Source organism: Balaenoptera ricei, chromosome 6 (genome assembly GCF_028023285.1).
Source record: "Balaenoptera ricei isolate mBalRic1 chromosome 6, mBalRic1.hap2, whole genome shotgun sequence".
NCBI lineage: Eukaryota > Metazoa > Chordata > Mammalia > Artiodactyla > Balaenopteridae > Balaenoptera > Balaenoptera ricei.
The window spans coordinates 19361345-19649702 of NC_082644.1; the positions used below are offsets into that span (position 1 = coordinate 19361345).

Sequence of the window (288358 nt, forward strand, 5' to 3'; positions counted from 1 at the left end):
TCTACTCTCTTCATGCTTGCCTGGTTTTTGCAAAGAAGTCCACTGTAATTCTTAGCCTTTCTCCTCTATAAGTGAGGTTTCCTTTTTTTTTTCACTCTGACTCATTTCAAGATTTTTTCTTTCTTATTATTTGCTGTAGTTGGAATATGCTATGCCTAAGTGTAGTGTCTGGCATTTATCCTTCTTGGTGTTCTCTGAGCTTCCTGGATCTGTGCTTTGGTTTCTGAAATTAATTTTGAAAAATTCTCAGTCATTATTGATTCAGATATTTCTTCTGTTCCTTTCTCTCTTTCTTTTCCTTCCAGTAATTGTCCCACAGTGCTTGATATTTTTCTCCACTTTTTTCAGTCTCTCCTCTTTGCTTTTCAGTTTGGGAAGTTTTTATTGACATATTCTCAAGTTCAGAGACTCTTTCCTCAGTCATGTCCAGTCTACTAATGTCCCCATCAAAAGCATTCTCCATTTCTTTTACAGTGTTTTTGATTTCTAGCTTTCCAGTTTTATTTTGTCTTAGAATTTCCATCTCTCTGTTTACATTATCCATTTTGCACGTTGTCTACTTTTTCCATTACAGTCCTCAGTGTATTAATTATACTTCTTTTAAATTCCTAACCTGATAGTTCCAACCTTCCTGCCATATCTGAGTCTGATTCTAATGCTTGCTCTGTCTCTTTAAACTCTGTTTTTTCCCTTTATTATGCTTTGTAATTTTTTGTTGGAAGCAGGACATGATGTACTGGGTAAAATTATCTGTGGTAATTAGGTCTTTAGTAATGTGATGATGAGGTGTTGGGGGAGATGGGAAGTGTTCAATAGTCCTGTGATTAGTTTTAGTCTTTGAGTGAGCCTGTGCCCCTGGGCTGGGACCTCCAGAAGTGCCTCTCAATTTCTTGCTCCCTTCCCCTTTAGGTGAGTCAAGACAGCTAGAAGAGACTTGGGTTGGTATTTCCCTTCTCTCACATGAAAGGCTAGAGGGGACTGAAGTTGGGTATTTCCCTAGGTTATTAGGCTCTGGAAAAACCCAAGTTGGTTAGCCTCTGCTGAAATATTTTCCTTTGAGGGCAGACTTTGTTAAGAAAAGAATGCTCTGGGGATATTTCAAAATGGTTACTTTTTACCAACACCCCCTCTCTTGCCCTCCCAACTGGAAGCATGAGGAGACTTTTCTCTGATCTTTACCCTGAGAACCTGATAAGACTCTTAGAGGTAAAATTCAGGAAATCATAAGCCCCTTCTCACAAGGTTCGGCCTCCAGCAATTTTTAACTCTCAAGCTAGTCCATGCACAGGCTCTTGCAATTAGGCAATTACACTTTAAAAATTCCTACCTGATGCTGGCTCCAGTGATGGTTTCTGAGTGATATCTGCACCAGGTAAGCTATGGCTCTCTGTAGCTTCCTGTGTCTCCAGTTTTCAGGGTGGTGGTTTGTGCTGTGACCTCAATTCTCTGATGGATCTAAAAAGACTAGATGATTTTCACTTTCAGCTTTTTTCTTAGTGTGAGGATGGGAGTGGTGACTTCCAAGCTCCTTATATGTCAGACCATCTTTTCTAGTATTTTTAACAATTAAACAATATTGAAATCTTTGATCTACCTACAATTAAAGTAAACTGTGAGATATAGGTAGAGTTTTATATTTTTCAGATGCCTCCCTATTTGTCCAAAAGCATTTATTGAATAATCCATCTTTTTTTTTCCACCTGTGAAATGCCAGTTCTATAATATAGTGAATTTTCATAAGTCCATAGAGCTTTCTCTGGACATTCTAATCTGTGGCATTGTCTATAAATCCAAGTCCCAATGCCACACCATTTTAATTACTGAAGCTTTGTAATATGTTTGAACTTCTAATAGTGTTAGTACCTGCTCATTACTTTTGTTTTTCACATAGTTTTTTTCCCTTGATTTACTTTTTCCACAAAGAACTTTGCCTAGTTAAAAAAAAAAAATTAGTGATATTTTTACTGGTAGCATTTAAATTTTTGTAATGTTGAGTCTTCTGGTCAAGTACTTAGGCTGTATTTCCACTTGTACAGGTGGGTTTTTTAAATGATCTTCACAAGAATCTTAGTTTTTCTCATAGATTCTCCACATTTTTCATACATTTATTATTTTTCCTTATATTTTAGATGGGATCTTTTCTTCCATTTGGTTCTTGCTTTTATACATAAAGGTTGTAGAATTCTATATATTAATTTTGTATCAAGCCATGTTATTGAATTCTCCTATTGTTTGTAATACTTTTTTTTCAGAGGATACTCTGATTTTCCATGTATATAATGAATTAATAGATAAAATATAATTTATATGTTATGTAAAACTAATCATGATTTTATTTCTACTTCCAATTTTTATACTTCTAATAATATACCTTTTATACCTTACTAGTACTTCTGATTGTATTGACTGGTACTTCCAAAACAAAATAACAATGATAGAAGTGGGCATTCTTGTCTTATTATTTAATTCAATAGAAGTACTTTCTAATAAAAAAGATACTGTTGCTTTGAGGCTGAAATAGGTATATTTTATCTTACTTATATAGCATACATATATACCTAATTTATTAAGCAGTCTTTATCATGAATGGATATTGAATTTTACTGAATGCCTTTCAGCATCCACAGAAATAAGCATATGCTTTTTCAATCAAACAGTAACCGTTTCCTACCATTGAGTATCTCTTATATTCCTGGAATAAAACTTGCTTGGCTATGATGAATTGCTATTTTTATTTGCTGCAGTAATATTTTACTTATGAATTTTAAATCAATATTCATACATTACACTCATCTCTAATTTTATTTTGTGCCATCTTTGTTTAATTTGATTACCACTCTCATTTCATAAAAATGACTTAGAAACTTCCTTTCTTTTTCTAAGTTCTAGAACAGAACCATTTAATAACACTGGTGTTTTTACTATAGAAAAGTTTGGTAGAATTTTTTGTGAAACAACTGAATATAATGATTTCTCAAGATTTAAGGGGCAACTTTTTCTATTTCCTCTCTGGGAAACAGTGTCTTTATATTTTTCAAGTCATTTTAAGTAAATTATACATTCCTAGGAAATCATCAAGTTTATCCAGGGTTTCAAGTAAAAGTATTGAAAAGATATAAGCTTCTAGCCAAGATAAAATAACAGACACCAGATTTACCCCTACACACATATAAGTAACAAATTATGTAAAACAATTGTTTTCCACAAACATGTAGGTAACAAATTAGATGAAGCAATTGTTTTCCAGACACTGGATATTGGGCAACAAAGGACAGTAATCCCTGAAAAACAGGAGACAAATGAAATGAGTCCAACAATTGCCCTAGCCTACTACTTTAATAGTGTTTTCAGGTTGGGGCATGGATAGGAGCATTCCAGGGGGATCCTGACAAACTCCTGAGCTGAGGAGATGGAGCTGAATGTCTGGGAGACCAAGGTGGCTAGAGGTCACAGAACAGACCCCTGGAAAGGAGAAATGCACGGGGAGAGAACCCTGGGTTTCCCTTGGATGTTCAGCCAAGTACTGATCAGCATATATGTGTGAAGAAACTACCCAAGGCTGGGGAAGAACCCGTAGAGAGGATTGGAAGGAACAGTGCCTGAAGAACACACACATCCAGGAATAGTGCCTGTTCTTATCAACCAGACTAGAAAAATCTTACTTTTTATGAAGAATGAAACACAGAGAGAAAAAATAATTTCTAAAAATGAACATATCATCAGTGAGCTGTAAGACAACTTCAAGGAGCCTAATATATAGGTAATTGGGGTCCCTGAAAGAGAGGCTAGAGATGGGAAAAATATTTGTTGACATAATGACAAAAAATTTACCAAACTTGAGGAAAACTATAAATCCACAGATCCAAGAAGCTCATTGAACCCCAATCACAAAAAACATGAAGCCACATTATTATGAAACATCAAGACATATTATTATGAAATAGCTCAAAACCAGGGATAAAGGGAAAATATTAAAATCAGGGGAAAAGAGACATTATATACAGAGGAACTAAGATAAGAATGACAGCAGAATTCTTGTCAGAAACAATGCAAGTGAGAAATTAGTGCAGTAACAGCTATAAGTACTGAAAGAAAAGATTCTGTCAACTCAGAATTTTATGTTCCATGAAAATGTGTTTCAAAAATTAAGGCAAAATAATGACATTTTAAGACATATAAAAGCTTAAAGAATTCACCCACAACAGACCTGCACTACAAGAAATGGTAAAGGATGTCCTACAGGCGTATGGAACATGATACCACAGGGAAATATGGGTCTATACAAAGGAATAAAAAGTATCATAATTGGTAACTATATGGATAAAGGTATAATGTTTTGTTCTTATTATTTAAAATCTTTAAAAGATAATCAACCATTTAAACAAAGAATAGCAATGTCCTATGGGGTTTATTTGTTATGTAATTAATTATATAAAAATGTATGACAATAATAGAACAAAATTATGGATGAGAAAAATAGAAGGTTAGGGTCTTATACAAAATGGGAAGTGATGTAATAGCACTAAAAACTAGTCTGTGATAATTAAAAACTGTACATAAAAAAATTAAAGCAACTTCTAGAATAACAAAACAAAAAGTTATATTTAATAAAACTGGCAAAGAAGATAAAATTAAAACATTAATCCTAATAATTAATTCTGAGCTTTGAATTATAACAGTCCAAATTAATAAATCAAAGAGAATGAAACTTTTTTAAAAAACAGAAAAATGGAATAAGAACAGAGGAGACAAATAGAAAACAAACACCAAATGATCATATCCATATCAATCACATGAAAGGTAAATGGTCTAAATATCCCAATTAAAAGACAGAGATTGTCAGATTGGATGCAGGAGCAAGACAGAACTATATGTTACCCATAGGAAACATATATTAAATATAAAGACACAATTAGTTATATGTAAAGTGATGAAGAAAGATATACAATGCTAACATTAATCAAAGAAAGCTTGAGCTGCTACCAGACAAAGTAGATTTTATACAAAGAAAATAACCAGGGAAAAAGAGAGAGGTTTCATAATGACAAAGGGGTCAGTCCATCAAGAAGATATAAATATCATCCAATAACTAAAAATAAAAATAATTGAAGCAAAAACTGATATAACTACACAGAGAAATATATAAACTCATAGCTATGGTCAGAGAATTCAGGAACCCTCTCTCAATAATTGATAGAACAAATAAACAAAGAGTCAGTAAGAATATAGAATATTTAAACAACACTGTCACCTAACTTGACCTAACTGATGTTTATGGAACTATCCCCCCCACCCCAACAATAGCATAATACACATTGTTTTCAAGTGTACACATAATATTTACAAAGATAGCTCAAATTCGGGGCTATAAAACAAGTCTGAAGAAATGTACAATGTTCCAAGCCATACAAATGTTGTGCTCTACTCACAGTGGAATTAAAGTTAAAATGAACAACAGAAAGATCTCTGGAAAATCCTCCAAACACATGGAAACTAAACATCACATTTCTAAATAAGCCCTGAGCCAAAGAGGAAATCAAATTACACAATATTTTGAACTGAATGAAAATAAAAACACAACAAATCAAAATTTATGACATGTCACTAGAGCATTTAGGGAGAAATATAACATTAAACATTAATATTAGAAAACAAAAGTCTCAAATTTAAAATCTCAGCTCCTACATTAAGAGTAGACAAAGAAGAGCAAGTTAAACCCAAAGTAAGTAGAAGAAAGGATAAATAAATATCAGAGTGGAAATTAATAAAACAAAGTAGAAAGAAAAATCAAAATAAAAGATGGTTTCTTTAAGAAGATCAATAAAATTGATAGATATGAGGCAAGATTGATCAGAAAAAAAAGAGAGAAGTCACAAATTACCAAAATCAGGAGAAAAAAGTGACATCACATCAGAATCAAAATAATAATAGGACAATAAGGAGATATCATGAACAATGTTATGTCAATTAATTCGACAATTTAGATGAAATGGACAGAGTTTTTGAAAAACACAAACTACCAATGTTCACTCAAGAAGAAATAGATAGCCCAAATGACCCTAAATTTTTTGTTTTTACTTTTTTTTTAATTGGAGTAGAGTTGCTTTACAATGTTGTGTTAGTTTCTGCCATATACCAAAGTGAATCAGCTATACGTATACATATATCCCCTCTTTTTTGTATTTTCTTTCCATTTAGGTCATCACAGAGCACTGAGTAGAGTTCCCTGTGCCGTACAGTCAGTTCTCATTAGTTATCTATTTTATACATAGTAGTGTATATATGTCAATCCCAATCTCCCAATCCATCCCACCCCCTTCCCCCCTTGGTATCCATATATTTGTTCTCTATGTCTGTGTCTCTTCGAATAACCCTAAATTAAAGAAATTTAATTTGTAATTAAAACTCTTCTCACAAACACATACAAAAACTCTACTCCCATGTAGCTTCACTGGTGAATTTTAAAAAACATCGAATGAAGAAAGAATTACAATTCTACAAAAATTCTTCTAAGGAATTAAAAAGGAAGGAATTCTTCTCAACTCATTTTGAGGTCAGCATTACCCTGATCCAAAAACCAGAAAAAGATATTAAAGAAATGACAGTACATATCACTATTTTGCACAGATACAGGTGCAAAAATTCTCAACAATATTTTAGCAGTCTATCTGACAATATATTAAAAGCAAAAGACATCATGACCAAGTGGGTTTATCTCAAGGATGCAAGGTTGGTTTAACATTCAGAAATTAATCAATTAATTAATCAATTAATTCATCATAGTAACAAACTGAAAAAGAAAAATCGAATCATCACCTCAATAGACACAGAAAATTCACTTGATAAAATCCAATGTCTACTCAAGATAAAAGTCATCATCAAACAAAGACTAGAAAGGCATCTACCAAAAATCCACAGATGATATCATACTTAATGGTAAAAGATATAATGCTTTCCTCCTGAGATCAGAAACAGCACATTTCTATTCAACATTGTACTGGAGGTTCCAGCCAGAACAATCAGGCAAGAAAAAGAAATTGAAGGCATTCATATTACAAAAGGAAAAAGGCTTTCCTTTATTATTTGCATATGACATGATCATCTATATAGAAATCTGATGGAATCTACAAAAAAGCTAATAGAACAAGCAAATGAGTTTAGCAATTTTCCAGAATATGAGATCAATATATAGAAATCAATTGTATTTCTATTACTCACAACAAACAATTGGAAATTGAAAATTACATAATACTATTTACATTAGCATAAAAACATGAGATACTTAGGAATTAATCTGACAAAAGTGAAGGAACTGTACACTGAAAACTACAAAATATTATAGAGAAAAATTAAAGAAGACCTAAACAAATGAAGACATATAGGTTGTTCATGGGTAGAAAGACTCAGTATTATTAAGATGTGAATTCCACAAATTGATCTATACAATCAATGCAATCTCAGTTGAAATGCCAGCAGGCTTTTTTAAAATTTGGTAATCGAATCTAAAATTCAGACAGAAATTCAAAATTCTTACAATAGCTAAAACAACATTTAAAGATAAAAACAAATTTGGAGAGCTAACACTACCTGATTTCTAGATTATAATGAGCTTACAGTAATCAAGACAGTGTAAATTTGTTGAAAACATAGATTTAAAAAAATCAATTTAATGGAATAGCGAGTGCAGAAACACAGCCATACTGTATGAACAACGGATTCTGACCAAGTTTCAAAGGTAACTTGATGGACAATAACAGCCTTTTCACTAAAAAGCACTGTGACAGTTGAATATCCATACTTAAGAAGATGACTTGGGCTTGTTTTTCTTAGCCTACTGTGTTACAAGTGGAGAGACATTTCCACTACATTTCAAAGTAAAAGCATTGTTTTACTTTACAAAGTAATGAGGTGATGGGAATGTGAAGTTATGAGGAGTCCTTAGGTCACCAAACCAACATGGGGCCTTGAATCCTTGAGAGATATTTGCAAGAGCTATTAGGTTGACATAAATAAAGGAGAAACAGAACACTGATGACAAAGACACTGTAAAAAAAAAAGTCTACAGTTTCAAAAGAACCATTTTTCAGAAGGTCCTATCAGATGTCGTAAGTATGCAGGGGAAATGGGAGGTGTGTGGCTTACCAAGATTCAAAAAACTTCCAGAAGTGGAAGTGCTCCTGTTGGGGTTGTTGATAAAACTGAGGGTACATTGTGAGCATGTCAGCCTGACCCAGAAGCTACAGCTCACTTCCCCTGGAGTGGTGCACAGAGCCCAGCTGTAGAGTGTGACCCTGCTCTCTGCTGGAGTAACAGTCTAGACTGTGGGAGGCTCCCACACATTCTCAGCGTCCAGTTCCTGGCAGAGAAACCATATTGCAGGGATGACCTCAGACTCCACCCACCCCTAACTTTTGCCAAGTTCACCAACAAAGTTCAAAAGCAAGTTGCTCTTATCCCCATTTTACTAGGGAAACTGGACTGCTCAGAAAGCACATCTCACACTCCCTGGCTCTGTCTGCCTCTCAGTTTGGAAGTAAACTCTACAGCAAACCGTAACACTCAAAAGATTCCCCCCTTTGCTAAAAGCTCCCTTAGCTACTCCTCTGCAAGGAAAAGAGAGCACGGCTTTGCCAGAGCCCATAGGCATTGAACCAAGGGAGGTGAGCATGAACGCAGAGCCCAGGACTTAACAACTGAGCGAGTCGCTGGCGGTGTCTCTAAGACCCCACACCAGACCCCAGATCCATGGCCACACTTTCCAAGGTTGCAGTGATTCATCTCCTATAATATAACCTGAAATACTAGAAATTACCCCATAGCCAGCCAAGTATGAGAAACAACCCCATAAGTTAAAAGTTGGTAAATGGCAATGATGAGATAAAAAACCTAGTTCAGTTTCCTTGGGAAGCCTTCCAATTGTATAGAAAAACCCAATATTGGAAAGTTGTGCAAGTACAGAATTGAGAGTGCCTGGTGCTAAAATCTTCAGGAAAGGGAAAAGTCAGGTAGCAAGTCCCAGTCCTCCTTTATTTCCACCTGGAAAACTACAAAGTTGTTTTAAAAGAGGGAAATCTCTGAGACAAATACAAACTTTATACCCCATAATTAAACAAAACCAGATATTTATTTTCTGTAGAGCAGGTGGGAGGAGAAAGGTGTGGGTAGGAGTTGGAGAGGGAAATAATGGAGATTATCTGTTATTTGATGAAGTAGACAAATAGGAGATGGATGTCCTGAATCATTTTATTAGGAATAATAACCTGGGTTTATAGGATGGCTTTCTTCTGAAGATCTGAAGACATTTTCCTACCTATTATTTTGTTTCTATTCACAGCAACCTGAGAAACAAGACACTGTTGTGAAATAAACATCAAATTCCTAAATGCTGCATAAAGAAAAAAGAAAAAGCCCTGAGAACCCTCACAGACCCGCGTGTCCAGAGAAAGGAGCGACCCCTCAGGGGTTGTACAGGTAAATGTCACTGACTAGCCCCCCCTCTGAAGCGCTGCTCACCACCCCTAACTGCTCCCTTGTCAGAGGAAATTGGGGCAGGTGAACAAGGACTTCCCATTCCCAGGCATCTTTTTCAATCCTTTAAAAAATAATAGACTTTATTTTAGATCACTTTCAGGTTCACAGCAAAACTGAAGGGAAGGTACAGAGATTTCTCACATATCCCCTGCTCCCACATGCACAGACTCCCTACTATCAACATCCCCCACCAGAGAGAAACATTTGTTACCACCTATGAACCTACACTGATGCATCACAATCATGCAGAGCCCATAGTTTACATTATGGTTCACTCTTAGTGTTGTACATTGTATGGGATTTGCCAAATGCGTAATATGTGTTCATCATGATAGTGTCATACAGAGTAGCTTTCACTGCCACAAAAATCCTCTGTGCTCCACCTATTCATTGCTCCCCACCTCTGACCCCTGGCATTCCCTCACCTTTTATCATCTCCATGGTTTTGCCTTTTCCAGAATGTCATAGAGTTGGAATCATACAGTATGTAGCCTTTTCAGATTGGCTTCTTTCACTTAATAACATACATTTAAGGTTCTTCCATGTCTCTTTGTGGCTTGATAGCTCATTTCTTTTTAGCACTGACTAATATCCCATTGTCAGAATATATCACAGTTTATTTATCCATTCACCTACTGAAGGCCATCTTGGTTGCTTCCAAGTTTTAGAATTTATGAACAAAGCTGCTATAAATATCCATGTGTAAATTGTTGTGTGGGCATACATTTTCAACTACTTTGGGTAAATATTAAGGAGCACGATTGCTGGATAGCATGGTAAGAGTAGTTTAGTTTTGAAAGAAACGGCCAGCCCATTTTCCATTTTCCTCTTGGGCCTCATGAGCTGGTCAGGGGTCACCTCACTGCCTCTTGGCCCAACGTGGCAGAAAAGGTAGATAAAACAGGATGCCTCCTGAGTCTATGAGCCTCCCACCAACGTCTCCAGCAGGGTCCAGTCTGCCTGCCAGGGTGGCAGACAAGGGCCTGCACGCAGTCAGGGAGGGGACAGATGTTCAGGAGAGCCCAAGCTCTCTGCCTGGAGGTAGGGCCAGCAGAAAGCATAATGAAAGGGCCAAATTTCTGTTCTTTACACTCAAGATCCACCCAAGCCCCAGGACTCAGGCTTGCAATCAAGTGTCTTACCAGGTTGCCCACTGACCTACCCAGAAAACAATGGGACAAGAAGTGCCACATCACCCACTGACTGAGTGGGATTTGAATTCTGGTCTCCTGAACAAAAAACAAATGAGAAACTTATCACCTGTTCTGCTCAGTGGCAAAATTCCTTGATCCTGGAGGCAAAGACAGGACTCTTGGTCAGCCTGCTGGAAAAGCAAGCACAAGTTTACAACTTGCTTCCATCCAAATGGGTTATGTTGGCAATTTCATAGTGATGCCAGGTTTTAAACACAATCTCTAGGTATTAGAAGAAAGGAAAGCTCAGCATAATGCAAACTCCATTCCATCATGCGAACGCCATTGGCTCTGGAGGGTCAATAAAACCCCAAGAGTCTGAAGGACAGTTGGCCCAGGGCTGACACTCATCATGACACTCTTGCAGGGAGACCAGGGTCTCTGTTTCCACCCCACCCTCCTTCTCCTGGCAGCCTTCCCTAGAGAATGCGTCGGAGAGATCTGGGTGCTTTGCCTGTGTTTTCTGTTTCTTTCCCCTCTGGGTGGACGTGGAGAGTGAGGTGCAAATGCTGCCCAGGGAATGAGTGGCAAAGGCAGACTTCAAGCCCAAGCCTGCCTGCGCCCCGGGCCCCAACAGAGGCTGTGAGCAGGGGGAGGGGCATGGAGAGGGAGGGAGGGAGGCAGGGACGGGTTGGGGGGACGACCGTGGGAAGACTGAGCTGCCACCTCCCACGCAGGGAACCACAGAACCTCTTCCTCCTATGAAGTGTTATAAGGGGCACCCAGCTTCCAGACCAGCGCTAGGTTTTTTTTAATCATGCCATGTAGCAGAAATGATATCACAATCACAGGGGTTATCAGCAAAACAACTGTTTCTTTGGGCCAGCCTAGGAAACTAGCCACAGGTACAGCTATGTCTTGAATAAGGTGGGGCCTGAGTTCCAAACAACAAACTGGGAGACAAGGCTTTGAAACCTCATGAATTTGGAGGCAAAGGCTAGGACGGAAACACAAAAGCAGGTTGGATTGGTTATGGGTACACGTTTTCCCTCCCTCACCAAACAGTGCCGACCCCCTGCCCTGTGTCCGCTCTGTGGGGTGCGAAGATGGAGGGAGATGTGAGTAAGGGTGGCCCGGTGGACGGGTAGCCCCAGTGACTAGCCCTCCCAGGATCCATGTCCTTGGCTAACCTTGTCCCCTGAATCTGTGCTGGGTCCAGGACCTGCTTTAACCAGTGGAAAGTGGCAGAAGTGACAAAATGCTGCTTCCCAGACTGAACCCCAAGAAGACCTCGCAGCCTGAGCCCTGTCATGTGTTCCTGGGCCCCTGGGCCAGCCCATAAGAAGTATGGTTCCCTGCTGGAGAGCCCCATGGTGAGGCCTGGGACGGCATGACAAGGGATTTCCCCAGCCCCCATCTTGTCACCGGCTGAGTTGGGGCCCTGGCCTGTTCTGTCCCAACCTCCAGCCCGTGGAATTGCAGCACAGCAGACCCTGAAGCCCCGTGCCCCCCTGGCTTCCTCACCCATCTGGATTTCTGCATTTACTTCCTCAGTCCTGACCCACCTCATGAGTCAGCTGTGCATTTGCTGTTCTGGTCCTTGGCAGGAGCAAACTGCCCCCCCCCCCCCCGCTTTCCTAGGACAAAACAGATTTCAGATATTCTATATTCAGGCAAGACATTCCCAAAAGAGATGACTTACACTGGAGCACAAAGAACCTCTGCCCACTCAAGGAAAAAGGGTAATCACTGAAATAAATCATGAACAGGTCTGCCCAACAGCCATCACTTAAATACCTTTAATAGGAGGGTAGATGTTCATGTTTTTGGTGGCTGAGTTTTCTTTTAAAGGTGGAGGTAAAGCCATAACAGTGATTCCCAATCCTGGCTGATTGCTCTAATCACCTTGAAAGATATTTCAAGAGCACTTAAGAGCTTTTAAAGACACAGGTCCCCACAGATCTGAGGTTCTGATGAGTGTTTGGGAACACTTGACCTTGATGGCTTATTAAGATGCCATCCAACAATTGGTTTTGTAGTTCTATGCTGTTACTACTGTTTTTCTTACCAATGCAGAATGAGCCCCTAATTATAGCAATCGTAGAAGATGTCATTTTCATCTGTAAGAAGTATGAAAAAACCTTATTGTCATTATCATTTACTCTATTTTTGTAACTAGTTAATTTCAAAAAAAGAGTTTTGTTCTGCAGAGATACAAGTATTTGTTTTTTAAATAATTCAATATTAACTGTTGTTAAAACTGTTTCTTAATATTGGGAGAAAAAAAGAGTGTTGAGAGCTAAAGGTTTGAACAGCCAGAAAGAAAGTAATATCCATTGGTATTTAAAATCAGGTATGGTTTAAAATTTGCTCTAATGATAAAGCTCATTTGTACTGAGTTGTGGTTATTACTCCTTGCCAGCCTCTGTGCTAGGTAGGAAGCATTTAATCCTCCTGATAAACTCAGAGGTTGATCTTGCTTTGCACCCAGCTCACAGGGGAGACGGCAGCTGCATGGGGTCACACAGCTCATTCATCGCAGTGACGGGAGCCAGTGTGGGGCCGGGGGACATCCCTGTTATTAAACGCTTTTAACTTCTGCTGTGTTTTGAAATAGAAGCAAGAAAAGAACCATGAGACTGTAAAGACGAAAACCTCTCACGTGCTACGTTGGGAGCCTCAGGGGACCACTTACCCAGGAGGAGGCAGGCTGTTCCCAGAAGCACATGGTAGGTGCGCACAGACACGCCTCCAGCTCCGAAAATGCTCATAAGACGAACGCCCTTGGGTCACCAGCACCCTGATCATGACATGAAGCAAGACCACTTCCACATGGCCCCTAGCGACCCCTTCACTATCACTATCCTCTCAAATACCACTATGCTGATTTCCAGTCCCATACATGTTTGTCTGGTTTCTAGATTTTGGAATTGTAACCATGCCACGTGGACTTGTTTGAGTCTTCATGTGGGCTTCTTCTGCTCCACGTTATATCGGTGAGATTCACCTGTGTTGCTGCGTGTAGATGTGGCTTTTCATTCTCCAGCTGAGTGGTGTTCTTTTCCAGCAGAAGACCACCACTGGTGCGACCATCCCACCGGAGGCTGGCATTGGACAGGTTCCAATCTGGGGCTTTTGTGAATAGTTTCCACACAAGCTCTCAGGCATGTCTCCTGGGGAAACATCTGGACACACTTCTGTTGGGCATATTCCTAGGGGTGGAACTGCTAGGTCATCCGGTAGGCATATGTTCAGCTTGAGCAGATGTTGCCAAGCAATTTTCCAAAGTCTTGTGTCAATGTATCTTCCCACCAGCCGTGTACGAGGGTTCCATATGTTTATTATTCATTATTGTTCCTCCTTATTGATTTGTGGAAATTCCTTACATATGATATGAGCCCTTTACTGAGTATTTGTATAAATAGCAAATATCTTCTGCCACTTTCTAGCTTGCCTTCTTATGCTCTTACTATTGTCTTTTGATGGACAAATTCTGTACGGTCCTTTTTTAAACATATTACTGGTTATTTCTCCTCTTCTCTCTTCTTCCTCCTCACTCTCCTCTTTCTTCCCCTTCTTATTCGCTTACAGTCTTTCTGGAGGTCTATCAATTTTATTAGTCTTTTCAAAGAACCAGCTGTTGCCTTTGCTGAGTTTCTGTGTTGCATGTTTATTTCCATTTCATTGGTTCTGCTCTTATCATTATTCCCTTCCATCAAGTTAAACTTGCATTTTTTTTCTAACTTTCTGGGAGGCTCACATGAGTAATGAACTTCAGTCTTTATTCTTTCTTGATAAACACTTTTAAGTCTATAATTTTCCTTCTAAGCACTGCTGTATTTGTATCCTACAAGTTTTGATATGACATTTTTATTAACATTCCATCTAAAATAGTTTCTGATAGTCATTGAATTTTTTTGATCAGTGGGTTTTTTTAAAATGTATTGCCCATTTCTGAACATTTATGGATTTTCTGGTTACCCTTCTATTATTAATTTGTAACTTACTTCCACTGTGGCCAGGGAACATACAATGTAATATGTATGCTTTTAATATGCTTAAGTTCTGTGACTCTGACCGAGGTCCCACCACCCCAGAGTCACAACTTATCCAATCACAGTTATGTGTCCTTGTAGGAGTAGAAAATGTTCAAGAACTGTGCCAGAAATGCAAGTCTAAATAGTAGCTGCAGCGAAGAAGTCCAAAGAATACTGGAATACTTCCTCCAGGAGGTAAAGCTTAATTCCATTCTCTCTCCCGCTTTGAGAATGGGCTAGACTTAGTGACTTGCAAAGAATAAAATAGGATAAGGGAAAATAGTAACTTGACAGTGGGGAAACCAGGCAGACACCATCTTAACCAGTGATGAAGGTTAACTCGTACCTGTGATGTTGAGCAAATGTCCTGTACTCCTGATAAGATGTCTTGAGTAGGTGCTTCACCTCAGTAGTACTATTTCTAAAAACCCATAATCTGAGTCTAACTAAGAAAAAGAAATCAGACAAGCCCAGATTGGGGAACATTTTACAGGATACCTGGCCAGTCCTCCTCAAGATGGTCAAAGTCATAAAAAATGAGGAAAAACTGAGAAACTTATCACTGACCAAAGGAGGCTGGAGAGGCATGACTAGAAAAAACAATGTGATGCCCTGGATTGGATCCTGGGACACAAAGAGAACGTTACTGGAAAAGCTGTGAAATGGAATAAACTGTGGGCTTTAGTTGTGACAAATGTACCAAGGTAAGGTAAGATCTTAACAATGGGGGAAACTGGTGGAGAGGGTTACAGCAACTCTTTGTACTATCTTTGCAGTTTTCCTGTAAATCTAACACTGTTATAAAATAAATAGTTTATTAAAAGAAGAAAGAGGAAGAGAAGTAGAAGAAGCTGCAGCAAACCACATGGCTACCAGGTCCTGCTCAGGGAGCTCCTGAGGCTGTTCAGGCATAGTGTTGTTTCTCCACCAGAAATCGAAAACTGGAGCTTATAGTGGGTAAACTCTCCCAAAGAATCTCAAGTGCATTTGTCACTTGAACTGACATGGAAAGAGGAGTCTGGCTCTTTCAGATCATATTCTATCAACATTGAGAGTATCATGCAATGCCTACAACTTTGGGTGGTAAAATTTAGTTAGAGCCTTTTGTTTTGCTAGTGAGAGGCAACTACTAGTTTGTTCTTCCTCTCTCTCAAATCCAAACCAACCCAAATCTTAAAGTTTAATTCTGTTGGTTTTGGAAATTTTTTAATTTATGCCTGTTGTATTTTTCCTTTTGAGGTCTTCCTGCAGTCCCAGGCGGGAGCAGAATCACAAATGGCCAAGTCCTGTGAAAAGGCTCTTCTCAGCAGTGTTGCTGTGAGATGGGGATGGATGAAGTCCCAGAACCCCCAGAAAAGCCCATTCTCATGTGCTTTCTGGCTGAGTTATGCAGCTGCAGGGGGTTTATATTGTGGGGTTTATATTATTTTGGACACACATGTGTGTGTGTTTGGAGGCACATCCAATGAAGTGTCCAATGAACCTGAACTTTAAACTTCCATCCTGCTTCTCACCACATCACCACAAAGAAGGAAATTTTGGAGATCATTGCCCAACTGTGCTAACACTCATATCTTAGAATAAATACCTCATTTCCCCTCTTTCAAAAGCAAAGATATGATGTTGACTTGCAGGGGCCAAACATTGAACCTAAAAGCAGGTAAATGTAAAGGATTCTCATTCCTATCTGGTCATGGCCACCGAAAAAAGCAGCAGACGTGAGCAGGTGAGCCGATGAAGGCCATTCGAGGACCCCTTAGGAGAAAGAATGCAGGGCTACCAGGAACCATGTGGACTCCATGCTTTCATCTGAGCCTTGGGAATGACCCTACAGCTTAAGCAATTCACAAACCAGGTATGAGCTCCTCCTCTTCCTGGAAAACAGCCAGGTGGTCAGGAGAGAAGGGAGGAAGAACCAATGCTGTTCCTTCGGGCTGCTGCCAGCCTCCTGCGCCTCAGATCCTGCCTTCTGGGAAGTTCAACTGATGAGTAGCATTAATTCCTTTCTCATGATTTCAGTGCAATGACTCCTGTGATCACCAAACCAATCACATCACTTCACAAGAGAAAACTGAAGCCTCCCATGAAATAAAACGGCTCATCCAGAAAAAAGCCAGAGTTGAGGTTGGGCCTGAGACCCCTGACTCACTTGGAGGATCATCAACTAGTCACCTGGTACCAGCCACTGAGAGCCCTGGTGGCTGGCAGCATCTTGAGAGCCCTCAGTCTCCCCTCATTCTGATAGAAGTTCAGAATGAAATGTGTTATTAATAAAACATGGTTAGTATATACCCCCCAAAACTGAATTCAAGGTCTTGAAGAGATATTCGTATACCCACATTCATAGCAGCATTATTCACAATAGCCAAAAGGTGTCCATTGACCAGATGAGATGCGTAAAATGGAATATCATCCAGCCTTAGAAAAGGAAGGAAATTCTGACAAATGCTACACCATGGATGAAGCTTGAGGGCATTACACTAAGTGAAATAAGCCAGTCACAAAAGGACAAATCCTGCATGGTTCCACTTATATGAGGTCTCTAGAATAGTCAAACTCATAGAGACAGAGAGTAGAACAGTGGATGCCAAGCGTTGGGGAGAAGGGGTAATTGGGAGTTGTTGTTTAATGGGGATGAAGTTTTAGTTTGGGAAGATGAAAAAGTTCTTGGATGGTGGTGATGGTTGCACAAACTATGTGAATGTACTTAACCCTATTGAACTGTGTATTCTAAAATGGTTAAGATCACACATTTTACATTATTTGTATTTTACTGCAATTAACATTTTTTAAAGATGCTAAAAGAGCTGACTGTGGGTTCTCCTGTCTTCAACCTTGTATGGATGTCATTTGCCATATGAGTGAAGGGTTGGATCCACACTGGGTGCACAGACATTGACTGAGGAGCTGCTTTGCATGACCAGGACCCCAAGCTGCCTTTGGGGTGTCCTTGCCCAAGCCTCTCCTCAGACATTGATATGATGGTGGTGGTGGGGTGGTGGTGATGATGGTGTCACCTATTGGTAAAATCCAAATGGTACTCATATCTCCACTATATGACTGAGAAGATTGACACTCAAGAGTTTCACAGAAGACACCCAGAGCCAAGATCGGCAAGTAAAACAAATGTGTGTATGCAGAGAAGGCCATCTCCGGAGGCCATTAGCCTTTCAGAAATGGTTGCTTAAATTATATTTTATTCCAAACCTTATTTCTCACATATCTCCCCCTACCAACCTCAGTCTCTTTGTTCTCAAGCTACTAAGAAGCCTGTATAGTTCTGGCTATCCAAAGCTAGCAGATTCCCTGGAGTCTGCTTGGATTCCTGGGAAATTCTAAGGCCCTTCTAGAATAAAGGTTTGATGTGTTTGGTAAAATACAGACATCTTCATCTGAATTGTTCCACAGACTGTAAACCCCATCATAGGTGTGGTCATTGGTGTGTCATTGACCAGGAAGCCAGGGTCTGGGAAGGGCTAAGGATCTGCCAAAGTCTTGAGTGAAGAAAGGAAGAATAAGGGCCCAGTGAATATCCTGGGTGTAAACTGGATACCCAGGATAAACCCAGGCTACCTTGTAAACAAGAGCTCAGGGTGTAAACCGATGAACAGACTGCTCTGACTAGAAGGCACTGCTGAGAGGAGGGCCACTCCTCCCTGAACTGGAGGAGAATAATCACATTTTGGAATAGCCCCTCCAGGACCCCAGGTTAAGGAGTGGGTGGGGCTGAACTTGACACCCTCAGCTCCTGCTGGAGGTTTCTCTTCTAGCTGACCCTGCCCTGCTCTTGGGAATCTCAGTCATCTTCACCTGGGTGGGGTCTGTAACGAGCTCCATGCTGATTTCAAGTCTACCTTCTAATGATGATGGATTGTATTGAAGAAATTTCCAGAGATTTCCAAATCTCTTTGCCTCCAAAAAGAACAAAGACTCAAGACAGGAAACTGGCTGATGGTGTCTGGTGGAGGGAGAGACTCAGTGGATTAATTCTGCAAGTGTCACAGGTAGCCAGGCCTTGGGATGGCAAAGGTGGGGTATCTGACTACTTCGGCAGTAACAGAAATATCTTTTCTAAGTTTCAAATTGACCATGTTTTTGAACAGTGTTTTTACTTTAATCTTAAACACACACACACACACACACGCACACACATGGAAGATTTAGAACTTCTACCATTAACAAAAGGGGAATCCCAATGGGAATGCATAAATTCCCAGCAAACTCTTACCAGATACACCCCTCATGCCAACTGTAAGATTTACTCTACTGCAGTGTTTCTTTGTATGGATCCGAAGATGATGGCAATGATGATGATGATCTATAAGAAGCGAAATCTAGAGATTCCCTGAAATCCAGTTGCTTCATTAGAATAAAAAGTTCTTTTTACATTGGCTTAATAGTTGATGGTTACTTTTAGAAACTTAGTCCCTGTGTGGTCTAAGAACAATGCAGTGAACCACCCCCCCCCCCCCCCCCCCCCCGCCCAGCAGAGCCTCATTCAGGTGGTCAGCGTGGGCCCTGAGGTTCTGCACATCAGCAAAGCTCTCAGGCAGTGTCTGTGCAGGCAGTCTGTAGACCATACTTTGAGTAGCAAAGTTAAAGGCATTTAATTCCCCAAAGTGACCATGAAAGGTGGCCTCAGATCCTCCAGGCCCACCCAGAGGTACTGAATAAAACTGGCATTGCAACAACATCCCCGTGAGATTTGGGGGACCACCCAAGAGATCCCAAATTAGTGGGCATGGGGAGGGCCTGGGAGTCTATACATTTACAAATCTCCAAAAGTGATTCACACACAAGCAGAAGGAAGAGGGATGTGGGATGCAGGAAAACAGGGCACTGGGCTCTAAAATTACACGGCCTTTACATGACCACAGATCCTCTCTGCCCCCAAATGTGTAGGCCCAGTGTACGCGTTTGCTAGGGCTGCTGTAACAAAGCACCACACAAGCGGCTTAGACAACAGAAAATCATCATCTCACAGTTCTGAAGGCTGGAAAGCCCGAGATGAAGGTGTCAGTAGGGCTGGTTCTTTCTGAGGCTGTGGGAGAAAATCTGTTCCAGGCCTCTCTTCTTGGCTTGAAGGTGGCTGTCTTTACTTCACATGGGTCCCCTGTGTACATGTCTCTGTGTCCAAATTTCCCTTTTCTATAAGGACACCAGTCATACTGGATTAGGGCTCACCCTAATGACCTCGTTTTAACTTGATTACTCCTGCAAAGACCCTATCTCCAAATAATGTCACATTCTGAAGTACTGGAGATTAGAACTTCAGCTTATGAATTTTTGAGGTGGGGGGAGATACAATTCAGCCCATAACACCCAGAAAGGTGGGGTCAGGGGCAGCCCAGCGATGTTGTATAATGCAAGCACTAGAAACCTCTGGAACAGATCGGCCCCTTGTGCACGACCAGACCCCTCCTTTCTCCAGTGTTGCAGGGGAACAAATGAACCTCAGCTGTGAGGCTGTAATGACATTTTTGTGGCAGAAACAAGGACTTGAGCCTTGATCTTTGAGGTTTGCTTGCAGTTTCATGGGTTAGAAAGTTCACAGGCACAAGCTCTGCAGGTTTATCACACATGAAAAAGCAAAAAGCGTGTTTTCATCTTCAGAGACTTTGGGGCTCATCAACTGGACCACCTTTGTTTCTCCTTTTTATCAGTCTCACATATGTTTTACTACCTTTCACCTGGGAAAACTGAAAAATGAATGAAAACCTCAGTCTTCAGATCAGTTGTTTCACTTGAATCCAATCTACTAAGCATAATAATATAGGTTTTTTTCATTCTTATACCTAAGATCATAAAGTCGAACACTCTGAGAATCTCCAGCTTTATTTGTCCCAATAGAAGAACTGAAAACTAACATTTGATTTCAAGTGAGCATGGTTAGATATGGCTCATTTGATTTTTTTGTATGTACACGTGATACTTCAAGGTCATAAATTCTTCAAATCTCAAAGTCCAGATAATCTCCCAAATAAAGGTGTATAAAAAGAGCTATTTTTTTTCAATTTTTAGTCATGCTAAAAGGATCTCTGGTCTCTCAGTACCTTTCCATTTTCTTTTGCTATTCCCATCTTTCATTCTTTCTTCTGTGTGCTTTTGTTTCATGTCGCTAATTTTCTCTAATTTTCCAACCCTTTTTCATCCTTGTAGTTTCCCACCTTTTTCTTTTCCTTGATTCTTAAGTTCAACTTTTGCTTGTCCTGACAAAACACTAGTTATTAAAATTCAGTGCAGAAAGAGTTTCTTCCTTTTTCTTTTTTGTCATTTTGTGTGTTCTTCCTCATTGGATTATAAACATAGATATATTGCGGTGTGGTGACAAGATTTCAGAATGCTAGGAAGTGTGGGATCCCTGGTCTGGAGGTGCCATCCACACAGCGTCACTCACTGGTGACCAGAGCTGTCAAACGTGGGGACTGGGGCAGTTTTGAATTTCACTCCTTTGGCCTATCTGCACAGTTACCTTCACCCTCAGTGAAGTCACCCCAGCTTCAGAGCACAAAGGATGAGAAAGGCCACTTCACCAACAGGATTCTGGTCCATTCAGCTAGCTTTCCTTTGCCTGTTTCCAGGTGTTTTTAAACTGCACTACTGGTTCTCCCCTACTAACACAGAGCTTCAGGGCAGGCATGTGCTTTTTCACTCTCCCTCATCCATTTCACTCCTTCCCAATGTTCTCTCCTCAGTTGTTTGCAGAGAACAGATTTCTTCATCCTCAGGAATGTCAGCATAATCCCGGATCTCTGAAGCTGGACATTTCCACTAATCATGAACAAAGGCCAGGCTGTGCCTCTCCACATGTGTTCTTCTTGCTGCTCTGTTTACTGAGCCTGAGGAGTTAATCATGTGGGTCCTGATTTGTCAGCTGGTGGGATGCTGGCTCCAGCGCTGTGGCCTCCCTGCGCTCACAGTGCTGGGAGAAGCTGGTGGGTGGTCTAGAAAGCCACCCTCGGAGCGCACGGTGTCACGGGTCCATGTGACAATCAGACCGATCATCAGACCGGGAGGTACTGCTGCTCCAGTGCCTTTGAAGAGTAGGTGCCCCTTGCAGGATCCAGACTCAGTCAGTCTCTGAAAGGCCAACGTCCACTTCCAAAATGCTCCTGAGACTAAAGTGCCCACGGAGAGCTCTCCCGATTACCGTCCACATGGGCGACTCACACTGCTCTGCAAATAGGCTGCGTGGAAAGCAAGTCATAACCAGAAGCCACTTGCCCAATTCACCATGAAAAAAAAGACTATCAAAAAGCCCGGGAATCAGCACAGCACATGCTTTCTCTGGAGAGGGTCACAGCAGTTAAGTCAATTACCCAGGACAGGCTGTAGGAGCTGCAGAGCCAACAGGTGACCCAGAGCCTGTGCTTTGGGCTGGCTTTCACTGCCACCAACACTGGTTTTGCACAGATCCCTCAGAGGTGTGTCACGAACACTGATAGCCTGGTAAAGCCATTTAAAAGGCTGATAGTGGTTACTTGGTGGGTGTGCTGGCTTCCGTTTGGTTCAGGAAGCGAGAAGTAGAAGGCTGACCATGAAGTACTGTGGCAGGATGAGCAGCTACAGCCAGCCTCCAGCCAGCTCTGCCACCAACCAGCTGTCACTAACCAGCTTGAGAAGTTAGGCAGCCTCTCTGGTCATTCACCCTGTCCAAGGTCAGGCCCACTTGGGGTGCATCCTGGGGCATCACAGCTGCATCATGACCTGCGGAGCAGCAGGCTGGCATTTCGGAAAACCCTCTCCAGGTGACGCATTTTCCTGCCCCTTTAACACACCACAGCCAGGTGCCCTTGCAGATTCCTTCCGGAGCTACTGGGTTGTTTTGGGGGTGCTCTGCAGGTTTTTGAGTGTGAGGACCCACACGTATTTGAGTTTACACAGAACATTCATACAGATTGTCTCATTCATTGGAGAACTCAAACCCTAGCGGGTGCGGTTCTTTCCCAAGGACACGGAGCCAATAAATGCCACATGAGCTCCGGGCCAGGCCCCCGGACCCCAAGTCCAGTGGTCTCTTGACCCTCCTCCACTGGTTCCTGGGTAAATGGCACCAGTAGCATCTTCCCCACCCTTTCCTGACCTAAAGCACCAACAGCCTCCTTCAAACAGTGGAGAAAACCATGTTCAGAGCTCTGTCAACTCAGTTTTATTTTTATTTCAGGTTTAAGCCAATCTTTGTCAAGGTCAATAGTATCTTGGTTAATAGAATCCTTTAAAACACTTAAATAACCTCAAGTTGCCTTTGGCAAAACACGTTTCAGAAACATTTTCGATGGGATTTGATTGGGACAGTTGAGCCTTGTGTTCTGTGAGAAGGGCAGTCTGTCCCTGAAGCATCCTTTGAGGCAGGCATAGAAAGGTAACTTCGGTGACTCAGGTAAGGGATTCATTCTTAGCAGCTATAAATATCCTCCAGCCCTTTCTCTGTCTGTATCCCAAACCTAATATCCTCATTCTTTTGTTGGGAACTAACTAGCTCAATCCCCATCTCATGTCATTTCTATGAAAAACAGATTGTTTATTTAGCGAATTCCATCTTTCATAACCCCTTATCTGTCCAACACGGATGTCCGGGCACATGGACTACCCCATACTGGCTGCCTCCCCATTTCTCCTGCACCTGGCAGAGCAGCTTTTTTTCTTGAAAAGGCAGGTGAATAGTGCTGGCGACCAGAAGGAGTTACTTCTTCAGCAGAAACTCACAAGCAGTATGAACCCCATCTGCTGCCCAGATGTCTCTCGCACCCTACAGGGCCATTCTGCCAAAGGGCTATGGCCTCCAAGCAAGAGTATTATTCCTGGAGACATCTGAAATCAACCCCAAGTCTTTTCCCAGAGACTTCTCTCACCGAGGAGGAAAGACCCTGCTGGGGACAGTGCAAACGTAGGCCAGACAATCTCCAGGAACAAGAGGAACTGCCCGTGCCAGCATCCCCCAGAGGGGAGCAGCCTTCACTGGCCCTGGGTTTACTTCCTGTCAAGCAGGAGGTGCTGGGACAAGAGTTTCAGAGGGGAATTTTCTTTTGTTCTTATTGCCAACAAATGCTGATCTAACATGCAGAGCTTGAGCCCATAGCAGATGCGGACCCCTAAAACTGTGAATTGCATAAACTCATTCTCTGAATCAGGTGTATCTCCTGGGAGGAAAACTGATTGTAGACGGTGGATTTGGGATATGCAGAGGGTGTATGTAGAGAGTAAATGTAGAGGGTATATATGGAAGGTGTGTGTGGAGGGTGTTATGAACTGAAGGTTAAGGTGAAGGAGAATGTACTAAAGCAAGTTTCCGGTTTGTGTTTAGTGTGAGAAAGGGCACAGAATAAATGTTTTCTGTGATTCTCCTGAAACTAACACAATCATTTAAGGTCTTTGTAAACATGAAACAACTCACATCAAAACTTTTCCAAATTAATTACAAGGAGCCTTTAAAAGGCAATGGGGAGGGCTTCCCTGGTGGTGCAGTGGTTGAGAGTCCGCCTGCCAATGCAGGGGACACGGGTTCGAGCCCTGGTCTGGGAAGATCCCACGTGCCGCGGAGCAACTAGGCCCGTGAGCCACAACTACTGAGCTGCGCGTCTGGAGCCTGTGCTCCGCAACAAGAGAGGCCACGATAGTGAGAGGCCCGCGCACCGCGATGAAGAGTGGCCCCTGCTTGCCGCAACTGGAGAAAGCCCTTGCACAGAAACGAAGATCCAACACAGCCAAAAATAAATAAATTAAATAAGTTAATTTTTAAAAGGCAATGGGGAGATTTTTACTGGAGCACAATGAGAAATGCTTTGAGGGCATCTTATTTTCCTCAGCCTATTAAAATTTTAAATGCACTGGCCTCTCAGCAGTTTACCTTCCTCCCAAATACTTAAGATTCTATAAATCCTCAATTAGCTCTTAGGGAAGGGTTGTGCTGTGGCTCTTAAAACAAGTCTCCCTTAATTTGAAGGGGTTAAAGTGTAGAAAGAAAATGTAAAGAGGAAAGGGAGAGGAGTTTCTGGCAGAAAATCCAGTTTAAAAATAAATCGCTCAGTTCAGGGAAAGAAATATCTCTTGAGAACGGAATCTGTGAGGGGAGAAAAGGGAGATGGCTGAGATAGGGGGAATTCTGAGAGAGCGCCATGAAACTCCCCACCCCCCGTGTGTCCAGTGTGAGCCCCTCCCCTTGCTTGTGGGTGGGACCTAGAGCCTGCTTCCAATCAGGAGAACACAGCAGAGGGGATGGAGATGTAGCTGCTGTGAGTAGGTTACAATACTTTGTGTCTTTGTTGTGCTTCGTAGGTAAGAAACAGACTCCTGCTGTCCTTGAAGAAGCAAACTGCCATCTTGTGAACTGCCTAAGGATAGATCGGAAACTCAGAAAGTCTTTAGAAACTGAGCCAGGAGCAACTAAATTATGCGAACAACCACGGGAGCTCTGGGGGACACCACAAACTTCAGAGGAAAATGCAGCCTGACTACACCCTGATCGCAGCCCTATGAGACCCTGAGCAGAAAACTCAGCCAAGCCATGCCCTGACTCCTGACTCATGGGTACAGTGAGATAATAAACAGGTGGTTTTTTGGTTTTCAGAACAGCTTTATTATAATCATTTCACATACATACAATTCATCCATAAAGGTGTATAATTCACTGTATTTTAATATATTTAGAGCATTATGCACTCATCAACACTAATTCTAGAACATTTTGATCTCCTGAAAGAACTCCCATTCCCATTAGCTATCACTCCATATTTTTTCCCCAACTCCTGCCCAGCCCTAAGTAACCACTAATCTAGTTTCTAGCTCTATGAATTTGTCTGTTCTGGACATTTCATATAAATGGAATCATATAATATGAGGTCTTTAGTGATTGGGTACATTCAGTTACCATATTATATACAAGGTTCATCTATGTATTAACATGTATTATTACTGCATTCAATTTTTTAGGGCTGAATAGTATTATATTGTATGGATATACCATATTTTATTTACTCATTCATAAGTTGGTGGACATTTGGGTTGTCTCCACTTTTTGACTATTATGAATAACACTGCTATAAATATTTGTGTACATGTTTTTGTATGGATATATGTTTTGCTCCTCTTAGGTATATACCTAAGGGTGGAATTTATGGATTTTATGGTCATTCTAGGTTTACCATTTGAGGAACTGCCAGACTGTTTTCCAAGGCGACTGCACAGTTTTACATTCCCAACAGTAGGTATGAATGTTCCAATTTCTCCACATTCTAGTCAGCATTTGTCATATCTATTATAGCCATTCTAGTGGATGTGAGGTATGTTTTGATTTGCATTTCCCTAATGACTAATGACATCTTTTCATGTACGTGTTGGCCATTTGTTTGCTTCCGTTAGAGAAATATGTGCTCAAATCTTTTGTGTATTTTTAATTGAATTGTCTTTTTAATATTGAGTTGTAAGTGTTCTTTATATGTTCTAGAAACAAGCCCCTTGTCACATATATGATTTTCAAATACTTTCTCCCATTCTGTGGGTTGTCTTTTTCACTTTTTTGATGTATCTTTTGCAGCACAAAACTTTTAATTTTGATGAAGTCTAATTTATACCTATTTTTTCTTTTGCTATTTGTGCATTTGGTGTCATTATGTAAGAACACTTTGGCTAGGCCAACATCATGAAGATTTACTCCTATATTTTCTTTCTTTTTTTTTTTTAACATCTTTATTGGAGTATAATTGCTTTACAATGGTGTGTTAGTTTCTGCTTTATAACAAAGTGAATCAGCTATACATATACATATGTTCCCATATCTCTTCCCTCTTACTCCTATATTTTCTTTTAAGAGTTTTATAGCTTTAGCTCTTACATTTAGGTTGATAATTCATTTTGAGTTCATTTTTGTGTATGGTGTGTGGTATGGGACCAACTTCATTTTTAGCATGTTATCCAGTTGTCCCAACACCACTTTTTAAAAAGACTATTCTTTCCCTCATGGAATTTTCTTGGCACCCTTTTCAAAAATCAATTGACCATAAATGTCAAGATTTCTTTTTTAACTCTCACTTCTGTTGCATTGACCTATATGACTATTCTTATACCTTGATTACTGCAGCTTTGTATTAAGTTTTAAAATTGAGATGTTGAGTTCTAAACCTTACTCTTTGTTTTAAAGATTGTTTTGGCTATTCTGGGACTCCTGCATTTCTATATGAATTATAGGATCAGCATGTCAATTTCTGCCAAAAACACCAACTGGAATTTTAATTCACATTGAATATGTAGATTATTTGGGGGAGTATAGCAATCTTAATAATATTAACTCCTATAAACCATGAAAATGGAATGTCTTTACATTTACTTAGCTCTACTTTAATTAATTTTAACAATGTTTTATAGTTTTTAGTGTAAAAGTTTTGCACTTCTTTTGTTAAATTTATTCCCAAGTATCTTCTTCTTTTTGATACTCTTGAAAATTGAATTATTTCCTTTAAAATTATTTTTTCAAAATGTTCATGGCCAGTGTATAGAAATACAATTACCTTTTGGATATTGATATTATCTTCAGAGACCTTAATGAACTGATTTATTAGGTTCAAAAGGTGGATTTTTAAGGTAGATTCCTTAGTATTTTGTATATACAATGTCATGCCATCTGTGATTATAGTTTTACCTCTTCTCTAATCTGGATGCCTTTTATTTTATTTTCTTGTGTAATGGTCAGTGCAAGTTTGAATAGAAATGTTAAGAGCAGACATCCCAGTCATGTTCCTGATCTTAGAGGGAAATCATTCAGTTTTTCACCATTAACATGATGTTAGCTGTGAGTTTTTCATAAATGTCCTTTATCTGGTTTAAGTTCCCTTCTACTTTTGTTTGCTGAGTGGTTTTATTATGAAAGGATTTTGGAATTTTTTCATGTGATTTTTCTGCATCTATTGATATGATTATATTTTTTGTTTTTATTCCATTAAATATTGAATTACACCAATTGATTTTTAATGAATTTATTGGTTTTAATGCAACCTTGAATTACTCAGACAAATCCTATTTGCTAATGGTGTATAATACTATTTATGTGTTACTGGATTCAGTTTGTTTGTATTTTGTTGAGGATTTCTACATCTATATTCATATGGGGTAGTGGTCTGTAGTTTTCTTTGGTGTCTTTGTCTGGTTTTGGTATCAGGATAATATTAGCCTTATTATGAAGTTTGGAAGTGTTTCTTCTTCTTCCATTATTGGGATAAATTTGTGAAGGATTAATATTAATTCTTTATTAAATATTTGGTAGAATTCACCAGTGAAATCATCTGGGCATGGGCTTTTGTTTATAGTTTGCGTAGTTTTTAAAATTGCTAATTGAATCTCTTGTTTAAGGTACATTTAGATACTCTCTTTTGAGTCAGTTTCAATAATTTGTATCTTGGGCTTCCCTGGTGGCGCAGTGGTTGAGAGTCTGCCTGCCAATGCAGGGGACACGGGCTCGAGCCCTGGTCTTGGAAGATCCCACATGCCGCAGAGCAACTGGGCCCGTGAGCCACAATTACTGAGCCTGCGTTTCTGGAGCCTGTGCTCTGCAACAAGAGAGGCCGCGATAGTGAGAGGGCCGCGCACCGCAACGAAGAGTGGCCCCCGCTCGCCGCAACTAGAGAAAGCCCTCGCACAGAAACGAAGACCCAACACAGCTAAAAATAAAAAATAAATTAATTAATTAATTTAAAAAAAAACAAACTGAAGGCACTTTAAAAAAATAATAATAATAATAATTTGTATCTTGCTATGAATTTATTCATTTCATCTACGTTAACTAATTTACTGGCATAAAATTCCTAACTGGCCCTTATAATCCTCTTTATTTCTATAATGTCATGTCTTCTCTTTATTTTTTTTTCTTCATCTATGTAGGTAAAGATTTGTCAATTTTGTTGATCTTTTTAAAAACCAACTTTGGTTGCATTGATTTTCCCTATTGTTTTACTTTTCTCTATTTCATTAATTTCTGCTCTAATCTTTATATCTTTCCTTTTGTTCACTTCAGGTTTATTTTATTCTTTTTCCAGTGTCTTAAGGGAGAATCTTAGGTTATTCATTAGAGATTATTATTCTTTTTTAAATATAGTCATTTATAGCCATAAATTTTCCTCTAAGCCTTACTTTAGTTGCATCTCATAAGTTTTACTATGTTATGTCTTCATTTTCATTCATTTCAAAGACTCTCCTAATGTCCCTTGTGATTTTCTTCTTTAAGTCATTGGTTATTTAGGAATGTGTTGTTTACTTTCCACATATTTATGAATTACCCCAATTTCCATTTGTTAATGATTTTTAATTTCCATTCCATTGAAGGTATTGGAATGGAATACTTTGTATGACTTCAATCCTTTTAAATTTATAAGGCTTGTTTTATAGTCTAGCATATGGTATATCCTGGATAATATTCCATGTGTGCTTGAGAATGCGTATTTTCTTGCAGAAGGGTGGAGTGTTCTTAATATGTCTATTAAGTCTCTTTGATTATAGTGCTGTTCAAGTCTTTTACTTTCTTGTTGATCATCTACCTAGTTTTTCTATTCATTATTGAAAGTGGGGAATTAAAGTCTCCATCTTTTATTGTCAAACTATTTCTCCCTTCAGTTATGTCAGCCTTTGCGTCATGTATTTTGGATGTGTTTTGTTGTTAGATGTATGTATGTTTTTAATTGTTATAACTTCCTGATGGATTGACCCTTTTATTGTTATATAATGACCCCACTTTATCTTAGTGACTTTTTTTGTTTTAAAGTTTATTTGGGGGATGTCATCATGGCCATTCCACTTTCATCTGGTTACTGTTTTTAAGGTATGTATGTTTTCATTCTTTTACTTTCAGCCTATTTGAACTTCTGAATCTAAAGTGTGTCTCCTACAAACAGCATATAATTTGATCTTTTTAAATTTTACCCACCTGGACAGTCTCTGCCTTTGATTAATTGTTTAATTCATCTGCAATTTTACTTTTCGTTTTCTGTCTCATGCTTCTTTGTTCCTTTCTTCCTCCTTTACTTGCTTTGTATTTATTTAGTGAATATTTTCTAGTGTAACGTTTTAATTCTATTAATGATTTAATGATTTTTTTTTACCATTTTTAAAGTTATTTCCTTAGTGATTGCTCTAAGGTTTACAATATACATCTTAATGTATCAGAATCTACTTCAGATTGACACTAACAATTTCAGTGACATATATATATATTCCCTATAACCTTTTTTGTGTTATTATTACTATATATATTATGTCTATATGTGTTACAAACTCGACAATACATTGCTATAATTATTACTTTATGTACTTTTGTATCTTTTTTGAAAGCTTAGAGGAAAAAATGAGCTAGTATATATTTTTAGTGTTGGTTCAACCACAGCTTTTTGCTTTTATTTTCAAATATATTACATTTTATATGCTATAGGTCCAGCAATACAAATTATATATATAAATATATAATACAAATTATATATATAATATATATAGCAATTTATACAATTATTTTTCAAATCAGTTAAGAGAAAAGAGAAGACAAATAGAAAATTTTATCTCTTTTATAACTACCTGCATATTTACCTCTACTGGCACACTTTGTTTTTTCATGTGGATTTGAATTATTGTCTAGTATCTTTTACTTTTAGCCTAAAGAACTTCCTTTAATATTTCTTATAAGGTAGATCTTGAAACAACAAATTTTCTGTTACTGCTTATCTAGTAATGTCTTAATTTCTTCCTCATTTTTGGAGAATAGTTTCTGCTGTATATGATATTCTGGTTTGATAGTTTGGGGGGTTTTCTTTTGGCATTTTGAAAATGTTATCCCACTGCTCTCTAGCCACCATTGCTTCTGTTGAGAAGTCAGGTATTCATTGTACTGCTGTTCCCTTGTACATTATGCATCATTTTTCCCTTGCTGCTTTCAACATTTTCGTCTTTCAACATTTTTGACTTTGATTTGTGTGTCTAAGTATTCATGTCTTTGTGTTTATCCTACCTGGATTTTATTGAGCTCCTTGGAAATATAGAAAAAAATGTTTCAATCAAATTTGGGAAGTCCTCAGCCATAATTCTTCAATATTTTTCCTGTTCCTTTTTCTCTCTCTCTCCTCTCTTCTGGTATTCTCTTGCATATTGATATGTCTAATGGTGTCCCACATTTCTCTGCTCTTCTGCTCATTTTGCTATATCTTGGAATTAGCCTTCTCTTAACTGCTTTTCACCAAGATATGACTCATTTCCCCCAACACCTTCAGGCATAGATTCTCCACTTTCTGTACCAAATAGACAGTCCTTTCCACTAGAGACACAGAACTATCTTATGGCCTTCCTATCCACTGGACAAGAGCCATGCACCAGAGCTGGGAGGCCAGACCTTGCTTCTCTGGGAGTGACACCTCTACTTTACAGATGGATTCTGGATGGGGGGGCGGGTAGCAGCCCCTGGTCTTCTCTGCTTGCTTCTTCCAGCCTGGCAGGGGGTGATTGGGGCCCCTATATACCCAGACTGACACACAGGGGATATAATGTTCACCCTATGAGCCGGGCTGTGTGGGGAAAGAGAGACCTGGTCTTCTTGTCTGTGCCTGCCAGCCTTCTTGTCTCTGTAGAGCTTCTGCAACACAGAGGTGGGGGATGAGAAACACCACAATCTGCTTATCCCAAGATGGACCTATAGTAACTGCAGACTGGGGGAGAGAGAACCCCTGAATTCTTGGCTGCATATACCCAGGGCAGAGCTTCAATCACATGGAGCTGTTGGGGGAGGAGGGTTAATAGAGCAAGTTGTGGTTCAAATTCCATGACTCTCACTGTTCTTTATGAGATTTAGTAGATTTTCTTAAATGAATGTTTCACCATTTGTTGTATGGCCTTAGGACAATTTCCAGAGACTTTAAATCATTGGGTTTGGGGTTTTATTTAATAATTTCACCAGTTAAATTTTTGTTTTGTTGGAGAGAGGGTCCATGGAGCTCCTTACTCAGTCATTCCAGAAGTTCTCTAAGTTTTTTTTTTTTTAACTGTCAAATGTATGGTAATTTGTTGCATGGCAATAGAAAACTAATAAAAGTGTGGTTTGTATTCAGATAGCTATTCTATTGAGAATGGCAAAGCAACTATAGCAAAGTGTAGGAAAAATGCCTCTTCAGAAGATTTATCCTTTCTGGCCACCACCCAAGAGCACAAAGACTGAGGGCATGTATTCCTGGAGGCCCCTGCCTCTTCCTGGCAAACTCATGGGGACTGGGATGGAGCCCAGGTGCAGTACAAGTCCCAAGGAGCTTCAGGGCTCTCTTTCTTTTTTTATTGAAGTATAGGCAACATACAAATATTATATTATATTTATTATATTATATTATATTATGTTAGTTTCAGGTGTACAACTTAGTGATTAGACATTTATATACATTACAAATTGATCACCACAATAAGTCTAATAACCATATGTCAGCACAGCAAGTTATTACAGTATTATTGACTATATTCTCTATGCTGTGTATTACATCCCTTTGACTGCTTTATTTTATAACTAGAGGTTTATATCTCTTAATTCCCTTTACCTATTTCATCTAACACCCTACTTCCCTCTTTTCTGGTGACCATCAGTTTGTTCTCTGTATCTATGTCTGTTTCTGCTTTGTTTTGTTTGTTAATTTGTTTTGTTTCTTAAATTTCACATATAAATTAGATCAGATGGTATGGTTCTCTGTCTGACTTATTTCACTTAGGATAATACCCTCTAGATCCATCCATATTGTCACAAATGGCACAATTTCATTCTTTTTTATGGCTGAGTAATGTTTCGTTGTATATGTGTACCACATCTTCTTTATCCATTCATCTGTTGATGGACACTTAGGTTACTTCCATATTATGGCTATTGTAAATAATGCTGCAATGAACATCGGGGTGCAAATATCTTTTTGAATTAGTGTTTTCATGTTCTTCAGATAAATACCAAGAAGTGGAAATGTTGGCTCATATGATAATTCTATTTTATTTTTTTAGGAACCTCCATACTGTTCTCCATAGTGGCTGCACCAATTTACATTCCCACCAACGGCAAAAGAGGGTTCCCTTTTCTGCACATTATCACCAACACTTGCTAATTGTTGTCTTTTTGATAACAGCCATTCTGACAGGTGTGAGGTGATATCTCTTTGTGGTTTGGGTTTGCATTTCCCTCATGATTAGTAGTGTTGAGTATCTTTTCATCTTTTTGTTGGCTGTCTTTATGTCTTCCTTAGAAAAAAGTCTGTTCAGTTTCTCTGCCCTTTTTTAAATGGGATTGTGTGGTTTTTTGATATTGAGTTGTATGAGTTCTTTATATATTTTGGATATTAACCTCTTATTGGATATGTCATTTGCAAATATCTTCTCCCGTTCAAGTAGGTTGCCTGCAGGGATCTCTCTTTGCCTCTGCCCAGCAACCCAGGGGTGTTGATAACACCACAGCCCAACATCTGAGCCTGAAGCACCTCTACTCAGAGCAAATTAGCCCCAACTTATGACCAAGAAAAACTATTCAGTATGAAGTATGTGCTTAATTTGAGAGATTAAATGCAGACGTGCCTTTAACAGTTAAATTTAATAAAAAGTTCTTAGCAAATAACTAGGATTTGTTTTTCTTTTAATCATCCTGTTTGAGGTTATTGGTAAGTTATAACTAGCCCTGATTAGATTTACTAAATTCCTGTGTCTTATTTTAGAAAAAGGGTTCCATTTATATAAATCAAATTGACTTCTTTCAGTAATCCAACCATTGGGAAAGATTCATGCGACCTCATTTTCAGGAACCATCATATGCCAATTGGCAGGTCCCTGTGTTGTAGCCAGCCATCCTAGGGGAAAATCGTTAACCTGCTCTGGAGAAGTGGTGTGAGACCTTCAGGTGAAGCAGACATTACATAGGAAGGAAACAAACTGAATTGGAGGCCTGATGAGGCACAGAATCACATTAGTTGCTGCTGCCCTTCTTGGGAGGGCCAAGGGCAGAAATGCACTGCCAAGTGAGGCTGGTGAGGCTTTGCATAGGAGGTTCATTACAGGAGTATCAATACCTGTGAAGATTCAGAACATGTTAGCCATCAGACTGTAGGTGAGTGTAACTTAAACAATCATGCATCCATGTCATGGAAAAGAGCTATTGAAAATCATGTTTTTGATATTTTATGGTATAAAGAAAAAAATACCAGTTGTTTTAACAAGTAGGATAGAGACTTTATGTCACACAACACTAATTTATAGTATACAATACATGGTAGCTCCCTATAGATTTCATACATATGTGTTCTAGGTACATACAAATAGACAGTACATGGTATCTTCCTATACGTTGCACACACACATACACACACCATATGGCAGCTTTCTCTCTCTCTCTCTCTCTCTCTCTCTCTCTATATATATATATATATATATATATAGTGGTCCTACTGTGTGCCCTGCTGTGCATAGTCCTAAGTGCTTTAGAACCATTATCTCATTTATTCCTTGTGACAGCTCTGTGAGGGATGTATGTACTCAGTTGAATAATGTCCTCCAAAATTCACGTCCACCTGGAAACTGACTGTAATCTTATTTGGATATAGGGTCTTTGCAGATGTGATCCAGTTAGGATGAGGTCATACTGGATTAGGGAGGTCCCCCAATCTAATGACTGGTGTCTTTATAAGAAGAAGAAAACTTGGACACAGACATATAGGGGAAAAACCTATATGAAGACAGAGATCGGAGTGATGTGTCTATAAACCAAGGAACATCAAGGATTTCTAGCAACCACCAGAAGCTGGGAGAGCAAGGAAGCATCCTCCCTAGAACCTTCAGAGGGAGCATGGCCCTGACATCACCTGGATTTGTGGCTTCTGGCATCCAGAACTGTGAGATGATAAATTTCTCTTGTTTTAAGCCACTCTTTTTATGGTACTTTGTGGTACTTTGTTATGGTGGCCCTAGGACATTTTTACAAAGTATCAATATATTTATTCCCTTTGGCTACATAAAGACAATTAGAATCAGTAGGTTTAAGGCCACACAGTTAATAGCTGCAGAGACAGAATTCAAATGCTAGTAAAGTGGTGCCTGAGAGACCCAGAACCCAAGCCACACTGACTCCCAGTTTTCGATAAATTTCACAGGAAAGAAAATTTTAAACATTTCAGCATTTATTTGGGGTAGCTGAACAATAGATGATTTTAATTTTTTTATTATGCTTTTTTGTAGATTCCAGTTTTTTATGGTGAATGTAGATAATGTTTATAAATCCAAGGAAAAGAACGTTATTAAAGAATTATGGCTCCACACCAGATGAGACTGTGGTCACCTGTGAAGGGCCCTCCTCACCTTTCCATTCTAGGCCCTTCCTCAGGGAGCCAGGTTGAGGCTAAATGCAGAAAACAGCAGTAAGAAACAGCAGTGATTTCTTTCCTAGGAGAAAGTCCTACAGCCAGTGGGGCAGCCAAACCACTAGCAGCTTCAACTCCCAGGGCAATTCTAAATTAGTATTGGGTGGGATTTCCAGGTGAAAGCAGAGCCCACCCTTCAAGGCCTTGGTTCCCCAGGGGCACTCCCTGATGAGGCGGGAAAGTTGGGGGGGAGGGGGGGTTGCTCAAGGGAATTCTGCCTCACTCTACGCTGCCCTATGACCCAGCAGCACCCATGTTAACCTATTCAAGAAGGCAGGCCACAGGCACATTTATTTCCACCAAGAATGCTGATTGTTTCTATTTCCCAGTGGAGGCTTTTGGAAATGCCACCGCATGAGGGCTTGAATCTGGTATGTTTTCCTCTTCCTCCCAACTCCTACTCTGGAGTAAATCCTGGGGCAACAGCAGGGCTGCCCCCTGGTGCCCAGGAGCTGCAGACGATCCAGACAGCCCTGCCGGGGGCCTGGTGTGAACTGCAGCCGTGTGCTTGTCCAAACGAGTACTCACGAAAAAGGCTGACACTGCTCAGGGTAGCGTTCCAGGGACCTGATGCTCTGCAGACCTTCCGGAGGCCTGAGAGCAGACATCCTGTTGGGCCGATGGCTCTTGGTCCCCAAGAGCTGGAGAAAACAGTCTCCTGCCCCTCCCACCAGAGACACAAAACCCACTGCTTCTTCACCCTTCCAGCCAAGGTTGATATGACCTGTGTGTCGGTCCGTGTGGCCTCCCTGAAGGAACTCCTGTGGGAAGTCCTCCAACCAAAAGATGCCGACACGAGAAGCACAGCGGGATGAGTAAATGGGCCAACAGGGCATGCAAGTATAGAGTGTGATGATCTCTGAGTCACAGGGACAGTGAAGGTGGTGATGTGACTGAGTGTGGGTAGGCAGGCGTTGTGGATGATTTAAAACAAAGAAACATATGATGTTTTAAAATCGAATGATGGCCTAGAACTAAAAGTTCTAAATTCTTCTTTTTGGGGGGTGTTGGGGTGAAGTGAGGAGGGAGATGAAGTAAGGAAATGACTAAAACATTCTGGAGAAACTTATTTACTGCTTTTATAGTTATTAATAAAGATTTAATTATAAATGTTGAAAACAGGAAGTTTGTTGTAAATATAATTCCAATGTGAGTCAAATAAAACTGAACCTGCTGTTATTACCTACTTTCACACGTGTGTTGTTTTAGATAAGTGCATTCTGAGATCATAAGTGATCTGAGACTACTTACCATGTAGAGTTTTCATTAGAAAACAATGACATCAGGAAGGCAGGCAACCTGCTGACCACCATCCTGAAAGTTCTCCAAATGACAGGAAATTTGGGAAAGAATGTCAGCCCTAAATGCATGGCCAGCTAAAGGAGAACGCTTTCCTAAATCACAGAGTTACATTGCCAGAAGCCCACCATAACCCTGTCTCCTTCAATGTTACAAGTGCCTGACACCTCTTCTTAATTGGTCCTGCAAGCGATGGGTCGTGGAAACTTCTCCTGCTTTTAATGCCTGGGTGCACCCTTTGGAGGAGTGTGCAGGCAGTAGCAGGCCCTTTTCACATTTTTCTTGTTTATGTAAAAGCAGAATCCAAATGGAAGTAGAGGAGCAGGTGGGAGTCAGGGCATCTCGGCAGAGGTGTGGACGCAGGGCCAGGGAGGGCTTGTCATGCATCTGTCTAATTATTTATGAGGTGAGATGTCCAGGAGTAAGAAGGAGCCAGGAGAGAGGACGAGATGAGGATGATTGATTGGAAACATCGCATGGAAACAGGGTTTGATCCTGGAGGAAGAAAGGGGGGAGGGGAAATCAAAGGTGGATGCAGCGTCCTTGAAGGGAGTCAGAGAAAGGAGGCAAGGGATGTGCCAGTGCAGGTCGTGCAGAGGCGGTGCAGTGTCTCCCCCTCCTGAGAGGGGCAAGGGTGGGACATCTGCCGTGAGGTGAGGTGATGCTGGGAACAGTGTGGGTGGGACCAGGACGGGGGACGGAATGTACAGCCGTCAGCTCTGAGAGCCCGGCTGAGGTGAGAGGCTTTAAAGCTGTTTTACCCATCTGTAGGATGAAGCCTTAGGGGGCAAGAAGGCAGGTGGCTGGAAGGATTCAAAATGCGACACTAACAGGGCAGCTGTGGCAGATGGACAAGAGGACCAGGAATTTGAGGGTATAGAAAAGAGGTAAAATAGTGCATGAGGAGAGCTGGGCTGTGAGGGAAGACAGTAAAACCTTGGGCAGGGGGTCAAAGGACTAGACAACTCCATGAAGTCAGAGCACTCCTCACAGATGGAGGAAGGAGAGGGCTGGGGTTATGCTCAGAATGTTGGAAGTGGAAGTCTTCAGACAATCACAAGATGACCACATGGCATGGGTACGAAGTGAGGTGTGTAAAGGTTGTTGGAACACTGGCTGCTCACAGACGCTGTAGTGGTCCAAGATGCTGGCAGGAGTGTCCCTGGCTGGTGGGAGAATTGTGTTTAACATGGAATTTGTTCAAAGTCTAAATGTTACCGAACCACACTTGGGTCTGCTTGCCTGCACACAGTAAAGCCAATCTACTGACACCAGGGCGTGGTGAAGGAAAGTGTAGCATTTATTGCAGGGTGCCAAGCAAGTAGTCCAACTAGCTAGTATTTAAAAGGCCTGAACTCCCTGATGGCTTTCAGGGAAAGGTTTTTAAAGATCGGGTGAGGGAGGAGGGTCAGGGGGATGTGTGATCAGCTCGTGGACATTCTTCTGATTGGTTGGTGGTGAGGTGATCGGGAGTCAACATCATCAACCTTCTGGTTCCAGTCGGTCTGGGGTCTACTGCTTGTGGGCAGCATACAGTTAACTTCTTCCACCTGGTGGGGGTTTCAGTATCTGCAAAACAGCTCAAAGGATATGGCCCAGAATATTATCTATAGCCCTTGAGGAGGAACTAAAAGTCCTTGACTTTGTTTAATGGCTGAACTATTACTATTTTGTCTTGCTTGACTGTTTTCCTTTCTTTGTTCATTTTCTCACTTCTCTGATTAAATTTATTCTTTGGAACTCGGGGAAGGCCTAGGAGGCTAATATTTTTCTACAGGCAAGAGGTAGACAGAGGATATGGGGGGTGGGGGAGGATCTGTTCTGGGAAGGCCCCATAGGGTCCTGCTCGGTTACATAAAGTGCTACACAAACTCAAGGTGAAGACCACCAATCTGTTTTTCTAATAATTTATTCCTATAGCTTCAGAAAATATTATCAAGAATAAGATTCAAAAGGAACCCCACATCCTGTATTCAGATCTTTTGGTGCCATCACAGATCTTCTGGATCAATCCCTACCTGAACCCCACCCATATTGTTTCAGGCATGTGATTTGGGTCCTCTGTTATTTGCAGCTGAAAGCATCCAAACAGATACAGGAACTATTTGTGTAAGAGTTATTTCTTTGTTTACAATTCTTCTTCCCCTCCCCATACTAACTCAGCTAGATTAATTCTTCTAGCAGAAATTAACTGAATTTCTCCTCAAAAAACTTTTGCATGCAAATCAGCTGCATTTTAAACTAATGAAGCAACAAAAGTTTACTTACGAAAATGATATGCTAGAGTATTGTGAAACACCAAAATAAGAACATAAACTTAAAAACATTTCCACAAAATTCAGATGTGTAGGAGTCCAGAACAAGAATATTAAAACAAAAATCCCGAAAATGAAACTTTCTCTATTATCAAGACCAAATCTACAGGTCGTTGAAACATCTGGAAGATCGGCCTTGCAGGGGACAAAATGCAAACACCTGGATGGTCACTCTCAGTCTTTGGTAACATAAGAGAAACTGCCGAAGAGTGAACCCAGACAAACCTGGGTACACTAGCAAAATCTGTGACAGAGAGCTTATGGAAGTACAGAGGATCAACATCATTTGTCACTTTCTTCCCTACCTGTGTTTCTCGCTGTCCTAATCTGTGAAAGTAGCCAGGCTGTTTCCTGGGGGCAGTTCGTGTATGGCCCAAAGCAGAGGTTGCCTGCAAGACTCTTCCTTTGCTGGCCTTTGTTTTCCTAAGGCCTGAGTTTATGAAAAAGACTATCCTAAGAGCCTCTGTGGACAACCAGGTAGACAGAATGGGTGTGAGGGTTGGGAGGAGAAATAAGGGAACCAGAGGAGGAGGAAGGCCAGAGAGGGACAGCCTCCAGGCACTCTCAGCTTGGCTACAGTTCCCGTTTCCTGCCTGGCATGTGGGGACAGAGAGCTCCCCAGTTCTCCAGGCCACACCCAGTCTAGACAGTGAGGACACAGGCAACCACCAAGATGGATTTCAGCTTAGAGGCCCCTCCCATCACGTGAACCTCCCAGGATGCCATCTGGGGGGAAAGGAGATTCCAAGACTGCCTGAGGTCCAGTTCTCCACCAGCCTAGAGGCACAAAGATTCAGAGTCAGATTTCAAGGGAAATGAAGACATGACTGTGTTTTGCTGACCTGAGTTAGTAGTCTGAACTCAGAACCACTGCTTATGAACACAGGCACGAGGTTTTTTGGTGGATTAGCCTTTTCTTAACTTTAGAAAAGCAAGTCTGAAACAAAAGGGTTTGTGAGAAACATCATTCATATGAACCAAAGAAGCTAAAAATAGAACTACCATACGATCCAGCAACTCTACTCCTAGGTATATATCAAAAAAAATAACAAAAACACTAATTCAAAAAGATACAGGCATCCCAATGTTTGTAGCAGCACTATTTACAATTGCCAAGATATGGAAGCAGCCTAGGTGCCCATCAGCAGATGAATGGATAAAGAAGGTGTGGTACACACAATGGAATATTACTCAGCCATAAGAATGAAATTTTGCCATTTGCAGCAACATGGATAGACTTAGAGAGAGGGCATTATGCTAAATGAAATAAGTCAAACAGAGAAAGACAAATACTGTATGATATCACAATATATGGAATCTAAAAAATACAACAAACGAGTGAATAAAACAAAAAAGAAGCAGACTCACAGTTATAGAGAACAAACTAGTGGTTACCAGTGGGGAGGGGGGAGGGGCAATATAAGGGTAGTGGATTAAGAGGTACAAACTATTAGGTATAAAATAAGCTACAAGGATATATTGTACAGCACAGGGAATATAGCCGATATTGTATAATAACTATAAATGGAGTGTAAGCTTTTGAAATTGTGAATCACTGTACTGTACACTCATAACTTATATAATATTGTACAGCAGCTATGCTTCAATTTAAAAAATAAAAGCAAAATAAAAAAGAAATGCTATTTTTAACATTTCTTGTTCTAAATCTTACTAAAATATCAATAGACTGATGATGGAATAAAGCTAGACATTGGTTAGAATTCATGTTTGTTTTCATATAGAAAAGGGCAGATAGATAACGAAATAAATGTTGATCAGTGTGCATTAAACGTTAGCCTGCACTAAACTCTAAGCATTAAAGGTTAGGGTCACTAACTAGCTCTGTCCACCATGAGGGTCTCGAAGCAATGATATTCCAGGAGCAACAAGCAGATCCAGGTCCTAGATCTTAGTGTCTAAACACCAATTTCCAACAAATGGAACCACAGCTCCCTGGAGAAACGGCTGATTCTAGGACAGGGGCAAAGAAAATACCAGATGAGCTCAGAACGTCGTGTTGTGCCAGAAATTAAGAAAGTGCTCAAAAAAAGAACAAAAAGATAACAGCTGGGGCATTTTGAAAGAGCATAGGAACCAACCTGGAAAAACTCCCAGGGGCCGAAGCTGGAACAAGTTGAGCAACAAAATAAATAAGGAGACTATTAGATTGTAACCCAGAGAAGAAAATAAATATCTATGAGTACACACTGACATAAACAAATGATTGAAAAATAAATAAATGGGGAAATGGGAAAAACTTCCTTCACGAATTCCAAACAATAAACGTAAGACTGAGAGAAAGAGAAAATCCCCATGAGAACACCTCAATAATCATTGCTGCAGGCAAGGTCCACAGATGATGTTAAAATCAGTGGATATTGGCATAGCCTCAAAGTACCTACTGCAAAATGTTTATTAATTACTGTGGTGGTTTATCCTAGTCCACAAATTCTTTGATCAACCTCCAGGAGGAGGATCTTACTTCCTCTGCCCTTGAGTGTGAACTGGACTTAGTGCCTCGTTACCAACTTACTGAAAGAGGACTTAGTGCCTCGTTACCAACTTACAGAGACCCCACCGTAACCAGGAGATCCAGGTTACCAGCACCAGGGAGTTGCAGCCGTGACGTACCTCCTGATATGAGCGTATGAGGAGACACTTACCCCTATAATATTCTCTCCAGAATAATCATGAGAAAGCATCAGACACACTCACACTAAGGGACATTCTACAAAATACCTGACCCATGCTCTTCAAAACCATCGAAGTCACAAAAACAAAGAAACACCATAAACTGTCCCAGTCCCCAGGGGAAGTCGTACAACTAACTGCAATGTGGAATCCTGGATTGGATTCTGGGGTAGAAACAGGACATTGGTGGGAAAACACATGACATCTGAATGGTCTGGATTTCAGTAGTGTAGTACCAATGCTAAATTCTTAGTTTTGACAAATGTACCATGGTTACATAAGATTTCAACATCAGTGAAATGGTTAAGATGAGCATTCTCTGTACTATTTTTGACGCTTTGTAAATAAAAATTATCTCAAAATAATAAATTAAATTGTTTTAAAACAAGAAGGTAGGCCATCGAATGCTGGAGGATGAGAGGCTATTGAGGAAATAGCCATACAAAAGGCCTGATACATCTGATATATTCACAAAATGTTGGTCCCCTTCTCTTCCCATCCTAAGTACTTCCTCTTGCTGAAGAAACAGAATAGGCCCCCTAAGTAAGCCCAAAGTGGTAGCCATTAGCTGCATTTTTTTTCCTTAAGAAGGATTGTAACTATCACTGGAGAGCCATTTGAATAAGATAAATTTTTAGAGGCAGAATTTCAGGCAACAGAGACCAGTGAGGGGGCCACTTTCACAAAAGTAAAAGGCTAGTACCTCATGTAGCTACTAAGAATGTGTCCTCTGCCATTGACTCAGCAATTCCATTTCTGCTTAGGAATTTGTCCTAAGGAAAAATCAGGTATGTGTGCAAATATTTAGCTATGAAAATATACACTGTTGTGTTGCTTATAATAATAAAAAAGTGGAAATAAATCAAGCATCTAAGAAAAAAGAATTAGTTAAATAAACCATGGTACATCTGCAAAAGAAATATTATGAAGTCATTTAAGAAGATGTTGAAATACAATGGAATATTATTCAGTCTTTAAAAGGAAGGAATTCTGGCACATGCTACAACATGGATAAACTTGAGAACATTATGCTAAGTGAAATAAACTAGTCACGAAGGACAAATACTGTATGATTCCACCTGTATGACACCCGTAGAGGAGTCAAATTCATAGACACAGGAAGCAGAATGGTGGTTGCCAGGGGCTGGGTTGGGGAGGAAAAGCCGGGAGTCAGTGTTTAATAAGGACAGAGTTTCAGTTTGGGAAAATGAAAAAGTTCTGGCCCTGTGCCGAGGGCCTGGCTCAAGGCGAAGGTCAGCCAAGAGGGATGGTGGGGGTGTTACCATAAGGGGTGTGTGTGTGTGTGTGTGTGTGTGTGTCTACAGTGGGGGACGGCTAAGGTGTCATCTGCTGCATTTCTTCCAATCGAAATTCTTCTTTCTATTTGGCCAAATGGATTTTCCTATGTACCCCTGCCAACATTTTCAAGTTACCCTTTTTCCTTTGTGACTGGAGAGGTGTGTTGGTTGATTTTTGACTTCCTCTAATGCATGCAAGTCTCAGTTCATTCCAGGTGATCATCAGGAAGGTTTTAATGCTCTCAAGGCAATTGCTTCAGAGCCAGCCTGCCCTCCATCTATGGTACTGTCCCTTAGGCGGGGGGGCCTGGCCGGGAGTGGTTATGTCTTCCAGGAGAGTTCTGAGGCACGGGCACCCAAAAGTATTCAAAGGGAAAAGAGAATTAAACAAAAAAAATATTAGCATCCCTATAAATGAAGTTTGTCAGAGAAGCATCCTTGAGGTTACAGAAAGGAAAGTAAGTTTAAAAGAAGAAAAGTTGCAGTGGATGCCATCACGTCGATGTTCTGTGCACGTGCACATTCTGTAGGGAAACGTCCTGGAGCAAGTCAGAGAACGCTGAGTTTCTGCACAGCCAGGAGACTTCGTTTCTGGACACGTGCCCCATTCAGCAATCAAGACAGAGCATCACTTCCCTGAGCGGTTTCTCTGTTTGTTTTTTGATTTGTTTTTCTTTTTTTCCCCTCATTGTCGGGCATCTGGAATCTGACCCTGGAGACTCAACACAGTTTATTTTAAGACCAGCCACTCAACAATGCCCACACACTCCTTACTGATAGGCAAAGTTCAAAGGTGGCGTAGACGGTTCCCAGAATAGAAGCGTCTCTGCTGCTTCCGGCAGCGCTCCCCACGTGACTGACTCGGGCGGTCCCAGCCCGGCTCACTGCGGGGGCCCTCGCTGACTCACCTGCATGCGGCCACGTGCTCGGTAGACCGGCGTTTTCATCCTTTGCCTGGAGACCAGGGTCCCCAAAACGTGCGCGGACAGCAGATGAACAGGAGTCCTAGGACAGCCTATTTGTAGCACAAAGTCATAAAAATGCACTGTGATTTTTTGAAATGTATATAGAAATTCCCCAAGAACAATGGAATTCAAACTTTCATATTCCAAAGGTGCCCTGGCCAACCTTCCAGCACCGTGAACTTACAAGTGTGCGCATGCTCCAATGCTTACTGTTGAAAGGTTTATTTTGCCCGCTCTCTGACAAAGTCACTACACCTATAACACTCTTCAAAATTTAAACCACCCGCCTAAAGAGCTGACCTTTCTTTTAGGACTTATCTAATCCGTTTTGACAATATTTCGAAGAGAAGGTCCAGGCTTGATTTCACAGACATGCAGACTTGAATAGAAAATGACTTGTCCAAATTAGTACCTGCCCATTAGGCTAATACACTCTGGAAAACCGTCTCTTTAGCTGGCTTGCTCATTCTGAAGGCGCCCCTTGCAGCCACCAGCTGGAAGCTGAGAACCTGCACCGTGTCATCCATCATCCACTGAGTGTCATCGGCACCCTGTGGGACAGTTTCCTTGCTCTGCCCACCACCCTGGAGGCCCTGCAATCACACTTTCTATACCACTGACCAACACCACTCTCCCTACAGCATGAAGTTTACCCTACCCGCACCCCAGTTCAGGTATCCCTTTGAAACTTTGATGAAAGCCAAGGAGAACAAAGGCACTTGTTCACACAGGCATTCTGCATGCCTGTCCTTCAATTGCCAGTGACATCTTCCCAGCCAATCTCAGCAGCTGCTGCTTCTCCTCCCTTACCTGTCAGTTACCTCTGGCTTTGCTCAAGAGATGACCAAGTCCTCCTAGAGGCTCCTGCATACTCCTGACGTCCCCGGGGGCTGGGCTGGCTCGCTCTCACACTCACTGCTTTCTGCATGATTGTAATCACCTGGCACTCGTTTGGAGCTTGTTTATCCTATTGCATTATTTGTGTCTTTCACAATAACACATTTATGAAACATTGTTATACAAACACATCACAGACAGAGGCAAACAAGACAAAAACTTCTAAAATTTTTCACTGAACTGTACTCACTGTCATTATTAGTTTAAAAGGATCAAAAGTTTCATGAATGTAAAGCTTGGGAAAATTCACACTCCTCTATTATTTACTCCTCTATTATTATTATCAGAAGAATGCATGCATCAGTGAGACAGGTCCAGTTTGAAACTTAGAGAATTCAATGATGTAGCTCTTTGATCACTTTTATTTCTATCCCCATTGTTTTAAAAATAAAGAGAGAAATGGATGGTGGTAAAAAGAAAGGGCCAAAGCAAAAATGAAGTCATAGTTGACTAAAGGTCAAAACCCTGAATCTGAACTCTTCACAGAGCCATCGATCACATAGAATATTTTTTGTGAAGTAAACACCATGGGGAAAAAGGAATGAGTCATACTGGTTAGGGGTGGCAAACATGGCACAAATTAGCTGTAGCTATTGAAAAATTAATTCCTCATAAACTAAGGGTAATTTTCTTAGCCCTCAGCTGATTAGGAAGGTCAAAGCAGAAACCAGCAAAATTCTGTGTGTTCTGAATTGTTTTGACCTGCCTGGGTTCTCAGTGGTGTTCTCTGGGCTTTTGGTAAACACAGAGTGGCTTTTGGCCCGCTTTTGTGTTACAAATAGAAATGTATATTTAGGAGGTGGTGCAAATGAAAACCCCAGTGTGAAAATTTCACCTCAGAGGCACTCTTGAGTGGTCATTGCCACATTCTGTAACCCATGTATGTGTGTGTGTGCATGAGAGCGTGTCCCTAAGCAGATGCACATGCATCTTACCCAGCTTAACAATGGTTGCCCCCTGGCTCTTGTCCATGTAGTTCCGCAAAGTATATTGCTTCCACGATGTCACTAGTGTGACGTTTAATTATTTTTCTTTGGCCTCACCGCACAGCTTGTGGGATCTCAGTTCCCTGACCAGGGATTGAACCTGGGCCACGGCAGTGAAAGCACTGAGTCCTAACCACTGGACCGCCAGGGAATTCCCCGTGTGATGTTTAATTTTAACTGTCAACTTGGCTAGGACATGGCACCCAAATGTTTGGCCCAATGTCTGCTGTGAAGGTAGTTTTAGCTGTGATTAACATCTAAATCAGTAGACTTTGAGAAAAGCAGACAGCCCTCCATAAAGTGGGTGGGCCTCATCAATCATTTGAAGACCTTAGGAGAAAAAAGACTTGAGATCCCCAAGAAAGAGGGGATTCTGACTCCAGATGACCTTTGGACTCAAGCTGCAACATCAACATTTCCCTGGGTCTCCAGCCTGCCGACTTGCCCTGTAGATTTGCACTTGCCAGCCTCCAAAATCGTGTTAGCCAATTCCTTAAAATAAGTCTCTTATCTGGTTCTGTTTCTCTGGAGAACCCTGACTAAAACTCCAGATGATGAGTTCATGGCATCATGAACTCATGATGCCATCAGTGATGTTCTGTGATCATCATGGTACACCTTCTCAGCTCCAGGCCCATGCAGTGAGACGACACAGTCTTCACTCTCCAGGGGCCCCAGTCAGGGAAGGATGTATCGAACAGAGACACTGGGGACCTGAGAGGAGGCAGACATAACCCAGTCTTCAGTGAGGATATCAGAGAATGTTTCTGGCGGGAGAAAAGCCAGCTTGGAAAGAGATAGCTAGAGAGATGGAATGCCTTCTGGTTCTGGAAAAATGGGTGCCAAGATAATGGTGTAAAGGGCCACTAGTCTTGATGTTTGGGAGCATGGGCTTAATTTTGCCTCAACTGATTTGCATTGTTATGAGACTTATTATTTTTTCATTGCAGTGGTTCCTGGCATCAGGAGCCCCTGCAGAACTCTTTGAAATGCAGAGTGCGCGGCCCTACCCCAGAATTTCTGACTTAGTAGGTCTGAGTGGGGCCCAATAATTTACATTTCTCAGGTGATGCAGAGGCTGCCGGCCTTGGGGCCACACTTTGAGAATCCACCTTACTGGGATAGATTTTTAAGGATCTGCAGTACTTCTAGATTGAGGGTTGGGTGAACTGTCGCATATGCTAATCTATAGGACCATTTAATCATCAACTTCACCCAGAACCCAAAAGAAAGCCACCCAAGAAAAGGTGAGGTTTTCAGTGCCAGCTTCTCATTGAAGGAGAAGGAGGTCACAGGTGAACCCCTCCCCATCACTCAACTGTCTTCACAGCCACACCCATCCAGCTTCCTGGGTCACCCAGGCAAGAAGCTGGGTTAGAAGGTGGACTCATACACAATTTATGTCGTTCTCTCAGGATGATTTTTAAATCTTTTCAATCCAACAGCCCCTGGAAAACTCTGTTGCCGTAGGTGTATCCGCAGGATACAGCTGAGGAGTGCTGGTTGGGTCTCATCTCACGACCACCTTTCTGTTATGTCCTAACTGGATCTGGCTTTTTCTGGGGGCCGCCACAGTGGGGAGACGGCACGTCCAGAGGCCTGCTGTGTTCTGTCTCAGTGTCAACGTCAGGGTGCCTCTGCCTCTGGCTGCCTTCATCCGCCCTCTGCTAAGACCTCACGCTCTCGCAGACCAGAGTGATTGCGGGCTATCCCTCAACCAGCGTGCCTTCCCTCCAACTTGTGGACGAAATCCCACAATTAAAGGCCCATATCTCTGTCCCCCCAGAAGAGTGCAAGATGCTCATGCTTCTCAGAGCAGAGCATTGTCCAGTGAATACCTGGGGACATTTATTTAAAATTAAAACGAAAAGCCGCTCCCTGAGGTGATCAAATCCAAAGTTGTGGAGCCAGAGCCGCATCACCTGCATCTCAGAACACCCCTGATCCCATCAGGCAAGCTGAGGTTCGGGAGTCAACGAGAGCAAGCCTTGTCTTTAGGGACCATACAGGCTGCAGAGCAGGGCGGCGTCCTCTGTGCCTCACCCACTGCTCCGGACCAGGCTGCCTCCACCCACTCAGCCAACACATTCACTGTCGCTCCAAGAGGGGGTTTCCTAGACCATCACAGAGAAGGGGTGGGAGAGGGGAGGCAGAAAATCTCCCAGGCAAAGGTCAGCCAGAGACCAACAGGAAGGGCCACTAAGAAGAGCCAGACTTCCAGGTGGCCGGGACAGAGGGGTGCTTACCCACATGACGCTGCAGCCTCAGCCTTGCGGACTCTGAAGTGATCACTAGGCACCAGAGAGCGAGTCGTCTTGCAAGGAACTGATAATTTTCTCCGCTGTGATAGGCCTGCCTTGTCCTCCACACTGAATTTGAGAACTCTGGGACGGAACGGTGTTCTCTGCCGACTTCTCACCTGTGTGTATGCACGAACGCTCCGTGAACACCGACAGACCACTTGAGAGAGGCCTGCTAAACAGAGAATGTCACCTTCTATGCAGAAACGGCCAGCTGCCCCCGGGGTTTCCAAGGGGGGGCTGGGTCCCTGGGGTCTGCGCCGGCTTGGGGGCGAGAGCCGGAGGCTCTGCCAGCATGTTTTGATTCAGAGCTTCTCTGGGCCTGTCCAGGAGCTCTCTTGGGAAGCAGCCTAGACCCATCGGGTGCCACACAGGACCTCCCTCCCCAGGGGCCAGGCCCAACCCTCAGTGGAAAGCTCACTAGTGTGGCCTCAAGGCTGCCCAAAGGCCTGCAGCCAAGGAAGGGCCAAGCCCAGGGCTCCCAGAGTCAGTCACAGAGGTGGGAGCGGGGAGAACAGGGCTGCTTTAGGGTGGCGTCAGGCAGCTCAGCTCAGCTCTCCCCAACTCGACTCTTCCAAGGGACCCCTGCAAATTCACGGTTCTGTGCCCACGGGGTCAGCGTACAGCCGGGGGCAGGCGGCATTCCTGCAGAGCCCAGAGCTGCCCCGTCAGTGGGGTGGGCCTCTGGACCAGCACAATGACAGCCCTGACAATACCATCACAGGAGCACCTGTATACTTTTAGGGATGTTCTGGAATTAGGATGCCACTTTGAAACTCCTTCAGAAGCTCTGTAACAGTGGTTCTCAGCTGAATGTGATCTTGTTCCCCCCAGGGAATATTTGGCAGTGCTTGGAAGATATTTTTAGTTGTCACAACTGGGAGGAAGGGATGCTAGTGGCATCTAATGGATAGGGGCTCAACATCCTACAGCACAGAGGACAGGACGCATAAGAAAGAGTTTTCTGGCCCCAAATGCCAGTGGTACCAAGGATAAGAAACCCTGCTTTACATGCTTTTTTAAAAAAAGTTAATTTGTGTATTTTAATGATTCAGTTAAAAAGATCTCCCAAGCGTGCTGTGCTTTCTCACGTCTCCAAGTGTTGCATCTGTTCCCACCCCCACCCCCATGCCAGCTCCCCATCCCGCCCCACCCTGCCTGCTGGATGGAGCCCTAGACCCTTGACCCCACCTGGCTCCAGGCTGTTTGCGTTTGTGTCTTAGTTTGAGTCTTTCTCAGGGCAGTTGCTGAGACAAAGTTTGGTTGCAGTAGTTCATTTGGAGATGGTTGCAGTAGTTCATTTGGAGATAGTTGCAGGAAACACTTACTTGGGGAGAGGGGAGGAGGGCTGATGAAGTGTGTGCTGCGGAGGCGCTAGGAGCACCTGGGGCTCAGTCCTGCTGGGAACCCTCCAGGCTGAGGGGACCCCCCTACCGTGGAGCAAGGAAGACAGTGATCCGCAGTCCCAGCCCCTCCTTGGTGAGGGGTGACCCCGGGCATTGGCTCCCCAGCCCTTCCTGACATTGGAGTCTGGGCCTGCTCGGGGGTGGTCTGCTGGAGAAGCAGGTGGCCTCTGGGGTGAGCGAGGGGCAAGGGCAGGGCTTTCGCCTCAGCTGCTCTCACTGACCTCTCCCAGCAAATGTGGGCATCACACTGCAACCGTCGCCATTTCCCCATAAACTCCTGTACAACAGTGATCATGTCTTTCAGCTTTGTGTTCCCAGAGACAGAGGCCTGGTACCCTCAAGAGATAATTGATACAGGAAGGAAGGAACTGAATACTTGCAACATCCAAGTGGCTGCTGAAGGGATCAGTTACTTTTTTTCCACTGACCCTGCCTGGTTTGCCAACATAATAAGAAATACACTCTGAGAGCCAATTAGCCAATCCACCCTGGTAAAATTGTATTTGAAAATGCATTGAACTGATGAGGATGAGTATAATTTTTGTGACTTTCTGTCTGAATTTAAGAAAAAAAAAAAATCCCACAAGGACTCAGAGGCAAAGAATATACAAATCAATTTTCACTGCAAAGTAAAGGAGCTGTTACAGTGGAGGATTACTGGACTGAATGTCAATATTATGACATAGTATGAGTGTGTTTCATGTTTGGTAATTGCAATCATTGTTGCTTTTGTTGTGGTCATCCATGTACAATGCTTGGTGTCAGTCTATTTATCTCAGTCAGGAAGAGAAAAAGGTATGTAATGATCCCTGTCAAAGAGGATGGGTATCTAATGGAGAAGACTCAAACCTCATAACCACTGGACTGAAAAGGGGCAGCTCTGGTGGACGTGACAAGTGTTCTCTAGGTGCACCTGCCTGTTCTTGGCTGGAGGTAAGCTGCACATAACTAACTAGGGGAGAAAATCAAAGTTGTAGGGATTTATAAGATTTTGAGCCATCATCCTACCATCTCCACCTTTTTCCTCCAACATTTTGTATTGAAATGTTTCAAATAAACCAAAAAGCCAAAAGAATTTTGCAGTGAACTCCCACATGTGTACCACCTAGATCCTACCATTCCCATTTTACCCTACCTGCTTTATCACACATCCATCCGTCTCTCCAACTGTCCACCCTCCAGCCACCCATCCATCCCCAGCTTCTACCTTTCAGCTCAATGACCAAGTTAACAAGCTCCAGCTTCATGTTGTATTTATTCAGGGAAGACAGAGAATAGACATCACAGGCAACACAAACAGGCAAAGAGTTCAGACTGAAAAAAGCAAACCCTTTATGAGAAGCTTTCCCTGTAGGCCACATGGTAAAGAGGTTTTAAGGTAGAGGTTGCTGACAACTGTGGCCAAGCCACAAATCTCATTTCCACCTTCAGACTCTTAGGAGTTGGTAACACCAGTGAGTGCATCGTAGGTAAATTAGTTATAGCAGAACGCTGTTTTAGGACTTAAGAGAAAAGGCTGGGTCTGCGCAGGTTGATGGGGAAACAGGGTCCCTTCATTGCAGTGGATCCCTCAGCGGAGCCTGCCGTCTGCAATTCTGACAGACACATCTGGAGGTGGTGGTACCCAGGAAAACCACACTAAAAATTACCAGCGTGGACTTTAGCTGCTGGAAATTTATTGCTTAATATTTTGGAAATTCCACTTTTCATTTCTATAGGTATTATTAAGCATGCATCATGGAACTCAGTGAGATGCATAAGATTAGGTCACGGTTACAGACATTTCTAAGCACTTAGTTCCTTCACGAAGGTTACAGATTGTTAGCAGTTGTTTACCTAATCAGAGGTTTGAGAGTGAAAGGAAACGTCTGAGACACAACAGAAGAAATATTAAAAAGAAAAAGAAATAAGGAAGGACAAATAGACCACAAGACTAACATGCCATTTGAAAATGATAAATGTAGACAGAGAAATAAATAAATCAATAAATACTGAGACTGATTAAAAACCAGAAAAACGAAAGAGTACAGAAGTAACAAACTATCAAAAATATGAAAGAGCGGAACACAGAAAAATGCATATTAAACTCCAAGCACTGCATGCATTGCAAGATACCAGGCACAAAATTAAAGATGTTCTGTTATTCGTTATTACAGTCGGCTAGGAGTTTAACAAAGAGTAATTTGTGTTTGTTTCGACTGCAATGGCGTAAAAGAAAGGCTGAAGGACAGCTAAGGATGAGGCTTGTGGCAGGGAGAGGTGAGAATCCAGAATCGCAGGCTGAAAAGTTCCCTCTCCTACCGCACCGCATTCTTGAGCGTGTGCGCATCTCCCCGGCTCCCACCACTACCGGTGTCTGCAGGAAGCCAAGTCTACGCTTGCCCCACTGCTCTGCACATGGTCAGCATGAATATGTTCTAATCAGCCTCCCACGAGATGAGTACATTACAACGCTCAAGAACTACATTCTAGTTAATAGTTTCCAGGTGCACTGGAAACTATTAACTGAGATCACACGTCTCTGTCTCCTGCTCCTGGCCTCCTTGGAAATAGCCTTCTCTAGGGACTCTTCCTCTCGTTCTTCTGGATGGTTGTCAAATGTTGTAACAACTTCAACAGAACAAGACGGAGTAAAATGTAACCCGGGTGTAAGCTGTTAGAGCAAATTTCCAGGCTTTGGTGAAGAGTCTCCTTAAACCAAAGATTTTCTATTTTACCAGTGAGTTTCAATAACTCGTGCTAATTTACAAAACAACTTACTATGATAATAGTCATTACCTGGCACTTTGTATACTAGCTTATATAAACAGGTAAATAGGACAAGCATCATTCATTGTACAAGAATATTGATCACAATAAGTATATTAACGTGAATGATTAAATAATTTGGGGATTGTACTGAAGATGACTTTTAAATTGAATAGAAAAGCAAATGCGATAGAGTTGCCAGACATAAAAATGGGACCCTCAAAACAATATATTTCCCTCTTGCAATATGAAGGGGGTCAGACCCACAGTACATTCTAAGGTATTTGGGGTTCTCTTCTGTTTTAGAAAGCCCTAACCAGTGGACAGTTCACCATTTCAGTCTCTTCTAGAACACATAGGTTGGAGAACCCTGGAATGCAGTGAGGGCTGAATCAGGGAAGAGGCCTCGACCAGAAGAAGCTGGGTGGCAGAGAGGATTCCCGTCTGGCTCCCTTCCCCTCTGCACTGGACACACGCAGTGGGCACCTGGGCTTTGGGTGGCCCCCAGCGAGGGCCTGGCACCCAGCAGGCTGCTTCTCTGAGGGTGGGGCTGTGACAGGTGCTGCGAACGCTCTGTGGGGCTCCTAATCAGAACACTTCCCTACCTGAATTCCTCCAGAGGCCCCTGCCACACACAGGTTAAAAACGCAAATTTCTTACCTGGCTTATAATGGCTGGCCCCCCACAGGCCTCCTAACCGTGTCTTAATCCCTGGAAACCATGGGTATGTCACCTGCCATGGCAAAGGTTGCAGGTGGAATTAAGGGCACTTATCAGGTGACTCTGACAAAGGAGACCATCCTGGATTACCCAGGTGGGCCCAATGTAATCACAAGGGTCCTTGAAAGGGGAGGAGAGAACCAGAGAGATGGCGGCATGAGAAAAAGACTCTGCCTAATGTTGCTGGCTTTGAAGGTGGAGAAAGGGGCCACAAGCCAAGGAATGCAGGCCGCTTCTAGAAGCAGAAAACACAAGGTAACAGATTCGACACTACAGCCTCCAGAAAGGAATGCGCCCTTCAGACACCTTGATCTTGGTCCAGTGAGATCCATGCCAGCCTTCTCATCTGCAGAACTGTGAGGTAATACATTTGTGTGGTTTTAAGTCACTGAGTTGGTGGTCATTTGTAACAGCAGCTACAGAAAACCAATACAAAGGTTTGTTCCTTTGACCTTAGATGATACCCTTCTCATCCTGGCTTAATATCCTCTGCAGAAACCAACTTTCTCACTCTTCCCCAATATGCCAAGCTGGTTCCTACCTCAGGACCTTTGCACTGGCTGTTCGTCCTGCTTGTACCACTTGGCTGCCCCCCATTTTTGCAAGGCTTGATCTTGCAGCCAACCGGTGACATCACAGGTAAGCACATCCTCAGAGGTCTTCCTTGTGGACCTCAGCACTCCTTTTCTGACTTGAAGTGATTTGGGCCAAAGGTGCCACACCCCTGCTACACCCATCTCCATATGTCACACAGATGATGTGTGAGTGTACAGCCTTAGACATCGTCACTCCTGGTCACTTTTATTTCTATCTTATTCCCACAAACACTATTTTTTTCTTCTTTCCACTTTTTCCCTTTTCTATTTTTCCAACCCACGAGAGGAAAAAGCAAAGTTTCACAGCTTCCCTAAAACCTGAACCTGGTAAAAATGGCTCTTGGCTCTGTTATAACATCCAGAGTGTCCAGTCTGGCTACAAAATGGGCTGGGAATGTAATGTCCTGGGCTGATGATTCCTGGAAGTCCCTGGTGGTCCCCATGGCTTCTCATTTTCCCAGCTGCACAAGTGGGATCATTAAACTCTCACACAATCACACAATTGTTTTATCCCCCAGAGATGGTGACTCTTATAACAGCCATGTTTGAAATTATTGCTTTGCAATTAACCTTAAAAAAAATGCTTTGAAGTCACCAAGGATCCTGGATGTGAGAGCCGTCTGCCCTACATACCTGATCAGGCAAGCAGCAGGCTCTCCCCTCACCCTGCACATCCAGGCCAGGGGGCAGTGCCCAGCTTCAACCTGACAAACAAGAGGATGACCTTCCCCACTAGGCCTTCTAAAGCATTTGGTACCAATGTCTTCAGTCAAAGACAGAACTAGTCTAAGGAAAAACTAAAATAAAATCCAAAATAAGAAGTCCAAGACACTAGTAACCATGACAGAAGTTTTACAAAATCAAATCTGGTTATAAATGGAAGTTGATTTCTTAAATACAAGAGATAAATTGGAAGGGACTTTTATAAATAACAAGAGGTGAATTGTAGCTCTGGCAGGGATCTCTCAGCTAGCCAGATTAAATTAGCCCAAAATGCTTTCTCTTTCAGATAAGAACTGTGGGGCAAGATGCAGAAAGTCCTGGGACTTCTTGGGAAGGGTCTGGAGTGGGTTAAATTCAATGGGGTTAACTTCTTGGAGTCAGCATACAAAGTGTTCCTGAACTGACTGCAGAGGACAGCCTTTCTTGGGCCAGCTGACTCCACACCTCTCAGTGAATATACACATATTCTGCAAGGTGACTTGTGACATTATTTTCTTCTGTCTGAATCCCACAGATGGGCTGCCTGTGAGTGCAGACTCAGGCCCTCCAAGGAGTCTGGGCCCACTCTCAGTTGGAGTGCTGAGTGGAACACGCTGTCTGCATCTGGGTGACCTCCCTGTACTCAGAGGTCAAACATCTCCCGAAGACCTCCTGAAATATCACAGTCTTTCCTTTCATCATGTTTCCAGGTCTCTGTTCTTGCTCTCTGAGCTTGGATCTATATTGCTAGTCACTAGGAAGTGTTGAGCGACTTCAGGAAGTTTCCTTTAACTGTTAAGGTTCTTACCTTGATGAGTGCCCTTTGTAGTCCAGCTTCTGCGAAGGGATTATGAATAGAAGACTACTCAGAAATTCTTCTGATGCAAGACATATTTGTGTTTCTCAGAGACAGAGAAAGCTACCTCGAGGAAGAAGAACCACATAAACAAACACACAGTTTGAGCTGAACATCAGCTTTTTATTTAACAAACCCAAGCATTGCAAATGTCCTTGCTTTGAGGATCAACCTTGAGAAGTATCCAGAATGGGAACTATCCTGACCTCCTGATGTAACTTATGCTCATGCTGTTCATCTTTCCTGATGGCATTGTCCTTAACCATCATTCCAAAGCACCTGAAAACTTGAAAAAAAAAGAAAAGTAGCTGTATTCACAGTGTCAGAAAACAATCTTGGGCAGTCCTTTGCTATAATTTTTAAATCATCAAGGCATTTGTCCCAACCACTGTCTATAAACATTCCTCCTGCACTGACAGTCACAGCCAGAGAGGGTTCAAGATGGCAGCATAGGAAGACCCTGAACTCACCTCCTACCATGGACACAACAAATCTACAACTACATATGAGATAATTCGCTCAGAAAAGGACCTAAAATCCAGATGAACAGAGCTGCCACAACAAAGGGTAAAAGGACAGCATCTAAATGGGTAAAAGAAGCAGAGATACAAGTTTGCCAGGGAAAAACCCAGATCCCAGCTGCAGTGACCCACAATCAGGAGAGATCACAAAGGCATGGGTCTTCTTCCTGAATAATGAGGGATTCGAGCTTCACATCTGACACCCCAAGCCCTAGGTCCTGCACAGGAGAGAGTCCCCCAAACACCTGGCTTTGAAAACTAACAGGGAATGTGCCCAGGAAAACTATAAAACTGTAGGGAACCCACTCTTAAAGGGATCATGGGCAAACTCACTCAAGCCCAAAACCAACTCAAAAACACCTTCTTCATAGGTTAAGGAGACCCACTTACTCATCTTGAAGCATCTGCTGGAGAGGCAGGAACAAGTTGGGATACTTCGTAGGGACTGAGTCACTGGCGGGAGCCATTTATGCAATCTCAGGCTATCTCACTAATGCTTGCATTTGTGCGTGCCATTTTAGAATTCTCCATCTAACGTGTTAGTGCCGGTGGGCATGACCTTCTGAGAGCCCTGCCCATCCTTGCAACTCAGCCAGGCCTCACAGCTGGCTGAACAATAACCCCAACCATCAACATTCAGCAGCCACAGCTGGGCCCCATAGTCAATCTGAGGGCCAGCCCTGCCCATCAGTGCCCTACAGCAGCCACAGCCCTGCCACAACAGGAGGGTGCATGTAACCCACATAGGGGACACCCTTTGAGTGCCTGGTTCTGGTGGCCAGGCAGGACTGAACTTCTGAGCCCCACAGAACATTTCGTAAGTAAGGCCACTCCTTCAAGACTGTGAGAGATAGCTAATACACCTAATACATAGAAATAAACACAGAGAATTAGGCAAAATGAGAAGGCAGAAGAATATGTTGCCATCGAAAGAACAAGACAAAACCTCAGGAAAAGATCTAAATAAAACAGAGATAAGCAATCTATCTGATAAAGAGTTCAAAGTAATGGTCATAAGGTTGCTCACAGAACCTGGGAGAAGAATGGATGAACTTCAACAAACAGATAGAAAATACAAGAAAGTACCAAACAGAAGTTATAACTAAACTGAAAAATACACTAGAGGTGTTCAACAGCAGGCTGGAAAAGGTAGAAGAATGAATCAGCGAGATGGAAGACAATACAATGGAACTCACCCAGCCAGAGCAGCAAAATGAAAAAAATAAACTTTAAAAAGTGAAGATACCTTAAGGGACCATAGGGATGACATCAGGTAGATGTTGCATTATAAGCTTCCAGAAGGAGAAGAGGGAGAGAGAGAGAAAGGGCTAGAAAAATTATTTGAAGAAATAGTGGCTGAAAACTTCCCTATTTGGGGAAGGAAACAGACATCCAAGTCTAGAAAGCTCAGAAAGTACCAAATAAGATGAACCCAAAGGGAAACACACCAAGATACATTATAATTAAAAAGATAAAAGTTAAAAATAAAGAGAAACTCTTAAAAGCAGAAGGAGAAAAACAATTTGTTAAATACAAGGGGAAACCCATAAAGCTACCAGCAGATTTTTCAGCAGAAATTTTTACAGGCCAGAAGGGAATGACATGCCATATTCATCACTGAGAAGAAAAACTTCAAACCAAGAATTCTCATTTACTTATAACTATGTTTATTGCTTTATTAATTTTAAATAAAGTATAAAGTGTAAAAAAAAAGGGAAGGCTTCCCTGGTGGTGCAGTGGTTAAGAATCCGCCGGCCAATGCAGGGGACACAGGTTCAATCCCTGGTCCGGGAGGATCCTACACGCAGCAGAGCAAATAAGCCCGTGCGCCACAACTACTGAGCCTGCGCTCTAGAGCCTGAGAGTCACGACTACTGAACCCAAGTGCCACAGCTGCTGAGGCCTGCATGCCTAGAGCCCGTGCTCCACAACAAGATAAGCCACCACAATGAGAAACCTGTGCACCGCAATGAAGAGTGGCCCCTGCTCACCACAATTAGACAAGAGCCTGCATGCAGCAATGAAGACCCAACACAGCCAAAAATACAATAAATTTTTTTAAAAAGATCTAAAAACAAACAAACAAAAAAATGATAACCAGCAAGGTTACCATTCAGAATTGAAGGAGACAGCATGAGTTTCTAAGATAAGCAAAAGCTAAAAAAAAGTTTATCACCATTAAATTGGCCCTACAAGAAATATTAAAGTGATTTCTTTAAGCCGAAAGAAATGGCACTAATTAATAATAAGAAAACATATTAAAGTAAAAATCTCAGTGGAAGAGGTAATATATAATATATATTATAATATAATAAAGATAGTGGATCAATCATTTATAAAGTGAGCATGAAGGTTAAAAGACAAAAGTAGTAAATATTATTAAAATTACAATAATTAGTTAAGGGATTCATAAAATAAAATGATGTAAAATGTGACATCAAAAGTATAAAATGTGGTGGAGGGGAGTAAAAAGATAAAGCTTTGGAATGTGTTCAAATTTAGGTTACTACCAATTAAAACAGGCTACTACTTACATAGGATGTTATATGTTATATGTGAACTTCATGGTAACCACAAGGAAAAATCTTATAGCAAATACACAAAAGAAAATGAGAAAGGAATCTAAACATAACACTATAGAAAACCACCAATACACGAGGGAAGAGAGAAAGGGAAGAAGAAAGGAAAGAGATAACCTACATAAACAGCCACAAAACAATTAACAAAATGTCAATAAACACATACCTATAATAATTACTTTAAACATAAACAGCTAAATTCACCAATCAAAAGACATAGAGTAGCTGGGAAAAAAAAAAAGACATAGAGTAGCTGAATGGATAACAAAACAAGACACATCTGTATGCTGCCTACAAGAGACTCCCTTCAGAAAACAAGGACACACAGACTGAAAGTGAAAGGATGGAGAAAGATATTCCATACAAATGGAAATAAAAAGAAAGCTGGAGCAGCTATGCTCATATCAGACAAAATAAACTTTAAAATAGAGACTGTAATAAATAGACAAAGAAGGACATTACACAATGATAAAGGAGTCAATCCAGTAAGAAGATACAACATTCATAAATGTAAATGCACCCAACAGAGGAGCACCAAGATATATAAAACAAATGTTAACGTACTTAAAGGGAGAAATTGAAAGCAATAAAATCATAGTAGGGGACTTTAACACCCCACTTACAATGGATAGATCATCCAGACAGAAAATCAATAAGGAAATATCAGACTTAGGCAACATATTAGATCAATAAACTTAATAGATATATACAGAACATTCCATCCAAAAGCAACAGAATACACATTCTTCCCAAGTGCACATGGAACATTCTCTAGGATATGTGACATGTTAGGTCACAAGAAAAGTCTCTATAAATTCAGGAGGATTGAAATTATATCAAGCATCTTCTCCAACCACAATGGTATGAAAGTAGAAATCAATCACAAGGAAAAAAAACAAAAAAAATCACAAAAACATGAAGATTAAACAGTATGCTACTGAACAACCAACGGGTCATTGAAGAAATCAAAGGAGAAACTTAAAAATACCTAGGACAAAAAACCCCAGAAATACTAAAAGAGAAGTTCATAGCAATACAGACCTACCTCAAGAAACAAGAAAAATCCCAAATGAACAATCTAACTTTACACCTAAAGGAACTAAAAAAAAAAAAAAAAGAAGATATGACACTGACTCCCACTTTAACAACACTGCTCCTTAAATGCTTCAGTACATTCAAGGCTACTACACTTTATCCTGTGAATAGGCATTCAGGGACTTGTACAAATATATATTAAGTATGATGGATTACGTTAGAGTTCATATTTTGCCTATAATGGAGTATAGATGTTAGCACTTGTCCTGTAACTGACTAGCTAGATTATCTGAATATAAAGATGGTCCCTGTTCCATACAACTAATCCTGGCTTTAAAGCTAAAACCTTGAGCAGGATATTGAAGAAACCTCTGTTTTAAGAGATCTTTGATCTCTCATGTTCTCTCAAGAGCATTAAATATTATACAGAATTCTGTCCAATTAATTAAAACTGACTTGCATTTTTCTCTTTTATATATTAACCTCATATCACATACTAACCAATAAAAAAAAGAAGCCCAAAATTAGTAGAAGAAAGGAAATAACAAAGATCAAAGCAGAAATTAATGAAATAGAAACTAAAAAAAATAAATAAATAGAAAAGATTAATCAAACTAAGAGCCAATTCTTAGAAAGGATAAATAAAATCAACACACCTTTAACTAGACTCAACAAGAAAATAAAAGAGAACTCAAATAAATAAAATCAAAGATGAAAGAAGTTACAACTGATACATAGATGTACAAAGTGTCGTAAAAGACTGTTACAATCAATTATATGTCAACAATGTAGACAATCTAGAAAAAATGGATAAATTCGTAGAAACATATAATCTTCCAAGACTGAGTCTTGGGGAAATAAAAAATCTGAATAGAGCAATTACTAGCAAGGATACTGAAACAGTAATCGAAATCTCCCAACAACCAAAAGGCCAGGACTAGATGGTTTCACTGATGAATTCTACAAGACATTCAAGGAAGATTTACTACCTATCCTTCTCAAATTCTTACAGAAGGGCTTCCCTGGTGGCGCAGTGGTTGAGAATCCGCCTGCTGATGCAGGGGACGTGGGTTCGAGCCCTGGTCCGGGAAGATGCCACATGCCACTGAGCAATTGGGCCCGTGAGCCACAACTACTGAGCCTGCACGTCTGGAGCCTGTGCTCCGCAACAAGAGAGGCCGCGATAATGAGAGGCCCGCGCACCGCGATGAAGAGTGGCCCCCACTTGCCACAAGTAGAGAAAGCCCTCGCACAGAAACGAAGACCCAACACAGCCAAAAATAAATAAATAAATAAATAAAAATTTAAAAAAAAAAAATTCTTACGGAAAATTGAAGGAGGGGGCTTCCTGGTGGCGCAGTGGTTGAGAATCTGCCTGCCAATGCAGGGGTCACGGGTTCAAGCCCTGGTCTGGGAAGATCCCACGTGCCGCGGAGCGGCTGGGCCCGTGAGCCACAATTACTGAGCCTGCGCGTCTGGAGCCTCTGCTCCGCAACAAGAGAGGCCGCGATAGTGAGAGGCCCATGCACCGCGATGAAGAGTGGCCCCCGCTTGCCACAACTAGAGAAAGCCCTCGCACAGAAACGAAGACCCAACACAGCCATAAATAAATAAATAAATACTTTTAAAAAAAAAATTGAAGGGAAGGGAAACCTTCTAAACACATTTTACAAAGCCAGCATTACCCTATACCAAAACCAGCCAAGGACACCACAAAAAAATAAAATTACAGCCCAATATCCCTGATGAACACAGATGCAAAAATCCTCAACAAAATGGTAGCAAACCAAATCCAACAGTACATTAAAAATATCATACACCACAATCAAGTGGGATTTATTCCAGGGACACAAGGATGTTCAAAATCAACAAATCAATCAATGTAATACATCATATTAACAAAATGAAACAATAAAAATCATATGATTATCTCACAGATGCAGAAAAATATTTGACAAAATTAAACATCCATTCATGATAAACACTCTCAACAAACTGGCTATAGAGGGAACATACTTCAACATAATAAAGACCATGTATGACAAACTCACAACTAACATCATACTCAATGGCGTAAAGCTGAAAGCTTTTCCTGTAATATCAGAAATGAGACAAGGATGCCCACTCTTGCCATTTTTATTCAACATGCTATTGGTAGTCCTAGCCACAGCAGTTAGACAAGAAAAAGAAATAAAAGGCATCCAAACTGAAAAGGAAGAAATAAAATGTCACTTTATATGATGTCATATCATATCATGTAGATGATATGACATTATATATAGAAAACCCTAAAGACTCCATCAAAAAACTGTTGGACTAATAAATGAATTTAGAAAAGTTGCAGGATATAAAATCAATAAACAGAAATCTGTGGCATTTCTACACACTAATAACAAATTATCAGAAAGAGAAATTAAGAAAACAATCCCATTTACAATAGCATCAAAAAGAATAAAATACTTAGGAATAAATTTAACCTAGGAGGTAAAAAAATCTATACAACTGAAAACTAAGACACTGATTAAAGAAATTGAAGAAGACACAAATAAATGGAAAGGTATTCCATGTTCATGGATTAGAAGTATTAATATTGTTAAAATGTCCATACTACCTAAAACAATCTGCAGATTCAGTGCAATCCCTATCAAATTTCCAACGGCATATTTCACAGAACTAGAACAAATAATTCTAAAAATTTTATGGAAACACAAAGGTCCCAAGTAGCCAAGACAATCTTAAGAAAGAAGAACAAAGTTGGAGGTATCACACACCCTGATTTCAAACTATACTACTGTATAGTATGTATAGTAGCTATAGTAATCTGAATAGTATGATACTGGCATAAAAACATACAGAATAATAGAACAGATTAAGAACCCAGACATAAACTTACACATATATGGACAATTAATTTATGGCAAAGGAAAGAACGTACAATGGAGAAAGGATAGTCTCTTCAATAAATGGTGTTGAAAAAACTGGACCGTCACATGCAAAAAAAACTAGATCACTATCTTACACCATACACAAAAATTAACTCAAAATGGATTAAAGATTTGAACATAAGACCCAAAAACATAAAATTCCTAGAAGAAAACATAGGTGGTAACTTCACTGTCATTGGTCTTAGTGATGTTTTTTGAGGTCTGACTCCAAAGGCAAGGGAAACAAAAGCAAAAATAAACAATTTGGACTACATCAAACTACAGAGCTTCTGCTCAGTGAAGGAAACCATTATCAAAATCAAAAGGCAACCTCCCTAATGGGAGAAGATACTTGCAAATCATATATCCGATAAGGAGTTAATATCTAAAATATGTTTATAAACCTCATATTACTCAACAACAAAAAAATTAAAACCCACTTAAAAAATGACATGCTTGAATAGACATTTTTCCAAAGAATGCATACAGATGGCCAGCAGGCACATGAAAAGATGTTCAACATCACCAATTATTGGGGAAATGCAAATCAAAATACAATGAGATATCACCTCACACCTGTTAGAATGGCTATTATGGAAAAGACAAGAAATAACAAATGTTGGAGAGGATGTGGAGAAAAAGGAACGCTTGTACACTGTTGGTAGGAATGTAACTTGGTGCAGCCACTATGGAGAAAAGAATGGAGGTTCCTCAAAAATTTAAGAATAGAACTACCATATGATCCAGCTATTCCACTTGGGGTATTTACCCAAAGAACACGAAAACACTAATTTGAAAAGTTATGTACATCTCTATGTTCATTGCAGCATTATTTACATTGCCAAGAGATGGAAACATGGAAGCAACCTAAGTACCCATCAATGGATGAATTGATAAAGAAGATGTGGCATATATATATATATATATATATATATATATATATATATATATATATTATAAAATATATATATATGGAATACTAAGCTGTAAAAAATGAAATGAAATTTTGTCATTTGCAACAACATGGCTGGACCTAGAGGGTATTATGCTGAGTGAAATAAGTCAGATGGAGAAAGACAAATGTTGTATGATTTCACTCATATGTAAAAGCTATAAAAACAAAACAAACAAACAAACAAAATCAAACAAAACAAACTCATAGATACAGAGGACAGATTAGTAGTTACCAGATGTGAAGGGGGTTGAGGGGAGGGCGAAATGGTTAAAGGAGGTCAATGATATGGTGATGGATGGCAATTCGACTTGTAGCTAGGATCACTCTGTAGTGTATACAGATGGCAAATTGTATTGAATAATTCTGTACACCTGAAACTGATATAATAGGGAAAAAAGGAAAGAAAGTCATGGCCAGTAAAGTAATTCATTTTCAAATCATCATTATGTTTAATGGAAAAAATCTGAAAAGACTATATATATATATATAAAAAACTGAATCATTTTGCTGTACACCTGAAACTAACACAACATTGTAAATCAACTATGCTTCAGTTTTTTTTAAAAAGTGGCAAACTATTGATGCATGCAACAACACAGATGAATCTCAAAAACATCGTGTTGGATAAAAGAAGCCAAACGAATAAAACAAAAACAAACACAAAAGTCATCGTTATGAAGAGTGGATGTCCCCACACTACCAACCTAGGGGTTCACCCACCTCGCTCCTGCTGACCTGTCTCAGAAACTTCTGAGGGGTCTGTGAGCCACCACAAGGCTGGTGACTGCACAAGTCAGGTGGCCTTGGTTCCCACCCGCCCTGCTCACCACAGCTGGCCACATCCTGCCCTGTCTCAGACCATTCTGGGAACCTTTGATCTCAGTTCCTGACAGCCGGTTGAAACTAAGAGGGGAAGCTGTCTCCTTTTCTCTGCCCCAAGGTGGGGCACTGATCAGGGCCAGAAGAGCCCTGCACCTTCTCGGGAACCACCTGGGTCCTGTCACCAGATTCTGCACAGCCGTGCCTTTCCTGTGGTGGGCTTTTCCACCTGTCACCTGGCCAAAGCCCTTCCTCTTCACGCGGAATCTATGGTTCCCTGTGATGTACTTGTCTATATGCCACCTCAGAGCCAACGTTTTTACCCTGATTAGGCCATCTGAGCCCTGGCACGTCACATTGCTGCTAGGCTTGTGGGTGCCCTGGATCCACTCACAGCCCTGCTCTGGACAGTCGGCCCACATCCTACAGCGAGCTGACCTCTGCCCGCACCACACCCCAGGTCCCAGTTCCTGTGACACCCTGCAGTGCTCCGTGCTTGCCCTTTGCCCCGTCTGGATCCCAAGGCCCTCGGGCTTCTCAGAAACCTGCATGGGGGGCTTTGTCACGGTCCATGGGCTTCTTGCCACCAGCTATCATTTTGGAGCCATTATTAGGGCCCTGCTGAGTGAAATCTTGCTTGGACGTTTCGTTAAAGAGGTAGCTGTAAAAGTAAATTGTCTCCATATCATAGGAGACCTGATTAGGCCCTGGTCTTGGCCACTTTCAGCTAAGACTCTCAGGACCTCAGGGAGTGGCAGGCTACTGTGCACCCCATCTCTCTGAGTGGCACGCCTGGTCTCCCCCAACTGAAATGCCTGGTATGCTGAATGCCACAGCTTTTCTCTCCCCAGTTCTTGCCCTGAGGTCACTCTCAAAGTTTGTCTTTTCATTTACTGCTTACACTTAATTTTTTTCTTAAAGTAAAAGACAATTTTCAAATGTACATTTGTGATGTTTGCCTTCAGCTCTCCCTGTCATCTTGCTGTGACTCAGGCTCAGGGAACCGGGAACCTAGAAATGGCAAATGAACATCAAACTATGCAAAGGGGCTCAGCTCTGAAGATGAGCTCATGTGAAACCTTAGGTGACTCACTTTGAAAGTGACCATCCTCAGGCCACAAGCCTGCAAAGAATCACAGGCAGGAAAAACACAGTTATAGACGCAGTTGGATTTTAATAAAACAAGTGAAAATAATTCCTACAGCATTTACTTGCTTAGCAGAAACTTTAGGACCGGAACAGATGTGTGTGTGAGTGTGTGTGAGTGTATGTGTAGTGAGTGTATGTGTAGTGAGTGTGTGTATCATGTGAGTGTGTGTGTGTGTACCCATATTAAAGCTTAGGTACCTTTGTTAGATGTGTGCTGGTTTGAGAGGAGGGTGTGTTGAATTTACATACATGTCTGTATACCTGTATTATATACATGCATGTTGATTATACACATATATGTTGCCATATGTTGAATTTGAGATGAACATACATGTTGGGCATGTGGAGTTGGAGTTTGAGGTCTAGGGTGTCCATGTACCCCTCAACAGGATGCAGGGGTTGAAGCCAGGGGTGGGGAGATCGCCCTGCAAGTGGAGGTGGAGAGAGGCGTGGATCCAGCAGGTGGAGCAGCTCTCAGCCCTGGTTGCGCAGGGCACCACCTGACCAGCTGGCTCCATTGGTCTGGCCTGTGGCTGGATCTGGAGAGCGTGAGATCTCTCCGGTAATGCTAATGTGCAGGGGGGCGGGGAATTGCTCCTGCAGCCCAGAGCTCCTCCCACTCCAGTGCCTCAGAAAACACCTGTGGGTCTGTTAAAACACAGATTCTGGCGCAGGAGGTCCGGTGGGACCTCAGAGTCTGCATTTCTGATGAGCTCCCAGGCAATGCCAAACCTCTGCCCTTGCTTCCATAAAGAAAGTGGGTTCTTTAACAAGGTTTTCTTCTGCCCAATTGCTTACACCAGCCAGCAGGAACACACCTCGCAGTGCCCTGGAGGTTGACGGATAACATATTGCATTTATAGAGCAATCAACCAGGAGCACACGTCACCACCTCTAAGACATTCTCAGTTAGCGATGACACTATCGTCCACACCCACCAGTCTGCCTGCCACCCCGGAGCTCACGTCCCCAGTGGCTCAGAGGGTGAAGGTTCTTGCAGCCCCCAGCCAGGCCTCCCCAGGCCTCAGCCTTACCTCTCCTTCGAGGCTGCACAGGGAGCACTTCTTCACCGTGTGCGCGCCGAGGCCTGAGGGTGGAGAGCGAGGCCGATGTGTCTCCTCACAGGCCCATTGGGTCAGGAAACCCCTGCTTTGAAGCCTGCAAAGGCCCTTTGTCCAAAAGGACATTTGGAAATCCTCAGTGTGACGACTGAGAGGTCGGATCCTTCCCACCACCTTGCCAACCCTGACTTCCCACTCCACCCCAATACACACACTGATCTCAAGCCGCATCTAACCTCACGCAGCGCCCAGAGGGCACACGCTCTCCAGGCTTGGCGCCGGCCACCCGGCCCTCCGCTGCTGGGCCCTGCGTGTTTGTATCTGTTCTGTAAGAAGGAGGTCAGGCCCCCCACCTTCGGGAAGCCTTACCCACCCCCCAGTCGGGGCTGGGAGCTCCCCCCCCCGCACCCTCCTTAAGAGCAGCCTTGTCACCGCCTCCACCTTCTGGTCCTTCCCACTCTACTAGATTAGAAGGGTTTTGAGGACAGACGTTTGGTCCTATTCACAGGATCCAATGTCAGTTCTGGGTGTGGCCCCACCAATGTTAGCTGTTAGTTGATAAATTGAGTTTAAAAAATAAATGAATAACAGATGAGAGGGAGGGAGGGAAGGTGGGAGAGAGGAAAGAATTTAGCTGTCCAAACCCTGTTTCCTATTTCCTTTTAAGGCCTTGGGACTTACTCTCCATGTGGCACCGTGCGTGGACAAGAGGGCCCGCTGAACGTAGCTGGTGCACCGCCTTTATAGCAGTCAGTGCAAAGTGACAAGAGGGTAAACGTTTGCTGCTGAAGGAATGAGTAGATCTACCCTTCAGCTTGGTGGATACTCGTGGCATGGTTACTATCCTGCAAATTCAGGTGAAAGTGCTATAAAGGCCAGCAGGAATATTTAAAAATTCAAGGTGAACACAGATAATACTTTGCTTCATTGTAATCCAGATCAAATAAGGTTGAGAGTGGAGAAGGAAATAAGAGAGAAATAAGAATAAGAATAATTCCATCTTAAATTGTCTTTCAACACAGTTAACGGAAAACAGGGTAAAAATACTACACACCAAAGCAGTAATTAGCATAAAACTCAAAAATCATTGTCAGAGCCGCCAGCCATCAGAGACAACTGCTAAGCAAGGAGCTCAGTGGGATGACATGGCAGCCACTCCAAAGGCAGCCTGCAGAGAAGTGTTGTCTGGACCTGAGACCTCTGCTCCGCACGTGCCCAGACACACACGTACACACATGCACACACAGAGACACACGTGCAGACACACACGTACACACAGAGACACACATGCAGACACACACGTACACACACGCACACTCTACGCTTTTCCCAGAGTCACACTGAGCTCCAGACCACAGAGTTGCTGAGCCTACATTTCTCCCACCTCCGGGTTTGGAATCCATCCAAAGGGGCCGTCTGTTTTCCCAGAGCCCTGGTTCCAAGCGTAGATTTCCCTCCTGCCCACTTATATTAAGCAATCAACTGTCAGACATTTTAATTTAGTGAATGAAAACCTCTTGACCCTGGACGGCTGTAAATTACATGAAACCTCATCTGCACACCTGGCCGCCTCCGGGGCTTCATCCCCCAGGTACGCAGCCACCCGGCCGCAGGGCATCGGGATTCCCAGGTGTTTCCTAGGGCTGCGGTGAACCCGGTCCCACCGTGGGGTGGCTGTGGCATGTCAGTGTGAGAACAAAAGCACTCCCCACATCCTGAAAGGCCTGCACACTTCTAAGCAAGCCAACAAAGTGAAAGTAAATTGTGTTTCCACGACATGGGAGAACAGAACACCCTACACTCTGCGTTGGGACTGGCTGAAATGAGGCAAAAGCCTCAGGAATGTGTTGCTCAAATACCACAGAGATCCAAGGCCTCTTGATAATGGAGCCTAGGGTCTGGAGGCAGATGCAGAATCCAGATGGGGGTGAGGGGAGGAGGAATTAGGGTAGCATTTATCTCTTTCGTGGCCAGGAGGGAACACAGAGAGAATCAGATGCATCAAGGAGGACTTCCTGCAGGAAGAACCTCTTCATCTGGAAGCCAAAGTGTGGGTAGGATCTAATGAGATGAGGATGGTGGGAGAACAGCATGTGCAAAGGCCCTGTGGTGGGAAGCAGTGTGGCAAGGAAGAGGTTTCCACAGGTGGAGGGGAGAGGTAAGAGAGATGGGGTGTGACAAGGTAGGAGGTTGGCTGGAGAAAGGACATGCAGGGCACCAGGCCATGAAAGAATGGGGACTATCCTAGGAGCTGGGAGGGGCTAGGGGTAAGGAGAGAAGTAATCACTTGTGCATTTTGAAAAGATCCTTTAGGCTGCAGTGTGAAAGGAGAATTAGGGGCAGCTCAGCTGTGTCTGTGTATGCCCACTGTGGAAATTAAAGATGAGAAGGCCCTAGATCCAGCCCTGAGGAAAGTCAAAGGTTAGCCTCTAGTGAAGCCAGAGTTACCCACAAAGAAGAGCAAGGGAACATCAGAGAGGAGGATAAACAGATGATGAAGGAAAGAAGGACAGCCCAAAAGGTGTGTCAATGTGACAGTCGGCTGAGGGGCCACAGTGAAAGAAATAGGGTGCCAGGCTTAGCAGCATGTAGATCCTTGGTGACCTTAGTAAGAGATGTTATGGTTGGAGCAACAGATCCAAGCTAAGTGGGAGTGAACTGAGGAGAGAGGCAGAAAGAGAGGAAACAGCAACTTTCGAGGAAGGAGAGGAAAGACGGTAGCCATGGGGAGGAGGCAGTTATCAAGGGAGGGGCTTGTTTTGCTGCTGCTGTTGTTATTATCATTGTTTAGAATGAGAATGTTTAAAAACCCATCGTGGACTTTCCAGCTGAATATGTTGCATTGACCAAACATTGCCTCCTCTCCCTCCTAAAACCCCACCAGAATGGCAATAAATGTATGAGGTTTGGAGGCCTAAGGGACAAAGAGAAATGGAACAGGGACATCAGGGAAAGAGACATTCATGGTACTTTTGGGAAAGAACACCTGGATGAAGGGGCAGGAACTGCCTTAGGAAGGCTTGCAGGGATGGACGCTGACAAGGAGAACCCCAGGGAGCCTTCAGTCTGTGAGCTGAAACAGGAGAATCCAACTGGGAGCCTATGTCCCCATCCCACCTGTTCTCAGAGCACAGCCAGGTGGTGTCTACAAAAATCTACACAAGTGATTAAAGGGCACAGAACCACACACACACTCTCCATGTCAATTTCCTAGTTTTGCTATTGTACTAAAATTATGTAAGCTGTGACCATCAGGGGACTGGGTGAAGGGTACCTTGCAGATTCCTATGCATCTATAATTACTTCAGAATAAAAAGTTAAAATTTTAAATAATTAAAAATCAGAGGGCTTCCCTGGTGGCGCAGTGGTCGAGAATCTGCCTGCCGGTGCGGGGAACACGGGTTCGAGCCCTGGACTTGGAGGATCCCGCGTGCCGCGGAGCAACTGGGCCCGTGAGCCACAATTACTGAGCCTGCGCGTCTGGAGCCTGTGCTCCGCAAGGAGAGAGGCCGCGATGGTGAGAGGCCCGCGCACCGCGATGAAGAGTGGCCCCCACTTGCCGCAGCTGGAGAAAGCCCTCGCACAGAAACAAAGACCCAACACAGCCATAAATAATAAATAAATTAATTAATTAAAAAAAAAAAAGACAAAACTGTAGTTCCCAGAGGCTCTCTTTAAAAAAATAAAAAATAAATAAAATAAAAGCAACCCTATGGTCAAAAGTAATACAGCTATGAAATAAGATAATCAAAAAAGGAAAGTTAAAAAAAAAAAATCAGAAAAGTCCTTTTTTTCTGGTGAAAGGTTGAACACATGATGTCCCCGTTCCAGTGGGAAAATTGAAGGGTAAATATGTTCTAACGATATATATGAGAACTAGGGTACAGACCCTCAGTGAGAAAGAACTGAATACCTCTCTGTTACGAAGAAGGGGGAGGGGCAGAAAGACCCCACGTAAAGGGCCCATGGACCTGCGGCTCCTGAGCTTGTGGTCTCAAAGTGGAGTGGGTTTTTTCTGAGATACCCCTTTCTGGACAATGCAATAGAACGCACAGAACTGAAAACCCTTGAGCCAGCAAGTCCTGGGATCCCAAGGTGACGGGCGAAGCTGGAGGAAGACCATGGAGCTGCAGGCTCTCTGGGCGCCTGGAGAAGTGTTCAGAGCCGGGGCTGCTGGCCATTTCCTCCTTCCAGGCACAAAGCCTGGCCCTGCCTTCTTTCAGGTTCTCAAGTGGCTCATTGCCTCTGACTCAGCTTTTTTGATAACCACACTGTCCGCAGTTGGGGCGTTTGTTTTTCCTGGGTTTACCCACCACTCTCCACTGACTCAGCCTGAGCCTCTACATTTAAAATCATAATGCTCCAAAGGTTTTTTTCCTTTTTGTCCTTTTTATTTATTTTTAAGTGCCTAGGTGAGCATTATAGCCTATGTAGCCCTGGAACATTCCCTGCGGCCTTTATTGAATGGAATTTACTCTACTCTTTATGAATCAAAGTCAATTCCTTCCAGCATAATGGAATCTGTTTTCAGATGACTGGGGAGGATTCTCAATTACCCTGGGGCTTCAAGCAGCAGGTTAGCCTTGCAGGCAGGATTTATATCGGTTTATGATTTGCCTCTGCTTTTGTCTGACTTTGCAAGATCCTATAGCCCATAGAACTAGGAGTCTGGGACACTTTGGTTGGCTTTACTAGTTAGAGGTTGCAGCCCTGAAGCAAGGATGATCTGATGTCTTCAGACTTCTGGGCCAAGGGACTAGAGAGATCACTTTATTTTTTCCCTGTTGTTTGGAATAGAGACGGGAGCAAGAGAGCCATTGAGGGAGGACAGGGTGAATTTGTGTGCTGGGTTTATAGAAGACTGAAAGCATTTATACAGAAGACCGTCTGTGTTCACGCTATTCTTATTAACATGAACCTTATGAAATTACCATATTAGTGGTTTAAAGTAGCCAAGTGTGGTCATTTCACATGGTTCATTCTAATGTATTCCTTTGGTAGCTAACCCCCTCCCTCTACCAAAAACACAGCAATGTCTTTCCTCTCTTTCCCTTCCTGGTTATGCTTCCCTAGCAAGCCTCTGCTTATTCCAAATGCTCCCATCCTAACTAATTGCAAGATTTTCCCATTCCCCAGAGACAGCAATATTTGATGTGGTTCACACACAGAGGCATTAAAGACAAAGGGGGAATAACCACAAAGAAAAGTGAGGGAAGATTATTTTCCAGGCCTGACCCTCTTAAACTTTCCATTGGTGTGAAAGTAGGGGGAAGAAGGGTAAAGATAATCACGGATGAGCCTCCTTAGAGCCATCATCCAGAAAATTTCCTTCTCAGGCAGGCATCATGGGATTTGCTCTCCCCACGTGGTTTAGATTTCTTACTTTCAGGGCCCATGCTGTTCTCTTTCTTAGTTTACTCTCTCATTTTGCTGAACCTCATTCTCAAGTAACTTCCTAAGAAAGGGGCATAGAAGGAGAATTGTTTCAATACTTGCTTTGTCTGAAAACATCTTTATAATGCCCTCAGACTTGGTTGATAATTTGGCTGAGTGTAGGATTCCGGGCTCCATCATCTGTCAAAGCTACCGTTGAGAAATCTGGTGCTGTTATGACGACCATTTTCTGGCATGTGGCCTGGCTTATCTTTCCTTTCTTTAGAAGTCATTAGGAATTGTGTTAAACCTTATATCAATTTTGGAGAATTGACCCCTTTTAATAAGTTGAGTCTTCCAATCCACGAACATGGTATATCCCTCCATTCATTAAGATCTTTGATATCTTTTTTCAGCACTTTGTAGTTTTCAGGATATGAGTCCTGTGCATATTTTGTTAGATTTACCCCTAAGAATTTCTTTTTGTTTAGTGATTATAAGTCATATTATATTTTAAATTTCAGTTTCCATATGTTTATTGCTAGTATATAAAAATACAGTTCATTTTTGTACATGGATCTTGTATCCTGCAAGCTTGTTTATTAGTTCTGGGAGTTTTTATGTTTGTTTTTGTTTGTTTGTCTTTTATAGATTCTTTAGAATTTTTATGAAGTCTACCATGCCATCTACAAATTGGGGCAGTTTTATTTCTTCCTTTATGACCTATGTATTTTTATTCCTTTCTTTTCCTTATTTTGCTGTCTAGGACTTAACAGTACCATGTTGAATAGAAGTGGTGTCAGTGAGCATCCTCGTCCTGTGCCTGATCTTAGGGGAAAGAATTCAGTCTTTCATCATCAGGTATAATGTTAGCAGTAGGGTTTTTGCAGATGCTCTTTACCAAGTTGAGGAAGGTTCACTCTATTCCTAGTTATCTGAGAGTTTTATCATAAATGAGTGTTGAATTTTGTCAAATGCTTTTTCTGCATCAATTGATAGATCATATGGTTTTTCTTCTTTAGCCTATAAGTATTATGGATTATGTTTCTTGACTTGTGAATATTAAACCAGCATTTTATCCTTAGAATAAGTTCATTTTGCTCATGGTAATAATTATTTTATATATTGCTGAATTCTATTTGCTAATATTTTCTTAAGAACGCATGTGTCTATATTTATGAGGAATAGTGGTCTGTAGTCTTTTTTCTACTTTCTTTGTCTGGTTTTGGTATCAAGATAATACTTGCTTTATAAAATGAGTTGAGAAGTGTTCTCACCTCTTCTATTTTCTGAAAGAATTGTTCAGAATTGGCATCAATTTTTCTTTGTACACTTTGGTAGAATTTTCAGTAAAACCATCTGGGCCTGAAGATTTCTTTTTTGAGAATTTAAAAATTATGAATTCCTTTTCTTTAATAGTTATAGGGCTATTCAAATGGTTTACTTCACATTGGGAGAATGGCGGTAGATTGCGCTTTTCAAGGAATTGGTTCATTATATCTAAGTTGTCGAATATTATATGTGTGGAGTTGTTCCTAGTTTTCCCTTATTATCTTTCTGATGTCTACAGGGAATGTAGTGATCACCTGTTTCATTCCTGATACTGCTAATTTCTGTCTTCCCCCATTTTTTTCTTTGTCAGTCCTGCTAGAGATGTGTCAATTTATTGATCTTTGAAAGAACCACTGTTCATTTCATTGATTATTTTTCTGTTTTTATTTAATGAATTTCTGCTCTTATCTTTCTTGCTTCCTTCTTTCTGCTTGCTTTGGGTTTGTTTTGCCTTCCTTTTCTTATTTCCTGAGGTGAGAGCTTAGATTATTGATTTGAGACTTTTTTCTTTTCTAATCTCAGCTTTTTAGAACATGTTTTAATCAAGAAGAGTTTGTGCACTGTTTCAATTCAATGAATATGGAAGGAAAAACTTTTCCTTTTTGTGAAAAACTGTAGAATTTCTATGATCCATTTAAATGCCCAGATAGTTAGTTAGTTTAATTCTACCCATTAAACGCGGTACAATGTACCATTTTCCAGATGTGAACCCTGACACTCAGAAGTTTAACTGTTTCTTTATTAATTAAGAATGATGGTGGAAGCAAGATTCCCCACCCTTCTCCCCACTATAGCATTCCAGCCTGTGCTAGCCATCCTCACCAGCTGGGACAGAGGCTGTCCATAAGGGATCTAGGCAGGTTCCATTCAGTCTCCCCCAAACCAGCCATGCCCAGTCCACAACCCAGAGTAGATGCAGGGACTGGTAAGGCAGAGGGTCAGTGGGTGGCGTCTACCCTCCTCTTCCTGCCCTCAGGCTCCAGTCAAGCCAGATCAAGGGAGCCAGGGACCCAGATACTGGGCATCCACGCATAAAGCCCAGCCTATGTTTTTCAGGAGGGTTGCAACCTTCAAAGTGCTAAAATAAATCAGCAAACTCCAAACAGACAGGGCGTTCCAACTCTGCTACTTACCAGCTATGCGACTTTGGGCAAATGTATGATTATCTCTGTGTCTCAATTTCCTCATCTGAAAAATGGGATGATATTGGTGTTCATCTCCTAGAGTTGTTCTGAGGGTTAAGGAGTTACTCTGTGTGAAGCTCTTTGAACAGTGCCTGGCAGGAGTAAGCACCAACTCAATGCTGATATTTGTTCTTACTGCCCCCAACCAAACTCCTTCAGCCCTTTCTGCTTACGATCCATAGTGTCTGATGGTGGAGGAGGGACGAAATTGGCACCTACTGTTGCAGTTCATCTCACCACCCTCTCTCTCCACCCCATCACCAACCAACCCTTCGGCAGCCAAGAAAAAGCCAAGTTATTCAACAATGTTGGAGACACTTGTTCGAAAAGCCAGGGGCGCGGGAGGAATACACAGAACCGGTCCAAGCAGAGGGCGGACAGGCGTGCACGAAACCACCGCATCCACTGCGTGTTATCTGAACGACTGGATAAACACAACCGGGGCATTTTGGTTGAATTACACCCCCAGACTGTATATATCAACAGTCCTCCATAAACGGAAAGCACTTCTCCAGGAAGCCAGCCCCCACCACCGTTTCCCAGGTGCATCATCCAACAAGAAAGGCACGTTTTTGGACTATTTTGACTCAAAGCATCAGGCTGCCGAAGACTGGGCTACCCGGTTTGTGGGATTCAGTGCTGGCATCACCGCAAGCCCTCAGGCAGCTCTCCTCATCAAAACAATGGAGAGAATCAAGGGTGCCTCCACCCAGTGGGGTGCCTTCCAGACCACCCTTTCTCCTCTTGCTTTCAGAGCACACGGGCTTCCACTGAGAACACACACCACGTGGGCAAACACACAAACGCGCTAGACCCTCACCACCACCCAAGGCTGAGTTCACAGTTCCCTATCTGCTCCCACTGAACATTCTGCCTGGCTGACTACAAATTTGGAGGTTCCACACCCTCCTGAAGTTTGGTCATTTGCTGGAACAATTCACAGAACTCAAGGAAACACTTTACTTATGTCACTGGTTTATTATAAAGGATACAGCTCAGGAAAGGCCAAATGGAAGAGATACATAGAGCAAGGTATGGGGAAAGGGCTTGGAGCTTCCATGCCCTCTCTCGGTGTATCATCTTCCTAGCACATAGCTGTGTTCACCAGCCCAGAATCTCCCCAAACTGAGTTGTTTAGGGGCTTTTATGGAGGATTCATTATTTAGGCTTCATTGATAAAATCATTGGCTTTTGGTGATTAACTCCAGCTCCAGCCCCTTTCCTCTCCCCAGAATGGGGCTGGAAGTTCCAACCCTGTAATCACATGGTTGGTTCTTTTGCTAACTAGCCCCCATCCTGAACCTATCCAGGGCCCAGCCACCAGCCATCTCATTAACATGTAAAAGACAGTAAATTCAGGGATTTTAGGAGCTCTGTGCCAAGAACCAGAAGCAAAGACCGAATATTTATTTTGTATTATACTACAAGGTCCACTGGCTTATCTTCCAGGGATGGTCAGACACATTACCTTCCTCACCAGGAGTACAGTCCTTCTGCAGCACACACACGCACACACAAACACACATGTGCACACACGTGCACACATACACAAATACATGCACACATATATGCACACATGCATGCATACACCTCTATACACATACATACACTCATACACCCATACACACGCAAACACATACACACAGTTACACACTTACATGAACACACATGCACACACTAGTCAGGTGTCTGAATATTAGAGACATCTTTATAAAATACGAAATGTGAAAAGAACAATTCTTGGATTCTCTGTTGTCCTTGACTGACAGTGTGAGTGGAGAAAGGGGATGCATGAGTCATAAAGATGGGGACAGGCAATGTACTAACTGTGAAGTCACAAAGTCGTGAGGTCCAGGTGTAGGTGTCTCTGTCGACGAATGAATACTTATTGGGAAAGAGTTCGGACAGCTAGTCAGAGGCTTCACTTGGCCCCAGCCAGTGTTGTTAGGTACAAAAGTTCAAGTTTCATTTTTTCAAATCCAATCCAGATCGATGTTTCAGAGCTATTTCTCTCCAGCACTATGTAAATGACTTCCATCGTGGTGATCTGTTGGAGAACCACAAGACCTCAGTCCCCAACACTGCTCAGGGCTCCCCAAGGATTCTTTTCTACCAGGTTCCCTTCCCTGTGGCCCATCCAGCCTACCCTACGCCCTGCCCAGGGCTCCTGCCACAGACTTGTCCACATGTGTGAACTCACACCACATTGTCCTGACTGTATGCTTGAGGATCGGCCTCTGAAACCCAAAAAAAGTGGCAGGCACAATTACTCAAGATAAAAGCAAGACAGAGATCCAAGAGGCAGAGGCTGGGAGGGAGGAAAAAAGGGAGAAAGAAGGTGCATTTATAGGCACAAGTGTCTGGCCTTCCCAGCTTCTGAGTTCCTCCAGTCGGCTCCTGCAATGTCTCAGCTCTACTGGAGAAGGCTTCCCTGTGGGTTAGAGTCTTAAAACTGGATGTCTTTTAACCAAGTGGTACCTGCATGCCAGGCTGCAGGCACTAATGTGTTGGGAAAATAAAATGTATTTCCTTTTTAAAAATTACAAATTAGTATATACTATTATACTACATATATCAATATATCATAATATATATTTGCTCAAATGATGTTCAAGTTTGGGGCCATGTGGTTTTCAAAAGTATACAGATATAAATCATCCTATCTTTTTATTTTATTCCCATAAGCCTAGATTTGATTTGATAGTTTGAGACAGAGATGGACAAATTTTTAAAATTATTTAGTACCTGACATTTTATTTTTCGCCAACTTTTTACTATGGGAAAATTTCAAGCACATAGAGAAGGGGAGCCCATCGTACAACTCCCCCCATCCACCCCTGAAATCCCATAACTGCTAACATTTTGTCATATCAGCTCTATGTGTACATACTGTTTTTGCTGAATTATTTAAAAACAAGTTTAAGGTATCAAGACATTCCACTCTTCAATAGTTCAGCAGGCATCTCCGAAAAATAAGGTCATTCTAGACAAGTAGTGCGCTATTATCACACCTAATAACACGAACAATAATTCTACAATATCATTCAATACACCATCATGTTGAAACATCCTCCAAATTCTTTAATGCTGGTTAGTTGACCCAGGAGTTGATCAGGGTCCATGTTTGTTATGAATGGCGCTTCTTTTTAGCTGTTTTTGTACTAGAACCATTCTCATTCTTTCTCTGGCACTGACTTTTTTGAGGAGACCACGCCAATTGATACAGAATGCCTTGCTCTCTGGATGTGTCTGATCGTTTCTCCCTGGCATCATCTACCCTGCTGTTTAAGCCCTTCTTTCCCGTAAACCGGAAGTGAAGGTCACAGGCTTGACCTCTGACTGCATTTTAGCATTTTTAGCAAGAACACAGCATTGGTGATGTGTGCTGGATTCTGGATCCCATAATATCAGGTTGATCCAGTATGAGCAACGCTAAGTTTGACCCCTCCTTGAGCCCCTGACAGCCAGATGTCTCCATTAAAACAGAGAACGTTCTTCCTTTTCCAGTTACCATTGTGTGCTTCACCAATTCTCCACACTTTCACTGTGCTGTGCATGAATTCACCTGGTTCAACTCAATTATTTCAGCAAGAGGTGAACAATGGGAACTTCCTAATTCTCCCATTCCTTCTACATTTATGAGCCACCATTCCTCTGTAAAGAGCTGTCGCTGCAGAGGGGGAGATTTTTATTCAACAGACTCAGGGAGAGCTGGTTCTCTCCAGAGAAGTTATGAGAGAATATGATTTCTAGAGGTTGTGTGAGGGCACAGAGGGCCCTCCAGTCAGGGCCCAGTGACTGAGCTTTAGGGCCCATGGAGCGGGGAGCAAGCAGGGGTGCACAGTGGGCCAGCCAGAGGACTGTGTTTGGAGAGAGCTGCTCAGGGTGGGGAATCTTTGGGAAAAAGGAGTCTTACCAAAAGAGGAGTTTCAGGAATCCTCTGGTCTCCCTTGGGACATTTACAGTAAAGAGTCCCACTGTTTTTCAGCCTTCTGGAGTCCAGGTCCTGAGGCTGCTTTTGGAGGCATCACTAGACCTCAAGGTTGCCCTAGTAATGTCTGGATTTCAGATTTTGTCCAGTGAATGAAGACATGGGCACCAATCAAAACAAACTTCAGCCAGTAACCTAGTAGTGCATTTTTCATAGTGTGAAGCAACTAAATGAACAGATTTGTTGATGAACTAACTGACCGTTTTGGTCACGTGTAAGCACAGTGGCCAGTACCCTGTCTGGTTACCCTGGCCACGGTGAGGGGCTGAAGATGCATAGTCTCTCCTCTCCTTTTCCTGACTTGGTGCTGTAGGAGTGAAAAGATTAAGGAACCTTAATTATAAGGGTCCACTTATAATTTGGGGCAGAAATGGCTTCTCAGAGCTTGCACAAGACACCCTGAGCCAGTTGGGAAGGCTACCATACTGGAGAGGTCTCACAGCAGTGCAGGCAGAGTACAGTAGATTAAGTGGTAACAAGGACAGGGCAGCACCAGCCCTCCACTGAGCCCCAGAGGTCAGCCAGAGCTCTGCAGTACCGCCCACCCCCCCCACCCCGCTTTTTCTCCAGGGCTGGGGTTTCTCAACAGGGAACAACTGAGAAGGCCAGCAAAAGCGCTGGCAACTTGCACTCTGTTGTCTATGACTCTCAGGGCTCAATCCCATCCCTAATAAGCATTTGCTCCCAGCTCTAGGGGAAGGATGCTTGGGGCTCTTCCTCTGGAGGCAAGAGGGCAAATCACAAGACAGGTAACTGAGGGAGACTTTCCCCAAGATTCCCCAACTTGCTCCAGGGACCCCAGCAGTCCCTGTCTGGTCTGCCTAGGAATGCACAGCCTTGCTTTGGATAGCAGGCCTTCTGGTTCCTTTTTCTTGCCTCTCTCCTTTTCCTCCTCCCCCGTTCTCTTTCTTTCTCCCTCCCGCTAGAAGCTTCCAGGGTCGGTTGCTGTGTTCACTTACTCAGGACCTTCACTTTCCGTGTCCAGTAGATTTGGTAGTCCCCTCCCTCGGAATTCTTCTTTCGGAAGCTCTTCGCATAGATTATCTCATTTATCCACACAAAAGGGGCGAATCCCTGAGGTGTGCCACGGAAGATCCACGAGCTCTTGTGCCCAGGGTGGGTCCGGGGATTCGGAGCGTGTGTGCCCCCCGGGAACAGCCTCTGCGCTGGAGGCCCAGAGCACGAGAGGGAGGTGGAAGGCGCCGTGTCCAAACTAAAATGTTGCCAGATGTTACCCCTCAAGTTGGTGGTCAGTCAATTCCAACCAAAAATGATCATGATCGCGACAGTTATGATAATGATAACAATAATGTGCCAAACCCTCGCCCTCAGTGCGCCCTGCCCAAGTCCTGCCCCGGCCCCGGTTTGGACCTGCCGGCTGGGTCCTGAGCCCCTGCAGGGTCGGCAGCCAGGAGCTCAGGAGGAGCGCAGGATCTGAAGGCCGTTCTGGGGCAGAGGCGGAGGGCCAAGCCCAGGGGGACTGCGGAGGGAGGCGGGAGGCCATGGGAGAATGTCTAGGACCCACCAGGGAGGGCCTCGAATGTGGGGGCAGGCAAGGGAGGCAGGAAGACCGGGGCGGGAGTTCGGGGGCGGGAGTCCGGGAGCAGGACGAAGGGGTTTGGGGGCTAGTGCGGGCGCGGAGTGCGGGGGATGTTGGGGCGGGGGGGATGTGGGGGGGTGGGGAAGGAGGGACGCGGAGATAGGGGCGCGGCGCTGAGGGAAGGGGTATGAAGGTGGCGGGGGACAAAGAAGTGAGGGCAGAGGGCCGGGAGATGGGGGAGGGGGCAAAGGGTAGATGGGTGGGCGGGGAGATGCCGGGAGGCCGGGGGATGGAGCAGGGTGAGGGGAGGTGGGGAACGAGGCCAGGGGAGGAGGGGGCGTGGGGGGCGTGGGTACCGGGCCTGGGCTCGGGGAGGTGGAGGTGGGGCCCGGGATGTGGGCGTGGGGCGGCAGGGCGGGGAGGCGGAGCTCGGGCCCCTCCCCGGCGGGCCGCTGGAAAAGTTTGCGCCCTGGCTGGCGGGGACAGAGGCAGAAGAAGCTGGTCTGGGAGACACGCGACAGGAAACCGGCGCCAAGCGCGGCGGCAGGACGAACCGGAGCGAGACTCTCCGGCCCGGGAACGTGCCGCGACTCCCGAGCCCCAGGACTATCCCGGCGTCCCAGCCCAGCTCGCATCTGAGCGGAGGAAAGGGTGTCAGGATGCCGGTGGCCCAAGTGCCCTTCCCAGACGGAGGTGAGCCGGCACGGCCGGAGGCCCGGGGCACCCGGGGTGGGTGGGGGCAGCCGGGTCCACTTTTCTCACAAATTTCCAGCCAGTCCTCGGCGCGACGGTGACCTGGGTGGGCGAGCACATTACATCAGCATCACCCCCTCCACACAGGTCATCCATTCTGGTGACTGAGCCGAGGCGGGGTGGGGGAGGGGATGGTTCCTTTTTAAGTACAATTGGAGCTTTTAAATGCCGAAGGAAAGAGTAGTGACTCTTCACATAGACGATCCGTCAGTCGCTTTCCTGGGACAATTAAAAAGTTAGGCTCCCGCCCAGGATGAGGACCTGGGAACTCTGGAAGCGTGTGTATATGTGCTTGTTCTCTTGGGGAAATTATTCTATTTAATTTTATTCGCCACAAAATTCCAGTTTTCCTTCTATTTCTCAAACAAGGCAGTCAGGGCTGTCAGAATCAGGGGGCTGGAAGAAAAAGTTCCTACCGTGCAATAATGAGGTTCCCAGGGAAGATCAGTATGTTACATTCATAACAGAGAAAGCTGGGGAAGGTCCTTCTTTGGCCTGGTGCAGGAAAGTGCTAACTTTGCCACTTTTAACCCTCCAGTCTCCAAATGGTTCTCTCTCCCTCTCTCCCGATCCGCCTCCTTCTTACTTTCTCTCTCTTCCTGACATTGGACACTCCCAAGGACATATTACTTTGTGGTGTTTTTGTATTTAGAGGTAAGAGAGGGACTTCTTGTTGGATTTTTAAAGTGAACATGCTTTACTTTGAAAATGAAGAAAGGTAGCAGCATAAACTGAGTCTGGCTCTTCTGGAGGTCTGGGTACTTCCAGAATTAGGCGTCTTTTTCAAGTCGGGAGTTAGAAGTTGCAGACCTTGTATATAATCACATGTTCATAATTTATCTTTTCAACATTTATTTCTTCATTGATGAAAATCTTGCGGGCATGGTTAAGAAAAACATAATTCCTAGAAAGTATGAGGGCAGGATTATGGTCTGTGGGTATATGAGTAACAAGGATGGCCAAGCCTGTTGCTGGTTGTAGGTGGTGGTTCTGGTGTGTGTGTGTGTGTGGGGTGTGATATGGTGTGGTGTGTGTGTGTGTGGTACTCAAGGAGTTGTGGAATTATCCACATTTGTACAAGTTCTCAATTGATGCAGAGCTCAGTGCCAGTATGAATAATTTTGTTGCCGGAGGGGAACCACACACTGGATGTTCTCGGTCAGCAAACACTCACTTAGGGCCTGCTCGTCCAGGCGCTCTTGTTGCCTGACACCAGAGATCTGAAGCACAAAGTCAGCCCTTCAGATATAGACAGAATGATTCCTCAACCAGTTTTCATCTCTGAAAATGCTGCTTTCCTCTTTACATTTGTGAATTTCATTAAAGGCATGACTCTCCTAATTTTCTACCATATGTGGATACTGAAACTCCCATTTCCTGTACAAGGAGCCTTACCTATTGGCCTAATGAATTTATTTCTCAAAATTTACGAACTGATTTTTCCCTGTCTGGAAATAATGACACTAATTTGATTCCATGGTATCTCTTCCACCTCCTAAAAATGTTTCAGGACCTACAGTGTATGCATATATTTTTGTTGCAAAGACATGGGGATTTGAGCATACCATAATCTCGAAACATTTGGGGTTGCCCAGTTGGAGAAACCCTTTTTTTCTGCCAGGACTTGGAACTATGACTCTGGTGCTGCCACAGCTGGCAAGGCAGCCTCAGGCAGTCTGTTACGTTGGCCAGTTAGCCAAGACTGCTGTGCCCTGGGCTACCCGAGCCTTTCTGTTTCCTCACATTTGGCTTCGTGATTCTTTTCTTATCAGCTTCAGAGCCATTTCATATTATTCCTTTGCCATACATTTTCTGTAAAATTAATTAATTGCCTTAAGAGATATTCCATGAACTTTTGGAGATAATATGATATACTGAGCAGAATCCTGTCTAGTTTCAGTTAATAATACTTTTAAGTTGTTGTTACAGTTACTAGGCATAAAGTTGCCTTTTCTTCTCTTTTGTTTTCATTCTCTTTTTGAGGAATTACAGCTGCATCTATAAGAGGCCAGGCAATAGGCCAGTCACGTAAATCAGTGACAAGGTTGTTCCAAGGAGAGTGTGGTACCGATTGGGTGGCTCTAACGTCCGATCCGCACCGTAAGCTGGAGTGAGAGACCTGAGTCAGTTGACTAGGCTCTTTGGTCTTGAAGATGCCACTCCATTTCCTCGGGGTCAGAGTTTTCCATATATTTCAGTCAAGCCCTCACATTAGCATTCCAGCATTTTGCTATCAGTTCCAAGCATGGTGGTGACACTCTTGTCACTATCTAGGTGAGGAACACATGGAAAGGTGACAGTCTCCGGAAGAGCTTATCCCTAATGTGGTGCACTGGAATCCAATGACACAGGCGTCCAGCCCAGCGCAGCCTCTTCCAAGCTGTGCTACAAAGGACACTGAGCCCACACACCCAACCCCCCAGACTCAGTTTCCTCCTATGTACATTTGGAAGGCAGATGCTGTAGTGGGGATCAGACATGGTACCTGCAATGTGCAACGTGCGGTACATGTGCAGTGTCCCCAAGTAAGAGCACTGCTGTGGGAAAGGATGACAGGGACCCCACAGTTAGGACTTCCTGGGCAGAATACCTCTTATTTGCATATGCCTGGAGGAGCTCATTTCCACACACTTTCATTCGTCCTGTGGCAGTCTTGGTAGGAATTCAATCCTGTGCCCTTCCTTAGAACAAGCACAGAAGAGAAAGTTTGACAAGCCTGGTTGAAAAGCAATGAAGGTAAAGACCTTTTGCGTCTAAAGCAGTTGCCCTCCGATCGACGAGCCAGGACGCCCAGGAGAGCGTGCACGGAGGCAGATGCTCGAGCTGCACCAGGTCCTGGGTACAACCTGCATTCCTGGGGCTCCCTGGACTGCCCCCAGATCTGTGTTAGCATCCGAGCCTTGTTTACCGGGAGAAAGAGCTATGGAGAAGCCACTGAAAAGCAGGAAACCTGATCAGGGACCAACTCACTTCCACACTCCAGAGAAGAAAGGGGAAGGTGTGGAATCCTGACGTGGTTCATCTGTAACAGCCGTTTTCTCACTGGGAGCTCCACTAATGGGCACAGAGCAACTCGCAGGCGTGCAAGACTGAGTGTGTGAAGCCTCTTGCTATGAACTATCTCTGAAAGCAGAGTGAGGTCACCTAAGAAGCTCGGAGTGAGGGGAAATACTCATTAGCAAAGGAATTTTACTGGGGCCATGAAATGGCCAACTCATTATTTCCTTTCTAAATTCTTCTAAACAAAACAAAACAAAACAAAAAAAACTTGCTTTCCAAGAAATTTGGCTTGTTGGCAAATGCTTCTTGTTTTAATTCAGTTTGGGGGATGAACTGGGAGAACATGCCTTTAAAAATACAGCGCCCTGCATCCGACCAGGAAAAATAAATTTCTCACTATCTTATTGTGTGTGTGTGTGCGCTTTTTTGTTTGTTCTTTTGGGGTTTTTTTTTTTTTGGCCATTACAGAGAGAAAGAGACAGACCCCAGATTGTGGAAATATTTTCCTTTGTTTTTTTCCTTTTCCTTCTTTTTACAGTTTGTTTATTTTTCAAATTGACATGTGTAGAGAAAGTGAATCGCTAGCACGGAAAGCACATCTGGAATCCATCGGCCCCTGCCGGGCTCACCCCTCCCTGCAGATGCTCCAACTTGGAATGGAGGGAAGAGGTGTGGGGTGACACACCTCTGAACCACCTTCTAGAAAGTGTCGTATTCCTTCTCCGCAAAAAGAAAAAGGCTCGGTGTTGAAATGCCTTGAGGTAGACTTGAAGACCCCAACTGAATGAGGTCAAAGTGAAAACTCTTAGGTGTAGCGGGTCTCTGTTGAGTAGATGTACGGGAAGCTCAGGTGTGGGCAGTGTACTTCAGGGGAAGGGTCTGTGGGGGTCTGGGCCACCTGAGCACAGTCTGAGAGTGAGAACTCTGCCTGTGGACATAAGCAAGGCACAGCTCTGTCGGAATCTGGGTTTGTTGGAACACCACTGCCCATAAGCCGGAGCATCTCTGTCCTGAGTGTCTTCTATCACATGCCTGGCTTTCTGAATGTGTACACGACTAGCCAGCACCCAGCCGCACTTCTCAGCATCAGGCTGTACTTTTAAGTATTCAGGTGGAAATTAAGCAGTGATCAACCTTTTACAATGGAAAGGCAGATGCTGGTCACTGCCAACCCCAGACACCTATCTTTTAAAATAAAACAAAACGTGAGCATTTGTAGTGCGTAACTCTCACCCTCTATGGGGACTTCTCCAGCTCCCCACAAATACCATTCGTAGGACCACGGACTGAGACTCATAAGCCTCTGCAGGGACCCTCCCATCAAAGCCCAACCTAGACATCAGTGCTAGGAAATCCACGGTACTCCTTGGAAACAGAGGCACGTGCTCGCCACAAGGTCAGCCTAGCAACACTGCTAAGGACAACAACACTTGGAAACCACTCCATGTCCACAACCAGGAATGAATGGAGGCTGTTGCATCCATCCACACGGTGGGAGCAATGGGAAGGAATTAGCGGCATCTCCACGCATGACTCACAGGAGCATCACATTGAGAGGACGATGCCAGGCACGCTGTGTATCGTGTGGCTCCATTTATATGAAGGTCAGACACAGGCTAAATTACTCTAGGGGACGAGGTGTCCAGAGAGTGGTACTATCTGGGAGCGGCTAGTGCCTAGAAGAGGCCATGAGGGATAGGATAGGTTGGTCTCCCAGGAGCCCTGGTGCCCGCAGTGCCCAGCACCCCTGCAGTGACCAGCAGCAGGACGGATGCGCCAGGGAGGCCGATGCCCCGCCTCGCCATGAGCAGGACCTGGGAGGGGCAGAGCGTTCTTCCGGCAAACTCGGAGTCTGTGCTGCGCCCCTCGGGACGGAGGCCCGAACTCGCCCGTGACATGGTTTTGACTATGCACGGTGGTGTTCAGATGCATCCAAAATCAATCTGATCTTTAGCCCAGCACTTAACTCTCAGATGGGGTCTACTTTCTAATGTTGACAATCCAAAGAAAATAAGCTTTTAGATTCCAAAGAGAGATGGATATCTTCCAGTTACGCGAAATGCGGAGATTCACATTTAACAAAAGAGGTTCTGAAAAAATGTGCTCCTTGAGTGATAAATATTTAATTAAGGGAAGCTATAAATCAAGAATTAATGGGAAAATATGTTCGCCCTCAAGATTCATGGTTTGGATGGGTTTCTGGCACATCTTAGACAATTTTTGTTTTGGTTATTTTCTTGCTGGTTATCAGTTTTTATTGTTTCCTTTTGTTTCCTCTACTCAATTTTATCAAAACTCTACATATTCAGGAAAAAAAAAAGTTGATGTGAGTCTGCAAAGCCTGTGGTGTATTTCCTCTGCCCTTTATTTCCAAGAGAAGTCCAGATCCAGCAGTTTTAAAGGGACTCACTTCCCTGCTATCCGGACTATACAGCCTAGTCGGAGGGGTGGAGACTGTCCAAGAGGTATTCAAATGCCGTGGAGTTATCATGGGGGAAACTAAGGCACAGGAGACAAACTTTGGACACACCCTGGTTTCAAAAGCCTTTCAGTTGCAGATGCCTAGAGCCCTTTCACCCCAGTGTGAGTGGGAATTCCTGTACAATTCATGCTCCTGTCCTTTTAGGTGATATTAGTATGTTTTTTATCATTCAGACTGCTCTGGTGCTGAGTCAGTTACCATCATAAATCCTCTTGTTATGCTTGCCAATATCAGGTCCTGGGAGAGAAACCCCTGATGGGAAAGCAGAGGCATTTGAGGCAAACCTGACATGATGGTGTCATAGACAGAGGGGCGGCCACTTGGACGTGGCAGCAGGGGGTCTGGCATGGGGGGAGTTGCGTGTGTAGGGCCCTCGGGCCAGCCATGTGACCCCATTGCCGTCGGGGAAATAGCTGCTCTCAGGATGCTGCCGCCTTGTGGCTCTTGGTGGAGCGGCACATGCGTTCCTCTTCCCTGCCCTTGTGCCACGCCTTTTCCATGAATGAGGTCACACGTGGTGCAGTGGCGGTGCATCTGTGTGGGGATGCCGAGTACTCTCTCAGGGGTTGTGCTCTGGGGTGGCAAGTGGTGGGAAGATAACCAGGCGGCTAAGTTCTCCTGTGCCTGGTTTCCTACGACAGCCAGGAAGGGTCAGCAAAGAGGGAGCGTGGATTCTCCATTCGCCGCCCACAGATGAGAGTACTTAGATGGGCAGTAGTAAAGAGCACACACGTTTACTGGGCACCATTAATATACATGGTGCTGTGAGAGGAGAGACGCTGCGATCTTCAGGGTGTCGGCATGAGGATTAAATAAGGGGCTCCAGGGAAAGTGCTCTGAGTGTGTTAGCTGCTGCTCCTATCTCTACTCTTAAAAAGACAGCTTGCAATTTGTTTTAAAAAGTGGTGTGCAAGGGCAGGATGATTCCAGAAAATGTTACAGAGCAGGTAGAATTTGACTTGGGCTTGAAGGATGGACACGATTTAAATAAAAATGGAAGAGGGGCAAGAGGGAGGAGGGGAGCTGCCCACGAGCTGCCCCCCACCTCTGCCTCTGTCTCTGGGAGACCTGCAGGCAAGGCCCCTTGTCCTTCCCATGCCCAGACCAAGCAGGTGGGCACCGGGGCTGGGTGGGGAGCCCTGCCTCCCTCCTGCCCGAGGCAGCAAGGTGCCTCTGGCTCAGGCGACACAGCCCCAGGGTCCGATGCTGCCTCCAAGGGCTCATCAACGATGGGGGAGACTCGGCAGGCGCCCCCCCACCCCAGTACTTCATTGTTAACCTAGCCTCAGAACCTGCCTGCTTTTCCTTTTTGAAGTTAGAAGAGGTTTCTGCCAACATTTGGCAGTCAAGGTGACCCCCCAGTCCTTCGTGACCTCAGACCCAGCTCAGATGCCAGGGGCCCACGTGGTTTCCAGAACGAGCCGCACATCGAAGCTCCAGGACACTGGAAGAAATCTCTGCAAAGAAGCAGCAGGGCCATCTCTGCCCGATGTCAGAAAACTGGAGTCCTCCAAATTAAGGGAGGGGAGGTTTGATAATGTCCTCAAGGCGCTGGGACCAGCACCCGAGTGGCAGGAAAGCATCTACCTGGAGGGTCCCGTGGGCGGGGAGCCCTGTTTAGAGCCTCCTCTGCTTCTCACTGACAGAGCAGCTACCAACACTGAGCCCCAGGATCCTCCTGGCCACTGAGGCCCTCTATGGCAATGAGCTCAGCGGGTGGATGAGGCCTTCAGATTCGGTCACACCCCAAAATGCAGAGCCCCGTTTCATCGGAGAGTGGTCCATGTGCCACTGAACCAAATTGAGGGTCGTGACTTAAATGTTATAAAAGTTAAAAAAAAAAACTTCACACAGTCGGCTGTTGTAAATTAACCTCGTTGGGTCTTAATTCTATATTTAAATGCTCAAATAATTTTAATTTAGAATAAGTGAGTTTAGTGAAATCCATTTCTGCCTCGGTAGTTGGGTCTGCTTCACTGTGGACATCACAGGAGGCCGATGGATAAAGCCACAGGTGGGGTGGAGTGCATCCAAGGTCCAGTGGGGGAAGGACCATCCGAAGTCTGGCTCTTGTGTTCTCCGCCCCGCCCTCTCACTAGTGCTCCCAGGGTGGTTTCTTTCAGTTCACACACACCGATTTAGTTTTGGCAGTTTAGACAGCTAGAGCTGAACTCTGAATTTTAAGCCAAACTCAAAAATCCACTTGGTTGTCCTCTCTTTTCTTCCTTTAGTCTCAATAGCTGTTGCTTCCACTTTTACAGGTTTGTATTTCTTCCTCCCCTGGCTCCACGCTCAGCTGCTCGCTAGGGGAGTGGCCATGTGGGCCGTGCGTGGCCTGTGCTGTTCTTCCTTTGGTGGCCAGGTGGTCGGTTTCTGAGATCTCCGCTGGGCAGACCTGGGGGCCGTCTAGACTCAATTTCTGGCCCTGGCCCTGCTACCTGGGGATCCCATCCAGGAAGTGTGAGTACTTCCCACAATGTTGCTCCAAAACCCACCAAGGACGTTTCAGAAATCGGATGGACATTATTCCAGATTCTATTCTATTTTTTGGACCTGGCATAATACTGTTTCTCTCTCAGTAACTGGGAATAAGGGTTCACCAGCTCCTGTGCAGTAGATGAGTATGAACTAGTTAGCGTTCCTAAGTGCCTTGAGATTTCCAGATGGAAGTATTACCTGGGTCTGTGTGTGATGGTGACGTGACTGAATGATGGTGGTGCTCATGCACTGAATTTCCTTCCTCAACAACTGCAGACACAGAATTGCTCCCTTTGGTCTCCATGGTCACTTAGGATCTTGACCTGTGTTAAAGGCCCTCTCTGGGCCCATGCAGACCAGCCGTCCAAATGCTTCAACATTTTTAGTGCCTTCCCCAACTTTATTGTTGCCGTTGATCTTAGGTGCTGTTACTTTATCACTGGGCGCCCCCTCCTTTTATCTTTTTGCAGGAGCCTATTCTCAACACCCTAGCTGGGGTCTGGCTTGGATCACTATTGCAGCCTGAGCCGCAGGCTTTCTTTGCCCGGGAAATGGACGTTCCCAGGGCGCCCTCTGGTGGATTCTGGAGCTAACCGATCGTGACTTCCAAGTGATGGCGACGGTTCTCACGCTGCACCCCAGACCCTACACCTCCAACGAGACGCTGCACAAACATTACAGCTATGTAGGCAAGTTGAAGGACAGGCTGAAGGACGCCCCCGAGGGCAGCACGCTAACCACCATTGTTTTCTTGATCATCTGCAGCTTCATTGTCTTGGAGAACCTGATGGTTTTGATCGCCATCTGGAAAAACAATAAATTTCACAACCGCATGTACTTTTTCATTGGCAACCTGGCTCTCTGCGACCTGCTGGCCGGCATAGCCTACAAGGTCAACATTCTGATGTCGGGCAAGAGGACACTGAGCCTGTCTCTGACCGTCTGGTTCCTACGGGAAGGCAGCATGTTCGTGGCCCTCGGGGCGTCCACCTGTAGCCTACTGGCCATTGCTATCGAGCGGCACTTGACCATGATCAAAATGAGACCATACGATGCCAACAAGAAGCACCGCGTCTTTCTCCTGATCGGGATGTGCTGGCTCATCGCGTTCTCGCTGGGCGCCTTACCCATCCTGGGCTGGAACTGCCTGCACGACCTCCCTGACTGCTCCACCATCCTGCCCCTCTACTCCAAGAAGTACATCGCGTTCTGCATCAGCATCTTCACGGCCATCCTGGTGACCATCGTGATCCTGTACACACGCATCTACTTCCTGGTGAAGTCCAGCAGCCGCAGGGTGGCCAGCCCTCACAACTCAGAGCGGTCCATGGCCCTGCTGCGGACTGTGGTGATCGTGGTGAGCGTCTTCATCGCCTGCTGGTCCCCACTCTTCATCCTCTTCCTCGTGGATGTGGCCTGCAAGGTGAAGGAGTGTGCCATCCTCTTCAAGGCCCAGTGGTTCATTGTGCTGGCCGTGCTCAACTCCGCCATGAACCCCGTCATCTACACGCTGGCCAGCAAGGAGATGCGGCGGGCCTTCTTCCGGCTGGTCTGCACCTGCCTGGTCAGGGGCCAGGGTGCCCGCTCCTCACCCATCCAGCCTGCTCTCGACCCAAGCAGAAGCAAATCCAGCGGCAGCAATAACAGCAGCCCCTCCCCAAAGAGCAAGGAAGACCTCCCCCAGATAACCGCCTCGCCCTGCATAACAGACAGAAACAAAACCCTGCAGAATGGGATCCTCTGCAAGTGAGGGCGCCGGGCTCCAGGAACGTGGGGTCCTCGCATCTCCGTGGAACGAGCGGCAACAAGCCCTGCAGCCACATTCTTATTGATTTCACGCCTCACCCATGGGGGCTATTCCAGAGCTGGGACTCAGGAAACCTATTCTGCCAACAGCCTGCCTGGTGTGGACGTCTCTTAAGGAGGGAACCCAAGGAATTGCCAACCCATTTCAGTGTAGACAGCGTGCCTTGTCCGTTTAGGCTCCAGGGTCTTCCAAATGTACCAAGCTGTCGATGTCATCAGTCGCCTTACCCTGAGTCCCACCGATCACTGTCTGCTGTGCCTAGAGAGGGAAGGTCGTGGACCACATAGTGTACAATGTGTCTCCCAGAACATCAGGATGATGTTTGGTAACTTTACACTACACTCTGTGCACAGGATAGATGCCGTACGTTCGTCATTTCTGTGTTACAGAGCACTTGCGTTTCATATGTCTGCCATTGGTACACGCAGAAGCTGCAGTACGTGATACTGTTACGTAACAGGGAGTACAGGTATATTCTGACTGAAGCACCAGGTATGAGGATATGGCTGGGAACTAGGTGGACACACTGGTTCCAGTCTCCTCAGACTGACGTGAAGTCTCACGTTAAGCAGGTTTTGAAAGCCCAAATCCCCCCAAAGGGCTTGTCCGAGGCTGGTCTCAGATGTGTGGGTCTGACTCCAAACTGTCCTGAGACATACACTTGACAGCGTCTGGAGTATCCTGGTGACAATGAGCAAGTTCTGTGGGCGTACATCCCCCAAGGGGACCCCTGCTTCTCTTCTGTCATTTGTCCCTGCAGAGTCTTAAGCACATCTAAAAGCCACATTAGCCAAATTATGTGATTGTTTGAGGTTTCTCCAAATCACAGAAAAGCCAGCCAACGTATTCCAGGAGCTGTGCCCCAGACCAACCAAGAAAAGAACTCACAAGGGAGAAGCAGAGGACAGACCCCTGGCTCATTTCGCCTTTCCAATATAATGGGGAGTTTCTATTGAATTCGGAGAGGTTTGCAAGGCAGCACTGTGATCCTATGTTGAGTTTGAATCTGTATCAGAAAGCACCAAGTCAACAACGCCCTGTGTTGTCACAGCTGAACAGCTGGGGCCGTCAGCAGCCTCATGGATTCCTGAAAGCTGACCCTGACCATGACTATTAGAGCAGTTTAATTGTGATCTGGCAGCTTGTGCTTTCTTCAAAGAAATATAGCAATACTGTAATCTTCCTTTTCAACACAGGTTGACCCTGTATCACTGTTTACCTTAAGAAGCAATTACTTAGAAGGTATTTTTGTACACAGTCATCCCCAGTGATTCTTCATGCAGTACAAATGGGTGAAAAATACACAAATTTGCAGAGCTGTCATAAGCATATAGTTGATGTATTGAGTTCTTTGTTAAAAAAAAAAAAAAAAAAAAGCAACCTTTAAAAGGATTCTTTCTTGGGTAAGTCTCACATCAGAACCCCCTGAAGTTTTTAGGTTCAGTGGGAATTTTGCCTGAGTAAAGACTAAAAGAGTAGTCTTAATACATGAGTAACTTTTCAAAGAGAAAGGGACTCCTCTTTGTTATATGATGCCAGTTCCTCTTTATTAAGGAAGATTTCTGTGGGTCCTGGGTGATCATGTACTGACCAACATCTTTCTTAATTTTTGGTACTGATGAGATAAATCCTATTTGTAAGGAGATGCTCATCGGTGGCATTTTTGTTGTCCTCATTACGTCACTGAAAAGGAGCTGATTCTCTTGTCAAATAGCAGGAGAAAATCCAGGGCATTTCTGGAAAAGTTAAGCATTAAGATACTGGGATAAGAAAACAACAACAACAAAATTGCCTCAGAGAGCCAAAATATTGAGTATTGCATTTTACCTTAGGTAGTGAAATGACTTAACAAATTTATATGTTAGTTCTGAGTTGCTTGGGGGCCCCAGATGTCTGGCACTAATATGAATAACACTATAACCTCAACTTTTTTTTGAGGTAGTGCAGAACTTTCAATCAATCTGAATGAAAAATACTCCAAAAAAGTAATTGTGTTTATTTGATATATGCAAAAAGTAATCAAATTTAGTACCGATGTGTACATTCCTAACTAGCTAGCTGGAGATCATTTAGAAGTTGAGTGTGTCAAAGCCACAGAGAACCTGTGCATTAGATCTCGTTCAATTAGTAACCTTTACTGCGTCCCATGTATGTTTGTTACGAAAATAAATAAAACCGAAAGCCTTTGTATAAACTCATTCTTGGGAGTCCATGTGAGGGGCTGTGTACACTGGGGCTGCCCCTGGTGATGTGCAAAGTGGCAGTGTGACCTCTCACCTGGTGCCAGTGTTTCTCTAAGAATTAAAACACTCTGAGAATTCCAATAACATTTCCCCTAGGCTTCCCACTAGCAGAGCTGGTGTTTTAGGAAACTTCAGTGTATTGGGTGCTTTTCCACCAATTTTGGTAGGTCAATAGGGAAGGAGGTCAATGGACTACCCTTTTGATAGGGGGAAAATTGTAAGGGTCATGGCAGCCAAAGTACAGCTGAAAGAGATAGGACGATGGGTTCTGTTCCATTTGGTGTAATTGAAGCCAACAGGAGAGACTAGATCAGAACTGACCCTTTCTCTAGCTTTCTCCAGCACAAGTGGTAAGTTTTCGCTTCTCCACCCTACATTCTACCTAGAAGGAGACCAGTGTTTGGCATCACTAGTTGGTAGTGACATTCTGCCACCTTTGATACTGCCTGAGGCCGAGTGGACAGAAGTTAACATAAATTGCAACAGGAATGCCTTTGCCAGGCCGCCATTTTCATCCCACACCTTTGGTGTCCCTGACGGGGTTCTGCTGTGATTCTATTTTAAGAGATCTCCTGGGGAATAATTGAGAATATCTGCTTTCTATGGAAAGGCTTCAAACTCCGCTCCTCTCCTTCATGAGGCAATACAAGATCCACCAACCAAATGAGAGACTTTTCACGATATTCTTTATTGCCCTCAGACTCACATTGACAGTTAACATCGGACTATTTAGAGAACGGTTGTTTCCACCCTTGACCCATGTTGCTTCTGCACTGGTAAAGAGCCTTTCACAGAAATGTAACAAGGTGTACTCTATAGAAAACTTCTAGTTAAATTACCAAGTCCATGCTTTTAAATGTATCTACGAGTGCAAAACTTCCACACCCAAATGTTTTTAGTATCTAAGTCAAATATCAAAGGGTTTGCTACATAATCAGAAATGCACACACCACTATTCTGAAAATGAAGGCACATTTTCCAATAACCAGTGATAAGAAGTGCAGCATTGCCTAAGTGGGTGCGACAGCCTCTGCCCCTGGGCCACAGTGACGGCATCCAGGGACGACATGTGGCATCTCCAGTTGGCTGCCCTAGAAGCTCAGGGATGTGCCCAGCATGGCAGCAGGGCTCACAACTGGAAGCCACATCATTTACTGAAGGAGTGAAGTGGATTCACTGAAACGTGAGGAGGGAACTTAAGCCAATTCTCTTTACCCGTTGTGTTATCAAATATCCCAAATGTGGGCCAAATAATTTAGGTTTTATTATTTTTCATAGAACAGAGATTAGAAAACTTGAAATTGGTTTTGTATTTCCACTTCTCAGAGATGTCCAAATACCGATTCTGTTCCAATATCAACGTGGAAAGTGGTAAATTGGCAATAAACCAGAGACCTTCACAGTCATTCTTTTTTGTTTCACAAAAGTTAACGGAAAACAAAACACAAAATTTTCAAATATTTATCAATATGTATAATTTGCCATCCAAATGCTTTTTAAAAAGTAATAAATATCTCATTATTACACATTAGATGTACACGGAGTTCTCTCCTAATCCTTGGATTTAAACATCAAATTTTAATTCTTATTTAGTTCTGGATACAAAGAAACATTCATGTACTTAACTTTACAATATTTATTCTGGAACAAGTTATATTCAAAAGTCAAATGAACAGAGACCATTCCACTTGCAACCAACATACAGTTGTTACAAAAAAGTTAATTCAGTGTTCAAAAATGGATTTGCCCATTGATTTCTGCTTTAGTTGTCACTTGATTTGTGGTTAGAAACTTTGGTTGTGGTAAAAATGTCCCAGACAAGTGGGAATTCATGACCTCAAACACCAGGGCCGCAGTGTGTGTCCCACGTGCATATATTCCTGCCTACAGCATTTCAAGGTGAAACAACGAAAGAGAAACTTTACATTGCATGAGATTTCCTTTCTGGTGCCTTCTTCAATGAGAATGGCTCTTCCAGCCCTCGGGAGGGAGCCCTGTGTGTTTGGGCCCAGGGGAGTCGTTATTCTGGGCACCTGTGAATGCAGGAAGGAGGCGAGAACAGGCAGGAGCGGCCTCACCTCCACCTCCACCGTCCCTCCTAACACCGACCATTTTTCATGCATGAGGGGGTCCCGGACTCCTCCTGGGCCATCCACGCCTCGTCTGCCTGTTCTTACCCTCCCCATCCCGTCTGCAGCCTAGTTTGCAAAGCCTTCAGGCTCCCCAGACCCACCCAGGAGTTCCACCCTCCAGGGTCCTAGTGAAGTTGGCCACAACAGCCATCAGGCCTGTCACGCTCCCACACCCTTTGTGCGTTTATTTCCAACTGGACTATATCCTCAGGCAGACGGAACCTTTGCACACTCACAGGAGCCCAGAACAGTGCCTGGCTCACGTGAACTAACGTAAGATGAGGCCAAGAGAAGGCTGGTTAGAAAAGCCGACAAGCAGTGTGGCTGTACCCACGAAGACCACACTCGGCCCCCAAGCACGCCTGCCTGGACAGCCTCATCAACACCCACCCCTGCTTGTTTTTACATGCTACTGGATGAACAGGGGATGTAGGTCTGGACTTGCTGCCCCCTCCCTTCTTTTTTCTTTTTCTTCCTCTGTCTTCCCGTCCTCTCCTTTCCTGTCTTCCCTCATTGACTTCTCTTCCCTTGTGTCCCTTTGTCACTTTCCACAGTGGACCCCCTGTGGCCCTCTTGTCCTGTTCCTGCAGCATCCAGGACCCTCCTCCCTGTGTCTGCAAATGCCAGGACATGTCGGTCCCCAAACTCTCAACATTTGTATAACTTTCTAGTTGTCCTTTTTAGTTAAAATACCAAAACCCAGGGAGGAGTCCCGAGGTGCAAATTGCCCAGTCAACCTGCATGTGCACACATACAGACAGAGATGCACATCCGTTGTAATCAATGTAGATATATGCATGTGTATATATGTATATACATACAGACAGATGCACATCTGTCGTAATCAGTAGGTATATGTATGTGTGTGTGTATATATGTATATATACACACACAATTGATATTCACAAGTCCTGGTATAAAGTTGCAATTTTTCTGGCTGCTATAAAATATGCCAGTTTTAAAACTGTTTGTTTGTTGCTTGCAAACTTATAAATATGTATAAACTCCATTATAAATAAATTGTGGCTGGCAGATGGCATTTTATCTGCCAGCAATGATTGCATGGAGTTATAAATGCTTATTAATCCTCCACTTTTAAACTCACAGCATGGACCCTGGGATCTATAACATGAAGTGGCATGAAAACATAATCATACATTAGAGGGGAAAAACCGTCAATGAGACAGGTAAGGGCTAGCAATTCACACCTGAGGATGGTGCTCAAAGTCAAGACTGCCTACCAGCTTCACCCGCAATTTATTAGAAATGCAAATTCTCTGGCCCCATCGAGAACTACTGAGTCAGGAACTCCAGGGAGGACCCCTGATGGCTCTGATGCCTGCCTTTCACCCCAAGTCTGATTATGAAGGCCTCTCTCTCTGCCAAAGGATTCCCCGGCTTGGTGTGCATAGGACTGGCCAGGACACGGGCTCGAAACAGCCTTCCACCAGTGCTGGGCTGTTTGGGTAAATGTCCGGCTCTCTCCCCACGCTGGTGGATTAGCTCTGAGGTACATCCAGCCCTGCCGCCCTCAGTCCCCAGTGCAATTCGTTATCCACATCCTGGTGACTAGCCTGACCACGCCTTCCTCATCAACTTCCTTCCCTTCCCCACCCCTAAGTCTACATACGCTCTGAGCGTCTCTCAAGGTCTGCTTCTGAGGGACCCCAAACTAAACAAAGGAATAGAAACACTTCCTTGTCCATGTGAATGACTCACGCCTTTATGCATTTTGGAAAAAAAGATGGAACATGAATGTAAACTCAAGGAGGGAAGCACTACTGGCCATTTTCCATCAGGGGCTGAGCTTTATGTACAAGCCCTAAAAGACCCTAATAAGTCCTGCACTCTGTCCTAGATTCAGTCACTGACTGTCGCCACCCTCCAGCAAGTCAATTGGTTCTGGTTTCCTCACTGAAAAATGGGTCCCTCCAGCTGTATTATCCCAGGACGCTCCCTTACTTGCTGTTCTCTGAGGAGCAGGGACAGTTCCAGGTTTACAACATGTGCCAGTCATTTTTCCACTTCTCTTTCTCAGGACCAACTTAAAGTTTTACTACAGAACCCAAGAGTATCATTCTGAAACCCAAGGCCAAGATTTGTCTGTGTCCTACAGTTACCTATTTGCAATCTTTCCACAATCTCCTTCCCATTTCCCACCGGGCTGTCACCGTTCACAGACAGGCATTTACGGACGGCGTCCTTACATACTTGGCCAGCGAGAGAGCACAGATGTACACTTTTGAGAGTGAAGCATCCCAGGAAACAACTGTCCTCCATGCTTACGCGTAGTCACCGGCCCCCACACCCTCTCAGGACAGGGACTGCACAGCCCGGTGGTGCAGGTGGCGAGCCAGGGCTCAGAGAAACTCAGCAACCAGCTCAAGGCCACGTGGCTCTGTGCATGCGGGAGCCAAGGTAGGCTGCCCGGGGAGCCTGGGATCCAAGGAGACGTGTGACTGGCCTTCAAGAAGCGACCGATTCAGGGAAATAAGGACCAGGACATTTGTTTTCAAGTGTTACTTATATAAAGGAGTCACCCAGGCAAGTCACCCAAGTCACCCAGGCATCTGATGCTACCATTTCAGGAAGCGGGCATCTTCAGGACAGCAGGCTGGACACGGAGCCAGGAGACGTGAGTCGACACTGTCCCCAAGCACGGGGCCCTTTGAGGGGGCCGCACAAAGCTCTGCTCCTCCCCCAGGCCTGCCCTGCTTTCAGCCAGGCGTTTCCCTTCGCACTCGGCTTGTCGCCTTCTGTCCTCATTGGAAATGATCAGTGCTACCCACCCTCCTCCATCGGGAGAACCCCAGCTGGGTCTTTGTCCATCAACCCCAACACCAGAGATGGCCCAAAACAGAATCATTGCTCAAATGAAACACAGGTAAAGGCCAGGCAGGCTCCCAGTCCTCTGGCCTCTCAAATATAAAAAGTCCGGAAGTGGTGGCTTAAACATAAGATTTAGGTGGGGAGTTATTTGATTTGAACACACCATCTGACTGTCCACCTGCTTCTTTTTTTTTTTTTTTCAGCCGTACCATGTGGCTTGCAAGATCTTAGTTCCCCAACCAGGGATCGAACCCTTGGCCCCAGCAGTGAGAGTACCGAGTCCTAACCACTGGACCGCCAGGGAATTCCCCACCTGCTTCTACTATGAGCCGTTCAGAGTATCCCTAGTAGTCAGGCGTCAAAGCTGACTGAAACCAGTGACCAGCGGCCCCACAGAAGCCCCGCAGGCTCCCAGCAGATAGGCATGTCACTGGAAAGCCCAGCTAATTCACACAGGATGGTGTGGGTAGGAAGGGGAAGGGGGTTCTCCAGAGCCACTTAGCAAGATGGGCCATTTTAGGACCGCTGGACCCTGCCTGGCTCTCCCAGCAGACACAGAGGCCTGGGTCAAGCGGCAGGGGGCCCATGAGAGGGGCAGCAGTTCCTGGCACACTCCGAGGGCCCAGGGTGGCCCCGGCACGGCGCTCAGTGACCATGCCCTGGGAGTTGGAGGCCCTGGAGCTGCCCCTCCTGTGGCTGAGCGAAGTTTGCCTCTGAATCCCGAGCTCCCTGTGGAGCAGAGCTCGGGAAGCGCTGAGAGAGTGGAACAGCTCTGCTGCCCACCGACCGTGTAGCCTTGAGCAAGGTGGGCACTACCTGAGCCTCAGTTTCCCCATCTATGAGTGAGGCTCTGTGATGCCCAGCACGTGGCGCTTGAAGGAAGAGAGGAGATGACCCAGGTGAGCTCTTACATGCTTTACATGCTTTACAAATGGGAGAAAACAGACTAGAAAATTGCTGCCATCTGCTGCACCTCAAATCTGCTCCAATGGCTACAAAGGAGTGCCAGTTATGTCCCACTAGCACTGTTCTGTGGGAAGCGATCTTAAAACCTGAGCTTAAAAATACATATTTTGAATGAATATTGAAACATTATTTGATTCCCCCATTACTTTTAATTTTCTAAATTGATTCTCATGCAAAAAAACATATATTGCTTATCACCATTGAGATAAACACTAACTTCAGAGCAGAGAGCTACTAAACCTGCAGATTACCATTTCTTATACTCCCAAGAGAAAAACAAAACAGATCAAATGTTCAGGGGCTCTCAGTTCTTAACTCTTGTTTCCTACTTTCTTTGCCCTTAACATGAGTGTTTTGGCCTTATGCAGGGGGGTGTGCAAGTCTGCTGAAAGAAGTCATTTGATCCATTTTTATATGTGTGTACACTCACACACAGAGAAGGATCATGCATCCCCACAGAGGTCGGATTTTTATGTATACGCCTGCAGGGCTGCAGGCCTCAAGGAGACAGAGTGCAGGGCAATTCTCACAGTCACCCCAAAGTCTACATCGTCACAGGGGAAGAGCCCGACCTAGCTGCTGCCCGGCGTCCCTGTTCAGACCCTACTGCTTTTGGATAACTCGCAGCAGGGTATCTGTACTGCACCTGAAAACAGACCATTCTAGGAAGAGGCAGGGCAGTCTAGATTAGTGCCAGACTCCCCATAAAGTTCCAATTCACTGCAGAACATTCTAGAAGATTGAAGCCACTGTCAGCTTGAGTTCATTGGACCTTCAAAGGGTAAAAACTCCACAGAAGGCTAACATGAATCCTTGGACCTGCCCCAAGCCATCCTCAGCCATCAGGTCTGCCCCATCCTCCCATCCTGGCCACACACACCCTCTAAAAGTAGAAACAGGGTTCACACACGTAGCATTAGAACTTTGTGGAATTAGCACTCATTAGAATTTTTAAAATCTACCATTAACTCCACATTCTGGAAGCATCAAACTTATTACTCTCCAATGCTAAGTGTGTGCAGAGCGTCCTTCCGTTGCACTGATGAAGGGGGTGCTGCCCGCGATGGATTTCACTGGGACAAGAGCCAACATTGCAGCACAAGTGAGAAGGTGCCAACGAATGTGAATCCTTCCATCTTTTAAAAGACAACACCTGTTAAATCATATGGTAATCTCAAGCCAAACATTTTTTCAAAGTTAGAAACACTGTCGACTTCCTAACACCAAACAACCCAGTAGGAAATCAGTGTTTGATCCCAAAGGCAGGAGCTGGGACAAAGCACTGCCCAGGACACGAGCCCTTTTCATGGAGCAATTGGGAAACCATTGTAGAGACAAACCAGCCACTTTACCCACCAATCTCTCCAGAAGTGGGACCTCAAACTAATTCCCAAAGCTCTTGAGCCTGGTCCCGAGCTTCAGGCAAACCTGAATCAGCCACAGCTGATGGAATGTCTCCAGGCAGGAACTCTGAGCACATGTGTTTGCACCTGTCTTCCGCACAGATCGTACACATGCTTCTTCCTCTACTGAATATAAAGGGGGCGGGGTTTTACTAGCAGGTACTGCAGCAGCCCGTTGGCTAAGAGGATGTACAAACCCCCAACTACCCCTCCACAAATCCGCATTTTGTCCTTATACAGATAAAAACAAAGGAAGCATTCACCTGTCAAGATCTTGATCAGTGAGGCTTATTTTGTGCCCTATTTGGCAGCAAAGTGGATCCCCAAGAACCCCTGGACAACCAGGGTCATGGGAGACGGCATTCCTGTGCTCAGCACTACCTGAAACAGCTGGAGTAACGCCTACTCCTCAGCGCAGCAGCCCTAATCTCTGGTGCTGCAAACCCCATGCACACAGGTGTGATGCAGGCAGCCTGGGAGGCGTCGCCAAGGAGGAGGGACAGCCACGAGGACCCACACTTCACAGGGCTTTACATGCAGAGCGTAGACAGCATCTTGCCTTATTCTATTACAGTCCCAGGTGTTTATTACCGACCCTCCTGCAGCTTCTATTCCCTGTTTTGTGCTTAGTAGGTAACACCTTCCCAGTGGACTTTCCCAGTGGAATGGGTCAGCTGAATTAACATTTTGCCCGGACAACTACAGTCAAACTCTGTTTTCATTAAAAACATACAGCACAGAACATTAGTCTTACATCTTTCTTAGTCTTAAAAAATATAAATATAGAGGGATAATTTGTACAGGATGTATAGGTATGTACACCTTTAGTATGCACATGAGAATCCGGAACAAGTTTATGAAACTTGCACTTTAGGGAGGCCTTCCTCCTGGGGCTGTTGAACAAAGCTCTGAGCCAGTGGGCAGATGCTTGAGTTCCCATGGCCCAGTACCCATCTACCGGGAAGAACTGAGCCCTCCTGACTGCAGGTGCAGGGTCGGGACGGGGCAGCTGGCAGGTCACGGGTTCCTCTCCACTGGCTGCTGAAGGCAGAGCTCACTCCCGGCAGAGACGATGGGCAGGCTGTTCTCCAGGTGGTGGTTGATGAGGTGGTTGATACTGTCAAAGATCCTGTCCTTTGTCCGGATCTGTGAGGGGTGCGGAGGGAAGGTTAGCGCCACCCACAGGCAAAGGAAAGAAGATACCCCCCACTGGGAGTCAGAACTGGAGAGGCAGCCTCCTTAGGGACCCAGGGTTTCCCTGTGCTTTCAGAGGTGGTGTCCGCTAAGTCCCTGGTCCCTGTCACTGGCCAGTAAATTCAGTCAGTTCATCTGTCCACCCCTCTGGGACTGAGCCATGGCCTCCCCCGCCTTTGGCAACCGTGGTGATCCTCTGCCTCCCAACAGCCTCCTCTCTCTGGCTCCCCTCCTGCCCTCATGGGATCCATCCCAGAAACCTCTGTCCTGCACCACCCAGTGGTGTCTGCAGGCTCCCCTACCCCTGCCACCTGCAGACCTTTGCCCGGCGGTACTGGCCCAGACCGCTTCTTCCACCTGGGAACCTAGCTCAGCCTCCAGGTCAGCACCTTCAGGCCCCCATCATTCCTTACCACCCCTCCCCAGGCCAGCTGTCAGCATCCTGCGCACCTGCCAGGAAGGAGCCCACAGCTGTGAGGAGGGGCTCCAAGTTCCCAGTGGAGGGTGACCCTTGCTGGGACGGAGGGGCAGTGCTGCAAGCTTCTGGTCACTCAGTTCTAAAGCTTAGTAGGGTGCCTGTCCATGAACGTCTCCTGAATAGATGAAGGCCTGAGATGGGGTGAGGGTGCTGGGTGAGGGTGCTTTGTCTCTTCCCGCTGCACAATGGCCCTGTGCTCTGGTCCCTGGGGGCCATCAGTCCTCCCACCCTGAGCCGGTACACTCACAGTAGAGACCGCACTTGAAGGAGGCAGTATGAGTTCTGGCCAGGAGCAGTCTCCCAGCGTGCTCTGGATGCAGCCCCGGGGGCCTGCTTCTTTGAGAGGGAACGGAGATGGGGCAGGGGGCAGGCACCTGGCTGTACCCCCTAGTGCTCCAGGCCCACTGATGGCCCTCACAAGGGGTCTGGGATGCCTGGGTACCCCAACCTCTCTCTCCAGCCTCATTGCTGGGGCCCATCCCTCCCTTGGAACAACCAGCTTCTCCCATCCCTCCCTCAAGGATCTGAAGGCACATCTATTCTCCTCACTCACTTGTCCCAATATTCTTTCCCCAAGTTCTTTTTTTCTTAATTTTATTGGAGTATAGTTGATTTAAAATGTTGTGTTAGTTTCTGCTGTACAGCATTATGAGTCAGTTATACATAAACATATATCCACTCTTCTTTAGATTCTTTTCCCATGTAGGTCATTACAGAGTACTGAGTAGAGTTCCCTGTGCTATACAGTAGGGTCTTATTAGTTATCTATTTTATATATAATAGTGTGCATATGCCAATCCCAATCTCCCAATTTATCCCTCCCCTCCCCTTTCCCCCCTGGTAACCATAAATTTGTTTTCTACATCTGTGACTCTATTTCTGTTTTGTAAATAAGTTATTTGTAACATTTTTTAGATTCCACATATAAGTGATATCATATGATATTTGTCTTTCTCTGTCTGAATTACTTCACTCAATATGACAATCTCTAGGTCCATCCATCCTTCTCCAAGTTCTTAATCTCACTCTCCTTCCCTAATGTGGCCACCCTTGTTTCTCCCCCTCCATCAACCCACCAATGGGATGTCCATCTCTGGGCCTTCAGTCCCATATCTCATTCTCTCTCTAAATCTATGCTCCAGGTGTGCATATCAGAAGATGCACATCTGCCCTGGGCTTTAAACGTTTTTAAAATTAGGACGCTGTCCTCTCCTGGGTTCCAACTCTGATGTGAGGCTCCTCCCCACCCACCTCTGTAAGCACTGAAGGGGAAGAAACTTCCCAGGCCATGGGGTCCCCTGACTCTTTGGCATTAAACCTCAGTAAGGGTGTAATCTGATGGGCACATTCAGAAAAAAATCTCTTTGCAAGACTTTCTGACATCTTTGCATCAAGGTTGTTTAATTCTCCTGGGGCTTCTCAGAATTCCCTACCCAGAAAGACACCCTGGGTAACACAACAGGCCCCTTCCTTGGATGCTGAAGGCACCCAGGAGCTCAGCTTGAGCCTAGTATTATCGGGGTGTTACCTTTACATCATTGACTCCTTATTCCCACTTCTTAATGATTAACACTCATTTATGTTCTGGGGCAATAGAGACAGATGAAGAAGGATTTATGATGGGGAAGTGTCTGGGACAGTGGTCTAACCTGGGCTCACGTTGGCATCACCTGAGTTGCTCTCAGTAACCCCATGCTCAGGCCAACTCCACCAGGAGCTTGGGATGGGGCCTGGGCACTAGCGTGTTTTATGTTCCCTCCATGATTCCAACATGCTGCCAAGCTGAGGACCACTGGTCAGTGTTTTTGTAGTATATAGGCTGGCCAGTATAAACATGCACACATGTAAGCACACATGTAAGCACACAGAAGAGTAAGCCATATAAAGAAATAGGCAGTTTACTTCACTCCCATAAATGCTTGCTGAAACTCTGATCTGGCTCCTGCCCAGAGAACTTGCAGCCCACAGAGCCATCTGTGTGGACTCACCTGCCATGTGCTGGAAATGCCAATGGCTGATTTAAAAAGCCCAGCAGCCCAGACAAACCTAGGACAAACTTCTCCAGATACATAAAGGGATTCTGCTACAGTGATGACACATGAATGTTAACCCCAGAAAACTATGTTAGGCTTTGCATAGCAAAAAGCATATAAAAGTGAGGATGAAAGCCTTTGTTTTAGTTCAATATGCATATATTTAAAAAGAAGAAAAATCTGAAATCAATAATCTAAGCTTCCAATTTAGGAAACTAGAGAAGGAAAAGCAAGTTAAGTTCAAATTAAGTAAAGGGAAAGAATAAAAATTAGAGCAGAAATCAATGAAATTGAAATAGGAAATCAATACAGAAGATCAATGATTCCCAAAGCTAGTTCTTTGAAAAGATAAATAAAAATCATTAAGCCTCTAACCAGGCTAAGTAAGAAAAAACAAAAGAAGACATAAATTACTAATATCAGAAGTGAAAGAAGGGTCATCACTACAGATCTCATGGACATTAAAAGGATAATAAAGGAATATTATAACTAACTTGAAGCTTTCCCACTAAGACCAGGAACAAGGCAAGGATGTCCCATCTCATTACTCCTTTTCAACATCATAGTGGAAGTCCCAGCTAATGCAATAAGTCAAGAAAAGGAAATAAAATGTATGCTGATTGGAAAGGAAGAAATAAAACTGTCTTTGCTCACAGATGATATGATTGTCTATGAATAAAATCCAAAAAAATCAACAGCAACAACAACCAAAAACAAACAAACAACCAAACATTCCTGGAACTAATAAGTGATTGTAGCAAGATTGCAGGATAAGAGGTTACTATACAAAAGTCAGTTGCTTTCCTATGAACAAGCAATGAACAAGTTGAATTTGAAATTAAAAACATAATAGTATTTATTGGGTTGGCCAAAAAGTTTGTTTGGGTTTTTCCCAAAACATCTTATGGAAAACCCTGAACAAACTTTTTGGCCAACCCAATATATTAGCACCCCCAAAATGAAATACTTAGTTATAAATCTAACAAAATATATAAACAATTATATGAGGAAAACTACAAAATTATAATGAAAGAAAGTTTTAAAAACCAAATAAATGAAGATATATTCGGTATTCATGGATAGAAAGACTTAATATTGTCAAGATGTCAGTTCTTCCCAACTTGATCTATAGATTCAGTGCAGTCCCAATCAAAATCCCAGCAAGATATTGTGTATATTGACAAACTTATTCTAAAGTTTATATGGAAAAGCAAAAGACCAAGTGTAGCCAACACAATATCAAAGGAGAAGAATAAAGTTGGAGGACTGATAATACTCAACTTCAAGTTTTACTATAAAGCTTCAGTAATCAAGATAGTGTGGTATTAGTGAAAGCATCAACAAATAGATCAATGGAACAGAATAGAGAGCCCAGAAATAGACCCACACAAATATAGACAACTGATCTTTGACAAAGAAGCAAAGGCAATACAATGGAGTAAATATTGTCTTTTCAACAAATGGTGCTAGAACAACAAATCGTGCTAGACAACCACAGGCAAAAAACTGAACCGAGTCACAAACCTTACACTATTCACAAATATTGACTCAAAATGGATGATAAACCTAAATGTAAAATGCAAAACTATAAAACTCTTACAAGATAACATAAGAGAAAACCTAGATGACTGTGGGTTTGGTGATGACTTTTTATTTATGATATCAAAGGCATGATCCATGAAAGAAGGAAATGAGAAGCTGGATTTCATTAAAATTAAAAACTTCTGCTCTTCACATGACACTGTCAAGAGAACGAGAAGACATGCCACAGATGGGAAGAAAATATTTGCAAGAGACATATCTAATAAATAAAATAATATATAATAACAATAAATAATAAAAATAAAATAATAATTTTGGACTATTATCCAATACAATATTCTATTATACAAAGAACTCTTAAAACCAACAGTAAGAAAATAAACAACCAGACTTAAAAATGGGCCAAATCAAGAATATATAATGGGGAAAAACAGCCTCTTCGATAAACAGTGTTGGGAAAACTGGACATACAAAAGAATCAAACTAGAATACTTTCTCACACCATATACAGAAATAAAATGGATTAAAGACTTAAATGTAAGACCTGAAACCATAAAAATTCTAGAAGAAGACCTAGGCAGACACTCTCTGACATCGGTTTTAGCAATAGTTTTTTGGACGTCTCCTCAGGCAAGGGAAATGTAAGCAAAAATGAACAAATGAGATTACATCGAACTAAAAAGCTTTTGTACAGTGAAGGGAACTATCAACAACAAAAAAAGGCCACCTATAGCATGGGAGAAGATATTTGCAAATAATAAACCCAATACAGGGTTAATATCCAAAATATACAAAGAACTCACACAACTCAACATAAAAAAAAAAAAAATAACCTGATTAAAAATGGTCAAAGGACCTGAATGGACATTTTTCCAAAGAAGACATAGAGTGTAATAATTCTTTGTTGTTTGTATCAACTAGCACAGCAAATTCTACCTTAAAAATGATTTTTTAGGAGCTCTGTAGATGGATAGAATTGTAGTCTCTCTAAATGCAGAACTTTCATCCCAGGAAGATCCTCCAGTGCCCTGCTAGTTCGAAGTGCTCACCTCTGTGAGGCTTCCAGGGTGCCAGCTGATAAGGCACTGCTCAAGAAAGCACCAAAAAAGTCCTAATTCCAGTTTAAAGGAGGAAGGCTGGGGCACTCAATGCATCCCCAAGCTGTCTGACCCTGCAGCGCCCACCACCAGAGACCATGCCAAATGCACTTTGGCGGGGGAGAACCATGGACCCAGAATGCAGACCCAGGGAGGACAGAGCCATCCCACAAAGCTAACCTGATAACTTTGTGAAAATCTGTGAACACAGAGCAAACTAGGAAGAGAAGAAGCACAGAATAGCGTGGACAGCAGGCTCTCCTGCAAGCCTGCCTGGACTGCTGAGTACCGGAGATTGGACGCTCACCTGCGTCCTGACAGGTGAGGCTCAGCCATCCCTTTCCCAGGATAGAAGCTGTGTGCCTTTTGCTCCCTCTAGTGGCTGGCAGAACACAATGGCAAAGAAATTGAACTGAGAGCTGGAAGCTTCCTTCAATATTATCTGGTGTTGCCCTCCCCAAACATTTTCTTCTCAGCCATGAAGCAACCCTGTGACACAAAGCCCCAGGCAGAGGCCCCAAAATGTACAGGCCAGGAAGGATGCATTCACTAGACTGTGTTTCTCAGCTTGAGCAGCATCAAAAGCCCCTGGTGTCTTCTGGAAGCACAGACTGCCTGACACCCCCACCCCAAGAGATTCTGACTCAGCAGGTGGAGCCTGAGAATTTGCATTTCTAGCAGGTTCCAGTGGACAGGGGACCACACTCTGAGAACCACTGGGCGAGAAGAGTACAGCTCGAAGCTCTGTTGGTCTAATTGCATTGTTGACAGGAACGTGACAGTACCTGCCCTGTTCATTCAGCCTCTCCACCCACCCAGTATCAAAACAGAAATGATGGGACATTCTCAAGATGCTCCATTGAGATGTAAACCAGCCAGACCCCAGCGCTTTCCTTCATCACCCAGCTGGGTGCCGAGCAGCATCCTGTGTGCTTTGTGAACCACCATCGGACCTCCCCCCCAACCCCCAAGATAACCGTCTGGTGTAGTGACAAGAAGCCAGTTTCAAGCATCTGGGTTCACCTCCCCACCTGCCACCTCCTAATGGTGCCCTTTAGGGCAAGTTACTCACCTCTCTGAGTCTTCATATCCATGTAAAGTGGTTATCATAATAGTCCTACTTCATAGGATTCTCATCAGAAGTACTGATTAATGTGCATGAAGAATTTCACACAGTGCAGGGCCCCTAGGACGTGCTCAGTAAATGTTTGCTGTTCCTGTTTTTCATACCATACTGAGCAGTTTAAACTTACCCTAAAGGCAACGGCCATCCTGGAGAGATTTAGAGCAGGGAATGACATTAGCGGAGCCTCCTGCTGGCAGTGAAGGGTGGGGGGAAATGCACTGACAATCCAGGGAGAAAGGGACCCTTTCAGAGATATTTAGGGGATTGGTCAGTCAGAGAATGTGGAGTGTGAGAGGGAGGTGCTGGTGGCAGAGGCTTGCTGACTGGGCAAGCCATGGGAAGGTGTCCAGGGGGCAGCTGGGGTGAGGAGCTGGGAACGATGGGATGATACCTTCCCCTTTAGACATGGTGGGCTCAAGTTGCCTAGAACGTTTATGTGGAGTTGCTCTGTAGGCATTTAGAAATGGTGCATTTAAAAATGGTACATTAAGGGAGTTCCCTGGGGGCCTAGTGGTTAGGATTTCAGGCTTTCACTGCCACAGCCCGGGTTCAATCCCTGGTTTGGGAACTGAGATCTCACAAGCCACGTGGTGCGGCCAAAAATAAAAAAAAAAAAAAAAATTGTGCCTTAAGGAGTACACTCAATCGATGACAAAGTGATTACATTCAGCCCCATCCAAAGGGTGGCACTAGAACAGGCAAAGTTGTCAGTTGAAGACGTCTCCTGATGAAAACTGATTTCACAGGAACAGTTGCACATACAGACCTGCAGCTCTCTGTCTACTGTCTCAGCTTTGGCTGGATCCACTGGGAGATCCTCCCACCCCCAAAAGTTCATGCCTGAATGCAACCTAACACAGATAGGATGTAGACCCACCCTGGCCACATTGCCTGGCCTCTTCCAGACTTGAAATTAAGGTGCAGTCCAGGTCCCTCCTAAACCCAATGGCCACAGTGCTGGCTCCACATCAGCCCCCGGGGCTGCAATGCCAAGGGTCGTCCTTGGAATCTTGCATGCCAATTGCTTACATTTTCCAATTGATGCCTTGCTCCACAGGAACACTAATTTTCCATCCAAGTTGTAAGCCCGATCATGAATCCCTGCACAGCTGGGATCCTGGACATCTTCCAATCTCCCCCTCCTACCCCCATGGTTTCCCTGACCAGCCAAATCCAGGGTGAGGGGGACTATTTTGGGCTCCCTGGCCCTGGTTCCTTCTAGGTGTAATGTCCCTTCCTTTTCCAGTTCCAAGGTACTAAGGAGCCTCAATCATCCCCAAGTTTGCCCAAAAGTCAGCAAAGTCTGTTTCTGATAATAGAAGAGAAAAAAGGTAGAAGGCTGACCACAGTATCCAAGAGGGAAATTCATAGGAAATGTTCACCAATCAAGGTTTCTTCAGAGCCATACCAGAGAAGCACAGAAATGTTGTGGACACATTAGCTCCAAGCTCCCCTAGGGCGCTGGTGTATTTACAGAAAAAAGGAGGGAAGGTCCCTTACCAAATATTGAGTGGGGAAGATCCTAAAATGTACCTATGTGTTTTTACTTCTTTAATTTTGTAATTGTTGATAGAAAATAGAGATGGGTAAATAGATGATGTTTAACATCATTAAATGATGCTCCTTTTACAGGAAAGGCATGAGTAAAGGAATTCTAATTTAAAATGTAAGGCTGAGTATAGGCATTGTCTTATCCCATCTTCGCCAACCTCAGTGAAATGACAGTAGAGGAATAAACTTCTAAAACAAAAGAGAAGGAGGTAGATTGCCAGTGGATACTGTAACCTCAGCACACTGTGGGCTAGCAGAAAAGAGGAAGCCTGTTGAAATAAAAGAGTGAGGAGGAGGGTAGCCTGGAATGTAGGGGGGAGGGTGGATCCTGCAGCTGAGGAGAGAGAGGAGCAATGGTGGGAGGGACAGCAGTTAGGCTGCCTGGAGAATGCTCCAGAGTAACTGAGCCAGCAGCTCCACCACCCCCTCCTTCCCCTTTGCCTCCTTATAGCCAAACTAGTATTTTGCCTTCAGGGAAGAAGCCAGAGAATGTTTATCCAAAGAAATTAAATAAGATGTCTGGGGAAAATTAAGGCTATAGGAGGGTAAAGGTGATTCCAAGTAAAACGCTCCTGGGAGGTACCCAGCGTAAAAGTCCAAGCCCCCTCCTCTCCTTCTCACACTACAGTCCTCTAATCTGTCATACAACAACTCCCCTTCACCTAATCCCCTCCAAAATATCCCTACCCCATGCCTCACCCACCACACACACATAATCTCAGTCAGTCTTCAATGCTAATGCCAGGAAAGACTAGAGGGAAAGATACCTAAATGTATTACAGCAGAGGAGACCCATCCCAGGAAAATCAATCCAGTCTCTTGTTCTTATATATGGCAAGGAAAGGTACTGGGCATCTTAAGAATGTCAGTACCATGAAAAGAAAAATCATGATAAGCAAACAAACACCTGACCCCAGAAGTTAAGTTGGAAAATAGACAAAATATTTAAAACAACTCATATTAATAACACCAAAAAGTAAAAATGTTTTTCTTCTTTTTAACCATTAAAAAGAACAAGATGCACAAAAAAATAAAACAATCAGAAGATAACAAATTTTCCTTTAGAAATTAAATATACAATTTGTAAAATTATACATATATTAAGTTTGGAAGATCATCAAGGAAAGCTTTCAGAACATAGAGCAAATTTTCAAAGAACTGGAAACTTGCAGGAAAGAAGAGACAGAAGATCAATCCAAGAGATCCATCCCCTCAACCAGGTGTTCTAAGGGGAAAGAATAAATAAGGCAAGAAATTATCAAAGAAATAATATAAGGAAATTGCTCTGACCGAAGAAAAAACAAAAATTTTCAGATGGAAAGTGTTCATCACATCTCTGGAAAAATGAATAAGAAAAGGTACACACAGATTCATGACCATGTCATTGCAGAAGGTAAAGAAAAAACTAAAAATGTCTAGTTGGTAAAGAAAAAGTAATCCACGAAAGATTAAGAATCAGAGCAGCCATGCTACAGCCAACCATAAGGTGAATCAAAGTGACTTCAAAATATATTTTCAGACATGTAGGAATGAGAAAGTTCATGCCCATGCACCTGTTTTGAGGAAGAACTCCAATGAAAGTGAGTGAAAACCATAAAAGAGGAAGATATAGTATACACAACAGGCTGAAACTCACCCAGGACTCCAATGAGACTATGTCCTTAGAATAATGGGTTTGCTTTAGAAATCTATTAGTCCACATTAGAACAGAAAATCAGACTGTCTTCATGCATGTTCCAAAAATAGATGGAATGAGCTGGATAATAGTAATGACATGGTGAGGAAAACTTAGGTCTCTTCTCTCAAGAAGAAGGCAATTAGAAACTTCAAGATTAACTTATTTAAAAGTAATTGTATAAAATAATATGAATATAATGTAATGTTGGGCCTAACATAGAAATGTAATATATGTATAACATATTTGCCAATAACAGTACAAAGGAGGTGGGCAGAGCAAAGCTGCATTAGGCTAGGGAAATAATTTCAGAGGGCAAGGTAATATAACAATGCATTGTTAAGTCTGTAACATTAATATAATAGATTTGATATGTATAACAATAATGTCACACTAAGGGGATACATTCTCTGACCAAAATGGAATGAAACTGGGAATCAACAGCAGGAAAAAAATTCAGAAACTCACAAATACATAGAAATTCAAAAACAAACTCCTACATAATCAATGAGTCAAAGAGATATCAGGAGGGAAATAAGAAAATACTTAAAATAAATGAAAACGAAGACACAACAGACCAAACTTATGAGATACAGCTATACTTAAGACATTTATAGCTGTAAATGTCTATATTAAGGAAGAAAAAATCTCAAATAAATAACATAACCCCTCACCTAAAGACACTGAAAAAAAGAAGAGCATACTAAACTTAAGGCAAGCAGAAGAAAGAAAATCATAAAGATTAAAGCAGAGATAAACAAAATGGAGAATGGAAAAACAATAGAAAAAAATCAATGAAACCAAAAGCTGGTTCTTTGAAAATGTCAACAAACTTGACAAACCTTTAGCTAAATTGACCAAATTAAAAAACAAAGAAGACTCAAACTACTATACTTAGAAATGAAAAGGGGAACATCTTCCCCACATTATAGAAATAAAAAAGATTATAAAAGAACACCATGGAAAATTTTATGCCAACCAATTTGATATTAGGTGAAATGGACAAATTTTTAGAAAGACACAAACTATCGAAACTGACTCAAGAAGAAATACAGAATCTGAATACACTTATAACAAGTGAAGGTATTAAGCAGTAAACAGAAGTACCCCAAAAGAAAAGCCCAGGACCAGATAGCTTCACTGCCGAATTCTATCAAATGTTTAAAGAAGAATTAATATAAATTCTTTGGAATTTCTTCCAAAAAATAGAAGATGAGGGAATAGTTCCAAATTCAATCAATGAGGCCAGTAGTACCCTGATACCAAAACCAGACAAAGAAACTATGAGAAAAGAGAACTACAGACTAATATCTCTTGTAAATATGGATGCAAAAAATCCTCAACAAAAAATACTGGCAAACCAAATCCAGAAACGTATAAAAAGAATTGTACACCATGACCAAGTGGAATTTATTCCAGGAATGCAAGGTTGGTTTAACAGCTGAAAACTGATTGATGGAGTTGAACATATCAATAGAATAAAAAACAAAAATCACATAATTATTTCAATAGGCACATAAAGAGCATTTGACAAAATCCAACACTTTTTCATGTTAAAAGATACTCAAAAAAGTAGAAGGAAATTTACTTAACCTGATAAAGGACATCCACAAAAAACTCACAACATCATACTTAATGGTGAAAGATTGGATGCTTTCCCCTTAAGATAAGTAAAAAGATAAAGACGACCACTCTTGCCACTTCTATTATTCTACTGGATGTTCTAGCCAGGGCAAATAGTTAATAAAAAGAAATAAAATGCATCCAGATTTGAAAGAAGTAAACTATCTCTATTCAGAGATAATGTGATCTTATATATAGAAAACACTAAGGAATCACTAAAAAATACTATTATAACTAATAAATGAGTTCAGCACGTTTGCAGAATACAAGATTAATATAAACAATTAATTGTAATTATATACTTGCAAAGAACAGAATGAGAGTGAAATTGAGAAAACAATTGCATTCATGAGTGCATCCAAGAAACAAATATATAGAGAGGAATAAATTTAACAAAGTAAGTGGAAAACTTACACTCTGGAAACTAAAAAAAAAATTGTCAAAAGAAATTAAAGAAGATCTAAATAAGTGGAAAAACATCCCATGTTCATGGACAGAAGACAACATTGTTAAGATGGCAATACTCTCTATCCCCCAACTGATCTATACATTCAACACAATTTCTATAAGAACCCCATCTGTCTTCTTTGTAAAAATTGACAAGCTGTTTCTAAAATGTATATAAAATTGTGAGGTTCCCTGAATATCTAAAAAGATCTTGAAAAAGAACAAAGTCAGAGGACTCACTCTCTTTGACTTAAAAACTTACTACTAAGCAACAGTAATCAAGACAACGTGGTACTGCCACAAAGGTAGACATAGAGATCAACAGAATGGAATTGAGATCCAGAAATACACCCACACATATATGGTCAATCGGTTTTCAGCAATGCCAAACGTATTCAACGGGGGAAAGACTAGTCTTTTCAACAAATGATGCTGAGAAAACTGGATATCCACCTGTAAAATAATGAAATCAAAACATTACCTCACCCCAAATGTACAAATTAACTCAAAATGGACCAAAAGCCTAAATGGAAAAGCTAACACTATGAAACTCTTAGAAAAAACAGAGGGATAAATATTCATGAAAAAGACTTTAAAATAACTTGAAGGTGTCTTAAAAATGCTCAAAGAACTAAATGAAGATGTGGAGAAAGTCAAGAAAATGATGTACGAAAAAAATAGAAACATCAATAAAACCTATTTAGAAAACCTAAATAGGAACCAAAATGAAACTCTGGAGTGGAAAAGCACAAAACAGAAGAACGAATCAGGGAGCTTGAAGATAGGACAATTGAAATATTTGAGTCCCAGGAACAGAAGGAAAAAAGATTGAAGAAAAGTGAACAGAGCCTAAAGGACTTGTGGGATACCATAAAACAGATCAATGTATGCATTGCTAGAATGCTAGAGGGCGAAGAGAGAAAAAAGAGAAAGACAGAGTGTTTGAAGAACTAATGACAGAAATTTTCCCAAATTTGATTAAATACATGAGTATAAACGTCCAAAAAGCTCAATGAACTCTAATAAGGATGAATATAAAGAGACCAACACCAAGACACATTATAATCAAACTGTCAAAGCCAAGGACAAAGAGAGAATCTTGAAAGCAGCAAGAAAGAAGTGACTTGTCACATACAAGAGATCTTCAAGAAGGTTGTCAGCAGATTACTCATCAGAAACTTTGGAGGACTTCCCTGGTGGCGCAGTGGTTAAGAATCTGCCTGCCAATGCAGGGGACATGGGTTCAAGCCCTGGTCCAGGAAGATCCCACATGCCACAGAGCAACAAAGCCTGTGCACCACAACTACTGAGCCTACACTCTAGAGCCTGCGAGCCACAACTACTGAGCCCACACACTGCAACTACTGAGCCTGTGCACCTAGAGCCCATGCACTGCAACAAGAGAAGCGACCGCAATGAGAAGCCCGCATGCTGCAATGAAGAGTAGTCCCTGCTCACTGCAACTAGAGAAAGCCCACACGCAGCAACAAAAAACCCAAAGCAGCCAAAAATAAATAAATAAATAAATTTATTTTTTAAAAAAAGAAAGAAACTTTGGAGACTAGAAAGGCAGTTGGTTGATCTATTTAAAAGCTAAAAGAAAAAGAACTTATCAATTAAGAATCTTATTTCCAACAAAACTGTCCTTCAAAAGGGAAGGAGAAATTAAGACATTCACTGATAAAAGCTGAGGGAGTTCATTTCCACTAGGCTTTCCCAGCAAGAAATGCTAAAAAGAGTCCTGCAGGTTGAAATGAAAGACACTAGATAGTAACTCAAAGCTGTATAAAGAAATAAAGATCACAGTAGAGGTAAAATCATGGACAATTATAGAAGCTAGGATTATTGTAACTTTGGTTTGTAACTTCACATTTTGTTTTCTACATGATTAAAGAGATTATTAAAAATGTTAGTTTATGCTTTTGGAGACAGAGTGTATAAAGATGTTTGGAACATCAGCAACTGAAAGGAGTGGGGACAGAGCTGTAAAGGAGAAGAGATTTTGTATGCTATTGAAGTTAAGATGCTACAAATTCAAATTAGAATGTTATAACTTTAAGATGTTAAATACAATCCCCATAGTAACTACAAAGAAAATAGAGATAGAATAAACACTAAAGAAAATGAGAAGGGAATTAAGACATTTCACTACAAAAAAATCAACTAAACACAAAAGAAGACAGTAATGTAGGAGATAAGAGGGGAAAAAAAGCTATAGGGTATATAGAACACAGAGAGCAAAATTACAGAAGTCCCTTCTTATCAGTAATTACTTTAAATGTAAATGGACTGAATTCTCCAATCAAAACACAGAGATGTGAATAATAGATTAAAAAACATTTTTTTAAGATCCAACTAAAAGCTATCTACAAGAGACTCATTTTAGATCCAAAGACACAAACACATTGAAAGTGAAAGGATAGAAATATATTTTCTATGCAAATAGTAAGCAAAAGAAACTGAGAGTAGCTATATCAATATCAGACAAAATAGACTTTAAATAAAGTTTGCAAGAGACAAAGAAGGACATCATATACTAATAAAAGTTTCAATACAGCAAGAAGATACAACAGTTATACATTTAAACATCTAATAATAGACCATCAAATTATATGAAGCAAAAATTGACAGAATTGAAGGGAGAAATGGACAGTTTTCCAACAGTAGTTGAAGGCTTCAGTACTCCACCCTCAATAATGATAAGTAAGGAAATAGAGGACTTAAACAACACAATACACCAACTATATCAAACAGACTATGCGCAACACTCTAACATCAGAATATACATTTTTCTCAATTGCACATGGAACAATTTCCTAGATAGACCATATGTTAGGTCACAGATTAAATTTCAATAGATTTTAAAAGATAGATATCATACAAAGTATCTTCTCTGACCACAAGAGGATGAAGCTGGATATCAATAAGAGAAAAACAAATTTTATAGTTTTAAGCATTTACATTAAGAAACAAGAAAGATCTCAAATCAACAACTTATCTTTACAACTTAAGAAACAAAAAGAACAAGGTAAACTCAAAGCAAGCAGAAGAAAGAAAATAGTAAAGATTAGAGTAGATATAAATGAGATTGAGAATAGAAAAACAATAGAGAAAATCAATGAAACCAAAAGCTGTTTCTTCAAAAAGGTCAACAAAATTGACAAACATTTAGCTAGACTAAGAAAAAAAGAAAGAAGTTTCAAAATTACTAAAACCAGATATGAAGTGGCAACATTATTAATGATTCTACAGAATAAAAAGGATTATAAAATAGTGCTATGAACAACAGTATGCAAATTGGATAACCTAGATGAAATAGACAAATTCCTAGAAACACAAAACCTACCAAGACTAAGTCACAAAGAAATAGAAAATATGAATAGACTTATAACTAGTAAGAAGATTGAATCAGTAATCAAAAATCTCCTAACAAAGAAAAGCCCTAGACTTGATGACTTCACTGGTGAATTCTACCAAACATCTAAAGAGGAACACATACCAATTCTTCTCAGATTTCTCCCAAAAAATAAAGACAAGGGGACACTTCTTAACTCATTCTACACATTCTATCAGCATTACCCTGATACCAAAGCCAGACAAGGACACTACAGGAAAAGAAAACTACAGACCAACATCCCTCAGGAACACTGATGTAAAAATCCTTAACAAAATATTAGCAAACCAAATTCAGCAGCATATTAAAAGGATGATACACTATGACAAAGTGAGATTTATTCCTGGAATGCAAGAATGACTCAACTTATGAAAGCACATCACATTAACAGAATGAAGGGGGAAAAAATGTCAATACTACACAAAGCAAACTGCAAGTTCAATGTAATCCCTATCAAAGACCCAATGACCTTTTTTGCAGAAATGGAAAACTCCATTCTAAAATTCATATAGAATATCAAGGGACATGAATAGCCAAAACAATCTTGAAAAAAAAAAAACAAAGTTAGAGGACTCCCAGTCCCTGATTTCAAAACTCACTACAAAGCTATAGTAATCAAAACAGTATGGTGCTGGTATAAAGATAGGCATCTAGACAAATGGAATAGAATAGAGAGCCCAGAAACAAATCCCCACACATATGGTCAAGTGTTTTTTTACTAGGGTGCTAAGACCATTCACTAGAGAAAGGACAGTCTTTTCAACAAATGGTACTGGGAAAACTGGATATCCACATGCAAAGAATAAAGTTGCAAGATAAAAGTTTCAAGACATTGAACGTGCAATGATGTCTTAGATATGACATCAAAGGCACAGGCAATCAAAGAAAAAAATAGACAAATTAAACTTCATGAAAATTTTAAAGGTTTGTGTATCAAAAGACACTATCAACAATATAAAAAGGCAACACACAGAATGGAAGAAAATATGTGTAGATCATGTATTTAATAAGGAATTAATATCCAGAATATATAGAAAACTCCTAAAACTCAACGATAAAAAAACCCAAACAACTCAATTAAAAAAATGCGCAAAGAACTTGAGCTGCCATTTATCTAAAGAAGATATATAAATGACCAATAAGCACACAAAAAGATGCTCAACAAAACTGATCATTAGGGAAATGCAAATCAAAACTACAATGAAATACCATCTCACATCCATTAGGATGGCTACTATCAAGAAAATAGAAAATAAGTGTTGGAGAGGATGTGTAGAAATTGGTACCCTTGTATACTGTTGCTGAGAATGTAAAATGGTGCAGCCACTGTGGAAAAAATATGATGGGTTCTCAAGAAAATATTACAAATGAATTACCATATGATCCAGTAAATCCACCTCTGGATATATACTAAAAAAATTGAAAGCAGGGTCTGGAAGAGATATTTGCATACCCATGTTCATAGCAGCATTTTTCACAATAGCTAAAACAAGGATGCAACCCAAATGTCCATCCACTGATGAATGGATAAGCAAAATGCGATATATACATATAATGGAATATTGTTTAGCCTTAAAAAGGAAGGAAATTCTGACACATTCTACAATGTGGATGAAACTTGAGGGCATTGTGCTAAGTGAAATAAACCAATTACAAAAAGACAAATACTGTATGATTCCACTTCTATGAGGTATACTTAGAGGAGTCAAAATCATAGATATAGAAAGTAAAATGGTGGATGCCAGGGACTGAGGGGTGGGAATGGGAAGTTATTGTCCAATAGGTATAAAGTTTCAGTTTTGAAAGATGAGAAGAGTTCTGGAGATGGATGGTGGTGGTGGTTGCATAACTATATAAACATACTTAATATCATTGAACTGTACACTCAAAAAGTGGTTAAGATGGTAAATTTTATATTACATATATTTTACCACAATAAAAAATGAAGAGAAAAAAAAAAGGAAAGGAAGAAAAAGTAGGCAAAGGATCTGCATAGACATTTCTCCAAAGAAGATACACAAATGGCCAATAAGCACATGAAAAGATGCTCAACCTCATTAGTCATCAAGGAAAATGAAAATCAAAACCACAATGGTATACCACTTTACATCCACTAGTATATCTAGAATCAGAAAGTCAGATAATAACAAGTATTGGTGATGATATAGAGGAATTGGAGCCCTTATACACTGCTGGTTGGAATGTAAAATGGTATAGCTGCTTCGGAAAACCGTCTGGCATTTCATCAGGTGACAAATTATATAGTTACCGTTTGACCTAGCAATCCCACTCCTAGATATATATCCAAGAGAAATGAAACATATGTCCATGCAAAAACTTGTACATACCATTAATAGCTGCATTATTCACAATAGCCAAGTGTCCATCAACAGACTAATCATAAAATGTGGTATGTCCAAAAACGGAATATTATTCATCCATAAAAAGGAATGGAGTGCTGACACACATTACAGCATGGATAAGCCTTTAAAACATTATGCTAAGTGAAAGAAGTTAGTCAAAAGTCCACATATTATATAATTCTATTCATACGTATGTCCAGAATTGGATAATCTATAGAGACAGAAAATAGCTGAGTGGTTCCTAGGGCTGCGGGATGGGAGGATAGGGAGGTGATACCTAAATGGTACAGCATGAAAATATTCCAAAATGGACGGTGATGATGGATGCATGTATCTGAGAATATACTAAAAACCACAGAATTGTACACTTCAAGTGTGTATTATGTAAATTCTGTCCCAACAGAGCTGTTTTTGAAGATCTTTATGTTTACCAGTTCATAAATAATACAAGAGACAAGAAACAAGTTAAATAATGCCACAAGAAAGCAAGGACCCAAATCACAACGTGGGAAATTCTACAGACAAATGTCCAGTTCGTCAAACAAATCAAGGTGTAGAGGGAAACAGAAAGAAAGCTGTTACAGAGTGAGAATCTTAAGAGACATAATGAAATGCATGATGTGGACAATCTATGGATTCTGATTCCAATAAACTTACTATAAAAAGAATATCTTTGAGATAATCAGGAAATTTTGAGTATGTTTAGTAATTAGTTTTGGTTTTTGTTGGCTATAACAATGACATGTTGTTGTTGTTTTAATGTCCTTATTGGTAGAGATGTGTGCTAAGGTAGTTATAGTAGGAATGATAGGAGGCCCAGGATCTGTTATGAAATACTTTGCAAAGCTCCTCTTCCCCTTCCTTTCCTCTCCTTTTCCTTCCTAAGCGAACAAAAAGTCCAAATGCCAAGAAGACAGGTATCTGTGCTGTGGGGGTCATGTAGCCACAATGGCCCCAAATGGCATCCCAGAGTGTGGGCAGAGTGGGTGTGCCCAAGGGCTGGACGGATGGATGGACTGGCACAGGGTGTCAGAAGCATCCATGCCAAGGAGAAGGTTGGGCAGCCCACTATGGAAGTCACAGCCAAGGAGGGGGAGGGCGTGTATGTAGAAGGATCGAGCAGTGTGGGTGTCAAAACATGAACAGGGTGAGGAGGGAACCCACATGGGGAACAGTTGGGCAGAGGAGTCGAAATCCAGGCTTCCTGAGGAAGGTTTCCACATACAAGGAAGTTCATCAAATAGGGGAAAACATTAAGAATAATGGGAGTCAGGTTTCTCATTGTTGGAGAAGGGAGTCCCTTATTTGTTACGGCAGCACAGGCTAGACTGACTGGTACAAAGGGAACTTCAAAATAACAACAGGGCTTTATTAAGTGGAGGGATAGGGGTGGGGGGGGCTTTTTGTTTTCTTAATTACCCTGAGAAGAAAATAAAACCCTAATAAATGTGGATGTTGGATGGTTGTCATTGTTTGGTGAGTTTAGGAATGCAAAAGCCCCTGTACAAGCTCTCAAACATGCCGTAACCTGAGACCACGTTAATGAAGCCCATGGAATACCCAGCAACGTGCGGCAGTAGCTTGTTCAAATGCAAGCACAGGGTCCACATCACTTTGCTGGCCCTTCAAGGCCAAAGTGATGAATCAATGATAAATGACTCAGGGAATAATTTTAGACACAGAGGGCTGACTAAATGATTCTGAAAGATGTTGAAAAGAAAAAAAGGGGCACCAGACTCCATATCTGAGGCTGTTCCTACAGACCCACTCGCCGGCTTCTTTCCAGCTGCTGTTATCTAGGGTCAGTAGCCTCAGCACCTCTGCAGGAGCTCAGAAGCCCTGCCACAGTGATTCTTGTCACCCACATTTCCAGCACCCCCAGGCGCCCTCGTCTTGAACAATCAGTGCACAGTGGGAAGGCACATAGGTTGGTATACTCTGGAGTAAATTTAGACATAGAACTGTTTTGCATCCTGATTTATCTGAGTAATCTGTTCTGCCAAGTTTCCGCCTTTATAGTCAGGGACCAACCAATTACCATGAAAATCAGATGAATAAATATTGAAGAGAATGTGTTCATCGTCTATTTTGGTGTCCTCACAGCAAGGAAGTGACATTACGTTTTTAATTAAGTCTTTCATTTCCATTTTCTTTTTCAGCTAAATCTGTCCTCCATAAGATCAATTAAGCTAGATAATCAGATCCAACAAAAAGCCCCCCAAAAGAACAGTTATTAGTAGGTGTGATTTACAGATTTTCCCAACCATACTGCAAATTTCTCCTCCAAAATTAAAGCTGTAGAGACAGCACAGCTTGGGGTGTTTGGGCTTGCTCAGACACCTGGTCTAACTTCATGTCCTCCTTGTCTTCTACATTATCTTGATACTGGTTCATGAATGTATAATATATTAGTAGTAGTACGTATCTTTTGTAAATCATCTTTTTGTCTATAAGGACTGAGTGAACAAAAAAATTAATCATCTTTGATCTATAAGAGGGTATAATTTAGCTAAATTTTAACTTTAAAAAAATACCTAAAATTTTCAACTGAAATATTTATATTCTCATAGGATTTCTATTTCCCTCCTATTTTCCTTTAGATAACTACAACTAATTTAATAGGCAGCCAATTCAAATGGAAAGAACTCTGGACTGAGTCTGTGTAGAAAATCTCATTTGTGACCCCAGGTCACCTTCTTCGGTCCTCAACCTCCTAACCTGAAAAAGCCTGAGATTGATTTATGTATTCAGCTGTCTAATGCTTATTGAACACCAGCTATGTGCCAGGCACTATTCTAGATGGTGGGAAATACTGCAATGAGCAAGACTGCTACCCTCATGGAGATTATAGTCTAGTGGGGGAAACGAAATAATAAACAAATTAGCAAATAAACGAGCACTTGTTTGTGATAAGTGCTTAAGGGTAAAAATAAATCAAGGTAAAGAAATAGGGGGTATCTAGGGGATTCTATTTGAGGTAAAATGGTGGGGGAAGTCTCCTCTGACCTGAGTAAACCTAGATCATTGTAAGAGGTGTGTATAACCACATAATCTTGACACGCAAACCAGACGAGCACACACAAGCGAAGGAAGCAAAGACAGTGAAGACAGATTTCTCTTATGCACCTTTTTCAGGTGAAAAAAATCCCAAAGGAAATATTAGGACTCCAAATCCATGATTACTACGTCAAGACCGAGCAGGGTTTATGCCAGGATGCAACATCAGAAAAATCTACCTGTGTAATTTCCCACATGAATGGACTTTAGGAAAAAAATCATGGTATTATCTCAAAAGCTGCTGAAGAAGCATTTGATAAAGTTCAATACCTATACATGATAAAAGCAGTTGGGCAATTAATATGTATCAATAGGTAATGAGAGCAGAGATTGCCCTTTTAACTGGCTCATGGACATATCCCAGGTGCCAAAAACAATGCCTGGATTAGTAGTCATCGAGTACACATTTGTTGAGTGAATGAATGAATGAAGTCTTTTAGGTTGATAAGGACATCTTCCAAAAGCTTACATCATCCTTAAGGGAACAAAACCTCAAACATTCCTTCAGGTTAGAAACTGAACAAGGGCGCCCTCTCCTGGCCAATGCTCAAAGGTGCCCTCTAAGGTCTGGGATTGGAAGGCAGGCGAAAAAACTGTCAGTGTTTGCAATGGCAATGACCGCGGGTCCAGTAAAACGACCACAATCAGCAAAATTTCCAGGCTCAAGGTCACACCACTTTCCTCTCCCTGCAGCAACAACTACTGAGAAAAAGTGATCAAAAATAACATACCACTTACAACAGGAACTAAAACTAGACACCCTAGGAAATAACCTAACAATGGAAACAGAAGAACTTTCTGGAGAGAATTTTAAAATTCTAACAAAAGACATCTTAAAACTAAATAAGTGGAGACATGCCATGTTCATGGAGGTGATGATTTAATATTGAAAAGTGTCAGCTCCCCCCAGATTAATCTGTAAATTCAGTGCAAGTCCTATCGAAACCCCAGCATGTATTTTTGGTGACTTGATAAACTGAATCTAAAATCAGAACAAAGAATAAAGGTCTGAGAATAGCTAAGACAACTTATAAAAAGGAGACTCAAGAGGAAGGATGCACACCACCAGATATTAAGACAGTTTAAAGCCGTAACGACTAAAGCAGTATGGAACTTGCACAAGGAACAGACGGTCAAATCAGTAGAACAAAACTGAGAGTCCAGAAACAGACCCATGACACAGAGACTTAGTGAAGCATCACTACCACAGAGAAAAGATGAATTATTTGGTAAATTGTGACGGGAGAATTGGCTCACTACATGGCGATTTTTAAAGTGTTGGGTCCTATCTTATATCATCTTTCAAAGTAACTTCAGTTGGAATTGAAAGGTAAATGTGAAAGATAAACAATAAAGCTAGTAGGAGAAAATATAGAGTACCGTACATCTGTGATTTGTAGGTGAGAAACCTTTTAAAACTCAAAACTATAAACCATAAAGGGGAAAATTGATGGATTCAGCTACATTCCCCCAAAAAAAGACTTTTATCTGATGAAGAATGTCACAGACAAAACTATCTGATAGGTGAAGATGTGGGAGAGTACATATGGAGATTCTATTGCTGGAATAAACTCAAGAAAACCCAATAAGAAGATTAAAAGAGAAACATGGGGGAAAGATAGGAACATAAAATTTATGGAGAAACCTGTTAAAGTGCAATCAAAGAATTGTACAGCAAACAATGAGACATCACTTCACTCCCCACCCGCACCAGATTAGCAAAACTAGATAGAGAAGGGGTGGGTGTGGGACCCTCACACTCTCCTGCTGTACATGTCAGTAACCCAGCCATTCTGGAAGCAGATGCAACCCCTGATGACATTAAATGTATGTACATCCTGTGATCAAACACTCCTGGGATATGCCCCCAGAGAGACCATCCCAGGTGCAGGGGAAACAGGCACAAGGTTTGCAGCACCTTCAGTTTTTCAATCCTTCACAAGAGAGCTCAGGAAGTGATGTGCAGACGGTGTATCCAGTGAGCCCCAGATGGCTCACCCAAGTAACAATTCAGTATACGGAAGGCACCACTGACATCTTAAAAACATGTACCAAAGGGAAAAAGAAAGAAATGATTTGTGGAATAACATCATGTTTGCAAATTTCTGAAACACACAAACACAAAATATGTATTTTCCCTGGTGTGCATATATGTAAAAAAAATCCACACAATGAAAGAAGGTGAATTGGATATAAGGGGAATGGTTGCCCAGCTAGAGAGTGGAAGAGAAGAGAAGGTGCAGAGGTCTAGGGAGCTGAGGTGTGCAGGCAACTTAGTCTAGACACCTGAGGCAACAAATCATCTCAGGTAACACCGCCTCTTTCCCCAAACACACACAGTTAAATTGTGTCCAAGTCCAACTGAAGACTGTCTTCATCCCTACCCGTCAATCAAAAAATGCAATGTCCTTCATAGAGAACAGACTTGTAGTTGCCAAGGGAAAGGGGAGGTTGGGGAGGAAAGGATTAGAAGTTTGGGTTTAGCAGATGCAAGCTATTATATATAGAATGGATAAACAGCAAGGTCCTACTGTATAGCACAGGGAACTCTATTCAATATCCTGTGATAAATCATGATGGAAAAGAATATGAAAAAGAATATATATATATATATATATATATATATATATAAGTCACTTCGCTGTACAGCAGAAATTAACACAACATTGTAAATCAACTACACTTCAATAAAATTTTTTAAAAACTCAATGTTCTTAACCACTATTGAGATAACTCTACCTGCTGCTTTCTTTTCACTGGATAAAAAAAGTTTAAACAACAATCCTGGAATTTACTCAATGGTTAGGCTAAGGTAACTACATTTATTAAACTTAGTACTTCTTGGACTGTGCCAGGGTGAAGTCAAATTTATTTATTGACTGAAAGATGGTATATTCAGTCAATCCCACAGAATTATTCAGACACAACTGTACTGCCAGGAAGAGCCAAAATCACTGCCATGAGGTATTACTTCTCTGGGTGGGAAAGCAAGAGACTAATTAAGAGGAGGCTTACTTACTGCTTCACCACATTTTATAACCTGCAAATAAAAACTGGTGATTCAACTTGTAGAGATATTTGAGGTAAATATTAAAAGCCCAGGAGCCCTGTACTTCTTTGTCCACTATGAACGTATTTGGAAGGAAAACTTTCTCAGTTTTTGTACTAATTTTAAAGAACATGAAAATTAAGGCTTTCAACCTGGGCCCTGGGGATTTCCAAGTTTTATAACTAGCACAGGGGGCCCTGACCATGGGCTCCTGTAGCCTGGCTCTGGCCTGAAAGCATAAGTCCTCTGGGCCTGGTCTCCAGAGCCCTGGAGGAGTGACCGTCAGGACTCAGCAGGCATATGTGAGTAGAGGAGGGAAAGTGGTCCCCAGTGCAGTGGCCCACGGTAGACTGTCGGAGGGAGGTTGGCCAGTGCAGGCCACACTCCGCCCTGCGCTCACCGTGCCTTCCGGGTCCACGAGCAGCAGGTGCTTGGCCTGGCCGTTGTGCATGCCAGTGAGGACAAAGGAGCCTGGGTTGGTGGTGCTCTTCCTGACCAGGAAGTCTCCATCTCTCTTCAGTAGCCCCTCTGCCTCCTTCCTGCTCATCTCCCCTTGGTACCAAGGCTCTGCTTTCAGCTCTTCCAGCATCTTGGCATCCGGGGCTCCAGGTGAGATGGGGCTGATGCACTCCACGGAGGCTGCCTTGCTCAACACAGGCCCCAAGGACTGGTTCTTGAGAGCATCTTCAAAAGGTTCTGCCAACAACATTTGCCAGCAACACGTCAATCCCAAGGAGAACAAATGATAAACAGTACAATGTGAGGGCTGGAAATGCAAAGGCAACTTCTACCAGAAAAAAAGAAGTAGAGAAAAATGACTGGCTGGTAATACAACAAGACTCATCATAACAAGTATTTGAAAGCAAAGCCCAAATCTTGGCATGACTCATTCCGATGAGTCTGCTTTCCCAAGACAGCTGGGCATTGCGTCTTGTGCCAAAGACTCAAGCACACCCTTTGCCTCACTAGTTAGAATGACTTCATTTTTGCACGCTGCAAGAGGCCATGCATACTACATGCCATCTACTTTCTCTGGAACATTGTCTAGCCTCTTCAACAAATGTGTTCTCTTCTGAATAAAAGCCTGCCGATACCAAAGAAAATACACAAAGGAAAAGACAAGTTGCAAGGTTTTGATTTCATGCAAAACTGAAACCCAGCCCAACAAATGTTTCTTTCAAAATTTTTGTATTAGATGAATTCTTAAAAGAGAAGAAAACTGACATTTATTGGGTGCCTTTTGTGTGACTTGCCCCAGGCTAGGAGCTCTACCTCCCCTTGACCTTCGCTTGTTTCCCTGCAGAAAAACGCTCTTCTGTGAGTGTTTGAGATTGAGCTTGACTTTATGCCCTTCAGAACATACTTCTCTTCTCACTGCAGGCCATGACTCTAACAGCAACAAATATCAGTGGTAAGAGAAGTCACCAGGCTCATCTAATTAAATCTCAATGTTCGATTTTCAAACAAGGCAATATGTACAACAGCACTCTGAAAAATGCCCACAGTGCCACACAAGTGTAAGGTGTTGTGATGATTATTTAGGACCCCACTGCCAACCTGCTACAATGCAAGCACCACAAGAACAAGAATGGTTCTCTCCTGGGCACAGCTACATCCCTCTAGTCCAACACTGTTCCTGGGACATAATTTGTCCCCATAAATATTCAGTGAGTGCTGTAAAATCAGACCAGTTTGCTAAATGTTGGTAGAGAATGGGCAGAAGTGAAGTGAACGAATGAAACCAAAACTAAATCATTTTGACACTTGTTAAATGATTTACAGATATGGGACAAAAAAGAGGTTAAAACTACGGGCTAAAATTATGTTTGTAGATTTTCTCTTTTTATTCTACTTTTTCCCTGATTACCTGGAGTAGTTGAAAATTTGTATTCTGTTTCTGTACCATCACCATCATCACCACCATCACCATCACCACAGCATCCTCATCACTATCATAATCACCGTCACCTCAGCCCCACCACTAGCATCAACATCATCACCATCATCATCACCATCATCATCATCACCAACACCACTATCACCATCTTATCATTATTATCACCTTCATTACCACCATTACCATCATCACCATCACCATATCATTACCCTCATCACCATCACCACCATCACCATCACCATCACCACAATCATCAGCATCACCACCACCATCAGTACCATTACCATCACTATCAGCACCACTACCACCATCATTATTTAGCTATAGTGGTTCAAGATAAACACAGAGTGCTAGGTCTATTTTTCCATACTTTTCAATAGATACTAGCCTCTCCAGGGCTCTTTATACTTTTGGTTTCCCCTTCTCTAGTTTTGGGAGTAGGAGTAGAAATTGATGGATGAAAAAAGGGAGGTCTGGCTTTCATTTTTCCCATCTCAAACCCCAGCCCAATCTAACTCTCCTCAGGCTCTGGGGCTGGGAGTCACTGGTATATTGACTAAATTAAACAGTGAAAATTGTCTGACCATAAATACAACCACTAAACTGAAGTTGCGAGATATTGTTACAACTGGAGCTACCACTTTGCTCTGCATCTTGAGAAGTTGCTTCATACCTCCTAGGCTATTGCCACATTTTTTTTAAATGAAGAGATTGGATTAGATGATTCTACAGTTCTTCTGGCTCTGGTGATTTTTAAAATCAGAATGGGAGTCCAGTGTCCCATTCTGGGGCAAAATAGACTTTTGTTGTCATGGTGCAGCCTGTTTATAAAAGCACTCAGCCCTGTCCTCACCCACATGCAATACCAGGTACGTATTGTATGTGGTGAACCAGCAGTGAAGTTACCAAACCTCTAGGGTTCTCTGTTTCCTCCTCTATAAAATGGTAATAATAATAATATCTACCCGTAGGACTATTGCAAAAATTAAATAAAATAATAAGCACCTAGCCATGTGGTAGAAACTCACTAAGTGCTAGTCTCCTCTCCCTCCCTCTTCAGCCTGTAAAATTCTCAAGGAAATTGAAAAAGAAATTTGGGGATGAAAAGCTGTTTGTGAGCTTGGGAAGCTCTTTCAAAATTCCTTAACAACAATTTACACTTTCATTAATCAGTTCACGGATGATTTACTTTTCCCAATCTATATGCCAAATAGAGGTCCATGGTACACATCATACTACAGTGCAGTCAACAGTAGTTTGGGGTTATCTTCTTATCCCGTTTTATTTTTCATCAGAGTACCTGTCACTACCTGTAACACGTGGTGGTTATTTAAACTTCATGAGAGTAGGGACTTTGTCTATTTTGTTTTCCTGTATATCCGCAGTAAGTAGACTAGTATTTGACACATGGTAGGTGTTCAGTGGAGAGGAAGAAGGGGAGAGAGAAAGAGAAAAAGTGAGAGGGAAAGTGAGTGTCTGTAGGCAAACAAGAGGGTATATTACAATTTCTTGCTTATATGTTAGTCTTGTTCAACAGACTAAGAGCTCTATGAAAACAGCGGCCAAGCCATTTCATCTTGGCATCCTTAAAACTGATATAGTATTTGGCACACAATATCTAATTAATACCTAAGTGAATAAATAAATGAATGCATTTATGTATATCATTTGTCTCAATACGACCTTCAAGAGCAAAGTCAATTATAAAACGGGGGTGGGGGGACTTCCCTGGTGGTCCAGTGGTTAAGAATCCGCCTTCCAATGCAGGAGACGCGGGTTCGATCCCTGGTCGGGGAACTAAGATCCCACATGCCGTGGGGCAACTAAGCCTGCATGCCGCAACTACTGAGCCCGTGTGCTCTGGAGCCCACATGCCACAACTGGAGAGAAATCCGCATGCCACCACAAAGATCCCATGTGCTGCAACTAAGGCCCAACACAGCCAAATAAATTAATTAATTAAATTTAAAAAAAAGAGGGGGAAGCTGCTTTGCCTCTGGACTGCAGAGAAGGTTGTAATTCCAAAGCAGGGGTTGGCCAAGTTCAAAGCCTTGAAATGCTCAAGCATAACCCAGAAAAATACAGCTAATCAGCGTCATTAATCAAAACCCCACTAGAAGAAAATTCAGTAATTGCACAGATTTCAAACCAAAGACAATGTAAAAAAACAGCCTCAAAAGAGAAAAATCCAGTGGCAAATGGAAACCCACTCATGTCAAAGAGGTCTTTCCGTGGGCTGCTTTCTGCACTGCTGCCTGCGGCCAGCCCAGCCTGCAGCGGGATACACTGGGTGTTGACATAGGTGGGGGCTTCTCCCGTAGGGGCCACATGCGATTTCCTTTCCGGCATGCTGTAGACGTCCAAAGACCCTGCAACAAGAAAACAGCCCTCTTTTCTCTTCTGATCGTAACGTTATTCATGTTAAGCTACCCAGTGATTCACAGAAAAGTTCCTTTAGCCCATTCATAAGAAGATCCTTCTTTCAGATGCCCATCCGTTAAATCTCCTCTCTGACCCTCTCACACCCTGTTGTACTCTGCTAGGATGCTCTCCACTCCTTCCTGTCAAAATGGGACCTACTGGCCCAGGATGATGGACGCCGTGAAGGCTAGGAGCCTTACCAAGACCCTAGGCACCTCTGACCCGGGCTGGGGGGAGCGGGGGGGTGGGGCACACCTGCTGCAGAAGCTGCCTCAGCCTCCTCATCCCCTTTACAAAGGCCTGAGATCAAAATAACTGAGCAGAAGAACAGCGGGCCTTATTTTCATTGCTCTTAATTTTAAGTGTAGGGGAATGCTTCATATCTTAACTCCATTAGAAATGCAATGCAAGTGCTGTGACCCCATTTTATTAGAAAGTTACTTCCTAATGAATGAGGCACCTTCCTTATAAAACAGAGTCAGGCTTGTGCCTTCATGGGACTTCCCAACTGGACCAAGACTCTGTCAAGGCAGGGTCAGGCTGTCCCTGTTCTTGTTGCCTGAGGCGAATGAAGGGTGTTGCCCTGCTTGAGCCACTATCTGATTCTTTGTATGGGATCGCTGTTTCTAACAGGCTTCCACAGACACTCTCAAGATCGCCTTGGGCCTGGAGAGAGGTCACAGAAAAACAAAAAAATCTCGTGGGCTGTGGAAGTCGGCTCAATCCAGCTGGCAAGAGTGGGTTCAGGGCTTTTGAAGAAGCTTTCCCAAGAGCCCACTGAAGGACTTCTGGCAGCACCACTGTCTCTGGCCTGTAAGCGTGAGAATGCAGGTGTCCTGCGAAAACCCCTTCTCTGGGTAGCATCTCCACAAATTCCTGAGCTCTGTCTACTCCTCTCCCCGGATGTGGTATCTATGCGTCATTGGTCGTTCCTGCGCTACGAGTCCTGGCTTAGTGATGACTCTCTGCCGTTCAGACGTCTGTATGAACTGCAGACAGCTCAGTCTGTAAAAAGAACTTTACAAACTAATCTTTAAAAAGATCAAAAGCCCAGTGAATAAGCTGCTGACGACGGCCCTTTCCCACTTCAGACATTGGCAAGTGCTGAGTCGGGGGCAGGGAGACACACCCTCCCTGGTGTTGGTACCCAGAGTTCAGTTTCATTTAGGGGAAATGGCTGCTAGCAGATCAATAAGGAACATTTGTATTTGTTCTATGGAAAAGATATTTATTGCTTACAAATAAGAACTTGAAATTTATTTATTCTCTTTACACAAGAACTTGTGTGTAAGGCTCATTTTTGCCCCAGTGAACTTCTTACATTGTCTGTTCTTGATCTGGCTGGAATAACTTGAATATAAAAAAGACCTCATTTTCAAATAAACCTGATGAATTTTCAATAGAGTAAATATCTCATGTAAGTAATGTGTCTCCTTTTGTCTTTAGGAGTTATATGTCTATGTACACAATTGCTGTATAATACTTTTTTTTTTTTTAAACATCTTTATTGAAGTATAATTGCCTTACAATGGTGTGTTAGCTTCTGCTCCATAACAAAGTGAATCAGTCATACATATACAATACGTTCCCATTTCTCTTCCCTCTTGCATCTCCCTCCCTCCCACCCTCCCCATTGTATAATACTTTTTAAATGTATATAGAACAAAGATGAAAAATGTTAAAAAAAAAAAAAGGTGCCTCCGGCAAAGTTATAACTTTCATGTGCTATTTGCATCCTATTCTGAGATAGAGCCATGTGGTGTACTGACTGGGTTTTATGGATTATTGGCTAGGCAGTATGGATGGGTCACCTTTCAGCTGGGGCAGGCAAGACATGAAATTCTTTCATCAGGGGGAAATTTTAAAAATATATTGTCAATTACTCACCAGAACAAATGGCAATAATGAATGGAAAAGTCTTAATGTTAAACCAACAAATGTAAATTTCTATACCCAGAAGTGTACATTGGATCTTAGCTCGTTTGTCACTCCATCTCCTTCAGGCCCTGAACAGTTAGGAGTCAGGGCCCCAGAGCTATTGAAAGTTATAGAAATGTTTGAGGTGGGAAAAAGTTTAAAATTAAAAGAGACTTTAAAAATGTATGTATACATACACACACATATATATATGTGTAGAAATAACTGTCTAGGGAATAGAGACATGTTAGCGGTTAGCTTAAACTAAATAGTCCTTAAATAGCCATGTAATTTTTAATGTGGGATATAGGTGCGTGCTAAGAGGTTGGATAAGAGGTGGAAGTGTCCTCTGACAGGACCCAGGGCTTGTGAGGGATTTGTATCCCTGGTACTATCTCTGCCAAGGGCCGGCATTGCTCCGCTCTTCCTGAAGTTGACCCTGGAGAGGGAAGCAAGGAAGGGAAAGCTACAAGCTACTGCTGGGAGCCACCGGGGTTCAGCCCTGCCGGGGAGCTGAGGGACAACACAAAGCACGCCCCACAGTCTCCCAAACCAGCCCCGTTTGAAATGGGTGCAGGTGCCCCTGGGGAGGTGAATTCCTCAGCCCCTGGGCAGGCAAGCCCTCCTGCCAGAGAAAGGCCTTAGGAGGAAAGTCTCAGGGTGCAGGAAGCACTGGGGCGGGTGGGGGCAGTGAGCTGGTCCTGGTGCCAGGGGCGGCATCATCTGATGTGTGCCCTCAGACATGCCCGACAGCCATTATTTCTATTTCTATGATCTGGCTGGGAACCTGCAGTCGCACCCACAGCAGGTATTTCCAGTGGGTCATTCTGCCACTCCACAGGAGAGGAACTACCCACTAGGGAGCACGTCACTTTCAAAAAAGTATTTTTTACGTTTCTTGTCCACCTCACCTTGCCTCTCACCTTGCCTGACAGGTGTTTGCTGCCAGTCTTCGCCAAGCGGGTCTCCTAAGTGTCTCCCCTGGTAGTAAGTTTGCTCTTTTCCTGCAAACTATAGACATATGTAAATACACAGAGTGAAAAAGTCATCCTCTTCTTGTTTCTGCATCTTTAAAAGCCATAGTACAGTAGAAGGGCCTTCAATGGCCAACGGATTGCATGCCTATTACACCCAATTTTCCCTTCATGCCTCTCGGTTGGCATTAAGATTTGGGGAATAAGTTTGTGTGGGTGTGAGAAAGAGGCTGTATCTCATCAAACTACAAATGCCCCCTGTTTTCGTTAACGCCCACATCCCTTCCCTAAGTGTGACCATAAACTGAGCTCTTCACATGTAGCCACATCACTCAACATGACCTAAAATCGATTTCAGTTAAAGATTATCTGTGTGTCAGAACATACTTCCCACCCAGCACATACACCCATAACCATTCATGCCTTGGCAAGTCCACCTTGCTGACTCCTTCTCAGTGTTAGAGCTACTGACACTTGGTTTCAATGTTATTTGCCACTTTCATTGGTGGCATTGTCATTCGCATAAGGTAGGTGACATCAAAAAATTCCCTATAACGAAGAGATATCATGGAGATACCATAACTCTAGAAAACGAATGCCTTACTAGAATTTCAAGTTAGAGGGGAAATCAGGGAAATAAGCAAAACAGAAAAACTCAAAAAAATCTCATGTTACATCCACTCTCCTTTCAGAGAACCCAAAGCACCCCAGGCTTTTTAGAAGTCTTGAACTCTCTCTTTTCCTCATTAAGTTCACAGTAGAATGGGATTTGTGCTAGGATGAAGAGGGAACTCCCAGACTCAGGAATCACAATATAGCTCCAAGGCTTTTGACGTTAAAACAAAAGCTTCCTCTACTTGTCTGCTTTGTGAAATTCAAGGGGAAAAAGTTTGCGAGTTTTTCTGTCTGGACCTGCAAATAAAGTTGAAGAAAGCAAAAGGAAATAAAGTTCAGTCAGCCACCATCCAAGGAAAAAGGTATAAGCCTCACCTGGGCTGTGTCAGGACCGTGGGGTCTGGCTTTCAGTCGAGCATCTACAAACCCCCCTGGAGGAGGCATCTTGCTTGGAATGCTGTTGTAGTATGGGTGGTCTGAGCCATCACCCTCCTCTTCAGTCCATGGCTCATCTAGACTCTGCATTCTGTTAAAAGAGGATTTTCAGGGACTTTAGCCAAAAGTTGAGCTTGCAGTCAAAACCAAAAAATCTAATGTTAGTAATTGTTGCCCCAGAAAGCAGAGTTTAGTCACTGCCCCTTTAACCATCTAGGTCTCAGGCATAGATATAAAGCAGATGAGTGGTTTGGCCAAATATCCCTGACTTATTCACAGTTCTACCCTTTAGAAAATTCTGGTCATATTTGAAACAGGAAAGAACTCCTTTTTTAAAATTACACTTTAATAAGGAAAGATATAATTTATATGTAAGGATAACCAGTTTCTCAAGGCATAGACACACATTTTAGTACATTATGAAATTTACCCAAAACAAAATTAACTTTAAAAAGGAGATTTAGTGACATAAGGGAAAATGACAGAGTAAGGACCTCTGAAAATTCTCTCTTCTGTAATAGCAACAAGAAAGCTAGCAAAGAAAATTTCATAATCAACTTTTTCATAACTCTGGAAATTAACCAGAAGCTTGTAGCAACCTAGAGCGTGTTTATTAAACAAACAAAAAAACACAAACAGCTGTCAGAACAACAGCTTTGTTGCATTGTAACTTGCTTTATTGTCATCTCCATGGTAGCCTTAAAAACCCAAATCCCACGGTCACAGTGAAAACCAGCAGCCTAATAGCCATGGGAGGGGGCAAAAGAGCATTGAGGCTCCTTCAAAGCCCTATTCCCAGAGAACAGTCATTATGACGCTTCTGGTCATTCTCTAGAATCCACCACTCCAAAGGTTGTCTTTATTTGACCTGATTCAGAGCTTGTCCAGGGAACATAGCTTCTTCCCCAAGGTCATTTGTCAAAAACAATTAGAGGCACTTCTTTAACATTGTGGCTCCCTGAAACAGTAGATAACATTTGGGGTAAAGAGTAAGCTAATCAGAAAGCTTAAAAGAAAAGCTGGGAAATAATAAGCTTTGACATAATTCTGGCAATCTAGAAGGCTGCATGTATACGAGGGTTATTTTCATGGCCAGGGTTCTGTGCCTGCTCAGAAAAGATGTAAAAAAGCTCTAGTTCTCACCTGTGACTGACTTTGAAGCTTTGCACAAGCAGGAAGTAAAAGCTAACGCAGAGTTGTCAACTGCCTGAGTGTTGAAGGAGTGCCCCAACACACACGCAGAACCCCTCAGCAAAAACTGTGGGACTTAGTGGTTTCAGACATTTAAGGAAATCTCTTTTCAGTCATTAGCTGTCTAATAAATGAACTGAGCTGTGTTGTCAGTGGCCATATGTGACAAAAAATACAGACTTTACTAAGTTAGTTTAGAAAAGTCATTACAACAAACAACCACAACAAACAGCAACAACAAAACCTGAGGAGGGGAGAAATCTGACTTCCAGAGTTGTCACACCATATTATTTAAAATTTCCAATTTCAACAAAAAATTATGGGATGCAAAGAAACAAAAAAAATTGGCTCATACACAAGAAAAAAAAGCAATCAACAGAAACTGTCCCTGAGGAAACTCAGGTTTTGGACTAACTAGACAGACTTTAAATTAGCTACTTTTAATATGTTCTGAGAACTAAAGGAAACAAAAAATCAAACATGACAATGCTGTCTGACCAAATGGGGAATAACAAAGAGATTCAAACCTAGACACCTCATAATCAAACTGATTAAAGCCAAAGAGAAAGAATCATGAAAGTAGCAAGAGAGAAGCAGCTCTTCATATACAAAGGATCCTCAATAATATTAACAGTGGATTTCTTATCAGAACCAATGGAGGCCAGAAGGCAGTGAGATGTCACATTACAAGTACCAAAAGAAAAAGACTATCCACCAAGATCTCTATATAGGCATAGTTTGTTTTATTGTGCTTCACTTCATTGCATTTCACAGATTTCACAATTTGCATGTTTCACAAATTGAAGGTTTGTAGCAACACTGCACTGAGCAAGTTTTCAGTGCCATTTTTCCAACAGCATTTGCTCACTTCCCGTGTCTGTGTCACGTTTTGGTAATTTTCACAATATTTCAAACTTTTTCATTATTCTTATATTTGTTATGGTCATCTGTGATCAGTCATGTCTGACGTTACTATTGTAATTGTTTTGGGGTGCCACAAACTTCATCCATATAAGATGGCAAACTTAATCAATAAATGTGTGTTCTGACTGCTCCACCAACTGACTGTTCCCCCATCTTTATCGCTCTTCTCTGGCCTCGTTATTCCCTGAGACACAACAGTATTGAAATTAGGCCCATTAATAACCCTGCAATGGCCCCTAAGTGTTCAAATGAAAGGAAGAGTCATATGTCTCTCACTTTAAATCAAAAGCTAGAAAAGATTAAACTCTGTGAGGAAGGCATGTCAAAAGCTGAGACCGTCCAAAAGCTAGGCTTCTTGTGCCAAACAGTTAGCCAAGTTGTGAATGCAAAGGAAACATTCTTGAAGGAAATTAAAAGTGCTACTCTAGTGAACGCATGAATGATAAGAAAGTGAAACAGCCTTATTGCTAATATGGAGAAAGTTTTATTGGTCTGGATAGAATATAAAACCAACCACAACATTACCTTAAGCCAAAGCCTAATGCAGAGCAAGGCTCTAACTCTCTTCAATTCTATGAAGGCTAAGACAGATGAGGAAGCTGCAGAAGGAAAACTTGAATCTAGCACAGGTTGGTTCATGAGGCTGAAGGAAAGAAGCCATTTACATAACATCAAAGAGCAAGGTAAAGCAGCAAGTGCTGATGTAGAAGCTGCAGCAGGTTATCCAGAGGATCTAGCTAAGATAATTAATGAAGGTGGCTATACTAAACAACAGATTTTCAGTGCAGATAAAATAGCCTCATATTGGAAGGAGATGCCATCTAGGAATTTCATAGCTAGAGAGAAGTCAATGCCTGGCTTTAAAACTTCAAAGGAGAGGGGTGGGATAGGGAGGGTGGGAGGGAGGGAGATGCAAGAGGGAAAAGATATGGGAACATATGTATATGTATAACTGATTCACTTTGTTACAAAGCAGAAATTAACACACCATTGTAAAGCAATTATACTCCAATAAAGATGTTAAAAAAAAAAAAAACTTCAAAGGACAGACTGACTCTCTTGTTAGGGGCTAATGCAGCTGGTGACTTTAAGTTGAAGCCAATGCTCATTTACCATTCTGGAAATCCTAGGGCCCTTGAGAATTACGCTAAATCTGCTCTGCTTATGCGCTATAAATGCAACAACAAAGCCTGGATGACAGCACATCTGTTTACAGCATATGGTTAACTGAATATTTCAAGCCCACTATTGAGGCCTACTGCTTGGGAAAAAAGATTCCTTTCAAAATATTACTACTCATTGACAATGCACCTGGTCACCCAAGAGCTCCGATTGAGATGCCAATGAGATTAATGTTGTTTTCATGCCTGCTAACACAACATCTATTCTGCAGCCCATGGATCAAGGAGTAACTTCAATTTCAAGTCTTATTATTTAAGAAATGCATTTCATAAGGCTGTAGCTGCCATACGTAGTTATTCCTCTGATCGATCTGAGCAAAGTCAATTGAAAACTTCTGGAAAGGATTGACCATTCTAGATGCCATCAAAAACACTCGTGATTCATGGAAAGAGGTAAAATCATCACCATTAACAGGAGTTTGGAAGAAGTTAATTCCAACCCTCGTGGATGACTTTGAGGGGTTCAAGACGTCAGTTGAGGAAGTAACTGCAGATGTGGTGGAAATAGCAAGAGAACCGGAATTAGAAATGGAGCCTGAAGATGTGACTGAATTGCTGGAATGTTATGATAAAAATTTAATGGATGAGGAGCTGCGTCTTAGGGATGAGCAAAGAGAGTGGTTTCTTGAGATGGAATCTACTCCTGGTGAAGATGCTGTGAGGATTGTTGAAATGACAACAAAGGGTTAGAATGTTATATAAACTTAGTTGATAAGCAGTGGCAGGGTTTGAGAGGAGTGACTCCAATTTTGAAGGTAATTCTGTGAGGGAAATGCTATAAAACAGCATCGCATGCTACAGAGAAATCATTCATGAAAGGAAGAGTCAATCAGTGTGGCAAAATTCATCATTGTCTTGTTTTAAGAATATGTCACAGTCACCCCAACCTTCAGCAACCATCACCCCTGATCAGTAAGCGGCCATCAACACTGAGGCAAGACCCTCTACCAGCAAAAAGGTTGCAACTCGCTCAGATGATGGTTAGCAATAAAGTTTTTAGCAATAAAGTGTTGATAATTAAGGTGTGTACATTATTTTTTAGACATAATACTATTGCATACTTAATAGACTACAGTATATTGTAAACATAACTTCTAAATGCACTAGGAAACCAAAAAATTTGTGTGACTTGCTTTATTGTGATATTCACTTTATTGCAGTGGTCTGGAACCAAACCCTCAATATCTCTGAGATATGCCTGTACCCAGCAAAATTATCCTCCAAAATGAATCAAAAGTTAAAACAGTGCCAGATATATAAAAACTTAGAAAATTCATCACTAACAAATCTGCACTATGAAAAAATACTAAAGGAAGTACTTCAGGCTAAAATGAAAGCCACTAAACAATAATTCATGTCACATGAAAAAATAGAGGATAATGGTAAAGTTAAAAACATAGGCAAATATTAAAACAGTATAAATGTAGTTTTTGTCCATAACACTTTTCCTCTCCTCTCTGATTTAAAAGACAACTGAATAAAGCAATAATTATAAACCTGTGTTGATAAGCACTCAATGTATAAATATGGAATCTTCATAACATAACAGCACAATGGAAGGTGGAGAAATAGAGCCACATAGGAGCAAAGTTTTTGTATACTATTGCAATTAAATTGGTGTTAATCTGAAGTAAATTGTTACGAATTAAGATGTTAGTTGTAATCCCCAGGGCAACAACTAAGAAAATAACTTTTAAAAGACACCTAAAAAAAAAGAAAAGAAAAGGAGGTAATGAAAAGAGTTCACTCATAAAATATTTATTTGACACCAAAAAAAAGCAGTTATGGAGAAACAAAGGGACAAAAACATGACATAACACATATAGAAAAAAATAGCAAAATGTCAGGTAAAATCCTAATTTATCAGTAATTACATTAAATGTAAATACATTAAACACTCCAATTAAAAAACAAAGACTGGCAGAATGGATTTTTAAGATAACGTGGTCTAACTATATGCTTTCTAAAAGAGACACATTTTAGATTGAAAGACATTTTAGATTTAAAACACATTTTAGATTTAAAGATTTAGGTTGAAAGTCAAAGGATGTAAAAAGGTATTTCATGCAAACAGTAACCAAAAGAGAGCTGTGGTAACTCTACTAATATCGGACAAGATAGACTTCAAGACAAAATTTTTACTAGAGACAAAGATAAAACAGCAACCAGTCAAGAAGATACAATAATTATAAAGCTATATGTACCTCACAACAGACCCTAAACTATATGCAGCAAAATCTGAGAGAATCAAAGGGAGAAATAGTGCAGTACTAATATTTGAAGACATCGATACCCACTTTCAATAATGGATAGAAAACCAGAGAGAAGATAGGGAAATAGAAAATTGAACACTATACATCAACTAGACCTAACAGACATCTATAGAACACTCCGTTCAATAACAGAATATAAATTTTTCTCGAGTCCACATGTAACATTCTCCAGGATAGACCATATGTTAAGCCACAAAACAAGACTCAAAATTTTTAAAAGATTAAAATCATACAACATATGTTTTCAGACCATAATGGAATTAAAGCAGAAATCAATACTAGAAAGAAACTTGGGAAATTCACAGATATGTAGAAATTAAACAACACATGCCTAAATAACAAATGGATCAGAAAATAAATCACAGGGAAATTGGAAGAAACTTTCAGATGAATAAAAACAAAAACAACATACCAATACTTATGGGCTGAATGTAAAGCAATGCTTAGAGGGAAATTTATGAACTGTAAATGCCTATATGATAACAGACAATCTCAAATCAATAACCTGACCTTCTACTTTAATACACTAGAAAATAAGAGCTAAACCCAAAGCAAGCAGAAGGAAGAATAATAAATATTAAGGTGGAAATAAATAAAATAGTTAGTAGAAAATCAATAGAGAAAAGCAATGAAACCAAGAGTTGGTTCTTAGAAAGATCAACAATATTGACAAAGCTATAGCTAGACTGACCAAGGAAAAAGAGAGAAGACTCAAATTACCAAAACTAGGAAGGAAAGAGGAAAGACTGCAACCACACAGAAATTAAAAGGATTATAAGAGAAACTATTAAAAATCATATGCCAACAAATTAGATAACCTAGATGAAATGGAAAAGTTCCTACAAAGACTCAATCCACCAAAAATGACTCAAGAAGAAATAGAAAGTCTAAACAGAACTGTAACAGATAAAGAGATTAAATTAGTAATCAAAATCTTGCATCCCAAGAAAAGCCCAGAATCATACGGCTTCTTGGTGATTTCTATCTAACATCTAAAGGAGAATTAACAGCAATTCTTCATAACTCTTCCAAAAAAATAGAAGAGAACAGAAGTTTCCAAACTCAGTCTATGATGCCAGTATTACCCTGATATGAAAACCAGACAAAGATACCACAAGAAAAAAATAACAAAACTGCAGACCAATATCTCTTATGAATATGGATGGAAAACAAAATACTAGCAAACCAAGTCCAGCAACATACAAAAAGAATCATACACCATGACTGAGTGGGATTTCTTCCAGCAATGTAAGATTGGTTCAACGTTCAAAAATCAACTAATGTAATATGTCATACCATTAGAATAAAAACAAATACCAAATACTCATCTCCGTAGACACAGAAAAATCATTTGACAAAATCCAACACTTTTCCATGATAAAAACCCTCAAAAAACTTGGAATAGAAGGGCATTTTCTCAACCTGAAAAAGCATCTATGAAAAGCCCACAGCTAAGAACACAATTAATGGTGAAAGTCTGAATGCTTTCCTCCTAGAATCAGGAACATGACAAGGTTGTCCAGTCTTTCCACCTCTATTCATTGTACTAGAGATTCTAGCCAGGACAATTAGATAATAAAAAGAAATAAAATAATTCAGATTAGGAAGTAAGAAGTAATAAAACTATATTTATTTGCCCAGGACATGATCTTGTATATAAAAAATACTAAGGAATACACACACACACACACACACACACACACACACACACACAAATGATTAGAGCTAATAAATGAATTCTGTAAGTTTGCAGGATACATAATGAATATTCAAAGATCAATTGTATTTTTACACATTAACAATGAAAAAATAAAATTAACAAGCAATTCCTTTTATTATAGTGTCAAAAAGAACAAAAGATTTATTCTTTTGGTAGTAAAAATTATCAAAGCAAGTGCAAGACTTGCACACTGAAAATTACAAAACACTGTTGAAAGAAAATAAAGAAACTCTAAATAAATGGAAATACATCCTGTGTTCAGGGATTGGAAGACTAAATATTGTTAAGATGGAAGTACTCCTCAAATTGGTCTACAGATTCAAGACAATCTCTATAAACATCCCAATTGCCTTTTTTGTAAAAGTAGACCATAAAATTTATTTGAAATTGCAAGGGGCCCAGAATAGTGAAAACAATCTTGACAAAGAAGAATGTAGTTGGAGGACTTATACTTCCTGATTTCAAACTAACTATAAAGCTATACTACTCAAGGCTATGTGGTACTGGCATAACGATAGACATATAAATCAATGGAATAGAATTAAGAGTCCATAAATAAACCCATACATTTATGGTCAATTGATTTCAACATGGATGCCCAGACAATTCAATGTGTGAAATAGTGTGAAATAGTCTTTTCAACAAATGGTGCTGTGACAACTGGTTAGCCATTTGTGAAAGAATGAAGTTGGACCCTTACCTCACACCATATACAAAAATTAAGTCAAATGGATGAAAGACCTGAAAGTAAGAGCTAAAACTTAAAAGAAAACATAGATGTAAATCTTCATGACCTTGGATCAGGCAATGCTTTCTTACATATGACACCAAAAACAAAAGCAACCAAAGAAAAAATAAGTACATTAATTGGACTTCATCAAAATTAAAAACTATTGTGCGTCAAAGGACATTATCAAAAAAATGCGAAGACAACACAAAAAATAGGAGAAAATATTTGCTAATCATATAATGTGAAAAGAGACTTGTATCTACAATATATAAAGAACTTCTATACAAGTCAACAATAAAAAGACAAATAACTCAATCTTAAAAATGAGCTAAGGATTTGAGCAGACCTTTCTCCAAAGAAGATATACAAATAGCCAATAAGCACATGAAAAGATGCTTGACATCATTAGTCAACAAGAAAATGCAAGTCAAAACCACAATCAGAGACCACTTTGTACTCACTAGGATAGCTAGGACAATAACAAATGTCGGTGAAATTGGAACTTTCATACATTGCCGGTGAAAATATAAAATGGTACAGCCACTTTGGAAAACAGTTTGGTAGTTTCTCAAAACTTTAGCATAGAGTTACCATATGACTGAGCAATTCATCTCCTAGTTATATACCCAAGAGTATTGAAACATCTGTCCACACGGGAACTTGTACACATCTTCATAGCAGCGTTATTCATAAGAACAAAAAGGTGAAAATAACCCAAATGTCCATAAACTGATGAATGAATACACAAAAGGTAACATATGCATACAAAGGAATATTATTCAGCCCTAAAAAAAATGCCATACTGATACATGCTACTATATGGATTGACCTTGAAAACATTCCAATAAGTGAAAGAAGTCAGGCACATATTGTATGATAACATTTATATAAAATGTCCAGAATTGGCAAATCAAAAAAGACAGAAAGTAGAGTAGTGGCTGTCTGGGGAAAGGGGGTTGGAAAATGGGAAGTAACTGCTAATGAGTATGGGGTTTCTTTCTGGGATGATGAAAAATGTTCTGGAATTAGATAGTGGTGATGATTGTACTCGTGCTATCTTTGACAATACTAAATACCACAGAACTGTATATTCTTAAAGGGTAATTTTATCATAAATAAACTATATATCAAATTTTTTAAAAATAATAAATGGAGCTTTGGCTACATTTGAATTCTTTTTCATTGCCTTCTCTGGTTTTGTGTTGAAAATAACTTTGGATTTCTGCAAGAAAAACCAGAGGAAAAAATCCTCTAAGGAAAATCATACCATACCAAAAAACCCATTCATTTAAAAGTATTATTTTTTATTTCCAGTTGGAGATGGGCGATGAATCCAGATCACAGAGTGTCTCCCCCAATAATTAATACAATGAACAAAAAATACCTCACAAATAAGTAAAGCCATCCACTCACTAGCAGCAAGAGAAGGAAAGAGGAAGTCATGTGCCACCAACATGAAACTTTGAGATGCTGGGGCAGCTTGCTGGGACCTAATGCTGCCCCACTCACTCCACGCTCACCTGTCCCCAGCTCTACTCCGAGGAATGTGGACAAAGAAGCTGACTGTGCCAATTCTCATACCTCCAGCTCATGCCCAATTTGAAGAGAAATGGCCTGAGCAAGTGAGCAGAAAACCCAAGGAGAACTGCTCACAAATAGAACCTCCTGTTTTGCTGGCCCCTGGGAAATCTAGAAGGAAAATGGGCCAGTGCCCTCCACAGTCCAGGGTCCCCATAACAGGGCAGGGAGGGGAAGAGGGACATGGCAGCTGGAAGCAAAGTGCATTCTCTCATGGCCCAGGATGTCCCCAGCTGGGACAGAAGGTGGTGCATTCCTACCTGCTCCCTGGATCTCAGACCTGCTCAGTGGACACAACAAGCAGCTTGTCAGACAAGATGAGACTGATGTCAGGGAACACAGGTCCCCTTGTTCCTGCTCTGCTTTAGAAATGTTATACCATTACTTGCATATTGGGTTGAAAGTTTTCTCGGTAGATAAGATCTCTCTACTTCATTCTCTTTCCCCAAAACTTCTTCAAACTTTACTATATAGAAACATATACAGGACTTCATACCTCAAGTATATTCCTGGAGAAGCATGGTAGTTCAATTAACTCCCCCCACTCATTTTTTGACATATTATTTTAATAGGATTTATTTGACTTCTTTGCAACATTTCAAAAGTACAGAAAAGCCTAAATTAATATAAAAGCCACCTACACATCCACCACTGAGATTAAACAAGTGTGAACATTTTGCTATATTTAATACCTTTTTTTTAAAGAAATAAAACTTGTCAAACTTGCTTTGGATGAAAAAATACATGATATTAACTGTAAAATGCTAATGGTAGAATCCAGACGGTGGGTATACAGGTGTTCCTTGCAAATTCTTTTTGTATATTGGAACACTGTTGTTATAAAATGTTAGGGAGGAAATACACTTAACAAAATCAGTTAAAGCCCACCCATGTCCCTGTCATCCTCAGATGTCCTAGAGTTGGTATGTAATATTCTTGCATGTTTTTATACTCTTTATACACATGCACTTATCCATAAACTATATATACAATTGTTTATGTGTTTTTAAAATTTCCATAGATGGTTCATATCCTTTTTCACTCCATTTAAAGTATTTGAGATTAATTCTGGTAATACACATATACTGATGAATTCTGTTTAATGACTATGTCCCATTATAATATAAAATTTAGAACTTTTTGTTCACCCACTCTCCTGCCAAGGGCTATCGGGTTCCCTCCACTTTCTAACTTTTTTTTCACACAACTTGTATGAGTTTGCAGAAGTCTTTATCAACCGGGAAAAAATGGGGCCTTCACAGGCACCTCCAGAATGAATGTCTTAACAGAAATTTTCCAGTGGATGAAGGAAAAAAAATTAAAAGTCTCTTTGAAGAAAGGTGAAGACTTCAGAGAAATGAAAGGAGACTTCATAATAATGAAGGTAGAAGTAGGCACTGCCTTCACAACTAAGTCCTGGGATGTGGCTGCAGAAGTTGGAGAAAACATAAAAAGTAAATTCAGGAGAAATAAAGTTTTATTGACAGCGAACACACCATTGTAATAGGCTTTCAGTAGGACAGGTGACTGAATAACCAACATGCCTCATATTATTTTTTTTTAATGCTGCATGGAATATTCTTATGTCCTAAGGAAACTCAAGGGTAGACTCTGAACATTTTTTATAATAAACTAAACATCTCACAATTCCTGTTTACATTTACCATTTCAGTTAACACTTAAAATACTGCCAAGCCACTATTATTCCTATTTTACAGAGAAAACTGCTGAGACCCAGATTGGTTAAAGAACTTGCCCAGGGCCACACAGGCCATCAAGTCTGAAAGCTACGAAAGCCAATAAAGCAGAATCAATGCTCGTCATTCCGAGCAGAGCGCCTCACGAAGGGAGCCTCTGAATCAGGACTTTGGCTAACCCTGAGGACAAGGACAATGGGACAGGTAGAACCTGTGGTGACACCGACCCAAGGAGGCAACATATGGAAACATCACGTGCTTGCAGAGGAAACAGAACAAAAACATATTACAATGTTTTTTTTGGTAACCTTGGCTACTGTCACTATAGTTTCAAGAAAATGTTTTTCTAAACATTGGGAGCATCGCCCATATGTCGGCTTCCATCTGTCAGTTTCCTGAGCCATGGCCCAGCACCAGCCAGGTGTCTCCGGGCCCAGGAAGCCCTGTGATTAACTGTGTCTGTTCAGAGCACTCCTCGGGGAGGTGGTTTTGTAGTTTCCTTCTTTTAAGTGTTTTTAAGAGGAAAGGTCAGAAAATGCAGAGAGGCCACTGCAAACGATGTCACAGCGCTACTCACCGGTCGTGGAGAGTGGGGATCTTGGAAGGACACTGCAAATATTGCTTAAACCGGAGCTCAAAGGCTTGTCCGATGGAGCCGATGACCTCCTGGGCCAGCCCGTCACAACATTCCAGAATGTGACAAGCTGTAGGAGCAAGGGACACAGGCTCATTAGAGACAGACACTGGAGCTACCCAGGCTCCTCCTTCCTGAGGGTGAAAGCCCGCAGCCTAGGGAAGAAGAGAGGGACAAGGAGATGCCTTTCATGATATGTCCTGTCAGCTCTGCGTGCAGCTTAATCCCTGAGAGCCCCCAGCGGTACCGTTTCACCGCAGAGATCCATTTCTTAATAGCCTATTCTCTCCAAAAGTAAAGGTTCTATTTGTAAGTACGTTTTAACATTTTAAAGTTCAACTTGATTGGTCTTCTATTGCTTTAGAGTCTATAAAATATCAACTCAGAACTTAGTAGGGAAACAGGGTTTGGAAGGAAACCTTAACAAAACAAAGAACCTGATAGTAACAAGAAATGAATCCCTTTAAGACCCCGTGAGGCTTAACAAATGGACTTAAACTGGCTCTTATTGAATGAGTCCTGAGGTATCCGATGGACTTAGAGCAAGCTGTTTGTTTACTTCCTAGTGAGAGTAAAGTGTCACCACCAGATGTGGCAACTCAAAGCAATAAGGTCAACAACCTTTTAAGATGAGTTTAAAGGAATATTAATTAATCACTATGACCATCCCACCACATGCCACCTGCATCTACACTGGACGAGACTGGATATTCACGCCAGTTCTCAGAAAAGGGGTGTTGGTAGCCAGACGAGGACCCCTCAGAGACCTGGAGCAACCCTTCACCCCTTTGGGGTGCCCACTGTCTTGGTGGTCAGGCTATGGTGTAATCCATGCAGAACCTTCGGAGAAAAGAGTGTTGAGTGAGGGAAGGCACCGAAGAAGGTCCTGTCTCTGCTCTACAAGAAAGTAGAATGTCTTCTTCCCAGACACACGTCCATGGCATACCACAGAAGAGTCCCAGCCCCTTCACATTGTCCCATGACCAGCATGACATGCTCTGTTACTAACGGGATAAAGGCACCTCCCTGGAGAAAATGACAGATGCATGTGTCACACTCCATCTTTCCCTTGCCACTAGTTAGGATACAATTGTGTTTCAAGGAGGTTCCTCCAGGAGCAGAGCGGGTGCCCAGCAGTGAGGAGAGGCATTGCTACAGGGGTTGCCATTCCCCAGCAGTGATTAGGGAGATGCAGAAGCATCCCTCTGCTGCAGGAGAAGGGAGCACAGAAAGAGGACTCATTAAGGTGGGAACTGCGAGGGAAGGAACAGAGACATCACCACCTCCACAGTCTGGCCGCTCTTCCATCACGATGCCGCCTTCTACACGCACAAAGACAGTCAGGCGCCACAGAGCTCACCCTGATGGCGGCTGCTAGGGTGGGGGGCCTCAGGTTTCTTCCCTCCCCAGGCTCGAGGAGGGAGCATGCTCCTGAGGACCCAGGGACAAGCATTTCCTGGGAAGAGCAAGTGTAACCGGATTGCCGCTTCAGACTGCAATGCAATCCCTTGGCTACATTAGCCCTACTTCAGATATGGCCAAGGGATTTGTCCAAGGAGACAGGTGTCCCGGCTGTATTTTATTATTGAGTATTGATATTGTTTTATGTTATTATTGATACTAGTATTTATTATCAACCCAGTTAGGCACAAAGCAAGGCCATATTAAGCAGCTGTTGGAGTCATGGGGTTGTTCGTTAACGGATAGCAGTGGAGGTGTCTTTCCAGCCAATAAGGAAGTAGGAGTCTAAGACAGAGTGAGAGAAAGACACCTGGCTCCCCCACCTGCCCTGTGTTTCTAGCCACACCTGCCCCCTCCACGCAGCATCAGCACCAGCCAAGAGAACTGGCTGGCCAGTACTTTGGAGAAACAGAATAACAACTGGGGACGGGCCAAGAAAGTGAAGCTTATTTTTCTTCTAAGGAGGAAAGCAGTGCCCTAGCCTTAGTGAATGAAGAGCAAGGTTTCTGCAGAGGGGGCCATATGATCAATCCACACGGCCCCCTCATCTTCTACACACTAGAGAACATGAGGTTGGAAGTGGGTCTTCTTTAAATCAGTTCCTGGGACATTTGGAAGATACAGGGCTCTGGGTGGAAGCACCTTCACTTGGTGAGGGTGGAGCCCTGGTATCTGGTCTAGATACCAGAGGATGACAGGAACTGCAGATGCAGAATTAAATCACGACTCCAGGCTCTGGGGCCTGGCTCATTCCTCGGTGGACCATGAAAACGTCATCTGTTGGCTAGGTCTGAGGATCCTTCTGTAGAATGGCCTCTCTGTGTTCCAGAAACCCACTCCAAATCCAGAACTAACCCTGGGCTGACAGTCTCTCTGGACCTGTATTTTCTCTGACTGTTGCAACAGTCTTTAGCTAAAAGCCACTGTCTTCTAACCTCACCTGTGTGACTCAGTGTGTGTGAGGAATGATGAGTTTCTTGCCACAGGTAACCATCGGGGCTGCTTGTTTTACATCCCATGAGGAAAGAATGGAGCTGGAGGTGTCATTCATGAGCAAGAAGGAGAAGAACTGGATGAGAGGCAGGTACAGAGTGGTGGGGCCCAGAATCAAGACTCAGAATGATGTTGTAAAACCTAAAACGTGGCCCAAAACAAACATAGGAGCAGCAAAATGGGGTCATTCCTCGTTCTATCCCTTCTGAAGTGGACGGGTTCTTTGGCAGCGGTGCAGTAGTGGGGGGGGTGTCTCCGGGGTGGGGGTGGGGGGTGCTTGTCTGCCCATGCTGGTCTCTCTCTCTGACCAATAAGCAAGGCTGATGTTGCTTTCCAGGAGAACCAGCTCAGACCCCACAGCAGCCGGCTCAGCCCTGACACTAGTGAGGGGACTTCATCAGGCCTCACCACAAAGGCCACTCCCCACCTGGGATGAGCCACTTGACAGCAGGATGTGCTGCGGCCCTTGTAATCATACCAGATAGAACTGGGACACAGCCTCTTTCGTCACACAGCAGCCTCCTAATAGGTCAACCACACATCTTCCCCGCACAGTAGACACTGGCAGGTCAGAAGTCCCTCCGCAAGTTTCCCAATGGCTCCAAAAAAGTCCAGAGGCCAGTGGCTGCACCTGTCCATCGGTGTTCAAGGCTGCCCTGGCCATCTGACTGATAAATGGACTGCAGGCCAACTGGGGCCTCCATTCATCTGAGCTAGCTCTCTGAGCCCTGCCTGGGATGGCTGCTCTGTTAGTCAGCACAGGCAAGTGATGCCACGATAACAAACAGTCCCAGCATCTTAGTGGCTGAAAACAATCCCATTCTCGCTTGTTCATGTCTGGGCAACTCTCCAGGTGGTCACCCCATGAACCAAGCTGCTTTGATCTTTCAATCCTGAATTTCAACACAAGGCCTCTTCCCAAGCCAGGGAAGAAAGAGACAGTAGGGTCTTGCACCAGCACTAACTGCCTCATCCATTCTGCTCTCACACAGAACTGTCGCCTGGCTCCTCCTCCACCCAGGAGAGGCTGGTGGTACAGTCTCCTGGGAGCTTGGAAGGAGTGAGGTCAGAACATCAGTGAGCGCTAGCAATGCCTATCACATGCACCAAACACCCAAAAAGTCTTTACTTCTGTAAGTAAGAAATTGTCAGGATTTTCTCATGCTTACCAGTGAAAAACTCTTTACTATACTGAGCATGTGTCCCAAATATGTATCTACTTATTTATAAATTATGAACATATATTCCCATGTTAATATAATAGTATGTATATTATAAAAATATCTTTTAAAAGATGTTAAAAATGATACAATAAAGATAAAATAAAGTTTAAGATGTCTTGTTGGCCCTGAAGCATCACACTGTCATTTATTATCTCAAAGCAAGATAAATATTTTGGGTGAGGTTCATCACTTATGATGATGGAGAGAAATTCATCCTTCCATCTTTGAAATATTTTTCTTAATTATTTTGAGTTTGGAGGGGTTGATTCCTTATCTTAGCTGATTAGATTATTGTTGGTTTTTTTTTTTTTTTTTTTGCTTTGTAAAAGTAAGACCCCCACTTCCCCACCCCCTCTGTGGTCAGGAGCAGCTGACATACAGAAAGGGTGTCACTGGCTCACTGCACAATTTACGTATGACTATGTGGTAATACCCGCTCTATCTCAGATCAGTGACTATAGACAGAGGCTCCAGCATGTGTTTCCCACCACAGTGGCTGCTTCCACACCCTGTGGGATGGGCCACCCCACCTCAGTGGGCATTGTTTCCATGGGGCGACTCTGCAAGTATGAGCAGAAAACCTCTCAGGATCTGTGCTTCTCTTTTAAGAAGTCATGACCCCTCCCACCCACGCCAAACCAACCCAACTCACACTTCACAGCCATCTGGCCTCCACAAGGCAGCCCAGCCCTTGAAGTGGTCCCATCTCAGACTGTCCTCTTATCTAGACTCACAGACTCTCCAAGAGTTCAAATTCATAGCCAAGTTCTCTACCAACTGGTGACTGACATAGGGAACCTCGGAGACACCTGGAGTCATTACCTAATCAGAAAAAAATCCTACCAAACAATGACTGCTGTCTCTTCCTCTTAGTGGGCTGATAACGCTCACCCCTTAAAAGGAACACTGAACACCAGTGAATTCTTACCAGAGAACCAGGGACTCCAAACTCAAGCATAGTTTTCAGCCAACCCTAGTCTGTTCACTTAATATATCCACATGTTCCTCATTGTTCCAGATTTTTTTGATCTGAGACAGGTAAGAACTCCAAGATTCAGCTCCCATGCTCTTAATTAAGAATTGTTTAATATCTGTTCTAGCCTCAGAGTGGAAAACTAAAACTTTATGAGGAGATAATTTTGCACCCATCAGACTGGTAGGGATTTAAAAGTCTGCAATTCCAAGTGTTGAACAAGAGCTGAAGCCAAGGAGCCCTCCTGTGCCACCTGTGGAATTATAGAGTGAAATAACCATTTTTTAAAAAACTGAAGATGTCCCAAAACACAGTGATTTGTCCCAGAGGTATAAACCCTAAGAAAATTCTTGCACATGAGCACAAGGCAAATGTACAAAATATTTACTGCAGACTTCACTCGATAGACACTTATTGAGCACCAACTCTGTACCAGGCTCTGCCCCAGGATCTCCAGATACAGCAAGTAACAAAACAGAGTCCTGCTCTCACCGACCTTACCGTCTAGAAGGTGGACACTGAAAATAAAGAAGGAAAAATATACCATTAGAATGGGTTGAATGGTGCCCCCCAGCAACCAAAGCCCTCTCTACATCCTGACCCCTGAACCTGTGAAAAAGGGTCTTTGCAGATGTAATTAAGGACTCAAAATGAGATCATTCTGGATTAGGGTGGGCCCTAAATCCAATGACAAGTGTCTTATAAGGGTCAGAAGAGGAGGTGACACAGACACAGAGGAGGAGGTGATGTGAAGATGGAGGCCGAGACTAGAGTGATGCAGCCACAAGCCAAGGACTCCTGGAGCCACCAGATGCTGGAAGAAGCAGGAAGCCTCCCCCCCTGGAACGTTTGGAGGGAGCATGGCCCTGCTGACACCTTGATTTCAGATCCTTAGCCTCCAGAATTGTGAGAGAGCAAACTTTTGTTGTCTTGAGCCACAAAGTTTGCAGTAATTTGTTACAGCAGTCACAGAAAACTAATACAACCATAAAGACAATAATGTGAAGTAAAGGGGGTGATGAGGATAATGTTGTAGGGTGACATGTAGGATGACCAGGGAAAGCCATGTAGGAGGTGGCATCGCAGAAGAAGCCTGAAGGAAGTCAGGGAGTGAGCCCTAGGAAGGTCTAGTCTAAGAATGTTGCAGGCATAGGGCTCAACAGGTGCAAAGGCCCTGAGGCAGGTGCTTGCTTGACATGTTCAAGGAAGAGCCAGAAGATCAGGGGAGCTGGAGTGGAGGTGAGAGGAGATCACAGGAAACGAGACAGGGGATAGAGCGGGAGTGAGCTCACATCGTGATGAGTGAGACAAGCAGATACTTTGTGGTGGAAGGAAAGACTTAGCTCTGTGGCTTGTCAAGGTGAGGGGGCTAGGAAACTTCTGAGCAGAGATGTGCAGCAGGCTGGTAACTACACAAGTCTGACTTTCAGCCAGAAGTCTTGGGCTACACAGGAACATTCACATTCTTTGGCACAGGGTATTTAGAACACAGGGACTGGCTTGTTTATTTAAAAAAAACACAAAAAACCATGGTTGACGAAAGCCAGATATCGGAAACAACCTAATCATTCACTCACAGGAAAATTAACCTCCCACCACAGTGTTATGAGATGGAATTTAACCTCCTGGCTTAAAAAAATAAATCATTGCTTTCACTTATTATACAGAAGAGGTATACTCCTAGGGGAAAGAAAATCCAGAGAAGGTGCTGTATTATTTAAGGAGTTCATACTTTTTAAGTTTCTCCTGGAAAGTCACCTCCTGCGGCCTACAACTGTCTGAGGCCAGAGGAACCCTAAATTCAGTGTTGAAATGACCGTGAGCTAGTAGAGAAGCCTGGAGAAGGAAGCGCAGGCATGTGAGGCAGTAAGTAGTCCACGGGGGGCTTCCCTCTCAAGCCCAGTCACCACGTTTCCCCCTTATTCAGGAAATCCTGGGGAAAGGGCAGCAGGATGTGTTAGAAGCTATACGGGCTGAACACTCAGGCCTCTCTACCATCAGGTCAGCACCACAGGATATGACTTTCCATGCAAGTTCAGGAGTTCCAGAAGGCGCCTGAATAGGGATGCTATTGTGGTTATAAATTATAGGAAGTACATGCCATCTGCAGGCAGCCATATGTCTAATTAGGACATTATTTTTTAGGTACTTCTGTGACCCAAACAGTCCATTCTGAACCAAGAGACATTAGGTTGCAGGGAATGGGAGTCCTTGGGTAGTAATACAAATTCCAATGTGAAAAGAAAATGGTATGTTAGGATCCAGCAAAGCCTGATTTGTTGGGCGTTTTATCCTACATATATCAGTAGTCACCTTCCAGGTCTCCTGTCAGCCCTGCCTTTCAGCTATAAGGCGCCAACCTCATGAAACTTCACTCATTTGCAATCCTTATCTCCTCAAGATGGTGGTGGTTACCATAGAGCTTAATGACATGGGTCAGAGATCCTTTGCCCTTCCACCAGATTAATTATATAAGCCATGGATTCTTGATACTAGAGAGAAAAATATAATTTTTTTCTCACTGTAAATACTGCTAGATCACCCAAAAACACACACCAGAATGTATGAGCAGGAATCAGTGTGGAAAGGACAAATGATAACAGTGAGGGACTTTGACCCATCTCTGCAGGATTTTGACAGAAGACTTTCTGGGCTCCAAATGTGCCTTGATGCCTGCCTGCCTTGAGGAGCTCCGCCTGCAGCCAGGGAACCACAATGGGGTCAGCACATCAACTGGGGCCTCTGCGTGGGGAGTTGGATATTTAAGAGTCCAAATAAGAACATTCACTCCCAGAATTTCTTGCTAATCTGACTCCTGCATGGCAGAGGCCACTCTTATTCAATTAAACTCTCTTCCTGGCCTAGGGCAGGAGGAAAGAGAAGAGATCAGCCGGGGGAGCCCTCCCCCAGCTCCTTGCGGAAGGAGGCAACGGTAGGTGGACACATATCGGATGGAGGCAAAGCGTGCTCTGAGATACTGTTCATGGCCAGATCTATGACTCCCCTCCCTTCCCACACTGCCTCCCAGGAGGCTGGGGCTGCCTGTGTATGTGTGGGAACAGAGATGTGATGGATAAGGAAGGCTGCAAATTTCTGTTGGAAGACAGGTCTGGTTCCCCTCCCCTGAATCTGAGCTGCCTGGGACAGCTCTGACTCGTCAGCTATGACAGAGATGAAGCGGTGCCTGGTCTTTGGCATCCACTTTGGCATCATGGTGCCCAGAGTTGCTATGTGGGAAGTCCTACTGCCCTGATTCAGGGGCCACTTGGAGGGGCCCTGAGACTCCTTGCAGAGGGAGAAGGACCCTGCTGGCTTTGACTTCTAGTCCTCCCTGCCAAGGTCCAAGGCGTGGAAGTGAAGTCAACTTGGACCCTCTAGACCAGGCCAGCCACCAGCCAAAGACCACCCAATACCCCACTGATGCCACAGAGAGCAGAAGAATTGGCCAACTGAGCCCCGCCTGGACGCTTGATACTTCATCATATCAAAAGATATTTTTAAATGATGGCTGTTAGGCCATTAAGATTTGTTACGGGCAACAGATAACTGGAAGAAGGGAGCGATCATCTCCTATCAAGCATCTCAAAGGACCCCTATGCTGCTGGTGCCCCCAAAGCACCAGCAACAGCGCAGAGGTCTGGCGTTTGTCTTCACACTAGCACTGCATGCGGGTCCCAAAGGGAGCTGGTCCAGCAACCACCGAGCACATGGAGTGGATCCTGATTTCCATGACTTTGAAAAGGTACTGTGGCAGGTACTGTGGTACTTTGACAAGGGCAGAAGGTGCTGCTGGTTTACAGCCGTGAAACAAGGTATCAGCTTGGATGCTTCCATGGCCCTAAGTCAAATTGCACAGGGTTAAACTCCTTCAGGGTCTGGACCTAGAGCCTGATTCCTCAGCCCTGGCTGTACATGGGAGTCATCTGGAGAGCTTTTAAAAAATACAGTTGCCTGGGTACCCCTCTCTGAGGCCTGAGCACTGAGATTTTTTTAAAGCTCCCCAGGTATAAAGTATGGTTCATTTTCAGAACCATTGACCTAGGAGCCATTAAGGATGTGAAGAAAAAGTCTAGATTACTTGAAGTTAACTTAGAACAAACAAAAATAAAGGAAGAACTTCAACAAGTGTTAACTCTTGGATTAGTGCCTCCTGCCACCTCCCCCTCCCCCAAGGTTGGTGGGAAAACAGAATGCTAAAATCTCATCTGAGGTGAAATTTTAAAAGAAAAAGAGTATATATATATATGTGTATCGACAGATATAAAACTTCTGCAAAGCCAACTAGGAAATCTTAACAATGGGTACCTGGGGTAGAGGGTGGGAGGAGGAGGGGAAGCAATGGGTGGTAGAGGGAAGTGCCATTTGTAGTGTTACAAACCCCACAGGTGACCTTCGTCAGTGAGTTCTAAATTGGAGTTGTGCAGCACCTGGTGCCTGCCCGGGATTCAAGGGTAGCGCCCCCTAATCAGCCCACCTGCCCAGGCTAGTTAACATTGGAGGGGGGGACCCTTTGGTATTGTAAATGATGAAAGAAATGGGGTGGTGGGTATGTAGGGAGGGTCTAGGAATAAAGGTTCCATGAAGATGGGAAGTAATTGGATGTTTCAAATCCCCTACCCAGCCTGTGTCTGAGGCCCTAGCACGTTTGCGGGGTGTAAGTGGGCAGCACCTGAGCTTGGACACTGGCTTCCAGGGCCATGCAGGGCAGCATGAGGCTTCTCGGGGAGACTTAGTTGGCAGTGGACGCACAAGGAGCTGGAGCTGGGCAGGAGGCCAGCGGTTTCCAAAGTCTTCAGGTGTAACTGAGGGCACCTTCAGCGTATGAGTGGGAGCTGCCATGCGCAGGTCAGGTGTACCAAGCTCTAGCCATCTGGATACAGGTGTGTGTTTAAAGCTCTCAGACATCCAGCATCTCCTAACCCAGCCGGGTGTGCCGCCACGCTTCACTGCCTGCAAACCTCAATTATCGCTAACAGTACGATGTGACACTGTTCGTTTGGATGAAGAGGGCTGAGATCATGAGGACCATCTGGTATCCATTGTTAAGCCTGGCTGCACATGAGTGAGAGATGACGAAAGTCACACATCGCTTACCTCTGCGATTAACAGGGTCCTTAGCTACGTACGCAACGTAGTCTGTTGTATCCTGTGAAAGAAAAATGAGATGTCACATCACTAATCGCAGGTTAAGACAGGACAGCAGACACATCATGCATACAGCAGCTCAGTAACCAAGAGTAGCCCTGATGATAGCCCAGCATTTCTCAGACTGTACAGTGGGCAGGAATCACCGGGGATCTTGTGAAATGCAGATTCTGACTCGGCAGGCCGGGAGCTGGGCCCGAGGTTCTGCATCTGCAGACAGCTCTCACAAGACACTGATGCAGCTTCGCCACACCCACACTTTGAGCAGCAAGGGTGTGAAGGGCATCCATTCTCAGCATGTCGGATCACCCGAGGAGCTATAAAAACACTAATACCTGAGTCCCAACTCCCAGATAATCTGATTTAACTGGAGTGGATGTGAGGTCCAGGCATCAAGGATTTTTAAAAGCTCCCCAGATGATTCTATTATGAACCAAGGCTGAGAGCCACCACTGTCAGCTGTCTCCAACAACGATCCTCAAATCTGAGCTGGGGTCAGAATCCCCGGCAGGGCTTGTTACAGCACAGATTGCTGAGCTGCACCCCAGGGTATCCGATTCGGCAGGTCTGAGGTGCGGCCCCGAAATGTACATTTCTGACAAGCAGCCAGGTGCTGCCGCTGATCTGGGGGCCACACTGAGAAAATTAGAAGTGATGTTCAAAGGTTGGTTGCAAACATCCCTCATGGGTGGATGAGATATGGATACGATGACATAAGTAGTAATTTTAATCCTTTTAAGATGTTTCAAAAGCATGAGCTCTATTTAGAAGTCTCACTCTTACACATGAAATATAAGTCCCCTTGCCTGCCTCAGCTACTTGGCACGCAGAGGAAACGATGACCTCAGGAGTGAGCCGAGGCGACCATGTGAATTTTAGTTTCTAAACAGAGGAAACAATTCTCTTAATTCTTGAAAGCAAAACTTTCCTGCAAAGTTGACATTTTCAACATTCAAAAAGTCTCGGGGTGGGGGGAGGGCAACTGGTAAAGGTCTTCCCATTGTTGTGGATATTTCCCCCATGTGATGGTTTTGGAGGACTCCAAGGCTATTGATTAGCTCCCAATGTTTTCAGCATCTGCAAGATTCTCTGTCGTGAGTTCCTTCTTTGTGATACTCTACAGGCAGGAGAAACGACCTCTTCTTTCTCCACAGTGCTCCAGAAAACCCTCCAATGTGAGAGGGGAAGAGGGAAAGTGAGTGTGGAGGTGGGGGGGGGGGGGGGGGAGGATGCCGTGCTTATGAACACCCACTGCAGGGTGCAAGTCGCTTTTCCAAACATCACTGCCCTGGAACTCAAAAACACCCACTAAGACTAAGAAGGGAGAGAGCTCTTCCGGCAGCTCTTGACGTATTGGACTGCTACCTTGAGGTCATTCTCCAGCATGTAGACTTATCTAAGCTGTTTCCCCTTCCTGCTCAGGCCACTGTCCTTTGGTGTATTCACAGACTGACCTGGGAAAGGGAGTGGGAGACCATCAAACCGGTTGACCTGACTTCCTGCCATTTCATCAAGGAAGATCGGGTCAGAATCTGAAGTTACTGGCAAAAATAAGGATTGTAGCTTGTAATTATAGACACTCTTCCCGGATTCAGGAGATGTGAATGTCAGAAGTGGACTTAGGTAGCGCTAGTTTCTCAGTCTGAGATCCATGGAACGCTAGGGTTGGGCAGGTATATTCTCCAGTGTTTGAGATGTCACCAGAATCTCTTTTTATGCTTTCATTTCTATGATAATCTTAAAAGTTAATACAGTAATATGCGGAATCATCTGAATGACACCTGTGCCATCAAGCTGTGCACGCAATTTCAGTGCCAAGATTTTCAGCGGGGTTTCCAACATTATGGGTGCCAGGTTTTTAAAGAATCAGAGAGAAAAGAACAGTCAGATGGCTTTGCCCCACCTGAAGCAAATTAACGTCACATTTGTACACAATGATGTACGACTGAAGTGTTTACTTGAATAGAAGAAATCAGTGGAAGGAGTGAGTCATCTGGCGCCTGTGGTAGTAGAGAGATGCTGACCTCAAAGGCTTCTGCACCATGGTAGTCAGTTCTAGAGTCACATTGGGAGCAGAGATTTAGTTTCAACAAAACTTTACTCATCACAGTAAATTAATTTTACTTTGAATGTTATTGACTTTACTGTGTTTATTTGTACTTAATTTCCAAGTTTGAATGGGAGTTACAGTTTAATCAAAGGAATAAACATAAGGAGTCTATACATAATTTATTTTTGTACATATTTGTGTAACAAAATTAATTTGAGTCCACATTAGTAGCATATACAAGGAAATTCTTCTTTTTAAATTCTTACTCCAGTCTGAGAAATGCTCCTCTGGCTCCAAGCTAGGGAAGGAAGACTAGGCAAGAGATGTGATGTGTCCCTGTCACTCAGATGATCAATGGTCAAGCCAAGGACACAGCTTTTCCAATGCCAATATTGATGCATTCCCGGCAGAGTGGGGAAGTGTATTGCTGTTAAAACAACGTTCTTGACATCACCCAGTCACACAGTGAGCACTCTAAGTTCCAAAGATGGGGCTGCCAAGTGCTTCTTCTGTATTTACCCATGTCTGTTCTCACTCCCCAAGTTTTTCTGAGCCTGACCATTATTCTGGCATTCTTTTGGTGATCTCTTAGAACTGCTAATAATAGTAGATTATAATTGTAGTATTCCTTTTTTAACTGCAGGGATTAACTGTGTTTTCCAGTCTGTCTTATTTGACATTTCAAAATACCATTTTCTTACCCAGTAAACTGAGGCCCAAAGCAAAAAGTAGATATATACGTAGCAGCAGAACAAGGAATAGGACCTAGAATTGTTGGTTTTATTTAAAACGTATACTAATTGTAATGGTTATAAATAAATTTGGAATGAGAACTCATGCACAATGTGATGTGCATTTGAATTGGTTAAAATAAAAAGTAGCCAGGCTTCCTGTCCCCTGGAATCATGACATTTTCTGTATCAGAAAAAAAATATTAAAAGTTATGAATTACTTTAAGGGTCACTGAATGTTTCCTTTTTTTAAGAAGAGCTGATAGGGAAAATTGAAAATAGTTCACAGGTCTTTGTGCATAGTGGAGAATAAAATAATTTTAACAATGGACAATGTATTTGGCTTTCCATTTTCTAGATCTCTGCATCTCCACTCAATGTCAACATGAAGATGAGGTTTGAGACAAGTTCTTGAAAGGAGATATTGATGCAGGTGTGCAACGTTTCTGCCTCTTATTTTTCAAACTGGGTTACCTTCCAAATTTAAGAAACTATGGTTCTAAGCATCACATTAGGCAAGCAAGTAGACAGCCACTGCAAATTAACTAGATCCAGTTACAGATATAAGTATAGATATGTGTATACATGTAGTATAGGTAGAGAATGAGTGTATATACATGTCTAGACGTCATCTTCAGAAATGCTCCTTAGATGGGCTAGATGATGGAACACTTCCACTTTCTAAACGTACATCTCAGTGAGGTATTTCATTTTGCAGTGGATCATAAGAAATGAAAGGATTGGAAAGAAAGTAAAGGAAGGGAAGGGAAGGAAAAAAAGAAGAGGAAAGCATCCTGGAAGACTTCTGAAAATTAGACCCTAAGTATGAAATAGGGCCAAAGCCAGTGGAACCCACTGAATGAGATGTTTAAATAATGCTCTGGTCATCCTGTGACACTTTAGCAGAGGTCTAAGGGCAAAGAACCATCTGCAGGGTGGCCAAATTCCTCTCCTGCCGGTGTCCTTGGCTCAAGGGTCTGAGACAGGGAGATGCCCGGGGCCTCTCCCTGCAGCCTGCATCTCCCGAGCAGGAGCTCAGTGCTGGGGAGATAGGAGCGATGCCTTCCTGGAGGCTGTAGCAGGTGGGAGAGGGAAGGGCAGGCCCAGGCTTCCCTGTAGCTGAGACGCTCAGTGTCATGATTATACTGTCCTTTGGGAACATCGAGATTGGAGCCAGCAGTGGAGATCACTCCCTCGATTTGGGTTTCAATGTGCCAACAGCAGTTCTGCAATCAGGTTACCCAGGTAGGAGTATGGGAGGAAAGATATATGAGTTAAATACAGGGCATGGGAAAAATCCCCTGCCCGGGCTAGAAACAGACAAGGTTCCTGGCCTTGGGATAAGGAGTAATATAATGCACTAATTACTCAGGCTACCTTGGACCAGTAAACTCTTACATAAAATCTGAGCATTGCCTACCGATAATTTGACAAAATAATACAAACAACAATAATGGTAACAGAAACACTGCCCTGCCTGAGGAGGAAGTGGTTTTCTGAGTCCTGCCTTTCCTGACACTGAAACTGAATGCTGGCATTGTATCGTAGAATTCCTGACCGAATGTGGGGAGCAAATTCCCTTGTCGTTCCACCTTCTTAATAAAAGAACCAATGAAAACTAGAACATTCTCGTATTCTCTAGTCTCTCTCTTTTCCTCTCTCTATCTCTGAAACTCCTTCCCTGTTGGCAAAACCAAAGCATTAAAAGACTACAGTGTTAAATTTGGAGAGAAAAATACCAATTTCAAATATTTATGAATAAACCAGACTAAGTAAATTCACAGCCTTTGAATAGACTTAAAATCCAAAAACGGAAGACTCCAAGGGAGAGCCAGTAGAAAAACAGGAACAAAGCAGGATTAGCAGAGTCACGAGTGCACTCCAGCAACTTGAGAAACCAGGGAGCTATGCCATTCCCCCTTAAGAAAGCTAGTGCTTCAAGGATTTTTGACAGCTTTTTACTAATGAAATGAAATTTAATGGTAGGTCCTTGTCAAGGGTTACCCCTAAAAAAAATGAGAGTCAGCAAGAGCTTACGAAAGGGAAGTGGAAATAGTTGGTATCACAGTTAACTTTCTTTATAGGGTCCTAAGAGGCATGCTTTTGAAGCAGGGCCCCTTCGCAGCAATTCTGACAAGAGCAAGAGGAAACAACTCCAAGGGCACTTACCGGGTCTCCCCCAGAGGCGAAGGAGATGGACTGCATGTGATGATTCGCTATAATCTGCCAGGTCCAAAACAAGAAACGAGATGTGCCGTTATTACCTTTCCCATGTCTTGAAAAACTTACTGTTTGTTGGCAGGAAATACAAATCCACAAGGATTCCTGAAAATTGGTAAAATTCATACCCAATGAAAATAACAATTATAAAAGTAATAACAGTAGATAACCCTGAATGAACTTTCACAACGTCAGCCTCTCATCTAGCTGCTTTGCCAGAATTATCTCATTTAAGTCTCACAGCAGCCCTATGAGGTAGGAACTATTGCAATCCCATTTTACAGATGAAGAGCCTGAGGCCCAGAGGGGCTAAGCCGCTGGCTCAAAGCCCTACAGCTAGTTAAAGACAGAGCTGTGACCGAACACAGGGGATCTTAACAACCATGCCTCTTTGAGAAGGAAAACGTCTCAACCACACACCAAAACATGTCAACTGTGCAGTTTCTGTTTCCAAAGACACATGGGGTCTTTGGTACAGACCCCATAGCTGGAGTGGAGGGAAGTGTGGCTGTCCCCTACTTCATCCCATTTGTATCATGAGCACATGAATTAGAAAGCCTGCATCCAAGATCAAAATTGGTGTCCTCTCAGGCACTCTTGTAATTTATCAATTTAAAAACCAGCGAGGATGTTCCAAGTTAATTTTAAATTGGGAAATTTCCATTAGCATTATAAACTGCAGCATACGGTGGGGTTTAGTAGACACTGAGTAAATTAGGAGCTGCCCTAAATTTAAAAGGCTACATAAGTCTTCCACACTATTTTTATCTTTTTAAAGACAACGTAGTGACATTGAAGTAAATTTCCGGGGGTGGGAACAGCAATCTCGTCTCCATCCCAGCATAACCAGGTTTCTTTCTGCACAGCCCCCTCAGGTCCTCGCCGGCAGGCAGGCAGAATTTACAGAGCTGTAATCCTACCATCCAAGGGATTTTTCCAACCATGCTCCAGTAAAACTCAAAGCAAAACTATAACTGAATTACAAGATAAAATGAGATATTTTTAAATGCTTACTTCACTTGTTGGCACTTGCAAAACTACTCAGGATCTAGAAAAACCTGAGTATATAGATGAATAAAAGCAATGAGTCCAGCTCTGTAGCCTGTACCCAAAACCAGCTGGATCAGACTAATAGTTGCCCTTTGCAGTTTTCTGAATTCTGCCTCTGGTCCAGGGGCAGAGGGCTCCCAGGAGAGCAATGAGGATATAGCAGTCCCCAGATGATGACAAACTATGACTTCTAAAGTTGTTCATTTTTTGCTTATTGAATTTTTTGTTTATTTAATTTTTGATTCTAAAGCAGCTCTACAACTGGGGTTTGGAAATCAACGTGAACACAAAGATTTAAGAAAAAAATAGAAATCATATTTGGTCAACGTGACCATTACTGAGTGATTGTATGTTGTCCCTTTGGGCAAGATAGAAATTGAAAAGGAGAGTAAGAAAATTAGAGCTAATTAACTAAAGGATGTGTTTTGCTCTGAGGGTGTTTCATCTTGCTTCCTCTCCTTGAGAGCTCTGAAAAGGAGAGCTAGCTTTGCCTTTCTGCTGGCTCTCTGGTTTGGGAAGGGTTTGCCCACTCGGACTCCTTCTGTTTGCTACAGCCTGGCCCTTAACTCGGGAGAGGCAGAGGGATGTGAACTCTGGGTCCTGCCAAACCTTCCTCAGACTGTGCTCATGTCATCCGAGCTGCCGTTCCCCAGGCATCCCCCCAACCCCACACTCCCTCCCATCCACATAAACCAAGGGCAGGACAATGAGACCTGGACACACCCAACCAGCCCCCAACCCGAGGATGGGAAGGCCAACCATGGTGACCTCATCGTTTCTGCTCTGAGAGTGTGCCTCTCTCTCCCTTTTTTTATTTTTTGAGATGCGACTGAGGTAGAAGGGGGAATTAGGAGATAAGATCTCACAGAATTGATGACTGTGGTCTGAGGATTCCTAGAAACAAAAGCTGCAGCAGCCACATGAATAAGAATGGAAGAGAACAGACTTGTGGTTGCCCAGGCAGAGGGGGCGGAGGGAAGGACTGGGAGTTTGGGGTTAGCAAATGCAAACCATTACATATAGAACAGATAAACAACAAGTCCGACTGCATAGCACAGGGAACTGGATTCAATATCCTGTGATAAACCATCACGGAAAAGGATTTTCAAAAGAATGTATAACGGAATCACTTGGCTGTACAGCAGAATTAACACAACATTGTAAATCAACTATACTTCAGTTAAAAACAAAAAGAATGGAAGTGAGCATGTGAGGGTAGCGCCAAGCGAGGTGCACCCCGAGCCGCCACGGTGCTCAGCAGGAGGCAGCTCCAGAGAAACGCTGAGCCTCTTGCACGTTCTTAATCTGCCACCTAACGACTCGTTCGTTACCCATCCCTCGGAAGGGCCGATGAGAAAAGACAAGGGATTATCCATCAGTTGAGTGAGGACAAAGGAATGGAGTGAGAAGTGGCACCCACTATGTCAAAACACAGCCCAGGTGTTACCTCTCGTTTCTATGCTAGATCTAGAATTTATTTCAACATCTTGGGTTGGGGCAGGGGTGGGGTGGTGTCCCATTCATCCTAAATGAAGCTGGGAATGCTGCTTGCTTACCTGGGGAATACGGAAATCAATAAATATGAATATGTATAGCAACGTGAAGGTACCCATAGGCATCCCTGGTAACACACTGCCAGAGTCAGGAAGTGTGTCATTCAGAGGTCTGTGGATCGCCCATCCCTCTCCATGTAGGCACATCCGAATCCCAGCTCACACTGCCAGCCACAGAGGCCCAGACTGGGCAGAGCAAGTGAGGGATGGCTTCACTCCACCTCCCACCTTTATGGTTTATGAGCATTTTCACCTCCTTTGCTTCCTTTGGCCTTCAGAACTCCCCTGTTGGTTCCAGGACAGCTACTCATACACCCATTTTCCCAGCTAAAGGAAATAACAATCAGAGAAACTTAAGATTTAGACACTGAAGAAAAACCCAACTATCTTAACAGAGTTTGCCTCAGTAAGCATCGTCGTCCCCACCTCAGTCAGTAAGGACCCCGTCCACACTGGACATGCCACAGATGCGCCGTACTGCATCAACCCGTGACACTGCCAACTAAGAGAGGCTCCACGATAACAACCCGCGAAGAGATAAAAAATACTGTCAATTAAACCATGACATGCCATCATCTCAAAGATGATAAATGTGAAAATAAAATGTGGACTGTAGAACCAACAAAATACAATATTAAAGAAAACAAAATAGGTCAAGGACATTGAGAGGAGACTTCTGAGCATACACACACCTCTTTTTACACTGTAAGTAAACCGATGAGTTCATGCATTATCCTCAAAAAAAAGGTAATGTATAGCAGAATTCAAGAGACCCAATTCCATCTATCATTCTGTTGGCGACCTTTGGAAGTGGCCAGAGTTTGTGGACTGGTGAAGATTTTACACAAATGTGCTCCACAGGGACCCAGTAAAGCAGGAAATGGAAAGCCCTGCACAACAGCCATGGTTTGGGGGCTATGGGCAGGGCAGGGCCTGAGCACCTACACACCTGTTTCGAGTCTGGGGTCCGCAGGTTCAGGCTGGCGGTGGATATGGTCAGGGAGATGCTCATCCCCGCAAACTGGAGGTTGCTCTTGCCCAGGATGCTGGACAACACTTTGCTCGGAGGCTGTGAAATCAAGCAGCATTATTTTAGCTTTCCGTTCACAGGAGGCCACATTGTCAAGGCCTCTACGCTGTTATCTTCCACACCTTCAACCTCCACCGTCCCCTCTCATCGGGCACGTGAAGGCAACATTCCAGGAATGAGCTGGGAGTGTGGGATCTGACACTAACACACAAACTCTAGAGTACGCAATAGGCAAACTGTAAAGCATCTAATATACACACACTGAGATGAGGAATCTGCTGGAAGGTCAGAGGTGTCAGTACACCAGGGAGCTCCTGTTGGGATGTGTCTCATGGGGTCATTCATAAGCCCCAGGAAGGAGCCACAGGCCAGGGCCCGAAGCTTCGCAGCCTCAGAAACCAGTTTCATCCTACCAGGAGTCAAACTACTCAGGACTAGACTGAAATGGAGCAGCTCATGGGGTTGATGAGCAAATAAATGGTCCAATTAAGACCCAGGGGTCTGGAGCCAGCACAAGGATGGACAGACCCAGTTCTGCTCTAACTGGTGCATCAACCAGCCCTTCAGAACTGTCTTTGGCACAGGGACCCACTAGCTGTCCCTTCCTTCCTTTTCAGAGTAGAACATGTCCTCTTTTGAGATGCCAATTAAGACTACTTCTTAACCAAGCAGGCATCCCTTTTGAATCCCCTACCAGAGCTATTTAAAAATAGAGATGCCTGGGCCCCACCCCAGAGATTCTGATTAAGCATACCAGGGGTGAAGCCCAGAAATTGACATTGTTTCCACCACTTTCACCAAGAGGCCTGAGAGGGAACCCCGAGACTTGCTGGTTGGGTACCAAGCGGCTGTGAAAGACGAGGTTCCTTATCTCAGTTCTCAGATGCCCTCCTAGTTCCTGTATTCAAGATTCTGGAGCCTTGCCTGGCTTCTATGTCCACTGGAACACAGGCTGGCACATCTAGATGAGTCTTCATCCAAAGTTCTCTGCCTGAAACCCAGTTGCTCTGAGGGCTCACAAATGTCTCCAGGCTACGAAGACAGAGCTGACCCTCAGCCCTGGGAGCAGCAGAGGCAATCACACAACCTGCCCCAGAGCCTCAGCCTCAGGACAGACTCGGAGATACTCACAGGGATGCGCTCCCCACCATTCAGTCCAGGCATAGAAAAGTCTGGATGGTGGATATTTAATTTTGTATTCACTACACACTTAAGAAAAGAGTTTTTCTGAGCTTTGTCTTAATCCAGTTTTTTTCTTCTGGTCCAACCACCTCCAGGATGAAAAGGTCAAGTCCAGGGGTTGAATGTGCAGCCCGTGGAGCCAGGTGGCCTGAGCTTGAGCTCAGCTCCACCACCTTCTCGCATTGTGGGTTCTCATACCTGTGCCTCAGTTTTTATCATCTGTAAAATGGGGATATTCAACGGTGTTCTAGAGCTGTCTTGTTCCAGCTAATGAGAGACAATTATTAAATTTTTAGGAATTTTATGAGCTGGCCATTAAAAAGAGCTGCTATTAAAAATTAATTTATGTAAACTTACAATTAAATCAATTACACTTTTAAAAAAACAAACAATAAATACTCAAAACTCATCACTTCCTAATTGTTTCTACATTAGCTATTACCTATGCTGTTCAGGTTATTTAGTGTGGACAATGTCCTTGTCCCCTACATGTAGTGGGGACACTGTGTAACGGTGACCTACCGCACATCTCTTCCCAACTCCACTTTAGAGATGTCAGGTTAGAGCTTGAAATCGGCCGTTGTGGAAGCATTTATGCCACAGAAACTGGCAAACACAGCAAATTTAGTGCTTCTCAGTCTCCACCTCCAGCCCCAAGAGCCTGTTGTTAAACTATTACCAGCACACCACTGGTTGATGAGGGCATCAACCACAGAGTTGTTCTAATGAAATGAACTAATGTACATAAAGGCTAAGAAGAATGCCTGGCCCTGGTTTACGTGTCTTCGGTGTAGACCTGGGGTGTTTATTTTGACAACCCTATCAGTTAGCCTTGATAGCTAACTTTCCTCGTCAACCACGTGGCAAAGAGGGAATATAAGCTCTTTTTGTTTTTAGAAGTGACAAGAGTCACTGTGAGTTACTCCCTTTAAATCAACAGATGTCTCTTGGTTCCCCACTGCCCGGCAAAAAAAAAAAAGTGACAAGAGCTGGGCCATGGAAAAGAGAAACGGAACAATTGTGTGTGATTAAAGATGCTGAGTGGTGACAGAAGAGAGAAAAAGTAAAGGAGACACAGGTAGACACAGAGCTGAGAGAACAGTACCTTTCTTTTCCTGAAGGCTCCCTTGGCGCCAGGGACCGCTTCGCAAACCCGGCTGATGGCTTCCCTTAAGAGAACAGGAAGAGAGAGATCCATTTTATCCCATCCTTCAGGATTACATAACCCAGACGTTCTACACATGCAAAAAACAAAACTAAGCAAACCACATCTTAGAGCCTCTGGCTGGCAGTATCCTAATTCTTTCTGTTGCTGTGGTTGTATCCTAAGGGTGGGATATGAATTGATGCCACACTTTCTTTTTTCTTTTTTTAATGTCTGGTTAAGATTATATTTTAGAAAATCAGTACCCTGAAGTGCTGAAGTGTACTCTTCTGGATGTTCTCTCCATGGCCATAGTCATGGCACAAGGCCCAAACCTAATCAAGCATTGCTATTGATTAAGATCTTTCTGAAGTGAGTCAGGATGTAATTAAAAGAAATTTGGTCCTCTGAGTTTTATTCCCAGCTTGTGCAGTTACTAAATATCATAAAATCAAGAGGATTTTGAAGGAGGACAGGAACTCCAGGGGCACACAAATGAGCCAGAAATGAGGCTCTGCGTAGGCAGTTCTAAAGCATATACAATGTGCTGGGCACTGTCTTGAGGAGGGAGGCAAGGAGCATCCTAGGTACCAAGGGGGCCTGACAGAAGGACCAGCTGCAGAGGGTCTGACCCACAGGTCTGCCCGGGGCAGGAGGGCATGGGAGCAGTGGGAGGGTGAAAAAGTAAGACTAGACAGAGGCTGCTACAGTCCAGAAGCTGGAGGCTGGGGGGGACGTGGCTTGGGCAGGTGCTTGAAAGCAAGCACAGCTCAACTTCGTGACTCAGCCTCAGTGAGAAATAATGGGTGATATGCCAAAGGCAGCTCCAAAGTCAGGAGCCAAGAAAGGAGCTGGGTGAACTTCTCAACTCCCACATGGGGAAGGACAAAAGAGTAAAAGAACACAGAAAAAAAAAAAAAAATAGGAATATGGAGAAACACTGAATGATAAAGAAGACAATAGGTCCTTAGAAACATTCCACAAACTTTCTCAGCTGAATACTTCTTGAAATTATTTTCTATCATCATCTAGAAAAATAATTACTGTCACAATACAATGCTTTTAAGAGAAATATGACCTTGTCAAATTAGGTGAGAGACTATTAAGATAAGCTTCACATTTGCCATTCAATTCATTGTACAGAGAGAAGAAAGAAATACTATTCTAAAAGTTCAGATGCCATAAAAACTGTAGATTATGAATCACCATGACTCAGAAAAAGTTTGTTTGAAAGAAACAAATGTTTTTTTGATGTTTATCCTTAGTCATTTATTTTATAATAATATTCTAAAAGTGGTTCTATCAAATAATCATCCAAAGTATTTTCTAAAGGTAAATTCCTTATTGAAGAGAGTCAAGTTGTTTCTCTAGAGAAACATGTATAAAAAGTATCTATATTTTATCTGTTTAATTTTGAAAGCTTGATGTGTGTCTGCACTGTGCTTATTATATTAAATGATACATTTAGCTAAGCAAAGCAGCTCAGTCCCTGATAGTCCCAATAGGTTGGAAAGACATTATTTGGTGGAAAGTTTCCAGTAAGTCATTCCTTAAATACCCCTAGTAAGCATCGTATTTCTTTTCCCATCCACTGACGTAGAGGATAAGAGAAAAAAATCAGTCTTGGATGACAGTTTTCAGAAAGGAAATGTCAAATGTCTAATTTATTATATAGGTTACACATCATCAAACGTCTAATCTAGTCAGGCTATGAAGCCTGGGCAACAAGCCTTGCTACTTATGTGCCACTTTGGGAGATGGAGGTGGAAACAACCAGTGAGCATTAAGAGTGGTATTGTGGAGAAAATGTTGCAAATAATAAACATGGTCTATCAAACAAATCCTCCCACAGAGAGGCAAGCAAGCATCTCAGAGAACATTCAGAGACTCAATATTTTGGCCTTAAATTTTGCAAATGTAAGACATTCCAGAAATTTCTCCGAGCTCATGGACTCAAGAAAGTCCTAGGGATCCCCCCTGTGAGCCAACCTTTAGAATCCCCAAAGAGATTTGCAAACCAAGCTGCTTTTCAGAAGAATTGCTCTCCTTTCATCACTGGCAAAAATTTGTTTCTGATGCTCAGATAAATTGTGTGTGTGTGAATTCTCACTTCAACCAGGTTGATGGAATCTATTTCTGTTTGTTTGAAATAGAAATGTGACATAACTATTAGTAATTGCAATAGTTAGATGACTGAAATTAGTAACTTGAACTCCAAAGTCTAATTTAAATATAACCATTTTTATCATCTCTCCTTATTGCCTAGCAGAGTGCCTTTTGGTGAGTAGTGCTAATTTAATTGGTTCTTTTAGCAATAATTATTTAGCTTTGTGTAAATCCATTTAGTCCCAGTTTGAGCCTCAGGTAGTGACTTTGCCCTGTTTTTAGTAATGGAGAGTGCTTCCTAACATTCTGTCCAGTAAGACCCCATTTTGGTAAGCCAACCCATGACCTTGGAGTTCAGTTAATATGAAAATGGAATATTTGGCACCTCCAGAGTCATCTGAAAGTAACTGAAGCCAGCCCCAAATGCTAATCCTTACTTTCTCATGACTTCACCATCTTCCCCTTTTGTCTAAAATTCTCATCATTAGAGCCAGTACCTTTGACATTTTAATAGCTTTTTCATTAGAATATAGTACTGGATCCTTTGAAATCATGCAGCACCATCTTACTCCCTACTCACCCATCTCATTGCCACCCACCCAGCCTCCCCAAACACACATACACACACACACACTTCTATTTTACAGACTAAAAAATTTTAAAAAAAAGGACATCTGGGTTATTTCTACACTCATTCACTCCTATTCTAGTGGGGGGGGGGGGGTGCAACAAACGAACACATATAATGGTAAATTGCAGTCAATTTCATGAAGAAACAAGAAGGAGAGATATGTAGAACGTGTAGATAAATAGTACATGCCACCCCCAAATATGTCTCTCTGGTATAAGGATCATTTTGAGCTGAAGGCAATTGAGAAGAAGCAGATACAAGAAAAGTCCCCTGCACTTCCCCTATTGGCCTAAAAGCAGGGCATACATTTGTAAAGGCATCCCCTTCCCCTCTCTACCAAGAAGGACAGACATTAATCACTGGAGACAACACTAGACCCTGATCAACTAAGAGATGCACCAGAGGAATCTGCATAACAAACCTTGCTACTAGCTCTTACCTTCCATAAGTTTCCTCATACATTTACCTTCCCACAGCTTGTCACCCCCAGAAACTCAAAGTCTTTTTTTCTGTGTCTTGTCAATTCTGTACAGATTTTTCATCTTCGATTAAGATATAAGCCCAAGTTCTAACCACTTCTTTGAGTTACTCATTACTGAATTTCACTGCGAGCATGTGCAATTCATACTTTAATCAAGTTTGTTTTTCTCTTGTTAATCTGTCTTCTGTTAGTCTAATTTGCAGGGTCCCAGACAAAGAACATAGGAGGGCAGAGCACAGAAGTTTTTTTCCTTCCCTACAGGATTAATGCTGTAATGCATGTCAGTAGGGGGGAAGAGTTACCCAGTGAGTGGCATTTGAGTGCCTGGGCAACTATCCAGGAAAAAGTAAGTTGAGTTCCTATCTTATGCCTTACATGCAAATAAATCCTAGATGGATTGCAAATTTAATTTGTGATGAAACCATAAAAGTACTAAAAGAAAATTGGGAAGACATTTTTAATCTCTGAATCTTAGAATGATAGAAACCATAAAAGAAAATATTGTCACAATACATAAAAATAAAACTTTATGCACAAGAAAAAAAATGGTAACATTTCACAGCCAAAGAGATAATTGTCCTAATATAAGTCAATAAGGAAAACATCAAAAACCCAATAGAAAATGAGTAAAAGATATGAACAAAGAGTTCACACAGGAGATAAATGGCACTTGAAAATATGAAAAGATTCTCAGCTTTACTCATAATAAGAATACAAATTAAAGCCTATACTAAAAGTCAATTTTCACAGCTGAAGATTTAAGCTTGATAAGAACTTGTAGGTAAAGTATCCCACATCAGTGAGAATGTAGCTTGGTGCAGCCTCCGTGGGGGCAGATTGGTCATATCCCTAACAAAACCCTTTCATCCAGGAGTTCTACTTCTGGGAATTCATCCTCTAAATACTCTCAGAAAAGGCCAGAAGACTCACATACACACTATTGATTGCAGCAATGTTTTAATAGAATGATAGGAACCAATCAATATCTATCAGGGGCCAGTTCAATAAATTATGGTACCTCCATAAAATGCACCGTCAACAGCGTTGTTGATGGTGCCCTCTCCACTCTCACCTCCCTTTTCTCCTCAGCTCCCCCCCGGCCACTCTTGTTCCTACTAACTGTTCTGCAAAGTCGCCAACACCCTCCCTGGCACCAAATCGACAGGCAAGCTGCTGTCCTCACTTCCTTGACACACTTCTTTTCCTTGACTTCTTGATCCCACAGTCCTCTGACGTCCTCCACCATCCTGGGTGCTGCTGGTCAGTTTCTCACCTTCTCCGTGACTCTACCTCTAAATCACGGAGAGCCCCAAGGAGCCGTTCCACCCACCTCCTCTCTGTCCTCTGTGTGACCTGCAGGAGTGGATGGTACAATCTGAGAACGAGTTTACTGCCCCAACGTCTTCTGCCTAAATCCACTCGGGGCCAGCTCCTCCCTGGCTCCGGACGAAGCCCCGGGCATGCCCCGTAGTTAGTCCACTCACTTCCAGAGAAGAAGATATCCTCAATAACTTACAGCTTACTCCATTTTCCTATTTTTAGAGGTATAAATTCTCAGTCCCAGCATAATAATAAAAACCCAGAACATCATTTAAAGTTAGAGCTCTCCTCCTTCCCTTAGCACTGTCTGGGGCCCAAAACCTCCCAGTGGCCAAAGGAGGAGGTGCCTCCCCACCTTCTGGTTGCAGTTTCTGACCCCTTGGCTGGGATGGTGGTCTGGGGGTGCCTATGAAGAAGTCAGGGAGCACTGAGTGACACTGACAGCCCCGGCTGGGCCCTCTGGCCAGGGCTGAGGTTTGCAGCCGACTCTCCTCCCACAGCCACTTTCCTTGTTTTTTTAAGGCTCCTCCCCCAACCCCGGGAATGTTAGGGTGCCCGTGCTGTGAAATGGACAGTGTCTGTTCTTCATCCGCCCACACACCTTCCCCCTCCTGGCACCAACACCCATGGGGCAGGTCCAGCCTCTTGCCGCTGACACAGCCCCAATCTTTAGCAGTAAGCTTTCCAGGGTGGGTCCAGTGGGCTCATGGCCCCATTAAGGTGCCTCCTGCCCACAGCACCTTCCATCAGCGGGAGGTAGTTTCTCCCCAAACACACTCACTCCTGCTTCAGGTCTCAGTGGTGTGGTCCAATGGGCTCCCCAGGCTCTGGGTGACACATGCCAAAGTCAGTGTCATCTGCTGAAAGTCCCTCACTCTATCTGAAGCAAGGGGGAACCACCTGGCCCCTCCCACATTATCAGGGTAGGGATCACAGGACACAGGACTCTAGCCAAAGAAATCCTCTCTGTAATTCCCAACCTCATTCATTATACTTTCCAGGTGAGTGTTGGACAAATAACAGCAAAATAGATTCCCACACCCATCTTGTCTTCCCAAACCCTGCCTGGGTGGTCCCACACCATAGCCCTTCAGGACTGCTGGAGGCATGCCTTGACTTGGATCTCAGCTAAACAAAGACAGAGTCTAATTTTACTCTGCGGTTACCTCCATCCACTCCTGTTCTAAGGTGTCTTATTGTCTCTAGCTCCAAAGGCCTCATTTGTCTTTATCTCCAGCCTCATTTGTCTTCATCTCCCAGGATGTTGGTAGGTACCAAGATTTTATAGACAATTACCACATCCAATTGATATCTCCAGCTCATTGTCTAAAGTCTCCTCAGACTTAATCTTTTCAAACAAAGCCTTGACTGTCCCCACTAAAAGCATTCCTACCCTGGTCTTCCCATGGCGGAAAACGGGACCATGGTCCTCTAGAGAGCTGCCCTCACCCCCACCCAGGAACTGTCCTTGATCCTCCTGTGCCACGCCCACACCAAACCCATCACAGCCCTGACCACCGTGGAGAAGGCAAGACAGTCTGTGTTCTCAAGAACAGGGCAGCAGAGGAGACTAACAACTCATGGAATAGCCTAGAGAAAAAAGTAGCCATAGCATGGGCACTATTAACTACTAGAGGGCAATTCTGTCTTTCAGAGAAATGAGAGGGCATGTACACCCAGTCCACAGAGAAGCCTCATCACTAAAGGAGCTGGAAACCAGGGGCGGTAGAAGATCTCTGGAGAAAGTACAGATTGGAACTGGGACCAGAGGAGCATGACCCGATGGAAGTGTGAGGGGCAGTGGCTGTGCCGGGAAATGGCAGACTGGGTCAGATTTGCAGAAGGATGGCAAAAAGAGGCAGAGGAATTTAGAATTCAGACTCAGGTCCAAGAAGCATCCAGGGATGCGCTGAGGGGTGATAAACAGCAGAGGCCTTTTAAATAGAGCTGATATGATAGAAACAGGATTGAATGCACATTAACCTAGCAGCAGTGTGCAAGACACAGAAAGGGCTGAGAAACAGCAGGCAAGGGTACCAGCCCAGACTTCTGTGGTGAAAATGACAATGAAAAGGGGCCCATTTGGAGAAGAAAACTCACAGACCTGCCCGATCATGGAGAGTAGAGCTGAGGGTAGGGCCATAGACAGCTCACTCTCACCGTGGGGACAGCCTCTCTCCCTCCCCAAGGACGCATGAAAGCAGCCGATTATCTCCATCGTGAAGCCATGAGACAGGCAGGCAATGTATGAGAGCCAGCACACAGCAAGGATGGGGCCAGGAGGCTGCCAGCCAGGGTGAGAGGGCATGCAGGGGCCCAGAGTGCTAAGAGGGGCACTTAGAGCAAATGGCTTCTTCCCAGCTTCGTCCACACAAATGAATCGAAACTTCCCAGCACCTACAACCTAAAGCATCATACAGAGTTGAACACAATTTTAGGCATCAAAAATACCTCAACCTTAATTTGTCAAAAGTAATTTCACCAGAACAGGTTGAAACCACTTAAATCTTCCAACAATAGGTATGTTGCAAGCATAAATAGAGCCATGAATTTTGAAATCTGTGTACCACTTGAAAAATCAGTGAGATACCAAAGCAAGTTCCCTAATTGTCATAATTTTACAGAGTCACCCCTGCCATTTTTATCCCAACATTACCAATGTTTGTGATTTGCCCCAGGCACACATACATAGTAGGTGTCAGTAACTACTGACTGATGATTATTAAACAGATGCAGAAAAAACAGTATCCTATAATTTCTCTTTTTGAAAAAAAGCCCAATAGGAAACTAGAAAAGAGATTCCTTAACCTTGCTGTACAATATCTCACAAAATGAAAGATAAACCCTTAGGATTGCTTAAAATGTAGAACCAAAGAATAAAGCCCTCCCGAGACAATATTGAAGCTAATATTCCTAATGGTTTAAATAACTAAAGTTCGCTCAAGGTCACAGGTGGTGTCACAGACATCTTTGTTTGAGAGATCAGGGACTTGCTTCATTCTTATGAACACTTTCAATGAATTTTCTTTTCCCTTTTAAAATTCTAACCATTGGGTTAGAAAAAGTTCTCTACTCCCAATTCAGCTGCTTCAAGATGCTGATAAGCCAATCAAAAAGAAAGTTACACCTCATAACTGCTGTTTATGGCAGGTGCCATTTTATAAAAAGCCAAGTTCTCAGATAATCGGGATGTGTCCACCCAACCGCACTGTGCTCCAGGCAAGATGGTGCCACTTGCCTTCAGAGCGCCAGCCACGAAGGGGCTGAAAGGGGCTGCCCAAAGCAGCGTGGAATCCACAGACCTTGGAAACCTTGCATATATCTGTCCTTACTGCCAGCTTTTTGGAGAGATGCATCTTCTGAGATCAACTACCACAAGCTTTAAAGAGCCCAACTCTGCTGAAATCTGCTTCCTAATAGCAAAGCGGAAATACAGGAGAAGCAAGCAAACCTGACCCCAAAGTCTCTGACCCTTTGGATACACATACCAAAAACACAAGGGGACCTGACATTTGCCAGGCTCTGTTCTATGTGCTTTCAAGGGATGGCCTCATTTAATCCTCACACATCCTTGCAAAGTAGGAGCATTGATGCTGGTTTTATAGTCGAGGAGATGGAGGCACAGAGTAGTTAAGCAACGTGCCTGAGATCACACAGCCAGCAAGCACCTAAGCCTGCTCAGAGCCCAGGAAGTGAACCCACAGCTTTAAGAACAGGCCACATGGGAGGTCCACGGAGATGGCACGTTTTCTGAACTCCAGTCTCTCTCTGGACCTAGGGAGAGCCCATCCACTTGTTCCTCAGCAAGGTCACCCACAACCAGGACTCAGAATCTTAAGAGTCCTAAGAATCACAGAACCACGTAAGGCCTTGGAAATCCTCAATTCCAATTTTAACCCACCAGAAGTGGTGTGCAAGACGGGAACCGTGGGAACCAGAAACCAGGTGCCATATGTACAAAATCTACCTTGAGTGGATAAGCAAACCACATTCAGAAGGCTCAAGTGAAACTGTGCTGGGAGTGAAAAAGAGCAGGGACACACACACATCAACGAGCCTGAACAAAACTATGTGGCATGAAGGAGATCAGACAAAAAAGAGTATGTGCTGCATGATCCCATGCATATAAAAACTCCAGGAAATGCACACTAATTATAAGTGTCGATGCTGTGTGGGTGTCTGGGAGGCGGCAGGAGGCAGGAAGGGGCCTGTTCCTATCCTCCCTGGGAGAAACCTAGGTCCAGGATTTCCCATCACATCCCCCGAAGGTCAGGGCAGGCCTCCATCACCAAGTCTCTCTGTGGCTCTAGTCTTGACTGAACCGCCTAAACCAGGACCAAACAAACACCTGGTCTCCGTCCTCTGTGTTCACTTTTCTTTGTAAAATGGCAGCTACATCATTGTGGGTGTCCCTTTGGCCAGGCAGCTCAGACACCTGGGCCATGCCTGCTCCCGTGCTGTGCTCTCTACCGCACTGCAGACTGAGAACCCACTTCCCAATGAGATCTTTCCTTTTAGGATCCTGCGGGGGGATGGATGCAGGTCTTGGAGGAGGCAGCTAAAAATAGGCTCAGCCAACAGGAGGATCTCGAATGCAGCCCTGTTAACAGCCCTGTGTCACACACAGGCACGTCCTCTGTCATTATTTTCTGTATATCATGACATTTTGACATCTTCAAGAACTTTTCTAGCTGGGGAGACACCACCCCTCTGGGGTTAGTCAAGTCTTAGAGACAGCAAAGGGCCCAGTCGGATCACCTATGACATGCAGATTAACCAGTGCAGGGCCAGGCCTCCTCTCTTGGCCCCTGCACCACCAGAGGCAACATTCCTCTGCCTTACTCAGCTCAGGACCAGGTGCCAGGCAACTGCGACCAGCCCTCTAGCTCAGAGCCCGCAGGAGTTGCCCGAACTAGCCATCCTGAGCTGTCCACCCTGCCCTGCCTTGCCTTTCCCATGGAAACCCCAGTAAAGGCTCTGGCCTAAACTTCCTCTCTCCTGTCCTCCGCCTCCTGCCCACCCTGGCGCTTCGCCCTGTGGCTCCCGGTATCAAGGTGCACTGGGGAGCGGGGCGCTCATGCCAGCCTCACAGCAACTCAGCAGGCCGTCTCAGTCAGGCAGCTCCTCCCCTCCGCTCTTAGTGAGCTCCCCGTTTCGGGGCAGCTGCTGAGGGTCGCAGGCGGGGGAGGAGCCCTGGCGAGGCAGAGGAGGGGAGGGGAGGGAGAGCCAGGTGACCCCCCCCCACCCACGCTCCACGCCCACCCCTTTCGGCGGTCTACTTCACGGGTCCCAAAATGTCCTCCCCGTCACCATTTTATTAATAATAAGACAACGACAGATTATTATTTAACTGTAGAAGACGAGCAGCATGGAATTCAGGAAGCCAAAGTACAAATTCCTAGAAATAAATGCTCCGTAGACACAATGGGTTGTTTTTCTCAGAAATATGTTTAATATCAGGCAAGAGCTCCGAGGCAATCAGTCAAAAGGACGATCGCCGGGCCCCGTGGGACAGGACGGAGAGGCCGCCGAAGAGGTGGGGAAGCGCAGGGCAGGGGGCAGGGGGCAGGGGAGGAGCCGCAGGAGGGACGTGAGCGGGACGGCCGGGCTGGCGGAGGGTTGGAGAACTCGGAGCGCGGGAGTCAGCACCCGCCCCACCCGCCCCGTGGGCCGCAGAGGTGGCGAGGGGTGCTCCAGGGGCGTGGGGCCCCCCTCCGCGGATCCTCAGAAAGTGCCTTTCAGTGAGAGAGTACATCTGCAAGGCAAGAGAAAACATGCTGGTTTTATTCGTCCTCAGGTGTAAATGGTGTTAATCCCACCCCTTCCTGGGGGAGGCACGGCCTCATGGTGGTTTTTATCTAGACAAGCTCTATTTCCCTCCTCTGATCATTCAACAAGCTCCGTTCATCATAGGCTGCCCTATTTGGAGAGAGTTCCCTTCTTAGTCCTCTTGTCTGGCTTTCTGTCCGTATTTGCCTGTTTCTATGTAGATGTGAAAACAAAAAGTCGCTCTGGTTGAATTTGTGGAGGAGAAAGGACAAGAGGGCACAAGACAGGGGCCTGAGGGAAACATTAGGAATAAACTTTCAAAGAAATATACTTGGGCAGTTGCTGTGTGGAGGTAATTCTCAATTTAAGGGGCAGAGCGAGAGGGGACTGGGGGTCTGGGACCTGGAGGGTGGGTTTTCAGGCTCCCTGCAAATGAGGACTCTAAGCTGTAGGAAGGCGGCTTGCACGCACACACACACACATACACACACACGCCGTGCTAAGTCAGCACCCCAAGAGTGAGGGAGCTAGCCTCTGCTGTGTGCCTTCACGCCCCTCATCTCCCTGAGCTGCCACCCCTGAGATGTAGGCACCATCCTTCCCCTTTGGGAAAAATAAACTAAGATAAAAGGAATTAAGCTCAGAGAAGGTACTTAATTCTTCCCAGAATCACATCGTATTAGAAGAGGCAAAATCTGAATTAGATCCTCGAGGCTCCACAGCCGGGCCTTTCCCAGCCCTGAGTCCCCTTAGAGGCTGTGGTGGGGAGGCCCTGGCCACCTTAACTCATCAGATGCACCCAGTGACCCAGGCGCCATCCTGCCATCAGCCCCCGTGAGCGAAGAAGCTGGCTCCCCACGGTCACACAGGAAGCAGGGGCGAGCCCTGACGGGCCGGGACATCCGGCCGTGGGTTGTGACCTTGCCCCGTTGTCACAGTGCACAGCCACCAGGGGCAGCACCGCTGGGTGTGCAGCGCCGCTCGGTGACACTGGGCACGGCTCCAGGGACCCGAGACCCCGTCTCTCGGGAGGATGCTCAGCCCTCCCGAGCTGCCTTCCAAAGCCACCCAAGCACATCGTCGGGTCCGCGCGGAATCCCACGAGCACACACGACGGATGGGCGCCCAGCATTGGCGAGCCGGGTCAGGAGAGGGCCTTCAGATGCAGCATCTCACTTAGAAGACAAGACACGGGGGGCAGACATCCATGCCCTGTCCATTTCCCTCTGCTGGGGAGGCCAGCAGGCCAGCCGAGACCACGAGGCCAGCACTGGCACTGTGGGGGTGGGGGGGGGCCCTGGGTCAGCCCCTCCCTCATGGGGCTTGAGCGTGTGCAGAGCGGCCAGACCCTGTGGGCAGCGGGGATGGACAAGAAGAGCCGTCCGCACAGGGTGGGCTCAGAACTGACATGAGAAGGGAAACCAAATGCACGACGTGAGGAGGAGGAAGGACCACATCCAGCCCCACACTATGTGACATGGCCTCAGAGAAAGGAAAGACCACGGGCCTCCAAGTGCAGGATCCGAGCAGGGAAATCCTTGGCCCTCTGGGCACAGGCTGACCACCCCCACCCCGGGGGTTTTGGCAGGCTCTCTGTTGAGAAGAGTGCCAAGCCCAGTGCAGGAAAGGGGAGGGCAAGCAAAGACACAGAAATGAAGAGAAGGGAGGTTGGGCCCGGAAGGCAGCTACAGAGCACAGAGGATACCCAGGAGCAGGACCTTGAACGGGAACCAAGGATGCAGGCAAGTAAGCCACAAGGGTGGTGTCATGAACGCTGGGAGAAATTGTGTTGTTGAAGAGACATAAGGAAAAAAACTACTGGGAAGTAATATGAAGGTTTGGTAATGTAGAGACAAACAAGAAAGACTCTTTTCCTTCCAACAGCAGTGAGCACATAGAAAGGGGAATGGTGGGGTGAAGGGTGGGGAGCCCCATGCACATCGAGGCCAAAACTGTGCAAGACACAGGATGGAGTGTAACACGTGGGGCACGGCCTGCATGAAGACAAGCTAAAACGTTACCACAGGACACAACAAGATCTGAATAAACGTCCCCAGATATAAAGACATACTAGTATTAAATGTAAATTCTCTCCAAAGCAATAAATTAATTTGATTATAATTGTAATCCTAATGAGATCTTTCTGCACTGAGCAGTATGATGCTAGACTGCATAAGAAAGTTCAAAAATTGTGAAGAAATGTTTTTAAACAAAAAGAAAGCCTAGCAAGGTGCAACACCTCCTACGAGATCAGAAATATGACACCATCACCACAAAGATCAGAACCGTAGGTTATTGGTACACGGAAGAAAAATCCATCAGTGGACTGAAATAGGGCCCAGAAACAGAGCCAAAGAGATAAGGGAATTTAGTAGATGATAAGGTGGAATTTCAACTCAGTGGGAGATTCCAGTTTGGGCACCTGTATCTTATTACAGGTGAAAAAAAGACCCAAATATAAAAAGTAAAATGAAATATTAAAAAATCATTAGTATAATCTCACAGTGAGGGAGATATTGTGTTGCAAAATATTTCCAGCACATATAAAATGTGCAAAAAGCTCCCCAAAATTGATAAGAAAATGAAAAAGAACCCAGTAGAAAAATGGGCAAGTGATATAAAAGTGATTCATTAAAAAGGAAATGAAACCAGCCAGCAAATATGTGTGAGAAGATGCCACATTTCTGGAACACAAAAACCTCAAAGGAAAACAACAGCAACTTTGTTTTAACCATAAAACTGGTAAATTAACAACATTAAGACCCCGTGCTACAGATTTGTGAAGAAAGGACTGCGTTCATAAATTGCTTGAGATGGTGTGAACTTGAGAAGCGACCCTGTAGCAGCCCCACATCGAAGAATCCTATGGAAATCAGATCCCCAGTGCAAAGGACAGAGACCCGTGTGACCCTGCAGCACGGGTTTGTCCAGCAAAACAACAAAAATGGGAGGAGTTGACTAAATTGTCATGTAGCCATAATGACTTGCAACTATAAAAAAATGATTTAGACCCAAATCTACTGATCTGTTCCTGAGGAAGGCAAATTGTGGAGAAATGAGTGTGGTACCAATCCGTTTTTAACAAAAAGATGGGGAGTTCCTGTGTGTGTGTTTGTGTGTATGTGTGTGCTATATGTGTGTGGTGTGTGATATGTGGTGCATCTGTGTGTGTGTGTGTAGTGTGTGAATGCAAAAAAATGTGGTTACCTGTTACCTTACCTCAAGTAGGTGTGATTGGAACAGAGAGAAACTTTATCTTTTCTTTCTGTACTTCTATACTATTTGACATGTTACAATAAGCATCTATTGTTTTAATTAAATTTTTAAAAGAAAAAAAGTTTAATAGAACAAGAAATTAGTCCCTGTGGTCACATGCATCAGTAATTCATTCTTTTTTATCACTGAGTGGTATTTATAGCAGGTACATACCAGAATTTGTTTATTTATTCACTGGTTGATTGATGGTTGGGTTGTTTCTAGCTTGGGTCTATTATGAATTATAATGCTATGAACATTGACCTACTGTGGACATATGTTTTGCTGGGTTGTATGGTAAATTTATATTAACTTATTAAAAAAACTGTCCAACTGTTTTCCAAAGTGTTGTGCCATTTTGCATCTCTACCAGCAATGACACACAACAACACGGGGGCCCTCAAAGCATTGTGCTGAATGAAAGAAGGCAGACGCAGAAGACCTCATTTGGTACGAATCTATTTATGTGAAATTCTAGAAAAGGCAATATTATAGGCCCAGAAAGTACTATGGTTGCCTGGGGCAGACTTGGGGATGGCTATTGACTACGAAAAGCATAAGGGAATTTGGAAGGGGAGATAAAAATGTTCTGTATCTTCTTTGTGGTGGTAATTAAATGACTATACAACTGCCGACATTAATCAAACTGTACACTTAAAATGGGTGGATTTTATTCATGTAAGTCAGACCTCAATGAATCAAGGGGAACATTTATAGTCACAAAAAAAGTTTTTTAATAAAATAAGAAACATAGCCTACACTTTGACCACCACTGCACACTAAGGTACATATCCCAGAGGAATGATGCACACGTTCCCTGGAAGACACGCACAAGAATATGCACAGCAGCTGTGTGGTATCACACCCCTGGGTACCACTCATCAGTAGAAAAGAACAGACAACAGCAGGAATTAAGGTCAAAGAGAATATGATGAGGCAAAGGAAAAAGGCGGGCACAAGGACAGCCTATATCCCCCCATTTATGAGAAGTTCAAGAACAGGGTGGGGTTTTACCAGCTTGGGAAGGCACAGAGGGCATTCTGGGGTCTGGGAATGTTCTAAGTCTTGATCTGGGTGTCAGCTATTCAGCGTGTGCATGTGTAAAATTCCAATGAGTTTTACACTGAATATTTGTGCACTCTACTGGAGGTATGTTATACCTCAACAAATTCATTGTTAAACACAAAACAAGAATGAAAAGTCAAAAGGAAAACCAGCCAGCATGATTGGAATGTATTCTGCTCTGTCATTAGGACCCAATGTAGCTTTTGAAGCTAGAGAAAAAGGGGATGAAAATAGTTTTGGAACAGGAATATGATCTTTTTTAAGGAGAAACTGGAGGAGGAAGTGTTGCTGGGCAAATACTTAGGGGTCTAATGTGAAAGTGAGTCTCTGTGGTGAAGAATCCTGGGAAGAGCTGAGGTGGGACGGAAGGAAGGTGGGAACCCGAGAAGCATTTTCAAGAAGAGCACACACAATTTGAAGACACTGACTCTGAGGCTGGTGACGGGGTGATGTTATTGCCAAGGTAGGAAGATTGTAAAAGTAATAATAATAGCCCCAACTAACATTTCTGGAGTGTTTCCTAAGCGTCTGGCCCTATGATTTTGAGCATATTAATATTTTAATATGGTAGGAATCATTATGATTCCCATTTTACAGATGAAAAACCTAAGACCAGAGAGGTTAAATGGCCTGTCCGAGGTCACACAGCTGGGAGGTGGCTGTGGGGAGTGGATCTAGTTTGTAGCATAAGCCCTGGATGCTGGAAGAAATTGGACGAATTCAGACTGGGGCACCTGGCATTAGAGTCACAACGAACACCCATCACCTATGAGGGGATCAAATGTAAGCTCACATGCGAAAGGAATTTGAAATAAAAAAGCAAAACACTATACAAGTATAAATGATCATTTCTGTTGAAGCCACAATGAGATGCCATGTCATACCTATCAGGATGACTATTACTAAAATAAAATTTTAAAGTAAGCCTAAAATAGTAAGTGTTGGCAAGGACGTGGAGAAACTGGAACATTTGTGCATTGCTGGCAGGAACGTAAAATGCTGCTGCTGCTGTGGGAATTGGTTTGAAGGTCCCTCAAAAAATTAAACATAGACTGACCATATGATCCAGCAATTCCACTTCTGGGTATATATCCAAAAAAATTATATATATATATATATATATCCAAAAAAGCAGGGACTTGGGTATTTGTACACCCATGTTCATAGCAGCACTATTCACAATAGCCAAAAGGTGGTAGCAACCCGTGTCCATTGACCAGATGAATGGATAAACCAAATGTGGAATATACATACAGTGGAATATTATTTGGCCTTAAAAAAGGAGGAAATTGACACATGCCACATGGATGAATTTTAAGGACATTCTGCTAAGTGAAATCAGCCAGTTATAGAAAGATAAATACTGTATGATTCCTGCTATATGAGGTCCCTAGAGGAGTCAAATTCACAGAGACATAAAGTAGAATGGAGGTTGCCAGGGGCTGAGGGGAGCAAAGAATGGGAAATGATTATCTAATGGGGACAGAATTCTAGTTTGGGAAGATGAAAAAGTCCTAGAGATGGATGATGGTGATGGCTGCACAACAATGTGAATGTACTTAACGCCACTAAGCTTAGCTGTACAGTTAAAAACGGTTAAATGGTTAAAATGGTAAATTTTATGTTTAGCCAAAATAAAAACAATAACAACAATCATTGCTGTCAGAGCCAGACACCAAGGGCCGTGTGTACAACCACGAGCACCCTGGCAGCAGCCTGGCATAAAAGTGTAGTGTGTCTCCCACCTACAGGCTGACCCACTGGGTCATAGGTGACTGACTGAGATTCATGGATTTTAATCTTGTCCTTCATTTTGGGTATAATTAAACGTTCAGTATTTCCTGTCAAGTGTATCATCATTTTTTAATACATTTTTATGCCCAGAATGACAGAATTCCTGCCTGAGTCTATAAATAATTGAGCTAAGGCCCTTTCAAACCTAAATGATACCATGCTTCTCGTGGGACATCCTTCAGCACATCCTGTGCTCTGCAGCTATTAAAAGGTTTTGTGGGCGTCTGCCCACATGTCAGAAAGTGCTGCCTCAGATGTAAACAAACCACAGATAAGAAATAATGAATAACATATATTTAGGCACATACATTTCAGGGGATCAGGGTCTACTCCACTACACGCATTAATGTTGAATACGGACGGATGAGAAATTTGTATTCAGATGAAAACAAGAATTTTGTCAAACATACAAAATGTTACCAGCTAATAACTGGGCATGAGATGATTCTCAAATCCCCAAGAACAGGGACATCATTACTTGCTTGTGTCCTGGATTCAAGGAGCCAGGTGGAGACTGTAAGGCAGCCCCCATCCACCCCCAAGTGAGGTCTGTGCTCAGACTTGGCTCCCACCAGATGTGAAGGGCTGAGTTAATTTCCATTAAGACCCAGTGAATAGACTGGAGGGAGTGACCTGGAGATAATGTATGCACATAACATAAAATTAAAGTAATAATATGAACCTGATTACTTAATATTACATTTAAGAAAAAAATGAAGGCACAAAACTTTGCATAAAGTGTGATTGCAAAATTGTGAAAGATTAAGGGAAAACTTTCCCTTCCTTTTTTGTGTACTTCGCTTTCTAAAATTTCTCTGGTGGGCGTGTACGTATGACTTTTATGATGAACTCAAATTTAGTTTTAAGGTGTGGAGGTTAGTGTAAAGCAGCAGTTTTAATCCAGGGGACACTGGGCAAAGTCTGAAGACAGTTTGAGCCGTTGCAATGTTGAGGAAGGGGGTATCTAGTAGGTAGCCACCTATGTGAGGCTGGTGCTGCTAAACTCAGGGCCTGAGGAAGTGAGGATTGTTTTGTTAAAATAGAAGAGAGCATAATAAGGAGTGACCAGGGCCGCACAAGAGTGTGGAAGAAACTGCATGATGCAGCTGGGAGCCAGTCGCCCCAGCCCTGCAAGGGGAGACTTCTGGTACAGGTGCTCCTAGCCCAGGCGACAGGCAGAGTTACAAGTTCCACCAGAGGGGGCGCTGCAGAGACCCTGGGTCCTGAGGCAGATGCCTCAGAGCAAGGATACCAGCCAGGCCAGGTACCAGCAGGCAGGATGAAGAGAAGGAGTTCATTCTTTTAAAAGAACACCAGCCACAAACCATGTCCCCCAGAGCAGGCAGGATCAGACTCACCATTCAACAATATGTCTCTCTCTCTGATATTTTAGGTATTAAAGTACATTAAACTAAATTACAGATTAGCTAATTGAATTTACTTTCCAGTGCTTAAAGGCTTTACTTCAAAAGGAGTTATAAGTTGCTAATCTGGAAATTATCCAACAAGTCTTCATTTTTCCAGGTTATAAGTAGAAAATTAAAATATGAAGAGAAAGGACACTATCCCACAATATTATATTCCAACAAAGGAAGCCAGGTCTTCTAAAACAAGTGCCTTCCATTTTGCTCAGCAGATGTAGCTGCACTAATTTTCATAGAAAAGGCCCAGGGGGCCAAAAGGAAGGAGAAATTGAATATCATTTTTTCCACTCAGAGTTTGTCGTATTAATCACATCTTCTGGGCTGCCACTATTAGCAATTTGCTTTTTCTGATGCTTCATTTTTAGTCATTTCCCTAGATTCATGAAACTTTAAGATTTCAAAAAACATTGATTGAGCACCTACTATGTGCTGCCCCAGGGCCTAGGTCTCTTCTAGGGACAGCCTGTCACCTTTGTGGGCTGTGAGAATGCCTCCCTGAGAGCTCATCAAGGAAACTCAAACCCAACTTTCAAGATAACTTGGCTCAGTCCCCACTGCATTCAGACATTTTAGACTTTATTCTTTTTAAATAATAAACAATAAATACTGAAAGCTTTTAATGATGAGAAATGTTTATGATTCTAAAGGAGGAAAGATGAACAAACGTTTATATACAGTCTGAACACTATTATATGAACAATGTATATGAAAAATACCCCATCTTAACTCATCAAAGATGACGTCATCAATATGGAGACAAAGTGACACCGTGTACCTCCTAATGTCATGCACTGAGAAGGACACAACAATTTCTATTGTTTACTGCCAGAAATACATAACCTGAAATGAATCATGGGAAAGCAACAGGAAAATTAAAAGTGACGGAAATTCTACAAAATAACTGACTTGTACTCTTAATAAATGTCAATGTCAAGAAAGACAAAGAAAGGCTGGGGAACTGTTCCAGATTAAAGGACTCCAAAGAGACACAACAACTAAATGCCATGTGCGAGCCTGGATGGAATCCTGGACTGGACAAAAACAGCTATGGAGGACATTACTGGGAGAACTGATGAAATGCGGAGATGGGCTGTAGATTCAGTAATAGTGTTCTATCAGTGTTATAGTTCCAGATTTGATCATTGTGCTCTGGACATGTAAGAAAATGTCATTGTCCTTAGGAAAGACACTCTTACATAGTTACGGGCTAAGAAGCACAATATATCCAACTTACTCTGAAATGGTTCAGAAAAAAAAATAGAGATTTGCAGGAATCCTTTGTCCTATTCTTACACCTTTTCTGTTAGTTTAAAATCACATAAATGTTTTAAAATGCATAGAAAACATGAAGGAAATGCTACATTTAGTCAAATTGAAGACGCAACTGACTACAAAATGGATCATATTTTATGTTCCAGAAATAAAGAAAAAATGCATATTGTATGTCCCACAACCAAAGAAAAAACTATGACACAATACTGCATCACTTAAAACTTGTCTTTTATACTTTCAGAGAACTTTTTTAGACTTGTTAATGCATAGATTTATATATATATATATTATATATATTGTATATATTATATATATATAATATATATATATATCACTCTTCTGTATATGTAAAAAGAAATAGGTAAGTGAAATAAATAGACTAAAATATTCCTCCAACCTCTTTGCATTGTCGTTTCAACACTTCTGAATCACATTCTGATTCAATTGTTCGCATCTGTGCATTTCTATGTAAAATCATCCTCTGAGCCATCAAGAATGTAGGTGAGACAGCAGTTTTTAAAAGAACACTCCGTGACTATTTTGGTATTTTCTTCCAAGCCACTGAAGCCTATTATGCAAGAGTTAACCCTTGGCCTTTCCAAAAGGGCTTGGGGGAAGGATTTTGACCAACTCTGAAGACTCATGTTCCCTTAAATGGTTGGTGGACTGACCATTGAGTGTCAAAGTTGTCTACTTGAGCTAACATGAACAACAATCAGATGGTCAGGTGCTCAGCAATAACAGCAGACATACAGCTGTAGTCCACTGGGCAGGAAGAGGTTAAGATACGACTGAATATAGATGCCTCCAGATTTCAGAGATGTTAAAATGTGAAAAGAGTGCATCTGAAAGTTGGAATGTGGTGCTGGGTTTGTGGGTAGGAGGTTACACTGCTTCTATACAGTCCAATTTTGTACCAATATGCACACATTAATTTCTTGGTGTCATTTTTATACCCAGAAAAAAAAAGAATACATCTTGATCCACAGAATAGAGTTATTTCATGAAAATTTTATGCCTGATTATTGTCTGTGCATTCCCTATGTTTCCCAAGGCACAAAATTCTCCACCTTCTAGTTCAGGTCTAAGAAGCTTCTCTGATGTAAAATGCATTAACTGACCCAATAATTTAATCAAAGTCTGTGAAGTGTAAGGAAAAGCCCGTCTCTGATGATGCTATCAAAGGTCTTAGAAGTTTAGAGGGTTCTCTTCCCTAGGGAAGAGAAGGAAGCACAATGAATTGATTCTAAGAGGCACATTTTTTTCATATTTTAACATTTCTGAAAGCTCTGTGGGCCAGGCAGCTGTCATTATGTAGTTACCATTTCCTGCATATACACATATATACACATCACAATTTGCAGAATGAGTATTATTAGTTTGAAAAAAAATTTCAGAGACAATAGTGGAAAGACAGGTTTCTTGAGATATTTTATAGAAGGTAAAATTCACTCTTTTAGATGTTCAGTTCTATGAGTTTTGAAAAGCATGTACAGTCATGTAACCACCACAAAATCAAAAGATAGAATATTTCCATTATCCCTGAAAGGTTTCCCCATGCCCTTTTTGTGGTCAATCCTCTCCCCCCGACCTCCAGACCTTGGCCACTGGTGATCTGATCTCCGCCTCTAGCTTTACATTTTCCAGAATGTCATACAAATGGAATCATATAGCATGCAGCCTTTTGTGTCTGGCTTCTTTCACTCAGCACAGTGCTTCTGAGATTTATCTATATTATTGCATGTATAAAGATTTTGTTGAACAGACCATTAGTAAGATAGAATCAGTAATCAAAAACTTCCCAACACAGAAAACCCCAGGACCAGATGGCTTCACTGATGAATTCTACAAAAGTATAGGCCAATATTCCTGATGAACATAGATGCAAAAATCCTCAATAAAATATTAGTAAACTAAATTCAACAACCATTAAAGCATACCACATGATCCAGTAGGATTTATTTCAGAGATGGAAGGATGGTTCAACATCTGCAAATCAATAAATGTGATACACCACATTAACAAAAGGAATGGTAAAAATTATAACAATCATATCAGTAGATGCAGAGAAAGCATTTGACAAAATTCAATATCCAATCATGATAAAAACTCTCAACAAACTGTGTATAGAGGGAACATACCTCAATATAATAAAGGACGTATGTAACAAACCCACAGCCAACATCATACTCAATGGTGAAAGCCTGAAAGCTGCTCCAAGATCAGGAACAAGACAAGGATGCCCATTCTTGCCACTTGTATACCACATAGTACTGGAAGTTCTAACCGGAGCAATTAGGCAAGAAAAATATATGAAAGGCATCCAAACTGGAAAGGAAGAAGTAAGACCGTCTTTATTTGCAAATGACATATTATGTATAGAAAACCCTAAAGACTCCACCAAAAAAAACTGTTAGAACTAATAAACAAATTCAGTAAAGTTGTAGGAAACAAAATCAATACACAAAAATCATTTGTGTTTCTATACACTAACAATGAACTATCAGAAAGAAATTAAGAAAACAATCCCATTTACAATTGCATCAAAAAGAATAAAACAACTATGAATAAAATTTAACCAAGAAGGTGAAAGATCTGTACACTGAAAACTGTAAGATACTGATGAAAGAAATTGAAGAAGGCACAAATAAATGGAAAGATATTCCATGCTCATGGATTGACAGAATTAATACTGCTAAAATATCCATACCATATACAGCAATATACAGATTCAGTGCAATCCCTATCAAAATTCCAATAGCATTTCTCACAGAATTGGGCATGACACAGCCAAAAAATAAAAATAAATACATAATTTTTTTTAAAAAACAAAACAACTAACAAACAAACCTTTCACAGAGAAAACTCTAGGGGCACATGGTTCCATTGGTGAATTCTACCAAACATTTAAAGAAGAAATAACACCAATTTTTCACAGTCTCTTCCAGAAAATAAGAGGGAACAATTCCCAGTTCAGTTTTTGAGGCCAACATTACCCTGATACCAAAATCAGACAAAGGCATTATAAAACAAAAACAAAAGCAAAACAACTTGTGAACTTACATACAAAACCCTGACTACATAGTAGCAAATTGAATCTAGCAATATATCAAAAAGATAATAATACATCGTACACTGGAGGGGTTATCCATGGCTTGAGAGGTTGGTTCAACATTAAAAAAATCAATCAATGTAATTACCCATATCAGCAGACTAAGAAAGAAAAAATATATGAAAATCTCAATAGATGCAGAAAAGCCTTTGATAAAATTCAACACACATTCATGATAAAAACTCTCAGCACACTACCAATAGAAGGAAACTTCCTTAATCTGATAACAAGACATCCACAAGAACCCTATAGCCCATATTACACTTAATGGTGGAAAACTAAATACTTTCCCTCTAATATCAGGAACAAGGCAGGAATGTATACTTTCACAACTCATTTAACATTATACTAGAGATCTTAGTCTGTGCAGTAAGACAAGAAAAAAAGAAAAGTAAAACCCATACAAATTAGATAGGAAGAAATAAAACTGCCTTTATTTGTAGATGACATAATCATCTGTATAGAAACTCCTGAAGACTCTACAGAAAAGCTACTAGAACTAATAAGTGAGTTTAGCAAACTGTGGGAAGGTTTGTTTGTTGTTTTGTTTTGTTTTTTAATTTATTTTTATTTTTTGGCCGCATCGCATGGCATGTGGGATTTTAGTTCCTCGACCAGGGATCGAACCCATGCCGCCTGCACTGGAAGTGCAGAGTCTTAACCACTGGCCTACCAGGGAAGTTCCCTGTTTGTTGTTTTTACCATGAATTTAATTTCTTTAATAGATACAGACCTATTATCTATTTTTTCTTTAAGCCACTTTGGTAGTTGTACCTTTAAGGGAATTTGTCTATTTTATCTATGTTATTCAATTTGTTGATATAAAATTTTTGATAATATTCCCTTCTTATTCAAGCAGTGTCTGTAGTATTTGTAGTAATGTGTCCTTGCTGTTACTTGTAATCTGAATTTTCTCTCTCTTTCCTTGACCAGTCTACGTAGTAGTTTATCAATTTTAGTGCTTTTTAAAAAACACTTTTCAGGTTCAAATATCTTTTCTATTCTTTTTCTGATTCCAATTTTATTGATTTCTAATGCTCTTGAAATAGCCTAAAGGACAATAAAGCTTAGAAAAAAACATAGATAGCAAGATTCTAAGTCAAAAAGAAAGAAGATTCACTATATTCAGACTCTGAATTAGAAGAAATTTTTAGGAATACCTTTTTCATATTACTTATATTTTCCTTCTAACAAACGTAGAAGTATTATAATGATATAAATCTGTGTCTGCAAAATTCCAAAATAGCTTTTTCAATATATGTAAATTGAATCTAAGTGATGTGAAAGCATTGTGTCATATTTTAATAGGCAGTGCTTTCTTTTTTTTTTTTTAGTGGTTATAAAAAAATGAAGTGTTTTGTATAGGAGATGGTATTTTAGAGTAGATGAAATATGGCCTGTGTCTTTAAAAGTCTAATACAATGTGCAAGAAGGTAAAAGCCTGTAGAGCAATTCAGGCAAAGTGGTCTTATAGCTCAGGGCAAAAGCAAATACTCCTTGTGGCTGAATATTGCCCTTGAGGTGTGACAGTGGACCAGGAGAATGGGGCAGTGTGTAGGTCAGTGTGGTTGTGCAAAGGAAGCATAATGGGGAGTTATAAGAAATATATTTGGAAAGTTATGCTGGGGCAGGTGAAATAGAACATTGAATAACAAGTTAAAATTTTTTTCATTGTATTCTGCAGGTAGTGGATAAAACAATGACACTTAACAGGAAGTAATATGTTTCAGTCACATTCAGGATTAGCAAGTAGAAAGAGAATTGAAGGAGAGAGAGACTAGAAGAAAGGAGAGAAATTATTCAGGAGGCTTCCAAGGGAGAATCAACAGCATTGGTAATTGAACAGGGAGGAGAGATGATATAAGACTGACTCCCTGGTTTCTACTTCGGGAAAATGTGTGGGTTGTAGTTATGACAAGCATTCAAGGAGACGTGAGCTGGACCTAACTATGGTAATAGAGGTGAGAATGGAGGGATGTAAACAGAACAGAGAGGCAGAGATAGGTTGCTTAGGACTTGGCAACTGACCGAGCATCTCCAAGAAGACACAGGTCCAGTCAGCTGCTAAAAATACAGGGCTGGACTTAAGAGAAGATCCAGAGGTACAGATACAGATTTGTGGCTTATATACCTAGAAGTGGCATTTAAAGCATTGAGATTACCAACAAGGAGAGGATATAATAAAAATGAAAATATCAGTATTAGTTAACATGCCTTGAGCCCTTCTATGTACTAGACAGCATGTTAAGTGCTTTTCAGATATTAACACAATTTCTTCTCAACCCAATGAAGAAGGTACCATTATGATTCCCATTTTAAAGATGGGGAAAGTGAGACACAGAGAACTTAAGTTCTTTGCACAAGATCACACAGCTGGAATGTTGTTCAGCCTAGTAGAAGCCCAGATAATCTGACTCCAGAACCTGCAACACTAGCTGCCCTCGGCAAGGGCAAAGGGTTCCTTATGGAAAGATATATTTGGGGTAAGTGAACTCAGAGAAAGAGTCAGAAAAGGAGCAATCAGAGGGGTACATTCTTACACAAATGTGCTTCTGGCATGAGGATTATAAATATACATCACACCAGATGGTCCTTAAGGAGAGTATGGAATGAACGCCACATATTCATCTTATGGATTCTATTTAAACCATTCTAAGCCACCAAGCCATGTACGCTCTCCATTTTTAAAATTTTTGGATGAGTGGGATCACTTGAAAAAAATAATAAATGGACCTATTTTCAAAGCTGTGGCTTCATAGATGGTAGTTGCAAATGGTTCAGAAGTTAAAAATAGAACTCTGGAACATTGCTTCTCAAAGTGTGGTACCTGATCTGGCAGCATCAGCACCCCCTGAAAACCTGACAGAAAGTCCCACCCTAGTCCTACTGAATCAAAAACTCGGGGGGTGGGGCCCAGCCATCTGTTGTAACAAGGTCTCCAGGTGATTTTGATTTATGTCCAAGTTTGAGAACCACTGCTCTAGAAAATGAGATGATATGTGTATGTGTGTTAAATCTTTGGGGACCCTGCCCCAGGTCAGAACATATCTGTGTGGCCCCTCTATGCCCAGCCTGCTGGATTCTTCAAGAAATCCATAGTACAGTGGAGCCCAGGTTAGGTGAGAATTCCTTTCCATGTGGTGTAATATGGTAGAGAAGAGACAAAGACCTTCTGTTCCTATTGCCGTCATCCAGAGATATTAGCAGGCCACCTTGGGGATCACCCAAGGCCTCGCCCCAACCCAGTGCAGCAGAATCTCCATGGCAGGGCATCATGGTAACTGACAAGTTTCTTGTTTCCTCTGCCTTCATGTAAAGAGCGACATGTCTTTACCAACCAAAGGTTTCACCAGGAGACACAGCCAGCTGCTAAAGAAGTAAGTAAATAACCAAATAAACAAACAAACAAATACATCTTGAGGCTTTGCACATGAGGCTCTGCAAAGTCCTCGACTTGCTCAGCTTAAACTCTTAGACACTGTATCTAACCCCTTTCTCTGTATTTCAATGACAACATTTCAATGAACTTATCCTAGCCACTTGCCCTTCCTAGCCACGCATCCTGTGAGATCCTGGCTCATCTGTACAGTCAACTGGAGGTCCAAGCCCATGCCAAGCCCTGAGCAGCCTGTGCATGCATGGCCAGTTGACCTTGACACTCCCAGCCAGCAGACTGTCAGTAGAAAGATATCTCCACCCAGGTTCATAAGAACAGGTCCCATGGTTGGAAGTTTTCATGCCCTTGGGCACTATGCCCTCACTGGGAGAGACAGCTACATAACTTGCACCTGATCTCCATAACCAGCTTGCCAGAAAAGTATGATGATGGGGTCATCCTGACAAAGTGTTAACCAGTGTTTGAAATGAAAGGAGAAACAAGGAAGTAGAATAATGTCTGTATTTTCCAGTTTGGGAAAAAGACAAGAATCAGACTGGTTTATTACAATGGTCAGGGCGAGAAAAGGAATACGACTCGCCCGGAACCTCTGGGACAGAAAGATGGCACCTCGTCCTTTCCACCCAGCCCCCTCCACCTTACCCAGCCCACCCCATCTCACCCCCCTCCTACGCAGCCTTTCCCATTTCGCAGCCCCTCACCCAGCCCACCCTTCCTCATCTCATCTATCCTCTCACCCTCCCAGTCACCCCCTTCCCACTTCCCCTCTCCCTGTTCTAACTCACCCTACTCACTTTGAGCTAGTTAAGGTGGCAAGGGCCTCATCCTTTCTACAAACTTTTCATATGAAAAGTTTTTAAAGACACTTTTATTATATTTCTTTCCATTATTTAGTGAAATTCAATGAAGTGTTGCTGAAGCACAGGACAAACATTCCCAGGATGAATAAAGCAAGTAGAATGGGTGTAGCACAGTCTTTGCAGAGCCCACTCTGCCCCCCAACTGACCCTTTTCCTTATGTATATTTGCCCCATTCATCCCAACTGGACTGCAAGTGCCTCATTTTCTTTGTGCCCTGCTCAAGGCCATCATGTCACTGTGGTCAGGAAAGGAGTTTTATAATTAACATCGAATTTCCATCTTCCAAGTGTGCCCCCCTGCCCAGTGTGTCTGGTGTTTGCCAGCACTTGTGGCTTCCTGAAGGATGCAACCCTCTTGATCGAGCAGCAATAGGAGACTCTTGATTCTAGATTCCGACTTGCTCTGGCTCCAATCTCAAGTTGGCCACTTCCTGGCTCTGTGATCTTAGACAGTTTTTGTGAACTTTCTGATCCTCAGCGCCCTCATCTCCAAAATGCACACAACCCGCCTCCCAGGGATCCCGAGAGAAGACCCCACACGCTCTCACCACTCTCTGAAATTATTATGCCCAACGACATGAAATGGCTGATATTTGATGATTTTCAACTACAAAAGCGACAAGTTCATGTGGTTCACCTTAACATCCTTCTTTTGTATATGTCTGTGTGCTTATTTTCTCTCTCTGCTGTAAAAGGTTTGCTTTGATTTAGTGCTCTGTTCCTAATATCTAAACAGTGACTAGACATGGTACGTGATCAATAAAAATTTGTTGAATGAATGAATAACATGCTTAGAGCAATATAGTAAGTATTCAATACTAGTGCTATTATTATTATTAGCAGCAGCAGCAATTGGCAAAGCAGGAAGATAGAATGAAATACTAGATACTATTGGCTCAAGTGAAAATTAATGCCACATTTCCAAATATTTTATCCTTTTCAGTAACTTCAGTTTGTTGCATCAAACCAAAGTTTCTTTTCAGCTAGAAAACCTACCCTGAATGGAATTGATTGATATTGATAATTAGAGTAATATCAATCTGCAGTTGATATTATCATATACAGAAATTTGGAAAGAGTGAACTGCAAAATTAAATCCATGGTAAAAACCCTCTCCAGATTTGTTGAATACCTACTATGTGCCAGGTGCAGCCCCAGAGTTGTGTAGGTCTCATTTCTAAGACTCTCAACAAGTCTGCTTGTGTGGGTTCCATCCCTGTTCCATGGGTGAGAAGCCAACGCTGAGAGGTAATGAGAAGCTGGAATGCACCTCTCTGGTGAGAGGTAATTCTGGGCCAGTATGCAAGGATCCCTTTACTCACCTGCTAGGTGAGGAACCCCAAGCATGTAAATACAGCTCTGCTATGTGGGTCAGCAGACTGCTGTCCAAAGATCAGGCTGGGACAGCTGCTCAGAGAGGAGGTCCCAAGAGAAAAATCCAATTCAGAGAGACAGGCCCAGGAGCTGAGTGATTGGAGCCGCGAGCCTTCAGCCAGAGCTGTCATCTCACAGCCCCCAGCCTACTCTGGGTTCCAGGGACGTCCCCATAAGCATGGCCACGCTGCCTCCAGGGCCAGGGTCTGGCCTCCGCTGCTCTGATGGAGGCTTTGCCAGCACCCTCAGCCCACTCCCACCCTCTGCCTCCTACAACACCCTCCCTAGTACGCTCCCCACACCAAGTCTCAGGGTCTGCTCAGGGGACAGATTAAGGCACATGTACGTGTGGGTCTGGTCAAGGGAATGGCCTTGAGATCTTTCCTGCACATAGCCTGTGCCAGGTGTTTCCAGAAGTAATGTCTCATTTAATCCTCACAAAGCGGGTGAATGCCTCAACATGTATTAGCATGAAGAGACAGAACATGAAATTGAGGCCTATCGGAAAGCAGACACCCGTGTCCCTTTGCCCCAGGGCCCTCTTGGTGTCCTAAAAGGCAGGCGGGCTTGGGGCGGGACCTCAGATGGGTGCAGACTGTGCCTGTGTTTCTTCGCTGCATCTGACTCAGGCCCCACCCTTTGGCAGGCATTAGAATTACTGCACAGGGGCAGACGGGCAGAACCCCTTGTGGGGCCCAAGTGGGAGCAATTGCCTCAGTTTTATGCTTCCTTCTGGTGTGCCATGTGGTCGGGGGAGAAATTCACCATGGGTTAAATGCTCCCTTCCCCAGGAAGTCCTCCCAGACTTGTCCAGGCCCCAGGGACCTTCTTCCATGTTTCTGTGGTACTTTTCCCACACTTCCTGTTGCCTGTCCCACTGCCTTGTGACTCTGGGCCTCTTTCCCCAGTCGCGATTTCTTGGGCACCTGGGATCCATGCACCCCTGTCTAGCACATTCTCGCACGCAAATGATGACGAAGGAGGCGCAGGGGCACAAAACTATTCTGGTTGGTGTTAAGCCCTGAGTAACGATGTAGAAGTAAAGCGGAAGGACTCAGCCTGCTTCATCCAAAGCCCGGATGCGTTTGCACGCAGGCAAGCTGGTGTTTTCAAAAAGAATTCTAAACTGAGAAAACACTAACTCCCCCCCTTGCCAGGCCTCGCCCCCCTGGGGGTGGAAGGCTTCGAGAGACTCAGTCTGAAAAACGTGTTCAGAAAAAGTAAATTTAGAACGAGCCAGTAAGGCTAAAATCGCAAGTTAACCAACCTGCACTAGTCGAGTACACAGGGATGCGTGCGCAGGCTGTTCACACCTGCTGCTCTCCTTTCTAATCCTGAGAGTCAACCAGCCTCAGGGAAGATTTTTACAGATTTGCTCCTTTTCCTGGCATGTTGAACTTAAATCAACATTAGAGGTGTTTATTTTGTAGTGAAAAAGGAATTCTCCAATATCACGACCGAGGAGTCTAATTGGAGAGATCAGATCCATGCAGCACCAAGGCACCGAAGCAAAAGTCAGCCTTGTTTTCCATGTCACCTGCCAGGTGTCAAGCACACATCTCAACATCACTGATACGATGGGTTTACAAATAAGGGACCTTCCAAATTCTTCCTCTCAGCCTGCAAAGTGAGAAAGCCACAGAACCGAAGTCCTGCCGGTTTGGTGCAGCATGTGGAGTCCATGCCACAGTCCAAGAGGGAACGATCACCCCAAACCTGAAAAGAAGACGTTCAGAGCCCCCCCCCCCCACCCTTCCTGGGTGTTTCCATCTTTCTACTGTTCAGGGTAGCGCAACCAGACCCCGTGTCATTCCCTGGACTGTGTGCCGTTCTCCCAGAGGCAGAGGTGTCCAACGCCTTACCTGCCCTTCTTCCTCTGCACCCGTCTTCTGCCCCCGCAGCTCCTCACAGGCTGAATGCCGCCCTGAGGATGGGAAAGCCTCCACGAACAACACAAATATCTTGTTAGTAAATATGGCCTTTTCCCAAACCACACCCTGTGCACGGCTCCAATCCCCACGAACTGGTGACAAAATGGCCACACGACACAAATGTTTGAAGCGAGACGGTGAAGGGCTGCAGTGGATACGGTGTGGGGCGAGGGGGGCCAGGGCACCCGGCCCGCAGCCTCTTGGCCCCTCTCTTGCAGGAAGTCCAACGAGGGCGCACGGTGCCGGGGGGCCTTCAAGTACACGAGGGGAGATGCACTGCGGCTGGGACGGACGCACACGGATGAGGACGCGCGGGGACTCGATGGAGCTGAAGGACCGCATGGTGACAGGTTTTACCTGGGCCTTTTTCTCTTTTTTTTGAGAGCACTGAGCCAGAAGTGACTGGAGGAGTGAGTGTTACCAAGCCTGCCAGGTCGACTCGGGGAAGGGAGGGTGGACCGAGTGGAGACGCTGCACCGAGGCTGTCTGACTTGCCTTCCTTCAGGCTGAGGATGGACCCCTCCATGCACCCGACTGGCGAGAAACACCCCTGCAAGCCAGTCCACCATTCTCACTGCAGCAGGAGCACCCGTGACTCTGAACATCTCGTCTCCGGGCTCCCTTCTCCCTCCCGCCTCCAGGCCGTGCCGGCTATTTTGTTCAAACTCACAGCCCTGCAGCTATCACAGTGCCCAGTACTGTCAGACCAATTCCACGTGGTCACACATCTACCTTCTAACCAAAGTCCCCGCATGAAACGTCAGACGGAGAAGATCCCAATGTCACAGCGTTCAGTCCCACTCACCAGCTCACGGCTGATTCGGTGTCCATTTCACTCTGCCTCCTCGGGCTGTGGTAACATGAGAAGGTCGTGGCCAGGTGACTCTGAACTTCAACACATGTGCTAGCATCCGCGATAAAAGTCTCCGGAGACCCCATCAATAGGTTGAATAAGAACAGAAGGAAATACTTTCCCCAAAGAAGAATGCTCTCCTTTTACAAATTTTGAGTTTGGTTTCAAACCAGAAGGATTTTATGCATGTTCCTGGGGAATTTTTGAAAAGCCCCAATTCCAAAGCAGAACCCTCCAGCGTGTGGATGCGAAGCGGAATGCTAGGAGGTGGTCACATCCACGGGCAGTGCTGGCCAAGGTCTGGGCCAAACCAGTATCTCCAGGGCCCATCAAAAATATGACAACTTTAAAATGAGGGAAACGAAAACCGTTAACTAGATCCAACTGTTTACTCTCTACAATTTGGAAAATCAGGTTTGTCTTGGGCCCTGGACAACATTTTATTAACAGGAGCTCATCCAGGAAGTGTAGCAAAACCATGCACACTGAGCCCACATGTCTACGTGGGCCTGAGTAGAAAGCAAACTCAGCAGTTATTGGAAGAGTCCAAGCGGTGCAGGAGGTCAGCTGGGGTCGTTTAGAACCAAAAATACACGTCAGATGTTCACACTTACTGTTGGAGAAGGACCACCTTGCTGAGTGCTCTGGGTTTAACTGCGTATATATTTATAGCCTTCCATGCCCTAAAAACGGCTTAAGGTGATTCCCAATAATAGATAAAATTTAACACGATAAATCAAATAAAGATTAGCAGATGGGATGGGGGAAAGAAAGTAAGGCCATGCTATTCCCGTGACCACAGCATGTGGGAGCTTCCTGTCGCCCTGCAGGGCGGCCCAACAGGCTGCTCTCCAAGTGTCAGACCGAGAGCACGATCTCCCCAGAGTGGGCCCCATCTGATGAGGCACATCTCGCTCCGACAGGAAGTACAGTAACTCAGTTCAACCCCTCCCCCAAGGCAAGGTGAGAGAAGTCGCAGGAGTGGACTTCTCAGGGAAGCGCAGGGTGTGGTTGCCGTGGGCAGAGTGGCCAGTCGCTGGAGCAGTGGCCGTCAGCGTTGTGCCACAGTCACCTCGTGTGGAGACCCAGTGGCTGAACTCAGATGAAAGCCGAGGTCTCTGACTGACCTCTGACTGGGGAGCTGGGTCCTCCCTGCTTGGGACCCCCACCTTGCCCAGGGTGACACCAAGCTGAGACCCTCCCCCAAGGCCCTCAGGGGGCTGCGCAGCACGGTGTGAAATCCATGCGGGGAGAACAGTCCCTTGTGGGTTTCAAGGACTGTGAGGTGCTCCTGGTGGCGGGGCAGGGAGCAGAGGGCAGTTGCCACAGGCTCTGGAGTGGCCCACCTTCGGCAGCGGGATTCCTGTATGGCCTTAATAGTGCCTCGTCATAAGGGAGTAGGAAGTCTTTCCGGACAGAGGACACATTGCGGGGAAGGAGCTCAAGGGATTCGCTCTCTGCGAGGCCATGCCGGGTGTGTGACCAGGGGCACGTTGGGAAGCTAGTTCTTCTCCAGAAGTTATTTCCTCTTCTGGTGTGCATCTGTCCCCTGGGCAGACTTTCACAAATACCGAGTCTCTCAACTCCTCCATGTACCCCACTGGCAGGCTGACCCGGGGAAGCAGTGGCTGTCGAGGCCACGATCTATATGCCCTCAAATGCCCCCATGCTTGTCAACACTCACTTCTTTGGACACTGGGGTCTTGTGTCCCAGTACGTGTTGAATACAAGCTCAGGCAACAGGACGGAGCAAACACTTAAACAAGGCTGCCCTTTTGCCAGGGCCTGTCCTGTGGGCATCAGATATAGAAATTGTTCTATTTCCCAGAACAACGATTGGGGTAGAAATTAGCAGAGCTGGGCTCCACATACAGGCCGTCTCCTCCATACGGCGGGCACTGATTACTGTGAACGAGTCACCAAGCACCTCTGCCCAGAGCGCTAGGAGGGCAAGGCCATTAACCGTCACCATCAGTGGCAGCTCCCGGGTAGTTTTTAAAGTGACCTATTAGTAAGAGATCAGTAATCCAATGCTGGTGTGATTGCAAGTACCACAATCAATCTGAACCCCGACTCAGGAACAGCATAAAACTAAACTGACCCCAACAAAAGGACACCTGGTTTGGCTGTCCGAACCTCTAAAAGACACATCCAAACCTTGAAATAGTGGAACAGCTGAGTAGGGATTGGTTGTTTCCTTATAAAAGATATATATATATATATATATGTATTTTTATGAAAGGCATGGCTAAGAAGCTTTGGAAACAGGTTTTACTAGGGCCTAATATAACAATTACATTAGAGTTCCCTACAACCTTTCAAGAATGACTTTAGTATATAAAGTAAACCTCGGTGGTAGAGTTTAATCATAGGGTGTTTAACACTCAGCTACCACGTAGGCTTTAAAATATGCCACGTCTACAGGACATCATTGGGCATTCCTCCTGGGTGCAAAGGCTTCTTTCTGATGCTGACTTGTCAAATTGTTTCCTACAAGTGGTCTCTGGCTATTAACTAAAATAAGAAACATGTCACATGATAAAAATGAGGCAAACAATAGAAAGCATCATAAAGAAAAGCAAACATAGTTTTCAAAAATCTAATAAACCCAAAAGAATGTATATGTATGTATAACTGAATCACTTTGCTGTACAGCAGAAATTAACACAAAATTGTAAATCAACTATACTTCAGTTAAGATAAATAAATTGATTTTTTCTCTTAAAAGTCTAATAAACCCAAAGCAATTATGGTATAACCAGAATGCAACACCAAGTTTTCTGAGTCAAAGAATGGCACTCCACTTGGCCCATTACATTGCTGTACCTTTGATGAAATCTAAATGGAATGGGATTGGATATCTGTTCCACGGCTTTCTTCTACCGCTACTATAGGTATTCTCAAATAGTGCTGAGACTTTCATCCAAGGGCACACTGGGCGTGCTCACTGGTCCCCACCGACCTCCACTCCTGAGGAGCAGGCCCCTCAGTCATTTGCATGTGCATCTTTCTCCCCCAAAACCAGGAGGTCTTACAAAGCAGGACGGCCCAAGTTGGCCAGCATGCTGCATGTGCACAGCGACAATAAACACGCAATAAATACATCAGAAGAATTAAAATGACATAAAATCATCTCAGAAGTTCTAATATCTATAAAGTGAATTCAGTAGAAATGGTCGACAATTCTCTTTAAAAAAAAACGCACCATACACAACATTGTAAATCAAATATACTTCAATTTTTGTAAGTAAAAAAAAAAAAACAACAACTGCCACCACCCACGAGAAGGTGACCAGTGTCACAGGTTCCAGTATCCCCAGGCCCGTGGCCAAGCACTCTGCCCACCCCGCACGGCACGTGCATTTTTCATGGCTGGGATGAATGAATCATTGATTAAACATTCAAACTTCTCTTTTAAATGCTCTCACTGCAAAATACCATTCTTTTGCCTTGGCAAATTCCATAAACCATTTTGTACAAATATGTAGAGATGGATTATTCCCTTGGTGTAGATTACTACTGTCTGTGTGCTCCCAATATGTGTGTCTTGAGTTGCTTTAGAGAGATGGGGAACATCAACCCTTTGAACACGAATTTCTTCAATGAGCAAGAAGAGGTTTCATTGTTGTGCTTAAAGCATAGAATTGAGGCAATGTACATTACTGAGTAGCTAATTACTACAAATAACTGCTTTCTAAAGCTCAATCTTTACTTTTTGGCTTGCTAATCCAAAGATGTCCAATAGAGAGATTTGAATGAAATAAAAATGAGGCATTTTCTGAGATCACTATTTAGATTAAACAATTCCACGACTGCCAAAGCAATATAAGCTCATTGCCCTCAGAAATGTAGCTATTTCACAGACCCAGTCCTAGCTTTCTGGTTCTCTTCTTCAAGATGACTTGAAATTGGCATTTTTCTAAAGGTACACGCTCTACTAGGCTGTGAATTTTTTAAAAACAATGGTCAAAAACAGAACTGACCCTCAAGAACTTTAAAATCTAGTTGATGTTGGAGAATATACAAACCTGTTCAAAACCACTGACACCTTAAAAGAATTGTTCAGCTTTCTAAATTACTACTCCCATTAAGATTTCTACTTCCAATTCTACGCATTTTATTCTCTGTGTATACTGTTGGAAATTCTCTCTGACATCTTGATTTTCTTTTTAAAAAGAAATAACACAGTTCAGTTGATTTTAAAATATCAATCTGGTCTTAGAGTTTCATTTATTAAAGAAACAAACATAAACACTCCATTTGTCTGCAGCTTAATTATAAAAAGAGCTTAGAAGTGGAGAGTGTCCATCAGGGGGCTTGTATTAAGACACACGTGTCACAAACATGGATGAACACTAGAGAGAATTGAAACAGTGGGTCCTGACTCCCTGTCACCAGTCGCCAGCACTCAAGGGGCAGACTTCCCCTCTGGAAATTTCTAGTTGTTAATCTCAGAAACCATTCCTTTCCAAAGTAAAATCACAGGAGTCCATTTTCAAGAGGGCTTACCTGGTAATTTGTGTCCTTGTACTGAAGTCAAGTGACCTCATTGAGCGAAGAACTTCAATGCACCCCAAGTACTGCAAGGGGAGAAAATGTAAATCATGAGCACTGAGAACTGACATGAAGAGACAATTCCTAACTACAACAAGGGCATTTTGGGAGGCATACATATTTCTCAGCCACATTTTAACTTTTTATTCATGGTGACACTTTGTTCTGTTTCTATAAAAGTAATAAAAGTAATAACTCACACCCATCAGCAAATACCCTGAGTGCTGACATTTGACACTATGCTTAACTTTTCTGAAACCCATTAGTATTTTCACTTTCTTTAGAAATACATTTTCGAAAACTTTTGTCAAGGTATAACTAACATGCTGTAAAATGCAGAAATTTGTTTTTTTCAAGACTTTTTTTGATGTGGGCCTTTTTTAAAGTCCTTATTGAATTTGTTTTATGTTTTGGTTCTTTGGCCGTGAGGCATGTGGGATCTTAGCTCCCCAACCAGGGACTGAACCCGCACCCCCTGCATTGGAAGGCGAAGTCTTAACCACTGGACTGCCAGGGAAGTCCCCAGAAATCTTAAATGTATAATTCAGTGACTGGTTAAACATGTACCTCTCATGTAACCACCACCCAAACCCAAACATTCCAGCATCACATTTCTAGTCCTTTACAAAGCTTCTAGAGGTTTATAAGTTTAAAGAAAGAATGAAAACACTATAATACCAACATTTTGGCCAACATTAAACTTCATTATTTAATAAATGTATTTTGGGTTATATGAATAAACTATAGATTACCCCCAAAGGTGCTTTATTTTGGTTTACTAGAAAGACCTCTTCTGCATTATTTAACATAAATTTTCAGAATTTCAACTTGCACATCTAAATTTGTAGCTAAATTTTTTATCAGTTTTACACGTGAAAATGTATGTGTATATGTGAATATATGGCCACAACTAAAGCTATAGACAACCACTAGAGTGGAAAAGATAGAATATTTGTGTTCCAAAGCTCTTGGGGAGTTTGACGGTACAGATGTTTTATACCAATGCCTTTAAATTTAGACTTAGCAGGAAGAGATCTCATGGTATAGTACAGAAAAGACTGCATTTGAATTATTCAGAAAGCCTGAATTTGAGCCTGGCTCTGTCATATATTCTTATATAACTTTAAACAAAACTTTAAACTTCTCTGAAATGTGACTATTACTCCTACCACTGCACAGTCACAGAGTTTTTTAAATACTGTCACCTCCATCAGTTATGTGGGTACCATGAATGGTCACAGAGACATACGAATTAGACGACCACTAACATTGCAGAGTCATGTGATTAAAATGACAACATCACAGAATCATGTGAATACGAAGATTAACATCGCAGGGTTATATGACTACCACCACCAGCAAAGTCGAAGACTTATGCAACATCATCACAAAGTTACATGAATACCATGACCAACATTGCAGAATTATGAAAATACTGCAACCATGTCACAAGTCACATGAAAACAATGAACAACAGTGCATGGTTATGTGACTGTCACCACTGCTATTATAGAGTTGTGTGGATGCCATCACCATCACAGCAGAGTTATATGACGACCGCTGTCACTAAGATATGTGGAGACCACAATACACTTTGCCGAGTTATAGGATTGCCACACCCAACACTGTCACAGTTATGTGAGCATCACAACAACATCCCAGAGATAGGTGAATACCACCACCAGCAACATTACAAAGTGAAGTAATTACTTCCACCAAAGTGGCAAAGTTGTGTCAGTATCTCTCAGAAATATATGACTACCAACACCACCAGCATTGCAGAGTTATGCAAGTTCCACATGCATGGTCACAGGCTTAGGGAAACCCCATAACCACCATTGCAGATGTGTGAATATGACATGGCTACTGCAGATCATCTGATTACTATGCCCGCTGTCACAGAGTTATTGAAGACCACTTTATAACATTGCAGAGATATGTGAATACCACCAACGCCACCACAGCATAATGTGAATTCTGTAAACGCTCTCTCATTTATGGGAATATCACTACCTCACAGTGATATGTTAATGCCAACACTACCATTGTCATAGAGCTATGTAAATTCCATGACCAGGTCCTGGTGTTATCTGAGTTATACCATCACCATCAACACAAGATATGTGAGTAGCAACACAAATGTTGCACAGTTATGCCAACACCATAACAAAATAACGTCTTAGGGTTATAGGAATACTGTGATGAATTTCACAGCGTCTGTGAACACAACTTCCACCAGTGTTGCAGGGTCATGTGAATACATGACTTTTGCCACATAATTATTTGAATACCACCTGTTGGGCTGCATCCTACAGGCCTGCAAGCCCTGCACTTGCCCAGCCTCAAGACCCAAGAAAGAGCTCGGAGTCAGTGACAGAGACATCAGCAATTTAAAGGATAGGGGGATCTTACAGGTTTGAAGCAAGGTCCTAGAGTGACAACCCACCACGTGCAGCAGAGGGCAGGCAGGACATGGCAGTAGTCTTCACTCCCGGAGGAGAGGGAGGTTACCAATTATAGGGGGAATTCACATCAGGTTGGCAATCAGTTACCAGGGAAACCAGCAGAGGAGCACATCCCTCACCGCCCCTTTGATAAGCTATCACAGTGGAGATGCCCTGATCTAAAGATTAGAATGATCACTAGCTGGGGCTGAGGGCAAATGTGTAAGAAGGTCAGTCATGTGAGTAGGGTGTAAGTGAAGCTAGTACTGGTCAAGCAGGGAATGCACAGAGAACAAGAGAACAGCCATCTTGGGTTGCCTCGTCATACACCACCTCTGCCCCCACCATGGTAGTATGTGAAATGTGAACACCTGGCCAACCACAGAGCCATGGAAATAACATCAGCAACAACATCATAAAATCACATGAATGCACCTACCACAGTTGCTGATTATGTGTATGCAAACACCCCCACCATGACAGGGCTATGTGGATACCGTGACCAAAGTCACAGAGCTTTAGGAATAGACAGCCAATGATGAGGTTATGGGAAGACTACCACCAACCCAACCACTGAGTTATGTGACTACCACAACCAACACCACAGGTTGTATAAATACCATAACCAACATCCAACATCAACTGAATATCATCAGCACCACACTATCGCAGTTATGTGAATATCATGGCCACCACAGCAGAGTTATGTGAAGACCACCTGCACCCACTTCACAGAATAACCAATAACATGACCAACATTGAAGAGTTAGATGAATACTATCACCTTGGTCATTGCAGAGTCACATGAATACCTCCAACAACAACTTTGCAGAATTATTTGAATAACACAGCCAACTCTGCAGTGTTATATGAATGTGACCACAACCAATGTCACAGATTCTTGTGAATACCACCACCAACACTAACACAAAGCCATGTGAATCCCATGACAAATGTAGCAGAGTAACATGTAGACTAACTTCTCAGAGTTATATGATTACCACCACCACCTTCACAGATATGTCAGTACCTCCACTGCTGTCACAGTTATATGAAGACCATGACCAACTTCAGGGAATTATATGATGACCACCATCATCACGTTTGCAGTGCTACGTGAACACCACCACCAACATCGCCGAGTTGAGTTATCCTCCCAAGGGGCTGTAGCAATTTGTCCTCTCAGCACCAATGTCTAAGAAAGTTTATTTCTCTATTCTTCATAACAGTGGACAGCATCAGTCTTTTGAACATTTGCCTCTCATGGGCAAAGATTTCTTTTTTTTGTTTTGTTTTAATTTGAATCTCTTTGATATCTAATAAGATTATGTAGTTTTTTCATTTGTTTATTGGCTATTTGCACTTCTTTTTCTGTTAATTGACTATTCATATCTTTGGCCCAATTTTCTATTAAGTTCTTTATCTTTTTCTTATAAATTAATGTGATATTAACCTCCCATTCAGTTATTTTTCTTTTGATGGTCAGTTTCTACATTTTACCTAAAAGAATTGTTACTGTAGAAATATGGTAATAATTACTGTGATCACATGTCTATCCTTTTCTGTATGGCTTTGGAATGCCCTGTCTTGCTTAAGAAGGTCTTGTGTCCCTAGATTCTTACAATATTCTCCCAAATTTTATTTTAACAGTATTTATCATTTATTTATCTATACATTCACTTTAATGTTTTCATTTACCCTTTTTATCTATTTGGAATTTATCTATACAGGCTATGACAGGAATTATAATACTAGCCTCCAAATGGACTACTACTTATATCAGTACCACTGATTTAATAATTCATCCATGTCTTCCTGGATTGATGTGCCAATTTTGTGGTATATCAAATTCCTATTTCTGTATGAACTTTTACCTAAACTCTATTCTATGTCATTTGTCAATTTCTGTGTCTCTTCTATGTATTTTTCCTTGAGAACTTGAAGATCATTTTGTCAAGTTCTCCTGCCCTCAAAAACTATTTGGATTACAATCAAAATTTTATATATTACCTTGAAGAGAACTTACATTTATTAATAAGTTTTTGTATCCGTAAACATGAGAGTTGTTTCCATTTCAGATATTATTTATTGCCTTTGATAAGACTTTCTGATTTTATTATATGTATATATCCTACACTTTTCTTCTTCAGTGTATTCCGAGGCATTATTTTCTAAGTTTTGGTAACCATAGGGAATGAGAGTTTGATTTTTCCATCCCATGTCTACCTGGTTTTTACCACATAGAAAATTCAATCAATGGGCTCCAGAGATGTACAAAACTGAAGAATTGTGAAAGCCTGGTCAATGGAGCCTAGTAAACCTCCCAGAACTGAATACAACCTCCTAGTGCCAAAGAGATTAAAATACAAAAGAGAGTGTACATTCGTGGAATTTAGATGCAGAAGTCCCTGCATCAGCCTCACAGGAATTCCAGGAAAAGAAAAGAAAAAAGTAGAGGGAAAGAAATATTTAAGAACAAAGAGAGTAAAATTTATAGTGTTGTAGGGAGGCTACAAGGCTCAAGAAGAAATATGAAGAAAGATCCACTTTTTTCATATTTCAGTACAAAAGGACCAAGAGAAAAACATCCTGAAAACATTCCATGAGGGGGAAAGAAAATAGGTTACTTACAAAGAAAGTTCTCTTTCAGTATCAAATACGTGAAAACAAATAACATCAGAAGACTGAAAAAGAGAAGTACTAAGCCAAGAATCTTATATCCATCCAAACTACCATTCAAGTGGGAGGGCAAAGCAAAGACTCAGAAAGTTAACCACCCACAGATGCTCTCTGAAAGAATTATTCCAGGAAAACAGGAATACAAAAAACAGAAGGATGTGGGCTATGAGAAACAATGATATGAAAAGAATCAAAAAAATTTATAGGTACGCCTTATGCCTTAATAATTATTGATGCATAACTCTAAATATTTTTTTACAATGATGGGGAGCTAAAGTCTCAGAAGACCTCAACATGGCTGGTAGGGGACAGATAAAAAAAGAGTGGTTGAAGAGGATGAGGGAAGCTTGCTAAAGGCAAGGTGTGTGTTTTGTGAAAGTAGGGCCAGAACTAATTCTAGGTAGCAGTAGAAAAATATAAGTTTACATACATGTGTAAAAAATTGTAAGCCACTGTAAAAATAAGAATGAAATGATCAACTTCCAAACTGAATAGCCCCACCAGCAAAAAGAAGGGAAAAAATTTAAATGCACAAATGAAAGAGAAAGAATAAACATTAAACAAAACATCAGTGATAGGTCCAAACACCTCATTGGTCACAAAGTCATGAATGGATCAAACCCACTAATTAAAGGTCAAAGACTTTCACACTGATTAAAAATATATGTGTGTACTGATGAACCCAGTGGCAGGGCAGGAATAAAGACACAGACATAGAGAACGGACTTGAGGACACGGGGTGGAAAGGGAAGCTGGGATGAAGTGAGAGAGTAGCACTGACATATATACACTACCAAATGTCAAATGGATGGCTAGCGGTAAGTTGCTGCATAGCACAGGGAGATCAGCTTGATGCTTTGTGACCACCTAGAGGGGTGGGATAGGGAGGGTGGGAGGGAGGCTAAAGAGGGAGGGGATATAGGGATATATGTATACATATAGCTGATTCACTTTGTTGTACAGCAGAAACTAACACAAAACATTGTAAAGCAGTTATACCCTAATAAAGATATAAAAAGGATATATGTGTGTTAAATAAAGTGACAAAGAAAACACTAAGAAGATAAAACAGATTCAAATCAGGCAAATGCTAACAAAAGAAAGCAGGGAAACAATATCCCATTTACAATCAAAAGAAACAAGAAACATGAAATAAACAAGAAATTTGTGAGATTAAGTTAAAAAAAACTTTAATGAAGGATGAGTAAATTTTTTAAAACCTGCTTATATGGAAAGACATACCATGATTTCTGGATTGGATGATTTAATACTAAAAACTTGCCAATCCTCCTCCAGATTCATCTATAATTTCACTGTCATGCCAATTAAAGTCCCAACAGGACTTTACCCCCAAAACTAGAAAAATTAATTCCAAAACTTATATCATAAAGGAGGATCCTTAAGAACACAAAGAAATTTCTGAAGAAAATAAAAATGAAAAGTAGCTGGTGAAAATTATGTGATATTGACATGGGAATAGACAAATCATGCAAGGGACTAGAATGGGGCCGAGAAGAAAAAGGTATACAGATCTGTGGGTGTCACTAAAGAAAAGATAAGCCAGTCAGTAGGTGTGAGGATTTGACTAGCTGTACATTAGGAAAAGATCTATCTAGACAGCCGTGCCCACAGATGTTGTGTATGGTGTATAAGGTGTGTGTTACGTATGAAAGGCATGCCCTCTCCAAAATGCTCACCTAACCCCATGCACAAAAGTAATCACAAAAGGATTAAAGAGCTAAAGCTAAGAAATAAAATTATTGAAACATTACAAGAAATAGAAAATTATATATCTATCAAAAGACCTAAAACTCAAAGGCCATAAGTGAGCTCATGAAAATTAGTGATTTTTGAAGAAAAAGACAAATGATATAAACAATATGAAAAGGCAAGTGAAAGACTGAGAAAAATCCAAAACAAACAGACAAAAAAATTAAGCAAGCCCATCAACTTAATAGACAAAATGGGCAAAGGATACAAACAGAAGATTCACAGAGGAAGAAAGACAATTGGCCAACATGCATCTGTAAAGACAAGTGCCCAGATGGATGGATCAGAGAAATTAAAATAACACCAGAAAGAGATACAATTTTTCACCCAGCAGAATAGTGAGTTGGGTGAGGAAGCAGGAAAATGGGCCCTGTCACACAGTCTTGTAACAAGTGTAATTTGGTGAAAACTTTTTGGAAGACTATTTGGAAATATCCACGGATATGGAAAATGTGTTTGCCTTTTACCCAGTAATGTTATTTGTAGGTCTCTATTCATGCATAAGTGCATGAAATTGTACATGCAAAATATTCATTACTTCATTGCCTCTAAAGAGTGAAAATTTGAACCCCCTCCTCAAATGTTGATCAATAAATGTATAGTTAAACACTTAGGGCACATCCAAACTGTGGTTCCAAAGGCAGCCATTTTTTTAATGATTTAAGCTTAGTCTCAAAAAAAGACTGTTACTTCCTCCACATTTTACTGGTTAAAGCAAGTCACAGTGTCAGCCCAGATTCAAGGAGAGGGGACCACTTAAGGGTGTGAACAAAAGGATGCTTGGTTCACTGGGTCCACCTTTGAAGACATAAGGGCACAGAGAGGAGACAAAGATGGCGCAGATACTGCTGGGGAGAGCATTGGAAAGGAGGAATGATTAGGAAGGAGTATTATCCCTGAATACTTCTACATTATTTAGACATTTTATAACAAAAACATGTTCATTTATTAATCATATAATTACAAAATGAGGAAAAAATAAAAATATTTTCCACCAAAAGAAAAAGACCATGCTTAATAAAATTGGACCTCCAAGCTATGATGTAGAATTGATCACCAAGTGATCAAGGTCATCTGGTATCTCAAATTACAAGGGATCTGGAACAGCCCTCCTGAATCTTCTGGAGAGCTACCTTGTTCTGATAATGCAATGGAAAGTGAAGTGGTTAGTGAAACCAGCCACACCTCTCAGGTAGGCTATTCCTATCATGGGCGTCTTTGAATTCCATCCCCCAGCCTCAGCAATTGGTCAAGGATGGGTGCGTGATCCCAGGCAGGCCAAGTCAGACCTGGGAGTTTTGGTGGAATTGCCTGGACTGTCTACTCTCTAGGAGTCACAAGCTCCAATGCAGCTTCTGAGAGCTGCACTGTTAACAGTAACTGTTCCTCAGTCCCCATACCTTTCTGGCCAGAGGAGGTTAGAAGAATTTATGAATAATTAACCCTGGTGATTTCTAGCTTCAGTGCCTATTAGAGGTCCCTTTCAAATTTCATTTGGAATTATGGTAAGCCCAGGCTTGTTATTTTCAAGCATGGCGCATAAATGGGGATGTTGTTCATCTAGACCTGAAGAAAAGTCTATTATATCTTCAATATTTTGTTAGCCTACTGAGTAATTTGCCTTTTAGGCTTCTGGTACTGAGCAAAGAAGCATCTCTTAAATGACTGTAAAATGCTTAAGTAATCATTAAATCATAGCTATTAATAATATAAGCATTTGTTTACTAACAACAGGTAACAAGACCCCACATCATTCATGCCATAATTAATAAACACTTATCTGCACCTGTTAGGATGATCATGTAGAGAGAATTTGAACAGGTATTGTGCCTTTGAAGACCTTACAGTTTCTGGTCATCCTTTGACAGCTACACCATGGGGCAGCAAAAGAAATGTGCCAGAGCCAGGATGAAAGACAAATTGCTAGGAAATTGAAGGAGAGACCACGAAGCACTGTCCATATGAAGTGTGAATTTGAGGCAGTGACTCTCTATGTGTGGTCCCCTGTCCATTAGCAGCATCTGGGAACTTGTTAGAAATGCAAGTCCCTAACTTACTGCAAGCTCTCTATGGATTTTGATGTCCACTTAGGTCTGAGATTTATCTGTATAAAGACTGATCTAACTTTCTGAACTTTATCTGATCAGTGTTGTATGCAGGCTATGTAAGTTCAAATCTTGGTTTTTCCATTTAATAGTTGAAGGCTTAGTCTTTTGAAATAAATCTCCCAGAGCCTTGCTTTCCTTAAACAAGAACGGTGATTTCAATATCTATGTCCTGAATTTGCCATGAGTATAAAACTCACCTGTAAAGTATTTCACATAACTCATGGCATACATGTGGCTCGAGATACCAGTAATATTATTTGTACACTTCAGGCCAGGTTCCTAGGGGTACCTTCATACATGGGGCTGAGGGCTCAGCTACAGTTCATACTTAGCTAAAAATGGCATATGTTTCAGTGTGTTTTATTTTTTTCAAACTCCAGCTAACCTTGAGGGTCCCAGGACTTTGTGGCTTTTGGCTCCTCCTGTTTTCTTCAATAAGCCCTGGACACAGCCCCCAGGTAGGACCTCAAAACATCCCAAATCTTAGGAAACTGATGGCATAACATTGGTAAATGGACTCTGTGAAAACCCAAGTTCACAATATTAAAATAAAGTATTTCCAATTGTGTCTGAAGGATTTCTTCAGGAAACAGAGGAATATGGGCAAACAGCACTATTATTAGCAATAATAACTTAAGAGCTCAGAATAAAATCAGCTTTCTGGATGAGAAACATTAAAAGTAAAAACATCTAGGGTTGGAGACAGAGTTCCTATAACAGAAATAAGTGTCACTGATAGAATAAACTGAGCCAGCTTGTTCAAGAATTCAAAGAAATTTTTTAAAAAAGGAATTCAAAGAAATAATGGGGTGTGTAGGCGAGAATCCAGAGCCATCAGAAAAAGAACTGCAACTTACAAAGATCCTGAAAGAAAACTCACTTCATTCGGAGCAGGAGGAAAATAAGGGAAAATGTTGTGCCTTCAATACATAAGAAAAGAGCGATAACCGCCGATAGCACTAAGACAAAAGCCATTATTTTGTAAAAGAGGGTCTTGATAAAGACGTTTCTTGGCAACTGTGTGCCTGAGCCAGCTACAAATGAACGGAAAGGGCAGGAAGCCAAAAATGAGCTGGGAAAGATTAGTCACAGGTCTGTCACCCTCCACTGATTCTGATGGCTCTCGCCTCAACCGGAGAGCCAGGACCTGTCATCTCAGAGGTCTACAGAGACCTGGAGACCCAGAGCCTTGGCTGTGAGTGTCTAAGGACAAGGGTGACATCAGAATTGTCCTAGCAGGTGTTTTCCCCTGCCCCACCGGGAGTTTTAGGGAGTGAAGGGGTCTGGGGTATGGGGACACATTTTTGGAGGCAGAATTGCAAAACTTCCCCAGGGGATGCAGGAATTTAAGGACCTAGGGACCGGGTCCTAGAACAACAGAAAACTGCCTGGCGCTCAGGACTCGCAGGAGGGCTGAGAGGCCAGGGAAGGTTTGTAGTGCTCACTGAAACCTGCCACCCTGAACCGACAACTCCCAGGCCCCGAAATTTATCCCACTCTTGCTGGTTGCTTGGGCCCTCCAGAACCTGAGGGGCAGAGCCTCTTGCATGGTTAGTTAGAGTGTAGTGTGCTTCGCAAACTGGCAAGCAATATTCAGATTACAAATATGCTCCTCACTCTTCGGGGAGAGGGAGATACCACTGTGCCCACCCTCAGGGCATTGAGAAACACCCAGACTTTCAAAGCTGCGCCCACCCTTCTTGGGCCTTCAGGGGGAGCTGGGGGTGTTTCCTGAGCCCTAGTGCTTGTTCTTCAGGACCATGGGCAGATCTGAGTTTTCACCATGAGGATCCATCTGCAAAGGATGGTATTTAAAGAAAGATAAAGTCTAGCTTGAAATTCCATGAACCTGACTAATAGAAGGGTAAACCATAAAAAAAAAAAAGTCTGCAAATGTTAAAAAAAAAGCAGGGCAATATTGTCTTTTTTTTAAAATAATAATAATCTAGATAAATGCCTTCTTTTTCCTCATATTTTCTCTGCCTAATCAAACACACATCCACATTTCTCTCTCTCTCTGTCTCTGTGTGTGTGTGTGTGTGTGTGTGTGTTTATACTGATAAAGGATATGACACGATACACACCTGGCATGCCACAGGGAGTATGCTGAGGGAGAGAAGTGGCCTCGTACTTTGATTTTATATCATTAAGGATGGTTGGATTTTCACATGTGTGTGTGTGTAACAAGTGCAAAAAGAGTAGATGCATTAACCTTATAAAAAAAACATTTTTAATCTGTACAACCACATGGAAAATAATTTTTCTATACATATAAAGAGGCTCTGTTCTTTTGCTCCAGAAACTTCATTGCTGAAATTATAAGGAATGGGTCTTAATGATCCTCACTCCTAAAAAAGCTTCATACACAAAGATGCTTTATCAACTATTATTTACTACAAGAACAACCAAGACACAAACTAAACACTCCTCAGGAGATGAGGGTCAGTGTGGTGAAGCTATTGGATGGACTATGTCATCATCACATATTTATGAAGACTGTATAAATACTGAGAAAAGAATGCAGCATAGTCAATTTTTAAAAACTATATAGTATGGTAACAACCAGGTCTTTCAAAAGCTACATATAAAAAATGGAAGTAATTATACCAAGGTGTTAATCATTAAGAGCAAACATTTATTAAGCACTCACTATGTGCCACGCATGGTGCTGACCATTTTGAGCGGTGATCCTTGCAATAGCCCCACACAACAGGTGCTATCACTAGCTCCATTGTACAATGTGGAAACGGAGGCAGAGTATGAAGAGGGAATTTCCAGGACATACCCAGGTGACCACCAAACATGTGAACATATATTCAACTTCATTGGCACTCAAAGTTATGCAGTTTAAACCGCAACAAGAAATTGAAAATTGGCAAAAATTGAAAAGTTTAATGACATTAGTGTTGGTGGAAGTGAGATGAAACAGTGCTTAGATACTGTTGGTGGGACCATAATTGGCACAAGCATTTCAGAGAATGCCTCAAAAATTTAGATGTGCACTCTTCTCTTTTGATCCAAAACTTCTCTTGTGGAAAATTACTCGAGGGAGATTCTCACACATTTTAAGAGGGGACACGTGCAAAGATTTTTACTGTGTGATTGTATTAGAAAGAAATTAAATCATGGTTGATCCAAGAAGTGATTTTTTTAATGGATCTGTTTTTGAAAAATTCCCAAGGCAAGTAAAATAATAATAATAATAAAAACTTTGGGAAAGTATGATACCATTTATGTTAACACCGAAAAAGGAAAACCCACAAAACTACATATTCCTAGTAGCATGTATGTCTGTATAGATGCATGTATATGCACAGACAAAATGATCTGCAAGAACAGGCAGCAAACTGGTAACTGCAGTGACCACTGGGAAGGAATCTTATACCTGACTGTTGTGAAGAGGGACTTTTGCTTTTTCACTCTATGTGACATAATTTTTTTCAGCAAGAATGTACCCATGTATTACTTATGCAATTACAAATAATTACATAGCTAAAGGGCAAATGAAATAAACCATGCTTAGAGTAATGGTTCTCAAAATTGAGCATACGTTAGAAGCACCAGGGCTTGTTGAGCCCAGAGTGCTAGGCCCTCCCCATCGTAGAGTTTTTGACTCAGTAGGTCTGCATGAGGCCTGATGCTGATATCTGGTCAGAGGCCACACTTGGAAAACCAGTCCTTAGAAAGGTGAAATGCTGATCTTACAGGGTCACAGAGGAGCCAAGATTTGAACCCAGATCACGTCATATCAGACCCTAACTCTTGATCTCAATCACCTGCTGCCTAGGGATATCTTTATGTTGTGGGATTAAAGGGGATTTGTTTTCTGACCATTTTTTAAAATATATATTTTAAATATACTTATTGGGTTTTTAAATATAATATCAACTCATCCTGAAAATCCATAAACTATGCTTTCTATATTTTCCAAAGTTCATAAGTATTCATTGCTTTGGTAATTTTTTAAAAATTACATAACAAGCTCCCTTTGTCTCAGTGAAGCATCTGACAGAGACAGGGACTTCCTGGTGTGAACCTGAGCTGAGCTCCAAACAGGACTCAGCTCTCTGGGGTGGGAGACGAGCTCTCACTCCATTTATGATGGGTACGCAGAGCTGGCAACACATATCCTTACCCTAACAGTGGGCATCACCCCAAAATACAAATAGGCTTAACTAAGCCAAGGAAATTAAGAAGGAAGTACATTCATATTATGAATGAGAAATTTTTTTCTGTTTAAAAATTGATAAAAGTTCTGGATGATGTTAGCTGCCTACATGCACACTGCAGCCTCCCCCTTCCACTCAAATCCCCAGTACTGGCAGAAGAGCTATAAAGAATAGGTGAATCCCTAATTACAATGGAAAGCAGAAGAAGGGGCATATCTGTGGACCAAACACTGTGTGCACAGCAGAGGACTGACACAGGAGCAATGATGAGCACAGACAGCATCAAGAGGATGTTGCCAAGCGAATGCCTTGTTCAGGCTTCATCCTGGTTCTTGGGCTAACTGCTTACAGGGGGATTGTGATTACAATGACTAACTTAGAGTAATCAAGACCACACCTAGAGATGGGCACAGTTCCTGAAATCCATTGCTGCTACATATGTGGAAAGAGCAAATGGAGACTGAGGGATCAACCACACTAAACACCAACAGTATAAAAGTACAAAGACTGGGGATGAGTAAAAGAACATTTTAAAGACATTGAAGATAGATTCAGACATTTCAACACCCATCAATATAAGATGCAGGAATCAGAATACAGAGAAGTAATAGAGAAGACCCAATTTCTCCTTTGAAATGTTCCAACAAGTGCTAAGCAAGATTAAAAGAACAGGGAATTCCCTGGTGGTCCAGTGGTTAGGACTCTATGCTTCCACCACAGGGGGCATATGTTCGATCCCTGGTCGGGGAACTAAGATCCCGCAAGCGACACAGTGCAGCCCCCCACACACAAAAAAAAAAAAGACTAAAAGAACAAATGAACAAAAACTCCCAAATATTGGTGTAATGTCAGAACAAAGATAAAGAAGAAATTCTAGAAAGTTTGGGGGTTGGAGATGAACATTCAATTACTTAAAAAAGAATTAGACACAAAAATGTGAAGGTAGTTAATGTCTTCTGAACTGTGTCCTTAAAATGGTTAAAATGGTAAATTTTCTGTTTGTATATTTTAACACAGTTTAAAATACATACATACATGAATACATAGATAAAAGAATGAGCAGATGGACAGCAGACCTCTCACCCACAACTTCAGATACAAAAAGACAATGGAGCAACATCTTCAAAATTCTGAAGGAAGATAATTTTTGAACCTAGAATTCAACACCCAGCTAAACTACACTGTGGAGGGGGACAGGTAGAGAACATTCTCAGATGCACATAGATTCAGAAAGTTTACTGCACAGAAACTCTCTTGAAAGAATTACTTGAGGTTGTACTCAGCAAGAATTAAAATAAATCCTAGAAAAAGAGATGGGAAATAGGATGCAATATTTAATAATCAATGAAATTAACTGTTAAGTCTAAACATCTTATGGCTGTGTCTTAATATAATAATAATCTGGAATTAAAGTCCTATGTAGACATGGAAGGTAGAAGGAGCACAGCAGAGGGAGGATGGTAATGAAGAGAAAAGAAAGGTGGTAAGGCTTTTGTCTCCTTTGGACTAGAATACTGACTAACTTCAGATACTAAAGCTAGTATTAGAAAATACCAGCTTAAACTGTGCATTACATTTTAAGGTAACTTCAAGGGGAAAATACACAAATGAAAGGTGATCGGTTTCATTAGTCATCAGGTAACTGCTCATTGAACCACAATGCACACACTACACACCCACCCTAGCGGTAAAGTGGAAAATATAATATCAAGAGTGGGGGAGGATGTGGAGCAACAGGAACTCTTTCACTGCTGGTAGGAGTGTAAATTAGGGCAAACACTTGGGAAAACTGTTTGGCATTTTCTTCTGAAACTGAATATGTGCATACCCTGTGATCCAGCAATTCCACTCCAAGAGAAATAAATCCATCTGCCACCAAAAGAAATGTACGAAAATATTCATAGTAGCACTATTCATAATAGTCCCAAACTGAAGGAAAACCAAATATCCATCAATGGTGTAATGAATAAATAAATAGTAATATATTCACAAAATATGGTGATTGATGGTACAGCAATGAGAATTGGAAGAACCTCAACTATATGCAACAGCTTATCTCTGTAATTGACAAAGAAGACTCTTCAACCACATCATTCATTCTCTAAATGTTGACAGAGCCCCCACGCTATGCCAGAACTAGTCTAAGCAGATGGTAGGACACCAGACAACAGGATAGGTGAGGTCATGCACTGACTGAGGGTCCATTCTAGTCAGGAAAGTAGGTAATAAATATAAATAAATAATTGTTCTGTCCTTCACCTGCCTTTTGGGCTTCATGCACTAATTCCACACCCATACTCCTAACCTAACCGAATTTTTCATCACCACCTTCTCCACTCCATCCTCTCACACCTCCTGTGTCCATATATGCAATGAACTGCTGCCTGCAGTCCCTTCTTTCCTCCCCTCCCTTCCACTTCCCCTTCTCAGATCCCTTCCAATCCTTAATGATCCACATCAAATATCAGGCACCCAGAAAGTGCCCTTCCCCCCTCAAGTAATAACATCCCTTATTGTGTGAGAGCGCTATTTGTGTTCTGCTGCCATGGACCTCTTTGCCTGTTTGCATGATGCCTTTTCACCATTTTATCACGGTACAAGGCTTTGCACAGAGAATGTAACAAAGTTACACTGCCAAAATTAAAAATGAAGAAAATTTAAAACTTTAGGGCTCTTTGTCATTGCCATGCCATCCCTCCCTATCAATTCCCTCACATCCCAGGATGCCTCCAAAATGTCGAGTTAGTGCCCTGCATCATTGTCCCCTAACCCAGTGAAGGCTCCAGCACTCATTTACACATTTTGTCACCCAGAAGAAGCTGCAGGATTGTGTCTTTATTCCTCCTCGCATTCCTAATGCCTCACCTGGAATGGGTACAAAATAAATGTTTGGTGAATGTATTCACTAAAGGCTAACGAAGTTAAAGATGCTTTCAACATCCCTCCAGTAATCAGCACTAGAAAGCTTATAACACTTCATTTGATAATGCAGAAATCTCATGAATCATAATTTTTTCATTAACTTTTCATTTCACTTATTAGCACCAATTTACAATGGTTTGTGATATGTAATGTACTTGAACATTCTCTGATTGTGTTTCCCTGAAATTATTCTGGAATTTAGATATTTGACTGTTAAATAAGCCTTTTCACTTAGCTATATTAATCCAAGTGAGTGTCTGAGACTGTGTATTTTAAGTTAAAGAACAATACGAAAAAACAAGGTGGGGGACGGGAATGCTGATACTAGCAAAGGAAGAGAGGAGTAAAAAAGCACAAATATTTGTGACAATATTCTGTAATTATTTCAAAATAAAAAGTTTTTTTAAAAAAAATTCAGGAATGGAAAAAAGCAGACTATAATACTATTGCTATACATTTCAACATTTTCTCCAGTTTACCTAGGTGTCAATTTTTCCCCATCTAGAGCAGTATCCTGGAAATGGATACAGGTAACATTCAATTGGGATTACAGGTGCATTTCCTAAAAGGTCAGTAAATTGATAGTTTTCCAATTGAATCACATACTTAGTTTCCCAATGACTAATTACAATTTTTAAATGAATATATATTCTATGAGTTAGCCACCTAATCTCTAAGTCTGTATGTTAACTGGCATGTGTTCTTTTAAGCCGAGTATGCCATAATTACACAATTCAACATGTATTTAATGTTTCTATGTGCCAAGCGCTACAATGTAAAAATGAACAAGAAAAACCACTGACCTCAAATTTCACTCCTCTGTCTTCCGTTCTTTTAAAAGCATAAGAAGACAGTTCTAAGAAAGGCACGTGTCACTTTTGCTGGCTGGCGAATGACAAAGCCTTGTGAAGCTTTGCATATTTCTGCATTCAGCTCGATAGACAAGAGTGGACTTTGGATTCATACTGCCCTAGGTTACAGACCCACCTCGTGGTTGTGTGAACTGCAGCCAACCACTGAGCCTTTTTGAGTCTCTTTTCCCTCATCTGTAAAATGGAATTATTGTGAGAAATATACGAGACAGCATGGATTTTAAACAAATGGCATTAATTAAGCCAGGCACAATGAGTGAAAGCTACCTATACTATATTCAGAACACTGACTATTCATCCACAACACACTCCTGTGATAAGTATTTCAATTGGCTTTTCATAAAACTTGTACCGATTTATACATCTGCTCATGGTGTGTGAGAGCACCTTTCCCCTCCCTCTTTGCCAACTCTGCAGGATGTGATTTATTTTCATTTTACTATTTACCTGAAAATCATAATTTTTACAATGAACTTCATTGCCTCGGAAAGGAGATTTTATTTACATTTTAATGCCTAGTCTCTTTCACCTAATCTAAGGAAATAATGAGGGGCCCATCAGAAAAGGCATGGCCCCTCCACACTCCCTTCCTGAGACCTTTCACGCTGTGCCCTGTTATCTAAAACACTTTCCTCCTTTCTTCACCTAGATGACTGCTCTGACATTCAGACTTCACATGCTTGATGAAGTCAAGTCCCCCTTCCCTCTGGCTCATTTTATTTAACATACCCACGTTTTTAGCAATTCTGTTTGATTGAGATATAATTCATCTGCTATAAAAAGTCATCCTTTTAACATGTACAATTGTCATTTTCAGTATATTCACAATATTGTGCAATCTTCCCCACTGTTTAACTCCAGAACATTTTTGTCACCCCCAAAATAAACCTGGGTAGAGACTCATTAGCAGTCTCCGCCCTCTCTCCACCCCAGCTCCTGGCAACCACTAATCTACTTTTTATTTTATTTCTACAGAATTGCCAATTCTGGACATTCTATATAAGTGGAATTATAAATATGTGCCCTTTTGTGTCTGGCTTCTTTCACTCAGCATGTTTTCAAGTCTCATCCATGTTACAGCATGTGTTGGTATTTCATTCCTTTTCCTAGGTGAATACTATTCCATTGTATCCATTCACCAGCTGATGGACATTTGGGTTATTTCCACTTTGGGGCTATTATGAAGAAAGCTGCCATGAACATTCATGTACAAGTTTTCATGTGAACATATGCTTTCAGTTCTCTTGGGTGTATACGTAGGAGTGGAATTGCTGGGTCATGTGGTAACTCTATGTTTAACATTCTGAAGAACCACCAAAACTTTTTCCAAAGCAGGTGTAGCATTTTACATTCCCATCAGCAACATATGAGTTCCAATTCCTCCACATCTTCACCAACAGCACTCGATATTGTTTGTCTTTTTTATTTCAGCTATCCTAGTGGGTGTGAAGTGATATCTTATTGTGGTTTTGATTTGCATTTCCCTAATGACTAAAGACGTTGAGCATCTTTTCATGTGATTACTGGCCATCTGTATGTCTTTTATGGAGAAATGTCTGTTCAAATCCTTTGCTCATTTTTTTAAATTGGGTTATTTTTGTCTTTAATGTTGAATTATAATAATTCCTTATATATTCTGGATGTCAGTCCCTTATCAGACATATGATTTGCAAATATTTTCTCCCATTCTTTGGTTGCCTTTTCACTTTCTTGACAGTGTCCTTTGAAGCACAACAATTTTCATTTTAATGAAGTTCAATTTATCTATTTTTCTTCTGTTGTTTGTACTTTTGGTATCATAGCTAAAAAACGATTGCCTAATCCATGATCACAAAGATCTACCCCTATGTGTTTTCTATGAGTTTCGTGGTTTTAGTTCTTAAAGTCTTTGATCCAGTGTAAGTTTATTTTTATATATGATGTGGGAAGGGGTCCAACTTCATTCTTTTGCATGTGGATATCTAGTTGTCCTAGCACCATCTGCTGAAAAGACAATTCCCCATTGAACAGTGTTGGAACCTATGTCAAAAATAAATTGACCATAAGTGTATGGATTTATTTCTGGACTCTCAATTCTATTCCATTGATCTATATATCTATACTTAGGCCAGTATCATATTGTCTTGAAATCAGAAAATGTGAGTCCTCTAACTTTTTTCTTCTTTATCAAGATTATTTTGGCTCTTCTGGGCATGGCTGTATTTTTAAATTATTTGATTAGCTTTTAAATTGTCTTTATTTGATTAGCTCGTTTATTTCATTTGTTTCTGACTTCCTAACCAGAATGTAAGCTCTATGAGGCAAAAGACCACATCTGGTTTTTTTATCCCCAATTTGTACCCTCTGCAACTGTACAGGGCCTGAGTATAAACTCAGTGCGATTTACTGAGTAAATGAATGAATGATTGATACCCAAGCTTTTATAGTGATAAATATTGGAAATAGCCTAAATATTAAAAGATAAGAAAATGTTTAAGTTATAATGCTTTAATAGGATAGAATATTATGCAATCCTTAAAAACCATGTCTTCTAGGGACTTCCCTGGCCATCCAGCGGTTAGGACTCCCTTTCACTGCCAAGGGCCTAGGTTCAATCCCTGGTTGGGGAACTAAGATCCCACACACCACATGGCACAGCCAAAAAAAAAAAAAAAAAATGTCTTCTAATAATACTGAATAATTTGGAGAATCATTGAACCTGATCTCAATTTTGCATAAGTAAAAATAAAGGCTAAAAAACATCATGGAAATCTTAATAGCAGTTACTATGAAAAATTGTGATTACAGGTAAATTTAATTTTCTTCTTTATTCTTTTCTCTAGTTTCTACTTTTTCTGCAATTAGCATGTATTGCTTTCATAAGAGAAAGCTAAACATTACTAACTAGAAGTATCCATATTTAGTAAGGTTGTGTACAGACTTTTGGATTTGCAATAATGGTCAGTGAATCTCTTTTTAGGATTTTGTTGTTAGTGGCACCAACCCCTAGGGACTTGAATGGCTTCAGGTTCTATGGGGAACTGGCACATGTGATGAACTGTTCTCCAGGAAATCTGAGTTAAATATGTGGGGCATAAAGTACACTATAAACGAGCTCCTGCCTGAGTCTCATCTCTGACTTGGTGAATCATCACTCAACAACCTGTGAGAACCCAAAGGCCCAGGGCAAGCTGTGAACTTCACCTCTTTCATCCAAATCCCCAAATCCCCATTGGGTGACCCCAGTGGTGAGCACATGTAAGGGCTACTACACCCACTATCAAATAGAGTTCAAATGTCATCAACTTATAGAATGTGTGGCAACTGTTTTTTTGTTTGTTTGTTTTTTAAATTTTATTATTTGGCTGTGTAGGGTGTTAGCTGTGGCACTTGGGATCTTCATTGCAGCATTCAGGATCTTTCGTTGTGGCGTGCAGGCTTCTCTAGTTGCGGCGCATGGGCTCTAGAGAGTCGAGCTCAGTAGTTACAGTGCGTGGGCTTAGTTGCCCCACGGTATGTGGGATCTTAGTTCCCTGACCAGGTATCAAACTCGCATCCCCTGCATTGGAAGGCGGATTCTTAACCACTGGAGCACCAGGGAAGTCCCTGTGTGGGGACTTTAAATTCAAGCAAAATTCTGTTCCAGAAATTCTAGGTTTGAAAAATCCTTTAGAACTGCTGAAGTTAGCTGTGGCCCAACTATCTTAGCAAGTTGATCACAAACTCTTGTGTTCAAGAGCAACTTCTCTACAAATAACAAATGTTGGAGACAATGTGGAGAAAAGGGGATCCTCCTACACTGTTGATGGGAATGTAAAATGTTGGAGACATTGTGGAGAAAAGGGGATCCTCCTACACTGTTGATGGGAATGTAAAATGGTGCAGCCACTGTAGAAAACAGTATGGAGGTTCCTTTAAAAACTAAAAATAGAGTTGCCATATGATCCAGCAATCCCACTCATGGTATATATATGGAGAAAACTGTTAATTCAAAAAGATACATGCACCCCAATGTTCATAGCAGCACTATTTATAAGCCAAGACATGGAAGTAACCTAAATGTCTCTCGACAGATGAATGGGTAAAGAAGAGGTGGTAAATATATATCTATATATAGATATAATGGAAAATTACTCAGCCATAAAGAAGAATGAAACAATGCCATTTGCAGCAACATGGATGGACCTAGAGATTATCATACTAAGTGAAGTAAATCGGAACGAAAAGGACAAATACCGTATGTTATCATTTATATGTGGAATCTAAAATATGTCACAAATGAACTTACTTATAGAACAGAAACAGACTCACAGACATAGAAAACAAACTTATGGTTATCAAAGGGGAAAGGGAGTGGTGGAGGGATAAACTAGGAGTTTGGGATTAGCAGATACCAACTATTATATACAAAATAGATAAACAACAAAGTCCCATTGGATAGCACAAGGAACTATATTCTATATCCTGTAATAAACCATAATGGAAAATAATATATGATATATATATATGCATATATATATATATATATATATATATATATATATATATCACTTTGCTGCACACCAGAAACTAACACAACATTTAAATCAGCTATATTTCAATTTTAAAAAAAAGAGCACCTTCTCACAATTTTCAAGTCAACCATGCCCACTCTCCCACTTATATAACATGGCATGTAATCCTGTCTGGTATTGCTATGAAATAATTTCAGGTTCCAAAATGATTTGATATAGTGATGCTAAAGTTAAGATTATTTGTTATGAGTGTTTGTACCTATATACATTTTTTTTTAAAGGAAGAAGGTTTACTGACTACAAAGAATTGACAGCATTTTCTGTACGGTAATCAAATGAGTCATCACATTTGTACATGACGTTCTTCCAAATGAATGGGAAGATGCTATTGATAATGCTATTGATTGCCCAGAGAGAGATTATATTTCAGTAACCGAAAGGCAAGAGGACAGACCTTTTTCTTAGGCTTGCTCATTTTTCCAGACAGATATATAACACCTTCTCTTCTCAGAGAGTATTTGGCATATGCTCTCTCTTGTGTATCAAATTAATTGCTTTGAGATTTCTCCTCCAGGGAGTGGAGCCTGGTGATAAGTATTTTGCTGCTTTGGTCTACCTCCTCAAGGACTTTCTTAACCACTGTGGGTTTGGCCGGATCTTTGATTTGGTTTCCCACATTTCCAGATACATAATCTTTAGACTTGTAACCTTTGGGCTCACAAGCCCCATCATCTCCACCGATGAGGAGACAGTAGGTCTCGATTTCTTTTTCCAGGTGGACTTTGATGTCCAGGAGCTGCTCGTACTCCAGTTTCTGGCCCTCGGTCTCCGTCCTGACCTGGTGCAGCTGTTCCTCCAGGGCCCCGATCTGAGCCTGGATCTGGGCCAGCTGCACACAGTAGTTGCCCTGGGTCTCTGTCAAGGAGCACTCCAGGGAGTGTTTCATGGCTAGGAGAGACTGAAGTTCAATTTCCAGTGTTTGGGCTGAGGTGGTGGCTCCCACATCCTCAGAGATCTGCTGTTGCAGCGGAGCACTCTTTTCGTTGAACCAGGCCTCGGCGTCCCTTCGGTTCTGCTTGGCCAGGGCTTCGTACTCAGCTTGCATGTTGTTCAGCAGAACCGTGAGGTCCACACCGGGCTGTACATATTTGAGAAAAGGAAAACTCTAGATTTCATCAATTAATTTGCCTAATCTACTTTATATGGGATTTTGTATCCTAAAAGTTATATATTTATAAGATTTCCTCTAAAAATAACCTTGAGTTTATTGAAATGTTACTGTCCACACAAGAAGAATGGGCCATACTTAACAGCACTAATCTTGCCAATATCATAGCTTTTTTTTCATTTAAAAGTTCATGGACATAAACTAATCAGTGGTGGCAGAAGTCAGAATAGTGGGTACTCTTGGATGGGTCCTGACTGGCTGGGGCACGAGGAAGCCTGGGAGGATGTGGGAATATGCTTTTGGTCTTTGTCAGGTACTTGTGTGGGTGTGATGTATTTGTATATATATGGTGCTCTTTGAGCTGAACATTCAAGGTTGCATGGTCTACTATGTAGTCAACAAAAAGAATAAAAGATCATTGCTTTTAAGAAAACCCTCGGGCTTCCCTGGTGGCGCAGTGGTTAAGAATCCGCCTGCCAATGCAGGGGACACAGGTTTGAGCCCTGGTCTGGAAAGGTCCCACATGCCGCGGAGCAACTAAGCCCGAGTGCCACAACTACTGAGCCCACACGCCACAACTACTGAAGCCCGTGTGCCTAGAGCCCGTGTTCTGCAACAAAGAGAAGCCACCGCAATGAGAAGCCCACGCACCACAACGAAGAGTAGCCCCCGCTCGCCGCAACTAGAGAAAGCCCGCACACAGCAACAAAGACCTAACGCAGCCAAAAATAAATATATTAATAAATTTTTTAAAAAACTTAAAAAAAAAGAAAGCCCTCAAAGTCATTTTATTTTTAATACTCAACTTTTTCTGATGAATCATGTATGTTCATTGTACAAAAATTTGGAAAACACAAACAAGCATCAAAAGATGAAAATCATTTCTAATCAACCCACCAGAATAACTTGGCTTTATAATAAATGTTGTTTGAAGCCCTATAACAGCTCAGTTTCTGTTCCCTGGCTTATAAGGCAACTGTCAAGCTCTTTACCAGAACCTATCAACTTCAACACTGACACTGGAATCTATGGCCGCATAGACACCACACACCCACAATGCAACCTGTTTCCAGCATCCATGCTGCTTCTTTCCAGCAGCAAAAACCAGTTGGTTGGTTTTCAAAACCAGTTACTGGCAATTACCTTGTTATTCACCCTCCATGACAAAACCCATGCTGTTCATACTGCAGCCCCAAAGAAAATTTGCAGAAGCTGTGAAGCTGAGAACCCAAAATAGGCACCAGGAAGAGCAAGCAATCACTTCCCAGCTTTCATCCCATCGAGTCTCAGCCTCACGTCCACCTCAGTGGCATCAAGAGCAGTGCTGCACCATCACATCCATCTCCTGGAATGGATTCACATGTTAGGAGGCTGAGCTGACACAGAGTTGAAGCTACAATCTTGTGATATGACAGTACTCTTTCTTGACTAAAGCAAATGAATAATCAATCTCTTTGACTGAAGACAGAGGTCATCCCTGACTCATGGAACTTTGGAGAGGTGAGCTCCGGATTCAATAATAGGGACACAGATGGCTCAAACAGCAAACTTTCAGGAAGCCTCTGTCACCTGCCAGGCACTGTGCCAGTTGCCCTACTAATGTTCATTCACTGCACTCCTCCTGACTACTCTATAAGACGATGCTGTAGTCACCCCCATTTCAGACAAGGGACTTGAGGCTCAGATGCACGTCTTCCTGATGGGCATCACCCTGTGGAAGGGAAGATTAAGAGTTAAGTAGAGTTGTCATGTGTCCAGAGAACCCAGGGTACCTGCTGTTAAGAGTAAAGCCAGAAATGTGTCTCCGGTGCAGTGGCACAAAGGTCACATGATGTGAAGAGGTAGATGCCGCAGGACAGTCTTGTGGGAATAATGGGTTGGATGTTGACAGAAGTAACAACTCACTTTCAGTTTCCCTATTTCCTTTATCAGATTCTTTTCAGCTCCCTTACAGGGAAGAAATCAGCCATTTGGTTCCATAGGAACCCTATGTCTTACGTTTCCTTAGCTAGTGCAACAATTCTCTTTTAATCTTTCATCTCACAGGGAAAATTATTAATACAAATGCCATATAGGCTTTCATCAAAAGAGCCAGGATGTCATTGTAAATGTTAGCTGGTGGCGTGTGTCATCCATCTCATTTACGATGAGGAAGCTGAGTCAGAGAGAGGAAGTATGACTGGGGTTTGGTTAAAAGTAAATCACTGTGCTTCATTTCATCTGAAAATCACAGCAACGCAACAGGCCACATCTGCTATTCAAAGTCAAAGGAAAAGATGGAAGAAATATTCCCAAAATACATATTGGTATTACAGCTAAAGCCCTGTTCTAGTTCATGTGTAAAGGAGGCAAAGCTGACCAGCCCTCTTTATCCTATGGAGCGTGTCTCCATTCACCACTCTCATCCTCACTCTGACACTGAACTAGCTGCTTGGTCTCAGAAGATACATTCTCTCACCTTGAGCATTGGTTTTCTTCACCTCCCACCATCTCAAAAAGTAAATAAAAAGATTATTGGACAAGATGGCCCCTGAGGTCTGCTTAGCTTCTCTCTGTGTAGCTGAACCCCTTGCAGGCCTGGTGCCAACAGCCACCTTCTTAGCCCAGCCAGCCTTCTTCTGTGGGCCCACTCACAGGGCCTTGAGCCCCAGTCTCAGCACTGGGCCTCCGTTTAATTGCACCAGACTGTATCTGGATTCCTGGCTTCGCATTCCACTCCTTGCCACGCTCCCCTTGCCTGGAGCCCGCCTCACTGTCCTGGCTCTTAGGGAGCTAACGCCAGCCCAGGGTCTGCACTCTAACAGCTGAGAACAGGGCCAAGCTGTCTCGGAAGCCTTGTCAGGGCTACAGGATCTGTTGAAATAACCCCTTCTACATTCCTAGGCTTGGTGACTTGTATCTTCTCTCTTTTGATCTTTGTCAGTCTTGCTGGGTTTATTCATCTTATTGAGTTTTTTCAAAGAATCAGATTTTTGTTTCATTGACTTTTTTCTATTGATTTTGTTTTTCATTGCATTGATTTTGCTTTTATCTTTGTTATTTTCTTCTGGCTGCTTGCTTTGGCTTTATTTTGTTCTTTTTTAGTGTCTTGAGCTAGATACTTGGATTATTGGTTGGAAAACTTTTTTCCAATGTAAGCATTTGTGGCTATATATTTCCCTCTTGGCACTATTCTAGCTGCGTCCCACGTATTTTGATATGATGTAGTTTCATTTTCATTCAATTCTATGTATTTTAAAATTTCCTTTGAAATTTGTCCTTTGTCCCATGGATTATTTGTAGGCATGTGGCTTAATTTCCAAGTGTTTGGATATTTTCCTGCTGTCTTCCCTTATTGCTTTCTAATTTGAATCCATTGTGGTCAGAGAACATACTCTGTATGATTCCAATTATTTTAAACCTGGTTAGATTTGCTTGTTTTATGGCTTGAGGAATGGTCTGTCTTGATAGATGTTCCATGGGCACTTGATAAGAATGTTTATTCTGCTGTGGTTTCATGGAGGACTCTATGGATGTCTACTAGATTCTGTGGTAGATTATGTTGTTCAGTTTTGTATATCCTTGATGATTTTCAGCACAGTAGCCTATCAATTGCTCAGAGTGGGCTGTGGAAATCTCCATCTGTAATTGTGGATATATACAAGCATTTCTGTACTTGTTTCTACTCTAAGAATCAGTTCATATTACACACACGTTGTTGCACCATGCTCTTCTCAGCCAGCGATGCCTCTTTTCCAATAAACCATAATAAAATTCTAACTCTCTGTTTTAAATGTCTGTATGTTACTGCATGGTTTTGAATGCATCAGAACTTATAGCACCACTCTATTGTGGGACATTCACTTTGTTCTATGGGTGGCATTATTCCCAGTGATGATTCCACTGGCCTTCTTAATTGCAATTCTGAGTTTTGATGACAAAGGCTGATGGTTGGAAGTTCTCAATTGTTGAGTGGCCTATAGTAGGAGGGTGAGAGGGCAGAGGTGAGTTTACACTGAGCCTTTAGATAAAAGGAAGTGTGACTCTGAAAATCATCTGCTTGTAGATTATAACAAATAAGCCATAAAGAAAACCCTATCATCCTTTCTTAGAAAAAGGAGCAGCTGTATCTTAGACAAAGATGAATTTATCTCTGTTGTGTAGGCATATGAACTAAGGTCCAAATTATTCTCAGGACAGGACAAAACTCTACAAATAGAATATACACCAACCCAAGCAATTCCACCAAATTCTTTACATGAGCAAAGTCTCTTAAATGTAATTTACAAACTAAGACGTAAACAGATAAGAGAATCCAGGATATCGTGAGACCAGGACTGTTGACTGAGTGAGAAATGTTTAGCTTGGAGAGGAGAAAGCGAGGGAAATATACCTCCAGCTCCCAGCCTCATGGAGGGAGGTTGTCTAGTGTAATCCAACAAGGTCCAGCAATGGACTGGTTCCCCCATTGAACAGGCAGCATCCTGACTCCAAGAGGCTACAGCCCCTGTTACCGACAAATGGCAGCCAACATCTCAGCGTCCCTCTGACTGTGGCCAGTCTGCAGTGGAATGTCTTTCCCCCCGCCCCGCTAGTCAAATGCCATGCCCACTCCCACCTCCAAAGTGTCTCTCACTCCGGTTCTTCTGCTTGAACATCCTCCATCCCTCCACCTACCCAGATCTGGACAATCTTTCAGGACCCAGAAAAAAATCCCACACCCTCTGAGAAGCCTTTCTTGATAACTCCAGCCACCATCAATCTCTCACCATGCCATTAGCACCTTATTAAACGTGATATTTTTTTCTTTCTTTTTAAAATGGAGCAGCTTTTCCTCCTCAACTGGATCACAAGTTCCTTTCGGAAAATCACCCTGTACCTCTTTCACAATCTACAATACCTTCCACAGGACAAGGCGAGTAACTGAGCCCTCAAAAAATACTTGTTGATACATTCATTTTCCCTCATTCTTTTTCATAAATCCATGTGCTTTAATTAAAGGTGGGGGCACGTGGAAGTGTTCAGGAGTTTAGCTTTCTGTTTGGAAACGTCCTGGTGACATTTGGCTATACAACATTTTACCTTAAAAATACTTATTCATGGCTCTCATTAAAGTTGATTCTCTTACTGAAACTCTTCTGTAATTAGCTTTAAAGAAAAAGAGCAATAAAAACAGAATTCATGGGTCTGCTAATAAGGCTTCTCATCTATGCAACAGCCTGTAAAGACTTTGGGTGGGCTGTGTCATACATGCCAGTTCATGTAAAGAACAATCATCAAGGGATTTTTAAGCAGAATGGAGTTCAAAATGTGCCTCTCTGAAGTTACATTCTTAATCACCAACCATATATAAATAGGCCCACAGGTTACCCTCCTCACCAGTCTCTTTTGTTCTGTCACATTCCCCAGTGTCCTACAGTCACCTTGATTCCTCCATCTTCACATATTAAGTGTTTATCACAGGCTCTTTCCCCAGGGAAGTTTTGGGAAGAGCCAGCTGACCTCCTTTTCCACAATTTATGGCCTTCTATCACACACCTGTAAAGCCCCCTCTGGAGAATGATTTCCTTGAAAGCAGGGACCATTTAATTCATCTTGGGTTCTCAGGAGCCCCAGCAATAGGCATCCGGTAGGTTCCCACTTAGCATGGATTGAATCAATGAACACAAAGACAAACCCACAGGGCTATGGAGATCCTAAGAAGTGATCATTAACTCTGCCTCATAAACTCTGCTACTGAGTCTTGAAAGCTAACAGAGAGTTATTTCAGGCCAAGATGGAGTGGACAGAAAGGGCCCAGAGTGGGAGAATTTGAGCTAAGGCCAGAGTTGCAACTGGTTTGGGGAAAACAAGCTGTTTCATGTGGCTGAAATATTGGTGGTTGAGGGGCAAAAGATGAAGCTCAAGAGCTAAACTGAAGCCAAACCATGAAAGTTTGTGTGTCATAATAAGGCATTTGCATTGACTTCTACAAGCAAAGGCAAGCAACAGAGAGCTTTTAATTAGAAAGATGAGAGATATTTATTTTACAAAGATAAATGATTCACCACATTAACAGAAAAAGGGTGAAAAATATATATTTATCTCAAGTGCTGAAAACTAATTTGGAAGTTCATTTGGAAAACTAGGGTTATAGGAAATGTTTCTTAACTTGTAAAAACGTATATAATAGTAAATGTCCTCCTTTATAGTAAGTACAGAAGACTGACTTTGTAGCCAGAAGTGAAAAAGTCACCTTCAATGAATGGATAAAGAAGATGTGGCACATATATACAATGGAATATTACTCAGCCATAAAAAGAAATGAAATTGAGTTATTTGTAGTGAGGTGGATGGACTTAGAGTCTGTCATACAGAGAGTGAAGTAAGTCAGAAAGAGAAAAACAAATATTGTATGCTAACACATATATATGGAATCTAAAAAAAAAAAAAAAAATGGTTCTGAAGAACCTAGGGGCAGGAAAGGAGTAAAAAGACACAAACATAGAGAACGGACTTAAGGACACAGATGTAGAGAACGGACTTAAGGACACGGGGAGGGGGAAGCGCAAGCTGGGATAAAGTGAGAGAGTGGCATGGACATATATACACTACCAAACGTAAAATAGATAGCTAGTGGGAAGCAGCCACATAGCACAGGGAGATCAGCTCAGTGCTTTGTGACCACCTAGAGGGGTGGGATAGGGAGGGTGGGAGGGAGACGCAAGAGGGAAGAGATATGGGGATATATGTATATATATAGCTGATTCACTTTGTTATAAAGCAGAAACTAACACCATCGTAAAGCAATTATACTCCAATAAAGATGTTAAAAAAAATTAAAAATTTTTAAAAAATTTAAAAAATAAAAAAGTCACCTTCACCAATAGAATTGATTACTGTACTCTAGGTCCCATGAATGTAATAAGAAAAGAAAAGGTTAATATTAGCTAAAACTTATTGTACACACAGGCAAAAATATTTGCCCAAATGGAAAGATTCATGTAGAAGAATGTTCATTATTTTACAATCTGTGATAAATTGTAAACTATCTACATGTCTAACAATAGGGAACTGACTGAATAAGTATTAGCACCTCCTTGTATATGAATATTAAGCAAATGCCAAAAAGAATGAAGCAGAATTATGGGTACTAATATTGAAAGATTTCCAAAGCGTATTAAATGAAAAGAGCAAGTCACAGAACTATGTATGTAGAATACTTTGCTTTGTGAAACAGAAAAGAAAAAGAAAAGATAAAAGAAAGGAAGAAAAAAAAGTGTGTATGTGTGTGTCTGGAAATATAAATAACAGGTGATGGTGATTACCTTTGAGAGGAAGAAAATTAGAAGGGAAAGCAGCTGAAGGGAAACTTTGAAACATCTAAGTAAGACTATATTATATTTTTTAGCCAATTTAAAAAGAGTCTTTCCCAAAGCAATCATCTGAAGACCAGTTAGTTTATTGTAATAATCACAGAAAGAAATGGTGAAGGCATGAATCAGGACAAAAGGAAAGGAAAAGAAGATTTGAAACCCTGTTGAGCAGAAATGATAGTTTAGTGATTGAAAAGATGTAATGAGTTTAGGAAAAGGAGGTATTCAAGGATGGCGATGAGGTCCCGAGTTTGGGAAGCAGGTGAGCAGTGACACCATTAACTGAGGAACAGAATGTAGGTGGGAAAGGTCATGAATTCAATTTGAGACCTGTTTCATTTAAGAGACCATGAAACAGTGGATGGGCACGTTGCATGGTCAGTAAGCAATACAGACCTGGGCCCAATGTATGCCACTGCCCTTTGACACATGACACTGGTCCAAGCCACCGTCACCCCTCCTAATTGTCTCCCAACTGCCTCTACTTTAATTTCTGCCTTTCCAATCTGTTCTCTGCACAGAAGATAGAATAATCTTTCAGAAAATCTCCAGTGGTTTCCCACTGCACTTGCCTGGTGCTGGCCACCTCCTGGGTACCCTCCCCCTGACTCAATACACTAATTACATTGGATACTGTCAGTTTCTATCTCCTCCTCCTAGAATGCAACACACACACACGGACACACACACTCATGCACAAAAACATCTGCACACCACTCCCATCCATTTTCCTGGGTATTTAGGGCTCCACTTCCGTATCACCTCCTCAGAGAAGCCAGTCTTGATTTCTGTATCCTCACTACCAATGTGATATCCTGGTATTTTCTCTCATCTGTCTCTACTACTGGCACTGAAAGAGCAGGAAGCATGCTTATTTAATCACCTCTTTATCCCCAACTCCTAGCACAGGGCTACCCCAGAATGGCAATTCAATAAACACTAGCTGAATGAAATAATTGGTTAGTATATTGATGGAAGAATAAATTAATAAGTAGAGGGTAAGACTGTTCACAAATAATCAGGAATAAGAAAAAATAAAGAGGAACCTGCACGGCAGATGCCGGAGGTCTGGGAGAAAGGTTGTGAGGTGACAGCACCAAGTGAAAAGGAGTTTTTGATTTTATAATTAGGGGGTCACCGAGGAACCTTTTCCAGACACTGTCTGCGGATCGGGAGAAGCCAACTGTCTCATGTTGGTGTGAATTAGATGAGAGAAAGTGAAATGAGGAAGGAGGGGGTGGGAGAGGGAAGAAGGGATGCTTGGAGGGGAAGCTGTTTTAGGTACAAGAAGCCTAAGGACGAGGTCCACAAAAATAAGTTATATTTTTTTAAAGGTAATACTCAAAACTCATCACTTGCTAATCATTGTGTGACATGTTACTATCGTCCACACCCTTGAAGTTAAGACTCTGCAAAGCTGTGTTACTGCACATCATTTCCCACGTCCCAGTGGCAGCAGGGTATAACTATTTATACCACAAGAATTGGCGAACCCTATAAATCATGACGTTTTTGTCTGCAAAGCCAGCTGTTAACGTTTCCCAGCATACCCCTGCCCTGGGAGCCTTAACCAACAGATAGCACAGGAATAAGGGCTGGGGCAGGGGGAGGCGGGGGGGTATTTGCAATAAAAGGACAGGAGTTTGTGGGCCACACTGGAACATCAGAATGCCCCCTCCTGGCCATCATTTGATGACTTTTATTTTCTTCTCCCATGTAAGTAAATAAGTCACTCTGCAAACAAGGTTATTATCTATTACAGGAGTTGCTACTTCCAGCGAAAAAATCACAGCTCAGTCCTTTAGATCGTACAGCCACCGCCGCCTCACAAATAACCATCCATAAAATAGCAGTGTCTCCAGCTCAGAGAACAGGAGGAGAGTCTGCAGGGGGGCGGTCCTGAAGGAGTGAGACCAGTGGGACCAGTGAACTTGTTACGACCTCTGGTGATGACGTTAGCTGTGACACCATCATTCATCAGGTGCAGGAGGCCATTCCAGCCTCCATTCTGGGCAAGTATACAAACCACAGACACACACTATTACCACTGGTCCTATAAAGACTTATTTCACAGCTCTTCTGATGAGCAGGGGTCATAGTTCATCTGTCTCATATTCCAGGACCTTAGTTTGAGGGTTAGGCTTGAGGAATTTTTAAAGGTGTCTCCACTTGGTGCCCACAGAAATGGCAAAGAAACCTGAGACTCTTCCAGGTGGGTTATTTTGTCATTTCTTACCCTCATCTCCATTCTTCCAGAGAATATTAATCTCCTTAAGTGTTTGGGTCAGCTAGTGGCCACTCTAGATGAGACTCCAAAAGTTTGTGTACAGCCTGTGATGGTAAATTTCACGTGTTAACTTGGCTGGGCCACTGGGTGCCCAGATACGTGATCAAAGACGATTCTGGGTGTTTCCGTGAGGCTGTTTTTGGATGACTTTAGCATTCAGATGGATAGACTGAGTAAAGCAGACTGCTCTCCCTAATGTGGGTGGGCCTCATCGAATCAACTGAAGGCCTGAATAGAACAAAAGACTGACCCTCCTGGGAAAAGAGGGAATTCCTCCTACCTGATGGCCGTCAAGCTGGGATAATGGCTTTTTCCTGCCTTTGGACTCAAACTGAAACACTGGCTCTTCCTGGGTCTCAAGGCTGCTGACTTACTCTGCAGACTTCTCAGCCTCCATAATCACAGGCACCAGTGCCTCATCACGAATCTCCTTCTATATATATGCACATCCTATTGGTCCTCTTTCTCTGGAGACCCTGGACTAATCCACTACTATAAAAAACAATTTGGGAGAAAACCTGTTCCTAAAAAGATCATCTGGTTGCTAGAGGAGAACCCCCCCGGGCCAGGAAGTAGGGTGGTCCAGGGGATCCTGAGCAGGGTGGGTGTGGAGGTACAGCTCCTACCCCACCCCCTGGGGGTGCCCATCAGAGGCGTCTCCTGAATCCCAATATCATCACCTCTGAAGGAGGAATCACAGAGGCTGGCCCACCTCCTCTGCCTCGGGGACCACAGAGTCGAATGCAGGGATGTTCCAGTGCCTGTGACCCTGACCGCGCTCTGCCAGACTTGGAACCGCTATTAAGCCTAACCCTGCAACTTACTCATCAGAACCTTGAGTTCTGTCAGTGCTGATGTGGGAGCGCCCCCAGCTCTGCAGGATTCAGGAAGCAGGGGAGGGGTGCCGATGGCTGTGAGCTGACACCTGTAGAAGCTGGCTGCTGGGTACCTTAGATCATTTCTCTTTTTTTCATGTTGATATGTTTTGTATGTCGTATGTATGTTTGAAAATTTCCACAGCAAACGTCTACATTTTATAAAGAAAGGTTTACAAAAGAACCAGGTGAGTGGCATCACAAGAGTGACATCTCTGCTGCCAGCAAGAGAAGGTGGCCGTTCAGTGTCTGACTTTCGAGTCCATGACCGTGTTTCTCTGGGGGCCCTGGGGCCCATCTGAAGACAGGTCCCAGCCTCCGGAGGCTGCCTTTCTCTGCCTGTCCCTCTCATCATTCCTGCCTTCATTCAGTGTTGGGGGAAGCGGGCTGTGGGGACTTCTGCTTGAACAGGCCTCTGCTCGGGAAGATCAGAGGGTCCAAATTGAGGTCTGGAGGGAAAGGAAGTGAGATGGACGTGCCAAATCCCAGGAGGTAAAGGGCTCTTCAGGATCTGACATGGTGCAGCCCAGTGGTCCCAGCAGGACCGAGCTGCTTGCATACACTGCGTCCACCTCCAGGAGGACTGATGTGTCGTGAAAGGGGCTGGCTCTTCCACACAAAGAACACTCAAAACAGTGATGTTTTCATTGTTTTCTCCCAAGAAATAAAAGCATTGTTACTCCCTCTTTGGGGGAAAGTACAAAGGACCCCGATTTTATAGTGTTTCTGCTGAAAACCAGGCTAGGGCTAGTTTTCCATTAACAGAGCTAGAACTGTGTTGTGGTTTTTCAAGATGTTTTTAAACAGAAGGTTTCTATATGGGCAAATGGTATTAGAAATGCTGAATATTTGCAAAGCAAAAAGCAATAGGATTGAACCTGGTCTGTCAGTCCCTCTAGAACGCCAAACAATTATATTTACTGGAATTTGATAAAATAAAGTTTGTCAGAAGGATCCCAGCAGAGAGCACTACTGGTGCGAAGCTGGGTGAAAGTCAAGTTCCGCTGAGTTTGCAGGTTTGGTACAAGTTTAAATTCTTAAAATTTGGAAAGAAATCTTTGCTGCTTTTTCTGCCCATTCAATAGACAGAAGTGAGGAAATGCTCTTCTGAGGGGCGTTCACTTTAGGAAAACTACACATTTCAAATGACACACTAGGATGGCTTCAAGTCTAAAGTAAGCAGCCAGCGTTGGGAATTCCCTGGCGGTCCAGTGGTTAAAATTCCACGTTTCCACTGCAGGGGGCGCTGGTTCGATCCCTGGTGGGGGAAGTAAGATCCCACCTGCTGCGGCCAATAAATAAATAAATAAATATAAATAAAGTAAGCAGCATCGTAACAACAAGCTCTTTGAACGTTCTTTCTCAGAAAGCCTTGGCTTTGAGGGGTTTCAGATATTCTGATGCTGCTGCGCATCAGGAACACCAGTGATAAGGTGAGGTCCCAGCCCCTCAGCTCTCCCTTCTCTGCAGCTTCTCCTCCGGCATCCAGGTTTCCCTACAGCTCCCGCAGGAGATGAGATCATGGCTAGAAACCCAGATCTCCGCTGCAAGGTGGTGGAACTTGCCAGACCTCTCTTGTCGAGAGGCAAGGCAAGTCTGAGCCCAGAATCCGAGGGCCAAAGACCATGGATGCCCTGAGCTGCCATCATCTGCCAGAGCAAGAGCAGAGGCTGATCCGAGCCTGAGGCACCGCACAGAGTCAAGAGGATGCAAGGGGATGCCAGCTCCCCAAGAAGAGCAGCAACTGGTCCCCTCCTCCCAGGCATATCAGGGGTGCCCACGGCACCTGTCCACCAAGGTGAAGAGCACAGCGTTGCCTGAACCACAGAAACTCAGTCTTTGGCCTGGCATCTTGCTGGAATCCAGTGGTTCTCATGGAGATTCCTGGCCCCCCCACCCTCCAAGTTTAACTAGTGCCATTCTGTTTGTTTTAGGGAAACCTCGCCAATCCTAGTGCTGGGAGGCACAGACTGACACACAGCAGCATGCCACCCTGGTAGGGGGGAGGGAAGAGGCGAAACCACATGGGGACAGAATGATTTGTTGTTCCTTTACCTCAACTGAAAATCAATACTTACGAATTTGCAGGACCAAAAGCAACTTGTAAGATTATTGTATGATTACACACCCACACACACACACACCCCATGGTCAGCATCCATCCTGTTGTGCACTTACACACACACACACACACACACACACACACAGAGTTAACAGTCACCTACTCAGTAGGGCATTCTTACACTTAATGCCTCCCACCATAAAGACATTCTTTATCCACTGCATATTGTAGATTTTTTACGCTAAAATTCTAGTTTTTTTCTTGGCCTTTACCCAGGAAATATGCACAACTGATCATTTCTTTCCATTTCATCTGAAACTATCTTATTTCTTTTTTTTATTTATAACATCTTCATTGGAGTATAATTGCTTTACAACGGTGTGTTAGTTTCTGCTGTATAACAAAGTGAATCAGCTCTACGTATACATATAATCCCCATATCCCCTCCCTCTTGCGTCTCCCTCCCACCCTCCCTATCCCACCCCTCTAGGTGGTCACAAAGCACCGAGTTGATCTCCCTGTGCTATGCGGCTGCTTCCCACTAGCTATCTATTTTACATTTGGTAGTGTATATATGTCCATGCCACTCTCTCACTTCCTCCCAGCTAACCCTACCCCCTCCCTGTGTCCTCAAGTCCATTCTCTACGTCTGTGTCTTTATTCCTGTCCTGCCCCTAGGTTCTTCAGAACCATTTTTTTCTTTAGATTCCATATACATGTGTTAGCATATGGTATTTGTTTTTCTGTTTCTGACTTACTTCACTCTGTATGACAGACCCTAGGTCCATCCACCTCACTACAAATAACTCAATTTCGTGAAACCGTCTTATTTCTAAATTAAGTAATTCCATTTAGCTTCATTTGCCCTTGGGTATTTTCATTTAAAATGCTGAATCCTCATTGTGCTTCTCTCTGAACCCCACAAAACTTTCTGGGCAGCAGCACCATGGGGTCTGGCCCTGGCCCGGAGAAGCACACCCTGATACCGCGGTGCAGCCCAGAAGCCCCGTTCTTCCAGATGCATGAGGTGCAGGAGCAAGGGACTGCCCCAGCCATGACACCCGCCTCCTCCCCCATGCCACAGGGGCCTGGCTGAGCACAACCTGCCCTCTACTTCCTGCGGCCCCATGTAAAGGTCCAGAGAGGCGGGCTGACCTCTTGAGCTCCACACTCTGAGGTGGCCAAGTGGATCTGGGGTCCCAGTGTCCAGGTGCCCCCCAGACCCTCCACGTCCAGGCCACGTCCCTGCTGGGAGACACGACACCAAGCAAGGGGCTGCAGGCTTCACACAGCCTTCAGGATGAGCCTGTTGGCTGGAAAGCCAGCCTCTTACATGTTTTACATGTTTGCTGCCCAAGCGTCCCATTACCACTATTTTGCTTCAGTGATATTTATCATGTATTCCCCAAAAACATGACATATATTCAAAGATAGAACAGAGTGGTAGCGTAGAAGAGCAAGAAGTCTACTCTTTGTGAGGTTAAAGTTTCATCAAACGCTTATCTTTTGGAATTATTTTCTCTTAAACATGAATATAAAAGTGATGAATGACATAATCAGGTATTTCTGGAAATAAAACATTTACTATTTTCTAACGACCCTGTCCAAAGTCATTACAAGTTGTCTACTGTATGTGTGTGTGTGTGTGTGTGTGTGTGTGTGGTGTATGTGTGATGTGGTGTGTGTGTGTGTATATGTGGGGGGATGGGGTATGTGTGTGTGTGTGTGTGTTTGTATGTATATGTGTGGTGTGTGTGTGTGTATATGTGGGGGGACGGGGTATGTATGTGTGTGTGTGTGTATGTGGGGAGGTGGGCTATGTATGTGTGGTGTGTGTGGTGTATGTGTGATGTAGTGTATATGTGCACACACACATTTAATGCCTCTGTTATACTTGTGTCACATAAAAAAAAGATATGTCCAGATCAAATTGGCAATATTGTCTATTAATCTCAAAAGAGCTTCTTAAACTGTTTTTCAAATGATTTAGACAATTTACATGTAAGCCACCCATTTATGAGATTTTTCAACAATTTTAAGAAAAAAATCAACTTTTAAAGTTGTATTCTACATCAAGGAACAATTTTTTAATCTAGAATTAAAACAAAATTCAATCAATCTCACCATAATGATATATCATGGCTATACTTGAAATAGCTTTGTTGATGACAGTTTAATATGACCTTAGCTCACAGTTATCAAAAGAACACAATGTTAAGAAAAAAGTTTAGATATTTTTGCTAAGAAAAAGATTTAAAATATTTTTAAAGACAGTGAAAAAAATACCAACTGAGAATAAATTTTAGAGTACAGTTAATAAAGACCATCTATAAAAAGCAATAGAACATTTATAAATAAAATGAATAATTTATACCACCCTAAATATCATCAGATTCTCAAATGGGAGAAACAAAATATTTTTTAAAGAGCTCTTGTAAAAACAAGGCTTCATTCCAAAAGAAAAACAATCCAGCATACCAGGAAATAATTCAGTAGTTCTCTGTTAAAATCTCCTGTAAACAGCTCGTATCATAGAGCTATTGTCAGTAAAGATATAACACTCTTTGCAGACCAAAACCTCAGCTGTTTGAGGGAGGCATCATGGGATTTATGGACACATAACCTACTTTCTCACTGTGTTGCTGGTGATCAGCGAACACTTGGGCCTCTTGATTCTTGCCATGGGCACTCAGGTCAGTCCTAAATGTGGTCACTTTTATCCTGTTTGGAGTCTGTGGCGTGATGTGCTGTAAAGAGAGCCCTTCTTTTGGGGAACACCCCCAGGGCTGCCAGCTAACCCAGGTACCTCCCACACAGTATTGCCTTCCGCTGCTGGGGGGCGGGCGGTGTCAAGGCTGAACCTCAAGTCCACGCTTGTCTTCAAATGGCTCCTCCACCTCAGCCAGTGCCTATTTTTAAGAACTGACTCCCAACTGTTCATGTCTATCTTCCCTTCCTAAACTGTTCTCTCTGTGGATCTGCAGGTGGAACACCCAAATAGTGCCTTTGGGACCTGCTAAAGACTCCTATCAGCCCCCATGGGCACTCAGGCTCCTCGCCAGCTTGGACTTTTAGGCAATAGAATTTGAAAGTGGGCAGCAGCATAATCAACACTTGTCTGTGTTTCTCTAGGCCTTTCAAGTTCAAATTTAAAATAGTTTTAAAATAGAATTGTAATGAAAATATTCATTGCTCTTTGCTGTTATGATTTTCCTTTTCTGTCTATAAAGGGCATATTTTCTTGTTCTTTCCCTTTTGTCACCAAAAGAAAAAACCCAGAGTCGGGCATACTTAGGCAGGTACAAAGGTGCTGCCAGTGGGGTCTCCTCATGTAAATAAATACAAACCTGGAGGCTGCCTGGACTCTTCCTCCTCTGCATAACCTCATGCTGCTATTAAAAGCAGACTCAAGTGATGGCATGAAGGACAAATTAAATACGCTCTGAGCTTGGAATTCTACTGCTGCTCAGGTACTTCTATTTTTAAATTTTAAATCCTTCATTAATTAATATTACAACCTGCTGTTCAAATAGTTTGATGTTTCCTAATTGATCAAACCCAGCCAGACTTCGGGATTTTACAATTTCCACTTTCATGTAAGTAGATTACGTTAAAATATTTTTGAAGAATAAATCTGTGTGCAATATCTTAATATTGTCTGTAGGTAGGTATTTCTATGAGGCAGGAAATCTATAATTATACAGCAGATGAATCTTCCAGGAAACTGGAAAACATTTGGGGGTTTTCCTTAATTTAGAAATACATTTAAATCAAAGAGAATAAGAAGTTCTTTCCCAAACCCTAAGCCTTTAGATTTTGCAGCTGACTTACAGGCATGTTATAAAGATTGCCCCTTTCTATCTACCAGAGATCTTTTAAAGTAAGGATACCAATAAAACTATTTACAAATCAGCAAATAATACCAAATTAAGTTTTTTCAGTTTTGTGATTTTTCAAGAGAATAAGTTCATGGTTCTAAACTCAACATGGGCAATTCAGAAATGTGCACCAACAGAGGGCCACGTGATATTGTGACTCAAACGTGCACAGAAGAAATTGTCCTTTAGTGTCTGTTCTCCTTTGCTGTGTGATTTCAAACTTCTCCAGGGAAGTCTGAGCTTCCTATGTTGCCGCCATTCACCACTGAAGATGGACCAGACCACAGCAAGGGGCACTGACTGGCCGTACTATATGCCCCCAGGCCACTACAATCTCATGGCACAACAATGTGACCTGAAATCCAGAAGGTTCTGGGCAGACCCAGCCTTCTGCCTATTTGAGTGTTGCTGCTACTGCTGCGGGGTGTGTCACAACCTAATGGCCCAGCAGAGCAGACTAGTATTAGTTGTTCATCATTCTTCAGCCACAACTGACATTTAGAACTGGATGTCTGCCTTCATCCTTCAAAAAGCAAGAGTAAAGCCCTAAGCAAAGTGAATGATTTCTTTTTTTTTAAGGAAAACTTTAAAGGCATAAGTTTGAAAATTCTCCCTCCATTTGGAAACTACCCTCTATGTTCAACATGACAGGTATAAAAAGCTTTGCCAACATCCGTCTATTTCAAACGTAGGCTGTTTTTTTCTTTAGATAGCAATTATACTAATATGCCACGTAATATACTCTGGCATCACCTCTTCACCTCAGAGTTGTCAGTGATTTTTGTTTGGTTTTGTTTTTTCTTTTTTTCTTTTTGTTTTTGGCTCCTGGTTATATAATTTAAAGAAGAAATACAAGAAGAATATTCTTTTTCTTTTATAATAAACTCAACCTGCTGTGCATACTTTACGCTGATCTTCATCCCTTTTGTAAAATATATTATTAATCCATTTTCAGAAGTTAAGAATGAAGATGAAATTAAAAAGCAGCTTCAAAAGGAGAAAAGGCTCATGTTTAATATTAATGATCACATTCCTTTGTCAGTACTTTTTAGATAGTTAAAGATAATCCACAAAGTTAACTGTTTCCTTTAATATTTGGTTCAAAATTACCAAGATACAACATTTTGCCTGGGGATGTGATCTGTAGAATTTTTAAACTGGATCTGTAGCCAGTATGTATTGACTAGATGGCTTGCAGGTTTCTCAATGACAACACTGTGGAGACAGAGTTTGAGTCTCATTTCTTTTTAAACAAAAAGCCATGCCTTGGAGTGACCAGTCTGAAATAATGTAGTTTTGACCCCTTCCCCCTGTCTGTAGGCTATCTGCCCAGCTGGAGAGCGCTGTGGTGGTTCTCTATTGCCAGGAGGACATGATAAGCATGTGGCAGGCCAGTTGAATGCGGCTGAGTATTTGTTCTTTAAATATCATAGAATACTTGCATAAGGGAAGAATTTTGTGGACTACATCCGGCGTGATTGTATAATTCCTTGTGTTGGAGGAAAAAAATCTCCTTTCCAGCCTGAGGCTCAGCTCTCTTTAGCCTATTTAAATGGAAGACTACAGTCCCCAAGGAAAAACAGTCCCAAATTCTCCTTCTGCTGCTGTTAACCGAAACAGTTAGGTATGGAATGAAAGGCAGACACTAAAGCAAACCTTGCTGGATAAGAAAGTACAACCCATCTGGTACAAAGCAAGGCCAGCACTTGGCCTGCACTGCAAGGAGCTGGAAATTCTTGCTGTGGCAGAAATGAAACCACCTACCCTGCCGCCTGGGGCAGACACAGCAGAAGTAGTGACACCACCTGTCTTTCTCATCGCAGGGGCTGCCCAGTTCCTCCAAGTATGATCACTGTACCCTAGGTAGGCCTGATGCACAGTTTCCAAGGATAGTGGTCCATGCCGAGAGGGGTACTGGCCGGACACATGGCAAAGCGAGGTGGCAAAGGCATGCCAAAGGAGCGGAGCCAAGGGAAACCAGGACAGAGTGAGGTCACCGATTTCAAACCATCTCCCAATGGATGCGCAACGGGCGCTTTTGCTGTGCCGGGTCCCCGCAGCCAGGCGAGCTGACTGCGAAGGAGTGCGCACCTCCCGGCCTCCAAGGCGACCCACTGTGCCGGACGCCCCTGCGCCCGGGCTTTCCCACCCGGCAGCCCGCGCCCGCACCCACCTTGACGACGTAGGTGACTCCGGCCCCCTGCACCTGGTCGCTAGCGTGCGGGGCGCGGGGCGGCGGCTCGTCGCCGGGTCGGCCCTTCCTGACGGCGCGCATGGCCGGGGCGCGGGGGCCGGGGGGCGCGCTGCCGTCCGGGGCGGCCAGGCTGGGCGCGCTGCAGCTGCCCGAGAGCCGCGCGCCCGCCCGCTCCCTGGCCGCCGACAGGCCGCGGAGGCCCGAGCTGGAGAGTTTCAGGTGGGACACCTTGTGGAGCAGGTGGCCCAGGCTGCCCGGCCCATCGTCGGGCGCCCTGCGCAGCGCGTCTCCGGACACCAGGTAGGGAGCCGCCGCCGGGGCCGCGCGCGCCGCCGAGACCTTGCCACCGCCGCTCACCGACAGGTTGTGCAGAAGGTCATCGACCGATGTCACCGAGTCATTCCTGAAGCGATTGTACTTGGTGCGTGGAAGCATGCCCCTCCGTGGGCTCGCCGCATCCGCCCGGGCGCTGCAGGTGCCGGCCCCGGCGCGGGCTGCCGCGCATAGCAGGCGAGCCGCGGTCCCCGGGGCGGGACGGAGCGGCCGGGACAGCCGGCTGGGGGGCGCGAGCAGCGGCGCCGGTCTACCACCGCTAACACCCCGCACGGCCACGGCCGCGCAGCCCCGGCCCCGGACTCGGCTGCTGAGGGCGGCACGTTTGCTTTGCAAAAGTCATAGTTTCCTCTGATGAGCGCCCAGCTGCTTGGGGCTGCTCACAGCAAAAGCATGACTCACTCTGAGAGGAGACCCTTCTCAACAAAGGCTCGGTGAGCACTGCAAATCACTTCCTGTAGCAAAAAAAAAAAAAAAAAAAGAAAGAAAAAAAGAAGAAAAAACCACATACACCCACTGACAGCACGCTAGAGCCAATCAATTCTCAAATTTCCTTTCTCTACCTTCCCAGATATTTCCTTCCAACCTTTGGTTTTTCACCTCCCCATCCCCCGACCCCCCTCAGCATTTGTGCCAGAGGTAAATCCAGTTCCTTCAGATGATCAGATGAACTTTCTGAAACCCATTATTCTATGCTAGGGTTTTTTTTTCTTCCCTGTTCAGCCCATCTGTGTGAGCCTGGAAAAGTGTCTGACGGCGCAGCGTTAAAATGTGACGAAGGATTTTTAAGAATAAGATCTTCAGCGGATCCTCATGAATTCTGATTTGGAAAGCAGCAGGAATTGTTAAATAGCCAAAAAAAAAAAAAAAAAAAGGAAGAAGAAGAAGAAGAAGGGGAAAGATTCACTCCCAGGTGAACATAAAATATCAATTTGCAGGGTATTTTTTCTTTTCAAATCAATAGAGCAGCCATGACAAGTGCCCTTGTGGCAATGCAGTTCCTAAAAAAGCAACAAAAAAAAAATCTGCATAGGAACTTCTGCCCAGAGCCAGTGAGGGTCTCTTCGCTGCTAATTTACAGCAGTCTTTCTCAGCCAGGGTTAAGTTGAAAACCCACTTCCGAAAAAGAAGAGTGCTTCTTTGATGAATGGCAACAAGCTCCAGAAATCCATTCCAAAAAGGGGGCTGTGCTTGAAGCTTTATTCCAACTGAATGTGCTCAAGCTCTGGAAAAATGCCTAAGAAACGCTACAAATACATTTCAATATCCCTTTAGTTGCTGCTTGCAACCCTGCAGTAAGGAAGAAAAAAAAAAAATGCAGCTGCTCTCATTACACATCAAATCCGCAGAAAAACGCCTTATCTTCAGGAGTCAGACACGGGCTGCAAGTGAAAAACACAGGCCTCCTTCCTGTCAGGCAGAACAGAACATTGCCCCCCACACACACACCCAGGTCTGCAGAGGCGCAAACCCACTGACCCCTGTCACCATGGGCTCTGCCGGTCTTCATTGTCTATTGAGAGAAGCTGCCGACACAGTGAAACGCTCCCTGTCCAAGTTTCCCGGCTACTTCTGTGCATAAAATGAATTTACCTCTAGCATGGTATCAGGTCACCCTGAGTCTTCTCACACCCACAACTAGACATGTGACACTTGAGGCACCGAGCCTGGAAGAGCTTTATGGAACAAGGTGTAAGGAGGGCCCCTGATGGCGGGCCAGGTGAGGCCCGCTGCGGGGAAGCAGGAGCGCAGAGGAGCGGCGGCCCCCCTCCCAGGGCTGCAGGCCTAGCCGAGCAGCCGCATGGCACTCATTTTTTTCCTTCCCCTTGCTGGCATAGCAACAGCAAATGCACACCCCAGAGATGATGGTGATGGTTATCCAAGTCCCCCCAAATCTAAAGCAAAACTGCCCTATCATTCCCAAACCGTGATCTTCATTAGAAGCAGACAAAAACAGCAAAATGTGAATGAAATGCTGTTTGTGTGAATGAAAGGGCTAGCGAGCGAGCCAGCGTTTCTGTGAATGAAGCAGGGCCTTGCAGCCGGCGCCAGGCAATCCCCTGGTTCCAGCGGCCTCAGCCAATGAGCATCCGCCCTGATGACTCATTCAACAAAAGCTTGCTCAATAGTGGAAGATTCCATTTCAATCAAAGGCGGGATCTTTCATCCAACGGCAGTGTGGGAAAAAAAAAAAAAAAAAAAAACAGCCAGCCTGATTACAAAGATGCAGGGAGGAAGGAGACCGCTGTTACGAAGAGAAGAAAAACTAGTTTTTCCAAGGAAATTCAAGAACCATTGGATAGGTATGAGTGTGAACAGGATTGCCCTCTTGGAAGTGAGCTGTGCCCTAAAACTTTCATTCAGCCATTCATTTACATCAAGGAGCAACCATGAATGTGCCATTCTGTTCAGCATTTATTATGAATGTACAGTGAATGCACATTCAAGCCTAGGCTCCTCGCCCTTGATTCTTTTTGTGAAAGGAGTATAGAACAGGCATGCACGTTCTGAGTCTCCAAGGAGGAAAAAAAAAAAAAAAAAAGCTACACGGTTAACCCTTGAGCCAACAGGAGACTTTTATTTCTTTTGTTATGATGAAGCAAGTAAAGGGAAATTGACCATTTTAAAATGTAAATAGCAATATAAATTTACCACATGTAAGAAGATACATAATCTAAGAGTGTGATTAGTATTTTAAGAATACAATAGTACAGTAAAACCTCACTTATCAGGAAGATGGTATCAGCATTTTGGAACGTAGGAGAAAAGCAGAAAGACAATCAATCCCAAAGGCTTCTTAGCACCAAAATAGAAGCTGCAAGCCCAGCCAAGAAGCACCCCCCACCCCCGCCCCGCTTCCCTGGACAGCCTTGTGGGCCCTCACTGGCGGCTGTTACTGCTTATTTTAGACATTATCCCAAAAGCCCGAGTATTGAGTTTACCAGCCTGTGACTACATAAAGATGGATGATGGATGAAATTTTCATAGTCTGGTGACACAGACAAAAACAGAAAAAAAGGAAAGCATTATTAAGTCAGCCTCAAGAAAGCCAGGCAGCCTTTCCAGAATATTTCAGTTTTTCTTTTTAAATCTATTCATTAAAAAGCGTATTGATTTTCTATTGCTGCCATAACCACAAAATCAGTGGTTTAAAACAACACAAATTTGTTATCTCCTGGTGCTGTAGGTCAGAAGTCCAAAATGGCTTACATGGGGATAAAGTCAAGATGTGGGCAGGGCTCATGCCTTTTGGAGTTTCTGGAGAAGAATCCTTCTCCTTGCCTTCTCCTGCTTCTAGAGACTGTCCAAACAGGTATTCCTGAGGACAGGCCATAAGCTGGGCCCTGGGGAGTGTGGCTTTGCCCCATAGAAGGTTTCTTTCTAGCAAGAGAGGCAGAAAATTGAAAATTAATATTATAATGCAGTATGCTATGTAAATGTCTTAATATGTGTGAGATATAAAAACTATCCAGAGGGGACCATGCTGAGCTTGGCCTAAGGATGTCAGGGGTGACTTCAGTGGGGAGATGACCCCCAAGCAGAGTTTTGAGGGACTGCTGGGATCTTCCAGGTAGGCTGAGGGGAAAAGGTACTTTGGGAGGAGATGCTGTGTGGGGAACAGCTCAAGGCTTGAGCGGGCTCAGGATTTCCAGAATCCTGTGTAGATTGGTTGGGCTGATGCGGAGTGTTGGGAAGCCAGGCCACTAAGAGGGCCGGACCTGGAGGGTCTAGGAATATCCGGTAACTTCCTCAAGATGCTCAAGCAGACCTGCAGTGGCTTGAGAGGGGTGACACAGTCAGGTTTGCATTTTATGTGGACACCTTGACAGTGATGCAGGGTGGCTCTGGGGAGTTGTTCACAGATGGGGTCTTAAAGGAAGGTCAGAACAGTGCTCTGGAAAGGAGACAGTAAAACAACCTGGATGACAAGGATGGGTGAGGGAAAGTGGGGCAGGTTGGCTTGTCTGGAGGCAAAGCTGAGATGGAGTTTGGGGGGGGGGGGGGTGCAAGATGCGTTAGGTACCAACCTCCACGGAAGGCAGGAGGAAGCTGCAGGATTGGGCAGGGGGAGAAGTGGGGCTTTGTGAAGCCACATATGCCCCAGCCTGGTGGCCCCCCAACTGAGGGTCCCCCTAGCGTCTGCAGGGCCCCCCTCGCTCCCTCACTCCTCACTCCCTCAACTGCCCCAGGAGTAATGGCCTCCAGCCAAGCAGCCTCTGCAACTGAGCCCCTGAAGGAGTGGGCAGTGGAAACTACCTGCTCACCACAGCCTGGCAGCCGGGCAGGAGGAGTCTGATCAGGGGCCGCCCCATCTCCCCTGGAGAGGAACGCAGAGCAAAGGCTATAATTCTGACTTGGATGGTGAGCCTGAGTGAGTCTCATCCATTAAGATAAAGAGCACAGGTGGCTGAGGAAAAGGTAAGGGCTCGGTTCTGAATGCATGTGAGTAGTGGCGCTTCCATGGAGAGCTGTCCAGAGCTGAGGAGCAGTCAGGGCTGGAGGTTGAAACTTAAAAGTCATAGGCGTGCAGGTAATGTTGAGTCTCCGGAGACTGGTGCAAACTTAGGCAGGAAGAACAAAAAGGAGGGATTCCCAAGGAAATGCCAGACTTCCCGCATGGGAGCTGAGAAAAAATGATCAGGAGTTGGAGGATACATATGGAAACCTAATTTGATGAATGCCATGTGTCGTAGTTGGGATTTCTATAACAAAATACCATAGACTGGGCAGCTTTAATAATAAACATTTATTTCTCACAGTTCTGGAAGCTGATCGAATCTCCAGCAGATTTGTGTCTGGTGAGGACCCACTTCCTGATTCATAGAGTGCCACCCTGAGTCCTCACATGGTGGAAGGGGCAAAGGAGTTCTCTGAGGTGTCTTTTATAAAAACACTAATCCCACTCATAAGGGTTCCATCCTCATGACCTACTCACCTCCCAAACCCCAACCTCCATATACCATCACACTGGAGGTCAGGTTTCAACATATGCATTTGTGGGGCACAAATGTTGTTTTCAAGAGAAAATCAGTGATGGTTAATAAAAGCAGCAGTGGCAGTCATAACTGCTTTGAGCATCCCCATGTGCCAAGTGATGCACACCCGTCATCTCCTTCAATCCCGTGACCTTGACATAGAGTTTACATCCCATTCTGCACAGAAAGAAACAGAGGATCAGAGGGGTTATGAGATGTGCCCACGCCACACAGGGTTAGGAACTGGCCATTCTGTCTGACTCCAAACCCATGTTTATGACCACAGCCTCAGAGAGCTCAAGTAAAGACCTGCTGAGAATCACCTATGGAGGCGGTGATTACCCATCACAACACCTTAGCAGGAAAATGGAGGGGCTGCCACTTAGGTCACAGGATGGTGCCAACCGAATGGGAGATGATGAAATGTATGAAAAAAAATCGTACTTTTCAGAAGACTAAGTGCAACAAAAGGGAAGATATAGGGCAATGGTTGGAAATACAGCAGGGAGTATAGAACAGGTGATAGAAGAGTTATGGGCATGTTTAGAGTAAAGGTGAGGGCTTTAGAGTAGAACAGAATGGGAGAAATGGAGATCCAGGGAAGGGAGGGTCAAGAGGATAGGTGGAGCTATCACCCTAGAAAGGATGGTGGGGAGAGGGAGGAATGGGGGAGCAGATCATTTGGGGTTGAGTAGGAAACAGGTGGTTTCAAGGAGGAGGCCTTAGTGAAGAAATATTTTCAGAGATGGTGTTAAGGAAGTCCAAAGGATGGTGACTGTGGACAAGGAATGTACCAGTTCTATAAGCATCAAGCTATTAGCCACTGCAGCTACCCAACTGTGCACCCTAAGGGGAATTCAAGTTGGAGAAAAACAGGAAACATTCTGTGCCTTGGATAGTTAAAATGCATATATCAAGGAACAAGTTCAATGAACCCAGATTCTTGCAACTTCAAAAACATAGAAAAGCACTAAAATCATTAAGTTGAGATGTCTGTTTTTTGTGATTAGCAGTAATCTTCTGATGTTTGACTACATTTTTTTTTAACAGCAAAAAACTCATATATATCCTGGCTCCTCCCTTACCTCTTCAGAACAATTTCTTCAGAGCTATCTGAGAGACTGTCTCCTGGGTATAGTCCTCAATAAGACTTCCAAATAAAATTTAACTTGCAGCTTGTAGGTTGTGCATTTTTCTTCAGTCAATATAACACACCACAGAGTCCTAAGAGCCAGAAGACATTCTCATCTTTAGGGCTGAAGGAATGGGAAGACAACTGAATTTCTGGAGCCAGTGGAATTCCAGCTGGAACTTTGGAGGTAGGGCCGCCAGGAGGAGTTATAGTTTTGGAGGAATAAAGTTGCTGACAGAGAAGTAGAACCAATGTTGCGGAGGGAACAGAGATTAAATACCCCAGCTTCTTTCTCCCCAGTCTCTGACATCCTGTTATTGCCTCTTATTAGCCAAACTCACGAGAAGCCAGAGGTCCAAGGAGAATGGTAATGGGGAGTGAAGGGGCAGCCTCCCAGGCACAGAGCAGGCTGGGCAGGGTAAAGGGAGGTGGACCACAGTCATCACCGTGAGGATAAATCTGTCTGTGACCATGGTAAGAAGCCAAAAGATTTTTATACCTAATGAGGATGTTACACCTGATTTCCTCTGAAACACAAAAGGCAAGATTGTAGTTAAAAAGTAAGAGGGGTCCATTTAAGTACGGAAACTGAGGTGAGAATGAACACTTAGAGTGCCTGCTGAGAGGAACAGAAGACGCTACTGAGGAAGAGCGATGGTATCCCTGCACAGCGTTATGAACCCACCATGACTCTGTGGTGTCCCTGAGGGCAGAGGAGTGACTTTTTCTAAAGGGTTCATCTGCCAACATATAGCTGGAAGATAGTAGATCATTAGGTAGAGGGTTCATTCGAGGATGCAGGCAGAGGAGGAAAGGAGAGGAGAAGGCAGGCTAGCAGGAGTGGGACATGGGCTGTGGGGAGAAGAAGGACAGAGGTGGAAGTGGCCATGGAAGGAGTATCGAATGCAGCACAGTGGCATTGAGGAGGAGGAGCACTGGGGAGGTGACAGCCTGGATCCTTTGTGATACAAATCTGAGGGAAGTGGCAGGGAGCAGAAGGTCCCTAATGGTGCCCCTGAGGCAGAGGAGCAGCCTCACAGGTCCCTGGATGTAGGAATGTCTGTGGTATAGGAATCCTCTGTAACAGGCCACCTGATGGCGAGAAACCTGGGTGCTGAAAACTGGGTGTTCCAATGGTTCAGCACCGAGGATAGTTTCTTTTTAAAAATTTAATTTTGTTTTTTAAAACTCAGGTATAGTTGATTAACAATAGTATATAAGTTTCAGGTGTACAACATAGTGATTCATAATTTTTAAAAATTATACTCCATTTATAGTTATTATAAAATGTTGACTATGTTCCCTGTGCTGTACAATATATCCTTGTACCTTATTTATTTTATATCTAGTAGTTTGTATCTCTTAATCCCCTAATCCTATCTTGCCCCACCCACCCTTTCCTCTCCCCACTGGTAACCACTAGTTTGTTCTCTATATCTGTGAGTCTGTTTCTTTTTTGTTATATTCACTAGTTGGTTTTATTGTATTTGTCTTTCCCTCTCTGACTTATTTCACTAAGCATAATACCCTCCAGATCCATCCAAGTTGTTGCAAATGGCAAAATTTTATTCATTTTTATGGCTGAGTAATATTCCATTTTGTGTGTGTGTTTGTGTGTGTGTATATATATATATATATATATATATATATATATATATATATATATATATATACACACACACACACATCTGTTGATGGACACTTAGGTTGCTTCCATATCTTGGCTATTGTAAATAATGCTGCCATGAACATTGGGGATGCATGTATCTTTTCAAATTAGTGTTTTTGTTTTCTTTGGCTAGATACCCAGGAGTACAATTGCTAGATCATATGGCAGTTCTATTTTTAGTTTTTTGAGGAATCTCCGTACTGTTCTCCACAGTGGCTGACTAATTTACATGCCCACCAACAGTGCACAAGGGTTTCCTTTTCTCCACATCCTTGCCAACACTTGTTATTTGTTGTCTTTTTGATAATAGACATTCTGGCAGGTGTGAGGTGATATCTCATTGTGGTTTTTTTTTTTTTAAAGAAATTCACGTTCTTTTATTTATTTATTTATTTATGACTGTGTTGGGTCTTCGTTTCTGTGCGAGGGCTTTCTCTAGTTGTGGCAAGTGGGGACCACTCTTCATCGCGGTGTGCGGGCCGCTCACCATCGCGGCCTCTCTTGTTGCGGAGCACAGGCTCCAGACACGCAGGCTCAGTAGTTGTGGCTCACGGGCCCAGTTGCTCCGCGGCATGTGGGATCTTCCCAGACCAGGGCTCGAACCCGTGTCCCCTGCATTGGCAGGCAGATTCTCAACCACTGCGCCACCAGGGAAGCCCCTCATTGTGGTTTTGATTTGCGTTTCTCTGATTAGTGATGGTGAGCATCTTCTCACGTGCCTGTTGGCCATCTGTATGTCTTCTTTGGAAAAATTTCTGTTCAGGTCCTCTGCCCATTTTTTAGTTGGGTTGTTTTTTTTTGATGTTGAGTTGTATGAGCTGTTTATATATTTTGGATATTAACCCCTTATCAGATACATCGTTTTCAAATATCTTCTCCCATTCAGTAAGTGGTCTTTTCATTTTATTGATAGTTTTCTTCACTGTGCAAAAGTTTTTTAGTTTGATGTAGTCCCACTTGTTTATTTTTGCTTTTGTTTCCCTTGCCCAAGGAGGCATATCCAAAAAAACATTACTAAGACCAATGTCAAAGAGTTTACTGCCTATGTTTTCTTCTAGAAGTTTTATGGTTTCAGGTCTTACATTTAAGTCTTTAATCCATTTCAAATTTATTTTTGTGCATGGTATGAGAGAGTAGTCCAGTTTGATTCTTTTGCATGTAGCTGTCCAGTTTACCCAACACCATTTAAGAGGCTGTCTTTTCTCCATTGTATATTCTCACCTCCTTTGTCATAAATTAATTGCTCATATATGTGTAGGTTTATTTCTGGGCTCCCTATTCTATTCCATTGATCTATGTGTCAGTACCATACTGTTTTGATTACTGTAGCTTTGCAATATAGTTTGAAATCAGGGAGTCTGATACCTCCAGCTTTGTTCTTCTTTCTCAAGATTGTTTTGACTATTTTGGGTCTTTTGTATTTCCATACAAATTTTAGAATTATTTATTCTAGTTCTGTGAAAAATGCCATTGGTGTTTTGATAGGTATTGCTTTGGGTCTGTAGATTGCCTTGGGTAATATGGTCATTTTAACAATATTAATTGCCAATCCATGAAGATGATATATCTTTCCATTTGTTTGTGTCATCTTCAATTTCTTTCATCAGTGTCCTATGGTTTTCCTTATATTCCTTTGTAAAATAAATTATAGCTTTTCCTGAAGAATTAAGTCATTTAGAAAAAATTTAGGAACTTCCCTGGTGGCCCAGTGGTTAAGAATCTACCTGCCAATGCTGGGGACACAGGTTCGATCTCTGGTCTGGGAAGATCCCACATGCCACAGAGCAACTAAGCCCATGTGCCACAACTAGTGAGCCTGCACTCTAGAGCCTGCGAGCCACAACTACTGAGCCCACACAACACAATCTCTGAGCCCACGTGCTGCATCTACTAAACCCCATGTGCTCTAGGGCCCGCATGCCACAACTACTGAGACAGCATGCTGCAACTACTGAAGCCCGCATGCCTAGAGCCTGTGCTCCACAACAAGAGAAGTCACAGCAATGAGAAACCCACACACAGCAACAAAGACCCAACAGAGCCCAAAAAAACAAAAGAAAAGAAAAACTTTAGTGGATTCTATAGTCCTGTCAATTCCTTGATCATATGCATGTCTAGTTTTACGTAGAAGCAATTTAATGTTTCTCTTTTTCCTCTAAAGAATCTATTTTCAGAGACAATTTGTTTTATAACATAATCTCCACAAATATATTTCATGGCTGAATAATGTTCCATGGAATTGAGAAAACATAATTCCCTTAGGCCTTCCCCATCACTGGACACCTTTGTTGTTTCTAATTTATCAGTGCCATAAACATTGCCATAATGAGAGCCTTTACACATCCAGCTTGCTTTGTATCATTGGATTATTTCTCAGTATAAATCACAGGGAAAGCAAACTTCCATAGCTCTTGATTAGTATTGCAAAGTGTCTTTCCTGAAGTCCATTATGTTTTCAGCTCTGACAGCAGTCAGTAGGAGTAGACCTGTGTCTCTGAAACCTTTTTTTGGTTTTCATATTTGTAAATGGTTTCTCTTATTTAATAGTTGCAGGATGGTTATTCAAGGGTCTGGGCTTTTAACTGGTGGAGACAATGCCATACCTCTGCCTTCATTCTGATTGGTTGGCTCCAAACCAAAAGTGGTGAGATTTGCCCAGACCTGGAAGGGGGGCTGGGGGTGGGGGGCGGGGAGTCTGCCTGTGGACTTGAACTTGTACAGACCCTCACCCATAACTTTCCATCAAACAGAGGCCCTGCTTTGAACCTCACACTCATCTTTCTGGACTCACAGTATTATTTGGGCTATTTTTATTTTGGATTATTTTTGCCAGACTCTGGGTGGGTTTTTACTATAGTCAAATGTTTACCATTTTTACCTTTTTCAAAAAATATTTTAGTATATATATAATTATGTATAATATAGTTACATTGTTATATAATTATTTACATATTGTATAATATATTATGCATTATGATTTACACATAAATATATATACTAATATACTTATATAATCTATATTTGTATAATACTTATATATATTAATTAAAAGTACTACTTCTCTTTCATATGGATATGTGCTGTGATTCATACATAATTATATATACTAATATACTTATATAGCCTACATTTGTACAATGTTTATATATATTAATTATATGTATTATTGCTCTTTCATATGGATGTATTATGTCTTATGATTTACACATAATTATATATACTAACATACAATCTGTTGGTATAATATTTATATATATTAATTACATGTATTATTTCTCCTTCATGTGGAGAGTCAGAAGCAACAACACTGGGGCATCAATATGCTGACACTGGTACCCTGGAAAGGCCTTCACTGTCTCAGAGGCACTTAGCAAGACTGAGAATGCAAATCCTGTAAATTTTCCCACAGCAGTCACCATGCTGTGTTCCGTAGTTTTCAGATGAGGATCCCCTGGTAGGCTCACAACCACGAACATGGCTGGCCCCATCTGGAGTTTCTGATTTAGTAGCTGTCGGTGGTTCCCAGGCGATCACCATGCTGCCCAGTCGGTTCGCACATAAACAATGCCTGCTGACCACTCAGCAGCTGTGCAAGCCAGCGATCCCCAACTGAAAACCAAACCCCTGGGCATGTTCCAGCCACAGTGCACAACAGACTGCAATGGTTCCACCTGCCAGCATCTGGGAGCATCAAGGTGGTTAACCTTGATAAGGCTGGCAAGACAAAATTCTGGCAAATTCCTGACACGAGTCTTTGAGGAGTTCAGTAGAACTCTTGGAGAACTTCACAACGTGAAATCCCTCTGCAACAGAGTTTCCAATGTTGGCTGCACATTGGAAATCTTGAGAATTTCCTAATCAAAGAAGCCAGAAATTTAAACCAAGAACCCCCCCCCCCCCCCCCCGCCAAATAAATAATAGCTAAAACAATGGGCCAAATACTTTTCTAAGTACTTTAAATGTTCTTTCACTTTTACAAGCTCCCTAATCACATATGCACTGTCATTGACTTTTAGATGTAGGGAAACTGAAGCACAGAGAGCTTAAGTAATGGTTCACAGTCACAGGCTAGTTAGGATAGAGCCAGACCTTGGCTTCGGCAGCTCTGGTCCACCAGGCTGTTGATGACTGACCTACAGCCTTAGGAGTTAGCAACACCAGGTACCTGGGGACTTGCGTGCAAAGGAGAGGGGCTGACATAAGCAGGCATACTTGAAAGTCTTTTTAAAATTAGTTGGATCCCAGGTCTTTTCCCAACACCACACGTCCGGGCTGTAGCTTCCTGCCCACCCTGTCAAAGATAAGCTGTTTTTGCTTTGGAGAAGGTGGAGTGGAGGTGTCTGTCCTGAGACACCAGGTGCAGACAAGAGTGAGCACAGCAGGGGAAAGGCTGGGCTGGGAAATGTACCCACAGTGAGGCCGCCACAAAGGCCTCCTGCTCTTCCCTTTTGATAATTAAAACACAACAGAAATTTACAAATCCATTTCATACAGGGGTTGGAGAATAAAATTGAGGATGTCTAGAAAGCCAAACAAAATTACAAAATGATGGAAAGTAGAAAAGATAAGAAATTAGACCTCCAAACCAGAAGATTCATCAGCCAAATTATAGGAGTTGCAGGAAGGAAAAAGAGAGAGATAGAGATAGAGGGGAGAAGGGAGGGGGTGGGGGAGGGGGAGGAAGGAAGGAAGGAAAGAAAGAAGGAAGGAAGAAAGGAAGGAAGAAAGGAAGGAAGGAAGGGAAAATGAGAAGAGAGAATGAAATAACACAGCAAAATTTCCCAGAACTGAAGCACATAAATACTGAGACTGACCAGGATTCAGGTACAGAGACCATTCTGTGTGGAAAAACCTCAGTGTGAGAGAGAGAGAGAGGAACAGGTCACATATAAAGAATCAGGTTGGGGGGGGAGGGGGAAGGTTAAGCTGGGAGGAAGTGAGAGAGTGGCATGGACATATATACACTACCAAATGTAAAATAGATAGCTAGTGGGAAGCAACCGCATAGCACAGGGAGATCAGCTCGGTGCTTTGTGTCCACCTAGAGGGGTGGGATAGAGAGGGTGGGAGGGAGACGCAAGAGGGAGGGGATATGGGGATTATATGTATAAGTATAGCTAATTCGCTTTGTTATAAAGCAGAAACTAACACAACATTGTAAAGCAATTATACTCCAATAAAGATGTTAAAAAAAAAGGAATCAGGATCAGGGAATTCCCTGATGGTCCAGTGGTTAGGAGTCCGCGTTCTCACTGCCGAGGGCCCGGGTTCAATACATGGTCGGGGAAGAAAGATCCCACAACCTGCGTAGCACGGCCAAAAAAAAGAGAAAGAATCAGTATCAGTGGACTTCCCTGGTGGCACAGTGGTTAAGACTCCACACTCCCAAGGCAGGAGGCCCGGCCTGGGTTCGATCCCTGGTCAGGGAACTAGATCCCACATGCATGCCACAACTAAGAGTTCGCATACCACAACTAAGGAGCCCATGTTCTGCAACTAAGGAGACTGCAAGCCACAACTAAGGAGTCCACCTGCCAGGAGAGCATGGTACAGGAATGTAAAACCGGACGCAGAGAGAGGCAGTTCAGACTGCTGATGGGGGCTTGGGGGTACTACTCATGATAAGTACAAAGAATACGAAACAAATTAAAAAGGCAACTTTTCATCTCCAAGGAATGTAAGGAGTTGGGGCAGAAAAGGAAGACTAATTGCAGCATACTACATGGCTCAGTTCTCAGTAATATTTGCATAATCAAAATAATGTAAACACTGAATGTTAATCTAACCAAAATACACTATAATTGTACTGGGAGAACTGGGGTTTGGGAAGTGCGTATGTGGTGTGAATGTATTAGAAATTTCAAAGAACCAATTGATTCTAAGGAATAATTGAAACTCATTGCTGCTGGGGTGTGAGAAATAGAAAAAGAATGGATGGGGGCTGCCATTTCTCCAGACAGGCCTTGTACAACTGATGGACCCCTCAGATGACGTGCGCACATAACTTCAGCCCAGAGGGTTGTAGATCAAGTACTGCAATCAGGAACCCCAACCAGGAAAATAATTGTATTCTCCCTTAAGCCTCTGATTTTGACAATTTTGTATCTTCATGGGCTTACCAGAAGTAACTGGCTGTAAATGTATTTCCAGATATCTGAGTGAATTGACATGTTGGGTGAAATTTCTTATGATTGTCGGTCGGTCTGTGTGGTGAGAGATCCCTGGTGTAATAGAAATTCATACTGAGTGGTTCTGCCAGTCATTTGACCTGTGCTTTGGCTGATCTTTGGGTCACTCCTGCTGGCAGCCTCAAAGGCCCATCTATCCTCAGGGCAGGGTGTTACCATTTGCTAAGAGGGCATGCAGCTCATTCATAAAAATTTAATCTAGAAGGAGTGCAAAATGGTGCCAACACTTTGGAAGATAGTTTGGCAATTTCTTAAAAGGTTAAACATAGACTTATGCACCCAGCAATTCTACTCCTTAGAATCTACCCAAGAGGAAGGAAAATATATGTCCACAAAAGACCTGTGCACAAATGTTCATAACATCATTTTTCATCATTGCCAAATAGTGGAAACAACCCAGATGTCCATCAATTGGTGAATGAAACACTACTCGGTAGTAAAAAGGAACAAACTATTGATACACACTACAACATAGGTGAACCCAAAACTGCTACGCTGAGAGAAAGAAGCCAGACACGGCAGACCACCAGAATGATTCTATTTATATGAAATGTTCAGAAAAGGCAAACATATTGAGACAGGAAGCAGATCAGTGGATGCCTGCAGGGGGGGCAATGGGGGGTGGGCAGTGACTGGGGACTGACTACAAATGGGCCCAAGGAATGTTTTTAGGGTGATAGAGACATTTTAGAACTACGTTGTGGTGATGTAGTACAATCCCGTAAATTTACTAAAAATTATTAAATTGTAAAGATTATTTACTAAAAAATTAAATTTTAAATGGGTGAATTTTATGGTATGCAAACAATCTGTCTTAAGAAAAATATTTTGAAATACTTCTTTATACAAAGTGGAAACTAAGACATGATTTTGTGTAAAAGCATTTCCATTCTGATTCTCCCAGTGATATTACAGGTTAGACCTTCCTGTAAGTCCTTTATTCCTCATACAAGATATTACATGAAGTCAGCTGCACTACACCTCACCAACAGCAAAGCTGTTTGAGGTGGGATGGGGTGAAATGGAGAGAGAGAGATCTAGCAAAATAAAGGATCTGCAATTGTAACAAAAGAGAGACAATATTTTCCAGCTTTTAAAATGAGGCATACTATAATTTGAGTTTTCTCTGAGGAGTTGTGCCCCCATGACATTACATTTTGAAGTAGAAGGTCTTCTCTTAGGGCACTTCTCAACATTAAATGTTAGTCGAGGGTGGTGATACTGGGTCCCATCTAGACAGAGTGTTGACGTAAATCTGGAATAATACAAATGTGTGAAGTGGAAAGAAATAATCCTATCAGCAGTTAATGAAAACTGGTGTCCAATATTAATCTACCATAAAAAGTCATTTTTTAGAATTCGTTTTAAAAGTTGAGTTCTTTTTGTGTGAACTTTTCAAAATTGCACGCTTTACTGCTTCAATTTGGCTTTCCTTGCAGGTTTTATCAAACCATCAAAGCATACCGGGTTTAAAGAGTTAGCATGGATTTAGGGGGAGTATGACTGCCTCTAGCTTGGCCTAAGACCTCCCTTTCAAGGATAGAGAATAATGGAGGACTGACTGATAATAATCTGTAATGTTATGTAATCTATAATACTATAAATGAATAACAATATGTGAATAATGCATAATGATTCATAATACTATACGTGAACATTTCCCTACCCTGAGTCTATAGGCTGCCATCTAATACTGTTAGTTGTTATCATTAGGTTAGCTTTGTCCTGTATTTCCCTTTCTGAATCAGACACTTACTTAGAGGTGTGGTCAAGAGGAAATAGCTTTTCAAATTCAGATTTTCCAAATGAGAGTTTAGAGTAACCATTATCTGATGCTAAGCATTCACACCTCCTATGACAGTAATGTTAACTGACTGGAGCATAGAACATATAAAATTCAAAACACTATAAAGTTTGAATTAGATATCTGAGTGATATTTACACCTTAACAGAAGGAGTTTGTGTATTTAGACATATCAGGCCAGTTCTATCAGAAAGCCAGGTCAAGAAAGAGAAAAATAAATGATATTTTTAGTTCCAGGAGACTAGGGAATTTTGCCTCTGTTACTACGTAGATCTGCATGACTGGTGCAGTATTGTCAGGATGGACTAGATTATACTGCGGTAACAAAAGACCCAACATCTCGTGGCACATTATTACTTTATCTACACATCAACCCTGGGTCAGCTGCACTCTGCTCCCTGTTGCCTTATCTCAGGGACTCAGCAGAGCAGCCTCTCATGTCCACGATCCTGTGCAGGCAATGCTCACACCTTCAAGCTTCTCTCAGGAAGTGACACCCATAACTGCTCACATTTCACTGGCCAGAGCAAGTCATGTGACCATGCCTGAGTCGTGCATGGTGATGTTGTTCAATCTTTCTGCGAAGAGTGGAGCAGTGATTAGTGAAAGACTGGTAATGCATTGTTCCACAGCCACACTTGTCTCTACTGAGAAGGCTGTGAGGTCCCCAAGGGCAAAGGCTGCCCTAAGAATCCCTGCACCTTCAGCATCTCAATCCTGCCTGGCACAAGTTCTTGCTCAGTCACATCTCAGGAAACACCAACCCAGTGAATGGTTGATAAATGGATGGATGAAGTAGAAATGAATACTAAAGTCACATAATCTAGGGCTTGACTAGAGAAACAACACAATGATGCCTGCTTTCACCATTTTTATTCAGTATAGTACTAAAAGTCCTAGCCAAAGCAGTTGGGCAATTGGGCAAGAAAAAGAAATGGAATTGATTATAATTGGAAAGGAAGCAGAAAGATTATCTGTGTTCACAGATGACATGATCTTATAATGCAGGAAACTCTAAAGATTACACACACACTCACACACACTCACAAAGAAAAACTGATCTCCTTCAAAGAGACAATTCTGGGTTTTTTTGCAACTTTTTCAGCAAAGTTGCAGGATACAAAATCAACAGACAAAAATCATTTGTGTTTTTATACAGTAGCAATAAGCAACCTGAAAAGGAAGTTAAGAAAACAATTCCATTTACGATAGCATCAAAAAGAAGAAAATACTTCAGAATAAACTTAACCAAGGAGGTGAAAAACTTATACATTGAAAACTATAAAATGTTACCAAAAGAAATTTTTAAATAAATGAAAATACATCTGTGTACTTGGATTGGAAGACTTAATATAGTTAATATGTTAATACTTCCCAATCTGCAGATTTAATGCAATCCTTGTCAAAATTGCAGTGGTATGTTTTGCAAAAACAGAAAAATCCATCCAAAACTTCAGATGGAATATCAAGGGACCTGATAGCCAGCACAGTCTTTTTTTTTTTTTTTCAATTAAGTCAACTTTTATTTTGGCATCAATATTATAAAACATTCCCATGCTACAGTTTGAGAATACCAATTCTAAGAGAATAGAGCACTGGATTCAGATAAATAACTCTTTTAGTAATCATTAAGCACTTGAGAGCTTGTTTGGAGGTTCTAGCAGGGGAGCGCAGCTACTCGTATACCCTTGACCGAAGAACGGTGCTCCTCTATCGGGGAAGGTCGTCCTCTTCGACAGAGCACGCAGCTTCGGGAGGGACGCACATGGAGCGGTGAGGGAGGAAGGGGACACCCGCCTAGCCAGCCAGATCAGCCAAATCAACCCTGGCGATCAATGGGGTGACAGATGTCGCAGCCAGATCGCCCTCACATCCAGAAATATATCCTTGAACATAAGGACAAATGATTTTTGACAGGGGTTCCAAGACAACTCAATGGGAAAAGGACAATCTTTTCAACAAATAGTGCTGAGAAAACAAGATATGCACATATAAAAGAATGAAGTTGGACCCTTACTTTACATCATATGGAAAAGTTTATCAGAGGGACTTCCCTGGTGGTGCAGTGGTTAAGAATCTGCCTGCCAATGCAGGGGACACGGGTTCGATCCCTGGTCCAGGAAGATTCCACATGCCATGGAGCAACTAAGCCCATGTGCCATGACTACTGAAGCCCACATGCCTAGAGCCTGTGCTCTGCAACAAGAGAAGCCACTGCAAATGAGAAGCCCACACACCGCAACGAAGACCCAATATAGCCAAATAATAATAATAAATAAATAAAAACCTTAAAAAAATTTATTAGAACTCAAAGGCCTAAACATAAGAGCTAAGACTATAAAACTTTTAGAAGAAAACGGGGAGAAAGGTTCATGACTTTGGGTTTGACAATGATTTCCTAGATATAACACCAAAAGCACAGGCAACAAAGAACGAATAGATAAATTGAACTACATATAAATTTAAAACTTCTATACATCAAAAGACACCATAACAGAGTGAAAAGACAACCCACAAAATAGAAAAAAAATTTGCAAATGGTGTATCTGATAAGAGGTTAATATTCAGAATATACAAACTGGATAAATATACAAATATGTATGTGTAAATATACAAACTCATACAACTCAACAATTTTTAAATGAACTAAAACTGGGCAAAGGACTTGAATAAACATTTCTCCAAAGAAGATATACAAATGGACAATAAGTACATAAAAAAATGCTCAACATCACTAATTATTAAGGAAATGTAAATCAAAACCACAATGAGATACCACCTCATACCCATTAGGATGTCTACTATCAAAAACAAAAACAAAAAACAAAAAACAGAAAATAACAACTGTTGGCAAGAATGTGGAGGAATTGGAACCCTCACACATTGCTGTTGGGAATGTAAAATGATGTAGCTGCTGTGGAAGTAAGTATGGTGGTTCCTCAAAAAAATTACACATAGAATTACCCTATGATCTAGCAATTCCACTTCTGGATATATACCCAAAAGCTGTGAAATCGAGGACTCAAAAAGATATTTCCACATTCATGTTCATAGCAGTACCATCCCAACAGCTAAAAGTGGAAACAACCCAAGTCCCCATCAAGGGATAAAATGGATCAATAAAATGTGGCATATAGATACAATGGACATTATTCAGCCTTAAAAAGGAAGGAAATTCTAACCTGTGCTACAACATGGATGAATCTTGAGGACATTCTGCTAAGTGAAATAAGCCAATCACAAAAGGACAAACACCATGTGATTTCACTCATGTGAGGTACCCAGAGCAGTCAGATTCATAGAGACAGAAAAGAGAATGGGGGTTGCCAGGGGCCAGGGGAGGGGGAAATGGGACACTTTTGTTTAATGGGTATAAAGTTTTAGTCATACAAGATGAAAGAAATTCTGGAGATTGCACAGCAATGTGAATGTACTTTACACTACTGAAATGTACACTAAAAAACTGGTTAAGAGGACAAATTTTATGTTATGTGTATTTTACCACAGTTTTTTTTCTTGAAATTTTGAAATTTTGAATTTTATTTTATTTATTTATTTTTTATACAACAGGTTCTTATTAGTTATCTATTTTATACATATTAGTGTATGTATGTCAATCCCAATCTCCCAATTCATCACACCACCACCACCACCACCCCCGCCACTTTTCCCCGTTGGTGTCCATACATTTGTTTTCTACATCTGTGTTTCTATTTCTGCCTTGCAAACCAGTTCATCTGTACCATTTTTCTATATTCCACATATATGTGTTAATATACAATATTTGTTTTTCTCTTTCTGACTTACTTCATTCTGTATGACAGTCTCTAGATCTATCCACATCTCTACAAATGACCCAATTTCGATCAATTTTATGGCTGAGTAATACTCCATTGTATATATGTACCACATTTTCTTTATCCATTCATCTGTCAATGGGCATTTAGGTTGCTTCCATGACCTGGCTATTGTAAATAGTGCTGCAGTGAACATTGGGGTGCATGTGTCTTTGTGAATTACAAAGGTTTTCTCTGGGTATATGTCCAGTAGTGGGATTGCTGGGTCATATGGTAGTTCGATTTTTAGTTTTTTAAGGAACCTCCATATTGTTCTCCATAGTGGCTGTATCAGTTTACATTCCCACCAACAGTGCAAGAGGGTTCCCTTTTCTCCACACCCTCTCCAGCATTTGTTGTTTGTAGATTTTCTGATGATGCCCATTCTAACCGGTGTGAGGTTATACCTAATTGTAGTTTTGATTTGCATTTCTCTAATAATTAGTGATGTTGAGCAGCTTTTCATGTGCCTCTTGGCCATCTGTATGTCTTCTTTGGAGAAATGTCTATTTAAGTCTTCTGCCCATTTTATGATTGGGTTGTTTGTTTTTTTTTATATCGAGCTGCATGAGCTGTTTATATATATTGGAGATTAATCTTTTGTCCATTGATTCATGTGCAAATATTTTCTCCCATTCTGAGGGCTGTCTTTTTGTCTTGTTTGTAGTTTCCTTTGCTGTGCAAAAGCTTTGAAGTTTCATTAGGTCCCATTTGTTTATTTTTGGTTTTGTTCTCTTTACTCTAGGAGGTGGATCAAAAAAGATCTTGCTGTGATTTATGTCAAAGAGTGTTCTTCCTATGTTTTCCTCTAAGAGTTTTATAGTGTCTGGTCTTACATATAGGTCTTTAATCCATTTTGAGTTTATTTTTGTGTACGATGTTAGGGAGTGTTCTAATTTCATTCTTTTACATGTAGCTGTCCAGTTTTCCCAGCACTGCTTATTGAAGAGACTGTCTTTCCTCCATTGTATATCTTTGCATCCTTTGTCATAGATTAGTTGACCATAGGTGTGTGGGTTTATCTTTGGACTTTCTATCCTGTTCCATTGATCTATATTTCTGTTTTTGTGCCAGTACCATATTGTCTTGATTACTGTAGCTTTGTAGTATAGTCTGAAGTCAGGGAGCCTGATTCCTCCAGCTCCGTTTCTTTCCCTCAAGATTGCTTTAGCTATTCGGGGTCTTTTGTGTCTCCATACAAATTTTAAGATTTTTTGTTCTAGTTCTGTAGAAAATGCCACTGGTAATTTGATAGGGATTGCATTGAATCTGTAGATTGCCTTGGGTAGTATAGTCATTTTCAGTATTGATTCTTCCAATGCAAGAACATGATATATCTCTCCATCTGTTTGTGTCATCTTTGATTTCTTTCATCAGTGTCTTATAGTTTTCTGAGTACAGGTCTTTTACCTCCTTTGGTAGGTTTATTCCTAGGTATTTTATTCTTTTTGTTGCAATGGTGAATGGGACTGTTTCCTTAATTTCTTTTTCTGATCTTTTGTTGTTAGTGTATAGGAATGCAAGAGATTTCTGTGTATTAATTTTGTATCCTGCAACCATACCAAATTCATTGATTAGCTCTAGTCATTTTCTGGTGGCATCTTTAGGATTCTCTATGTAGAGTATCATGTCATCAGCAAACAATGACAGTTTTACTTCTTCTTTTCCAATTTGTATTCATTTTATTTCTTTTTCTTCTCTGATTGCCATGGCTAGGACTTCCCAAACTATGTTGAATAAGAGTGGTGAGAGTGGACATCCTTGTCTTGTTCCTGATTTTAGAGGAAATGCTTTCAGTTTTTCACCACTGAGAATGATGTTTGCTGTGGGTTTGTCATATATGGCCTTTATTATGTTGAGCTAGGTTCCCTCTATGCCCACTTTCTGGAGAGGTTTTATCATAAATCGGTGTTGAATTTTGTAAAAAGCTTTTTGTGCATCTACTGAGTTGATCATATTGTTTTAATTCTTCAATTTGTTAATATGGTGTATCACATTGGTTGATTTGCATATATTGAAGAATCCTTGCATCCCTGGGGTAAATCCCACTTGATCATGGTGTATGATCCTTTTAATGTGCTGTTGGATTCTGTTTGCTAACATTTTGTTGAGGATTTTTGCATTTATAGTCACCAGTGATATTGGTCTGTAATTTTCTTTTTTTGTAGTATCTCTGTCTGGTTTTGGTATCAGAGTGATGGTGGCCTCGTAGAATGAATTTGGGAGTGTTCCTTCCTCTGCCATTTTTTGGAAGAGTTTCAGAAGGATGGGTGTTAGCTCTTCTCTAAATGTTTGATAGAATTCGCCTGTGAAGCCATCTGGTCCTGGACTTTTGTTTGTTGGAAGATTTTTAATCACAGTTTCAATTGCATTACTTGTGATTAGTCTGTTCATATTTTCTAATTCTTCCTGGTTCAGTCTTGGAAGGTTATATCTTTCTAAGAATTTGTCCATTTCTTCCAGGTTGTCCATTTTATTGGCATAGAGTTGCTTGTAGTAGTCTCTTATGATGCTTTGTATTTCTGCAGTGTCTGTTGTAACCTCTCCTTTTACATTTCTAATTTTATTGATTTGAGTCCTCTCCCTCTTTTTCTTGATGAGTCTGGCTAAAGGTTTATCAATTTTGTTTATCTTCTCAAAGAACCAACTTTACTTTTACTGATCTTTGCTATTGTTTTCTTTGTTGCTATTTCATTTATTTCTGCTCTGGCCTTTATGATTTCTTTCCTGCTACTAACTTTGGGTTTTGTTTGTTCTTCTTTCTCTTTTTCCTTTAGGTGTAAGGTTAGACTGTTTATTCGAGATTTTTCTTGTTTCTTGAGGTAGGATTGTATTGCTATAAACTTCTCTCTTAGAACTGCTTTTGCTGCATCATTTTTTGATTTCCTCTTTGATTTCTTCAGTGATCTCTTGGTTATTTAGTAATGTATTATTTAGCCTCCACATGTTTGTGCTTTTTACGTTTTTTTTCCTGTTATTGATTTCTAATTTCATAGCATTGTGATAGGCAAAGATGTTTGGTATGATATCAGTTTTCTTAAATTTATCGAGGCTTGCTTTGTGACCCAAGATGTGGTCTATCATGGAGAATGTTCTGTGTGCACTTGAGAAGAAAGTGTAATCTACTGTTTTTGGATGGAATGTCCTAAAATATCAATTAAATCTATCTGGTCTATTGTTTCATTTAAGGCTTGTGTTTCCTTATTAATTTTCTGTCTGGATGATCTGTCCATTGGTGTAAGTGAGGTGTTAAAGTTCCCCACTATTATTGTGTTACTTTCGATTTCCTCTTTTATAGCTGTTAGCAGTTGCCTTATGTATTGAGGTGCTCCTATGTTGGGTGCATATATATTTATAATTGTTATGTGTTCTTCCTGGATTGATCCCTTGATCATTATGTAGTGTCCTTATCTCTTATAACAGTCTTTATTTAAAAGTCTATTTTTTCTGTTATGAGTATTGCTACTCCAGCTTTCTTTGGATTTCCATTTGCATGGAATATCTTTTTCCATCCCCTCACTTTCAGTCTGTATGTGTCCTTAGGTCTGAAGTGGGTCTCTTGTAGACAGCATATATATGGGTCTTGTTTTTGTATCCATTCAGTGAGTTTATGTCTTTTGGTTGGAGCATTTGATCCATTCACATTTAAGGTAATTATCTATATGTATGGTCCTATTACCATTTTCTTAATTGTTATGGGTTTGTTTTTGTAGGTCCTTTTCTTCTCTTGTGTTTCCCACTTAGAGAAGTTCCTTTAGCAGTTGTTGTAGAGCTGGTTTGGTGGTGCTGAATTCTCTTAGCTTTTGCTTGTCTGCAAAGCTTTTGATTTCTCCATTGAATCTGAATGAGATCCTTGACAGATAATCTTGGTTGTAGGTTCTTCCCTTCCATCACTTTAAATATATCATGCCACTCCCTTCTGGCTTGTAGAGTTTCTGCTGAGAAGTCAGATATTAACCTTATGGGAGTTCCCTTGTATGTTATTTGTCGTTTTTCCCTTGTTGCTTTCAGTAATTTTTCTTTGTCTTTAATTTTTGTCAATTTGATTACTAAATGTCTCGGTGTGCCCCTCCTTGGGTTTATCCTGGCTGGGACTCTCTGTGTTTCCTGGACTTGGGTCGTTGTTTCCTTTCCCATGTTAGGGAATTTTTCAACTATAATCTCTTCAAATATTTTCTCGGGTCCTTTCTCTCTCTCCTCTCCTTCTGGGACCCCTATAATGTGAATGTTGTTCATTTAACGTTGTCCCAGAAGTCTCTTAGGCTGTGTTCATTTCTTTTCATTCTTTTTTCTTTATTCTGTTTCACAGCAGTGAATTTCACCATTCCGTCTTCCAGATCACTTATCTGTTCTTCTGCCTCAGTTATTCTGCCTCAGTTATTCTGCTATTGATTCCTTCTAGTGTAGTTTTCATTTCAGTTATTGTATTGTTCATCTCTGTTTGTTTGTTCTTTAATTCTTCTAGGTATTTGTTCTTTAATTCTTCTAGGTCTTTGTTAAACATTTCTTGCATCTTCTCGATCTTTGCCTCCATTCTTTTTCTGAGGTCCTGGATCATCTTCACTATCATTATTCTGAATTCTTTTTCTGGAAGGTTGCCTATCTCCACTTCATTTAGTTGTCTTTCTGGGGTTTTATCTTGTTTCTTCATCTGGTACATAGTCCTCTGACTTTTCATTTTGTCTATCTTTCTGTGAATGTGGTTTTTGTTCCACAGGCTGCAGAATTGTAGTTCTTCTTGCTTCTGCTGTCTGCCCTCTTTTATCACAGTTTTTTAACAAATATTTTTTAAAAAACTATATGCCCATCAGAACAAGGAGGCTTTGTAGAAGAACAGAAAAAGGAGTTAGGTGTAGAGTTGCCATATTCAGGAGAAAAAGAAAAAATATAAGACACCCAGTTAAATCTGAACCTCACATAAGTCATTTTTAATTTTTCAGTATGAGTATATCCCATGCAGTATATGGGTCATAATTACATCCAAAAATCATTTGTTGTTTATCTGAGATTCAAATTTGCCTTGATGTCCTATATTTTATCCAGAAACCCTAGTTAGGTCCTGACCCAGGATCCTGAGCTACCTTCCTGGATATGTCTACTTCCAGAGCCTCTGCCATGGGCCACATGCCTCCCCCTAATGTCCAGCTCACCCAGCACGTTCTTCTCTCCACTTGGATAGTGGAGCTGTTTTCCTACAGGAAGAGGACATGCTGGGCCAGGGAACCCTGCACTGGAAGACATGCAAGTTCAAGTTTTCTCTGTCAATTACACAATCCCAATTCTGCCCACAAGTATTTTTCCTTTGGCCTGCGTCAGGCATTGCGTTGTGGGTGCCAGAAACCACACAGGCATTACAGGGTTCTGGGTGCTTGTACAGGGAATTTCACAGGGCACAGGGAGCCCAGAGGAGAGGGAGGCAGCTGCACTGTGCTGGTGGGGCAAGGGCAGGCCCAGCAGAAGCCTCAAGAGGATTATAAGAAGGTCAGGGTATTCAGTGTTCACTAAGTCTTGTGAGCCGGACTTTGAGTCCGAGTGATTAGTATGGCTGCACAGAATAGGGGAATGGAGGTCCCCTGTGGGGAGCCCCTCTAGTGAGCCTAAGGCCTGTACTAACTCTTTGGTTAACAGGAACTTCTAGAAGTATATTAAACCATCTTTTCACATGACTAGGTTCACAGACTAGAAGCAGGATGGAGAATGGACTGGGAAGGTGAGACTGGAAACAGAATAACCCCTGGGAGACATCTGTTCCCCACCATTGCCCAGATGGGGAGGATGAGGGACCGACGACAGGATGGGTAGAACAGGTGCGTCTCATCAGCAGGTGGAACTCCTGGTCTGCAGACCAAGGGCCAGACAGCATGTTCTCCAAGTCAGAGCCCCCTGGGCAGCCTCTTTGAGAACTGCTGGCCCTGCCTCTTAGGGCACCCACTTTATCAGATACATTTCTCTTCCTGAAACTTCTCTATCCGTACCACACCTCCACTCCAGTTTATCTTTTGAAATTTTTTACACCTACAGAAGCGTTGGAGGCATAGGTTAATGAGCAACCTTGTATCCCTCACCTGCATTCACAATTGTTTACCTTCTGCAGTACTTGATCACACCCTTTCTCTCTCAACACATTTTCAAACCCTTTGAAAGCCTGCTGCGGACATCACACCCTTCATCTCCCTTGGCCTGAGGGACCTCATGCTCTTCCCACGGCATCTCACCCTGTCCTTTGATCCATTGTCCCTACATTAAGTCCGAGCACTCAGGTTACAGACACAGCCACTGGGGCTTCCCTGGTGGCGCAGTGGTTGAGAATCTGCCTGCCGGTGCAGGGGACACGGGTTCGAGCCCTGGTCTGGGAGGATCCCACATGCCGCGGAGCGGCTGGGCCCGTGAGCCACAGCTACTGAGCCTGCGCGTCTGGAGCCTGTGCTCTGCAACAAGAGAGGCCGCGATGAGGCCCGCGCACTGCGATGAAGGGTGGCCCCCGCTTGCCGCAACTAGAGAAAGCCCTCGCACAGAAACGAAGACCCAACACAGCCATAAATTAATTAATTAATTAATTAAATTTATTAAAAAAAAAAAAAAAGACACAGCCACCTGATCTTCCCATTGTAAAGGTATCTCTCTCCAACACAATCCACTTTTAAGAAATCCTATCTGTAATATGAGATTCCTTTTGAAAGGCATGTTTAGTGCTGATTTCGTATATTAAATTTGCCTGAAGTAGGTGAGACCTATGGCACTGTAACATCTTAACACTTGGCTTGCTTAAAGTGGGGGAAGTACCAAGTTTGTACATTGTATCCACTGTGACACTAAGGGTTTTTTTTCTTTAAACAACTTTGTTTATTTTTGTAACAAACATTCTTATTGCTTCCATCACCTGCTATGCAGCATGCTAGTGGATGATACAAAGGTGATTTCAAAAAAAAAAAAAAAGTGATCCTCCCCTTCAGTCTAGGGGGGGAAAAATCCACATATCCTGCTAGCTCAACACAATGTGATAGGTAGTAAGAATCAAGAAATGATGGAGTACAAAAGAAGTGAATAGTTTTGTGCCTCAGAGAAAGGGTCAACAGATTGGTCTGGGGCCTTGCAGAGTTGTTTGGGCTGGGGGAGCAGGAGAGAGGGCAATGTGAAAAACATACCCCAGGCCTGCACCTCCCCCAGCTGAGACCCACTAACCTGGCTGGAAAGAGCTTGTTCTGTTTCCTGCGGTGTCAGGTCCCACTCAGGAACCCAGGGCTGTTGTGCTGTGTGATGGGTCCTCTTCCTATCCAAACCCCCGCAGCCCTCATGAAACAGGCAGCTGGTGGTGTGCTGGGGTCTCAGAGTTGAAGACCAAGCCCCAGAAATGCTCAGGCTCCCTTCACAATCCGTGACAGATCTGCCCTCTGTAACTGAACCTACAAGTTTTAAGTCCCAGGCTCTATATGGTGAGCACATGTCCCTAATTGTCCCAGACACAAGCTCCATTCAGGGTGCTACCTGTGATGAGCCATTTCCTCCCTTGAACTTTCAGACCCTCACCCACCAAGTTTTAAGTGGTTTCTCCAGTTCCAGGTATGGCAGCAGCTGCTGGAGTTCCTTTTCATACCACTCACTGTTTCCTGGAGCAAGATCCTTGCCCCCCTGCCTTTGTCTTTGCAGACCGAACAGACCCTTTTCAATGCTGCTGCCAGAAACCCCCCCTCCCCCCATCCTTACTGCTTCACCTGTGCTTCTGCGACCGCCCTGAAGTGCCACCACTAGAATGGCAGTCAATATTCCAGGTGCTGGAGCGGAGAGCAACTGTCTCACGGGGGTAGAAATCTACCACCATATCTGAGATTTACTTTAAAATGCTTCAGAAGAAGAAGAAAAAAAAAAAGCTGGGGGATCCAGGAAACAAGATGGGTAAAATGTCGATAAGCAGGAAGGCACCATGAGAGTGCAAGGGAGGTCATTATATGACTCTTTCTGCATTTTTGTGTGTTTGAAATTCTCCATAATGTAAAGTTAATAAGTGAAGATTGAAATGATGTACAAAACATCAAAAACAGCACCACAGAATCCAATTTCTTGTTGGGTTTTCTGTTACCATTCTGACATAAATGCACATTGTCTAAGCTCTTGATGCTTCCTGATAATTTAGAGAGTGTTTAGATATCAGTGGTTTCCCAAAGATAAAAATGAAATATCCTTATTCACTAATACCATAGACTAGCTCATCATCCCATGTAGAAAAAAACCTTTTGATAGTTTGTTTCCATGCGTTATGGGTCAGTCAGAGGGGCACGGACCCCACTCTCCTGGAATGTCAAGGACAGTGGGCCATTTCTCCAGATTCGCTTTCCTATATCCACAATCAGAAGGTTCCAGACCATTCCAGACATTGAGGCATACTTCATCCTCTGCTAGCTCCTTCATTCGTTCATTTAGCGAGTGTTTATTGGGTGCTCGCATGTGCCCATGACATATTGGCACACAGCAAGGAGGAGGACAGAAGCAGTCCCAGATAGTACACAGCTCAGGAAACAAGCAATTACATCCACATCTGGGAGATCTAGGGATCTAAGGAGCCCTTGCTCCAGCTTGGGTGGGTCAGGGAGACTCCTGCAGGAAGTGACATTTTAGCTAAGTCCAGAAGGTGGCAAAGGGGTTGTGGGAGGTTTCCCCCAAGCAAAGGGAAAGCATGTGAGCTTGCTGGGAGGTGAAGTAAAGCCTGTCCACAGAAGGAGCAAGAAGGAGGTGGTGCCCGCCTGCTGACGGAGACCAAAGCTGTAGCACATGCCTAGGGTTTAATGCCGCGGTCCACTCTCACCATCTCAAAATTCTTAATAATTGTATCTTTTGACTTTGTGTTTTGTAAGCAGAGTCAGTGGAACAGTGGAGCATGCCCAGGGAGGTTAGCTCATGTGGTCCCACCTCCATCTGTCTCCCCAGGATGAGTTCTCAGCTTCTTGCTTCCGCTTGCCTTTGCAGGGGTCTGGCTCAGACTCCCTGTCCCCATGCTGTGACCTCAGCGGCTCTCCTCTCCTATCAGAGATCCAGGCTCACGTGGGCATGCCTGCAGCATCTCAGGTGGGGTGAGGTGGACCTGTCCAGCTCCCCCAGCTCCAGGCTGGCTGTACCATTGCACACCCTGGTAGGCAGCCAGCGGGAGGTCACCTCTTGGCTGGGGTGAGCCTCTTGCCCATTCCTGATCCAGGCAAAGATCCCTCTGGGGGTCTGCCGTGGGTGGGCACAGTGGTCCCATGAGAATGGGGGAGACTCTGCTTCCCCAGATCTCCCCTCACCTGGAGCATAGCACATCTGTTCTGAAGCTGGCAAGGGGGAACTCAGCAGCCCTGTGGTCGAGCCAGTGCCAGGACACCAAGTCATAGGCAGGGACCCAGGGAGCCTGAGAGAACTCCCTGAGCCAGCTGTGTGCCTGGGGTCTTCTCTGCCTCCTTCCCTCCTTGAGTGTCTGTGCCCGACTCTACCAGCCAGCTTGAGGAAGCCTCCCAGGACCAGCCAGGAAACATAAACTGTGTCATTTCAGTGACTGCATACAAGCCAGATGCTCTGCTGTTTGCACTTAAAATTGGCATTGCTCAGTATAAAGATGAACAATAACATTTATGACAACTTTTTTTTTTCCTTACATCATTAAACACAAAAGAAGAAAAATAAATAAATAACACCATTAGACGTGGAGAAGGAACGTACCTGAGAAAGAAAAAAACTTTCGAAGTAAATTTAAGGCACATTTTCCCTACTTATTTGAACAAGGGGCTTCCACATTTTCCCTGTGTGCTGGGCTTGCACATTTTGCAGCCAGCCCTGGAGGGAGGATGTGTGTGATGAAGCCAGTGAGTGAGGAGTGAAGAGGTCTAGAAAGACCTTGCAAAGGAGCTTGACCTCATCTCAAGGGCAATGGGAGCAGCTAAGGTGTCTGCAGTGCGCAGCTCTGGAAGGACAGAGCCATGCCAGCAAGATGCCCATTCCCCCTCCCTACCACCCAACCCGGCAACAGCTGACTGGACCCGAGGGAACCAACCTGCTGACGACTCAATGCCCAGTGGCCAATCAAATGCTTTCTCAAAAATTTGAACCAAGGAGAGCATGGCTGAGAGAGTTAGGAAATGAGCCAGGTAGATGAAGAGCTCAGAGCGAAGTTTCACAGAAACCTGCTGTGACACCCTAGAACTGCCCTGAACTTTGTGCTTTCAGGTCTGGCTGCTCAGCTTGTCCTTGGGTCCCTATCTAGGCCCCACTTTTGTCACCATGTAAAGAGTAAAAGCGTGCCTCCCTACACCCAGGCAGCTGGGGGTCTCCAGACACCCTGCTCAGTGTGCCAGCGTGAACTGACACTTCTCTGTGCCCCAGGTCAAGAGCAGGGACACACTTGAAACTTGTTTTATACCTCTGATAAGGGCTGATTGCTCAGGCAAACATGCAGGATACTGCCTAGCAGAACAGGTTTTGCCCTAGAAAGACCCTCTCTTCTAAGTGCCGATCCTCCCGGTGACCTGGAATACTAGCTCGCCATGTGGGTTTATTAAAACAGCGCCACTGCATTGGGAACTGATCCTTAAAACATTGTCTTCCAAGCTCAGTCCAAAGGCCAACGAGAGGCTCTTCATGTCCCAGGGATGGGCCCCCCACCCGTGTCTATTTCTCGGACGACCACATGGTTTTGCATTAATAATTACTCAGATGTCTGATGTTTAGTTGATGTTTTGTCCAGAGCGACACTGTTCTTCCTGTTGCACTGATGACAATTTGTATAGTTTGGCATGCTTCAAAGTTTCTCCGGTGGTGCTACAAAATCATCAAATTCTCAAAGGAAATCAATTTAAATAACTTCAGTTTTTAAAATGTTTGAGATGTAATCGACCTATAACATATTAGTTTCGGGTGTACCACGTAGTGATTTGACATATGTCTATATTGCAAAATAATCATCACATTAAGTCTAGTTAACATCCGTCACCGCATACAGTTTACAATTCTTTTTTCTTGTGATAAGAACTTTTAAGATCTACTGTCTTAGCAACTTTGAAATATACAATACAGTACTGTTAACTATAATCACCATGCTGTACATTATATTCCCATGACTTATTTATTTTATAACTAGAAGTTTTCATCTAAGTTTTAAAAATGCATTATCATGTAGAGGAACATAAGAACTATGGATTTTAATCAACTGAAATATTGTAGAAAGGCCGGGCTGGGACCCCTAGGGTAGAGAGGCAGGAGAGAGGGTCGTGTGGGCTGGATCACCTTGACAAAGGACAGGGACAAATGTGGGGATTAGAACCCTACAGCTTGTATACAATCTGACTGCTACTGGCAATTTGGTGGGGAGGTTGGACCAGCATTTACGGAGTGCTTCCAGGAGACAGAGATGGTGAGAAGCATTTTCTTTGGAGCAACTCATTAATTTCCACACCAAAGCCCTATGAGACTGGAAGCATTGTCTGCAATTTTGCAGATGAGAAAGTGAAAAGAGAAAAGTTAGCCATCTCGGAAGCAGCAGTGGGATATCAGGACCACCACGTTCCTGCAGCGCTGACTCTGGGATTCAGTCTATTCTGTGGTATCAGAGAGAAAGCCTGAGACAACTCTTTATTTTTCCAGAGGAAATACATGCAGAGTCAGGAAGCTAAACTCTGTGTGCAGGTTAACTGGAAATGTCGATACGTGGTGATTAACCACCCATATGTTCATCTTAAAATGGCAGCTGCAGGGTTGAAGATGACCTTAAAATAGGTGATGGAGGCCAAAGCCTGAGGGATGCCACATTGCATGTCCCATGGGAAGACTGGTGCCCTGGTGGAGCATTAAGGCAGCCTCATGTCATCAGTGCGGCAGGGTTGCCACAATCACAGCAGTCACTCGTCTACCCCTCGCATCACGCAGTATCTCCTACTGCAGCATCATGTGGCAGAAGGCCTTCCAGTCACAGGAAAGGCAACCAGCTCCAGTTCCTGAGACTCTGCAAAAGGACTCCCACTGCCTCCCTTCAGGTCGGCCCTGTCTCCCTGGCAACATGCTCCCCACGCAGCACACAAACCACAAACACGGACAGACAGCAGCTCAGTGCAGACGGGAAATCTGCATGAGGGCTTCTCCAAGAGGTCTGGCCACTGTCCTTCCACCTCCCAAGACTGCAGGGGGACTCACAGAAATTTGAGAAATATAGCTGGGCTGCCGGAAACCAGCATCACCACAAAGGCTGGTAGACGCGGCAAAAGTATTATTGGCAGCCCCGAAGAGAAGAAAAACACAACTCAAGAAAATGAACCAATTTTGACCTTACAGTGTAAGTAGGAATTAGCATCTAAAGGCTCAAGACATACTAATCCATGCAGTATTATATTTAATACAAAATTTCCTATCAACTTCAAGCACCTCCCCATTGCTTCCTGGGGATGAAAATTATTACTCCTAAATATCCCCTGGCAGCGACGAAGCAGTCAGGACAAAAAGAAAGACATGCACTCAGGTTCTTTATCAAGCAGTGGTATGCTGGAGCTAGCTGGTACTGATCTCGGCAGGGTGGGGGTGGGGGGATGTGGCAGCTTGAAGCAGGACCTTGGTCCTCATCTTCTTTAAAGAAAGAATTCAGCAGAGACAGATTGTGAAGCAGATATAGTGTTTATTAGAAGCAAATTACACGTGGAAGAACACAGAGTGAACTGGTGGAAGGAGTTGCGTGGAATGGGAGTGGGTTAGATTGCTTACATGGGAGTAGTCTTCCTGGTTGTCTCTGGTCAATCATCTTGCTTGTGCCCATATTTGGCTTGACTCAGGGTCCTTCCTGGTGGGTGAGCGTGCATCCCTCGGTCAAGATGGATTCCAGCGGAAAGGTTTCTGGGAGGTTGGCAGCACAGATTACAGCCTGGCAGCTCCTTCCTCCTTTGACCCCTTTTCTAGACTGACGACCTTCTCCGCACGTGTGTGGACTGGGAAATCCCCTTGACCACAAGAATGAGAAAAATGTGGTCATTTTGTCTTTCACCCAATCAGGCCTGATGCTACTGCTAGTTCCTTATCTCAAAGTGTCAGCAGGAGACTGGCAGCAGCTGCTCAGCCTAGGGTCCATCTATCTCCTACCTCAGTACCAGCTCACAAGAGCTGGTTAAATTGTCAGGGATTTTGTGAGACTGATTTTCTTAGTAGCTTAAAATTAGCTGTGGTGGAGCATTGACACCACAGAAATCAGCAAACATTGATCAAGGTTTATTTGTCTGTTGTTTTCCAGAAAGCTGATTGTTAAACATTTACCAGCATCCCAACCCCCATCTGCTACTTCCTAGGTGGGCTTGTCACAGTTTCTTCACCATTTCAAATATTATTTTTCCTCTATTCATAAAATAGGAATCATAATTCATACCCCTCAAAACCAATTTTTCCTAAATGAGAACAATGAATGTGAAAGTGCTTTGTAAATTACAAAACAAATGGACAAATACCTGCATTTTATTATACCCTCACACGCTTGTCCTTAAAATAAGCAAGAAGGTCCCTGCCTTCCTTTGCCTGTGGATACCAGAAATTTCATTTCAACCCTTACTTTCTTTTTTTTTTTTTTTCATGTTCGTACCTCTAGTTTTAAATTTAAACTGACGATTGTCAGATTTCTGCCCGTTCCTTCATAAGGAATGTCAGGGCAAGCTATGGTGATATTAAAAAGCACAGGAGAGCCTAAAGCCTTCTCTCCATTTTCTGGGTTCTTTGCAAACATGGGCTTAGTGCCTACCAGGAGTCACTAAGTGGAACTAGAGGACACCTACCTTTCGGGGCCTTAAGGCAGAGGGGCAGGGCAGGCATGGATCCACTCTGTGAAATGGGATCCACAGCCATCAAACTACCCAAATCTTCCCCAAGTGGCCACCCCCATGCTGCTCTGGAGAGGTAAGTCCTCCATTTGTTCACAAGTCAAAAGTTGCTCCCATCAGATGACTCCCGCCAATGGGAGTTGTCCCTCAAAAGTGTTAAATTCTTGCTCTCCTTTCTGAACCATGAACTACCGTCTCATTTTCCAGAACAGACACATTGCATCCCTAAAGAGCATGGCGAGGCAGATGACCCCATCCTCAGCAATCTCTGTGAACGTTGGCAGCTGCAACATCACTCTCTCTTTCTTCACAGCGATACTGTGCAAATTCCAACAGCCTCCAACCTAGGATCAGACGCCTCCTTGAAAGCACTGTTATCTCATGGCCTTCACAGGCTTGAACGATTCCCTGAATTTCTCCTGAGTTGGCCTGAGGCTGAGCCAGCACCTAGGGTGGTGACCTCAGCCACATAGGGCTCCCCCTAGCACCTGTGGGTCTGGCTGAGGACCACAATGCTCACCTGGAGTGCTTTGCCCAGATTCTGATTCAGAATCTTTCCCACTCTCAGGTAGATGACACATCTGCAATGTTCCTTGACTTCTTGCCACTTAATTTTTGTATATTTCCACTTCTATTTTGTAAATGACACATTTCATTATTTCTCTCTTTCTTTTTTTAATGTCCTTATTGGAGTATAATTGCTTTACAATGGTGTGTTAGTTTCTGCTTTATAACAAAGTGAATCAGCTATACATATACATATGTCCCCATATCTCTCCCCTCTTGCATCTTCCTCCCTCCCACCCTCCCTATCCCACCCCTCCAGGTGGTCACAAAGCACCGAGCTGATCTCCCTGTGCTGTGCGGCTGCTTCCCACTAGCTATCTATTTTATGTTTGGTAGTGTATATATGTCCATGCCACTCTCTCACTTTGTCCCAGCTTACCCTTCCCCCTCCCCGTATCCTCAAGTCCATTCTCTAGTAGGTCTGCATCTTTATTCCCATCTTGCCCCTAGGTTCTTCTGACCACTTTTTTTTCTTTTTTTTTTTTTTAGATTCCATATATATGTGTTAGCATACTGTATTTGTTTTTCTCTTTCTGACTTACTTCACTCTGTTTGACAGTCTCTAGGTCCATCCACCTCACTACAAATAACTCAGTTTCATTCCTTTTGATGGCTGAGTAATATTCCATTGTATATATGTGCCACATCTTCTTTATCCATTCATCTGTTCATTATTTCTCTTACTCAGATAAGCTATACTGAGCTCCTGGCCACCTGGGACAGCAGGAAAAGTCCTCTTTGCACCTGTGAGTACCAAAAAACTGGTGATGGGGCAGGTGGGCCTTTGGTGCTCCTGATCTGTATCCTTACACATGCTCCCAGCTGCCCTGGGCAGCTGTGAGCTTGGCTCCAGGCTGACTCAGAGCTGCCTCTTGGAGGAGATTGTTGTCTTTTCCTCAGACTCTTGATGCCACTGAGCAGTGCCACCAGCCTCTACAGGTGTCCCTTTATTAGCAGTCCACACTGAGCCCCCAAGGGCCAGGGGGTCCTCCAGCCCTGTGTGTACACACACACACACTCACACACATATATACACACACTCACTCTCACAAAACCCCAAAGCCTGTACCTCCTCTTACTCCAGGGCCCTCTCTTTCCTGGACCCCCAACCCCACTGAGGGTCAAGCTCTGGTCTCCTTTTCCAAAACCACTGCCTCCGGCTCGTCGACCTCTGGGGTCTGGCAACTCAACTCTGCTCCACAAAAGTGAAACACACTTTCTGAGGAAAGGACACCCTTGAAATAACCATGCAGGCAGCTCTTACTCAGGTGCTTCCAGTGTTGGGTGTGGAAGAAGATACTAAAAACATCATTTAGTATTTTCTTAAATATCCAATTACTGAAAATCCAGATTAGCAAAGGCTAACGTAGTAGGTCCAATCAATAATGATTTCTGTTTGAGGCAGGCAAAGTTGACAGCTGTTTACTCTGAGTAAATTCATTCCTCTCAACAATGCAAATACGTATTACTAGATATCTGATGTTGAGCTAAAGGTTTACAAAGATAATCTCCTTGAATGCTCAGAGAAGTACCATAGGAACAGTTACCCATTTTATAGATGTAGAAATAGACTCAGAAAAGGTTAAAAATGTAGCTAAGGCCGCACAGCTCTAGTGGGTAACTGGATTCTAATGCATATACGTCAAACTCCAAACCCAATGCTTTTAGCCCCATTTTAGCCTTATTATCAATGTCAGAATAAGGTAGATCTTCCCAGAGTTGGCTTAAGGAATATGACTGGATGACCAACAGGTACATGAAAAGTGCTCCATTTCTAACCCAATCATCGGGGAAATGCAAATCTTAATCACAAGATATGACCTCACACATTTTAGAATGGCTGCTATCAGAAAGAGGAAAGATAACAAATGTTGGTGAGGATATGAAGAAAAGAGAACCCTCCTACACTGTTGGTGGGAAAGTAAATTGGTTCAGCCACTATAAAAAGCCACTATGGAGGTTCCTCAAAATATTAAAAAATAGAACTACCATATGATCCAGCAATTCCACTTCTTGGCATATACCCAAAGGAAATGAAATCAGGATCTCAAAGAGATGTCTGTACTCCCATGTTCATTGCAGCATGATTTACAATAGCCAAGATAAGGAAACAATGTAAGTGTCCACTGACAGATGAATGAATAAAGAAGGAAATCCTGCCGTTTGTGACAACACAGATGAACCAGGAGAACATTATGCTAAGTGAAATAAAAAGAGAAGTACTGCATGATCTCACTTATATGTGGAATCTAAAATAGTTCAACTCATAGAAACAGAGAGTAGAATGGTGGTTATCAGACGCTTGGGGGTAGGAGAAATGGGCAGATGTTGGTCAAGGAGTACAAAGTCTCAGTTATGCAGGATGAATAAATTCTGGGGATCAAATGTACAACAATGTGACTATAGTTAACAATATTGTATGGTAGACTTAAAATTTGCTAAGAGGGTAGATCTTTAGTGTTCTCATCACACGTACACAAAAATGGTAATTCCAAAATCATCTTACGGTCAAGAAATTTTCCTATAAAATTCTCACTGCCAGTTTAATTATACAATAGAAATTAATTTAAAGAAACTGCAGTTATTCATATATAATAATAATATGCAATCTTTAAAAATTATGAAATATGTTATGTTAATATAATTTTGCTAACTAAAAAAGCGTGTTACAAAACGTTAAATACCCTGATCTCAAATATTTAAAGCTGTATATATACATAGACATGTACATGTTATGCATATTATAAATATAACAAAATGTTAATATATTTTTGCTACACAAAAGACCCATGTTACAAAACATTATAAACTATGCTCCTGCATAGGTAAAAGTTACATGGCATACATGTGTTGAGAGAAACAGTTCCCCACAACTGCTCCCACATCTTACCAGGTGTTCCAAGAATTTGAGGACTTGACTCCTCTTTGTCCAGGCCATGTCTCAGGGTTGTGTTTGCAGCAAGCAACGCTGAGGCATGAGGTAATATCCCCTCTGGGACAAAGAGCAGGGCTTACTGCCTGTTATAAAAAGCAGTGGGTTTCCGCAAGTTCATGTTCTTCTCCTGCAGTACAACTCACTGCCTATGTGGTGCCATCCAGGCTCTCCATGTCACAAACAGGCTGATGCTCAGGCTGCCTGCTATTTCGAAAGTAATGACATTCTTTGTCTCATGTCTTCTATCAAGATCCATGAAAAATAATCAGGGCTAAAAGCAAGCTACATAGATCCATATATGTCCACATGCATTTTACTTTAGTGTATGTATATAAACAGACAAGCTTATCTCCAGGTGATATTGTCACAAGTGATCACTTCCTCTGTGTTATGTTCGTTTTCCCTATTTCTGTAATTAACTTGTATTATTTGCAACCAGAAATAAGCAATAAATGTACTTTTAAAACTAGATATTTTTAAAAAAACTAGATGTAGTGTGATTTTGACTATATAAAATTCACTAAACATATACTATCATTTTTTGCATCTACTCCCCACTCTCCATGTAACCAGCATCATCTCTGGTGGCTGAGGATGTCATGGGGAGTATAGTGACATGGGTCTATCTCATGGAACTCCACTGGAATCTCATAGAATTTACATTAAACGGAGGGGAAATGACATTTAAATAAATGGGGGTGAAAAGATAAATTTGGAAGAGAATATTTGCAAACCACATATCCCACAAAGGACTAGTATCTACAATATATAAAGAACTCACAAAACTCAATGGTAAAAAAGCAAACAATCCAATTAGAAAAATGGGCAAAAGACAAGAATAGACATTTCAATGAAGACGATATAAAGATGGCAAATAAGCACAATGAAAACAAGTTCAGCATTATTAGCCATTAGAGAAATGCAAATTAGAACCACAGTGAGAAACTAGGTCACTCATACATTACTGATTGGAAATGTAAAATGGTAGAGCCACTCTAGAAAACTGTTTGGAAGTTTCTTAAAATACTACATATGTAGCTATCAGATGATCCAGCAATTACACTCCTGAGCATTTATCCCAGAGAAGTGAAAACTTATGTGCACCCCAAAACCTGTACATGAATATTTATAGCAGCTTTATTTGTAATGGCCAAAAACTGGAAACAACCCATATGTCCTTCAATGGGTAAATGGTCAAACATGTTACATCCATATCATGGCATATGACTCAACAAAATAAATGAACTATTGACATACACAACAATCTGGACGAATTTCCAGATAATTATGCTAAGTGAAAAAGCCAGTCTTAAAAGGTTATATACTATCTGTTTCCACTTATATAACATTCTTGAAATGAAAAAATTACAGAAATGGAGATCAGATTAGCACTTGCCAGGGGATAAGGAGTGGTTGGGGTGGGGAAGTGGATGTGGCTGTGAAAGGGCAACATGAGGGATCCTTGTGATGATGGCAATGCTCTGTATCAATGTCAATATGGGTGGTGGTATTGCCCTACAGCTTTGCAGATGTGACCATGGAGGGAAAGTGGGTGAAGTGTACAGGGCATTTCTCATTATTATTTCTTTACAATTGTATGTGAATCTACAATGATCACAAAACTAAAAGTTTAAACAGATATTTAAAATTAAATTTAAAAACAAAAATACAAACTGATTTTTCAAAAAAATGTAAGGTATAGAAGAGTGTATTTAGCATGCAACATTTTCATTAATAAAGGAGAAAATAAGAATTTAGAAATATCAAAGCAGAAATAAATGAAATAGAGACTAAGAAAACAGTAGAAAAGATCAATGAAACTGAAAGCTACTTCTTTGAAAGATAAACAAAATTGATGAAACTGTAGCCAGACTCATCAAGAAAAAAGGGGAGAGGGCCCAAATCAATAAAATTAGAAATGAGAAAGGAGAAGTTACAACTGACACCATAGAAATACAAAGGACCATAAAAGACTACTGCAAGCAACTATATGCCAATAAAATGGACAACCTAGAAGAAATGGACAAATTGTTAGAAATGTACAACCTTCCAAGACTGTACCACGGAGAAATAGAAAATATGAACAGAACAATTACAAGTACTGAAATTGAATCTGTGATTTAAAAACTCCCAAGAAACAAAAGTCCAGGACCAGATGGCTTCACAGGCGAATTCTATCAAACATTTAGAGGATAGTTAACATCTATCCTTCTGAAACTCTTCCAAAAAATTGCAGAGAGAGGAACACTCCCAAACTCATTCTACGAGGTCACCATCACCCTGATACCAAAAGCAGGCAAAGATACTACAAAAAAAGAAAATGACAGACCAATATCACTGATGAATATAGATGCAAAAATCCTCAACAAAATACTATCAAACCAAATCCAACAACACATTAAAAGGATCATACACCATGATCAAGTGGGATTTATCCCAGGGATGCAAGGATTCTTCAATATATGCAAATCAATCAATGTGATACATCATATTAACAAATTAAAGAATAAAAACCATGTGATCATCTCAATAGATGCACAGAAAGCTACTGACAAAATTCAACACGCATTTATGATAAAACCTTTCCAGAAAGTGGGCATAGAGGGAACCTAGCTCAACATAATAAAGGCCATATATGACAAAACCACAGCAAACATTTTTCTCAGTGGTGAAAAACTGAAAGCATTTCCTCTAAAATCAGGAATAAGACAAGGGTGCCCACTCTCGCCACTATTATTCAACATAGTTTTGGAAGTCTTAGCCATAGCAATCAGAGTAGAAAAAGAAATAAAAGGAATACAAATTGGAAAAGAAGAAGAAAAACTGTCACTGCTTGCCAATGTCATGATACTATACATAGAAAATCCTAAATATGCCACCAGAAAACTATTAGAGCTAATCAATGAATTTAATTACACAATGAAATAAATACACAGAAATCTCTTGCATTCCTATACACTAACAACAAAAGATCAGAAAGAGAAATTAAGGAAACACTCCCATTTACCATTGCAACAAAAAGAATAAAATACCTAGGAAGAAACCTACCTAAGGAGGCAAAAGACCTGTATACAGAAAACTACAAGATACTGATGAAAGAAATCAAAGATGACACAAACAGATGGAGAGATATACCAAGTTCTTGGACTGGAAGGATCAATACTGTGAAAATGACTATACTACCCAAGGCAATCTACAGATTCAATGCAATCTTTATCAAATTACCAATGGCATTTTTCACAGAACTAGAACAAAAAAATTTTACAATTTGTATGGAAACACAAAAGACCTCAAATAGCAAAAGCAATCTTGAGAAACAAAAATAGAGATGGAGGAATCAGGCTCCCCAGCTTCAGACTATACTACAAACTACAGTCATCAAGACAGTTACGGTACTGGCACAAAAACAGAAATATAGATGAATGGAACAGGATAGAAAGCCCAGGGATAAACCCATGCACCTATGGTCACCTAATCTATGACAAAGGAGGTCAGAATATACAGTGGAGCAAAGACAGCCTCTTCAATAAGTGGTGCTGGGAAAACTGGACAGCTACACGTAAAGGAATGAAATTAGAACACTCCCTAACACCATACACAAAAATAAAATGGATTAAAGACCTAAATGTAAGGCCAGACACTATAAAACTCTTAGAGGAAAACATAGGAAGAACACTCTTTGACATAAATTGCAGCAAGATCTTTTTTGACCCACCTCCTAGAGTAATGAGAATAAAAACAAAAATAAACAAATGGGACCTAATGAAACTTCAAAGCTTTTGCACAGCAAAGGAAACCATAAACAAGACAAAAAGACAGCCCTCAGAATGGGAGAAAATATTTGCAAATGAAGCAACTGACAAAGGATTAATCTCCAAATTTTACAAGCAGCTCATGCAGCTCAATATCAAAAAAACAAACAACCCAATCCAAAAATGGGCAGAAGACCTAAATAGACATTTCTCCAAAGAAGATATACAGATTGCCATCAAACACACGAAAGAATGCTCAACATCATTGATCATAAGAAAAATGCAAATCAAAAATACAATGAGATATCATCTCACACCAGTCAGAATGGCCATCATCAAAAACTCTACAAACAATAAATGTTGGAGAGGGTGTGGAGAAAAGGGAACCCTCTTGCACTGTTGGTGGGAATGTAGATTGATACAGTCACTATGGAGAACAGTATGGAGGTTCCTTAAAAAACTAAAAATAGAACTACCATACAACCCAGCAATCCCACTACTGGCCATATACCCTAGAAAACCATAATTCAAAAAGAGTCATGTACCACAATGTTCATTGCAGCAGTATTTACAATAGCCAGGACATGGAAGCAACCTACGTGTCCATCAACAGATGAATGGATAAAGAAGATGTGGCACATATATACAATGAAATATTAATCAATCATAAAAAAGAAATGAAACTGAGTTATTTGTAGTGAGGTGGATGGACCTAGAGTCTGTCATACAGAGTGAAGTAAGTCAGAAAAAGAAAAACAAACACCGTATGCTAACACATATATATGAATCTAAAAAAAAAAAAAAAAAAGTCATGAAGAACCTAGGGGCAAGATGGGAATAAAGACGCAGACCTACTAGAGAATGGACTTGAGGAGACGGGGAGGGGGAAGGGCAAGCTGGGACAAAGTGAGTGAGTGGCATGTACATATATACACTACCAAATGTAAAACTGATAGCTAGTGGGAAGCAGCCGCATAGCACAGGGAGATCAGCTCAGTGCTCTGTGACCACCTAGAGATAGGGAGGGTGGGAGGGAGGGAGACGCAAGAGGGAAGAGATATGGGGATATATGTATATATATATAACTGATTCACTTTGTTATAAAGCAGAAACTAACACAGAATTGTAAAGCAATTATACTCCAATAAAGATGTAAAAATAAAATACATAATACTGAAATGTAGATGTATGTAGCCTTGGCATTAAAAGGTATGTGAAAATGAAAAAAAAAAAAGACGTGGTACATATATACAATGGAATATTACTCAGCTATAAAATGGAACGAAATTGGGTCATTTGTAGAGACGTGGATGGACCTAGAGACTGTCATACAGAGTGAAATAAGTCAGAAAGAGAAAAACAAATATCGTACATTAACGCATGTATGTGGAATCTGAAAAAATTGGTATAGAAGATCTTACTTACAAAGCAGAAATAGAGACACAGATGTAGAGAACAAACATATGGATACCAAGGGGGAAGGGGGAGGGTGGGATGAATTGGGAGATTGGGATTGACATAGATACACTATTGATACTATGTATAAAATAGATAACTGATGAAAACCTACTGTGTAGCACAGGAAACTCTACTCAATGCTCTGTGGTGACCTAAATGGGAAGGAAATCCAAAAAGGAGGGAATATATGTATACGTATAGGTGATTCACTTTGCTGTACGGTAGAAACTAACACAACATTGTAAAGCAACTACACTCCAATAAAAATTTTTAAAAAAAGGAAATAGGTATGTGATTACAAATCGTGACAAAAGCTCTGAAGAACAGTGAAAGAGTGAGCGGTGGTCTGAGATAGCAGTACAGATGATGCTGAGCTTATTCAAGAGTGTCTGAAGGCCTTTCTAATGAAGTGACTCTCAATCTGCGACCAGAGTCCAGGAGCACTGCTGGGGTGGCAGGAAGAAAGGCATTCTGGGCCATGGAAGGGGGCAGAAGTGTGAGATGCTCTACTGCAGGTGTCCCCAGCCCCCAGGCCACAGACCACTCACTACCAGTCCTCGCCTGTCAGGAACTGGGCAGCACAGCAGGAGGTAAGTGGTGGGAGAGCGAGTGAAGCTTCATCTGCTATTTCCCGTTGCTCCCCATCGCTCACATTACCGCCTGAACCATCCCCCCCCTCACTGTCCGTGGAAAAATTGTCTTCCATGAAACCGGTCCCTGGTGCCAAAAAGTTGGGGATCACTGCTCTACTGGACCCGAGAGACTGGGCTGTGAGCAAGAGCGAAATGTTCAGGAGGCGAAGAGGCCAGGCGGGCAGGGACCGGCTCCAGGGAGACCTCGCAACCTGTGGCACTGATTTTGGCCTTTATCCTAAGAGAGTCAGAAACTACTGGTGTTTGAAGCAGGGAACTGTCGGGTCTCTTCTGAATTTTGGAGCATCCCTTTGAATGCTGAGTAGAGAATGGATTGGAGGGGACGCAGGCGAGAGCCAGCAGGTCCAGGTGAGGGGTCAGGAGACCTGAGAGCAATGACCATTTCAGTCTGTGGAGTCAGAACAGACATGCAGGTCAGGGCTCAATGAGAGAGTGGGCAGATGATCTGTTTACCAAGAAGAATACAGGAAGAAGGTCCGACTGGGGAGGGAAGATCAGGGGTTGGGTTTGAGTTCTCCTGAGACCTCCAAGTGCAGGTGCCATGGGGAGATGGGGACTCAGAAGAGACATCAGGCTGGAGTGAAGCAAAGGTGGTGTTTGAAGAATCCTGCAGAAAAGTTGTGTCTGCCCCAGATCTGTAACAGAGGGAGGGACCACTAAGCCTGCACCTGAGGTGAAGCGGCAGGATACGCATCCCTAGTAGAATTTGTGACCTTTCTTCCTTTCTTCTAGCTCTTCACAACAGTGCAAATCAAATAATATTCCTGCTGACCCCATGACAACATTTTTGGTCAGAGCTTTTCCCTCTCAGCCCAGACCAGCACAGTCCTGGATACTCAGTAACGACTACCCCCCACAAGCGATCAGTTTCCATTCTCCAAAACAAAACAGTGATTTGCAGCCCAGAACTTGCAGAGAGTCCTGGCGGTTGTGACAGATCCCTTCTAGAAATGTCCAGGGACAATTCCTGTGGGCGGCATCTGAACTGGACAACAAATATCTTTATTGAAAGATTCCAAAGGACTCTTTTCTTAAATGTTTATGATATTAGAAATGAAATGGCCAACACTGACCGAGGTCCCGGCAAAAGACTCTCAGGAACTGAGTCGCTACTGTTGTTAGTCCGCTAAGCATTAGTCCCAGCTCTTTGGGGTTAACAGGGGCAGATGGCAGCGGTGATGAAATCAGGGCAGGAGCTTGGACGGTGGAAGTTTCCACCTAGGTACACGGCAGAGGGTGCCCCACTTGATTTCGGTTTTTCACTTTCTTTTTCCCTGAAAGTTACACTTTTCTATACACTTTTTTTTCCCTTAATTCACTGTGTAGATTAACCCAGTCACAAACTGTGATTTGCTGCCCTGCTCTCTCTGGTTCAGGACAGTGAAGTGTGAAGGTCAAGGTGAAGTTCACCGAGAGAAGGTGGCAAGTCTTCCCCAAGGGGCTGAGGGTGGGATGCGAGGTGACCTGCATCCTCAGAACAGCAACTGTCAGCACCCTCGCAGCGAGCACAGTTCCCAGCAGGAGTGAGAGCTGGTCCTGGGAGCAAAGCCACACTGGTGATTGGTTCTCTGCCTTAACTCCCACCACCTTCTCTTAAAATATGTCCATTCCCCACTTCACACCCATTAGGATGGCTACTACCAAAAAAAAACAAAACAAAAAAAGAGAGAGAAAGAAAAGAATTGTTGATAGGGATGTGGAGAAATTGGAAACCTCACCATTCACACATTGCTGGTGAAAATGTAAAATGGTACGGCTGCTTTGGAGATAAGTAGGGTGGTTCCTCAAAAAATTATACAGAAGTACTATACGTGATCCAGCAATTCCACTTCTGGGTATGTACCCAAAAAAATTAAAAGCAGGGATTTGAACTGATATTTGTATGCCTGTGCTCATAGCAGCATCATTCTCTATAGCCAAAGGATAGAAGTAATCATGTGTGCATTGATGGATAAATGGATAAACAAAATATGGTATATCTATAAAATGAAATATTATGCAACTTTAAGAAGGCCAGAAATTCTGACACATACTACAATATGGTTGAAACTTGAGGATACTCTGGTAAGTGAAATAAACCACTCACAAAAGGACAAATATTCTGTGAAGTACTTATATGAAGTACTGAGAGTAGTCAAATTCCTGAGACAGAAAGTAGAAGGCTGTCAGGGCCTGGGAGGAGAGGAATGAAGAGTTAGTGTTTAATGGGTTGGAGGTAAGGGTTGGGGTGATAAAAGCATTTTGGAAATGGATGGTGGTGATCAGTACAGAACATTGGGAATATACTTACTGCCACTTCATTGTACACTTAAAAATAGTTAAAATGACAAACTTTGTGCTAGGTATATTTTACCACAATAAAACGTTTTCTGAAAAAGTCCTTGTTGCTGGTAAACATGGTTGAAGAAAAAATTGCCTCAAGCACTTTCTTTGCTGCACATAGTGATATTCAAGAGACTTTTGACTCCTATAAAATGTCTGTAGTAATGCAACCAGCTTCCAAATTCTCTTCAAAGGAAAAGAAATCCAGTCACTGATTAATCTAGTGAAAACTCCATCACTAACTGATTTGCAGGCTCTAGCCCAGCCCTTAGTTTCTAGATTGAGGTCTCATTATTCTGTATTCTGAGGTCTGTATTCTGATGACAGCTCATAGACGCTCCCAGAAGCCATGGACATGGCACCCTGGGCCTCCAGTGTGTCCACCACTCATGGTCCTCTGCTCTGCTGTGGTTAATGCAGGGAACCAAAGAACCCACACCCAGGATCCCTAGGTGTGGAAGGATTTAGATTTCATTGTATTTTCTGGACAGTGTATAAACAATGTTATTATTTCAGAGAGTTACCTTGTTAGATGTTTTACTAATTACTGTCTTAATATAATGTATTTGTTCTAAAGTCCTGGGCCCAAGAAAACTCTGGATGTTCTTACATCAAAATAGATGAAAATTATAACTCGATAAACAATAATAGAGATTTATCAGGGCACCTAGTTCAGTGCCCACCCAGGTTAGCAGAGTGGAAAACCTGTCCCAGCCAACCTGAGCAGTTCCAACATTCAACCACCTCCCCAGGATCAGGATCCTTGGAAAATCGCCTTCAGAAGTTAATATAACAGCCAGAATCAATTTTAAAATAGTGTTTCCATAGTGAGCACTTCAATTAATTTCTCCATGGAGTACCATCTTTCTTGAGGGAAGAACCTCTCTGTATGTCAAACAATCTGTATGGTTTGTGCTTTAGTTTTTCTTCTTAGCTGAAGAACTTCTCATGACTACTTTGCATGTTAAATGCCTGTCTCCTAAGTACTGTCCTGACCACAATCACTAGAATACAAAACAATACATACACCTAAAAATAAAGACTTCAAGGAAGAGTGCAAAACCTTGATGATGAGTATCTCTCAGCAGGAGATTTCTGGAGAATCTTCATATTTGTCTTTGTGCTTTCGAATAATTTCTAAAAGTTTTACCAGGAACACATACAGGTTTTTCACCAGCATAAAAGACTACTTTTTAAAATAAAAATCAGGTCCCCACTACAAAGAATCTTTAGAAGTAATTTATTAAATGACATTTTATTATTCTTTTAGTTCTGATTCAGAGAAGCACCTAATGTTTTCTAAACAGAAACAAAATCTCTCATAGCAGCCCTAGAATATCCCAAATGATCAGATATTCAGAAGGCTCAATACTAGCTACGGTGCTGATACAATCCAACCCAAAAAAGTGATAATTCATTATAAAGAACATTGAATAAAAGCCCAAATGGCACACAGTCATTCAATTAATTCAAAATCG

At 42.5% G+C, this 288358-nt stretch overlaps 3 protein-coding genes and 1 long non-coding RNA gene across 4 annotated transcripts; 1 reads left to right on the top strand and 3 right to left on the bottom strand.

Moving 5' to 3' along the window:
- Window positions 1-43612: 43612 nt before the first annotated feature.
- LOC132367672 (uncharacterized) lies at window positions 43613-79324 on the bottom strand. Its single transcript, XR_009503835.1, has 3 exons — window positions 78750-79324; window positions 47786-47958; window positions 43613-43706 (listed from the first exon to the last, which is right to left on the bottom strand). It is a non-coding gene; the product is annotated as an uncharacterized LOC132367672 (long non-coding RNA).
- A 446-nt stretch (window positions 79325-79770) lies between these two features.
- S1PR3 (sphingosine-1-phosphate receptor 3) lies at window positions 79771-92036 on the top strand. The gene is made up of 2 exons (XM_059926986.1): window positions 79771-80023; window positions 88514-92036. Exon 2 carries the CDS (start codon window positions 88657-88659, stop codon window positions 89791-89793), a length of 1137 nt encoding a protein of 378 aa, XP_059782969.1. The 5' UTR covers window positions 79771-80023; window positions 88514-88656; the 3' UTR covers window positions 89794-92036.
- An 8404-nt stretch (window positions 92037-100440) lies between these two features.
- Window positions 100441-241882, bottom strand: SHC3 (SHC adaptor protein 3). The gene is made up of 12 exons (XM_059926269.1): window positions 241427-241882; window positions 200148-200218; window positions 164956-165019; window positions 162588-162707; window positions 158985-159038; window positions 153984-154035; window positions 144183-144309; window positions 132252-132402; window positions 131199-131298; window positions 128160-128318; window positions 124453-124748; window positions 100441-100569 (listed from the first exon to the last, which is right to left on the bottom strand). Exons 1-12 carry the CDS (start codon window positions 241880-241882, stop codon window positions 100441-100443), a joined length of 1779 nt encoding a protein of 592 aa, XP_059782252.1.
- On the bottom strand, window positions 222197-232399 carry LOC132367574 (keratin, type I cytoskeletal 25-like). Its single transcript, XM_059926172.1, has 2 exons — window positions 232388-232399; window positions 222197-222787 (listed from the first exon to the last, which is right to left on the bottom strand). Exons 1-2 carry the CDS (start codon window positions 232397-232399, stop codon window positions 222197-222199), a joined length of 603 nt encoding a protein of 200 aa, XP_059782155.1.
- Window positions 241883-288358: the final 46476 nt, after the last annotated feature.

Excerpts from the sequence above, each read along its gene's own strand:
- SHC3 (XM_059926269.1), bottom strand. The coding sequence starts at position 241,882 with ATGCTTCCACGCACCAAGTACAATCGCTTCAGGAATGACTCGGTGACA. Across the intron at positions 154,036-158,984 it reads TCGCCTCTGGGGGAGACCCG|GATACAACAGACTACGTTGC; the intron begins GTAAGTGCCCTT and ends TTTCTTTCACAG. Across the intron at positions 144,310-153,983 it reads GGACCCTGTTAATCGCAGAG|CTTGTCACATTCTGGAATGT; the intron begins GTAAGCGATGTG and ends TTGCTCCTACAG.
- S1PR3 (XM_059926986.1), top strand. The coding sequence starts at position 88,657 with ATGGCGACGGTTCTCACGCTGCACCCCAGACCCTACACCTCCAACGAG.